Here is a 280,717-nt window from a genome sequence, read left to right on the forward strand (position 1 = left end):
AGGCATGATAAAAATGTGTGTTTTTTTGTAGTCATATATTTAACTTCTAGCATCCTGTGAGCTTCACAGAGAAAACAAACATCCTCACACTGTCATGGTTGTTTGTTCTGTTTCCTGTTTTATTTTGAACAGTCTTTTCTCCCTGGTCTTGTCTGGTTTTACTTCCTGCCTTGTGTTTTCCCGCCTTTTTTGATTGTTCTGCCCAGCCCTAATGTATTTCAACTGTTCTCCAGCCCTAGTGTCACCTGTTCCTTGTTTCCTCATTTACCCTGTGTATTTAGTATCTCTTTTTGAACTGCATTTGGGTGCAAGACTCATCTTCACCCTGACACACACACCCCTGTAAAGATGAAGTGGATTGACCTTTTTTCATGAAGCCCAAAAATACCTCAATTGGCTTGAGTTCTGCATGGAAACAGTTGACATCAAGTCTTTTGTTGCATTACTTACCGATATTAAACTTTAAACAATAAAGTAGCCTATACTGTATAATTAACCAAGCTTAAAAATACACTTACATTTGTAAAAATACACAGTATCTTCAGTATTAAGATGAATGTATTTGTGAGATACTGTAACAACAGTTACCAGTAATATGATAGCTTTAGAAATCTCACCAAACAGGTTTAGTTGCAAGATCTGGAAAGGTTTGGCACATCCTGTATGTTTGTCGTCCTGTATGTTTTCACCCGACGCCCAGCGATATTAAAAACAAGTTCCGTAATGTTCAAGCGATGCATCTGAAATGTTTCTGATTCAGAAACCAAATTGATTTCCTACTTTTAAAGTGTGATGACAAGATCATATTGAAGAACTATGTTGTTGACAGTAAACAGGGACCGAGACATGAAGAACTGGAACATATTTTACACATCACCCACGAGTCAACATGTATTATTATAAAGGCTGAAAATGCTGCTGTTTGAAAAAATGTTTATTTGCATTTTCAGTGATATACTGAATTACTCCCATGAGTTTTGTACATGACACTTTATATCATAAAGCAACATAATGTCAGTCAGGTCAATCATTACAGGACAGAGCCGTGAGTTGAACAACAGTCTTTATTTGGAGCGGTTTCTTGTATGTAAGATTATATTAACAGGATGTCTGGCTAACAAAAACCACCACTGAAACATGTAAGTATCCACATACACGGTACCGGCATTACATAATATAAAGAACAATAACTAAACAAACAGTCCTAAAAATGTAATGACAATTTGATCCTGTAAAGTTTAGCTTTATATGTAGCTAAAGAAATGGTTTTAAGTAGCATTTCATGGTCTGGCATTTCATCGATCCAAAATCAGAAATGGTCCACACACTCCCCTACACACTCTGCTGTAAGACACAGTTGGGTCTTTCATTTCCAAAATCAAATATTTCAATAAATTTTTGAGAAAATATATTGAAATCGTTGCCAAAAGATTATTTTATTTATTTTATTTTGGAAAGGGACGCATCAGCAGACGGTATTCAGAGGGCTGAGGTTGATCTGGGTTTAGAGGTCAAACTCAGAACATTCCCTTCCTGTAGCGGTGGATCAACTCTGATACGTCTTCCTTACACACCTTTATCCAGCCATCCTCCTGCATGTGGTACACTAGACACACACACACACACACACAAAAACACAGATTAGTACATACACACATTATAACTACAAATGTACACAGACAAATATATAATTTTACCCTTTTCAAGTGCTTACAGACCACAGCTTTATATATTTAAGGACTATAACATTCTGTTTTTGCTTAATTAAAAAAAGAGAGACGGGGAAGGACATGCAACAAAGCTCCCCGGCCGAACATGAACTGGGTGCGGTTTTAGTTCATAGGTAGACTCAATACTTTGACATAATGTTGTTTTTATTTGGCAGTGTTCGTTCATTTTATTTCTCGTTAGTTTTGTGCAGATGACACTTGTAACAGAGATGAAGTGTGTGGTTTGGGATTGTAGCAGAGCCCTTATTTGTGAGTTGTTTTGTGTCGTTTGGATTATACATTTTTTTATTATCATAACTATTAATGTTTTTAATGTCTTCCATGTTTTTGTGTCTGAGGGCCCTCTTGAGAACTACATGATGCATCTCAAGGAGTTTATCCTCAAATTAAAATGTTAAATATATAAATAAATATACTAAAGCATTGAGGATGATAGGAATGTCATTAGTTTTGAAGGTTTGATGATGGTGATAGATTACAAGTCAGATGATCACCAAAGTGATTACACATCCTCCTGAGGGGGACATAAATGTGTGAACCAAGTTTCATGCTAATCCATCCAAAAGTTGTTGAGATATTTCACTGAAAACCAAAATGTAAACATCATGGTGGAACTATAGGGAAACTCAGAGGATCAATAAAACCAATAGGATTCATCCTATAGGAAAAACTTCATGGCAAACCAACCCATAATTGTTAAGATTTCAGTCTGGACCAAATAGGACAGGCTGACCCACTTTATACTTTACCCACAACCATATCACTAGTGTGGCCAAAAAGAATGTCTTAAATAGAGACACAAAATAGACTTAAATGCAAAATCTAAAAGAAAACATTCTCAGAGTGTACTCACTGTTGACCACGCCTCCAGAATAGGCGTCCCTGTGTGTGGCGTGAGTGATGCCCCGACGGCCCAGTTCATACGCCTCCTCAACCGTCATGTCTTCCCGATAACCGCTGTCCATCACACCGTAGGCAAAACTGCTACCACAGCCAGTAGAGAACATTTGGCCAGAGAGACGCGTCGCATTATCATCCACATAGTACAGACCAGGGCCCTGGGGAGCACACAGTCATTATATGGTCTGTAGGGGAAAGTCTTACATTTACATTTTTTCATTTACAACTTTTATTAACAGGCCTACAGGCCACGGTTTCTGATAAGAATACAGCAGTACTTCCACATTGTGATGTGTCAATAATACCAGTACTAGTCTTTGTGGGTAATGTTTTTAGATTTAATGAGCTGCTTCATCAGTGATGTCTGCAGGGTACGCTTGTTTCTTCCATTTTTTTCAGGATTGTATACTTGACTCTTAAAAAGATTATACTTTAATGTAATCATTTTGAGATGGCCAACTGGTGGTTTCAGAACCATATGGTACCTTTTATGTGTCATATTGACATTTAGTCAAAATGTAAATATGTTTTAGATTTGATATACTGTAAACAATGAAAACATTCACTCTCTGTTTGAATCGCTCTTTGTTAATTGCTTTTGTAAATGTTTATCTAAATGGTGCCTATATTTTAAAATGCTCATATTATGCTCATCTTCAGGTTCATAATTGTATTTAGAGGTTATATCAGATTAGGTTTACATGGTTTAATTTAAAAAACATATTTTTGTTGTACTGCACATTGCTGCAGCTCCTCTTTTCACCCTGTGTGTTGAGCTCTCTGTTTTAGCTACAGAGTGAGACATCTCACTTCTGTCCCATCTTTGTTGGGATTCGCACATGAGCAGTACCTAGGTAAGGACTACTAGCCAGTCAGAAGCAGAGTATGAGGGCGTGCCACGCTAGCAGCTAGGCGAGCATTATAACGTGTGTTACAAAGTTACGCCGTCACGGAAGTAAAGGCTGGACTACAATAGAGCTGTTTGGAGCAGTTTAACAGTTAACAGTGTTTTCTGTTGGAGATGGTAAGTCCCTTTGGGGTGGAATATATAACACAATAAAGGTAAGGGAAAAAGCCAAAAAGCATAATATGAGCACTTCAATAGTTTTTACAATGACGAAGGCCACGTGAATATATATAATGTAAATTATCGTCATCAAGCGTCATTAATAGTAATTAGAAATAATAACACACCAGTCATGGTTGTGGTTTTCTTTTGTAGTTCTATTGTGTTAATGTAATCCCTGTTTCCTTGTTGTTTCCTGTCTCATGTGTTTCTGTATTATCTATATGTTTTACCATGTGTGTATGTTTTATGCTTCTGTTTTACTTTGTAGTGTCTGTTTCTCTCTGTGTTGTGTCTTGCTTTACTTTCTGCCTTGTGTGATTTCCCGCCTCTGTGATTGGCTGCCTGTCCTGCCCTGATGTTGTCCACCTGTTCATCAGCCCTCATGTCATCTGTCTCTCGTTACTACCCTCGTTACGTTGTGTATTTAGTCTCTGTGCTTTCTTTGTCTCTCGTCAGATCGTCGTCTTCTCTCCCCGTTCGTTCACTGCGTTCGTGCCTTCCTGGTAGTTTTGTCCTTCGGTGTCTTCTGTTTTTCTAGTGGGTTTTGAATTTTGTTTCTTGGTCTTCGTTTTGCCTGCCTGCCTGCCCTTAGGACACCTTCAGTTTGTAAACCTTTTTTTTAATACAATCTTTTACTCTGCCTGCTGCCTCCTTGTCGCTACTCTGCATTTTTGGGTCCAAGTCTCACAAACCCTGACGACACCAGCATCACTTTTTTTTATAATACAGCCATATTACACTAACAGGAACAATAAAAGAGTCAAATTACATACACATCCAATCCCACCATTACACTCCCCTGGCTTGTACTGAAAACCACAACTTGGTAATGTTTTCAGTAAGACTCGCACACACATACACATCCACATTCACAACCACACACACAGCTCACCTCTTTGTCCCATCCACAGATCATGCTTCCCATAGAAAGGCCCATGCCTCTGTAACCAAGCATCATGTTACACAGCAGCTTGGAGGCTGCAGCCACAGAGATCCTCTGGTTGTTCCTCAGCCTGTACAGCCTGGATGAAATAATAAAACAAAGTACCAATACATTCATAAGCAAATCACTTGACAAATCAGTCAGTCCAGCAGGTGGTCCAGGTTGGCCTGAACTTGGGCTGCCAACAATGAAAATAGATACTCATGATACTCCATATACTTTAATGCATGTTTTTCATTTAAAAAAACATTTGTGATAAAATGACAAATGTACTGTAAACCTGAATTAGCCTTATTATAATTAAGTAATTATGTTTTTTTGTTTTGCATTATAGGCCTCCATTCATACAGGACAACTGAAGACATGAAAGGGGAGAGAGGGGGGAATGACATGCAGCAAAGGGCCACAGGTCGGAGCCGAACCCGCAGCCGCTGCGTCGAGGAGTAAACCTCTGGATGCCCGCTCTACCAGGTGAGCTACCCAGGCGCTCGTAATTATGTTTTTCATTTCTGTTTTGATAAGTTATATAATACTGACTGCAACAAGTATGTTTTCATATGAACTCCACGTAGGAGTGGTCCCAGTTAGCTCAGGTGGGATTCAAACCCAGGACCAAAAGCTATTGTACCTCTATCCTGGGAAGTCACAATCCTAATCCCTGAACCTCTTTGTGTCACCCAAAAAGAATAAACTGAAGGACAAAAGGGATTGGCCGACAATGGGACAAATATTCAATACACTGAATAACAGACCTGCACTCTTTAGCCAGGAGTCTCTCCCAGTACTGGCAGTCTGCAGCGCTGCCCGACATGGTGCCCAGCAGGTACGGGTTGATCTCTATGACCTTGTTGACATCGTTGGATGCTGCAGAGCCGTGACACATTTGGGAGAAGGAGACATTCAGTGACCAAGATTATAGTTTGATGCATGTCAACACTATGAAGTAGCAACTTGGTTACACTTGTTGCCTTATTTACATTTTTCATTTAGTTCATGGTCCCTAAATTTTACATTTCAAAGCTCCCCACCCCCTTGAGACCTTTGTTCCTAACGTTGATGGCAGTGTTTTTTATATATATTTTTAATTATGGTTGGTCAATATGACTGACTGGGTCATGTGACTCTATAGCTCATCTTTACAGAAGCTAATAGTCTGTCAGAATAAACTTTTCCCACATTTTTCCCAATATTCTGTTTAGTTCCATCTTTTCTAATATTTTCCAGGTCAAATAACATTTTCTCCATACTTTTCTAGGCATGCGCGTTTACCTAAATAACGGCCAGCTGAGGCTCTGGAGTCCACAGCCACGATGACTCCGTGTCTGAACTTGAAGGCCAGGGTGGTCGTACCGTGGTTCAGGTCTATGGACACACCTGCGTCACGGTTGCAGGATTTGAGAAACCCGGAAGGCTAAAAGAAATCAAAGAAGGGATCTCAGTGAGACGCAACATGCGTAATAGCCATGGTAATAGCACTGTGTGTGTGTGCGCGTGTGTGTGTGTGTGTGTGTGTGTGTGTGTGTGTGTGTGTGTGCGCGCGCGCGCGCACGCGTGTTTGCTTGAGAACACAAGAATGAAATATCTATCACATTCTAATATCCTTTGACAATAATTCGGGATAGTTAAGATAAATGCATCATATAAAGTTTCTTAAGACGCAAACCGACACCACACACTGAGAACCACAGACGCGTAAAATAACTTGGACTACCGCGTCTGACGCGTCATGCTTGTGGCAGGTATACCGGATAAGATTCAGTGCAGTTGCTTACCAACATTTGGTAAAATAATACTCACGTCTACACCCAGAGGAACAGCAAATTCTTGAGTTTTGGTCCCGAAACTGTAGTGGTTGGTTCGGTCGAAGAGATGCGTCTGTCCTGCTGGATGAATCTGCCCCCGGAGTTCAGAATAAGGCTTAAAACCAGTTACTTGTAAAAGCGCCATTATGTATCAAAGTGTACTGACTATATTCTAAATATATTCTATACTTTAGGGTTAAGGTTTCCAAAATGACGAAGGCGACTAACAAAGCGTCAAGGATAATTTCCTTGTACGTGACGCGAAGAATTCGAAAGTGAAAGGGTTTCAATTAAAAACTAGTTTATTGTCCTGCCCTCTGAAAAAAATAACATTCAAAATAAGTCAGCAACACAAAATGTGTGCGCAACTATTATTCAATATATTTGTGTTTAGTAACTTAAAAAGTTCATTGATCAAAATAAAAAATAACCAAGACTCCGTAAATAAAAAAAAGATGGCTCAAACCCCGCATAAACCAATAGGAGAGCACTATATTTGTCTCGTCATCAGTTTCTAAGCGGAAAAGCATCACTCAGGTTTGGGAAAGCCAGCATAGTTCATCATTATAGAAATACACAATCTAATGCAGTTCACTTAATGACAAGTTAACAATGTATTATGACATATAAATTAACATAATATGCAGCCGCTTATAAGCCTTTCTGTTTATTGGGTCTGTTATCATCAGCTGTTTGGGGCCATCAAATATTACAGTTAGTAAATATTAGACTATAAAACATGAAAATAAATTAAGCAACAGGGGTCAAATAGAATTTAATTCAATGATTTTCCTTTATTTTTATTTTTTTAAACATGTTACAGTCTTTATGGCCTAGCAGTGTCTCTGCTTACTGTAGTAACCCGTTAAGTATTTCTAAACTATTTCACATCACAGTGAAGCATAGCAGCAGAGTAGAAACCATGATTACAATGTTAATCACGTGTCTGAGATGTTTCACTACTTATATATAAAAACTGGTGAATGAAAATGTAATCAAATTAAAGACGTTTTCATTTTGCTGCTAATTGTTGTGGTGTTATATGGTGTGATTCTGCATCGTCGTGGCTCAGGCTGTATCCATCCGCTGCATGGACTCCTGCACAACCTCCAGCTTTAAGCGGACTACTTTCTCTGTCAGAACCGGTGTTGTGCCTGGACGGTATTTGTATTTAGTTTTCCTAGGAGAGAGGAAGAGATAGATAGATAGATTTAACAAATGTGGAGTTAACCAAATGTTAACCAAAGGAAATTTGATTTGCAGAAATGTTTTGACATAAAATGTCTTCTTTTAAGAATCTGTCCAGAGAGCAGATCTTAAATAAAGTCCTACTCATGCTGGCCTACCTGTTGTCTTTGTACTCTGACACCTGGTAGGGTCTGATGTAGTCCACTCCTTGTCTGGTGATGACGCAGATGTCGATGTTGTTGCCTGAGCCGAGGTCACTCATGATGCCCGCGTGGATGGCGAGACGCACCAGCTCCTTCGCCTCCTCCAGCTAAGACAGTTCAGAGGAATCAGGGAAATGAATGAGGGAGGGACAACAGCAACATACAGAACATGAAGGAGAAGGGGCACTCATCATTTTAAAAATCCACCTGCAGTAAATTCCCAATGCCTACACAATCTTTCAGTTTTTTTCTTTGGTAATAGATCCAATTCAAATGGAGGACAACGAATGACATTTTCTCAACTGTTTACATAATCTAGAAGCTTATTTGACCAACAGCCCTGCCACATTCATTAAATTAAAGATGCCAAAAAGTACCTGGAATCATTTTTTGATTATGTCTAAATGATCACGACTAATGTTCATAATCACAATACGTTACAACAGCTGTCTAGGTGGCGTACCTCCATGTCGTGTTTGAACCCATCCTCTAGAATCCCAAGAGCAGCCAGATCACCAGATCCTGCATGGACACAAAGTGAAGTCAGACAAAACACACTGGATGTAGTCTGAGTGAATAAAATGCATAACTAATAATAATTAATTAAAATAATTAAAATGTATAATTTATACTGGTAAAATGTAGAATAATAAAGTTGTCATATAACACACAATGTGTTTTGATATGTTCTGGCACTGATAGTTCATCTATATAAAGTATTTCAAAACACATTTTATGTATTTTATACACAAAATAACACATTTCAACATTACGAACGAGGCTCAGGTGGTAATAGCCAACACGATGCATCACAGAAACTTCAACAACAAAGAATCTAAAAACGGATGTCACAGTAACAGTGCTGCCAACACTTATAGAACAGAGTTAGGTCACATACCCATTGAAAGGTAAGGCACCTTATTTACACTCCCATAAGGCCCCACAGTGTACAGGTGGTTCCCAGTGCAATCTACTCCTCCCAGTATAAGATTCGCACCAATTTGGCCACGATACCTGAGGGGGTGCAAAGATCAAAACAGGGGAAGCCTGATTAACACCACAGTTATTTTAATGGACTGTGAGTTACATGTCTACACCTCTAGATACAGGTACATGTGCGTGTGCAACACAAACCTGTACAACATATCCTGTAGTATGCTGACGGCCATGATGACACGAGGGTTCCTCCCGCTGTTCAGAGAGAAGATGGTCAGGTTGGAGGAGAGAATATCTGTGGTCTTCTCTGTATCTGCTGCTGTACCTGCTCCACAACAACTACGGAGAGAAAAAACAAAAAATTAATTTGGAAGTCAGAGAGTGAAAGATTAATGAAAAGAGAAGGAGAGAAAAGTTAAATGATGGTTTCTTTCTTGAGACACTATTTCCCTTCAACAAGAAATCCAGCATACAAAGGACAGATTGATGAATTTCTTCTTACACAGCAGCCTCAACAGCCCAGAATGCAATGCAACCACAACTTGCATCTTGGGCAATCTGTCATCGGCAGCATGTCACTTTGTTTAAGGCTCTCTTCAGTAGATTTTGAACATAAAGTCACCACAGGACCACTGTTTACTTTTCAGCCATAACTGTTCTTATGTGGCAAATCTTAATACTTAATACAACATCACTGTAGGGCATTCTGGGATATGTAGAAAATCACAAGTAAAGGAGTAAAATGTGCAGTGCACCAAAAAGAAAATTGCACTTAATTGCAAAACAACTGGAATTATATAGGACATAATAGACTGATGATGAGAGTATTTTAAAGCTACATTTCTCCGCTCATTAGACTTACTATATATTTGGAGCAATGTAATGGATCTTTGCGCACATCTTGTCGGCCACCACTTCACTGGAGGTAGCTCTTGTGTCTGCTCCCAGCACCACCCCATCCTGCGGACACACACACACACACACACACACACACACACACACACACACACACACACACACACACACACACACACACACACACACACGAATTGCGCACATTTTATACAGCTACCCTTTGGTTACCTTTGGGCAAGGCATTAAAATCGCATTTGGTCCAGTGTGAAAATGTGTGCAATGGACATACATTGCATTTGTTGTTAGCAAAGTTATGCATTGTGGCAATGCAGGTGTGAACAGGGACTTTATAAAAAGCTTTCCCTGTTGTGTTCTGTGATGCACTGATGGAAGGTAAAAGAAAAACAATGTGAAGAATCTAATTTATAGTTCATGGACTAAAGTAACTGTTTTGGTTCATTCATGTTTTAACAGTGCGGTTTAAACAGCTTTATACTCACCTTGAACACCACTCCTGCTATGGTGGTGCCTGTTTTCATAGGTTTAGGTGTCTGTCCTCCATCAAAAAGACCCTCTAATGCAGCATTTCTACAGAGATGGAGAGAGAGAGGGATGAGGGGGTAACAGGGGGTCAACTGATGAATATTAGTTTAATAGTATAGACATAATAGCGAACACAACATCACTATATTGTTTCACTGATTGAAGTGATAAACAACCAGGAAAAAGTTACTTTCGCTTTTGATCCCGGTGAAAGCTTAGTGTAACCGACAGTTTAATTTGATTGTTTTTTTTGTCATTATCCATACAGTCTGCTGTTGAGAAAACATACAAAGAAGCTCATACCTTGACGTGTTGTCGAAATTAAACCCAGCTGCAGGAGTTTCGAAGACATTTGATAGCGCCATACTGGGTCTGACTGCGGCTTCTCTGCGCGTCTCAATGCGCCTGAGGTCGCTGTTCGGAGCGTCGCCTCTCCTTCTTCTCTTTCGGTTTTGGAGTGAAAATGGAGAAACGCTGCACGGACTCACAAGTCAAAGGAGTCAGCACAGGGGTGAGTAAATCCGGACCGGTTCACTTATATTTATCTACTGAAGCAGCACCAAAGATATTAAGCGAAAACTGATCGATAACTGATTTCGCGGATGAACAGGTGATGATGTAACGTGAATAGTAACCAAACACAAAGTGAAAAGACATCGACTGGAAATTTCATGTGTTTTATTATCAGTTGGCCTATATTGGTTACATGTTAGCTCAATTTTTATATTTCTATAAAAGTATCGACCGGCTACACTTTCATTTTCAGTTAATATCCTCTAAAAAACAATTCCTTCTCAGAACTCTAAATCCCAGAATTCATAGCTTTATTCAGCCTGCTGAATGGACACGAAGCCATAAGCAATAATACATGTCTGTGATGCTGTATAACTTAGTGTTGTACTTGTTTGGCTTAATACATCTACACACCAACAAGCACACTCTGTTGTCTCTCCTCCCGCAGACCACCATCCTGGCTGCTACTTTTGATGGAGGGGTCGTGATTGGGTCAGATTCCAGGGCTTCCATTGGAGGGTGAGGGTGTTGTGACATTACACTGAAGTTGCCTCGTTGTTGAACAGATTAATAAAGAAGAGGGACTGCTTTATAACATTCATGATAAAAAATAAAATCTACAAATTCAAGTTGATACACAATCCAGAGGGAAATATTGTACTTTTTTCATTTTTCGACAGCTAGTTACTTTACAAATTAGGATTTTGCATAAATACAGTAACATACAGTAAGCTTATAAAATATAATGCATAAAGGTGTATAAACTGTATTGTATAAACTACCTAACAGTATATAAAACAATTAAAATGAACTCCAGCTCAATTTACTGTACATCAGTAAAATGCTGCTTACACAGGAATAATAATCCACTTTACACAAATTCTAACAGTTATAGGGGACATTTGTCTTCATTAAGTACTTTTACGATTGAAACACTGAGTACATTTTGAATACTTTTACTTATGTAACATTTAATACAAGACTCTTAAGGATGCATTCAGTGTTGGAAACAAGGACATTTAAAAGTTTACATTCAGAAATCTTAACCTGAATGAGAGGGTTGTGTATTATTTGGCTGAATGGTGAATAGTCAGTAACTACATTATTGGTTTGGAAGCATGTGCAGGACCTTAATATATTATGATGATGAATGTTTTGTCTTATTCATAGCACTTCTAGTCAGAGCCAGTCAGAGCTGCAAATGTGTATGTAGTCTATCTGAAAAGTCTCTGTGCACCATGGCTATGTTCATCCTCTCTTTGTCTCTCTTTTCAGGGAATATGTATCATCTAAGACAATCAACAAGGTGATTCAGGTTCATGACCGGATCTTCAGCTGCATGGCTGGCTCACTCGCAGATGCTCAGGCCGTCACCAAGGCTGCAAAGTTCCACCTGTCCTTCCACAGGTGCCAAACACTCACATGAATACATTGGCACATATTAGCACGCACACACACAGACAGATATGTTCATCTCATTTTTACTTTAAGAAATAAGGTTTTATTAATCCCACTGGTTATTTGGGTTCTTTTCATTCTTCCATGACTCCCAGGCGAAGACAGTTATACACAGTTGTGTGTATGCAAACTAACACATACCCTGCATGCTTTAACAGTCTCAGACACACACACACACACACACACACACACACACACACACAATAATTTGAGAATCCAAAACAATACATAAAATATTCAAAGTCTATTTTACTTTTAACAGCACAAACTTAAAAAGTTGATCTTTCTCGATTCCCTCTTAATCCATAGTGTCCAGATGGAGACCCCTCCACTGGTGATAGCAGCAGCCTCGGTGCTGAAAGAACTGTGTTACAAAAACAAAGACGAGCTGCAGGCCGGCTTCATCACAGCAGGTTGGGACAGGAAGAATGGAGCACAGGTAGGTAGTGGTTGTAAAGACAGTCGGAGATACTCCACCTTTCAGCATATAGCTGCATTACTGATCCTCTCCATCCTTCTCCAGGTGTACGTCGTGTCTCTAGGCGGGATGTTAATCAGACAGCCAGTTACCATCGGTGGCTCAGGCAGCACTTACATCTACGGCTATGTTGACGCCAAATACAAACCCAACATGAGCAAAGAGGAATGCCTACAGTTTGCAACTAATGGTACTGTTGTATTATTTTACTTATGTAGCCTACCCAAATCTAAATCAGTTTGTACCTCTTTTGTCAGGAAGTTTATATCAGGATTTGAGAATGTTTTTTGGGGGAAATTGGTTTGTGATTCTCCCAAACTTAATGATTATGTACAAGAGTGTAGCAGAAAATGAGAAACAATGTGCACAATGATACACCGCTTACAGTCTTCAGCAGCATACAGAGATTTCTCAGTTGAAATTAGAGGTTGGATTTATTTTCCGTGAGAAGAGTTTCGACTTTAATCAGAAGAGGAGGTTATTCAGTATTCAAGGATTTGCAGTGTTGTATATTGGCTACACCTTTTTTATTACAATAAGGCTTTTATTTGCACTTAAGGAAAGATAACATTGTTGGTGACTCAGTAGTTGTAGTTGTAGCTGTACAAATGTTACAAACTTAATGTCTGTGGTTGTTTACCTCCTGCTTTTTGTTCCTATCTTCCTTCCTCCTCTCCTCTGTCCCTGTGCTCACAGCTCTTGCTCTGGCCATGGGCAGAGACAACGTCAGCGGGGGCGTGGCTCACCTGGTGGTGGTCACGGAGAGCGGGGTGGAGCATGTGGTTGTTCCTGGTGACAAGCTGCCTAAGTTCCATGATGAATAAAATAAAATTTGGATAAAAAAAAAAAAAGTAGCCTAATCCTTTGAAATCCATGAGCTACAATTTAATCACTAATTTGCTTTGTATAGGACTGGGGTGTTACAGAATATACAAACGCACACCTAAAACACAAGTCAGACACATGAAACATGAGTTAGTTGCCTGCTAATGAGAAACTTGTGAATGTGGAAATAGTTGTGTAAAAACTAGGTTATACAAAATCTATACCAAACTACAAAACTACCATTACAGCTCTTAATAGATAAATATTTCCATTAAAAGATTCTCTTTTGTGTGTTTTTTTTAAATGTTTTTTTAAAGGGCAAAATATGTGAAATAAAAATTAAAAATTCCAAAACCTCATCTTTCTTCATCTCTCTTTCTTTATTTGAGCTATGTGCGTCAAAAATAAAGGCTTTTCATGGATTTGTGATGTGTTCTGCAAATTACTGTTTTTGCCCCATCATTCTTGAAGGGTTTTAAAATGTAATAGTGCATGCTGTATGCAGTCTATTTAGTGTCGTGACAACTGAATGACTTTGTGGTCCACGCAATTAAACAGTTATGCCACCACAGGGTAGCCTAGACAATCCTCACTGGTTTTGAAATGTGTGCACTTTTCAGTGTTAACGTTTGAAATAGCCTACTGGTGAAGAGCTGAACGCAGGGGAGGGACAATGTAACTTTCAATTTCGATTTAATTCAGGAAAACATGGAGTCCGCCTGATGTGAGACCAAAGTCGTCGAAAACAGTTTTAGATTTTTAAAGAAGGGTTTCGACAACGATAAAACTTTATAAAACCGGCTGCTCGGCTCGACTGAGCCTTTCGGTTTCCGTCCCTGGCAGACAGATATACGGCCATTGTTACCGGAGTCTCAGCAGAGCATCAGCATGTTGGAAGAAACGGGGCCCGAGTGGTTGTCTGAGGAGGTGAAAACTGGAGTAAGTAGCCTATTTTTAAATGTTTGAGACAGTTGATGGTCTGTATGTGCGCAGTTCTGATAACCTGTGGATTGGGCTTAAATGCGGAATTGACAGGTGTGTGTGTGTGTGTGTGTGTGTGTGTGTGTGTGTGTGTGTGTGTGTGCGCGCGCGCGTGTGCGTGTGCGCGAAAAATGAATGATAAATAGCCATTGTTTTTATCTGTGTCCGTAGACGACCATCATTGCCATAGAGTTTAATGGAGGGGTCGTGCTGGGGTCTGATTCTCGAGTGTCTGCAGGGTAAGTTTGTGCGTGCGTGTGTGCACGCGCGTGTGTATTCATGCACTGCAGTGTCAGTGTCCACCTCTATCTACATAGATGACACCAGGGATTATTTAGCTTCTCACGCATAATGACCCCGATATCCTCCCACCTCTTCATCTTTCCTTACATGCAGAATATCCTGCTTTTTGGATTAGATTAGATGCATTTTCTAACTTTTTGTCATTGCACAGATAAACAATTACATTAAGTTAATAGTTTTACCAGAAGTGCAGAAGGGTAGAGAAATAAGCATAAATAGTGATAATATATAAATAAACTAAAAATGAATATGCTAAAATGTAAATGCACTAATATATATATACAGAATGAAAAACCCACATTCACACACGCTCTCCCTCTCCATTCCTCCATCCAGGTCCTCAGTGGTGAACAGGGTGATGAACAAGCTGTCTCCCCTCCATGACAAGATCTACTGTGCTCTGTCGGGCTCTGCAGCAGACGCTCAGACCATCGCTGAGATGGTCAACTACCAGCTCGACGTCCACAGGTAAATACACACTCAAAGAAGAGCTCATACAATGAGCAAGGACTATTTTGCACAGTTTATGCATTCATTTAATTGCTCAGCTAATAGTGTCCCTTACTGGTGTAAAGATGGTTCCTGAGAAATTCTGAATACAATATAAAAACTCCACTGAGTGAAATGTTTTGGCTTTAAAAGTTTAACATTCATCAACAAGTTTCAGCTACTGGGAGCTTAAACGTAAAGTTATCAGTATTGTATAAGCCTGTGCAAGTGAAACCACAATGCACAATGTGTTTTTCTCTCTCTTTTTATCGGAGACACTGTATCCTGTTACTGTTACAATATGTTTTTATGCCTCGGCCTCTTCAAATTTGGCACAAACGTCCACCTGAAGTCATGGATGAACTGATTAGGTTTTGTTGGTCGGCGGTCAAGGTCACTGTGACCTCACAAAATGCATTTTTGCCCATAACTCAAGAATACCTACGCTTATTATGACAATATTTAACACAAAATGTCCAATAGGGTAAAATGATGAAGTGATGACATTACATATACAAAAGGACAAAGGTCAACTTCAGTGTGACATCGTAATGCAAAAATTATGTTCTGGCCATTATTCAACGCCATAACTCAGGAACAGAATGGGAGAATGATACTGAATTAAATCTTTGGTGCCCATCTGAAACTGTGGTGATTGTATAGAGGTTGCCATGTTGAAGATGTGTGTGCAGCATCCACGTTTAGCCAAAAAATACACTTACCTTTTTTTTTTTTTACTGTTAAGTCTTCACTTCATATATTATATGAGTCTGGACAGACATGGATGTAACAGCAACTTGATTGGTTGGCAGAGGCATACAAACACTAAGTGGTAAGTCTAGTTTTTTTCTGTTTTCCTCTGTCAGTCTTGAGATAGACGAGGATCCCCAGGTTCGCTCAGCTGCCACTCTGGTGAGGAACATCTCGTACAAGTACAAGGAGGAGCTGTCGGCGCATCTCATCGTGGCCGGCTGGGACAGGAAAGATAAAGGACAGGTCAGTACACATGTTGTTGGCTGCAGACTGGAATGGAAAATAATGTTACAAGTAAGAGTATGCATGAGCATTCAAACAAAAAAGGACAGGTGCTGAGCCAAAAGTGAGAAGATCATGATCACTGTAGGGCTGCAATATCCACTTATTTATTACACCTAGGTGATATTTCGAGAACAACTGCTCCTAATCAGATTAAAGATGACAGTGCTGGCATCTTGAACATCTCTTTTTATTGGTTTATGTCATCTGAAAGATTATTAGAAACAATAATTTATAATGTAAAAATGTATGTCTTTAACTTCTGCTAAAGTGCCCTTGATGTTGATAAAAGATTGTAGACGTGTTGTTGCTGCTGGAGTCTTTGAATAAAAGATCTTATCCAACAAACACACTTGATGTTATTGGTGTTCATACAGAATGAATGACATTATGGTCTGTCTGTCTGATCTGTCCCCGTGACCTTTGACCTCTCCCAGGTGTTTGCAACCCTGAATGGTCTCCTGACGAGGCAACCTTTTGCAGTCGGTGGCTCTGGCAGCTCATATGTTTATGGGTTTGTTGATGCTGAATATCGTAAGGGCATGAACAAGGAGGAGTGCCAGCAGTTTGTTGTCAACAGTAAGTGTTTTTTTTTGTCAGACATTTTGTGGGATGATGAAAGAGAAACCAGTCCTTTGCTGACTCTTCTACTAGCTGCTGAAAAGAGCTAACTATTCTATAATTTCATGTTATATAAAGTATTTTTCCTATTAACACTTTCCTCACCTTTCTCACCCCTTTGCTCTTTGTCTTTGTCTCTCTTGTAGCTCTCTCTTTGGCAATGAACCGTGATGGCTCCAGTGGCGGCGTGGCCTATATTGTCTCCATTGATGAACACGGCACAGAAGAGAAAGTTATTCTAGGGAATGACTTACCAACCTTCTTTGATCAGTGATACATATGTAGTTTTTTGTTCATCCCTATTTTGCTAAGCCACTGTTGTGCAGGTTACAATTAGGTATTCCCAATAGTCATTGTTGAACACGCTTTTTGGTTCAGCTGTCAACTAATTCAGCTTATAAACAAAAAATTAAAAATACTTTGACTAATAATTCTATTTAGGAAAATGCATTGTTCTATGATTCCCAAAGCTATTTCAAGTGTAATATTAAGTAGCCTTGGTGTAGCTCGATGGTGTTTTTTGCCCCCAACAGCTCCTTCCAGGCAGCGCTGCGACCGCTGCCTTCAAGGCACCTAACCTTAACCTTAACCCTAACCATAACCAGTGCCTTGGCAAAAAACACAGATAAACCTTGGTGTGTGTATACTGTAATTTAAAAGCTGCTCACACCCTCAGATCATCAGATAAAGCTGATTAAGTTTGTGGCTCATCATTAGGGACTTTGAAATTTAAGGTTATCTTACATCTAACATTTTGTTAGCTCTGTCCCTTCACCAAGTTCAGGACAGCTTTACAGAGGTAGACGTGGAAATTGCCCCTGTGTCTATCAAATGGTCTCTAGCCATCAGGTCACTTCTTTCTCTTAAACTTGTTGCAAGACCAATTTTTCAGTCCATACGGCTCCAATTTGTGTTTTAATGGTCCTGAGTGGCAAAGTAATTTTTTTTAAAATTTTTTGTAAATTTCATCCTTTTTCATCAGACTGTTAATAAATATATATATATATATATATATTAACAGTCTATGAGAACCCCTGACATTCCTTTATCCTCACTAGTCCCACAGAAACATGCCCACACTTTCTCTAACAGCAGCAGCAGTTGTGTGTCAGGTATTCAGTCTGACAACATATCAGCAAAAAGTGAAAGTCAAATTTGTTGCACAACCAGAAGATTATGTCACCCTTTTTTCTTAAGTGTTTTTAGATTTAGATTTGCTTATTGATGGTTTGTCACCTGCCTACAGGATTTGTCTGAACATAATTAAAAGCATGATTAAATTGACATACATTGTGAAAATACACTAACATGGCATATCAAAACATGATTTAATGTCAATTGTGGGAAATTTAAAACTAATTAAAGGCCATGCGTTGAAAGATTCACTTTTTGGTTTCTCACTTTACAATGAACTATGCTGTTTTTTATGAGAAGGCTGACACTTTATGGTATGAATGCAGTTTTCATCCAGGTGGTTAGTTAGGAGGACGAAGAAGATGATGACGTTACAAATAATTCTTAAACTGAGGGATTCTCATGTGTAACCACTCAGTTTAGGAATCCTGAATTGTCCTAATTCAGAGTTTAGTTCAGGGAAACCCCTGGTCCTGCCAGAAAATGAAACTGAAAGTGGATGAAAACTACAACACTGCAGTGTCTCGCGGCGACAGAACAGGTCATACGAGGACGAGTGTTGCTGTAAATGGCAGGCAATACAACTTCAGTAACCCGCAGAACAGCTGCTTTAATTTTAGCAGTTTGCGTCGATCTTTCCTTGTTTTACGCATCGGGATGTGTAGTGACGCACAGCGTGTTTGGACACATTGCGCGTCTCTGGGTTTCTGCGGCTCTCCGGTGTTTGGCACTCACTGCTGTAACTCTGCTCATCCTCGGAGACCTCAGCCCGTTGCTGGTTCGTGTTATAACGGCGCACAGTCTGCTGCCCGCGGTGTTTGAGACAGGAGCCAACGCTCTCTACCATGAGGAGACACAATGTGGCCTGTTGGCGGATATGCGCTGCTGGCTGATGTGTACCGGAGCGTCGCTGGCCGGTGCACTGTTTTGGGAAGTCATCATCCCGGACACCGACGATGCGGCCGCCGGTAAAGAAAAGAAGCAGAAAGCCAGAGTGCTGTTTATGAGAGTCCTCCACCTGTACAAACCCGACTATCTGCTGCTGCTGGGAGGGCTTGTGTTCCTGACGCTGGCTGTTTTGTGTAAGTACAGCAGAGGATGATGATGATGATGATCATGATGATTTCAATAGTAAATAGATGGTAAGGAAATGGAAGATTGATAATGGTCAATTATCAACAACACAATTGAAAACACTGTGAAGTTGCATTTTGTTTTTTTACATTTGAGTCTCAATGTTGGAATATAAACTCCAGTCTTAAAAGAGTTGCTTTACTTGTGTTTTACTATTTAAGAAACTTATGTACATATTTTGCTTTTATTCATATTTTCTCTATTTGTCTTTGTCTTTGTTTTGTTTACTTAACTTTGTTCTATTAATTTTTTATGCACACTGCTGAAGAACTGCTAAACTGATTGGGATACACAGGACCACATTCACAATGATGACAACCTTATGTTGATATTCATGGCTGATGTATTTTCATCTCTCTCTGTGTGTCTGATTATGTATCACCTGTGTGTCTCTTCTCAGGTCAAATGTTCATCCCGTTCTACACTGGGAGAGTCATCGACATCCTCAGCAGTCAGTACAAACCAAATGAATTCATATCTGCACTCCTCTTCATGGGCCTGTACTCTCTGGGAAGGTATGGGGTCATGTTTTTTACCTTCACGTTCATCCTCCAGCATGTGTCTGTGGCTGACAGGTTCTATCTAACTGACTCTCTCTTTGATTGATATATCAGCTCTGTAAGTGCAGGCTGCAGAGGGGGTCTCCTACTTTGTGCCATCAGTGGCTACACATGCAGAGTGAAAGTCAAGCTGTTTGGGGCTTTGACCAAACAGGAAATTGGATTCTTTGAGACCACAAAGACAGGTAAGGCTCTTATTATATAACGTGCAAATACACTGTATTAATAATGACAAGGAATGTCAGATTGGACAATATAGATCAAACTAAACAACAATACAGAACAAGACAAGAGAAGATAAACTAAAAAAGGACAGATTATAGCAGGACATACGAAGATGTAACAGGACAAGACATACTGGACAGATGATCATTTCTATTCATTTTTTTGTGTAGGTGAAATCACGTCCAGATTGTCTAAAGACACCACCTTGATGGGAAGAACAGTGGCTCTGAACGTCAATGTGCTGCTGAGGACATTCATCAAGACACTGGGCATGATCTCCCTGATGCTGAATCTTTCATGGAAGCTCACATTCCTCGTATTAATGGAGACGCCTATCACTGGCCTCATTCAGAACATCTATGACACACACTACCAGGTAAAAGGCAGATTCACATGTGTATGATATCCATTACCAAGAAACTATTTTAGGCATTTTAACTGATTAAACAATCCTTAATTTAAAGTGATTTTGCATATAGATCCTTATGTCTTTCAAAAATCAAATGGCGCTCAGAAAGAGAGAGAATTGTTGTGCCTATCTTCTGTGACTCTAATGCCAATAGGTTTTTTTTAGACATTTAATCAGATTAAAATGTTTTTTTTCCTGCCCCCAATGTACAGGGCTCGGGTTTGCCCTTACTTATACAAAAAATTTGCTGAGGTAGTAAGATAGAAAAATAAAAGAATTGTCCTTTTTCTTCCTTCCTTAGCGGCTAACCCTGGCAGTGCAGGACTCAATGGCCCTGGCAAATGAAGTCGCGAATGAGGTATTGTCTGGTATGCATGTGGTCCGGAGCTTTAACACCGAAAAACATGAGGCCCGTCGCTATGATGACCGCTTGATGGACACACACAATATCAAGACCCGTCGGGACACTGTCAGGGCTGTTTACCTACTCGCACGGAGGGTGAGAAGTTTGTAATTTTTTAATTTGTTTTTATTTTTTTAATTCATGGAGCCTAGTGTTGATGATATCATTGTTTATAATCCCATTTAACAGTTGTTGTTCCCCGGTGTGTGTGTGTGTGTGTCTATAGATAACAGGGTTGGGCATGCAGGTCTTTATGTTATACTACGGCAGGCTGTTCATCCGGAGTGGACAGATGACAACTGGCAACCTGGTTTCCTTCATCCTCTACCAATCAGACCTCGGAGACAACATCAGGGTATACTACTGCTGGGTTTTAATAAGCACACACATACACTTTACTCATTGTTAAAAGATAATATAAAGAAGAAAGAAATATTTTGAGATTGCTTTCAAAAGAAGAGTAAAGAATGGAGCTTTCATGTTCTCAGGAAGGATATCCCATTGGCTCATTTAGCTTTTAAGCAAACAGTCATATCGTGCCTGTCCTACTTTCTAAACACATGAGTGCTTGCAAAAATATTTCCATTTACCATACTGCAACTCTGACTCTATAAATGAAAACATGTGTTATTAAGTAATCAGTTTTATGACTGCCATCTTCCAGACAATCGCCTACATCTTTGGCGACATGCTGAACTCGGTAGGGGCTGCTGGGAAAGTGTTTGAGTACCTGGACAGAAAACCTCAGGTCAGCACGGATGGAACACTCAAACCTGATCAGCTGACGGGACACGTCAGCTTCCGCCATCTCAATTTTGCCTATCCTGCGTGCCCAAACAAAACAGTGCTGCAGGTGAGGTCTGACCGGCAGGTAGACAAGAGTAATTCTCTGTTTGAATTTGGACATTTCATGAAACAAAGTTTGAAAAGAATATTGGAAACTATAGAAAGTGACAAACAAAATGGCATTATTTAACAGGTTTTCCCTCCCAAGTATTTACAGCTACCTATAAACTATATATGTATATTAAACCACAGACACTTGATTTTCTGTGTTCATTGTTATCTTCTTGTTTCAGGACTTTTCTTTGGAGCTGAAGTCAGGTCAGATGACGGCACTGGTGGGTCCATCTGGAAAAGGAAAAAGCACCTGTGCGAGTCTGCTTGAACGATTCTATGAGCAGCAGAGTGGAGAAATCCTATTGGACAATAAACCACTGAAATCCTACGACCACCGTTTTCTCCACAAGAAGGTAATTAATCGTTACTGCTTTTTAGGATGATGTGCACCACTCTATTCTTCCTCTCTCGTCTGTTATCTGTGTTTAAATTGTTTTTCAACTAGTCAAACAGTCCTACGGGGAGAAATCTATTGTGAAAGCAGCATAGATAATAATTTTTTGGAGGATTTTTGGATTCATTTTGGATTAACAGGATTGTCCGTAAACATAACTGAAAAGGTATTGGTAATTTTTTGACAGGACATTTTTGTTTTTTCTACAGATGTTTTTCTTACAGGTTGGGGTATACACACTAGATAAATGCATAATGTTCATGGCCTTTCTTTGTGAGCTAATAAGTGAGATAATAATATTATTTAATTAAGACCATCAAGGTGTTAGTAGTAGTTGTATCATATTCATTATATATCTAAATGTGTCCAAAGATTTGAGTGTGAATTTTGCTTTTATATGTATAACATGAGTTAGTCATTCAGTCAAGCTGATGAGAGTGTGTTTAACAGATTTCAGTGGTGAGCCAGGGGCCTGTGCTCTTCTCCGGCTCCATCAGAGACAACATCGCCTACGGGCTTGATGAATGCTCATTGGATGAGATCCAGGAAGCGGCACGTAAAGCCAACGCCCATGAATTTATTAAGCAGCTGGAAAAAGGCTACGATACAGGTAAAGTTTTTACCCTTTGTGCTGTTTTACATGTCTGAATGCCTGTATAGAAACCTGCTTTGCAATATGTTTTACTTTTTATTTAGTTATCTTAAACATTTATGTAGATTCAATTTGTGCATAATGGGGTCTTTTGGGGGGTTGGTGCTCAGGATACCTCTAGGACGTTATGATTTTATAATATCCATTTCTCAGAGGTGGGTGAGCGTGGCGGCCAGCTGTCCGAGAGCGAGAAGCAGAGGATCGCCATTGCTCGAGCTCTGGTCAGACAACCACAGGTCCTCATTCTGGATGAAATAACCAGCTCTCTGGACGCAGAGAGTGAAAACAAGGTAATTAAGTCACAACTTTTAACACAGTGGAATAGTGAGTTAAATGTGGATGATGACCTGAAGACTCTTCATCACCAGAGGGGAATACATTCTGAATGGTTGTCTGCAGGTGTTCACCTGTGGCCTCAAAAATAGGTGTTAGTATATCATAGATACAGGAAGTTCTGCACACGTGTAAAAATGTGCTCACATATCATTCATTGCTCAGTTAATCAAGAATTGAGAATTGCTCTAATAAAACCAAGCAATATAAAGTACATGCCTTCCTTTAGAGTTTCAAGGAGGATAATCAAGACCTGATGAACACAAATGAACTTATCACGTTTTTATTGTTTAGAGCTCAAAGCTCGAGAAGGAACAAAACCTGCTTCAAAAAAGATGAATGTGCTGTGTTTCCTTTAAAAGTGTGTCCACCTAGCTCCAAAGCATTTAGGCTGTTTTTGCAGGCCAATTGTCTTTCACTGCTCAATAGAAAAGTCGAACAACAAACTATATACAGTATTTTATGACCAATCTTGAAGAAATGTGATATAATCCATGTGATAAGTAACATAATTAAGCCTGTTTGTTGACTTCTTGGTCACTAGTCTTGCATGCATGCTCTGTGTACCGACAGTCATATTCATTCTCAGTAAATGTGTTGCATCCTTCATTTGTGCAATTTTAGTCCTTCAAACGAGCTCTATAGTATTTATATGTTTCTGAACGAGCTACTGAAGTGCAAAGCTGCATATGTAGGTCTGGAGAAATTATGTAACTCCTTGTTTACTCTTTTTTCTTTTATATATATATATATATATATATATATATATATATATATATATATATATCCCTTTACATATAAAAATGTAATCTTAATGATTCTTCTGAAATAATAAATATTTCTGTAAATTTGACTCCGCACAGATTCAGCAGGCCCTGGCTAGTTGTCCCAACCAGACCCTGCTGGTGATCGCTCACAAGCTGAAGACCATCGAGAGGGCAGATCAGATCGTTGTGATCGGAGACGGCAGAGTTGAGGAGCGAGGGACTCACCAGGAGCTGATGGACAGGAAGGGGAGCTACTACAAACTGAGAGAGCACTTCTTCACCGAGGGAAACTCCCCACAGTGACACGCTGCTGTCACTGAGCTGATGCTGCAGCGCCATGTTTTCTGTGAGAGAAATGTTCTGCTGTGCTGCACGTGTTGGACAGCAGGACCAACAGCAGCTAACCTGATACAAATGGGACCTGGAGTTTATGTAAATATTTTTTTTTTATAAATAGGTATATTGAAAATGTATGTATTCTGTAACATGTGCTATAAAGCACCTTCTTAAGTTTAGAAGTATACTTCTGTTCTTATTTATTTTGCTGACAGTTGGAATTACATTAGATATTGTAAATTAATTAAATTAAATTAAATGTACAACTGACATGATGATGGATGGATATATATATATATTTTCATGTCCTTGTTTTTGGTAACGATGAATAAAAGTTTGACAGCACACAGTTGACGCCGTAAACCTTCATTTATGATCAGAGGGGGCAAAGGTTGCCTCATGGGTATGTCCCAAATAAAAGATAGATCAACAGCATCCGACATTTTAGATTAAAGTCAATGAGTTTTTCTAATCACATATCAGTGTCTGTTGTGTCTATTATATTCTGGTTAAGCCACTTGACTGCACGTTGATGCAGTGCATCAAAGCTTGGTGTGGTGGGGGTTGGTTTTTATTGTTTGAGCCGTCCTGGAAAGTCCCTGACTACCAACATGTTTTCTTTCTGTCAGTGAGGCTTTATGGAAAGTTGCCAAACACCAAAGGTACAGTGGAGTGATATGCGGCATTATGTCAAAACACCAACCCCTCTATCGAGAAAGATCCGGCTCGGCATACAAAAACCACACACAGTATGTCACGATTTTGTCAAGATGTCTGTGCAGCCACAAAATGGTGACTGAATTCACGCTGACACAGACAAGTTAGTTAGAGTTGTAAATATGGAGACATGAAAAGTAGACCCAAACTGCAGGGCACTTTGGCATTAGTATGTTACACTAAAACAGCTCTATGTATTATTTATCAATACAATATTTAAAACATTTAAATTTCAAGAAATGTTTGTCCCTATACTTTGCTTGCATGTCCTATGTCTCCTAACTTTAGATTAACTTATTTTCGTGTTTTAACATTTAATGAAGGAGTACATGCTTCTCTATGTGTAAAAAGTTTACTGTTGGTACTTTTAAACTTTTTAAAATCACCTGGCGGAATTAGTAAAAATTTGTGGTGGTCCAGCTGGAAAAACTAAAACAAATCTATTCATCATTGTTCTTAAAGAAAGGGACAGTTTGGAGATAGAATCCGGCACAGTGACTCATCAGGAAACTTGTTAGCTTGCTTTCTATCAGCAATTGTGTGCCGACTGCAGGTTTCAAAGGCATAAGCCAACAGTTGCCGCCATCTTAGGGTGAGAACTTTAAAAACCTGAACACAAAATGGCTGACAGCGTGCATAGAAAGTTAGAAAATGTAAGGTAATAAAGCAAATAAAAGATCATTCAAATGACACTGTGGCTGTATCTCTGTGGTGTAATAGAAACGACTCGTGCATCCTCAAACCTCAGTGTGCAGCTACACATTTATGTGTGTGTATGTGAATTTGGATGCGTGGCAAGAAGCTTTTGCCTAACCAGTTCAGCACCATATCTGCCAAGCTGGAAAGTCCCTTCTATCTTTCTTTCACTTTCTTTCTTCACTGTATTGTGTAATCAGTGGCGGTTTGACTCAGCCAACCACGGCAAGGCCCAAGGTCTTGTGACTGAAAGCTTTCATGGTTTTACCTCTCTACCTTTCTGCAGCTTCTGGTGATTATTTTCAGCAGTTGTCACAGTGGTATAGTTGATATGATACAAAACACCTGCCACACAGCCTGACTATGGCCGAAAACTGATGCATGTTCCTCTGTAATGACTTTGTTACCATTTAGGCATTTGACTGATGACCCCATCCAGAGCAACAGTTTGTAGTTTGGTTTTGGTTTGGTAGTCTTCACTGAGGATACTTTAACAGAACAGTTGGCTGTGGATGAAGATTTAATGACGTTTGTGTTAATCCAACTTGTGCCCTTTTTACAGGATATCTTTTCCTTCCAACAGGTCCTCTAGAATATTTTAGATCAGGTTTTTATCCTACAAATATTCAGTGGTGGGAGAAGTATTCAGATCCTTTACTTAAGCAATAGTACTGATACAACAGTGTGGAAATACTCCAAGGGGTCACAAGCAAAAAGGTTGGAAATCACTAGTTTAATCTTTATAATAATTTATGAACTGATTATTTGTTTTTTATGTAAAAATATTTGTATCTGTTAAGCAACTAATAACTATATCTGTAGCTGTAATGTAGTAAAAAGTGCAATATTTATCTCAGAAATGTAGTGGAGTAGAAGTATAAAGCAGCATAAACAACTTTTGTATATTTAGTATTGTATTTTCTGTCCCTGAAACACTTTGGTGGATTGGTACAATCACCAACACAGAAGAACTAAAGTGCAAATGAAAAGTGAGTCATTTTGAGAGATTAGCTTCACTGTAACATAATACTTGCTTCGCTTCTCCTCCTTAAATCAAAAGTAATGAAGGAACTGATGCAGCATAAAGCACAACAGAAATGACACCGATGTAGCTTCTTTTCCACACTTCATCTCATTTAGTTTGGCAGATGATTGACAGATGAGTTTAAATAGCTTAGAATAGAATAAAATAGACAGGGTACCCATTTGCTAAATAAAGTCTCGAAAAGTCATGTGCAATTATTGATCTTGGAGAATAAAGCCATTCAGATAAGTTATATTCTGGTTATACTGTCAAGTTTGAGGTAAAAATAACTATACATCAACAGTGTGCAGCCATTTTAAACTGAGCAGAGAGATCTTTGTATTGCTTTACAGTCAGGTAAACCCCACTTTCTTTTTGTAAATCCCCTAAAGTGTGGCAGTTGCAACATTTATGCAGCACAAATTACTCCGATTATTCCTGAGACATCAAGTAGTCGATGTGTGGTTTCCTCGGTTAATGATAAAGACAAAGCATTCAATCAAACACACATCACATGATCAGTTGAGGGAATACACAAAGTTAAAATTACAAAGGTAATACTAAAACACTGATCTGGTGTCAGTTTTAGACTTCGGAGAACAAATATGGGCAAACAGAAACTGATCGTCTGTCAGATAAAAAAACATGTCAACCCTGAGCTGTGATCAAGCCTTTAAAGCAGAGTAACAGCGCTCCAGTGGTTGTGGTCGGCACTTTTACCAACAGCCATGTGATTTCTTGGAAACAGTCTGTTTGGTAGATTGGTGAAAGTTAGGGGAGTCTCAGAAGGCAGCAAAATGTGGAACCATTGATCTTGGCTGCCATCTAGTGACAGCAACAAAACACTAATAATAAAAAGCACCCCTGACACATAAACCACTATGGGTTGTGAAGTGGTTATCAGTGTCATGTAGCAGTATTTTCAGTTCTTTGTAGGTTTTGTGTCGTGGGAGATCTTGTGATGTGTGCAGATTCACAGGAAACTACAAGCTTCAGCTTGTAACAGATAGGTGACAGTGAAGAGCCACATGGATGTTGACAGAGATCAATTTCTCTGGTTAAAGACTCAGTATTTTTGTTTATTTTAGCTTGTACGGGTCACCAGACATACTGTATAAGATCTGTATATTTTATCAAAAGGTTTAAAATACAGAGACGGTATTATCTTGTTCTTTTTATTCTCGTATTTTATCTGATCTTAATTTTTTAATCGTTTTTAACTGCTCTTTAATGTTTTATATAAAGCACTTTGAATTGCCCTGTTGCTGAAATGTGCTATAGAAATAAAGCTGCCTTGCCTTGCCTTAGACTCTTCCACAGGGACAGAAAACTGTCAGCTTGAGGGAATGGTATGAATTTCAGCTACAAGACAGTCTCTCTCCCCACCACACTGTGTTATGAATAAATTAATAATTTAACAGTGATTCAGAGGTTTACACTTACACCGGGACAGTCAGATTCTCAGTGTGTCAGGAGCAATATGGTGGGAGGGTGATAGAATTTACTACAAAAAGAGTTGTGATGAACAGCAGTAGTAAGAGCAACAGCACCCCCAGTGCTTATCTCAGGACTTTCACCATGCAACCAGACAACCATGTGATTTCCTGTAACTCCTCGGTCTGGTGATCATCTGGCTCTTTTGCAAAAGCAATTTATAAAAGATCTTGAGTGCCCCCAAGCGGGATAGGATAAAATAAGAAATTGATTAAATGTATTTATTGAATACATTATTGAATCCTAGGGACGTGTTCTCCCCCATCACACACACACACACTTTCAAATTCCTTTTATATTATTTTATTTATAAGTCTCAGAGATCAGCCCCTATTTTAAACAATAAAGAAAGTAAAGGACATCTTTTTCTTATACATAGTTAAGTACTATTCTTTCTGGAATCATTTATCAAATGATTGATGATCAACTGAATTATTTCATGGATATTGTATCACAATAGTCCCTAAATGTATGTAGAAATTGTCAGGTTTGGGGACAGAACTCAGACGCGGAAATGGTTGAATGGGTTGGAGACTGGCAGTGAAGAGAGCAAGGGAAACCGGGTTTGAGGTAGGCAAGAGACTGGTGTAGAGATGACTGGGTCCCAGGTCTGGTAACTGCTGAAGGTGAGTATTCTTAAGTTAATCAACACCAGCATATAAACCTCTATGGATTAGGCCTACCTACAAAAATACCGTCCATTGCAAACCAATTTTTGCAAAGGAAAATAGGCCCTATGTTTGTGAGTTTTTATTTTATTTATTTTTTAAGATAATTTTTTGGGGCTTTTCCCCTTTATTTGGTATTGGATGGACAGGAAAGGGGGAGAGACAGAGAGGGGATGATAAGTAGCAAAGGACTCAGCCTACATGGGGCACACGCTCTTCCTGGTTATGCTAGAGGCCGCCCCCCTAGGTTTGTTTGTTTGTGTGTGTGTGTGTGTGTGTGTGTGTGTGTGTGAACAGGAAAACACTTTGAGTAGGCCTAAAGTAGCCTACAGCTACTGTATATAAATGCAGTCCACATTGCATAAAATGATGCATATGTCAAACTATGTCAATTTTATGTAATACATCGTACATATATTATCAATCATATACCTCATACAAAGTACAAATTCCACGCAACTTCCCAACGTCCTCAAAAGTCCGTGTTTACCATCCATTGTTTTGATTGAGGGACCCCTAGCGGCAGAGAGCCGAAGTCTCATGGGACCTTAACTCAGAAAAAATATGAATGGTAGTGAACGGGCTAGAAGCAAATTATTTTTTGATCCCGTTTGAATTGAGCCATAGATTACAAATATGATGTTCGTCAATTTAAAAGATAATTTTTCAACCAAAGAAAGTCTCAGTTAGCCGTAGGTTTGTCATATGACCACTTAGTTTTGTGTGAAACCGCTCAGTGAACTACATCTCCCGTCTCACACAATTTACGTCACATAGCTTGATGCTCATCTTGCTCGCTAGCAAGCTAGCTTAGCTCTGTTCCACAACACAGGTAACGTTATCTTAACTGCTGTGTTTTATCCAGTGAAGTGTTTTCAGCAGATAAGCAAAAGAACAAGCAAGATCCTCTGCTCATTTGAGTAACTTTACATCCCCGGTACGATACACACAGACATCGTAGCTTCAGCAAGACGTCATCAGTGCTCGAAGTGGGCCGGTACTCACTGGTACGCAGTACCGGCACTTCTATATTTTACTCTTAAGCGTACCTGCACTTTTTCTTGCGTACCGCTACTTCTCGCATGTAGCCTGTACTCTACCACTGACAGAGAAAGCGTCAGTGTCAGAGAGATTGGTAATGACCCTAATGTTACATAAACAGCTGAAAACCTAGAAACTAAAAAGAAGTGTGTGAGTTTGTAAGTCGTTATGTTAGCCTGGCTTTAGAAAGGTACTAAAAGAACGCATGTGCCAGAGCCAAGACACGTCAACACAGGTCCAAGTCCAACCAGAAACATCAGGTAGCCTACGATTCATTAGCTTCAAACTAACGTTAACTGGCTGTTGGCCAAGGGACCAAATGATGTATTTTTGCTCCACGAACAGCTGGCTCGTTTTTAAAGATAACAAACTGGGCTGTAAAACATGTAGCAGCATCCCGTCACACACACACGACTTGGTTTAATAAATATATACATTTATGTTGTTAATAAATAACAATACATTGTTGTTGTACAAGCAATATCTCCAAGTTTTGTTTTTCGCTATAGAAATCTCAAATGTCATAATGATTTGCCAATGCAAGAGAGTACCGGCACCTTTGTTGAGGGTAGATGCGATGAGTAGTCGTGAGCAGATATTAACACTCAGGATGCGTCCAAGATGATGTAAAAAATTTTATTACGAATGACCCAATTAAGGCCCATAGGCAAAAATTATAATAGAAAAAATTAACAAAATTAAGGAAAGTAACTAAAAAGCACTTTCAAGAAAATAAATTTAAATTGACTTCAGTCAAAACAATCAAAAATATAAATACACTAATTCACTAATAGATCTTAAATCAGGTTACAACGTAGAGGACATCTAGCAGACTTACGTCCTACTACCTCCAAGTACACTCCAGCTCTGTCTCGAGCAAATACCATGGCCACTCTATATAGCCTGACGCCAGCCCCTCAAATTGGAACATACCAACATACACAATACAGGGGTGGCTCAGGTGAGTACACCAATAACGCTTAATACAGCCAAAATACATATAGCTAAAAATCTAGATAGACAGAACATATAATTCATACAATTGTCAATACAATTAACCACAGCCACAAGACATCTTGGTGGCTGGCAAATATAATACGTAACATGTCGGTCAACTTCCTGTTACTCCGGAAGTCACAGACCCATTCAAACTCAAGGACAGCAGCAAACTTTCCCGAATAACAAAGAGCACATGGTAAGCCCAAACCATTTTACGCTCTATACTTTTACACTCAATAAACGAACATTAATTAACAAAGACTTAAGTGTTGTGGTGGTTCTTATAACAGGTGATGTTTGTGACAAACTGTACGGTTGTAAACAATAAATGATGTATAGATGAATATAACTAGGCCTAGATAACAAATCACCGCAGTATTAGACGTTAAAAATTGTGCACAAAACTATGGGATTAATATGGGAAATATGCTGAATATGGATGATATCAAACCAATATACAAACTGAACATATAGATTCGTCCAACAAACATATACAAACAACTTCTTCACTCAGTCTTTGAGATTAAACAGGTAGCGCATCGCTACCGTGACGGCAGCTATGCGCCCCGTCACAACCTTTTTTTCCAACTTCAAGCACTGTACGTCATCCATGAGACATTGAAGTGTGTAGTCTTTCTAATTACGCCCCTCAGATGTTGACTGTCTGAGGGGCTATCGGCCTTCATTTTGGCCGACCTGACGTGTTCAGTCGGAGACCCGCATTCGGGACTCACCCGGAAATGGCGAGCGGAAAGAGCGTAATTAAAGACTCTCAAAATGTGACGAAAATCTTTTAAACTGACCTTTGTTGATCTGAAATGAAGACAGATTCAGCAACTGCATGGCCTATTTCTCGCTTAAAATGTTTTCAGAAACATATTTCAGTGAACTATTTTAGTACAACATGAGATCGTAATTTGAACGGTCGCCATGACGGTCTGGCTTTGAATTTCCAGAGAAAACAGACCCACGTGACACGTTCGTCCAATCAATTCTTCGGTGTGTTCTCAGGCACTTTTTGGTCCAACTCGGGGAGACTGATCACTCCGACTAGCTTTTCTGCTGACGGTTGGCCGTCTGGTTGGTGTGTAACCGCCTTAAATGCTTTGGCTCGTGACACAGTGATAGGCCTACTGGTTTAGCTCACGATACATCCAAAGTAGTTACTGTATGCAACACTGGAAATGCAACGATGCATCTGTATTCTCTTATGGTAAATTAATGATTTTCTGTCTGAGCAAAATATTCATTGTGATTATAAGACCTCCCGGTAATGCTAACTAAGCGTTCTCTTAATAGGCCTACATCCATGTAACTAAGCAATACAGCACCATAAAGAAAAGACTTTTACGACAGCAGGTGTGGTAAAAACACTACCACTTTTGTCCACAGCAGCCGCTAGAATCAACTCAAACAGAAAGTTACATATAGTCACTTTAAAATCCATGTTTTTGTGGGCGCTCCATTGCACCAAATGGCAATATTCTAATTAGAATATAAAATAACAATAATAACAATAAAGTTCTGTGGATATGAACAGAGATTTGCTGCACAGAATGTGTTTTTATTGAATGCAAGTATAGCTCTTTGCAGACTTTTAATGTAATTTCAGTTCACATTTGACTTTATGGTATGTACATGTTTGTGTGTATGTATTTAATAACTTGTGATTTATATTCTGTTATTTAACAGAAGGATAATATAGAGTACCTCAGTGGTTCCCAACCTTTTTTCCTTGGTGCCCCCCCCTACTTATGTCTAAGAAAAGTTGACCCCCCGAAACCGAAGTTGAGGTTACTCTTGAGATAGAGCCTTACTTTCTTTTTTGATACAAAGGAGTTATAAGCACTTTTACGTTTTCCGCCATGTTTCATTCATAAAATATAGTGACGCCGTGGCGCAGGAAAAACGAGGATGCTAGCAGCTAGCAGCTGACCTGATGACAACAAGGGCCCCAGGTTAAGAGGTCCCGGAAGTTTGGCCTACTAAGTAGTCTGCCTACAATTTTAAGCGAGAACAAAAATATATAGTTTTTATACAGACTTTTCTATACATTATATATTCTAGTTTATTATCATAATTTGTTTAACATGTGCAAATATATATATTTTTTTTACCTCAACCTCAAACAGAAGATCAGGCGGAGCTCGGTGCAGAGAGAGAGAGAGAGAGAGAGAGAGAGAGAGAGAGAGAGAGAGAGGGGATGTGCTCATAAAAGTTAAAAAATTTAGAGACCCCCGTTAACATTCCCTGATGGGTATTTTTATGAAATATATATATTTTAATGGGAGGGAATTACATATCGGCTTCTTGAGCCGTGTGTCGCCACTGCGCATTTCGGTTTGAATTATGTTTTTATATTTTTTATTTGCTCTCACGATCGCTTCCCACTGCCAGGGTTGCAACTGAAATAACAGATCTTCGTCCTGACTGATGGGGAAGTGATAGGCCTATTGATAATTTACGCATCTACAGCGTGATCGGCAAATATTCTTTTTTGCCAGCTTTCCTTCCTGTTTTATGAAGCAGCGACTGTATTGCGTTTTCCCTGTAAAACCGAGTCTGTGTTCTTCATATTTATGTAGAATTATAATTTGCTCTTCTTATATATAACATGTGGCTCTGGTAGATGTTTGCGATTGGTCGTGGCGTGCAAACACCGCCTCTTTTATGTGAATGCGCGCGCCGCTGGATTGGGAAACCCTGAGTTGACTGAACTAGTTGATAACCAGCGTCGTGATACAGGTTATGCAGGACCGCGGTTGTTAGGTTAGGTGAAGCCGGATTACTGAAAGAAATCCAGGGCATGTTGATCTTGCTTCGTAGTACAGGCCTCTGGATTGATGATTGATTTATTGATTGATGATTGATTGATTGATTGATTGATTGTTGATTGATTGTTTGATTGATTGATAAAATCAGTGTAAAAAGTAAGTGTAATTTTGTACTAAAAACACATGAGTAAGTTGTAAAATAATGTTGTAAAATGCAATCTGCAATAATAAGTCACGTTTTCATTAGTTCTGTAACGGCCACATGGTGAGAAATAATAACCTGTTGAACTAATGAAACTTAGTTTAAAAAGAGGACTGCATAAACACTGTCATTGTTATGATTCTGTCAGAATAAATATGCTGAGGTATCATTAAACTATTATAGGCCACTAGTCATTCAGTTGCTTTGATTACAAAGCCCTACACTAACAGCGCTGATGCAGTCTAAATTACGTTTATATAATTTATTAATTGCATGCAACATTTTTCAATTCAACTAAAAACTTCATATGAAACAATCTACACATATAATTTACTGTAAAAAATACAAAAAGATTGGTTGAAGTTTCACTCTGTGGCCACCAGATGGAGACATAACACAACATATTTCAATAACCTTAAGGGCAGTAGCCTGGAGTGGCCAATAGATGGCACATTAAAATAGTAATCGAGCCTGGTAACTTACTGAATTTAGATCTTACACACACTTTTTTGCTGAAAATGACAATATTATAATACAATAAATATTCTTATAGAACCATTTTAGGCAGTCAGTATAATCTATACCATCTAGGCAGATTTTCTTACCTCATGCTACAGTACTACTAGCTAGGACTTATCCCCAATAAGAAGCTCATCCTTAATTAAAAGCTATCTTAATTCCAGTAGAAGGTTCAGATAATCTTTTTTCTCGGAAGCAGTATTTTACACTGTCGGCTAAATCCTGTTCCAATCGACAGCGGGTTGGTGCACCTGGTTCATATTTTATTTTAAGGATTTTTCATCCTAAAAAAGACTGCTGCATCATATACAGGGAATTAGGCTACTTCCTCTATACTGACATTGACTTGTTAGTTGCAGTACATAAATACAACCTCAAATCAGCTTAAAACACTACTGTTGAAATGTAAAATATACTCCTAAAAGTGAACAGTTGTACAATATATGTGTTATGATTGCATATTCAAACTTTACTATACCTTTATATAGACTTGTTAAAAATGTATTTTCATACAGCTTTTATTATTATTTTGTGGCTTTTCAAACTCCAGAATACATATATGTGTGCTTACTAAATGATGTAGGAAGTCATGTGCACAATAGAATTTGAAGTGAATGGACTGAAGTTGTTTAAAAAATGTACACTTTAATTTATTGCAACAAATTCATGAATCAGTACAACTACAAATGTCAAATATCTTAATATTTGCCATTATTATTCATATTATTTCTGTATTGTATGATTATTTCTGTAATGAGCACCTGGTGAGACAACAGCAAAAAAACTAACTACATATTCATATGAATATATTACTTTCTGTTCCACGCACCTGGTTTAAGACCTGGGGTGACTGAACTCTTGAGTCTTCTGTATCTTTGGATTTTTTGTGTGCACTGTGTTTGTCACTGTGTTTGGCTTGTTCATTTGTTCTCCCAAGATCTGACTCTGGGCATTTGTAAATTATCTTCTTAATCTGAGTGTAAGTCATTTCTTAATGAATAAAAAACATGAATTAATTCACGAAATTACTCAGATCTGTTGAGTATTCAGGAAAAATGTGAAACTATTCTGTTCAAAATAACTATTCTGTTTGCAAAGAGCCGCCACTCCTCTTCCGTATCATCTCACCTTTGCTCTTGTAGCTTTCAAACAAAAACAAATTAACCAGTCTTGATATAAACTTTCAACCAGTTACAGACTTTGAATGGTTTCCTCCTTGATGTTTTGCACATTGTCCTGCAGGAAGAGATAAACAGGTGGAGCCCAGCTGAGCCCAGCTGTTTTGCATGAACAGTTCCCCCCTCTCTCTTTCTCTCTCTCTCACTCTTTGCTGTCTTGCACTTCCTTGCGTATCTCCTTCTTTTCTTACCTTTTTATTTTTTCCACTTTATTTTTTTTTTATGCCATTGTGGATATTATTGGCATAAAAACTTCATATACTCAATATTTTGACCAAAAACTGGAAACAACATTATACAACCTTCTAACAAAACTACAAGGGCCCAGAGACATATGTTCCAAAAAAGATTACACATATGGGATTAGGAAACATGTTAATCATAATCTTATTTCATGCCACTGATCACCTTTGTTGTTTTCATCTGTACCAGTATTAAGCATTTCATGTCCTGTAGCTGGTTTGTGTGGTGCACAGTTGCTGTCTAAATGCAATCACATTATAAATACATTGTGTGTACTTAATTCACTGGTTACAGCATTGATAACCTTTTTATTTTATAGATCTGCTCTCTCCACCAAGTTAACATTCTGGAGGAGAAGGCCATCCTCCATTGAGATGGAAATCCCTCACCTCCTAGTTCGGATCCCTTTTTTGAGAGCATAATGAAGTGTTCCTACTCAGATTCACACATTTACAACTCATTTTGCATGACTGCATAATTAAGCAGCGGCGGTTTTCCTAGACTGAGATAGTTACCTACTTGGAAACATGTTGCCCATGAGCTTTGGTTTTTAAAATAGATCTCCACTCTTCATCTCTATCTATCCCATATTGCCTGATAAGAAGCATCATTTCTAAATCACATTAAGCAGAGCAAAGGGAGCAGAGAACCAGGATGACACTTAAAACTTCAAATTCCTTTTATAGTAAGATACATTGTGTCTAACAGTAACATGCGCAAAAGACAACTATAATTGTGCTTTTCTACTAATTTATGGCACATTGCCCATCTCTTATTTATAGCCCAAAACAGGATATGACCACTGTTCTGCAAACGCAAACAGCATCACGCAATGTCCACTTTATGAAAGCAAGCAATTTATCTGTTACCAAACCTTTTCTTAAAACACAAACTCCAGTATGGGAGAGGTACCCTGTTGGCATTATTTTATTAGTGTAGTCACATTATAATGAGGTATCAAGTAATGTGACCTTTGATATTTTTAAATACTACTAATACTCAGGGGTGTCGGACTGGGGGGAAATATAGGACAGAGTATACAGGGCCCTCATGTGAGAAGGGCCCACAAAGATATTAAAATGAATACCCATGGAAAATTACATATCTATACGGGGTGGGATGTACATGGTGCAGAATTTTGGGCTACTGCATGTCTCTTATAATACTACATGGTACCAAGTAGGGCTGCTTATACTACAAATGCAGTCACGATGCTGTAATGCTTTTTTGAAGATTGGACAAGTCACAAAAATACATATAGCTGCTGTTTTAGATGAAAAGGAGACTTTCATAATAAAATGGGATTTTTTTTGGAAATGTGTTTTTCTGACTCAATATTATTATAAATGCAAAGTGGAAAAAGAGAAAGTAGAGATTTTTGCACAACATAAGGAAGGACAATACAGATGTGTTTTTGAATACAGGCTCTGCGAAGCAAACAAAAATGGATGTTAATGAAATAGCTGGGATTGGAAAGATCAACATGCTGGTGACAAATACTGTGATTTAATGTACAAAACAATTTCATGAACCGCGATAATGTGAGTAGCACTGTTGATAGTGAGTGTGTGGGTGTGCATCTGTGTGGGAGACATGAAAGTCTGCATGCTTGCAATTGACAATTTTACAGAGAAAATGTGCTGTAGAGACGGCAGCACAACCACACTACTGAATAGGAATGATGCACAGTGCTCTTCTGTATTTGAAAACTGCATGCTTGCATCAGTTGTCAAAGGGACTGTTGTTGCTAAGGAAGGCTTGCCCGCCATAGTAAGAGGAAGTATACAATGTGAACATGTTCTCTTAATACATCCATGTTTGACACTCAGAATATATTTATTTTGTCACACACCAGGCTTATGCAAACAGCATAAAAGCAATCTGTGATCCTGGAGTTTGGCTGTCAATGCTGAACCAGTTTACAGTAGATTTGTAAAACTCTGGTAACCTATTATTCAGGAGGACCGAGGCGTTGTGAGGGAGAGAGCTTCCTTGACAACCATTTCTGGACTGATTGTCATCATGTGACAGGTTGATGCAGCCAAGCCTGAAAAAAACAGAGAGAGAGAGAGAGAGAGCATGATGAGTCAGACTAGGCTGATTCTGATGTAATCCACCAACCCCTCCCTTCTTCCAATTACCCTTCCTACATGGCTGTTGGTAGATAGGCCGGAGCCTGGCGCCCTAAAAAATATAGCAACATACTGCTAACACAACGTATTGTGCATTTAATCTAGTTTCAGATCAGCAATGTTTGGCTCGCTTAAACTTTTGGTTCATGGTAATCATAGGCCTACTTCTTTCTTTTTTAGAACATCATAATAGAAATAGAGAATCAAAAATGAGAAAAACATATTTATATCTTAATATCCTTTAAGACAAATATACATTTAACTATACATTCAATCCTATTCAGTTATAATTAAATTAATATATTATAAATACTTTACATTTTCCCATAGGAAGCCTGAAACTAAGATTTTCATTGGTAATTAATTAAATTGTTGTATTTGACAATGTATAACTTGAAACTTGAAATTTCTATGGTCCATCATGTTACCTTAAAATTACTACACAACAGCTGTTTATTGCTGTGTGTGATATATAGGCTATGCCATACATATCCAACAATAATTAAGTTTGTATGCAAAGAAAATCACAGGTATAACAAGAATCTAAGACATAAGACATTAAAAGTGCAAGTTAAGATATAAGGATAAAATATATAGCCTAACATAATAAAATGTGAAATAAAGAAATATAAATTTGGAGAAGACAGTAATTGTAAATGAGTAAGCTAAATGTAAACATTAATGTAGTAGGCATAGGCTATATGTAGGCTATGAGAAACTATAGGGCTCAAGAGTTCAGAAGTTTTATGGTCATATGAAGTTGTCCGTGAACCTGGAGGTGTGGGACCGGGTGCTTTTTGTCTCTATTGCTTTTACAGTAAGTGAGCCAAGTCTCAGTAGCAAATGAAAACACAAAAATTACCTAGGCTTATCAAATTAACTCAGTTGAATGACCATCTGGAACAGCTTTGTTGGTTAAGTTTTCAAGTGAATTAAATGAGAAACATTTAGTTTTTTTTAATAAGGTATTTAAATTAGAAATTTCACCAATTTGTGGTTTACTAACGTAGCCTAGGCTATGTTGAGCTTTTCATCACACTATAGCTGCATTCACGGACAGCTGCACTTGTTATTGTGTGTTTCATGCACACAACCTGAGGCCAATGTTCCTGCTTTAATTCGGAAACCAAAACTCGTCCGTTCGTCTGCAGCTGAATCCCACCTCCTTTCCAGGGAGCACGGCATTCATCTTATGAAAAAAACACGAAGCTGCTCTTGGATCAGCCTCTTGCATTCTGCATTGTTGGCAAAGCGTCTTCATGGCAGGGACGCATGCGCAATGCTTCGTGTTGGTTGCAACATAACTGAGCTGGACAGCAATCGTCATCTGGAGAAACAGAAACCCGACATTTCTAACAACTTTGGGACAAACTGAGAAACTACACATCAGATGTTAAGGATTATGCGACCATATACGGAGTACAATAGAGGAAGTTTGGGAAATAGCACAATAAATCATACAAAACTCGTTTTCGTCACGTGGTCAAGCCTGACCAATCGGAGCAAGCCAAATGCAGCGGAAAGTATGCTCTTTGTTCGGATATTTTGGCAACTTTATTCCTAAATCTGAGCTTAATACTTTGTATAAAGCACAGGGTGGGCATATGGAGGGGACGTTTTGACGAGAAAGGACTTGCTGCGGATACGTTTTATTGCGTTTTTTTTTGTGGGATGCCACGTGTCGAAGTTTTGATAAACCGTGTGCTCAGCCTTATTTATCACATGACTCCCCTCCCCCATCCAGCGCAGGGAATGGGGAAGAAGGCGGACATGTTTGAGGGAAATGTGTTGGTTAAAAAGTATCGAGGTGGAAGACGAGAAGATTTATTCAAGAAAGGCTTCGCATTATTTTGGGATTTACCAGTCGACATTTGTATTTATTTTGAATTCAAGGTTTTTATGTCATACTTAAAAAAAATATATATTTTGTCTTTTGGATAATTAACTTTCCCTTTGTTCCGTTATGTTTTTACAGCATAACGTTTTTGAAAACTTCAATAGGCTATTTAATATTGCAGCGACCTAGTGTTATTTTACATAGTGTATTTGAGTGACATTGTGGGGTATTTGTAACCTTGGTGTGGGGGATGGGCGCATGTGGTTAGGTAACCATTTTGTGTGGTTGTTGAATTTGTAGATCTTTGGTCGTTTTTAAAGATCATACGTTTTGTAAAGATTTACCAATTCTGTTCTTGTGTTTTATGGTTTTGATTTAATCTATTTTAAGAGCTTCCAAAAGCTAGGTATGGTTTTATATTTTAAAACCTGTACCATACAAGATTAATTGAAGTTTCGATTTCCTAATGCTTTAGTTAATGCGATATTTAGATTGTCTTTTTAGTTTTGGTTGGGCAAAAGCAGTGTAAACGTTACTTTGATCAATGTAATCTGAGGTCAGAGAGGAAAACTGCTGTGTCATTCAGTGATTCATACCAATGACCCTGTCTAGGTGTGGTCGTTTTATTATTCGTTCAAGTAAATAAGCTGAGCTATAGCCTCGTCGTTTTACACGCAGTTGGAATTGTTAGCGTGGACTTTATCCTCCTTAACGTTACTGCTTTGGTGTTTGTGAGCCATGGAGGCCTTGTTTGGCTGTGTCCTCTAAAATGGTGCCCTTTTACTCCAGCAGACGAACGCGACTTATTTAACTTTTGTACGCCCAATATGTAGCCTTTTCTGTGTTTGAGGCGACGTTTTACCTTGCCAATTGTAAATAATTCTATTATAATAGGCTATGCCACTGTACTTAAAGATGGCGGCGGTGGGCCTTTTCTGGAAGTGCGTGCGGATATTCTGGTAAGCAGAGAGCTCGTGGGGACTTGGGAGAGGCTCTTGAGGGGTACGCGTGACCCGCTCGAAGAACCAATAGGCGTCTTGGTATTTACCCTGGAAGCCCGCGTTACAACCTTACTGACCAATCCCCGCCGTCGCTTTGCACACGTTGACGTAATGTAATATGATAAGAGGGGTGGCGGTTTCGGTGCCCTCGCATTTTGTAAAGGATTAAATGGAGGAGCCAGTTACAGACAGCATATCTGTATACTGAATATGCTGGGCCAATAGTATTGTGCAATTCCCTTGACGGACAGTAAAAACTTGCGAATAGGTTGGCCCGAAAGATTGTCAGTGAAGTCTCAGTATCTAGGGGTGTGGTGACTTTGACGGACATAGTGCGTAGCGAATAGGAACTCAGAGGGCGTGGACAGGCTGAGGTGGTCTATCCAATAGGGTGAATGGTAGGTCTATAAAAGAACGGGTGTAGGCGCATCGTCGCCATTTCAGCGAAGCAGATTAAAGGAGTTCACCGTGGCGGGGAGCGGAGAGAACTGACGAACAGAGACGGATCCAGGTCCAGGTCCGAGTCTAGCTAAAAACTGAATCCGGATCCATCCTGATGGATATGGCAGTTAACCCGCTCCTTGACAGGTATCTACCGGTAAAATTGACTCTCAGCTTTCCATCAGAGGGAATATTGTAAACATTTCTCATGAGTTTTTTTTCCAAAATATCGTTGCTGACAGCCTGTGTTTGCTGTAATACAAATGGAAGAGGGAAACGGACAGCGAATGTGCTGCAGGAAGAAGTTGTCGCGTTGTTAAAAGGGATTAGAAGAGAAATTCATGTTGAGGAAATAAAATGTGTTTGTGGGTTGTAAAAAGCTGCGACTGTTGTTCGCACTATGCCGGCGCCATCTTCGGAGCGCCTCTGCCGTTGGCCGCCCTCTCCCGCTGCCTGGCAGTTGCTGCTAGCTTCGCTAGCATTAGCGTCAGACGCGAGCTTTCCCCTTGTTTATTCATTGTTATAATGGAATAAACATTTGTATGTTAGCTAACATAGTTGAAGTAAATTTTTATTAACGTTATGTAGCTATGCCGGCGGCTAACAATACCACACAACAGTTGACGACCATGAGCCAAGATACAGTAAGCCAGATAACGTTAAGAGGCGGAGGTGGGCGCTTGCGACGGTTATTTGTTTGTGCTTCGCTTTGTTTGTTATTGTATCCATGTGACGGACAGGGGTTGTTGTGATCACTGGTACGACAACATTGCTTTAACGTTACAAGGGTTAACGCAGCTATCCATGTGTCCCGGGTGTTTCAGTTGGTTGCCTGGTTACATTGCTAAATGTCACTTAGCCCAAGCTAGGTAGCAACTGTTCATTTAGGTTTATATAATAATAATTTTTAACGGAACTCCACTGTACTTATGTATCAATAGCCTTGTTTTTGTTTTTTCTTGGGCACCATATCCAATTTTACACACTTATTTATTTTTTAATCCGTTATACAGCTAACATAAAACATGTTTTTGTTTAGTGTTGTTAATGTTGTACATGATTATTTCCCTTTAAATAATAAAGTACACTAACTGTCAAATGTGTTTCCAAAAGTTGTATCATTCAAAACGAATTGCCTTATTTAAAAAACGTTAGATACAAATTGACTATGTATTTTTGTCTTCTTTTTTTTATAGCCATTTCTGCATATCTAATGTAAAATTTGAACTGCATTGGCATCTAAGTTTATCCTTAATTGTCTTTTAAATTTTGTACAGTAGGGTGGATTAGTTCAACACCATTAAGGTATACAGCCGCCCCCATGGGCCCCTTACTTACAGCATGATGCGAACACAGTAATACTTGCACACTTTGCATCAGTTTTTCAATGTTATATAGGCTTTTAGTGTACAGACAAAAGTATTGTTATGAACTTGTAAGGATACTTTGACAATGTAAACAATAAAACCGGTGCTAAGTACCATCAGTGTTAGTAAATGATTTCCTGGCAGATGACCCCCACTTGTTCCTCGATCAACTTTGGTTTGCATTGTCAGGTCAGCGGAGATGTGCTATGGTGAGTTCATGTTATTGATGACGGAGGGAGTGCTGGTATTTATGTGAAGGGAAATGCAGTGGTAGCCCACAAGAGAACCATAGCAGCAGCCAGGAGCAGTGTCTGACATCAGGGTTCAAATAACTTAATTTTTTGGACACCAGTCAAATGGCTAGTGAATGTTCAAATTTTACCAGCCATTCAATAGATTACTAGTGTTTTTGGGCGGGGGAATGAGTGAAGCAAATCTACAAGCCACGCGTATATTATTTTACCAGCATTTGGTTGTGTGCTAAATTTGAACCCTGTCTGGCATCCTGGAGTATTTGCAGCACTCCAGCAATTCTGATGTCTAAAATGAAGTGGAAAGGGGGATATTTGGATACACATTTTTAAGAGATGTTAATAGGCATGCAGGCTTAAGGTTTGACTTTAGAAATCTTAGCATTGTTGAAAAGGCGCAGTCTTCTCATGATAGTGTAAAACTCCACCCTGGGAAGTTTAAATTGCATAGGATTGGTACAATACCAGTCTCCGTCATCCTAGGACTAAAAGAAGATGAGCTTTTTACTCCTTAACAGACCAGGTGAACATATGCTGGAAGTGTCTGTGTTATCTGTGGTGTTAAAACATCTAACCGCAGCTGATAAGTTACCAGGAACTCCATCTGCTGCTGATTTAGGCTAGCACAGCCATGTTCCCAGTTATAAAGCAGCCAATGGCAGCCCCTTACTCATTCACTCTTGCTCGCGTTCCCTGTGGAGACTATTAACTATAAGTTGCAGGGGCCAACATACAGTACCCGCCAGTACTTCTGAGTGACTACATTTGGGTGTGTACAACACAGCAGTGTGTTAACTTCAGAGTTTAGAGATCATTACTAATGGATATTTCTGTTGGGGGAAAAATGCAGTCCAGTCATTCACCCGCAATCCTTTTAGACATATTTTTTTTCTACATGGAAATGGGGTGCAGTTTCTGTCTGTAATCAGTGCTGTTTACGTCTGGTGAAGAGGAGGAAGTGGTAGTCATGGCTGTTCGGCTGGGACCGGAATTTTGCGGGAGTAAATTCCAAGTCAGCCTATTGTGTGCTTGCTAACGCTAAGGATGTATGACTGTGCCTTGTAAAGGGGATTTAAACGATTGTATATTCATATAAGCAGGCTTAATCAAGTTTGATAGGATAACATAAAATGTATGCCAACAAGAAGACACTATTATGTCAGGATGACACAATTAGATGATTAGTTTTCATATTAATCCCAGGATTTATGGGACTGAATATACGGCATAATTCTTTCTGCTTATAATGGGAGAATAGAACCTTTACACTTCATCGGGATTTTTTGGAGGAGTTAAAAGTTATGGATACATTGCTAAAAAATAGTCTGTATAAAATCTTGTCACCACTCCTGCAAATGAAGACAGTGGACCTGGCTCCTTTTTACAGACAGAATAGTAGTTTTTGCTGTTTCAAGTCAACAAAATGATGATTTTGTTGAGTTGCAGAGTAAACCTTGTTTAGCTTGGGAGACTAGCAAATAAACATAGTATACATTTTCTAACCACATGTCGACTGTGGCCTCATAACAACTTCTGACAACTGCCAAATAGTTAATTGGTCTTTCAACTGCTCTCTACAGCTCCCATGTCGGGCTTGACGTTGGCATAATGGGAGTCACAACCATGGACCAGGGTTCCGGCACAGCCGGAAAACGCATCAGAAAACCTTCACTGCTCTATGAGGGCTTTGAGAGTCCTGGGATGCCCCCCCTCAGTCATATGACCCCTTCGGGGCCCCCACAGCCACCAGTGAGGGACCCCAGCCGACAGGGGAGGATGACCAACCAACTTCAGTTCCTACAGAAAGTCTTGCTCAAGTCTTTGTGGAGGCACCACTTTGCCTGGCCCTTTCATGAACCTGTGGATGCGGCCAAGCTCAACCTACCTGTGAGTGTGAATACAAGAAATTTTACATTATAGGAGGGACCAATCTTATTTCCCAGAAACAACCTTATTCCTTACCACAAAATTAAATAACGTGTCACCATCACTGTTAGTAATAAAACATCTAGATTCCATCCATTTCACATCATCAGTCCCACCAGCTTCCTATTGTGTCTAACTTGTCTCTGTCTCTCTCCAGGACTATCATAAGATCATCAAAATTCCCATGGATATGGGCACCATTAAGAAGAGACTAGAAAATAACTACTACCGCTGTGCCAGTGAGTGCATGCAGGACTTCAACACCATGTTTACCAATTGCTACATTTATAACAAGGTAAGAGAGTGTCTGTCTGTCTGTCTGAGAAAGTGAGAACCTAAGACATCCTGGCAAGATAATGTTTCATGCCAGCCACTATTAGTAGCCTGGACATATGGTGAACGTGCTAATTTTCATATGATTTTTATAAAAATAGTAAAAAAAAAAAAAAAACATCCCATGGAAATCAAATGAAACCAGTGACATATGCTTAACCTTAACATTAAATGTTCAGATACAAAATGCTATGAAAGTGAAGCCATCATTTTAAAGTATTGGGGAATCTTGTCATTTTTACTTTTATACAAGTGTGTTATTGACTTTGACTGCTAAAAACATCTTTCTACTGTTGTAACCATTGTAACCACTGTCATCCTCTGCAGCCTACAGATGACATAGTCCTGATGGCTCAGTCTCTGGAGAAGGCTTTCTTGCAGAAAGTGGCTCAGATGCCCCAGGAGGAACTAGAGCTGGCTGCTCCCCCTCCACGGATCAAACCAACCAAACCTGGCAAAAAAGGCAGAGGAAATGCAAGTAAGTACTGGCTGCAAGCAGGCTAATACAGACATGTCAAGTCTGCAATCATCATACATGCAGTACAAACGTACTCTTTCTAAAGGCAAATGCATGTATGAGCACAACCTATTTTACTAAATATTTGTTTTTGTGAATCCTTGCCCTCTCTCTGCCAGTCTCTGGAGGAGTGACTACAGCTCATCAGGTCCCAGCTGTTTCCCAGTCGGCGTACTCCCCTCCCACCCCGGAAACGCCTGACTCAATCCTCTCCACCCCCCCACAGACACATCACACCAAGAGTCTGCCCCTTATTCTTACAACTGAACAAAGCATCCCTACAATTGCTGGTCTGCCTCCAACACAGCCCACCACTAAGGTAATTTATGCACTAAACCGGTTTAGTTTAGTTAAAATGTAACAGTATTATGAAAATAATAATAATGAAGACCACAGACTAAACACCATTCTCCGGCTCACCCTCTCTTCGTCTCGCAGAAAAAGGGTGTGAAGAGGAAAGCAGACACGACCACCCCAACCACTGTAGCCATGCCCATCATGAGCACCATGGCCGTCAGCGGCATCAGCATGGGGCTAGGCGGTGGGCACGACTCCCCGCTAACCCTCACTTCTTTGGGGGTGGACCACAACTCCAGCCTGGGGATGAACCAAGGCCACAACCTCAGCCAGGGCATGAGCTTGGGTATGGGTATGGGCATGGGCATGGGTATGGGCTGTGGAACAATGATGATGGGTACCAAAGCGGGGGGTGGCAGGAGAGGAGTGAGCGGACGAGCCATCAAGCCTCCCAAGAAGGATTTACCAGATTCCATGGTGCCCCCGCCGGTGCGTCGCAGCAAGCTGAACCCCCAGCTGCGCTACTGCAACGGGGTCCTGAAGGACCTGCTGTCAAAGAAGCACGCAGGGTACGCCTGGCCGTTCTACAAGCCTGTCGACGCCTCGTTGCTCGGGCTTCACGACTACCACGACATCATAAAGCAGCCCATGGACCTCAGCACCATCAAGGTACTTGCTTTAGGAATACACACACAACTGCCAACATTTGTCAGAACAGAGGAGCAGGTTGTTGCTGTTCTCTGGTCTTGCTGCACTGAATTGAAGTATAGAATGAAAACAGTGTAGACTGACATATTGTTATACCTACCATGGATGTTAAGGTTAGCCATATATATATTTACTATGTATATCCTATGTAGCCCTCCTTCACTGATTGAGAATGAGTGTTTACTTTAAGGTGTGGCCTAGTTTTAATGTGCCAAATTAGTTAAAATTGGTAGTTCCAGTGACACCAGACAATGGGGCAGACACCTTTTTTGTTTTTCTAAAATACAGTATGTGACTAAAATTTCTACTTCTCTCAATGTTTTAGCGGAAGATGGACGGCAGAGAATATCGTGACGCCCAGCAGTTCTCTGCTGATGTCAGGCTGATGTTCTCAAACTGCTACAAGTACAACCCCCCTGATCATGATGTGGTTGGCATGGCCAGAAAACTGCAGGTAATGTACCTATTCCAGTACCAGTGATACAATTCATTATAGTTTTTATTTATTTTATAGTGTTATTGAATTCTACTGCTAGTGTCTCCTGTTCTTGTTTTTAAACTGGTTCACTTACATACTGCTTAACCCTTTTAGGATGTCTTTGAGTTCTGCTTTGCTAAGATGCCAGACGAGGCTCCAAGACCCCCTAGCTCCTCGTCTTCTTCCTCCTCCTCTTCATCGTCATCGGAGAGTGAGCTCAGCAGTGAAAGTGAGGAAAGCGAGAGCAGCCCCAGCTCTGACTCTGAGGAGGAGAGGGCAAACCGACTGGCAGAGCTGCAGGAACAGGTTTGTACTACAGTGTAGGCACACACAAAATATAATTTCTATGATGTTGTCTGCTGTATTTGCTCCTCAGGATTTAATTCACACATCTGTCTTTCTTTTTCCCTTTCAGCTAAAAGCGGTACATGAGCAGCTCACAGCACTCTCACAGGGCCCCATCGTCAAACCTAAGAAAAAGAAAGAGAAGAAGGACAAGAAAAAAAAGAAAAAGGTAGAAAAAGAGAAGCATCGGAAGATAGAGGAAGAAGTGACACCTGTTAGACCGCCCAAGACCCCCAAGATCACAAAGACTCCAAAACCCAAGAGCAACCGAGGAACGCCCGCTCCTGTAGTGCCGGTCAAGAAGGCACCGAGCAAGAAAAACAACAAGAGCAAGTGAGTTCTCTTCACAGTTTGTCCTGTGGGTCTGTGGTGCACGCTCTATCTGCTCAGACATGTGGAAGATGCATTTAGCAAGAAGCCCCAAAAGGGCTGCGCTGCAGCACAAAGTCAGACAGATGGCTACATGTTGTGAGATTGTAGTGTAAAATAAGCATTGTAAGTAAAATAATGTACATTATGCAGTTTAGTTTATTGGGTTATTGTCCCTGTGGGGAAATTAGGTTGCAGCAGAAATCACAAGGCATTTTTGACAACCTAAAGACAAGAAAACGAGACAAAAAAAGACCGTAACATGTAATAAAATGTTTGAAGTATACTGCTGCTGACATTAAAATACATCAATGTCCTTAAAAAGAACATTCTTTGTCAGTTCATATGTCCCATTTACGTTTGTGGTCGACAAATCACACAGCATGCATTGCTTCCCAGCAGTTTCTAATGCTCTTATGTTTTGCCTAATCACATTGTGGGTTCAACCAGACCATCATCAGTCGTCTTTTAACGGTCTCTCCCTCCATGTCCTTCTCTCCATCAGAACCAAAAAGGGCGGCATGACGTTTAGCATGCCTCCGCCGGTCCCCGAGCCCATAGTGAGTCATTACGACTCCGACGAGGAGGAGGAGACGGCACCAATGTCATACGATGAGAAGCGTCAACTCAGCCTGGACATCAACAAGCTGCCCGGCGAGAAGCTGGGCCGCGTTGTTTATATCATCCAATCACGCGAGCCCTCGCTCCGAGACACCAACCCGGAGGAAATCGAGATCGACTTTGAGACCCTGAAGCCATCAACGCTGCGGGAGCTGGAGAGATACGTCATGACGTGTCTGAGGAAGAAACCTCGAAAGCCATATGGTTAGTAGAAGAGATCGTGAAATAATTAACGTTTTATGCCAGTTATGCAAATTAGTTGTTTTTTAGATGAAAATGTTCATGCTCTCTTTAATAGAGCTTTGTGGTGTTGGGGATTTGTAGATCTTTGATAATGTAGTACAGTAGCCCCCATCTCATGGATATGGTTATTGTCTGTTTGTTTGCAGCAAGTAAAAACAACATTGCTGGCAAATCTCGGGAGGAGATCACTCTGGAGAAACAGATGGAGCTGGAGAGACGGCTGATGGACGTCAGCGGTCAGCTCAACTCTGGAAAGAAGCCCGCTAAGACCAAACGTAAGTCCTCCTCACTGCTGTCTGGAACGGTTAGTGTTGGGTGCCCAGGTAACTCAGTTGGTAGAGCGGGCGCCCATATATAGAGGAATACTCCTCGACGCAGCGGCCACGGGTTCGACTCCAACCTGCGGCCCTTTGCTGCATGTCATTCTCTCTCTCTCTCTCTCTCTCTCTCTCTCTCTCCCTTCATTTCTTCAGCTGTCCTGTCAAAAAAGGCCTAAAAATGCCCCAAAAATAATCAAAAAAAAAAAAAGTTGGTGTTAAGGCTGAAAATCTTAATATAAATGGTGATTAAAAGCTTCCACATTTTAAAAAAATAAACTGCAGGGTGGTGGTTATGTCAGAAATCTGTAATGTTTTGCACACAAAAAAAATTGAGTGGCTGATATTTTTTGTTTATTTATTCAACATTTAATTACAAGCTTTTATTTTTTTACTCTGGGATTCTTTTTGTACCAAATAACTCTAAAGTGATTTGTTAAAGATCAACAAAAATAGATTTTAATAAGACCTTTCGATACATATAGATCCAAACTTAATACATGTGTTGTATTGTTAAACAGTCTTGTTGTTTTTCTAAGATAAGTGCAGCATCCTCCTGTTGTGATATTGAAAGGTTCAGGTTGCGTTGTCTAAAAATGTGTTCTCTTATCTCCAGCAGAGAAACCGGCAACAGAGCAGCACAACCAGCCGTCACGTCTCAGCGCCAGTAGCTCCTCCTCAGACTCCTCCTCATCCTCCTCTTCCTCCTCATCGTCAGACACAAGCGAATCAGACTCTGGCTGAGAGGCCCAGGGTGCTCGTATGAAAGGGTCACGTTAGGGACCCCCGGGTGTTTTCGCTTCCCACCGAGTGGACTGAGCTGCAGTAGAGCTACTGACTACTGACGATGGAGCTGCAGAAGGGATCAGAGAGGGACCAGCACTAGGCACAACTGGTCCAACTCAACAAGAGAGAGAGAGAGAGAGAGAGAAGAGATGGGGCTTTCCCTGCGCTCGGCTCATTCATCCGATCCTGCCCTGGACACACGTTGAGACTGGATGGATACCTGGAGGTTCTCAGTGAAGTCCTGCTGTTCTCTGGAGAACTGGCCTTGTTGGGCAGAGCGAGGGACGCTCCATCTCCTGCAAAAAAATAAAATAGGAGATAAGCGACGCATGTGTTGGAGGGATTAAGGGTGCTAGAGCCAGAATCGGTCTTATTTCTGGAGATAATTTCCCTTCTTCTTGTGCTCCCTGTCTTTATGCTGTATAGATACGGTGTACAGTTATATAAATATCTATTTTTCTTTTATAAAGAAGCATTTTATGGAGCTAATTTATTCCCTCATGGGGAAGATGAACAGGTGTGGGCGAAGTTTTAGTTTTTTTTTTTTTTTTTTTCTTCATGACTTTCTGTGTGTGTGTGTGTGTGTGTGTGTGTGTGTGTGTGTGTGTGTGTGTGTGTGTGTGTGTGTGTGTGTGTGTGTGTGTGTGTGTGTGTGTGTGTTGTGTGTGTGTGTTTTGTGTGTGTGTGTGTCATAGTTTGACGCAGGCGTTGAAAATCAGTGTGTGCACGCAGAAGCACCTTGGTTCAGTAGAATACAGAATGCATGCAATACTCTGCATACTCGTGTACTACTTTACTGCATTGTGTACTCCTGTACTTGTCTGAAAGGGTCGGCCACTGTACAGAAGTGTGACAGTTACACATCAGTTTATACAAACATGTATCTGTTCCCATGTGTGCTGTCTTTTTTGTTTTTTTTGTTTTTTTCTTTTTCATCCATCTCAATTTCTCTGTAAACATGTTGCTTTTTTTTCCTTCTTGTGACCAATCTGCTAATAAATAGTGAGGACGTGTCTTGTCAACTCACCCGTGCCCAAATCACATCTTTGTTCTTTTGATTTCTTTTTTTTTCGGGGTTGAGGTTCACATCGACTTATGTCCCAAAACATCTGGTGAGATTTGAGAATTTTGAAGTGGCAAGAAAAGGTTTTGCTGGTTCTTCATCGTAGGTGGAGCGTTTTGGGCCATCTCCTCTCACAGCACCGTAGAGTCGCTACAGCAGAGCTGCTCGTCTTTATAATAATTTGGCCTTTGAGATCTGTGGCAGCTTCCACGTTTTTATTCTCTGTATTAACTGAGGTTTGTGTGAGAGTAAGTTGACTTATCTGTGTGATTTAACACCGTTAGTAATATCAGGTCGGGAGGTTCTCGCCAGCAACATTAGTTTGTTTTGTTTGTTTGTTTACGGTGAGATTTTCTCTTATTTAGCCTCTTGTGCAGTTAAACCACCATCTTTACTTTTAGAAAAGCGACGTGGCTAGTGAAAACGTGAAAGTGTCTTTCTGAATTTTGGGATCCAACAGCCAGTTTAGACAAAAAGATATTAGAGGTTAACGTTGTTAGTAATAACAATGTGTGTTTGCTGGTACGACTAAACAACTTTGTGATTTAGGTAAGGTGTGTTATTTTATTTTTTTTAAATCGCCTGTGGCTTGAGATTGGAGTATTGTATGTTTTAAACTTGATTATTTATTTAGATGGAATTTGAATGGAGATTTTTTTTTTTTTCACAATACTGAAAGTAATGAAATTGAAGTCTATAAAAATATGCACAAATTAAGTGTCCGGATTGTAAAAGTGTACATATTTGCAGTTTCAATCATCGAGCATGTTTTAAGTTTTTCCTTCAGGAACTTCGTTGAGCTTTTTTTTGTCCAGGGAAGTTTTTTGGGGGGGCTTCTGTTATAAAACAAAATACTCCAGTTGTCAGTCTTACTTTTCCGAAGTTCGTCAGAAATCTAAATGCCTCTGTACTTGACTCCATTTCATCTGAACATCTGTACATAAATAAACTCAGACATGTTCATCTTTTCACTGACTGGGGGAATTTCATTCACAGATTTGAAGAACATACTGAACTTGTGCAAATCTAAGAATGGGGATGTTTTAAAATGTGAAGTTTTCTATTTCAAGGGACACAGTAATTCACTTTATTTTATACAATTCATTTAATTCCTAACTAGCAGTGACTCTCCTATGATGTAAATAGTTTCTTCAGAACGCCTAAAATGATGTTTAGATGAATGTAAAAGCTCACGCTGCTTTTTATCACATATTTGTGTTTTGTAGTTCTGATGGGCAATCGTTTAAAATGCTGATGCGTCACTATTTATGCCTACAGTGACTGATTAAGCTTGGATGGTTCCTTCAACGTCACTTCCCCTCATGCCCCCACCCCCACCCCAATCATTTCAGTGAAGAAAGAAACTGTTTCCAACACCCCCCTCCTCTGTCTCTGTTGTTGGTATGGTAACACTACAATGATGTCACACCTGATCCTTCCTGTAATTCCTGCGCAGCCCGTCCTGACCTTCCCCCATTTGTTTCCAGGACTGCCGTCACATACAGTACCTACAGTACCTGTATGACAGGGGGGACATCCCAGAGATGTGTTGGACGGCTATTGGAGCAAAAGAAAACAAAGGAAATGCAGATCAAACGTGCTGTTTCCTAACAGACTTGCAGTGATTAAAAAGAGAAAACCTGCACTTCACCTTTTCATGGGCATTCTGTAGTCATAGTTAGACCGATAGTTATTTTATTTCATAGGTTTATTTGATAGGGACCATGCATATTTATGAACATTGTTGTATAAAAAAACACCATGTAAATGTGCCAGAATTAGTCAAAATAACTGCACCTGTCCCTAGGCAGGTAACATAAGACTAACATATAGACAGCCAGCAGCTATACAGCATTCATTCACTATAAATTAAAAGGTACACATGATGGTGACATATGCAGTACAGGCCAAAAGTTTGGACACACCTCATTCATGCGTTTCCTTTTTATTTTCATGACTATTTACATTGTAGATTCTCACTGAAGGCATCAAAACTATGAATGAACACATATGGAATTATGTACTTAACACAAAAGTGTGAAATAACTGAAAACATGTCTTATATTTTAGATTCTTCAAAGTAGCCACCCTTTGCTTTTTTATTAATAAGGGAAAAAATTCCACTAATTAACCCTGACAAAGCACACCTGTGAAGGTAAAACCATTTCAGGTGACTACCTCATGAAGCTCATTGAGAGAACACCAAGGGTTTGCAGGGTGGCTACTTTGAAGAATCTAAAATATAAGACATCTTTTCAGTTAATTCACACTTTTTTATTAAGTACATAATTCCATATGTGTTCATTCATAGTGTTGATGCCTTCAGTGAAAATCTACAATGTAAATAGTCATGAAAATAAAGAAACACATTGAATGAGAAGGTGTGTCCAAATTTTGGCCTGTACATACAAAACAAAACAAAAATACAGGATGATAAATACATTATTCATCCACCTCTATACTGCATTCAGTTGAACAGTGAAAGTGTATGGGTGATGAAATGTGTGACTGTTAAAAGTGAGGAGGAGCCACTGTTTTAAGTAAGTTTTAAAGGGGTTGAATGTATGATGACCCTCTCTTATTGGTGATGTATCATTAATAGGATTGTCGCCCCGGAATTGCCATATCGTGATATTATCGGTACAGTAAGCCATACATTGTATGGTGAGTGCTTACTTTTCATGAAGTCCTATTCCGAGATAATACTGTGCAAATCATGATGACACACACAAAAAGAAGATCAGCTCTGGGCAACAATAGAAGCTGAACTCTCCTGTTCTGCAGAAAAGTACAGCAGAGTTCAGCCACTGAGGTTTTAGTGACAACTACATTACTGCCAAATTTCTGCTTCATGCAACAATTGTGAATAAATGGATAAATAGTTAATATATTTGCTTTATTATAGCCACTTAATTAAAAACAAAGAAACAAAGACGGCAGTAACAAAAAAACAAAACACATGTATGAATAAAACTAACTCGTCATCAGGATACATTTAGCTTTTAAATGATGAACAACTAGAAGAAGAAACATTTAATAGATATAGCTGGCAAGCGAGCATGGAATCAGATCCGCATTATGCCCTCTGGTGGTCACACTGCGCTACTACAGTGCCTTGTGTCAAGTTAGACACAGCTACATAGTGATACTTCCGGTGAACACTTTCAAAATAAAAAGAAACGAGGAAGCTGTAGTTACGCACTGTGTCCACCGTAGGGCGGTGTTTACATGTGATTGGATTATACAGGGTTACAAAGGTTGTCTTTAACCCAGTCCAAGCGCTAATATAGCGTATTAAGACTTCTGTTTGTTGTATATGATATATTTATAGAAGAGTATGGAGTTTAGGAATTATAAAAACCCACCATATAAGGAAAACCACAGCGGTTGTGTTATGTATAACAGTTTTGACAAACCATGAGTTTTATATGCCCTCTTGTGGCCACAGTGAGTAACTACAACATTAATGTAATTTGTAATATTAAGGCAGATTCACTCACATCTAATGGACTCTTTCATCATCAACAACAACAATAACAAGTTCAATCAACTAGTATACATTTAATACGTGAACATTTTCAAGTTGGGTAAAGTAATTTTATTTTCTTAAAACTAATCAGTGAGCTAATTTCATCCGTGATCCAGGACCTTTATATTATTCGCAGGATGTAGTTTTATCATCTACTCCATGAAAACAGGCGGCCACCCCAGGGCGTCTTCTGTTTTGAGACTATGAATTTACAGTCAATTATATCATCTACGTTTGGGAGCCTTCTTGCTAGCTAGGCGATGTGTACTGTAATGGTCTGTTGTAGAAGAAAGTAATCGTACACTACTGCGCTGTCTAGGATGACGTTTTAATTTGAGTGTTTACCGTATGCAGTCAAGGCAGACACAATAACATAGTTATGGTTATACGTCCGGTGGCGTCAACACTGTCAAAATAAAGGCCTTTAAAAGCCCCCGTGTCCCATGATGCCTTGCGTGCACTATGGATGTGATTTCCGGTTCAAAGTAAACAAACCGAACGGCACGGCGAAGATCTAGCTAATAGCTAATTAGCTAACGATGTGGAAACACAACCTCACGGAGCTCAAGCATACATTAAATATGAGGACTTATTTTCCTACTTAGTCCAAATGAGTTAGTTTTTGCGCCTGTTTCTGAGCCGCCGTGCGACAAAGTAACAGCAAACATGTGAGTCCGTTAACTGAAACATCAGAGGCCAAGTTTCTCATCTCAGGGTAAATCAACTCAGAGTTCAGGGTTAGAGACTCAGAGTTTGTTAAATCTACTTCCTGAAACGGGCCCCAGACCCGTTGCTCTGAGTCAGACTGTCATCATTCTTTCAAATAGTGAGAAATCTGCTCCAGGAACACTTAGCTATAGTTTTTAATGGTGTTAAGTAAAGTTTACGTTAGCTTTCTTGCTAGATGCCTGGTTGTAACAATAACCTCGTGTTTTTGTAAGGTAATGTTAACGTTAATCAATCAGAGTGCCCAACACAGCTGTCTTTGAAAGTCAGAAATGAGGAAAATGTATTCATGACATAAAAGAAACGGTCAGGTTTGTTAATCCGTTTCAGTTCCATCTCCATTGAGTGTCTGCTAATGTGTAGATCAGTGTTTTACGCCAATACTATCCATCTAGAAACAATGACATAGTTAACGTCCGGTAAACCCCTTTCAAAATAAAACTTACAGTAGGCGTAAAAAAAACCGAGCTTTGTTCGCGATAAATGATTTTCACAGATGAGGTTGTCGTTACATATTATAATTAACCATGTTGCAGTGCACGTGCATACATAAATGCAGAACATCTGCGTGAGTCAAATTTTGTAATAGCACGAGAGGTAACAAACGGAGGCTAATCTAGGAAACCAACCCATCATGGCGGCTGCCACAAGGCTTATATCAAGGTTGACGCTGGTCACTGGTACGTTTATATTTGACCATAATGCATCATTCAGTGTCCGTGTGTATAGACGTATAGACCAGGTAAATAAACACAAAGGGGAAAAGCGGTCGGGATGTTTCTTTTTTGCAGAATATTGTCTTAAATAGAATTATTGTCGTCGATCAAACCAACTACCGCTTGCTAAAGTACTAATGTTAACTCTTTAGTAACCTTGTAAAAGATTAGTAAAGTAATGGTTGTTTCTACTGACTCACAACTTTAGTGAGCGAACATCTGGGTTTAACGTTAAAGTTAAATCTTAGCAGTGATCCATGCCTTTCAAAAAAGTAGTACCACCTGTATGGATCAGGTCTGATTCTTTTCAATAATTTGAAAGTAGTGAAAGTAAAACTTCTGATGTCACTTTGGCTCCAAATTATATATAATATTATTTACAGCTTATACATAAATGTCTGGAAAAAGTGTGAGTCTAAATCTGCAATCGTCATGTTTTGTCTGACTAGCAGCAGTCCAACCATAGACTGCATTTTCATATTATATTCATTATATTAATATTAACAGTCTATGAGTCCAACACCCAAAGATATTCACTTCTATAATAATCTTATAGCACAGCGACGCAGCAACCAATTACTGATTCTGTTTAGATAAAAGACTAAAATAGTCAAATGACTACATTCGTTTTCTAATTGATTAATTTATTTCAGCTCTAATGCAAATTATAAAGCTTTAATTTGTCTTCTTCTATTTCCAACAGCAGACAATGAAAGCTAATGCTTTTTGGGATAAAAAAAAAAAAGTTTTGGTGACCAGAAGTTCAGTTTGCATGGAGGCAGAATAACAACACAGATACAGTACAAAGACTCATAATGGATCGGTATGATTCAATTCAATGTTATTTATAGTATCAAATCATAAGAGTTATCTCAAGACACTTTACAGATAGAGTAGGTCCAGACCACACACTAGATCCAACAATTCCAGTGATTAATTAAAGGTAAAACTATAAATGTTGAAGACTTAGGGAAATAGATGCAAATGGTTGTTACTTGCACATGGAGGGCTTGTCAAATGGAGAAAAGATGACCTTGATTGACCTGCTTCCTAACAAATCTATCCAGAGAGGAGCTCCTGGCACTCAGTCTGTCCTCTGAAACAGGGAATTCCTCATGAATTCATGACACATGCTTCAATGTTTTGGTCAACACACGCTGTCCTGCTCAGTTGTCACTCTTTCCCCCACCCCGCCCCAGGAGGAGGCAGTGGGATTGGACGGGCGGTGTGTCAGCGCTTTGCCTCTGAGGGCGCCTCCGTGGTGGTCGCCGACATCAGCGAGGAGTCGGCCAATGAGACCCTGGGGAGCCTGCCGGGTGACCTCAGGGGGCAGGCCCACTGGGCGGCTGTGGTGGACGTGTCCTCAAAAGAGAGTGTAAAGAAGCTGATCACCAGTATACAGGTGTGTGGGACAGACCGAACGTTCAATTAATTCATAAGAGTCTGTACCTTCGGAGACAAGAGCCTTCAGTGTTGCAGCCCCGTTCCTCTGGAACACCCTCCCTGCAGATATTCGAAATGCTTCATCCCTGGACATAAAAAAAAACAAAAAACTCCCAAAACACCTCTTGTTTACCACGGCCTACAGCCTCCCTTAGTATAGCCACTGTCATTCTGTAAGGTGTCCTTGGGTTTCATGAAAGGCGCTATATAAATAAAAGTTATTATTATAAGCCCTATTCACACGGGACAGGTATTACCAGGGGACCTTATGTGATTTAGAAATGACCCCCCCCCCCTCTGTATTTTTTGCACCACATTCACAAGGGATAAGTGAAGTCTGTACTTTAATCTAATTTACTGACATTATTCCCTACATTTAACCCACAGCCAATACAACTCCAAATCACAGAGATGCCGATTTGCATGGGACTAATATTATTACACATCCTCATATGTGTAATAATAATAATTCGCTGTGAATTTTTACTAGACAAACTACAAACATGGCATATTGGCATTGGATTCTGATCACAGACGACTAGGGCTGCAACTAAAGATTATTTTCATTGTCTGTTTCATTGTTTTCTCGATTAATCGATTAGTTGTTTGGTCAGAAAACGGTAAAATAACCACACTCAAAGACACTGATCAGTGTCTTGTTTTTTCTACAACCCAAAGAAATTCAGTGTAATGTCACAGAAGAGTGAAGAAACTAGAAAATATTCACATTTTAAGAAGCTGGAATCAGAGAATTTTGAAAAACAAATTACTCAAACCGATTCATTGATTATCAAAATAGTTGCTGATTAATTTAATATACTTTATTGTCATTCTACAAGCTTACAGTGTGTACAAACGGAATTTGAAGTAATAGTTGACAACTAATTGATTAATCAAATAATCTTTGTAATAAATGCAGAGATTGTCTGTAGAGCTCCAAATTGCTGGAGGTCCCCAGGTTATACTAGTCCCTTGCGAATAGGGCTTCGTTATAATCTGCAATATTTTCTGAGAAATACATACTTTTTACTCTCTTGATATGTTAAAATGCTGCAGGGACTATTACATATCCCTCCCCCCCCCGCTCTAACTTTTCTGTTCCCTCCCTCTGCAGACTCAGTACTTTCAGCCTCCCTCAGTGTGTGTGAACGCAGCCGGCATCACCCAGGACGACTTCCTGCTTAACATGGACGAGGATCATTTTGACAAAGTCATCCAGGTCAACCTGAAGGTATGCAGCGGGGACACCCGGGGGCCCGTGACACCCGGGGCCCGAACCACCACGCTTAGCTGAGAGCGTAGTGGGTTATCCAGCTATCTTTGGCTCAACTCTGGTTTTCTGGTATCAAGAAGCTGGCTTGCTTTTAACTGAGGCAGATCACCATGGGATCTATCACCTCTGCTGCAGGTTAACTCCAGAGAATCAGATCAAAACCTGTCAACAGCCAATCAGATCGCTGGAAACATTTCTGTAGGATCCTGACAGGAACAAAAGTACTGACTTTGACGTGACGAATATTAAAGAGCAATAGATATTCCTATAGGTCAGTATAATCATTTTGATATTCCAGAGAGCTTTAAAAAACCATGCAGGCATATTTTGTGACACTAAATATAATGATGACAATGAAAGCTGTTCCTTCCTATCAGTCTTGATGCTTTTAAACTCTTTTATTTTATTTTTTTATTTATTTTTTTGTTCCATCACTGCAGCTCAGAATAAGATGAGGTGACTTTGTGATGAGAAGTGGAGATAAAAAGTAAACTCTGTTGTCTTTTATTAAAAATCAAAAAGACACACACTGTTAAGCTTTAGCTTTAGCTTTAGCTCCCATAATTATTAATGCAATATTTATCAGATAGACCTCTTCTCCTCTCTGCAGCAGAAACACATTATTTTTCAAGTTGTGCTTCTGCATTGCATAATTATAATAGCTGGTTCGTCATCAGAAAGTCCTGGCTCAACCTGCACCTCTGTCTTTCTGTTATGTGAAATACTGAAAGTTAGCACTGCATATTAAATGAAGACGAGAGAACAGAACGGTGTGAAGTGATTTATTGAGTCAGCTTTCCTTTTGCATCTCTACCAGGGTTCATTCTTGGTCATTCAGGCTGTCGCTCAGGCTCTGGTTGCCTGTGGAGCACCCAAAGGATCCATTGTTACTGTGGGCAGCATCGTGGGAAAGGTGAGATACCAGCAGGCCTGGCAGGCACATGACCGCTATTTTACAGTTTTAATATTTAGCTGAAGCTCTAGGCCTAAATGTTTTTATCCAGAAAGGCGGTGTGATAGCGGGATTGTTCCCAACTGTTAAAGTTAGCGATATTAACCTTTTACTTACCAACAGCTCTCAAAGCATAAGATACAAGAACAAAGAGATATCCATCAAGAATATATTTTTATTCTAAAACAACACAATATGAATGTCAACGTTGGTTTGAAAGCCGACACATTTCAGGAGCCGGTAAATGAGTTGTTCAGTCCTCTGTGAAAGTATCTGGTGGCTGATTTGAATTCCGTCTGTTACCTAAAAACCTACAGTGAGACAGCACTTAATGCACTGAATCCTTGTGTCTGTGTGGTTAATGTTTGTAGGTGGGAAACATTGGACAGGCCAATTACGCTGCCTCTAAAGCAGGAGTGGAGGGTTTAACAAGGACCGCTGCCAAAGAGCTCAGCAGGTGAGAAGAGGCCGATGCAACGCTAAAGGTCGGCCGTCGGCAGAGAAGGCCGTCGGACTGATCGTTCGGCTCCCGTCGGTCCAAAAAGTGCCTCAGAACACACGACGCCGACTTGAGCGTACGTTCTGCGCTTGCGCAAGACGTAATACGTCTCTGTACGTAATCTGTATTGTTGCCCAAAAAATTACACCCGGAAATAACGAACGCGTCACGTGGGTCTCGCTTCTCCCGAATTTCAAAGCCGACCATAATGGCGGCTCGTTCGGAATACGATCTCGTATATTAAGAAAATAGTTCACCGAAACGTGTTTCTGAAAACATTTTAAGGGAGAAATAGGCCATGCAGTCGCTGAATCTGTCTGTCTTTTCGTCAGATTTTGAGAGGCGTTCGTCAAGCTAATCCTGCTCAAGTGTTTTAACATAAGTGCACTGATTCGCTAGCCAAGGGCTAGAACTCCACCAATCAGATTGGTCATTGAGTCCGACCGCCCACTGGCTGATTCAACAAGTCAAATCGGCCCAAGTTAAAGCTGACGGCTCCTCCGAGTGACGACGGCACCGAACGCACCAAACAGACTCGAGTCACCGACCTCGCCAGACTGTCTGACGGCTTAACACATCAGAGTCAAAGTATTTGGAATACAACAAAGACTTGCTTTTCCTTCTCTTTTCCTCCAGGTTTGGGATTCGGTGTAATTGTGTGCTGCCAGGTTTCATATCGACTCCGATGACGGATAAAGTTCCAGAGAAGGTTATTAGCAAGGTACAGCCCGCACACAGGTACACACAGATACACACAGATACACACAGATACAGTACCACTTCATCTATCAGGAGTGAAAACATGACTCGGGTCTAAACTGCTGCAGTAATATTCTGACCAATAAATGCTGTGCTGTGTGATTGATATTTTGTGCATTTTTGAAAAGTAAATCTATTTAAATAAATTTGAACATGTACCAAACAAATTATTCAAGCAGCTGGCAACATGGAAATTACTGGGTGTGAATTAAAGTCAAAATAAAATGTTTTCATTTCTAAAAAGCTTTTTTTTAAATTTAATAAACCAATTTTTTTTTAATTAAAATTCCATTACTTTTAACTCCCTACAAATATTATTATTTATACATAACCTTTTATATAGCACTTCGCAAGACGGATAGATTTTTGTTGCAGCAGATGTATCAACAACAACAAAATGGCGGAACAAGAGTTTTGCCTTCAGTATAAACTAGCTCCCAAATGGAAAGCTGCTCACTGGGAGTTGAGTGGATTTACCCGAGACACTGAAAAAGACAAGTTTTTTTTTTTCATGATTCAGCAGCACAAATGAACCTTTGTTCCTTCTGGCGGTGGAGAGGTTTAAGCCACAACAAATAAAACTAAGACCTTCTGCGTTGCTAAATATTACCAAGTGTCTGTGAGGTTTTTGGGGGGTTTGGTTGATTTGACCCTTTTTAATACAATCTCCGACCAAATAAAACCTTTGACAGACGACCCTGACTCTCCGTTCTTGTCATCAAACAGTGCTGTCCTCCTTCGCTCTGTTCAGTGTCGGGTTTTTTGTGTGTTTCAGATGAAGTCCTTGGTGCCTCTGGGAAGAATGGGTGAACCTGCAGGTCAGTGAAGACGCATGTTTAACATCACTCTGATATGTGTTCGCTGCAGTCCTTTATTCTCCATTTTGTAGATATTTATAATGGACTGACTTTAAATGAACTGTTTTAAGCTCCTAACATAACTAGAATCTAAACTTATGTGGGTCTTTCTTAGGGCGTTTTCACACTTGGTGTGTTTCAGCCCTCCATGAGAACAACGAACTATTAGTCAGCATTCCTTGCGCATATGTGAACACTTCTAAGGGACTCAGACCCCAACGAAACATGGTCTGCGTACGGCTTGCTTCAATTCCGCGTTGCGGTTGTCTTCATCTGTATATTGTGAACACAACACACCTTAGGTTCGCTTTGCCCTTTGCCCTTTTGCCAATGTAATTTAGCCCTGAGGCCCCATCAGAGCTGAAGTGGACCAGGAAGAGAACTGAGTCCTCTTTCACGTAAACTGACAATATGAACACAAAAAGAACTGAGTCCCCTTTCTGTTGGTTCACTTTTTGGTCCACTTTAAGAGGACTGAGTTTGGTTCATTTAAAGAGGACTATACTATATGTGAAAACACCCTTATTGTATCAGCTAAAAAATAATTTCCTGGTGGACACAAAACACGTTGAAATATTATTCCTTTACTTCTCCACACCTTTGATCCTTGCCACCTCCCTTCAGTGTTTGTCCTGTACAGTGAAATTAAGTAAAGGGACATGGATTGTACATTGTCTACATGTGTGTCTGGCATGCTCAGTTTCTAAAACCTGATCACACTGTTGACTTGTCCTTTTTGTTCTCCTCCAGAGGTTGCTGATGTGTGTGCCTTTCTAGCTTCAGATGATTCTCGATACATCACCGGAGCCAGTGTCGAAGTGACAGGTATAGTGGGATTAAATTCTCTGACAGTAGCTTCTGGGAAATAATTTCATTTATTTTCATCATGCTCAAACTGTGTCTGTTTCTTTTTTTAGGAGGACTTTTCATTGGATAAATCTGATGATGACCAATGGGAGGCCAGTTCCTTCGTTGTTAACTTAATTGTTCAATGATCCTATGTTTGTATTCGACATACAACATGTTATATACTGTGCCAATAAACACTTGTTTGTAATTTTTCTGTGCAGAATTTTGTATTTTAATTTGAAAGTTCAACATTAAAACTATTTTACTCAACCCTTGAGATGTCTGTAAAGCCCTACACATTCTTTCCTGACGCATCCTAACTCCACGTTGAGGGCAGATAAAAATCAAGGTAAATAGACATATAATTGTACTGAACCGGGCAGGTTCATTAATAAAAAACAACATAAATCTTAGAAACATAAATTAATATTTAAAAAAATAATTTATGACTAAAACCAATTATTTAGGACTGACTTTTTTTCCGACTTTTTCAACAGATTATGACTTTTTACTACATACTACTAACTATACTATGAATTTTTCTTTTTTTCAGCATACTATACTTGACTTTTATGAGGGTTTTTTTTATGACTGTAATTTTTCGACATACTATACTATGGCTTTACATTGTATTTTTTCGACATACTATGACTTTTTATGACTTTTTCAACATACAATAAAATTTTTATGACTTGACATACTATGATTTTTTATGACTTTTCGACATACTGTACTATGACTTTTATATAACTTGTCGATGTACTATACTATGACATTTTTTAAACATACTGTTGGATGACTTCTTTATGACCTACTTTACTATGACATTTGATATGACATTTTAATAACTTTTTGACACAATACTGTGACTTTTTATGACTTTTTTGCCATACTATACTATTACTTTTTTATGACTTTTTCTGACATACAATACTATGACTTTTTATAACTTTTTTCTACATACTAATACTACAACTTTTTAATGACATTTTTTACGGCATGAATTTTAATGACTTTGTCATACTTATACTATGACTTTTCACATGACTTTTTCAGCACACTATACATACATACTTTTTCGACATATACTACGATTTTATATGAATCTCTCGACATACAATAGAATTTTTATGACTTTTTCTACATACATAGTATGTAGAAAAAGTCATAAAAATTCTTACTATGACTTTTTTATGACTTTCGACATACTATACTATGGCTTTTTATGTCATTTTCAACATACTATACTATAACTTTTTAAAGCTTTTTTTACATACTATAATATGACTTTTTACGGCTTTTTTCATTGACTTCTTTCCAGAAATACTACACTCTGACCTTTATTCAACATGACAAGTTATACAAATTTCATATGAAAAGTTATAGTACATTTTGTCACAAAAGCCACAGAAAGTCATAGTATAGTATTTCAAAAAAAAGTCATACTATAGTATGGCAAAAAAAGGCCTAAAAAATCATAGTATAGTATATCGAAAAAAAGTGATAAAAAAAGAGAGTATAGAATGTGAAAATAGTCATAAAAATGTATAGTATAGTATGTCAAAAAAAGTGGAAAAAAATTTGAATAAAGGTTATAGTATAGTATATCATACAAGCTATAAAAAGTCAGTATAGTATGTAGAAAAAAAGTCATAGTATAGTATTTCATAAAAGCCACATAATGTCATGGTATAGCATGTCATGAAAATGTCATAAGAAGTCATAATATAGTATGTCGAAAAAAGTCATAGTAAAGTATGTCCAGAGAAGCCATAAAGAGTCATTGTATAGTGTGTGAAAACAGGTCATAGTAAGGAATGTCAAAAAAGTGATAAAAAATTCAGTATAGTATGTTGAAAAAAAGTCATAGTACGTCGGAAAAAAAGTCCATAGTATAGTATGTCGAAAAAAGTCATAAAAAATATTTCGCAAAAAGTCATAGTATAGTATGTTAAAATAAAGTCATAGTATGATATAATTTTATATATTTATAAAAAGTAATGTATAGTATGTTGAAAAAATATGAAAAAAGTCATACATATATTTTCGACATACTATAGTATGTCGAAAATAATTAATAGTATAGTAGGTTGAAAAAAAGTCATAGTATGCTATGTAGAAAAAGTCATAAAAAGTCATAGTATACTATGTAGAAAAAGTCATAAAAAGTCATGTCGAAAAAATATGAAAAAAGTCATACTATAGTATGTTGAAAATAATTAATAGTATAGTAGGTTGAAAAAAAGTCATAGTATACTATGTCGAAAAAGCCCAAAATAGTCATAGTATACTATGTTGAAAAAGTCATAAAAAGTCATAGTATTGTGTGTCAAAATAGTCATAGTATAGTATGTCGAAAAAAGTCACAGTATAGTATATCAAAAGAAGTTATGAAAAAGTCATAGTATAGTATTTCAAATGAAGGTCATAGTATAGTGTAGTGTGTAGTGTGTAGTGTATAGTTTTTATATATTTATAAAAAGTAATGTATAGTATGTTGAAAAAATATGAAAAAAGTCATAGTATGGTATGTCAAAAAAATATGAAAAAAGTCATAGCCTCCCTTTGTCACGGGTACAACGTTGGACTCAAATGTTCGACTCAACACAGTAAAATGGTGAGTAAGTTTATTAAAGAATAAACAATCAAGGCAATGGTACAAATCCAATAGGCAGAAGACAGAGTCAAAAATACAAGCATTGAATCAGGAAACACTGGAAACAAACACTGGAAACAAACACTGGAAACAAACACTGGAAACAAACACTAGGAAACGCTGGAGAGTGAGACACACGAGGACTAGCAGCAATCTGGCAAAGGGTTAAGTGAACACAGGTTGGTATATATACACGGGGGGTGGGAAGACAACTAGACACAGGTGAATAACATTAGGGCGGAGACAGGTAATTAAAAACGTTGGGAAAAAAACAAAATGAAACAGGAAACCCATGAAAACAAACAGAAAAACATGAAACCAACTTAAACACAGAAACTTGACACAGGGACTAGACATTGACACCCTTCCTCTCACTGGAAGTCAGTTAGTATACTAGGGGCACTAAACAAAAAAAAAGTATTGAAACACTTAGAAAAAAAATGACAAAATATTTGGGTTGGTATACCAGGGGCACGAAAGTTTGGTTGAGGTACCAGGGGCACGAAACACTGGCCCAAGCGGATGGAGGGGAAAAAAAGTCATAGTATATTATGTTGAAAAAAAGTAATAGTATAGTAGGTTGAAAAAAAGTCATAGTATAGTATGTCGAAAGATTATGTAAAAAATCATACTATAGTATGTCGAAAAAATATGAAAAAAGTCATACTATAGCATGTCGAAAATAATTAATAGTATAGTAGGTTGAAAAAAAGTCATAGTATACTATGTCGAAAAAGCCCAAAAAAGTCATAGTATAGTATGTTGAAAAAGTCGCAGTATTGTATATCAAAAGAAGTCATGAAAAAGTTATAGTATAGTATTTCAAATGAAGGTCATAGTATAGTGTAGTGTGTAGTGTATAGTTTTTATATATTTATAAAAAGTAATGTATGGTATGTTGAAAAAATATGAAAAAGTCATAGTATGGTATGTCAAAAAAATATTTTAAAAAAAGACAAAATATTTAGGTTGGTATACCAGGGGCACGAAACACTGGCCCAGGTGAATGGAGGGGAAAAAAAGTCATAATATATTATGTTGAAAAAATGTCATAGTATAGTATGTCGAAAGATTATGTAAAAAGTCATAGTATAGTATGTCGAAAAAGTCATAAAAAAGTCATATGTTGGAAAAAAGTCATGTAGTATAGAATGTCGATAAAAGTCATAAAAATTCGTAATATAGTATGTTGAAAATAAGCCATAAAAAGTCATCATATAGTATTTCGAAAAAATCATAAAAAGTCATAGTATGGTATGTCGATAAAAGTCATGAAAAAATCATAGTATAGTATGTCGAAAAAAAGCAATAAAAAGTCATAGTAGAGTATGTCGAAAAGAAGTCATAGTATAGTATGTTGAAAAAATATGAAAAAAGTCATAGCCTCCCTTTCTCTCACTGGAAGTCAGTTAGTATACAAGGGGCATGAAACAAAAAGAAGTCAAAGTATTGAAACACTTTTTAGTTGGGGTACCAAGGGTACGAAACACTAGTCATAGTATATTATGTTGAAAAAATAAGAAAAAAGTCATAGTATAGTATGTTGAAAAATCCATACTATACTATGACTTATTTCGACATTCTTGGACTTTTTTCATGTTTTTCTGACATACTATACTATGACTTTTTTCGACATATTGTACTATGACTTTTTCATATTTTTTGACATACTATGACTTTTTTCATATTTGTTCGACATACTATACTATGACTTTTTTGACATACTGTACTATGCATTTTTTTTACATACTATACTATGACTTTTTTCATTGTTTTTCGACATACTATACTATGACTTTTTTCATTAGTTTTCTACATACTATACTATGACTTTTTTCATAATTTTTCGACATACTATACTATGACTTTTTTGACATACTATACTATGACTTTTTTCATTACTTTTCTACATACTATACTATGACTTTTTTCATATTTTTTCGACATACTATACTATGACTTTTTCTATAATTTTTTACATATACTATGACTTTTTTTGACATACTGTACTATGACTTTTTTTTTACATACTATACTATGACTTTTGTCATATTTTTCGATATTATTTTTATATTTTTTTTATCTTTTTTATTTTTTCGACTTACTATACTATGACTTTTTTCAAATTTTTTCAACATACTATACTATGACTTTTTTCATAATTTTTCGACTTACTATACTGTGAAATTTTTTGACATACAATACTATGACTTTTTTCATATTTTTTCGACATACTATAGTATGACTTTTTTTGACATACTGTACTATGATTTGTTTTTGACATTCTGTACTATGCCTTTTTTCCACATACTATATGACTTTTTTCATTATTGTTCTACATACTATATGACTGTTTTCATTATTTTTCTACATACTATATTATGACTTTTATTAATAATTTTTCGACATACTATACTATGACTTTTTTTGACATACTATACGATGACTTTTTTCATTACTTTTCTACATACTATACTATGACTTTTTTCATTACTTTTCTACATACTATACTATGACTTTTTCTATAATTTTTTACATACTATACTATGACTTTTTTTTCGACATACTGTACTATGCCTTTTTTCCACATACTATATGACTTTTTTCATATTTTTTCGACATACTATACTATGATTTTTTTTGACATAGTGTACCATGACGTTTTTCACAATTTTTCGACATACTATACTATGACTTTTTTCATAATTTTTCGACATACTATACTATGACTTTTTTCATTATTTTTCTACATACTATACTATGACTTTTTTCATAATTTTTTGACATACTATACTGTGACTTTTTTCATTATTTTTCGACATACTATACTATGACTTTTTTCATAATTTTTCTTCATACTATACTATGACTTTTTTGACATACTATACTATGACTTTTTTCATATTTTTTCGACATACTATACTATGACTTTTTTCATAATTTTTCTTCATACTATACTATGACTTTTTTGACATACTATACTATGACGTTTTTCATATTTTTTCGACATACTATGACTTTTTTTGACATACTATACTATGACTTTTTTCAAATTTTTCGACATCCTATACTATGACTTTTTTCATATTTTTTCGACATACTATACTATGACTTTTTTCGACATACTATACTATGACTTTTTTCATAATTTTTCGACATACTATACTATGACTTTTGTCATATTTTTCGACATACTATACTATGACTTTTTTCATAATTTTTTGACATACTATACTATGACTTTTTTTGACATACTATACTATGACTTTTTTCATATTTTTTTGACATACTATACTATGAATTTTTTCATAATTATTCGACATACTATACTATGACTTTTGTCATATTTTTCGACATACTATACTATGACTTTTTTCATAATTTTTTGACATACTATAGTATGACTTTTTTCGACATACTATACTATGACTTTTTTCATAATTTTTCTACATACTATACTATGACTTTTTTCATTATTTTTCGACATACTATACTATGACTTTTTTCATTATTTTTCGACATACTATACTATGACTTTTTTTGACATACAATACTATGACTTTTTTCATATTTTTTCAACATACTATACTATGACTTTTTTCATAATTTTTCTTCATACTATACTATGACTTTTTTGACATACTATACTATGACGTTTTTCATATTTTTTCGACATACTATACTATGACTTTTTTTGACATACTATACTATGACTTTTTTCAAATTTTTCGACATACTATACTATGACTTTTTTTCATATTTTTTCGACATACTATACTATGACTTTTTTCGACATACTATACTATGACTTTTTTCATAATTTTTCGACATACTATACTATGACTTTTTCTATAATTTTTTACATACTATACTATGACTTTTTTTTGACATACTGTACTATGACTTTTTTTGACATACTATACTATGACTTTTGTCATATTTTTCGATATACTATACTATGACTTATTTGACATACTATACTATGACTTTTTTCATTACTTTTCTACATACTATACTATGACTTTTTCTATAATTTTTTACATACTATACTATGACTTTTTTCATAATTTTTCTTCATACTATGCTATGACCTTTTTTGACATACTATACTATGACTTTTTTCATATTGTTTTGACATACTATACTATGAATTTTTTCATAATTTTTCGACATACTATACTATGACTTTTGTCATATTTTTCGACATACTATACTATGACTTTTTTCATATTTTTTGACATACTATACTATGACTTTTGTCATATTTTTCGACATACTATACTATGACTTTTTCATAATTTTTTGACATACTATACTATGACTTTTTTCATATTTTTTCAACATACTATACTATGACTTTTTTCATAATTTTTCTACATACTATACTATGACTTTTTTCATATTTTTTCGACATACTATACTATGACTTTTTCTATAATTTTTTACATATACAGTGCCTTGCGAAAGTATTCGGCCCCCTTGAACGTTTCAACCTTTTGCCACATTTCAGGCCTCAAACATAAAGATATAAAACTGTAATTTTTTGTGAAGAATCAACAACAAGTGGGTCCCAATTAGGAAGTGGAACGAAATTCATTGGCTATTTCAAACTTTTTTAACAAATAAAAAACTGAAAAAGTGGGCGTGCAAAATTATTCAGCCCCTTTACTTTCAGTGCAGCAAACTCTCTCAGAAGTTCAGTGAGGATCTCTGAATGATCCAATGTTGACCTTAAATGACTAATGATGATAAATAGAATCCAGCTGTGTGTAATCAAGTCTCCGTATAAATGCACCTGCTCTGTGATAGTCTCAGAGGTCCGTTTAAAAGCAGAGAGCATCATGAAGAACAAGGAACACACCAGGAAGGTCCGAGATACTGGTGTGGAGAAGTTTAAAGCCGGATTTTGGATACAAAACATTTCCCAAGCTTTTAAACATCCCAAGGAGCACTGTGCAAGCGATAATATTGAAATGGAAGGAGTATCAGACCACTACAAATCCGGAAGACCCGGCCGTCCCTCTAAACTTTCAGCTCATACAATGAGAAGACTGATCAGAGATGCAGCCAAGAGGCCCATGATCACTCTGGATGAACTGCAGAGATCTACAGCTTAGGTGGGAGACTCTGTCCATAGGACAACAATCAGTCGTATACTGCACAAATCTGGCCTTTATGGAAGAGTGGCAAGAAGAAAGCCATTTCTTAAAGATATCCATAAAAAGTGTCGTTTAAAGTTTGCCAAAAGCCACCTGGGAGACGCACCAAACATGTGGAAGAAGGTGCTGTGGTCAGATGAAACCAAAATCGAACTTTTTGGCAACAATGCAAAACGTTATGTTTGGCGTAAAAGCAACACAGCTCATCACTCCTGAACGCACCATCCCCACTGTCAAACATGGTGGTGGCAGCATCATGGTTTGGGCCTGCTTTTCTTCAGCAGGGACAGGGAAGATGGTTAAAATTGATGGGAAGATGGATGGAGCCAAATACAGGACCATTCTGGAAGAAAACCTGATGGAGTCTGCAAAAGACCTGAGACTGGGACGGAGATTTGTCTTCCAACAAGACAATGATCCAAAACATAAAGCAAAATCTACAATGGAATGGTTCACAAATAAACACATCTAGGTGTTAGAATGGCCAAGTCAAAGTCCAGACCTGAATCCAATCGAGAATCTGTGGAAAGAACTGAAAACTGCTGTTCACAAACGCCTCCATCCAACCTCACTGAGCTCGAGCTGTTTTGCAAGGAGGAATGGGCAAAAATGTCGGTCTCTCGATGTGCAAAACTGATAGAGACATACCCCACCCTTCTACCGCTGTGTAATCGCAGCAAAAGGTGGCGCTTACAAAGTATTAACTTAAGGGGCTGAATAATTTTGCGCAATATTTCAGTTTTTTATTTGTTTAAAAGGTTTGAAATATCCAATGAATTTCGTTCCACTTCATGATTGTGTCCCACTTGTTGTTGATTCTTCACAAAAAATTACAGTTTTATATCTTTATGTTTGAGGCCTGAAATGTGGCAAAAGGTCGAAAAGTTCAAGGGGGCCGAATACTTTCGCAAGGCACTGTACTATGACTTTTTTTGACATACTGTACTATGACTTTTTTTTGACATACTATACTATGACTTTTGTCATATTTTTCGATATACTATACTATGACTTATTTGACATACTATACTATGACTTTTTTCATTACTTTTCTACATACTATACAATGACATTTTTCATTATTTTTCTACATACTATACTATGACTTTTTTCATATTTTTTCGACATACTATACTATGACTTTTTTCGACATACTATACTATGACTTTTTTCATTATTTTTTCGACATACTATACTATGACTTTTTTCATATTTTTTCAACATACTATACTATGACTTTTTTCATAATTTTTCTTCATACTATACTATGACTTTTTTGACATACTATACTATGACTTTTTTCATATTTTTTCGACATACTATCCTATGACTTTTTTCATAATTTTTCTTCATACTATACTATGACTTTTTTGACATACTATACTATGACTTTTTTCATATTTTTTCGACATACTATGACTTTTTTTGACATACTATACTATGACTTTTTTCAAATTTTTCGACATACTATACTATGACTTTTTTCATAATTTTTTCTCGACATACTATACTATGACTTTTTTCATAATTTTTCAACATACTATACTATGACTTTTTTCATTATTTTTCGACATACTATAATTATGACTTTTTCTTATTTACTTATACTATACTATACATACTTACTATGACTTTTCTATTTTTCCTATGACTTCTTGACATACTATACTATACTTTCATATTTTGACATACTATACTAATGGCTTTTTGGACTCTACCCTGAGTGTTTTTGACATATGTACTATCCTTTTTTGATGAGTTATACTTGGTTAATACATATAAATGTTTCTTTATTTTTTACGATATGTTTTGTATGATTTTTTACATGTTTTTTTATATACTAGGATTGGACATACTTGTATGACTTTTCCATAACTTTGCTACGTCTATACTATCCCTTTTATATATTTTAGACGTACTATGGACCTTATATTAGGTGGAGAGGAAGGAGAGGAGATGGAGGAAGGAGGAGGAGAGAGTGGATGGAGGAGGAGAGAAGAGAGAGAGGAGGAGGATATAGGAAGGAGATGGAGGAGAGGATGGAGAGAGAGGATGGAGAGAGAGGAGGAGGAGGAGAGGAGGAGGAGGAGAGAGGAAGGAGGTGGAGAGAGAGAGGAGGAAGAGAGAGAGAGGAGAGAGGAGAGAGAGAGAGAGAGGAGGAGAGAGAGGAGGAGAGAGAGGGAGGAGGAGAGAGAGAGAGAGAGAGGGAGAGAGAGAGGAGAGGAGAGAGAGAGAGAGAGAGGAGGAGAGAGGAGAGAGGAGGAGGAGGAAGGAGGAGAGGAGAGAGAGAGGAGAGGAGGAGAGAGGAGAGAGGGAGAGGGAGAGGAGAGAGAGAGGAGAGAGAGAGAGAGGAGAGGAGAGAGAGGAGAGAGGAGAGAGGAGAGAGAGGAGAGAGGAGAGAGACTTTTTTGGAGACACCATACTACGACTTTCATTACTTTTCTACAACTCAACTACATTTTTTAATTTTTTTCGGACAGGGACTATGACTTTTTCTATAATTTTTTACATACTATACTATGACTTTTTTTTTCGACATACTGTACTATGCCTTTTTTCCACATACTATATGACTTTTTTCATATTTTTTCGACATACTATACTATGATTTTTTTTTTACATAGTGTACCATGACGTTTTTCACAATTTTTCGACATACTATACTGTGACTTTTTTCATAATTTATGTCATACTATTCTATGACATTTTTCATATTTTTATCACTTTTTTGACATACTCTATTATAACTTTTTATCACTTTTTCGACATAGTATACAATGACCTTTATTCAACATACTATACTATGACTTTTTTCTACATACAATACAATGACTTTTTTATACATTCTAGCTATATTATGACGTTTTATGTTTTTTTTTACATATTATACTATGAGTTTTTATGGCTTGTTTCAACATACTATACTATGATGTTTTATGGCTTTTTCGACACTTGTTTTTGACGGACAATACTCTATGATTGTTTCATGACTTTTATCGACATACTATATTATGAATTTATATTACTTTTTTCAACACATACTTTTTTATCACTTTTTTGACATACTCTATTATAACTTTTTATCACTTTTTCTACATAGTATACAATGACCTTTATTCAACATACTATACTATTACTTTTTTATGACTTTTATCAACATACTATACGATGACTTTTTATGGCTTTTTTCGACATAATATACCATGACTTTTTATGACTTTTTGATTTTTTTTTTAACATACTATACAATGTCTTTTTTCGACATACTATACTATGACTTTTTATGAAATGGATATGACATACTATACTATGAATTTAATGACTTTCGAAATACTATACTATGAATATTTGTCGACATACTATACTATGACTTTTTATGGCTTTTTTCGACATACTATCCTTTTTTATCACTTATTTCAACATTTAAGTGACTTTTTAAGAACATTTGTCAACATATTATACTATGACTTTTCATGACTTTCATGACATTTCATGACTTTCATGACATAATATACCATGACTTTTTTGATAAACTATACTATGACTTTCAGTGGCTTTTATAACATACTATATTACGACTTTTTATGACTTTTTGATGACTTTTTTCAACATACTAAACTATGAATTTTTATGACTTTCGACATACTATACTAAGACCTTTTTTAAGACTATTTTCAACATACTATACTATGACTTTCATGACCTTTTCGACTTACGATGCTATGACTTTTTTTATGACTTTTTCGACACACTTACTATATTATGACTTTCTATGGCCTTTTTCACCACACTATACTAGGATTTTTTATGACCTTTTTTTAATACACTATACTATGACTTTTTATGACATTTTAATGACATTCTATTATATAACTTTCATGACTTTTTTGACATACTATACTATGACTTTTATAAGACTTTTATTGAGATACTTATAAATACTGATATATTTATGCCATATTTTATGACCAGCGCTTTTCATGGCATACTATACAATGCCTTTTAAATGAATTTAATGACTTTTTTTGGACATGCTATACTATGACTTTTTATGACTTTCAATGTACTATACTCCCTTTTTATGACTTTATTTAACATACCATACTTTTTTCGACATATTTTACTCCCCTATTTATGACATTCATATTACATGCTGTATTATAAATTTGTATGACTTTATTGACATAATATACTATTACTTTTTACATGACTTTTTATGACCTTTTCAACAAACTAAACTATGACTAATTGACTTTTTTCAACATACTATAATATGACTTCTTATGCTTTTTGACATACTCTAACTTTTTATGACTTTTTTTTTCAAGATACTATACTAAGACTTTTTCATTACTTTTTGATACGATATACCGTGACATTTTTATGACTTTTTTCGACATAGTATAATATAAATTTTCGAAATTTCGACATACTATACAATGACCTTTAACATGACATTTTATGGCATTCTATACTATGACCTTTTACATAACATTTTTATAATTAAAAAAATATCAGCACACTCAATTGTGAGCAAAATCTATTTAATTTAGCAAGCTTTATTCTTGGAATCAAGGGTTCTTAGAAGTTCCTTAACCACTCAGGCAATGAGCTCCTGTTTCATTGCTTTGAGGTAGTCTTCCGGTGTAAAATCCTTATAGTCGCCTGTAGTACCTACTAGGAGCTCACTGTTGGTTGTAACAAGAGACAGGTAACCTGAGGGCTGATGAACAGCTAAACACATCAGGGCGGGGCAGACAATTACAAAGATGAGAAAACACACAAGGCAAGAAGTCACTCAAGATATGACACGTGAGAAGTGACCCTACAAAATAAAACAGTAAACTAAACTAAACCCACAATCATGATCATGGACCGTAAAATGACATCATCATGACTCATAGTACCATGACTTTTTTATGACTTGTTTTACTTGTCTTTTTTGACATACTATACTAAAACATTTTTACGGCATCCTATACCAGCTGTACTGTACACAGTTGGGGCTGTACAGCAAGCTTGACAATAAAGGGCTATAGCACAACCTTAAAGTGTCAGGGTATTATCATGTTTGCATTTAAAGTTCTGTAAACAAGATTGTATATCCAAGTAATGCCATTTTGGATATTTTTATAGTCCCCCTTGGAAAACTGCTTTAACTCACACCAAGGTTTTTATATGGACTCCCAAGTGGTAGGTCATGTCATATCTATTATTAAAACTACCTGCTTCTGAAGAGAACTACTGATGACAGGGGTTTGGAAGAAAAACAAGAGTCAAGCAGCTCTTTTTAAAAGATTATATATTACAGAAACAAGAATTTTGAAAAATTACTTACACACATTATAAAATAATACTTTTTTCTCTTTACAGCACCATATTTTTTGTTGAAACATTTGTCTTCAACACAATAAAAGCAAATATTTGAGGTCATTCTCTCTGGAGAATCTCAAAGTCAGATTTATTTTGAAATTTTTAGGTTTTGGCCATCCCACCCCATTTCCCTGCTGTAGTGAGAAAAAAAAGACAAACAAATAAAAAACCAGAACCCATAGCCACGTTATACTTACAAACAATAATCTTCTCCTCCCTCTCACAACCTTTCTCCTACCCGCTGTAATCTCAGAAATTTGAAAAAATATGAGGATTGTGTCAACATTTTTAGCACCTCAATGTATATCAATGCAGGGGCTGACTCTAACTAAACTAAAATACGCCAAGTAGAAACAGTAGCAACAACAAGGAAAAGTGACAGAACTGGAGAGTCACCATTTAATCATTACAGAGGAAGCAAAATTTAACAGCACAGTACAGTTGTTGAAAACACTAAAAAGGGATATTACAATAAAATATGGCCACAGATTCTTTGGTTCTACAAAAGGAGTTTGGAAAGGGCGTGAACAGAAGCACCATAACTCAGGCTGGCAGTGAGTTTAACATGTGAGTCACTCGCTTCACTTTACCTTCAAGTGTCAGCTACAGGAAATAAATACAAATGAAATATACCACATTTGACTGGAATATTTGGTGGTCTGTGTATTTCTTTAATCTCAAAGCACCCTGTTTGTTTTAAATAAATTATTTATTTATTTTTTATTTATTAATATTTATTTTTATTTTATTTATATAATAAAAAAAAAAAAAAAAAAAAAAAAAAAAAAAAAAAAAAAAAAAAAAAAAAAATAAAATAATTTTTTAAATTTTTTTTTTTTTATAATTTTTATTTTATTTTTATTTATATTTTTTATTTAATTTATTTTAAATATTATGAAAAAAAAATTAAATAAAATATTTAATTTTTTATTTTTTTTTTTTTTTTTTTGTGTTTATTATGAAAAAAAAAAAAATGGAAAAAAAAAAAAAAAAAAAAAAAAAAAAAAAAAAAAACAAAAAAAAAAAAAAGGAGTATTGGGGTGTGGGGTGGTGTTTCAGGAAATCAAGGAAAAAAAAAGAAAAAATAAAAAAAAAAAAAAAAAAAATAAAAAAAAAAAAAAAAAAAAAAAAAAAAAAAAAAAAAATAAAAAAAAAAAAATTATAAATTATTTTTTTTTTTTTTTTTTTTTTTTTTTTTTTTTTTTTTTCTTTTTTTTTTTTTTATTATTAAAAAAAAAAAAAAATAATAATTTTTTTATGTTTAGGGAAAAAAAAAGATTATAAAAAAAATAAAAAAAAAAAAAAAAAAAAAAAAAAAAAAAACTTTAAAAAAATTAATTTTTTATTTTTATTATTAAAATAAAAATATAAAAAAAAAAAAAAAAAAAAAAAAAAAAAAAAAAAAAAAAAAAAAAAAAAAAAAAAAAAAAAAAAATTTTTTTTTGTGGTTTTTTTTTGGGTTGTTTTTTTTTTTTTTTTTTTTTTTTTTTTTTTTTTATTAAGTTAGAGAGATTTTTTTTTTTTTTTTTATTTTGAGAATTTAAAAAAAAAAACATTTATTTTTTATTTTTTTTTTTAAAAAATAAAAAAAAAAAAAAAAAAAAAAAAAAAAAAAAGAGAAAAAAAGTTTTTTTTTTTGGAAAAAATTTTTTTTTATTAACCACAGTTTTTTTTTTTTTTTGGGTGTTTTTTTTTATATTATAAAAAAAAAATTAAATAATGGAAAAAAAAAAAAAAAAAAAAAGTTTATTTTTATTTTTTTATTTTTATTATTTTTTTTATTAAAAAAAAAAAAAAAAAAAAAAAAAAAAGAAAAAAAAAAAAAAAAAAAAAAAAAAAAAAAAAAGGCACAAAAAGAGAGAGAGAGAAAGAGGAAATTTTTTTTTTTTTTTTTTTTAAAAAAAAAAAATAAAAAACACCAACGCTTTTCTGGGTTTTTAAGGGGGGGTTTAAAAAAAAGAAAAAAATTAAGAGAGTGTGCCCTTTTTTGGGGGGGAGAAGGGGGGGGAGAGCAGGTGAGATGAGTGGAAACAAGAGACAGCGGGGAGGAGAGAAGAGTGAGAGGGGGATCGGAGACGGGGGGGGGGGCTTCAGGCCTCAGGTTACCGGCTTGCCCTCTTTGTCAGGGCGGTCCCTTTCGCTGCTGGTAAAAGAAAACACCGTTTTGTTCCGAAGAACACACTCTCCTGGTTTTTTCTTCCTTTCTCGCGGTCGTGCACCCAAACGATGGTCTCCTCTCCGCGAGTTTTTTAATTTCTCTTCACTTTTTTTTTTGACGTCCATTAATTGTTGGGAGGATGTTGCTTTCCCCAGGCACGTACTTGAGTGTGAGTGTGTGGTTGTCTCACAACAGCATCTGCGTGTGTTAGTGTGTGTGTCTGTGGGTTTGTGTGTATGTGTGTTTCATATCATTTACAAGTTAATTTACAAATTACTGGGCATGTATGTTTATTATATAAAAGTGTGTCTCTAAGTGCATGTGTGTGTGCGTGAGTATTGGCACGTGTTGTTCTTTGCATGATGCGTATGCGTGTGTGTGTGTTTGTGTGTGTGTGTCTGTGTGTGTGTGGTATTTTTAGCCTTGGAAACAGACAGGTCCCACTTCAAAGCCAAACTGCTGGTTGCTCTCCCCAAAGTCTGACACCTTGATATCCAGCAGAGGAAGATGCTCCACCTGAGGTGTGTTGATCTCCAGGACTGTCCTGTCAAAGCCCTTACGATACTGCAGAGAGAGAGAGAGACACACGTGTTGGAACCAAGATATTTACATGTGGCATGATCGTGGAAAAATATATAATGTATAATTTTCATTATTTTCATATTTTTTAACTGCATAATAACTGGGGGAATAAAAACGAGAGTAACAATTCTGATGCGGTCGATATGCGATACTTGTGAAAAGTAAAAAGCACTTCCTGTGTGCCGCTATAATTTCAAGACAATATATTCAATAGACAGTATATCCAAACAGGTTAAGTTAAACTAAATCTAAATATTTAAAGGTAGTTTTCAGAGACAAAAACACATTTCTGGAGCATTCAAGGGTAAATAATATCGTAGACAACCAGTGTAAAAGTTGCAGTGGGTTTTGTTTCTACTGGGATTTGCAGCAAAATGGGGAAATACATTTTTTTTTTAAACATTTTGTGTACTTCAAGTAATTGTACTTAATAATATGTGACCACACAGTGTAAGCAGACAACATATTAATTATCAAATCGTAGTCAGCAAATATCAATAGCCCGTTGAATGATTGCTGATGTAGGGGGAACCCTCCAAAGTTCTTAACCTTAAAGGTCCCATGAAACGGTATAATTATGTTCCTAATGTGATGGGACATAACACACAAGGGATCAATTTGCAATGGGATGTCACTTAAAGAGAGAGAGAGAGAGAGGCAGTTTCATTTGATAAGACAGGAAGAAGGGCAGACTGTTAAAAAATGCGTTGGCTTCACTGGCTACATGTTGGATGGGTTATGCCAACAAGTGCATGTAAAGCATAAATTAAGTTTAATATTATTATCATTATAGTGCAGCATGGGATCAAATATACACTGTTTTCTAGAAACACTCAATAACATGGAGTCTTCAACGGGGTAGAATAAGTCTATGTGTGTAAACTCACAGAGCAGAAAGAAGGTAAAGTCCGCACCACAGCTCAATGCTCTGAAAAATACTGTAATAAGGCCCACAACGTTTCGGCCCACAATCTGACCTTCCTCAGGTGTGTCAGGAAGGCCAGATTGTGGGCCGAAACATTGTGTGGATTTTACCTTCTTTCTACATATACTACACATACTATTCTGCAACAGCAACTACATGGATGTGCACTACATCGTCTTTTTCTAAACTCACAGAGCAGCCATCGACCAAAGCTTTGATGTAAGGGTTGGTCTCGTAGCTCAGCTTCTCGTCGTTGGCGCCCTGGAGGTGCAGCGCCCTGTTGTAGTTGTTGTTGGCGCTTTGGTCGGCCCAGGCCACTGAGCGGTGGCAGTGGTAGGTGAGGTTCTGGCGGGCCTGGACGCTCAGGAGACGCAGGAAGCCCAGCTGGACCACGCCCACAGGCTCACCGGCAGAGTCCACGTAGGAGAACTGGGAGGAGGAGGTGGAGCGTGAAGAGGACGAAGAGGAGGTAACAAAACGGGATTTGGAGGAAGGACAAGCACATAATAGGGAGGAAAAGGTGGAAGATGAAAAGGAGAGAATGCATGTAAAGGGGTGACAGTGAAGGAAAAAGGGAGCAGGAAGGGAAAATGAGTGGAGTCAGGAAGAGAAAATAGAAAACAAAAAAGGTAATTAAGTAAAATTATAACTAAACTATCATTTAAAAAGAAGTTTCACAACCAGTCTTATTGTCACAGAGGGTTACTAACCTTACTACCAGTGGCAAACTCACTGTACCAGGATCCTGGAGTCTCACTGTCCCAGGAGCTCATCTTCACCTGCCACCAGAATGGTCCAAATCACACATTAGTTTGATATGTTGATTTTTTGCACAAATAAATAAATAAATACAGCTTGTGTTGGAGAATAAGACAATTTTACATCAAGCTAGAGTTTTTCTGAGCCATTATAGCACTGAGCTCTTCTTAGTTTTATTACAAATGTGAGAAAACGATGTGCAAATGCAATATTGAATTATAATTTTTTGGCACACACAAATGCATCATTCCTATCCCTTACATTTTTAATGGTTTTCTTAACTGGCACTCAGGCATTAGTTTAGTTTATTACAGGAGCCCCATGAGCTGGGCCCTCAAGCACAGCTAGTCTTCCTGGGGCCCACATTTAAAAACATACATTCAAATTTATTTTTTCAACAACACAGCAGATTTTACAGTGTAGCTGATTGGGTGGACTGACCGTGTTGATGCTCTGGCTGGGGTACAGGCACGTCTCTGCTCCGCTGGTGAAATTACAGAAGACCTTGAAGGAGTCTCTGGAGCAGCCCTGGTTGGGGTCGATCCAGTATTCTCCTGCAGAGGGCGACAGAGAGACAAAGCAAGGTGGAAAAAAAACATAAAAACACCGCCAATATTTCAATGAAAAAGAAATTGTTGTTCAACATCATGTTGAAATGACAATGATTGCCACATCGACAACCTAATGACGACCTGAGGGATCATTAAGAGGGATCTCTGAGCAGGTAGAAGCTACATTGTTCAGGTTAATTCCCTCACCGTCTTTGAGCTCTGGCTGGCTGAGGTGCAGGTCTTGGCAGGTGCGGGCAGGGCTGTCCTGGGTACCCAGAGGGAAACGCATGGTCTCGATCTCCTGTCGCAGTGAGTTGAGAGAGCCAAAGATCTCCTCCATGCCTTCAGTGCCCATCAGGAACTCAGTGCCAGCGGTGTCAGATGCAGGCATGTCGGAGTCGGTCTCGGAGAGCATCTGGCTGGCGTCGATGGAACGTTTGGACTTGGGACTCCTCTGGATGGGCAGGGGCTGAATGACCTCGCCTGGTGGGCCCTGGGAAGCAAGTTTACATTTGAACCAGTTAACTGACAAAAAAAAACTGTGAGGTGCAATGAAGTGAGCAGAATTGAAATGATGGTGAAGTACTTACAGGAGGTCCAGGAGGTCCTTGCACACCCTTTTCTCCCTTTGGACCAGATCCTCCCTAAACACAGCAAGGAGAGGGAAGATCCAAGAAGCATTACTGCATCAGATCCACAGTAGTGCATTTTTCGTGAACAATTTCATTTATTTTTGTGTGGTGCAAACACTCTTAAAGTATACTCACAGAAGAGCCCTTGGCTCCTTTGACACCTTGAGGACCCTGTAAAAGATATGAGCCTTTAGTTTAATGCTGGTGCCCATCCTTCAGCGTCTTACTGCTGCCACTAATTACAATGGTACTTAATAACATCTCAGGGAACTGAGCCAAGAGGAACAACAAAGTGAGATGGCACGTTTATGGAATAAAACAGTACGGGCACTCACAGGCAGACCAGGAGGACCAGCAGGGCCGATGGGTCCGGTGCCTCCAGCCATTCCCTGTAATAAAACACAAGACATGTCTAACATGAGAATAGTTTCATGTACATTATTAGCAAAATGAATGTGAATAACGGTGGTTGAGTTGCCCCTCTCGAACACATGTGAAAGCGGTCAGACTTACAGACTCTCCTTTTGATCCAGAGGTTCCCTGAGGCCCAGGCAGACCTCTGTCTCCCTTTTCTCCCTGCTCTCCAGGGGGTCCAATGAGACCGATAAGACCTGGGTGCCCCTTCTCTCCCTTGGCACCGGGGTCTCCACGCAGACCAGGCAAACCAGGAGGTCCCTGCAGGAGAAGAAGAGAAAGAAGAGGAGAGGGAGAAGACATTGAGGAGGTGGTGGAGGAGTCGAGGAGCATGAAGAGAGAGAGAGAGGATGGAAGAGATGGAAGACAGGAAGAAAAACGGAGGATTGAATGAGAAGGCAGTAGGAGCAAAGAACTGCTGTTCAAAGTTATTTTACAGAATGGAGTGTATGTCAAAGTGCAGAGTAAATATGTATGTGACAAAAAAAGGCATTTCTATCTTACAAGAGGTCCAGGTGGTCCTTTCTGTCCAGCAAGTCCTGGAGTTCCTTGCTCACCCTGAAACACAGTTAGCAACATAATTAGCACGGGGCCACCCCCCCCCAAATAATCACTTCTTAATCGTGAAATATTGTTTTGTTTATTGGTTGCATTAACAAATACTTAAATGAATCAAACTCTCTACTGACCACTGATCCAGGGAGTCCTCTGAGACCTTCTGTTCCGGGTTTTCCTGGTTGACCCTGGGGGCCGACGGGGCCGGTTTTTCCTGGGGGGCCGACAGCACCTGAGTCTCCCTGTAAATGAGGATTGTGAGAAAAATGTGTTTTAAGTTTAAGTTATCGCATGCATTGTGTAACAGTATAAGTTGTGTATCACAATGGCAGAACAAAAGAAAACGAGACGAGATGAGAAGTTAGCTGCTAAAACTTTTGTTGCAGAAATAACGTATCAAAAACTAAGAGAAATACATTCTCAGGGTGCAAATGTTTTTCAGAATAAAAGCAGAGTCAGTGATTTATCCTGGGATCACTAATGGAAACTATCATCACCAGGAAGTGAGACAGTAATCTGATGTCAATTTTGGTACTGTATATTTATACCAGTTTTGTATCGTTTGCCCATGAGTTTAAATTTAAGTTGAATAATGTACTAAAAAGCTCCGGACTCACCTTAGTTCCCTTCTCTCCCTGACGTCCCTCTGGTCCTCTGGTTCCAGCAGGGCCCTGGCAAATAAAACAGTACATTAACAATAATATATTATGTACTTTCAAATTCCATAATTTCATCAAATCTGTAGCAAGAAATACATTTACTAGATTATCTCATTTAACCGTATGTCAAATATAGGCAATTCTTCTAACACTGGAGAGAATCTATATTGAATACAACATCGGTCTGCACTTATTATTGGATGGTGACTGGATTACTGCAGCAAAACCAAGTACTTGTGTGTACGTTTCTTCTCCCTTTAACTCCCAAAGCATACAACAGAAGTTGGACTTAGTGAAACACTTCACAATACAAAAAGAAATGCTTTGGCCAGTGACATTGGAGATTAGAGGTAGAATGGATGCTTCCATGGCTGCCACTGTGCTTTTTATTATTAAAAAACACTTCTTGGTGGGACCAGGTGGCTGTCAGATAAAGATGGTGACCTTACCCTCTTTCCCAGTGGGCCGGGAGGTCCGTTCTCCCCAGGAGGTCCAGGGGAGCCCTGCGATAGGAGGCAGAAACAGCAGAGTGATGACACTGAGGCATTTTTATAACGTTCGGTTACAAGGTAACCCTGGTTCTCTGAGTGAAGAAACTATCTCTCCATGGCAAGGCCGCTCGGATACCGTTCCAATCAATGTAAATCAGTGAACCCATGCACACCTGGGCCTTTTATGCCCAAGCATGGGTCACGTAGTGGTGTGTCTTAAATTGGTATCCACGTAAACTGCCCCAGTGGGTCAGTCCCCCATACATATGGAATATGTAACTCTGTGGAGAGATAGTCTCGACACCATAGAGAACACAATGTTCACATATCAACATTGTTGCATCTTTTGAACCTACAGATTCGCCTGCTTCGCCATCTTCTCCTCTCTCTCCCTTGGCGCCATCTTGACCCTGAAGTAAAGCAGATCAGGGTTAGGGAGTTTTCTTTCTGTTGTTTAGTTAAGTTAAAAGCTCAAGACAACATGGTTATGTGTATGTATGTAAGTTGAACATCTTACATACATACACATTTCTATGTGCAACCACGTAGAAAACAGAATTTATTACTGGTAAGGTGGTTAAATATGATGCTGACATGTATTCTTCAGAATAGGGTACTTACTCTGGGTCCAAGCTCACCAGGGGGACCAGGATCACCGGGGAAACCAACAGGACCCTGAAGTTAGAAGCAAAAACAAAACTCGCACATTAACCGACAGAGGTCAAAATGGTGTCTGAATTTATGACAATAGAATGAGGGCAAAGAAGAATTTGTCAGTGCAGTGGAGTTTCAAGTTATCGGTCTTTATGGCAATGTCTTTGTGTGTGTGTATTTCATCATGGGAGCCATACAGGGTTTCCTTTGGGTCCGTCATCTCCCGGTCGTCCCCGTCCTCCAGCAGGTCCAGCTGTTCCAGGCTGTCCGGCCTCTCCCTTCTCTCCGCGCTCTCCACGAGGGCCCTGCCAACAGGAGCGCAGAACTCTCGGTTAACTCATGGATGATATTAAGCAGTCAGTAAAGGCACAGTCTTCTGATATCTCACCCCGCAAGGTGTTAGGGTCAGCCACTCAGCCACTCACCTTCTTTCCGGGCTCCCCTACGATTCCAGGTGGTCCGCCCTCGCCAGGCTCTCCCTGTGAAGCAGACAGTACTGCTTTTAGTTCTCAGGACGAGTTGAAATTATTTCAGTTTTTATTTCTTTTGATACCATCAGACTCATGCAGAAATAGTGCTTCAATGTTAGCAAAAAAATGTGTGCACCTTCTCTCCAAGAGGTCCAGGATTACCCAAACCACCAGGAGGACCTTGAGGACCCTGAAAAAAACACACAAAAACAAATCAGACAAAAAGATTAAATAATTCACATCAAAATGGTTATCATGAGCAAAAAAGTAAGACCTATTGTACTTTTACAGTACATTTACCTACCTAACAGTATTCATTTGGAATGTAACGTGATATAATCATTTCACATAACTGTTAATAAGCAAACCATGGCAGTGTGGTGGTCTCTGTGTTATTCATAAAACTATATTCAAGACTATTGCTGTTTTTGGAGCAGTTTTGTTCAACGTGCTACCACTGTCAGTCGGTGTAGCAGCTCCACAGCAGCTCTTTGCAGCGTGAATCATGCAGATAACATGTTGTCATTTCATAAATAGTAAACACTCACGTCAGCACCGCTGGGTCCAGCGGGGCCCCGGGGTCCTGGAGGGCCTGGGGGACCCTGGAAACATAAAGAGGCTCACACTTTTATTGTCATTCATGATTTGTATTGTTATAAAATAAGTAACTGAAGCCAAGTCATTACGATTGATGTCGTGTGTATTTCTGAAACTCACCAGAGGTCCAACATCTCCTGTCTCTCCCTTCTCACCTGGGGGTCCTGGCAATCCCTGCAGGACACAGGTGATAGTTACACAAACAATGAGCTTAGCTTAGCAGCCTAGCACAAAGTGTAGCTCAATATTTATCTAAAAGTCTAAACCTCTGAAGTGAGTAACGTAGCTTTTATCTTACCTGCAGTCCGATTGGTCCCGGGGCTCCTGGGAATCCTCTGGTTCCTTCGTCACCTTTAGCTCCAAAAGGCCCCTGCTGGCCCCTCGGTCCAAGCTCTCCATCAGCACCCTACACCACAGAAGAAGAAAAAAGAAATAAAGACACAAGAGATGAGAATAAGTTAGCTGAAAACATTGTCTCCATATATTCGTGATAGTGATTGAATGTTCAATGCCTTAACATGTTCGTATATTTATTTATTTATTTGATAGTTTATTTATTTTTTATTTCCATTTTGCTTAACCCTTTATCATATTGATAGCTCATGTATCTGGCGGTTATGTGTTATATCCTAGTTAGTTTGGAATAAATAGAAAAAGACAGAGTTTTTAGCGTGAGCAATGACAATCCCCATATCTTAACAAATACAGTGCCTTAAATATTCCTACGTACCTTTGATTTATGGTATAAAAGATATTAATAGAATGATGAGTATGGGTAAAATGATACTTTTGTTTTTCGCAGAGTTGTAGGTGATATGGTATGTTGTTAAGTGTATTGGATTAAGAGTGCGCCCTAGAAACTCAACTGGCACCAAATGCAGCAAACTTCAAGTTTATGCAATCAGGAACACCACAGTACAAAAAAGTGGCACTGCAAACTGTCTGATTTTGTCTTTAAAGTGTTCAAGTTTGTACTTACAGCAGGCCCAGGCTGACCGACAGGACCCATTGGCCCGGGTGGACCAGGAGGACCCTACCAACAGACACAAACACAAACATACAAACAATGAGAAGAACAACAAAACAGCAGTGATCCGCTGAACTGAGAAACAGCAGCGTTAGACAATTTTCATTTACATAAATTCAATTCTGATCATTTCTGAAATCTTAGGGCTTGATGTGCGTTGGCGTCACTCACATGCTCTCCTTTTCCTCCCTTGGCACCCTTCTGACCGTGCTCTCCAACCTCACCCTGCATGGACAAAGAAATACTACGTTACAGCAAAGACAAGATTTAAACAAAGCTCGGAAATGAGTGATCATCAGATCCCGATAAGAACAGAGTGGAATAATGATGTAACTAATGATGTGTTGGAACTGTTATCTAGAATTACTGGCCTTGTCTCCGTCCTCCCCGGGTACTCCAGGTGATCCGGCAGGGCCCGGCAGACCGACGGCACCCTGCACTCCATCACGACCGGCCGGGCCGATAGGCCCTTTCTCACCCTTGACAGGAGAAAAAGAAATAAGAGGAGAATCAATACAGTAGTTGATAGTTTTTACTTTGGCTGGATTGACAATGTCTTTGGAATATTCCTCTGATTGTCGAGCACTACTGTACTGCACATTGGATAAAAATGTCCAGAATACTCACAGGAACTCCCTTCTCTCCAGAGGGTCCAGGAGGCCCCTGAGGGCCAGGTCTACCAGGAGGTCCAACAGGTCCAGCAGTACCAGCTTGGCCCCTCTCACCAGGAGACCCCTACAGAGGTACAAAATCATAAAGACAGTACCGATTACAGCTGGTGCTCATTAAGTCAGTACTTCATTCTTAGGTTGGAAGCACTGAGATATATTATGATAAAATAATAATAATTTTCATATGGTTTGAAACGTACAGCAGGTCCAGGAGGTCCGGCAGGTCCTTCACTTCCCTTCAGTCCTCCACCTCCCTGAAAGAAAAGACAAGAAGGGATTAATCAGTACTTATCCAAAAGGTCAATTTACTGCTATCAAAGTGATCAATATCTGCCCGACGATCTACTCACAGGGGTTCCAGGCAGTCCTCTCTCTCCAGGGAAGCCTCTCAGCCCTGGGGGTCCGTCTTTACCGGGGCCTCCGGGGGGGCCAGGGTCTCCCTTGGTGCCCTCCTTCCCTGAGGGACCAGAAAGTCCCTGCTCTCCAGGTGGACCTGGGGGTCCGGGGTGGCCGCGCTCGCCCATGGGGCCGGTCTCTCCTGATGGACCCTGGGAGGATGGAGACGGACAGGGCACAGAGGGGAAGAAGACGTTGGGAGAGAAGAAAGAAAAGAGGATGTTGTTATGGAAACTGATGTGATTTTTCTGTATCGGTGATGAAGAATTCTGCACCATGATTAAAAAGACTCACCTGAGGTCCAACGACTCCAGGAGGCCCAGGTGGACCCATTTTACCTTGGAAACCCTGGAGGAGAGAAACTCAGTTAACTAACAAATCTACAAAGTTAGATATTGATATCTAAAGAAAGCTCGGGTAGAAACATTATTGGGGTTAATTAAGAACAACAACCCCCTCTCTCTCCCTTTCATTTCTTCAGCTGTCCTATCAATAAAGGCCTAAAAATGCCCCCCAAAAAATCTTTAAAATATATATATATATATATTATAATGAATTATCTGTAACAAACATTTCTGAGTGACTGCATCTTCATCAGGTATATTAAAAAAAAGAGTGACTGGATCCTATAAGAAAGCCCTGACTGGAATCAGTGTAAAAGTCTTAAATTCATCAGTGTAAACAGGTGAACCATCTTTAAGAGTAGTAAAAAAAACCACAACTTACAACTTCTCCTCTCTGCCCAGGGTGTCCAGGCAGCCCATCCTTTCCTGGTGGTCCCTGTAATGAAACATCAATCATCCATCACATTTGAATTCAATCTCCACCATAGGAGAGCTTTCCCTACAAGCTGCTGGATCAATGTACTACAGTTCTCTTATGAGCAGCCAAGTGATACTACCTAGACTATACACAGTGTACTTACTCTGTTGTACCGGTCTTTTTTACTTATTTATTTAATTTAATTTTAGTTAATACATACTGTGTGTACATATTTATACTTATATTGTTTATATTCTTCTGATCCTTCTTATATTTACAGAATGTGTGACATGCACCAACAACACCAAGACAAATTCCTTGTATGTGTAAAAACGTACTTGGCAATAAAACCTTTTCTGATTCTGATTCTGATGTGTCTACAATCAGTCAATAAGAAACTGGCATCAAAACGTTTTCTTACGGGAGGTCCCTTTGGTCCGGGGAAACCGTTGGCTCCCTGAGGTCCGGGCAATCCCTGATGAGACAACAACATATGATATAATATGAAATCCCCAATAGAGCCATCAGTGTCTTAACCAAAATCTTTAAAAAAATGAGTGCTGCGCAGCAGGACATGTAATGAAAATGTGCTCACCCTCTCTCCAGGAGGACCAGGAGGGCCATCGCTTCCAGAAGTTCCCTAACATGCAACAAAACAACAATACAGTAAATAAAAAAAGAAAACTATTATTTCTTATTTCTTTAATATATTTTGCTTCTTGAGATAGGCTTAAATATTGAGCAATGCTACTTTGAGTCAAAGACCTGTAAGAAATATGTAAATGAATCAAAGAAAACAGATGACAAAGTACAGGGATAAATCGCTGAAGATAAGCCTTTTCATTAAATATCAAAATACCGGGCCGTGTTTTTATTTAAACTGTTGGGAGTCAAATTCAAATTGAGTGATTGAGTTATACAAAAATAAAAATAAACAAGACATCCAGCTTTGAAGTTTTAGTTCCATCAATATAAATGTGTAATGATGATTACTATAACAATGACAGTACATTATCATCAACAAAAAATAATCATCAACATAATCATCATAATAAGCACTCGCCAAGCAATTATGTGGACAATTTCCCAAAACAAACCTTTGCTCCTGATTTCCCAGTCGCGCCCCTCGGTCCTCTCTGCCCTCTGGGGCCCTGGTGGACACAAACAGTGAGCAGAATTAGTGAAAAACTACGCTAAAGTGATGCTATCTGTGATTACGTTGATGTTACGAGAGTTTTAAATTAATCAAATCACATCAAATCAGTGAAAATCTTGTTGTTGCTGAGCTCCAGTGGTTTAATATCTCTCTTTGCTGCAGTGATGCACAGGTGTACTAACCAAGGGTCAGAGCTGCAACAGGCTTGACACTCTCAACCAGAGAGGGCAGTAAAACTCTGCTCTGGTGCTATGTTACTCTCGAAATACCAATAGCCTACAAAAACAGTTTCTGTCCATCTGTGCTCAATAGCTTGAGTGGAAGAAGGATCAAAGATCATCATCCTCAGACCGAGCAGAGCTTTCACAAACTGGCTAAAAGAAGGAATAAATAAACGTGAAATGGTACCGTTGGTCCTCTTTGTCCTCTAGGCCCTGATTTGCCACCAAGACCCTGAAAAAACAAACAAAAAAACACAATGTCAGACTCAGTCAGACAGAAGTGAACCGTACATTACTGAAGATAAATACAGGATCCATCAGTCCACCTTATCTGTGTAGTGATCATTAATCAGCTACCTCATTTGACACTTCAACCCTGATCACTGCTTTGATCACTTATTATCTATGGCCCTAAGGAGCTGAAAAGTATGGCTTAAGAATCAAAATCTTCGACAGAGTTACCCTTGTTCCCTTCTCGCCGTTTGAGCCGGGGAATCCTGGGAATCCAAGAGATCCCTAAAAAACAAATCAACATAAGCACTGTAAGGCCTGGTGATCACTTGCATGAAAAGAAAAGTCATCCTGGATGAATACATGTGCCCGTGAGGATGATATGTGTGTCTCTCTTACCTTGGGTCCTTGTCTTCCAGGATATCCAGGAAGTCCAGGTACACCAAGTTTGCCCTGAAATGATGTGACGATGTCATTAATCATTACACTTTAATGTGAATGGATCACAACATCTGTAATTGTGTTTTAAGTATTACCAAACTGCTACACAACAAATTGTATCACAAGCGTGCCAGTGATGATTTGTTCAAATTCAGAAAAATATGCCACAATATAAACGAGAATTAGCTGATATTGTGCTCAGGTGTGCTACGGTCATATTAACATGCAATAAAATTAACGGCAAAATATCAGACGGTTAGTCACAGCAACTTACACAACAATAATAATAAAAACGTATGTGAAAATTAAATGCCCATGTTTCATTCAAATATACTTGTAATATAATTATAGAATACTGTAAACTCCATGTGTAAATGTCACATTTCACTCAAGTGCACATATGTGTACAACCACAAGAGGGCAGCACAGTGATATTTCCTGTCTAATGTTGTCAAAGAGGAGGCCTCACCATTCTAAGAAATGGAAATATCTTGGTAAAGTTATGGGAAATATCAGAATTTGTTCAGTCTCAGAAGAATTTCACTTTTGGTGAATAAGACATAAAGCAGGAAATGATGCTCCTAAGAATATCAGTAACCTATCTCACATTACTCAGAGCCAATCATGTAATCTGGTTGTACCTTCTCTCCAACTAGTCCAATTGGTCCGAGCTCACCGGGGGGTCCGACGCGACCCTTTGGCCCCTCTGGACCATCCTCTCCTCTGGGCCCTGATACTCCAAGCTCACCCTGTCAGCAGGAGCAAAACTATCAGATCAAATCAACAAAATATATACAGATATACAGAGTAATAACTCAGAAAATATGGCAAAGATATGAAATGACAATGAATAAGTCAATCAATCAATCAATCTTACCCTCTCTCCCTTGGCACCAAAATCTCCCTTAATTCCAGGGAAACCATCTTCTCCCTAGAAACACAAGCAAACAGCAAAAGACTACATCAACCTGTTTATTGAATTGAACTCAAAATCATTTTAGACAAAGACGTGAACATGTCCTGTTTTTTGTTTTTGCTAATGTGTGTCAACTAAAAATGTACACTATGCAACTGTGATTTTAAGTGAGGGTATATCTTGACTAAGTGGAAGTATTATACTGTAATGTATCACTTACCTTCTCTCCCTTGTGGCCCTTCAGTCCACGGATTCCTTGACCTCCCTACAATTAAAGCATTACATAATCAACACTGATATACTAAGGAACATTTAAGTTTGCTAAGGAACATTTAAGTTTGCACATGCAATACAAAATCCTAAAAAAAAAGTGCAAAAGTGACCTGACAAAGAAGACTTAATGAAAAAAGGAACTGAACTGACCTTAATGCCACGAGGGCCGGGATAGCCGATGGATCCCTGGGGACCGTTGGGACCCTGGAGAAGGTCAAAGAAAGAAGGACGAGTTAACATCACAATAAATGCCTCAAAGTAAGTAAGAGTGTGTTCGATGGAAGGGACACCATGGCCGGGGTGTGATGGGCTGATGACTGACACCCACCTGGTTTCCTTTGGTGCCAGAAGGCCCCTCCTTCCCTGGGTGACCCTGAGAAGGAAAGACAGAGAGCTCAAGTCTCAGCAAGGACATCCAGTGTTGGTAGATTCAACCGAATTCAGTTTTAATGATATAATCAAAGAAAAATAAGGGAGAGACTAAACGTACAGGAGGGCCGTCAGCTCCAGGCATTCCTGGCAGGCCTGGTTTTCCTGTGGGACCCTGGAGGAGGAGACAATGTGGTCATGAGTTAGAGCCCAGAGGGGGGTGGTAATGCACTTCAAACTGTTTGATAACTGCCCCAAAACACCATAAGAGAAATAACCAGTGCTAATAACTGTGTAGCTACCAAGCTGACAAGTGGGAGCTGCTTCCTTTCTATGCTTAATGTGACAGAGAGAAGGATGTGTAATTCTAACGTGATTGCCGAGTTACTTGAACTGCCATTATTAGTAGGTCGATTCTTTTTTACCTCTGGACAGAGCCTGGCTAGCAAACTTTATACTAAGCTAAAATAAGCTAATCTGCTGCTGGCTGTAGCTCACATTTAAACGAAGAGATAGATAAGTGGTATCAGTCTTTTCTCACGTTACTATTGCCAAGAAAGCAAATAAGCACACTTCACAAAAGGACTGTTGTTTTAAAAGTCTACAAGAGAAAAAGACATCAATAAAGCGTAATCATCAAACAATCCTCCTCATCCCTTTATGTATTGAAATAATCAAGAATAATAACATATGATATACAGTGCATGTTATGTTACATCTAATCTAATCCAATCAGATCTCATCTCATGTCTTGAGTATAACTTCATCTTTTTCACACCATTTGAATAACATTATCATAAAACAATACACTTATTTGTTAATGTAATATATACATACATTTACTTAAAACACTTTTAAAAACCTACATACTTTCTGGACAAATAAAATGTGATGTTAGAATATGGACTATGAAATATTTTTTGGTTTTCTTATGAACTGTAAGTCTTCCAAACTGATATATTGCAGTCTAATATCTGCTTTTTTTTAATACAAGAAATACAACAAATTGCAGATACAGAATGCTCTCTACATGCTGTGATATTGGCTATGCAAAATACCTTACAGGGCTAAAGGGCTTTTTGGAAATCTATGCTTCATAAATAAAGAGATAAAAGGTGTAAACATTCATCCTCTATTGTATAACTATTGCTTATTGAATATGTCCCAGAGCCAAATTCCTGTATTTCCTGTATTTCCTTCCTGCAGTATTTTTGTAAGTGTATATATTCTTGGTATCTTACTTTCTCTCCTGGGGGTCCGAGGGCTCCTTGAGGTCCTGCCATTCCCTGAAAAGTAACAATAAATGAATGAATGCACACTCTCAACATGACTGTTTCCTTTTGTTTTGTGTGCATGTGCACACACACATTTGCTCTTTCACACACAGTTACTTAGTGAAAGAGGTTAATATTACACAAGTACAGTATGTGATAGTGACCAACTGTCCGCGGCCTCACCTGAGTTCCTGGGGTTCCCTGCTGACCTGGAGGTCCTGGCTCTCCTTGGGGACCCTGAGACACAGAAAGAAGATAAAGTGATGACAAAGTGGAGGACAGATGAGGAAAATAGTGTCACATCTTAGAATGACTCATAATAAAAGGTTTTGTGATACAATTACAGCCACTGATAGTAATCATCAGCTGATTCAAAAGTTAAATGATAACATGGTGGACAACTTAAAGTGACACTGACCAGGTTTCCCTTGGGACCGTGGGGCCCGTCATTTCCTCGTACACCCTGAGAAGAAAAGAGGATGAACAGAGAAAAATCAGAATGGAAATCTGAACAATGATGTCAACAATTCAAACACAGTTGCACATACTAATGATTAAGTCACTTTTATATTACTAGGGGAATTACTAGAATTGTTGGGACTTTATAAATTATAGAGTGTGGTCTAGACCTACTCTATCTGTAAAGTGTCTCGCGATAACTCTTTGATACTATAAATAAAATTGAATTGAATTAAATATTCAAAGCAATTCTTTTTTGGCTGCCTGCTGTAGGAACCGATACGATCCTTGCTAGTCTCTTCCTTATTGCTCAATGGCAATCACAGCAAATTAGAGATGTTGGTGGGAATCAGCACTTAAAAGCTGCAACTTAAAAGGGAACGCCAATGATTTTACCCATACATGTATGTTTACAGGTCTTAAGTAGTATAAAGCTACTGAAGCTGATAAATGTCCTCAAGTGATGCTGGCTCACCAGACCTCTGTAGCCCGCTCTTCAGCTCTGCTTCAGGTTAGCGGCTGGAGGCTACATTAGCTGCTAGTAGGATAACACACCTCAATCTCTGACCAACTGTCAGAAAAATCGGGTGGGGGGGGGAAAAAAAAAAAAAAAAAAAAAAAAATTTTTTTTTTTTTTTTTTGATCCTTTTCCAAAAACTGTCTGTGATTCAAACAATGTTAAAGGAGTGCCTGGCTAAATCTTTGGAGTACTATTTTAAGTTCTGGTTGAAGAAGTACTCTGATGTTTTACTTAAGTGCTCATATTATGCTCATTTTCAGGTTCATAATTGTATTTAGAGGTTATATCAGAATAGATTTACATGGTTTAATTTTCAAAAACCACCATATATTTGTTGTACTGCACATTGCTGCAGCTCCTCTTTTCACCCTGTGTGTTGAGCTCTCTGTTTTAGCTACAGAGTGAGACATCACACTTCTGTTCCATCTTTGTTGGGAGTCGCACAAGGACTACTAGCCAGTCAGAAGCAGAGTATGAGGGCGTGCCACGCTAGCAGCTAGGTGAGCATTATAACGTGTGTTACAAAGTGACGCACGTTCGTCACGGTAGTAAAGGCTGGACTACAATAGAGCTGTTTGGAGCAGTTTGTGAATATAATATGAGCACTTTAAGTAGAAATAGCAACACCACTAGAAATACTCTGTTACAAGTAAAAGTCCTACATACATTGTTTTTGCTTAAGTAAAAGAACAAAAGTATTAGCATTATTTACCAAAAGTAAAAGTACTTACTATACAAAATGGCCCATTTTAGAATCATATATAAATGAATATTACTGGATTATAATTATTGATGCATTAATGTTTGTTCATCACTTTAATGTTTCGACTGGTATAAGTGGAGCTAATTTGAATTACTTTATATATTTCGGGGTTGCTTAACTAATAATAAATCATCATTTATTAGTTGATTCAAAATTTGTATTTAAATCTGCAAAGTAACTATGGCTGTCAAATAAATGTAGTGGAGTAAAGAGTACAATAATAATCTCTGAGATGGAAAGGAGTAGAAGTATAAAGTAGCATACAATTGTACTTGGGTACAGTACTTAAGTAATATTTTACCACTGTTTAGGGCAGACCTCAACCACAGCCAAAACAACTCTAGTAGATATAAATATATGAGTCAAATGGACACTTGGGACTTGGCTGCCTAAATCCTGGGTGATACTGGGTGTCTTGGTATCGTTTTGAGGTGATTGTGGGAACATTATGTGTTCATTTTTAGATCACTGGATATCCCCGTCTTTATATCAGGTTGCATGGTGTTGTTTCAGGAGGTGCTGTGGGCATTCAGTGGTCACAGACGGATAAAACAATGCTCCTAAAATAAAAGCAGCACAATGTGGTTTAAAATTGTTTTTACTGGGCGCCCGGATAGTTCAGTTGGTAGAGCAGGCGCCCATATATAGAGGTTTACTCCTTGACGCAGCAACCTGTGGCCCTTTGCTGCATGTCATTCCCTCCCTCTCTCTCCCCTTTCATTTCTTCAGCTGTCCTGTCAATAAAGGCCTAAAAATGACCACAAAATAATCTTAAAAAAACTTTTTACTCACAGGAGGTCCAGAGATTCCAGGAGGACCTTTGGGTCCGAGCAAACCACGAGGTCCCTAGACACAGACACACACACACACACACCGCACACACACACACACACACACACACACACACACACACACACACACACACACAGTCAGTCAGTCAGTAATCCAAGTCATATTCCAACAGCCTCACAATTTTGATAATCGAAAAAAAATCACAATATAGATGAATATAAATGGGAGGTCAAAGGTCAACAACAGTTACAGCTGCAACATTAGCATCGCGAAAAACTAATGATTATATTGTAATGACTGTTACTGTTTGTTGATTAAAAAAACAAGTATTTGTAACAAACTAAATGGACAGATTACAATAATTTGGTAGATGGTGTACCTTTTTAAAAATATTTTTTGTTTAACAGAAATATTACATGTGTAATTGATATAAATAGAAATGTATATTCTTATTATTGTAAAAGTCTATTATTTAATTGTAATTCTCTTTAAATGCCATCTCTACTAGGGAGACATGTTTGATATACTACTTTCTTGGAGGCAGGTGTATAGCTGGATTTTAAATTCATTTTAAATTAAAATATTTCTTCCCACAAGACAAAAGCTTTTCAGATGGGGTTTAAGAAAATAAGCAGAAATGTTGTTTTTGTAATGGTGATATTGAGAATACAGTATGATACATTTATTTTGGTTTTGTCCTCATGTTGAGGTGTTGTCAGGGGATTATAAAGAGATAGCGCTTAGTATTCTATTTCCTTGACAGTGTGTCTAATAATACTTGGAGACCTCAAAAATGGTAGCTCTCTTGTCTTAAATACTGTTGTACATGCACTAACACTTTTTTGATGTGAAGAGGAAAAGAAAGTCTAATTTATCTGGCTCTTCATTTGTTTGTCAGACATCATTTTATTCCACAGGACATCAATGTCAGGTGTAGGTCTGGATGTTTTTTTTAAGGTTTGTTTTGTTTGAATGTACGACATACGCCACTTATAAAAAAAAACAGTGGTCACTTTATAAGTTATGGCAATCCAACTGTTTTACCATAACGTCTACTTTTATGATGACGATAATGTTCAGGGTCTTTTTTTGACACTGTCATAGAGGTGTTAATGTAGTTATATGTTTCAGCATTGAGGTCATATAGTTAGTAGTGTTGTTTTACTGGACTGCAATATATTGAGAGGTCTTTCTAATATTCTGCCCCCTGCCCCCCTTATATGTGTAAATAGGGACAAAACTATTTAGAACCATCTCTCATTATAATGTAGTCCAGTTCAACACCACTCTTAACTATGACCTCTGTAATAAATATATTAAATTTACACATTTCAGACAGTGTCAACAAAAACAGAACATTATAGACTTTACACAGGTAGAATTTATGGCTGAGCTGTTGTAGTGGATTGCACAGGTGCACCTAATAAAGTGGCTTTTTTTATAAAGTTTGTAACATTTTGAATGTTTATATATTCTGGCTTACTCATAGGGTTGATGTTATTAATGAAGCTGTACATCCAGACATCCATTTCTAGAAAACTACCATTTCAGTCTGCACATGTTTCTTGTAGACTTCCTTGTAGAAATCATTGCACTATACAACTGGGAGTGATCCTGGCAGTACTTCTACCTCTCCATCCCTGCCTGACACATAATTACAGTGAAGAACTCCAGCTATTTAAGGAATTATTGCTCTGCTGAGAAACAACAGGTGGGAAGGTAGAAAGATGGATGCACAGGGATGTACAGTATTTTGGGATGCTGTTTATAACTGAGACTTATAGACAAGAGGGAAAGATTTAAAATCGGACTGTGTTGGCATTGAAACACTCACTGGTTCACCTGGGAGACCCCTGGGTCCAATGTCTCCGTCGTCTCCCTGGAAACCCACACAGAAACAACATGTCAAGGATGTAAAGATGCTGATTATTATCAGTTATGGAGTGACAAAATGACGGACGTTTTTGTTTTCTCATATAGTCGTACCCTCTCTCCGTCCTCTCCTTGAGAACCTGAGGGTCCCATTGCTCCTGAGTCACCCTGGGGAGATGAAAGAATAGCGGAGTAAGGAATACGAACATGATTTAGCTCTGCTTACAAACAGATACCCAAGTGTTAAGGTTCTTATAAATATGAAACACTTGTGTATGTCTAGGTAATGTCTGGTTATAAATGGCTGTATTGTTATTTTATGTTTTTGATATTGTGTAAAAAATTAAGGAAATCATAATAAACAACAACACGCAAAATCTTCTTTCTACTACCACTATCACTCTTTATTTATTTAAACTTAAAGCTGGAAGTAAAGTTATTTATCGCTGACTGCATGAGAGCCCAAAGTGAGCTCAGTACAGAAGAAATTGTCAGACGAGGAGAGATTGCTGAAGTTCCATCTACACTTATCTTGTTTCTGATTCTATTGATTACAGGACAGTCTTTACAAGACTAAGGGACAGGAAACACAAAACTTGCTGTAGTTAAATCATTACTTTATCATTTAAACATATCAAATCCTTTCATCTGAAATTCTGTAAATCAACAGAGCAGATTCAGAAATCTTTTAAATAATGTTTAATTAATTATATTTATATACAAAATAATGTATTTTTTTTTTCTTTTCGACTCACCCTGTGTCCTTTGTCACCGGGCAAACCAGGAAGGCCATCAAAACCACGGTCACCCTGAGAGAGACAAACAGACATGCAAGGTATTACTAATGCATTGTAGTAAATATAGAAATATATCACAATTGGAGACGATGCATTAACACTGAGTTTAAACTTTTGATATGTACATAGCTGTGGACACCAGAGAAAGCGTGAGATGCTCAGTTGGACTTTATTGTCAAAGCAAGACTGGCTTAATCATATTCCTGCGTAGCCTACCAGGTTGTACATTTATCATTTCACAAATTCACAAGGAAAAAAACTACAAGCATTAAAAGACTCAAGAGTGATTGGTTTAATATTTAAGGCAACATCACAGTTAATGTCAGTATGAATGTGCACTCAAATGACACCACCATTTCATTTTTCATATAGGGGGATCTTTTCCAGGACTTTTAAATAGAATGCCAGGTCAGCTATGAACAAAGAGCGAAAATCTCAAGCCAACAGAGTTCATTTTGACGATGCCCATAAAGAAATGAGACTAACGAAAGGAAAGGTTACCTTAGATCCAGACTCTCCTGGCATTCCCCTGGCGCCATCAGCTCCGGCACGGCCCTGTTAGGAGACAAGCAAAGGAAGAACAGGTTTTAAAAGTGATTTGTATATCAGACACAGTTGTACCACTTGCCAAACACCCATGATCTGTTTTTTTACAGGGCATGTTTGGCAAAGACAGAGATCATTTTAACAGGGCTATAGGAGAGATCCACCTATGAAAACAGTTGATTCCTTGTCTAAAAGACATCTGGAGGTATAGGTCGAAACATCTGCACCATTCACTTAGAATTTACTCCTTGAGAAACAGCAGTTATGTCCTGTGTACTTTGAGTCAAACAAACAATAAACAACTTAAAGACAAACCAGCCATTTTTCATACTCACTCTTCGTCCTGCTTTGCCTGGAGGTCCCATTATACCCTGGGATCCCCTGGGGCCCTGAGAAATGAATTACATGTCTGTGATACATTTTTGTCATTGAGTACACTAAGTTCAATAATAACATACACAATATTGTACTGTAAAAGGAAGGGTTATTTGTTTTGTGGTTTGACATACACATTATTTTAATTATTTGATTTTGAGGTCAAAGTTCAGGTTCAGTGTTTTTACCTGAGGGCCAGGGTCTCCACTCTCTCCCTTCAGACCATTACTTCCTGGATTTCCCTGAAACAGTGACAACAACAATCATCATCATCAGCAAAACTATTTATTGTTGCAAGCCCCTTAAAGTGCTCGTATTATGCTTTTTGGCTTTTTCCCTTTCCTTTATTGTGTTACATATCTTTTTGTGCACATTATAGGTTTACAAAGTGAAAAAGGCCAAAGTCCACCCCAAAGGGACTTACCATCTCCAACAGAAAACACTGTTCACAAACTGCTCCAAACAGCTCTATTGTAGTCCAGCCTTTACTTCAAGACATTGAGACGACCGTACATCACTTTGACTAACACGCTTATAATGCTCGCCCTAGCTGCTAGTCGTCAACCTCATTCATACTCTGCTTCTGACTGGCTAGTAGTCCTTACCTAGGTACTGCGCATGTGTGATGCCTCACTCAGTAGCTAAAACGGAGAGCTCAACACACAGGGTGAAAAGAGTAGCTGCAGCAATGTGTAGTACAACAAAAATAAGTTTTTTTTTGAAAATTAAAAGTAAACCTATTCTGATATATATCCTCAAATACAATTATGAACCTGAGAATGAGCATAATATGAGCACTTTAATAATCAGAGAAAATAATTTAATTAAAGGGACATATCAACAGACCTTCAAGAGACCAACAGTATAATGAGATCTGAATCCTTGTTTAGGTCCAGGTTTTTGTATTGTGTAGTGTATTGTGACATTTGTTAGCAATGACAACAGCAGACTGAACAGCTAAGGGTCAGAATGACAAATAACATACCAGTGGTCCAGGGCGTCCAGTGAATCCCATTGGTCCAGGAGGTCCTTTCAGGGCCATCTAGAGACAACATCTCAAAATCAATGATGATGAAGGCACATGGCTTCTTGTAATGTTGATGATGAAGAAAAGAAAAGTCTCCTTTTACACTCATTATAAATCTCCCTGGATGAGAACATAAGCTATATGTTTAAAATCTAAATGTAAAAAGTAAGATGTTATGAAGGTTTTCTCTGCTCCGTTTGTGTTATGTGCACTCTTTCTTTTTCTTGCGTATTACATGTTGTTATGTTTCATGTATTTACTTCGGTAAGGGAAGTGCCTTTTTTAATATCAATAGCAAAGTAAGGCTAATGTCTAGCGAATTATATGTGCATACACGTTGTTATCCATCTCCAGACACAACGTTTTTCAAAGATGGCAACACTCTGGGGCAATGGGCGAAGCATTAAGACTCCACTGATGGATCCTTGAGGACAACTAACCGTACACTGGAAATGGGAAGTAAAAGTGATGACTGACCCTGGCCTGAGACAAGATGGCTGCGGCCTGGGCTTCCTGTGCAGAAACGACAGGACCCTTATCTCCTCCACTCTGACCAAAACGGAACTGCAAAAAAGAAAAGAAAAAAAGCATTTAGACATCTGAGTGGACACTGTGCCTAATTAATAGTAGAGGATAACTGTTGGAGAAATTGATTATAATTTATTAACAAAACATTCGGTTGAATAATTACTTGAACTAATAAAGAGGACAAACTAATAAAAATGATTAGATCAGTGAGGATCCTCCAACTTATTGGTCTTTGAATGGTCTCCAAATATTTAAAGAAAATACAGCTTCAAGGCATTATAACAGATATTTGTATTGAACATACAGACTTATACAGAATATTGAACTAGGGCCAATGCTAAAAATGCCCATTTTGGAGCAAACATCACATCACAATCACATTATTTGACAGTATCCCTTTCTAAAGAAGGATCAAAAGTTAAGGCTGACTCACAGGCAGCATGACTGAGGTTCCAGGAGGTCCAGGGACTCCGTCAGCTCCAGCCAGACCAGCCTTACCAGGAAGGCCCTGCAGGATGGATAGAGGAAAGGGTGAGCTGGCGGGTTGAAGGAAAGAGTGGAAGTAAAATATGCTTCTTTCGCACAGCGCATTTGCAATGACCAATAATGTTTCAGAATTGTCTGTGCACAGATTCGGCACTAATCTCTACAAACCTGAACTTCTTCAGATAAAATGAAACACTCACCCTCTCGCCAGGATCACCGACAGAGCCAGGAGGTCCAGAGGAGCCGGGGGGGCCTGTAGGACCCTGGAAGAGGTAGGGGGAAGAGGATATAAGTGGAGTACTAATGTAGAAGAGCAAACTACAGGAGTATAAATGTAATGTTAAGAGGTTAGTTAAATATCTTATGGATAGAAACACAGGAATAATTATCATTTACTTACAGCAGGTCCCTCAGGTCCTGGAGGTCCTTCAATCAGCATACCCTGCAAAAATCAAAATAAAGTCAGAAATTTTACACAAGAGAAAATCTCAGAAAAAGAACATATAAGTGTGTACATTGTAGAAAGTCATTACTCCATTATAAGTACATAAGTATTTTGTTTGTTTTTATGAAAAACACATTTGGCTCCTACTGGAGAGATCTGTCCCGGGCTGCATTTCAGGTTAAATAACTTATCTTAGCATTTTAGGACTGAAATATGCACTAAAAAAAGAAAATCCGCTTGGATGACAAATTGAAACATGTTTAGCCTTTTCTACAAGGACAAGAAGCTTAGGTTGGTTTGTCATTCAGTCTCTGGATGGGCATGGTTGCAGCCATTTAAACTACCAGCTGTCTAATCTATAGGATGTTTGTCAAGCTCCTCATTGGAAATTGACAGCTGGTCAACAGTATAATGACTCATTAGCACCAATTGAAACAAATATGGGACAGTGTAGGTAATCAGCTGTAGGTATGTCCTGTGATTGTATATCAGAATATTATATTATACTATAAGAACAGTATTGTTCTTCTACCAAAACGGTATTCTAAAAGGTGAATATGTGTTGAATCACACCCTCAACTTGACGTGGCAAATCTATCTTGAATTACAGTTGTAAAAGCAAGATGTTGACTGGAGGGTTACTGGCGCAAACCCATGGAGCTTCTGGGAAAAGTGGCTGGGAACAAGCTAGTTTAAATACACCTGCTGAGGTAAAGCTTCTTAAAGACAGTGACTCACAGGCTCCAAGACAGCAGGTTCTCCTTTGTCTCCTTTCTGGCCTCTGACGGCGGCCTGAGGAAAACACACATGTAGCCAACAACACAGCATAGTCAGTATAAAGGTACTAACACACATACATCAAAAAATAAATAAATAAAACACACTCATGGAATGCAGATTTGGCTGCATGCATTTGGACAGCAGGTGCACACTTACACAAGACACCCACATTAGTTTGCAACATTGTATCAAACATTATTATGCCAGTGTTCTCCAAACTGCTGGTCCATTACTTGCATATTTGTTTTTGCATAGATACAGAGAATGAGGTTGGCTTAGCAGCTCTAAATGAAGCCATACACTGAGATAAACGGCATTCAAGACAAAAGATGCAGCAATTGGTTACTGCTGCACTTCCAAATGCCTCTTTATGCAGTGTATGTGACATTTCAAGTTATCATTTATGTTTTTAGGATCCCCAATAGCTTCTACTACCAATAGCTATTCATCCAAGGGTCCTGAGTTGCTCACTATACACCGTATAGAATAAAACCAATTTCAACCAATGATGTGGGGACTACGTCTTGGTCCTTAAAGTATTTGAAATGCATTCAAATACAGGTTTCTCTTTGATTGATTGAGCTTGCCTGGCATACAATTGTATCCATGAATATTACATGGTATATTGGCCATTTTAACACTTTTGGTTGGGGGACTAAAACAGGTGTTAGAAATCAATACATCAAATGAATACAAGGGTAGACTGAAGGTATATTTTTAGAGTCAAAATAGGTTGCATTAGTCAAAGTTGTAGCTGGTCCTCCTGAGGTTTCTAAACAGATTTTATAACGTTTAGGTCTGTCTAAAATCCACAGTTATGTGTTAAAGTGAAGGTAATTATGGCTACATTCTCTATCCCAGTGTTTTAGGTAAAGAGTTATACAGTCCTAGGTGTGTTCAAATTAGCCACCAAGGTTAAGAAAGTCCCAGAGTGGTAAAAAACTAAACACACAGAAATAAATGATGTGTTTCCAAAATGGCCTTTGAGAGACGGCAAACTCAAGTCATCTGAGAGGACATTGAATACAATTTGATTCAGATTTGGTTGAAACTGATTTTGTGGGGTTTTTTTTGCCTCTGAAGCAAAACGACTTACGCCTCCCTCGTCTGTCACAGCGGACAGGGCGGGGCCCATGTTGGCTTCGACCTCTCCAGTCTCCAGCATTGGCTCATTGTAGTCCTTGTAGGAATAGTCGTATTCCTTAAGGCCCACGTCCACATACTCCTCAGTAAAGGCCTCCTCGCCCACACCGCCTGCCTTGGTGGCATCTACCTCCTCTCCCACCAACGTTGTCTCCACCTGGGGCTGGGTTGTGTTTATCAGAGCCGCAATGGGGTGGATAGAGGGACCCGGGAGGATGTATCAAGCAAAGGGAAATAAAGATGCAAGAGGAAGAAGGAAGGAAGAGGGAGATGTATGAATGATGGGGAAACGTTAGTAAAGGAAAGAGAAATATAGAATGAATCACCAGGGGGAGTAGAAGAAGGGGGCATATATAGAAAGAAGTGAGTCTTACCTTGTGCAAATAAACAGTGACATAGGGACAGAAAACAAAAAGACAACTGGCAGACTGTGGTATCAGTCATTCATGCTTAACTTCAGTCTGATTCTTTCAGGTGAATTACGGATTGGCAGGATAATCCTGCGACTTTAGATCTCCTGTTAATCATTTATTGTTAAATTTATAATAGTATGTTTCCACTAAAGCATATCCTCATCAGCTTGTGTGTGATGACCCAACACATCAGCTTGTGTGTGATGCCCTGTCCAATTTTGCTCAAATATATTATCTGACATTGTAAGCGTTTGGATTAATGTCATGGTTTTGCGTGTCTAGTCCCTAAACACACAGAACTGATATGAAGCACTTTGTGAAAACAAGCTGCTGCTATGTGCTATGCTATGCAAAGCAAAAACTATGTTATTTTCTATTTTACTTACCATGGGTGTTTTAAAAACAAATATCCAGTGGAATTATGCTGTACCGTTATCTCATATAGAAATGCAGTAAATACAACTGAAGCCCTTTTACAACAAATTGTGAATAATGTGTATATTTGTTACAAAAATATATACCATATAGAACTGACACAATTCTCACCAAAACATTAGCAAAAACATCAGAATTGGAAAACAGAACAAAGTCATCAAATTCAGCTAATATAGATGATAAAATGGTAATGATGACAATATGGATTATTGCCAAAATAAGTGAACTGTGAGAAACAGATCAGAACTGTGAGACACTCAGTCTCAAATTCTGATAGTTTAGGGCTGTAAAAGTAAGCCACAGCAATGACTGTATTCTTTAGTTCAGTTAGATTTGTCTCTCAAACCAGAATGCATTATATTCATCTCCCTTTGTTGATGTGGTTAAAACTGCATATCAAATATTCTTACGCGTATCCCTTTTTCACAAGATCTTTGTTCTTATGTCAAGATCACAACCTGATCAACCAAGGGTCTTGAGATGAGAACAGGAATCTTGTTGTTAGGGGGAAAAGGGATCCACATAAAAATGTTTGATGATACAAGCAGATGAATGTGGTGCATTCTCTTTGAAAATGTGTGTCTTGTCACGTGGCATCGGTGCCAACAAAACATTGTTGTGTGGTTAGAAAAGTATAAAGACAGACACAGAGTTATAACTACTTGGTAAAACTACAAAGACTGGGCTCACCACCACACAGGTATTACACTGTCTTCTTCCTTTGTGGATGGATGTTTCTTGTTTTGAGGCGAGTTATTCTTGTTTTTGTCACGTTGTGCTAATTGGTAACTTCTGTTATTTTTGTATTTTCCTGTGTAAATGAAAGGTCCCATATTACGCAATTGTTTTGGTGCATACTTGTATTTTTGGTTTCTACTAGGACATGTTTACATGCTTTAATGTTCCAATACAAATTATTCTGCTCATTCTGTTGGTCTGAATAAACCTGTATTCACGCTTTCTAAAATGCTTTGTTTTAGCTTGTCTCTTTAAGCCCCCCTACAGAAAAAAGCCCAGTCTTCTCTGATTGGTCAGCGTTTCCGGGTCTTCTGAATCTGCGCTCTCTGCGTCGCTGCACCGTCATTGCAGTCGGGTAATAACTGTAACGGCACTGTAGCATGACTTTCTACCTACAGTATATATAGTATAGTTGTGACATCAGAACTGTACGGAAGTCCTGAAGGCTTGATAAAAGGCATCATTTCTAAATACGGGCTGTGTGCATTTCTCTGTGAATACAGCGTTTTGATACTTTCACAGTATTATAGCACCTCGACTGGCTTTATACAATATGGGACCTATAAGCAAATATATCTGGAGACTTACATTTATGTTCTTTTTTTAATTTAGGTTTCTTTATTCTATCAGTCTTCTTTGACTATTTCATCTTCTTGATCTGTGTCACTATCCAGTGTGTAATTTTCTTGTTACCTGTACAGGGACCTCTTCTTGTCCAATCACCTCACCCTCTGGCACCGTCTCCTCATAGTAATAATCAGTCTCTGTAGCGGTGTGGCCAGCCTCGGAATATTCAGTATCTACATCCTGATTGGTCAAGTTGACAGGAATTGGGGAGCAGGGAGGAAGTAAGCAGATTTTAATGGGAAAGCGTGGTTAGTTCAAAGTCTGCTTGTAAGAGATGATGAGTTAAAAGTGGAAAAAAATGGAACACATCCTAAAATTGTGTTTGCCAAAGAATATCTTTACTGGCAACTCACATTTTTAAAGTTGTGAAGATCCATTTTATAAAAGAAATTTCAGGTAGAATCTCAATGACTATACATCATAGCCATATGCAAGATTTAGGGAGTCATTGAGACTACTTTGCTGAGATTTCTTTTTATTGTATTGTTGAACATTTTTTTGCTTTTTAAAGCTCACAAAGCCAATATTCATGAAAGGGTGAAGTCTGCTCTTATTGGAAGTAAGTAGGACTGAGAGCCTCTATCCATCCCTAAAGATGAAAACATCATTACTTGATGCTTTGGGATGTCTAGTGTAACCCAAGACCAGAAAACAGAGAGACAACCCCGATTAACAGCCTCACAGAACATAATTCAGTTAATTCAATGTAACACATTCTAAGAATTTCCCAGAACCCACTAATAACCATGAACCCATACAATGTCATTCAACCTTGAAGCAGCTTCATAGTAGACTATACATTGAATTCAATGTAACTTGTAATGAAAGCACACTTGCTTTTTAGTTTCTGTGAGGCTGCTTTATTCATATTTGATACAAAATATGGCCAGATAAAGGGACACGTGTCAGAGAGAAAACACAGGTACTTCAAAAACAAAACAAAGAGAGGCAATGACAGAGTGACAGAGGAGATTTGTTGTGTTGCTTGTAATGTAATGTAATAGTATTTGTGTTTTCTCAGGTTTAGTTTTTGTGCCACAGAAATCCATGCTCATTCATTTGACTGGTTCGTTAATGGTTTCCCCTGAAAAGAAAGAGACGGAGTGCTGAAGTGCATTCAGGTTCTGAGATCCAGTTTTAGCTTGAGTAGGAGTATGAAGTAAAGTAAAGAACAATGAAACTGTACAATTAGCCATGCTTCAATGTGAACCGCTTTATGATATCATATGAAGAAGTTGGGGTGATCATAAAGATCATATGATATATAAACAGAGGAGAAGGCACTCAGCTTGGTATGAGCCAACTTCCATTCTGAAGACCAGATTGTCCACCATCAAGGATATACCTCAAAATTTGCACTGCAAGCCATCTATTGAAAGATGAAACTATTCATAAAATTGTGTTGCAGACCCTGGATGGTGGACAGAACTGGCAACCAGATGGGGCAGATGGATCATACAACTCTGGACATTGTGACCCAAACATGGACCCTCTTGTTGTACCTGTTGGTAACCGTTGGTATTTTTCTTCACTGGGACTGTAGTTCCACTCAGCACAGTCTTGCCAAAGGGTGGGAATGGTTTGTGCTGGGATTTAACATTTTCCACCACCACCTTGGATTTCGAGAGTCTAGGTGGAGTTGGTCGGACAGGGGCAGATGTTGGAGGTACTTTCTTCGGGGTGGAAACCTTTTCAACCACATTCTTCACGACTTTGCTCACCGTTGGTTTGACCAGAGGGACTTTGGTAACCACAGTTTTAACTTTGGTGACCTCTTTGACTTCTGCCTTTACTTGGGTTTTTGCTGCTGGAGCTTTGGTGACCACAGCCTTTGCTGCTTTTGTAGGTTCAGGTTTTGATGCTTTTGTGGGTTTAGGTGCCTTTGTAGCTTCTACTTTGGCAGCTGATTTAGCTGCATTGACCACAGTCTTTGCTTTTGTAGTGGTTTCAATTTTTGCCTGATTTGTAGCACCATTACTAACGACTTTCTTTTCTACCACAGTAATAATTTTGCCATTGCCGTTAGCCTTAGCCTCACCATTGACTTTATTCTCAGCTTTGCCATTAATTTTGACTTTAACCTCTTTAACATCGGTGGTAGTTTTGCCATTTCCATTGGCTTTCTTCTCTGCTGTAGCTTTGCCATTGCTGTTTCCATTAGTCTTAGACACAACAGTCAATTTTCCATTTCCATTGGCTTTCTTTTCTGCTGAGGATTTTCCATTTCCATTGACTTTCTTCTCAGCTACAACCTTGCCATTGCCATTTCCATTAACCTTGGCCTGAGCTGTAGGCTTGGCATCAGCTGTAGCTTTGCCATTGCCGTTCGTTTTTGTTACAACAGGCTTTCCATTGCCATTGCTGTTGGCTTTAGCTGCACCATTTACTTTCTTCTCAGCAGCTGGTTTACCATTGCCGTTCTTAGCTGGGGCAGCCGTATGCTTAGATTTAGCTGCTGCTGTTGGTTTGATCTTAGACAAAAGGATCTCTACTGCAGTGGGCTTAGCTTTGGATGGCTTGGCTGTGGCAGACTTGGGAGCTTTGGTGGGCATGGGCGCCTTGACTACAAGTTTGGACAGTCCGGTCTTGGCCGGCTTAGCTGGAGTGGGTTTAGGTTTGACAGCGGTGGATTTAGTGGGGGCTGCTTTTCCATTGAGCTCCTTCTTCTAATATCCGTGATTTTTTTTTGGTTGAGATGTTGTTTAGTATGTAAAAGTGCATATTGACCAAAAGAGAGTGGAGGAAAACAAAGATACATGGAAGGGTTGGGAGGGTTGGGAGGGGGATGAAAAGCACAAACAAGGGATGGACAGAAGGAGAGAGAAAGACAAGAGTGGATGTTTTGAGAAACAATGACATAAAGATGGCCAAGGCTTGGATGATTTACTGAGACTGTACAGGCATTACTGGATACAGCAGATGATTAATACAAGTTTTAAAACAGTAAGGAAAAATACAACTGAAAAAACTACCAGTATTCAAACAAATTGAAAATCGACATTTTGAGAAATTTCACATCTTTGACCCAAGTTATTTAGAGGAGTTTTTGCTGATCTCTCCAGTAATGCCATTCCCAATATTAAATGACAAAGCAGCATCTTTGCGCTAATATGAACTGGAGCCTGTGGTTTGGCAGAGGCACTGAGTGTGTGATTGGTCAGGTGAAGCTGGTGCTAAACATACACACACAGACACACACACACTGTACAAACACACATACACAAAACATACACATCACTAAGGCACTGACCTGCTGTGCTCTCTCTCTCTCTTTCTCTAAAACACACACACACACACACACACACACACACACACACACACACACACACACACACACACACACACACACACACACACACACACGTTATAATGCACTGCAAGACAGGGAAGGTTACTGCTGTTTAGCCATGCAAAGGAAAGAGCGTGGATGCCAGGCAAGCATGCAAATGCATGTTAGTCACATAAAACCACAAAATGAAACAACAGTTCACAGTTAATTCTTACTCTTCATGCTGCTATTAAGAAATTACATGCAAATTAACATTGTCAACAAACAAAAATTTCACCTGAGTAAAACAGGCCATCGCCATGAATATAAACTTCTCAAATATGCAATACAGAACACAAACCGACTTAAAGGAGACATACTGTGGCATACATGCATGCCATATAAAGGTCAGATTTACAACCAAGATGAAAATATGTGCACTGATATTCCCATGTTGACTGGAAAATTGGTATGGAAACTGATAACCCAGAAGTACAGTAGGTGCATGCGGTGATCCTCCAAGACAATTAAAAAATCATGCAAGTATCAAGACAACCCAGACACATGCCCTGGTCAAATAGCATTGCAAATCTAGCTGTGTTTGTTATGATCAGAGTGGAGTTCATCATAAAAAAATGAGGTGCAATCAGAGAAAAGCATTTGAAAGTCAATTCATTATGCACTTCTGTGATCAGCCACTTGGACCAACTCCATCGATCTTGTACACAACGAAAATAAAAACAAAACATATTTACAAAGACAATTTGACCAAGATCAGGTAAAGAAAAGGCTACTCTGGCACGTTCTTACGTGTGTTTCCTATGCTAACTTGTATTTGGCATCAAAGACAAATCACCCAATCATCAATGTATAATCCATTGGTTTGATATGGAAATGTCAGCAGATCCACAAATTAAAATCAGAGATGTTATCAAGTAACCTTTCTTAACAGTCTCAAAAAAATCTTGTAGAGTCCATTATGTGATAGAAAACCTTTGTGACATCCCTTCTTAAACATGAATATGCTCTCCTTAAACAGGATATATGGAGGAGTGAAGTATTGGAACTGGTGTGAAATGAATGTGAGGAAAATGTGTGCATGTGTGTATAACAACACAGCTGCACCTACACCACCCCAGTGCCCCCACTTGGCCACATCTGAACACACACACAAACACACACATATATGACAACATGTAAATGACACGAGGACAAAAAATCATAAGAAAGAAAGGTACTCCTGTGTGACGAAGTCAGTGGAAACGAGTTGGACGAGTGAGAGGTCAACGTGGATTACAGAAAAGGTGAAATGTGAATAAAACAAAGGGGGTATGGAATGATGAGGGATGAGAGAGGCATATGGAATGCTAAAAGTGAAAATGCTTCAATGTTTTTCTTCAAACAAACATTTTAGGGATTATGGAATGTAAATCTTGTTATGCCTCCATTATTCCTTTAATACCTCTCTCTCTCATTCTCCTTCCCTTCCACAAACCCCGCTCCTGTTTTCCCTCTCTCATGCTCCCTCTTTACCTGTTGACTGGGGGCCCCAGGTTGAGGAGAGGGGGACGCAGAGGAGGAGGGAATGCCTGTTGTTTCCTCATAATAATAGGGGTATTCATGGTCATCCTGCTCCTCATCAAAGTACTGAGAGAGATGGGAAGGATTGAAAGATGGGAAAGATGGACGAAGGGATGGGTTGGCAGATGGGACATGAAAGCAAGAGGAATGAAAGGAGAGGAATGCATGAAAAGGGGGAAAGTGGATTTCCAAATGGGAGGTGAACAGAGATTGCAGAGGGCAAAGAGGGAAAAATATAGGAGAGAAGGGGTGAATGTGGGTGACAGACAGCGAGAAACAGCAAAGAAGATAATAATAAAATGCTTAGCTTTTATTTTTCCATTCATCAGAGGAGTCTGTGCTGCTGTTTCAAAAGTGTTAATATTAGAATTGCCCATACACAGACAACCTTGATGAATGAGAAAAATAAAAAAATAAAAAAAATAGAGCAACGGGTAAAAGGCAATGAATAAAACCACACTGATTTATATTCATTCAGAAAGCAGTCATTTCAACAGCGTCAACATGACAGGGTTTGGGACACAAAGTGTTGGAGCTCTGTACAGTGACTGATACACATATTGTATTGACTGATCCAGCATGCAGGCTTATAAAACAAAGATCATGTACTTTGGATGGATGAATGCGGATGAAAATCACCTGCTACTTTAGCTGTGTGACGCAGCTGGTGTCAGGGAACTGTCAGCTCCCAAATATCAGCATGTTTTTGAGAGAAAAAAGGGAGGGAGAGCTTGCAAAGCTTATAATGTACATTATGTGCACAACCAGTCTCAGTAAGCAAAGAGGCTCCACCTTAAGCCATCTTCATGTCAAATGTTTATATGTCTCTATTTAAGCAGAAACCAATCAGAATTTAACTTCATTTGCATGTTTTATGTACTGAATAAATTCTCTTTCTTTCAATCCATGGGAAGAAAATTGGGGAAAGACACGTTGGCTTGTATCATCCTCTTTCCCCTACCTTTCTGTGTTCCATTGCAGAAAAAAAGTAATCAACTGCTGAAATAATTCAAGTTTCTCGAACGCAAAGTGTATTTAATGATGGAAATGTGCCCAGTTTTAGAGTTATAGTTGTGGAAAGGTGTGATATGATAATGTCTCTGCTTTTCTTTATTTACCTCAGGGACACACAGACCGAGGAGGAAAGTGGATGGATACAAACTGTTGACAGGGATGCGTGAGGAAGACAGAAAGGGAGAGCAGCACTTTGATGACATTATCAGATGACCCAAACTGAGCCTGAGGACTTTTTGTTCATTTTCAGAGGAATGGTGCATTTATGTGGCCTTTGTTTTTACAAACTATCATGTAGTGTAGCTTTCCTAACACAAATCATATTTTTTACTGACTAAATGTCTTTAGTCTTCTGAAAGAGAAGATACAACTTTATTTATCCTAAGGGAAATTGCAGTATGTTGATGAATCAGCGATTAAATGAGTTGATTTCATAACCACTTGTGAGAGGAAAGCACACTAGGAGGAGCTTGAAGCAAACTCCAGACAGCAGGAATTTCAAGGACCTTTGTCCTGAATTGTCTTAACTTACCCAGAAGTATCTAATAAGTGACAGCCATGATAAAAAGCGGGATAAACTCTTTCAATTTTATGCATGTAAGGTGCTTAACTCCACTTCCAAACTCCTTTACTGTGGGATACACAAGACCATCATTTAGAAAAGTGCCAAAGAAAAGGAAAACAAAGTCCACAGATTCTGTTTGGGCCTGCTTTATCGGAGCTACGGATGAGCCTACAATTTTATGAATGAGTTGTGTTAGCATAGTGATGTCAGTCTGAGGTTATCCGCTCTGTAATAGATGCTACTCAGTCGTCTAGTGAGTGCTATGGGATTTGTGTGAACAACTGAGACGTCATCCAACAGTAACCTTCATAAGAGGTGAAATATAAAGGCTACTGGAGTTATTGTAGCCTGCATGAAGGTTTTCATGTTCATTGTTTGATAAAAGTTACGTATGTGCGGAGGACCCAATTCTGATTTCATATACGTCTGTGGATGAACATGTGTTGTGGTGATGTTACTCACGTATGTGTTGGGGTCCTGAGCCTGGGTCTTGGGCAGTGGGGAGTCACAGTCAGGGCTGTAGTGTTCACAGAAGTCATAGGCAGCCTGGGGGTTGGAGGCAATCAGCAGTTGCTGGATGTCTCCCTGTTAGAAGATAAAAAACAGATCAACAAAAACCTGTACAGCTACATCATATATTACAGAGCTCAATGACCACTTCTAAAGCAGGAGTCTTCAACGTTCTTTTTTAAGCCAAAGACCCCTTAATTGAGAGTGCGATGGATCAGGGACCCCCTACTACATACTGTATATTGTATAAAATTAAGTTGCATAATAAACTGGGCCTACAATAATGTGTGGGCGGCGTGAAGCCTTTATTCATACCCTTTTTGCAAAGAATACTAAGCTAATAAAATAGCCTTCTAATTGTTGGCATGATTTTATAAATCAAGTTTTAATGTTAAACATACATGTGGCGCAATTAAGGGAATCCTTAGGATTAATGTACAGTCTCTGTGGATGGCTACCTTACCTATAGGCCAGTAAACAGTGGGGATTTATATTTGCTAATAATATGCTGGATTCATGTTAAGACTTTAATACTACAATAATTTGGAGGCCCCCCTGCATTGACTCTGAGGACCCCCTAGAGGTCCCAGACCCCCTGTTGAAGATCCCTGTTTATTACATTTATTAAGTATTGATGTGTTTTTAACTTGAATCAATGCTACCTTTTATGACTAGAACTTGCTACTACGTATTCACAGACATTTAACCAGTTATCAGCCACGCGACCAATAAGCCCATAGTTTGTCTCTTAAAAAGGCCCTCACCTGGAAAACCTCCTCATCAAGCAGACGGGCTCCAAAGATTGTGATGCCATTGGTGTCGACCTCTGCGTTGTTGCCGCGGGGCAGGGCCCGGGTCATCTTCTTCTTGCAGTCCAGCAGCAGTGTCACATTTTTCTTTGAAACGGAGATAGCGATGCGATGCCACCTAGTGACAAGGAGGAGGAACCGAAGGCGAATAAATGTGTACTGCAGGACTACAGGCCTGATTAAAAAGGTATCAAACCAACCCTCAAATCACATATACACTCCAACACGCACACACACACGCACGCACACACTATTCCCAACCACTCACACCCACATGACCCCAAACATGTCATCTCAACCAGTCACAAACTGGTTGTTGCTGTTTACTGACTTGCCATCAGCCAGATTGACGCCTCTGAACAGTGGGTAGTCCTCAGGGGCTGGCTTGCCGTTCTGGTCCTCATACAGGAAAACAGGTGAGCGTCCCATTTCAATGCCCAGCTGCTGGATGCCCTGCTCGCTGTAGATGGAGAGGAGGAAGGCCTGGAGGCCAGCTTGGGCCTTAACCAGAGCCATGATGGAAAAATTCTCTGGGAATGGACCTATTGATAAGAGAAGGGAGGGATGGGAGGAGAGAGAGAGAGACAATGAAAGACGGAAACGGGTAAGATCATGAAGATGGGTCACTGCTCGACTGGTCTGTGGGTATTTCAGGACAGGAAGAAAATGAGAAGGAGGCAGTAATGGAGTAAAGAGCCTGAGAAAAGCTGTACTGTAAGTTGGCTGACCTGGACCTTGCACTAGAGCATGTATTTATCATGGAAAAAAAAGGGAGGCAGGAGGTAAAGGTTTTAAAATAGTACAGATGAACAAGTGATGGCTGACAAAGGAAGAAACAGGGATAAGTAGTGCAGTATGAGAAAATGTGAAAATGACTCCAGTAAGGAGCTTAACGTGATTAAAGTAAGAGGATCTGTGCCAGGATCAACTGATTACAGAATACCACAGTTAGTCCCATGTGAAGCTGGCGTAGATGATGATGACACATTATAACAGGTGGGCAGAGCTGGAGAAGGAAGGCTATATGCTATGCCTCAGAAAATGAGTTGAACATCAGCTTTGACTTTTGAGGATTTCTTAACAACCACAAAAGTGCTACTTTCTCCTTTTAACTCCTTTATCCCAGGGTGTCAGACGGTATTCTTAAGTTCATTTGTTATGGCTCTCCCAGTTTAACTCAGCTCGTGCACTGCAACACATAATTATACGTTATATCCATGAGCAATCTATCATGAGGCACCAAAGCCTCGCTAAACTCCAGAGAGCTTAATTTAAAATACCTCCAAACATAAGTTGCAACCTGTATTTCCAATTATAGGTTTCTACACTCTGGAATTCATCGTAAATAAGTTAAATATTAAGCCCATCCAAAAGCGTACTAGTGTAAAGTACAACACAGGAACATTAATATGTCTGAAAATACATAAATGCACAAAATATTTTTATGATAATACATAACTTTTTGTTGAAATGACCAAGTTATTGAACAAAATACATATAATCAAATTGAGACACTATCAGACCTACTATATTTAATCACAGCATGTAACAGCCTGAGGGAAAACCAGTTATTGAATTTCAATAATGTGTTTTTATTTCACTACAGTATACAATGAAGTAACATGCATAGCCTACCATTTGTTTCTCTTTTTTTCTTAAGAAAATACAGCCTCCGACACTGAACACACAAAACTAAAAGGCTAAAAACCCTGTTTTCTACTAGTCTATGAATAGCTTAGTTTGTTGTTGTTCTATGTTATGCTTTGGTTGGAGGTGTGTGTGTGTGTGTGTGTGTGTGTGTGTGTGTGTGTGTGTGTGTGTGTGTGTGTGTGTATTGCACAAAGTTTTTATGTCCCTTTTGTATGAAGCACATTGTGTTACAATGGTTTGTATCAAATGTGCTATAGAAATAAAGTTTGATTGATTAATTGGTTACGTATTTATATTGTACAACTTGTACTAACTGATGTGGCAGTCCCTTCCAGCTAAAGCCTACCTGAGAAGAGCTGCTTTGTGGGGGCAGAGATCTGGGCCTTCTTGGTGATGCGGTAAGCATGGTCGGGGGTGCCTGAGCGACGGGATGTGCAGAAGCCGGGGACTTTCTTCACGCCCTCGGGGAGAGAGGGGACCTGCAGAGCCCGCAACACATCCACTGGGTCTGAGGAAGAGAGGAGGAGAAGAAAATTGGAATTACATATTTCTTAAACAAGTCATTAGAATAGTTGTTCTGTGTGCGACACAGCAACTCAGTTTACTAAGTAAACAAGTGAACTGTCAAAGCTGAAGCTTTAATCCCCAGCAATCATCAGTGAATTACACACACTTATCACTGCAACATCTAACTTTGAGTCCGGCTTTCTCTGGACAGAGCATGTCATTCTCCAGTTTTTTATTAGTCACTTTCTGTGGATTTAGAGGTGCACGTACAGTACAGCATATCTGCGATGTCTACATTGATGGAAATAAATCTCTACTGCAGCTCTACTTTATGAGTTAAACAGATAACGCTGGTGTATTTAAGCATAAACATAAAATAGATTTTAAAAAACGTATTAATGACACTACAGCAGGCACTGATATATTCTGGCGTCTTCTCCAACAGCTTTTCAGAAGGCCCATGGTACTACAGGCTGTATGGAAATCAATGTAAAAGTCAAGACTTTTTAAAGCTTACTCCTATACTTGTTCCAATGTTGCTGAATCCAAAGTAGAGGACAGTTTTATTTTTCACTGCAGCCATTCTTTGCAGCTGCAGAGACCTAACTTTGCCCAGAGGATCCAAAAAGTTCATCTTGCAAGTAATCTTAAATGTTTTTGCAGCACTAATGCGATATAGGAGCAGGTACAGGTGATGTCCACAATGGCTACCACTGTACATATAGGTATAAAGTAACAAAGGCAGCACTGTGTCCGAGCAAATGGGCCAGAGTCCAAGTCACATACATTAACCACTGCAGGGCGGGTACAGTAAAGCTCAGTTTAAAGCAGAGCAGAGACAGTTCTCTTTATTCTGCTCCCATTTATCAAGCAACTGAAACAAGTGGCTGTTGATGTGAAATTGCTGAGTCGAATGAATATGAGGATACACATGACATGCACAAACAGAAAAATCGCAGGTACACACACACACACACACACACACACACACACATGTAGACGTATGCACACACACAAACACTGTACCCCCAGTCTCACATCCTGTCTCCACTTTCACACGCTGAGGTCTGTTTCTCCACCCTCCGTCTGCACTGTGGTTTGCCTTGTTGGCTTTCTCACGTTGCTCAAAGGCACTGCGTCAGTCTGTGTGTTTCAGTTTGAAAAGCATGGCTTTAACTTCTGGGATTCAGGGTTTCATTCCCTTTATGACTTTTGGATGAACGCAACCACATTTCTTATGTTATACTTAATTTCCCTACATGGGATACTAAACAGCAATCAAAAGTTGCAATACTACAGAGACAGAAGGAAATTCTAAAGTAAGTCACAGTCCCGCTATATGCATCTATAAAAAAAAGAAGAAGTGCTACCTGATGTTCAATGCTCAGTGTTAGCTTCATCCCCTCTAAAGTCTTACTGTTTTGGAAGCAAACATATTGAATGAACTGATAATCTTAAACATTAGTTTGACACTCATGTCAGCGCTAATTTCACCACAGTAGGCATTACATTTTAATAGGGTGGATGTCTAATTACTCACTTGAGTTAACTTTTACTGTCTGGTTACAGAACAGTGTTGCTCAGTCTTGTCCAAATCATGCTTATTGAGATAATTGGTTATTTAAAAATTGGCTGTTCAATGTGTTTCTGTTGAAATGATCATTTTTGTTATTTCACCTCTGCATGCTACGCATTGTTTGTTTATCTTCTCCCAAGATGCCGAGCTGCTGTGTACCCTGCCGTCTAATTCAAGTGGAATGACAAATATGCATGACACAAATTCTGCCAAGGTTTGAAAACAGAAGGTTTGCACACACTTTAAAAATATTTTGCAGCCAGAGAACCCAAATCGCATGCGATTATAAAATCTATCTTAGACAGTTACAACACCTTGATGGGTCCCTATGGTTTTGAAGTGAGGCAGCTATAAAGTTACATTGTGCAACAACACCCAGTATTCACATTTTCCTGAACTCCATTATCCTCCCTCACTTTTGGCTAGCCTTCCTGTGTTTGAGGTGCACCAAAGAGCCAACTTTGCTTTTAACAGACAATTAAATTCATTTACAGCCAGCCCTGCTGTGGCACTTCCCATAATAAACTTATGGTGGCAGTGATGCATTGACTGTATAAAAACTACAACGCTGATGAAAAGATAACAACCAAGCCCTCCTGCAATGCAGTCTGTAAAATTACACGTTTGGATTTATTTTCATTCAACAGCCACATTAATCAACAATTATTACATGTACGCAGAAATGATGTAATCATGCACACCTCAGCATGTTGTAAAAGTACAACAGAGCATGGAACAGCATGGCACTAACACAATGAGGGAGCCCATCCCCACTATTGCTAAATATATCACCTACTGGTACAGTAAGGAACTGTACAGTGCAAAACCACAGATGGATGCAGCTTATGCACCACTCTTATTTAACTACAATGTGTCAGCTGGAGGCACAGCTGTCCATTTAAAATGGAATGATAGTTTGCGCACGTACATTAACATTAATCTGCCGACTCCTCTCGTCAAAGTTATCACCGCCACTTACGATGCTCTGATGGGGAAGTTTCCTTGTGTTTGTCCTAACACTCAGACTGATCCCATCAGTGGTACGTGTGTTTAGGTGACACCTAGTGTCTCAGAGTCAACATTTAGTCAAATGGACCCACAGATGGTAATATTTAGTCAGACAGAGCAAATGGTGCATTGATGTTGCCTCAGGGTGTCTAGACCACAGTCCATTAACGTCACTCTACACCACGGAGAGAAAGAGGAAGAGAAGGGGGTAAGAGGAAGACATGAAGTGAGGAAGGAGGTGAAAAAGAAAAGGATGTACAGTATAAGCCATACGTAAGGAGGATGGAAAGCTTAAGTTAGATTGAGTGATATCATGATGCTACATGAACCATCCAAACCAGAAACTTCCCTAAGAAGGCGAAAATGAACAGAGATTAGTCAGTGAAAGTGGAAACGTGAGACAGGTAAAAACAGAAATGAAGACACATATGAAGAAGAGGGGAAAAAAACTGTTTTCCCAGATGTCAGTGTCTTTAGTGGACTTTAGTTCATGACATGTTGTAACATTCAAAATGGAAGGGACAGGAAAACAATAAGGTTGTCTTTTTCCCCCAGACTTTCTGTGCAATTTCCAAACTTTTCAAACTTTCCAATACCTGAGCGACATTGAATTTGTTTTCCATGCTTTTCAAGACTTTTGCACATCTGCACAGGAATGCTGGGAATGAGAAAGCGGTTGAGGGTTAAAAGGCGGGAGGGCAGAGAGAGGACGAAGGAGGGAGAGAGCGGTTCAGGCAAAGGTGCAGTGTATGTGTGTGTATTTTGAGGGGTCAGGCAGTGACAGTAGACAGCGTGGTTCTGTGATGGCAGGATACTGGATCAGATTGCAGCCTGAGCTCCCCCAGTACCCCCAGTACAATGTGCCGCTCTGTTCCCTGCTGCCTGCCCAGCTCACATCTGCAGCCGGGGCCCTTCCTGCCTGGAGGACCACAATCACGACAAAAACACACCCACAAAAATAACACACAGGGCCACAGAGGTACATAGCCTCACACAGCCCAGGCAGGGAAAACTGCACCAACACACCTTGTGAGATGAGGAGTGGCAAATATGAAACTAGACAAGGTAGAAAAACAGAAAGCCAGGGGAATAAACTCTCTCTCTTTACTTTCTTTCTTCTCCCTCTTCCCACTCCATCGGTCTTTCTTACCATAAGCGCTCACAGATGGCTGCAGCCTTTTGATGTAAACGCGGGCCAATTACACACTGCTATCATTAAGACAGGAAACAGGGCTCCCAGACACGTGAGGGCAGTTACAACCGCCGCTGTAGGTAAAGATTACAGTAGCCTGTACAGTTATCCCGACTGACAGCTGCACTGACTGAAATGAAAAAGGCCATTTTCAGTTCAAATGGCACTGAGAGAACATTAAATAGTGCTTTAATAAAGTCATGATGTTACAATATGAAGCTGAGGCTCAATAAATACCAACATGTCAGACATTTACAAACACCGTGGCTCGACTTCACTGAACCCAAAATAATTTCTTAGGCAAAATATTTTGATTCAGTGTTTAATCCTTTCATTGAGCTAGTATGTAAATCCCTGAAAGGGATGTTAAATAATCTGAAATAATGATATGCTGTTTGGTGTATAAAGGAGCACTGTGGTAAATGTGCAGGTGCCCCAGGGCTGAAACAACCATATATACTCTAACCCACTCAGTTCCACACATCCACAAATGACCAAACATGCGGACCACCATCTTAATACGACCTGATAGAAAACACATGTGATACCCAGGTTGGCAGGCACACTGTAAAATGAGGTGTGCTGCTAAAACTGCAATATTTTTCAGCACTGTTTGTATTACTGTAGTTCACCCCGGCCGCCACTAGATGGAGCTAAAAGAGATTTAATTAACTTGGTGACATGCTTCACTGTTAACAGAGCATACAGTCAGACTCTGTTGAAAGGCTTGAACACACACACACACACACACACACACACACACACACACACACACACACACACACACACACACACACACACACACACACACACACACACACACACACTATGCATACAGACTCACTCACAGTAGTGTGAGAAAAGCAATGCTAATGCTTACTGAACAAGTAACTATTAAGCAGAGTCTGTATATTCTGTCAGCTAACAGGGTAAATGAGTTGACTGACAGATCACACACACACACACACACACCTCTTCTGTCTGGACACACAGATTAGGACCTGCATGCACATGACACATCAGCTGAGAAACACTGGTCAAGAGAGTTTGCACAGTAAAGGGATTCAGCTCGTTGGGTTTCTCATAAAGCCAACATGAAACACTGAGCAAACCCCAAATTCCTACATAATAGGAATAACAGACTCCTGTGATGGGTCGCATATAATGATCATATTCCATATATATTCCATCCTTTTATGTATACCTGATTATTATTTAGGCTGGGGCCTATCACAACATGCATTGAGTCAGAGGCAGAGTGCACTCAGCTCAAGCTAAAAAAAATGACCAAAGAGAATCCTGGGTGATTTAAATATTACGAATATGCTTCTATGTTGAAACCTTAGTATATGGCATGAACACACACAGCCATCTCGGCCCCCTGAGCCCAGGGTCATCATACTACTTCATGCTTGTGTGAGGTGACAACTGAAAACCTCTCCTGGTCTTCCTGCCTTATATGCTCTGTGTAACTATTTCTAAGTGTGCATATGTGTGTGTGCCCTTTCTTCTTTTAGTACAGCTGTGCAAAATACCAGACACACACTCCAGCTGACATGTTGACCCCTCACCTCTCACCTTTACACAACGACCACAGTGTTAAGACACAGAGCAAGAGGGACATGCAATATTGACCACAGATTAACACACATGGATGCACAAATTTATCTGACCACCAAAGTTTCTGTCTCAATAGTTGAGTCTCCTGGCATTTTCCTGGCTTTTTTCAGGGGCCTGAGATGAGAAAAACATGAACATAAGATCTCCAGAAAGCATCATACATTACAAAAAGTTAAATATAAAACAAATTTTAAAACTGAAAAGCATAAACTAAACTCCAGTTGTTTCTCAATCACCAGCTGTCTCCCCATCCACCCAGCTGACCACGACGGCTAGGCGTATAAGCTACTGTAGGTTATAATTTTCAACATGGTGCTCTGTAGTTACGATTTATTTATAATGCCTTGTGTACTCAGACAGAAAATCCATTATGAGTACTTTACATTATGTATATGGTATAAATAAAGAGTTTGGTTTGTCACTGTGGTGTTAATTATCATGTAGCCATATGACAGTGTCTGGGCAGCTGCTCTGAAAGGAAAAAGACCAATACAGAACTATTCTTTGTGTTATATGAATGTACTGTAGGTAAATCCTGAACATAATGACAGTGAGGTGATCGTGCCATCACAGAGGTTTCAACGAGTCCATCCCGTAATACCAGAGGACTCAATAGCAAATACAAAAGTTACATTTGGAAGTTCAAAACAGATTGGAATATAAAAATTAAATAACTTGAGCAATTCAAACCCAAATGGTGCTGCATACAGTATAATGAGGGATTTCCATTAATGATGATAATTACAATGTCTACACTGCATAAAAAGTCTTAAAAACTGATTAAAATAATCAAAGTAAAGTATGCAGACAGCAGTGTTACTGAGGAGAAAAGAGATTCCGAAATTCTAGCGAGTTCATTCTAGTGGAAAATCTGTCAAATGTCATTTTTGAATAGAATCGAACAGCATCTCGGTTGTCCCCACGTCAAAACAGCAATCTTAAAGAATGTTGCAGGCACTTTCTGTAAGAACAGAGAACTTGAAAAGTCTAAAGATTGCTGAATGTATGCAAGTTGGTTTTACTTGTTGGAGGAAGCTTTTAGAAAGGACACAAAACTTAAGGAAAGTGGAACATTACGCGTCTCACAGTGAAACTAAGCATGCCATCAATTCACATAGTATATAAACACCAAACCTGCATTTCAGGTTTAATCCTTTATCATAGTCAAAGAACTTCTCTATTACAAGAGTATTCTTTTTTGCTACTAAGATCCATACTTTAGCTTTTTATCGTGCTTTTTAGCTTTTTACACCTGCCTCTATCTGCCCTAATTTTATAGGGTCAGTACTAATGAATTCCACATTCACTCCATGTGGTTTATCCGTCACTACGGTTCTGTGCCAACATTAACTGTGTCGCAGCCTTTCATCATTCCCTCCATTGAGGAGCTGCTGCCAGCGTATGCCCAAGCACTCTACTGTCCCCTGTGTACCATTATGTGGTCTGTGCCAGTCTGTGTGTGTGCTGCGCTGATGCTGCCAACGTGTATCATGCTGGAGTCTCGTGTGGTTTCAGGGCTGGAGGCCACAGTCTTACTTTGGACCTGAGGGTAGATACTCACACCACAAGGCCTACATGGGACCCCAGGACCCTGACCAGGAGACAGTCAGTGGTTCTCTGTACCTTACGATCACATAGGGCAGACAGTCAGCGACGGCACAAGTTAGAAGCCCATTGATGTGCCTGTACTGAATGGTCAGACTGCACAGCTCAGCTCTGATTGCACTTGCATGTCTTACACTAAACTGTTACACAGCGTCACTGTAACTCTGTTTAGGTTCAACTGATATCACATTTTACTGCTGACATTATAATTGATGGAAAGCTGCCAATAGTTGAGATTCGACGATCTGGACCATTTTACAGCAAAACAAAAATGATATCCCACAAAGTTTTTATGACATGTTTTATAACCCCCAGCCAATATATTTATATATCTTTATTTAATAACAGTGATCAATGGTATCTGAATACCTACATTTATTTCAGAGTCTAAGCCAGAGTTGACAAGTCTGACTTATAATAAACAGAAGTGTAACAGCAGTGGGCCTGCATCACATAATAATCATTATCACTGTCTATAGCTACACCTTTTTAGTGTGGAAATCCCCACATCCGAAATCTACACTACATTCCAGGGATCTTTATAGGTGTAATTTAGCTGGAAAAACAAGTGTGAGGAGATGGTGTGATAGTGGGAGATGCAAAATCAAATATCTGAAAACTACGCTGTGTAAAATAGATGAACACAGGAAATAAATACTACAAATCCTGTTGTCCTTTTACTGAATATCTGTTTTGGTTGCTGCACTAATGCCACCAACACTTATTGATTTACGTCCATTGCATAGTTAGAATGATTAATCCATATCTGAAGGTTAGTAAGAGCACAGTAAACAGCTAGGTTGGCATTACTTGCAGGGTGTAATGATTGGGTTGCTTTTGCTGGCACATTTTTCCTTTTCCTGTAACTTCATCCCAATGCATGCTGGGATAGGCTAACAGTCTGCTTGTGAGCCTTATCAGAAAGTATCAGGTTTGGAAAAAGAATAAAGAAATGGTGTATGTTACTTATATTATTGGATAATTGGGGCTAGATACATTAGGCCACTTCAGATAGTCCCACATAAGTTGTGAAATATATATTTTAAACCCTCTTATGTCTTCTAACATACGATAGACTGAATTGTGGAACTTTCCGCTCATCCCATTTCAAGCAAACAACTATCGTAAACCGACATTTAAAACTATTTTCAAATGGATAAACTGTATTGATGTCTGGAAAAGAGATGTACATTAACATTACAGCACATCGCTGGTCTCCGCACCCTCCTACACTGACTTCCTAGAAGCAGCAAAATAACAGTGACTGGGAATAGCATCCTATAGCCTGTCATTATAAAGTTGGCACGCTCTCCCGCCATCCTTGTACATCTTCTGCTAAAACAGAATGCCTTGGAGGAACGACGCCTAACTATCCACACACACACAAAACACAAAATCATCACCTTTGAAACCGAGGAAGGAAGATCTATCTTCTACTCACTGTGTTCGCTGAAGTCTACGGTGCTAATGTGGTCTTCTCTGAGAAAGGCCTTTTACGAGTTCCCAGTTTGAGGGGATGTTATGGTTTAGAGCCGAGGCCTCAGAAGTTTTTATGTGTATCTGAGCTTTGATTTCTGTGTGTTTTGATTTTACAACCACAGTCTGGGTCTTATCTGTCCATGCAAATGATTCATCAATTTATCTGTGGTTGGTGAGTGTGTCTAGCGTACAGTCACAGTCTCCTAGCCAAAAAGATACTTATAAGCCTCTCAATAGTAGTTCTGAAAAGGAAGAGTTCATTTTTTGTAGGCTTCAAACCAGCAGTTACTCAGAGAAGTGATGAATGTGAAAAGGAAATGTCAGTAATGTAAATTCCCACTCAAACTAATCTATTTTAAAGGCATCCGTAAACTGAGCCTAAATCAGTGCCAGTGTGCACATATTCAGCTGTCCACTTTGTTAATAGTCTGGAAACTGGATGACAATAATGATATGGTAACCAGCATTAAGAAAATAAAATAAAATAGAACACTTTGAGAGAAGGGACATTTTTGCCCCAAATTCAGTGTCCTATGCAGCCGGTCCTCCCAGGCATGGTGTTCCACCACCAACGTAGCAATCTTACATTACTCATGGTTAAGTTTAGGGTTGAGCTATGGCTGCAGTGTGGTTTGTCAATCTTGGCAAAGGAGGTAGAATGTAAATGCAGAATGAGAGTATAAGCTCTGCCTGGCAAACAAGTCTGGTCAGCCAGCTGAATGTTTAGTGATATGCGAGTTCTTTCTGGATCAACCAAATCTAATTTTTGCAGAAGGAAGTCATTTGATTAATAAGTTAAAAAAGTCAACTGCCAATTCCCACCCACCAAAATTATTTGAGGACTACATGAAAAGTTGAATCTTATTGGTGACGGCTCATAGTTCTTCATCTAAGTGCTGAAGAAGATGTGCAACGCAATCTGATGGGGAAAAGGCATCTGACTAGCCAAGACTAGCCAGTACTAAGTGATCAAACTGGACACATGGGTAAAAAAAAAAAAATAAAGGAGACAGAATGGATGTGGATCACTAGAGCCACATGGCTCATGGGAAAAATGATGACAAAGCAAAGGAAAAACCAAAGGGACAAGGTTAAAGCTGCCAGACTGGGTCACATGTGACCAACAGAAGCCTGAAATACCACACACTTCCATACAGTCACAGGAATGAGCTGTCAAAGGCCTGCTCCTCCGCCACACATAGTAGATCCATTCACCAGCAGAGAGAGAGAGAGAGAGAGAGAGAGAGAGAGAGAGAGAGAGAGAGCGGGGTTATGTTATGTTTAGCCAAACTGAGACAGACTTCCCATTGAGGAGCGCTCTGCTTTGAAATGAGGTTGAGGAACATCCATGTCAAGAAAATATTGCCCTCTGATTTTCTCCTCCTTTGAACAAAACTCTGCTTTCATGCCTTCCTAGGCCGACTGCTCTCTGGGAGCCTCATCCATTCCTCCTCCCGTTTTTCAAGTCTTCATTCTCTCTGGGAAGAGAGAATAAACATGAAAGATCCTGACCGCTTTCTTCTCTAAATCGGTCGCTTCACTGCTTGGGTGGGGCGCTGTTATAGTTTACACTAACATCTGTGATGCGGCACCACACTGCGAGCCCGGGAGCGCGCAAACAGTCGCAGCGCGCAAACAGTCGCACCGCGCAGTGGCCCAGCGCGTGAGGCCAACTCCACTGTGAGCGCCCAAGGGACGCTGCATGCCTGTGCACGCAAAGAGCACGCACGCGCTAACAGGTAAAAAGGAGTGTTGTATTTGCGTCACTCTGACATTATCACAGGGTCAGGTGATTAAAATGCTTTTCTACAAGCAAACGAACGCCTTTGCGCGCACAGCGTCTATAAGCATCCTTTAACATGAGAAATACAATCTGCACGAGGTGTGGCACACAGAGGCACATTAACATTGATGTGGTATACATTTCCACACCCTGGACTGCGAAAAAACATCCATAGCTTACAGACGCATATGCACAAACAGAACTGTACAAAGCGCACACAGACACGGAGACACTGGTTGCTTTCACTCCCAAACCCATACGAGCGAGCTGCTCCGCCGCATAATAACCTATTCATAAAAAAAGCAAAAAAATGTCTCAGGCTTCCGCCTCCAAAATACACACGGGAGACGACGGGAAGGTGCAATCGCCTCTCGCAATCTGAAATTGGAAACGGGGCCAAAGAATACACTGGAGGAGGGCAATTTATGGTACAAAAGCCCCCTTGGTCCGTAAACTGTCCCAGCAAGTTCTACAAACGAAGAATAAAGAGCCATTGATCCACCTGTCCACTGCAACTTAAAGCCAATTTATTTCTCTAAAAAAAATACTTCGTGTAAAGCAAACCTGCTTTCGTGTTTCTGATCATAATCTGCATGATGTGTCTCAGCCAAAGGAGTCAAACTTATCATATAGCCTAAGTAGGCTATAGTTAGAAAACATATGTTCCAACTAACTTCAGATCCACTGAGCCAAATCGTAATTAAAAATGTTAATTAGCCTAAAACCTCACAGCATGTATTCAAACATCACAATTAAAGTCGTGTTGCACTTCAAAAATTAATCATTAATGCACTGCTCTTTAATTTTATTCATTTCCTTGGCGCGTGCCATTCCGCATCAGAAGTCTTCAGTCAGATCAGAAGCGATCTGGACTCAGGTGAATCAATGGAGACTCTGTGTTAAAAATAACTCAAGACGACTAGCGGTCCGTCAGGGAACTGCAGCGCATACAGATCATTCCTTTTAGGTGAACTGATCTAAACTGCGCGGAGTGAAATATAATACAGCCATGGGGGAGTGTGTGTGTGTGGTTGGGGGGGACAGAACGTAAAACCTTAAAGTAAAATAATACTGATAAATTCCGACTGGGAAAATGTTCGCAATCAAACCCAAATGGCTTCTTAATATGATTCTACTTTTATTTGTTATAAGGAATACAAACATAGAATGTTGTTCTTCAATGGGGGAAAAACGCAAAATCAACTTTCCATGAATGCTTATGGTCACATCCCACAAACGTCCTACAGAAATCCCTCCTCCCTGCACAACCATAGGCAGTGATGGAAGGACTGGTGCACAGGCTGAGCTGGTAAACATTCAGCCAACAGCCTGTATCCACAGCCCAGTTTACTCACAGACCAATGTTCAGTTGCAATTCAGGAGAAAAAAAAAAATCATAGTAAAAATGTCATAAACGGTCGACAAAAGCTCCCTAAAAGCGAGTGAAGCAGCTCTTTGCACCGTCCTACCCCATGCCCCCCTGCGGATAACGGGCCACAGAAGTGCGTAAAATGAGCCCCATCCTGTTAAACCAAATGTGTTTCTTAGTAGTGAAACAGAATTTATCGGAAAATAATAAAAGATAAAGTCAGCAGCAGGCAAGTTGTTCAAAATGGAAAAAAGCACCTGAAAGATTGAGCTCAGCGGCTATTCGCAGCACTTGGCGAGGTGACACCTGTCAGCAGGCTGCATGCAATGCGCACCCACAGAGGGACAGTCGGGGAAATGATGTCCAAAGAAGCGACAAAAAAACGTAATAACGCGTGTGTATGTTTTCCTGCAGCAAAAAGCAATTCATGTGCTTTTATAACGCCTCTACTCCATGGCCAGTGGCTGATAGTGACCGAGTGTCCATTATCGGACAGGGTTTGTTAAGGCTAGCGAGAATTCAGCTACCCGATAAGAAAAACAACCTTTTTTTTTAATGCAAACACAAAATAACAATCAGATTTATTCTTCATTTGTTTTATGGGATGGACCTTTAGAGACACAGCGCCTAAAATATAGCTCAATTATCGGACACTTAGATTTCCATCGCATCACTTATTCGTATTTTCCATCTAACTTCTGTCTATTACCAAATCTCACTGTCACATAAGGCCTTTAGGAACAAGTCAGAAAACACAAGTCGCCCTGGGATGAAAATAAGCAGAGATACAATATGCAGGTATCGACGCAAAAAAACTAAAACAAACACTATTTAGATAGGATATTGGGATAGTGTGGGTCCATTGCTGTTGGGCATTGTTGACTTGACCACATGTCTTGGATAAAATGGAAAAAGCACGCAGGTGCGCACGTGTCCGATAATGGACTCATAATGGATTCATTACGCACAATAAATCCAGACAGCGAAAAGTAAAGTCGCCTTAAACGGAAAAAAAACACACTAAAGATGGGTAAATAATACGACCAAGTCTCGTTTAACAAGCACAATAAACATCAAAACTGTTGATAAGAGAACCCGTCTTACCTGCCCGAACCACGGTCGTTTGGCACACGGCGAGCGCCACGATTACCAAGGCAAAGGATGAGAAGTCCATGCGCCATGGTCTCCGTTTCTTACGGAAGGGACAATCTCCGGTATCCATAGTGTTGCAGTAGTTTGCCGGCCTGGTTGAGCTGTAAATGTAGGATATGGTGGAAGTTATCCGCTCACAGAAAGCCAGCCGACGAGAGGGACCCGACTGACCCTTCTGCGAGGCAACAGACAAAAAGGCACGCCTCTGGAGACGTCTCTGCCTCTCTCCCGGAGACTGTCCTTAATGAGTGACCTATGTATGTCTATCTTAATGCACAAAACCTAAACACTAAAGGGGGTTTGGGGTGAATAAATATCTTTTATTTTAACGTTTAACCCCTTAGTGCTAAAGCCCCATTGAGTCAGACTGGGTACGAGTACCCAAAGTGGAGAGAGCAGCAGAGAGAGACCTGGAATCACGCTCTCTCTCTCTCTCCCTTCTCTCTCTTTCCCTCTTCCCTTCTTTACTTACACACTTACTCCCACGAAGAGTGAGAACATGTGTGTGTGTTGGTGGTGGTGGGGGGGGAGAGAGAGAGAGAGAGAGAGAGAATGGCAAAGGAGAGAGGGAGAGAGAGGGCGTGCGTAATTGCGCCCTGGGCACATACGTTGATCTACGTGTAAGGAGGAACGTCTGAGATTGTGAACTAGAGTTTTTAATGATTGGCCTATACACATATTTCACCTCAGACATCATTTTCTGTCTGTCTCGGATTCTCACTGAACTAATCCTAAACAGAGTATTACAGTCTCTTTACCTTTTCTACTTCCTGCTGTCTTGACTTTGTATCTGTGGCATGAAAAGACCGCCTTTATAAACCATGAAGAACCGGTGGTAGATAAGACAGCAGGACCACTCACCACGCTGTGTGCCAGCAGAGAAGAGTGAGCGTTCGGCCAGCCAATCAGGCTTCTGTCCGCGCAACTCAACACGCCCCTTTCACGCAATCCTTGGAGCTCTCCTCGCGTTTTGATTGGTCAGTCCCACGTGGCCTTGTTTTGCAGCGTCAGCTCTCAGGTGTGCATGGAGAGAGAGATAGAAAGAGTGAGCCAGAGAGCGACAGAGACAGAGATAGAGAGACACAGAGAGAGAGAGAGAGAGAGAGAGAGAGAGAGAGAAAGAAAGAAAGAAAGAAAGAAAGAGAGGCCCAAGAAAACCAGACTGTTTGTAAATTAGAGTGTAGTGTGTAATGAACTTGTGTCCAGTCCTATCAATTCTTTGGAAACAATGTTTTTACAAATCAATTTGTTAAAAGAGTCTATGATGCTTAAGTTAAGTACAGATACAGTACATGACACACAACACTTGACATGCTGCTCAAACAGTTTGGGGTTGACAATTGGTCAAAATAATTAGCATTAATAGGTGAAGGTATGTGACAAAATATTATGTTTTTTTTTTAAACATTTCTATGTCCCAAAATGCCCACGACCACAACCAAGTGAAAGAATATAAACCGGAAGAAATGATCATTACCTAGAGTTAGAGAAACTTAAATAATCTATGCCAAGGAGCACTGAAGCTGTTCTGGTGGCGTGTAGTGTTTCCAGGGCGTTGAATGTCCAATAACTAAGCACCACTCAGGTTTAGATCAGACTGGCCCTTCCTCCCACGCCAAGACCCCTGCCTCCACCTGCTGCTCAGCTGACTATGCACCGCACCCCTACACCTACCAGGTAGTGGACTTCTTCAGGCTCAGACCAACCAGGGTACAGACCCGGGCACCATGCACTCTCCTGCAAGCTCCTCTCCCAGGTCTGACTCCAGGATGGGCTGCTTTTCCTGGTCCAGGTGAGGTTTTCTAGAAATAATGATATATTTCAGACCTTTTTAATATCTATAAATTGAAAATACATCTGACAAATGAATACACTATACAGTATAATTCTCAGAAGTCTCCTGCAACCCCAATTATTAGGGATAAGGCTGGTGTTGTTCTCTACTTTTCTTATTGTCAAGAAGCCCAAATCAACAATATTTTCATCTGCTTCTCAATAATTTCTGACTTCCATTTACAGCTGAGCAGCAGCTAAACAGCTGAGCACTGTAGCTTTAAGGAAATGTTACTCAAACAGGAATAATTGGGGGAAATCACCAGGCATCCTTTGTGGCAAAGAAATGGCGCCTGACAAGATACTGAACTCCATCGCAACAACACAAACTAAAGAATTACCAGAGGCAATAGGAACTGAACATTATAAGCGTCACAAAAGTAGTATTTACTTTAATGTTACTGGATTGGATTACATATGAAGCATATATGCTTTTGTCACATCTGTAAGTCACACCACATGCTTTGCCAAGAAAAGTTTAGTCTTCAAGCCACAGATTCTATTTGCTACTGAGAAGATATCAAACCACTGGGACAAACTTTAAACCAACTTTAGCAGGAACCTCAAAGAGACATTCCTTTCATAATCGTCAAAGACACTTTCATATCCCTACCTGCCATAAACACTTAATAGCATCTCCTATATTTCAAAGCTATCCCCTGTGCTCTGCTGTCTGCCTTGTAAAGGTTTCTATAGTCACTAAGCCCAAGGTTAGTGACTTTCTTTGAATGCAGACTCCACATGCAGAAAGCAGCAATTAACCATAATTATCCCTTGATGCTCTATAGCACACTTTCTAACTACCCTTCCTCCCCCCATTTCTGTCTGATTCTCTGAGGGGCAAGGGGATTGTGTTTGCTTTCTGAGGCATATTCATGACAACATCTCCTCACTATCATTCTTTCTAAAGGGGCTTAGGAAAGAAAATGTAAAGGCAAAATAAAGTAAAACTTAATGGTCTTCCTTTGCTTTACCTTTGAGAGAAACATTTGTAATATGTGTACGTAAATTGGCCACGTTTAAGGATATCAGCATAATATCCTTCCCATTGACTAAATATTTCACAGTGATTGAACTTATCAAGTGAACCATTCCAGTTTGGTTTATATGTTCACAGTTCCTTAAAAAGAGCCCTTCACCCTTGCATGACATATATGCATACAATTATCAATTTTATAATTATTCCACACACAGCCCCTTATTCCCATACGTCCCAATACCAGTTAATGATTCTGAGTTAATATTCCACAGAGGGTCCTACATTTGAAATTCTCTGCCTTTAAATTTTTTTTGTCTTCACAGTATTTTAAATTAGCTCTGAAATGACTTCTTCCATACAACCATATGTCCCTTGTCATACAAATCTAAAGGCCTAGTATGATTATTACTTTTTTTACTGTTTTCATAATTTGTGTTTATTTTCTCCTTCATCCTTATTGTCTTATGCAAACTCTGTTAATGATAGTGTTAGTGTACTTGTATCACTGTACGAATTGTCCGTGCATCAAGTGTTCTTGATGTTGTTTTTAGGCAATTCTCCTTCACATTCCCAAATTATATATATATATATATTTTTTTTTTTTTTAAAGAAGCATATGTGTAAATAAAGAAACAAAACTATAGTACTGCATATACCATAAACCACAGAGTGGAGGCTCTCCAGGTTTCTGCTAGGGCTAGCTACATTTCTTTTGATACAATGTGGGATTCATTTTTGGACCCAGGGGTTCATAAGATGACTGCCTCCACCATCTCTAATCTCTTTCCCCAAAATACACGTCTACTGGATACTAATTTCCAGAGAAAGAAAAAAGGGACACGCTTAAAGTACAATTGCCATGGTTTATCTTCTGTTCAGCGGCAACGTGCTGTCTATGAGAGTGCACGCGAGGCAGCCAAATGACGAAAATTGTACTGCCGTCTCAGAAGGAACTATAAGATGAGCTTTGATGTATGTAGAATGAGAAGGAGCGGCTGTTGTGTGATCACTCTCTGAAACCATCAACTAGGCTGCTGCATCTAGCAATTATCCATCAGGAATCATAAGGAAAAAAGGGCTAGGGCAGTTTTTTTATACCTATATATATTACTACTGTATATGGAAACCAGAAGGCAAATATAGACTTTCATGTTCTCAAATCTAGAAGAAAAACCTTAAAAGATTTCTATGATGGAATGGAAAAACCAAGAGGACTAAAGAGTTCACCAGAAGAGATGAAAAGAGAAACCATATATTAGAGCATTAAATGCAATCAAAATAAAAGTATAAATAATATAAACCCAGAATTTGTCATGTACCTAAATGCCTAGTTGAAGTTATTTCCCTTCTTTTGTACACACTGTAGCTTCACTGAAATGTTATTTTCAATGCGAGGTTATACGTACTAAATCAGAAAGTCCAGGAAATGCTCCCTCGCTGTGGCTGATCTGGTTTTATATTTTGGCTGTCTGGACACAGTGGATCGAGTGTTTTTTGAGAAGAGACTGTTCTGGCCTCCTTATGCTTATGCTGAAAGTAGATGCCACATGTCATAAAAAGAGACAACCCAAGAGACATCTGTGGTATGTGTTTGTGCAAGACTTTGCATGTTTGTGCATGTACAGTTTTTATTCACTTAAACCCAAGGATTCATATTCAAGGATTGTAATCACCAAGTCTGTTGTATCCATGGTTCCATCAGGGACATCACTAAAAAATGATGTTCTGGCCAAAATATGCCTTGTTTGTTGTTGTTTATTACAGAAATTAAATTTTCAAGTATTATAATTATAGGTTTTGTTTTCTATAGATGGGGGTCTTGATGGCATGTATGTGAATGCTTGTTTTGACGTTTCTGTGTGTGTGTGTGTTCAGGTTAGGTTTATTGGATATTTATGACGTATCAATCTGATTCAGTTATTTAATGATTAATCCAAAGGTGGTAATGTAACTCTGTCCACACTTTCCAAACAAAACCATTTTGACATGCTTTCTCCTAAAGTGGTTTTACCTAACAATTATTATATTTTGTCTTATTCATTTTTATTTATTGTACCCTATTTCATTGCATTTATCCTTGTTTTGTTTTGATCACGTGTCATGATAATGTGCTATTATGTAAAGCCCTTTGTGTTCAATGTTCATTGTGCTGTAGAAATAATGTTAACTATTATTATTACAGTAGGCAACAGCTTCCCCTATGAAGACAAACAAGCAGGTGTGGCTTTAAAGAGTTGTTAATGCTTTTAAAGAATTTCATATGTGTGATTTTCAATAGAAAGTGTTAGTGTCCAATTCTCATTAACTGTTATGTGTGTCTCTATCGTAAAGCAGGTTCCCAACAGGTGCTTTAGCAGGTGCCTACCTGTCCTCAGTGGGATCCTGGGGCTTGCTTCCATTTGCTTTGACGTGTAGTAGGTTTCTGTAGGTCACGGGACTTGATGGAGATTTAGTCTGCAGAGAGACGTTTGGAGAGCAAGCTGGAGAAAACACAGACAGCATGATCCAAGTAGGATTAAAAGGATGTACTGTACAGTAACGTTCTTACAGACTTACCAGTAAAGTACCAGCAAGTAATGGTACAAGTAAATCAGAACCTGGAACCGTTGGACTGCTGGACATTTCAAATACAGATTATATCAGCCCAGAGTTGCATAGTGTAACATTGCCAAATAGTGTATTGTGAACTACAAGGCGACAGCGAGGCCTGTATCCACAGACATTTGGTCACTTACAAATAGTGCATGGGGGCTTCAAATACTGCCTTGTCTTGTAACGTGGGGGATAGCTGCTTCAGATCTGTAACTCTACTTGCCAGGTAAAATAAAAGTATGTCTATATTACATTAGTGCTGGACAGTTTCATATGGAGGGACAACAAAAGAAAATGTGTTACAATATAACAATATTATCATGGAGACTTCTTTGATTTGTTATCTCAGATGATCAAAAGTGTACCGCCAAAGAGTCACCATTGCTTGGTTAATATGGTGACTATGTTGCATCTGATCATTTTGCTGTTTAAGCATGTAAGATGGAAGAATGTGGCTTTAAAACCTTGTCTGGTGCAGTTTTAGTATCCCATGTGTTTCATCATGAGGGCCCACACCCTTTACCAGATTCAGCATAAAGCAACCCTGCCTTAGCAACAGTATAATTCTCACAATCTGCTGCGCATCCACATTATGGAGGTACCGCAAATTCCAAAGGACAGGAAATGCATGTATGCTGCCACCAGCAGCATGACTTCATCATCCTCAAACAGACTTATGGCACATCCCAGTGACCACTTTACCAAGAGGTGAGGCTGCTAAAATGTTACGACGGGGTAAAATATGCTGACATCAAAAAGGCAGGTGCTTCCACTTGTCTAGTCCAGAAGAAACTCTGTGTAACAGGTCAATGTGAACCCTTCAATTACACCATGAGCTTCAATGTCAGCCATATTTGAATTAATAAAGGCCTTATAATTTGCTGGGTAGTAATTTAAGGGTTTTAAGAACCAAGAGACCACAAGACATCCCTGCAGGGAAGATCCATCAGACGTGGCCACCGACCAAACTGATGTCTCACACTCCATCCAGTCAGAAAGTACAGGAATCTTAACTGGCTGTTGTGTCAAAGGGTGACTAGTATCCAGCTGATAGAGCAGCAACATCTGGGTCAATGCAAGCAGAGAAGACTTCAAGGATGGATGAGGCCGAGACCATGGCGTCTGCAGAAGGATAGCAAGAGATGGCATTAGCTCTCAGAGACGGACTCAGCAAGTGCCTGCGGGCAGCTCTCTCTGTGCGCTATTTCCAAAAGAGAACCTTGTAATTACAATAAAGCGGCCATATTATATTGCTGACTTCCTTGAAAAGTCTGTATTTTACTGGGCAAGGCCCACAAATGCACACACACCCTTCTAGCCACAACACACCGAAATAGATCAGAGCAGGGGCTCGCCTGGGAGGAAACGGAGAAAGGGAGTGGACTGATACTCTTGGCACTTACAGTGGGGTCAAAGAGTATGTGTGTCCGTGTGTGATGAATACACACTCCGTTTGGCATAAAGCTGCTGTAGGTGTGCGAAACCAGGTAAAAAAAAAAAAAAAAAAAAGGGAATTTTGAAAGAGAATGGGTCACTGATTTTGAATCTGGCCTCCGAACACACCCAGCTAACCACATACCTCGAAATAGGCAGGAGAAGAGGAGGAGGGAGGACAAGGGGTGACTACGGGGCAGAGCTAGGGAGGGACGAGGCACAGTAAGGGTACACCTAAGTGGGTGTGTTATTCTGTGTGGGGTGAGCTCTGAAGTTTGCGTGCCAACTGATGTATAACAGTGTGTGTTTGTGTGAGAGAGACAGAGTTTATACATGAGCACACTGTATATTTTGACAAAGTGCACTAGTCTTTTGATAGTTGAACAAATAAAAAAAAAATGCAATGTGTGTGTTCCCTTCTCTCTCATTCTCAGCATTTTCAGTGTGTATGTGTTTCATTAGTGGCTTTCAACGCTTAGCAATTCTTTTTTGGGAGGTTGAATGCAGCTTCCTTTACCCTTTGACATCAAATATAGCAATAGGTGAACTCTAAGATTTGCTCAATTTAGCACAATTACTCACTGTTAGAAGGTAATTTGCCCAGATGGTGCATAATGGCTGAACAAATAAAAGGCAATTACAAAGACTGGTGATATAGCATGAACCAGAAAGAGGAGAATATGCTATATTGAGCCACAAAGTCAAATTATTTCAGCATATATATATATATATATATATATATATAAGGAGCAGGTTTCATATACACAGTACAGTATATTAATTTCTTTAAAAAAAACATACATTCACCACACTAAAAGCCCCACTGTGCTACACAGAGGCATTAGCAGAAAAGATCCATATCAAGCCAACACTAAAATACCTGGAATTTTATAAAGTGTGCCCCAAATACTAGCAATTTTTCTTTTTTATAAATGGCAATGAATATGGCCTAAGCCTGAAATAACTGCATCTAAATACCAAAATGAAACATAGCCAAAGATGGAAGAGAGAGATAGGACTCCAATGAAGGTTTGAAGAAACTGCTGCCTGCGAGGGGACGTTAGGGCCGTGGAAAGGTACAGGCAGGAAAAAATCACAGGAATGAATAGAGAGAGAGAGAAGAGATGGGAGGTGGGAGGATTGGTGGGCAGAAAGCTGGTGGTGGGGGGCACACAGGCATGCAGAGGGTGAGAGGGAATGAATGAAGGCCATTGATAAAGAAGGAGCGAGAGGATGGAGGTGAAAGGGAGGGAGAAAGAGAGAGCAAAAGGGAGGGAGGAGGGATCAAACGGTATTTACACATGGAGATTCCAGAAAAAACTAAGGTGGGGAGGGAAAAGGTGGATGGATGGATGGATGGATGGACAAAAGCATCGCTAACTGACCTACTGACTAAAACACAGGGTGGGACCTTGTTGTCTTTGACACAGCAGCATATTTGTATAATCAAAGTCGCAGGTTTTTCCACAAATGAAGTCACTAACAGCTGTCAGTACACAGTAGGCTACAGTAAAGTTTGGAGCAGAGTTTCCCTCAGAATGACCTCAGTTTAAAGGTGGCACTGAAGTTCCCATAGAATGAAAAACACATTTTCTGTCTTGTTAGTATCCCTGGTTATATTGTTCAAATAGTAAATAAAAATTACATTATTGCCTTTTTCCTCATATGTATCAAAATGATGTTGATGACACACCTGGAACTTGGGAGCAAATACAACACATTCCAGCCCACATGTGTGATCATTTTAGGGTGATCGAGATCGATCTTTCTGGTCAGTCTGCAATATAGACATCATCAGCTGACTCTACTATGAATGGCTCAAAGATATAACATGATGCCTGAGATAAAAAACTACTAAAAATATCTTACAGGGGGAATGAGGAATCCTCAACACCTCAGGTCATTTTCCATGTTCCAGTCGTCGTCGATAAAGTTAAGTTCTGCCTTATTAACACCAAACTAGGGATTACAATTGTGATCTCAACTCCATCTTGTGGGTCTTTTAAATGATTCTTATGTCGATCTCCCGTTTAAGGACAATTTCTCTGAATCTTTAGCACACCTAATGGTTAAAATTGCCCTCTGCACACCACATCAGTGCTCACGCTGGAAAGTCTGTTGATTCACATCTCTGCACAAATTACACAAGTTCGAGGTGTGTTTTCTGAAAAGCCCAGTTGGATCGCCTAGTGGAAGGCCGCTTTTAACAATACTGATGCACGGGATTGCAACAATAACAACGACAGAAACCACTCCAACACAGGCTTGAGTCTAACTTTTAAGTTTGACTCATCATGCCACCTGAACTACTCATCTTTGGAGTGGAAGAAAATCCAGAGAAAACCCACAGCCAAACACAGAAAGTACATGAAAACGGCACACCAAGGAATGAGCACTAAGCAAACTGGCCTAATCGTGAATACTTCCAATGACACAATTTAATTTCTAGAGCTCATCCTATGTGATTATCACAGAGAAACAATGGATCAATTCAATCTGGAGGAAGTTAGTTTATATCGACGACGTTTCACTTCCGGCATTGTTCAGGTGCTGCCGGAAATTCAGCCTGATGTCCCTCAGTTCCTTCCGCTCTTTTTTTTTTTTTTTTAAGATTATTTTTGGGGGCTTTTCCCTTTATTAGATAGTGACAGTGGATAGACAGGAAAGGGGGAGATAAAGAGAGGGGTTGACAAGCAGCAAAGGGCCACAGGTCGGATTCGAACCCGGGCCGCTGCAAAGGACTCAGCCTACATGGGGCGCACGCTCTTACTGGGTGAGCCAGAGGACGCCCCAGCCTTCCGCTTTCTTTGTTTTGGTATTTTAACAACTGCTCCTCAGATCTCTGCAGGGCAAATCCAGACAGCTAGCTAGAATCTGAGTTATCTGTTGCACAACTAAAACAATCTTTGAACGTACATGTTGCACCAAAACAAGTTCCTTCCCGAGGCTATTTTGCAGATGCACCATTGCTACGTCCGGGGCTTAGCGCTGCCCAAACAATTGTGATTGGTTTAAAGAAATGCCAATAAACTCTCCTATCCAAGAATACTGTGTAGACTAGCCAATGGCAATGCGAGACTAGGAGGAAGTTGACTAGAGTGTTCTCTAGAACTCTAGAACTTGGTGAGGTTTAACGCGCCCACCATCACAAGCTGTGGTTGCCTGTAAAAAAAAATAAATAAAAAATTGTATTGGGTTAAGAAAGAGCTCCTCGTTGACTCTGCCAGGTCAGGAGAGCATTTTCAGAAGGAGAAGATTCTGACTAAGAACAGGTCTGTCTTGTGGGTTCATTGTAAGGGATGAAAGCGGAGGAGCAGCAAGTATGTGAAGCATTAAAAGTATTCAGCTGGTTGAACAGTGAAGGGACAGAGGGCAGTGAGGCCTGGCTTTAACCCAGACTGGTCCGCTGGACACCGCGAGGTCGAGGCGAAGGTCAGGTGGGTCATTTTGCCGTTGCCGTGACACCTTGCTATACCTGGCCCAGCTGACCATTACATAGAACTGTGCAGGAGCCAGAACAGCAGCCAGGAGCTTTTTCACACCAGCTGCTCAACTGAGCTCTAAGATGACCTGAGGATTAGTACTGCATTTGTCCGCTGATCGCGAGGAATTGGTTTCACAACAACCGTACAGAGAAGGAAGAGTGTTTCATTTAGAAATACAGTACCAGTAAAAAGTTTGGACACGCTTCCCCATTCAAGTGAATGAGTAAGTGTGTCCAAAATTTTGACTGGTACTCCACCATTAGGGAGAAGTGTCAACTTGATCACAAATTAAGAAGGCATTCAGTTTGACACGTCAAGGAATTGACTTTTAGGTTTGGCTTTGCTTTTTTCTTAGCATTCTGTTGGGGAAACTAATTGCACTAACAATACATTAACATTAGATACTAGCAAAGTTAACATTAACTATGGCATAATGCAATAGGGGGGGTGAAAGCTGCAGCAGTAAGCAGTGTGTTTTTGTCAGATAATAATGGTTGCCCTGATGACGGTAGTAAATGACCTGATGCACACGTGACATCAGTGCTCTGCCTGAAGTAACAAAAAGCTCCATTTAAAATTATTTTAATGTCAATACACACAGGAGAGTTTTTGTGCTATAAAACTGTAATCTGTTTGAAACGGTTAAGACGTAACATTTTGTGGAGTATAATTTGAACTGAACCAACACAGTGTTACTTGTGTGGGATGGGTTAACAATATACACCTTGAAAATAACACGTTTCTGATATATGTAGGCCTGTTTTAACACACAGACCTTTTTTTAAATACACATTTGTAGTTTGTATAGACATACCATTGTAAGTCTGTCAGTATGCAGGGACTGAGAACAACAGCTCCCAAATACATCCCACTGCTGTGTAAAACACTTGGTTCTGATTGGCTCTCTCAAAACAATTCCTTAAAAAACTGTATTTGTGTAGAGTGTACCTTTTTTTTAATGCAACGCATACTTTCTATACTTTAAGAAATGTCTCCAACAGACCTCCATGTTGTCAAATATTAGATTTTCTATGTGACACTTCAGACATGTTTGGTCATGTTGTGGATATTTAAATGAGCTTAAACACTTTGCATATGGTACTTTGCACATTTTAAAATCTTAATATTATTATGAATATGCTGTGTTAAATGTCCTGTTGTTATCAGCTCACCGAGGCAAGTTGTAATAGCAATGAAGTGAACTCAACTCATATTTAAAGACAAATTCTCTAGACTGACTTATCCTGTTGAGGCTCAGCTCTATTCTCACAGAGAGCACTGACAGAGGGACTCCTCAGCCGGCCGAGGTCAATGAGGAATGCACCAGGGGAGAGGGAGGGAATGTACCACAGGGGTGTTGAGGAAGGGGGTGGGGTGGCAGCGGAGGAAACACAGAGGGGGGAAACAGAGGGGTCTTTTGTGAGACACGAAGCTGCTGAGACCAGGGCCCTCTCTCTGGGTACAGTAGTGGAGCAGAGAGAACCCTGGGATTATGAGAAAGATGTGACTGAGGGGATGAAGACGACGTTAACTGAGGAGGCAGGAAAGCTCAGTGAGCGAAGGACATGAAGGAGAAGAAGACACCTGGGAGGTGGGACAAAGATGGCTTAGGGACGGAACAAGATGCAAGTTACAGGATGTGAACGAAGACGGTGTACAGTAGAAGTGGAAAGGGTTATATTAAGTAGGGCTGTGCTCGATTAAAAAAATTCTTCGTCGACTAACACTCATTCAATTGTATCGACTAATCGATTAGTTGATTTAATCGACAGATCTGTAAAACTGAGTTTCTCCGCAAAGAGTCGTGCAAAAGCACCACTGTAATTCTTGTGTTTAACAGAGATGTGCTCGTACGTTTCTTGGAAATAAGTCATTCAGCATGAAAAAAGCATAAAACATGACACGACCGATTAGTCGACTAACCGACTAAGAGGGAGCAGCCCTAATATTAAGTGCCCACAATGTAATTTTCCCATGAATCCCACAAACCCAGTGTTGGGTGATTGGGTGTTTGAGCCTTTCTAACACTTGAAATGGGATTAAAATGATCCCAGTAGAATCAATAGTGTAGCAACTGCATTCAAAAATTGTGCTTCATTGGAAGAAAAAGTCAAACTCTGTATATAACAACTTCTACTCAACTATACAAGCCCCAAATATTCTGCAACAAAACACATCCAATAACCAAGCTCTTGCACTAGTACACTTCTGATTCTAATGGTGAAGTTACAGGTTGAGTGCCTTGGATGAACTCAGAAAAAATAGCATTATACGTAGCATTAAACAAAAGGCCCAATTATAATTGGGAGCACATGGAGCGCATGGAGCGCCTTAAACCAGGCAGGTCCACTGAATAGTTAGTCTAATAGTAGTTGAGTAACGGTGGCCTACAGGTTATAGATGCGGGCATTTGACAGGAAAGTTTGACAGTTCAATCCCCAGACTCACAGGGGCAGGACACATCTGGGTGGAGAAAGTGAAAGATCAATGCCTGCCATTACAAACACAACTGAGGACCCTTGAGCAAAGTCCTTAACCCCCAACAGCTCCAGCTGAAGCTGCTCAGTGACCGACTGTGTTGTACTGGGCAGCTTCCATGTGTATTTGTGTGCGAACAGGGCTTTGCTGAAACTTCCCTGGACAAACGAAAATACATTTCTTAACAAATTTGAGAGAAATAACAAAAAGTAAGAAACATATACAGTGAGGAAAATAAGTATTTGAACACCCTGCTATTTTGACACCTGTTTGAGGTCATTAGCTGCATACAGACACCTGTCCACCCCATACAATCAGTAACAATCCAACTACTAACGTGGCCAAGACCAAAGAGCTGTCCAAAGACACTAGAGACAAAATTGTACACCTCCACAAGGCTGGAAAGGGCTACGGGGAAATTGCCAAGCAGCTTGGTGAAAAAAAGGTCCACTGTTGGAGCAATCATTAGAAAATGGAAGAAGCTAAACATGACTGTCAATCTCCCTTGGACTGGGGCTCCATGCAAGATCTCACCTCGTGGGGTCTCAATGATCCTAAGAAAGGTGAGAAATCAGCCCAGGACTACATGGGAGGAGCTGGTCAATGACCTGAAAAGAGCTGGGACCACCGTTTCCAAGGTTACTGTTGGTATACACTAAGACGTCATGGTTTGAAATCATGCATGGCACGGAAGGTTCCCCTGCTTAAACCAGCACATGTCAAGGCCCGTCTTAAGTTTGCCAATGACCATTTGGATGATCCAGAGGAGTCATGGGAGAAAGTCATGTGGTCAGATGAGACCAAAATAGAACTTTTTGGTCCTAATTCCACTAACCGTGTTTGGAGGAAGAAGAATGATGAGTACCATCCCAAGAACACCATCCCTACTGTGAAGCATGGGGGTGGCAACATCATGCTTTGGGGGTGTTTTTCTGCACATGGGACAGGGCGACTGCACTGTATTAAGGAGAGGATGACCGGGGCCATGTATTGCGAGATTTTGGGGAACAACCTCCTTCCCTCAGTTAGAGCATTGAAGATGGGTCGAGGCTGGGTCTTCCAACATGACAATGACCCGAAGCACACAGCCAGGATAACCAAGGAGTGGCTCTGTAAGAAGCATATCAAGGTTCTGGCGTGGCCTAGCCAGTCTCCAGACCTAAACCCAATAGAGAATCTTTGGAGGGAGCTCAAACTCCGTGTTTCTCAGCGACAGCCCAGAAATCTGACTGATCTAGAGAAGATCTGTGTGGAGGAGTGGGCCAAAATCCCTCCTGCAGTGTGTGCAAACCTGGTGGAAAAACTACAGGAAACGTTTGACCTCTGTACTTGCAAACAAAGGCTACTGTACCAAATATTAACATTGATTTTCTCAGGTGTTCAAATACTTATTTGCAGCTGTATCATACAAATAAATAGTTAAAAAATCATACATTGTGATTTCTGGATTTTATTTTATTTTTTAGATTGTCTCTCACAGTGGACATGCACCTACGATGACAATTTCAGACCCCTCCATGATTTCTAAGTGGGAGAACTTGCAAAATAGCAGGGTGTTCAAATACTTATTTTCCTCACTGTAAATGCCAGACAAAATACAGCGGCAAAAGAGATTCAAAGGAGATGAAAGTGGAGGGAGTGAGGAGGAGGATGAGAACAGAATCAGGACCCTGTGTGGGGGTGAGGCTCGGCTGCCCGGAGGACGGAAGCACCAAAAGATCAAAAACAGAAAAACTAATTATTGATTTCCAAAACAAGAGGCTGGACATGCAGAGAACTGTAGTATTTGTACACAGATGCAGCCGGCAGTTAATGAGTTCAGGGAAAACCAGCTAATAAAAACAATCTGAGCTGTTATGGCCATGAGCTCATTTCTGTCCGTCTGTCCTCTGAAGTGCCTTCAAAGACCTTTTCATCTCTGCTCAGTCACATCCGGGCCATTACTGTACCAACAAAACATGCACATGCCAAGGCGGCAGGATAAATCGCTGTGATGCTGCAGAATGAAAATACTACCCTCCCTCTTCCTTTTTCCTCTGTCTTCCCCCGGACGCCTCTTCCTCTACATCTACTGTTTTCCCTTCGCTGACACATTTCGGCCCTCTCACGTTCACTCTTGGCACACAGACCAGAGCTCGTTAATCCTCCCACACACAGACTGCACAGTCTCTCCTGTCATGGCAGTGAAATCAAGAGGTGGCGCTTAGCAATCTTACCAGTTCAAATATTGCACCCCTTCTAGGGACACTGCTCCCGCACACACACAAAAGACGTCATTAATAAAGTTCCTGCATGTTTTACATCACGTGTCAAACTCAAGGCCCGCGGGCCAAACCCGGCACCTGGCAGGCTTTGATCCGGCCCGCATATCAATTTAGGTTCACAATAAATGTTGGCCCGCCTAGTTAAACAAAAAGACAGGAAACAGTTTTTCAAACGGCAACTACATGACACTTAGAGCAGAATTTGGTAGATTTGCCGCCTTTGAGACTCCCAGAAATTCCCACAGAAGCAGAGAGCTGGGAAACAGGAGTTGCTGTGAGTCAGCTTTTAAAATTTAATCTTTGTTTTGCTTGATTTGCTAAATTCTAAGCTTTCTAAGGAACTATTTACTGCCTTTTTTGGGCTTTATGTGGACCAAACTGTAAGTGAGAAGACTATACGAGACATGGAATAATACAGTCAAAGATATTTGACTTTTTCTAAATAAAAGCATGAAAATAAACTCTACATGTCTGGCCCTCGATGCGATTCTCCTTTTCCAGTGTGGCCCTTAATGAAGTTGAGTTTGACACCCCTGTTTTACATGAATAAATTCAATACCAGTTGCTGGTCAGACTCTACAACGTGATATCATGACTTCGCGTAAACATACACGCCCACTCTCTTAAGCCAAGTGGCGTGTTATCTGTACGCATTTTGAGCTATCCGTGTGTATGTCTACGCTGTATACAGCGGACGGCGCTATATACAGCGGACGTAAACATACACGCCACTTGCCGTGTTATCGCGAGAAGAAAGCGGCGGTTGAGTTTAGGAAACGTGACACGCGGGACACAATCCCTGGTCTCCTGGGTGAAAGTCCTGTGTTTGACCCATCCTCCACCCCGACCAACCTCCCTATGCGGATTTTCGCCCGTTCATACTACTCGCTACGGCGTAAATTCACACGCAATCGCAAGGTGATGTAAGTCAATGGAAGCCAAACGGCGTTGATAAACACGCTAAAAAGCGAGAATGGGTCTTAATAACACGGCAATAATGGCATACGAATTGGCGTGTCATACTCACGCCACTTCGTGAGATCAGTCTGGACTGTTTAATTCATTTGAAGGGTTGAAGCCGTTGAATGCTGTGAAATGCAGCTTTCAACCTAGGCCACATCACTTCATAATCAAAGCTCAATTCTCAATCAGTACCATGGTTGAATGACAGTGGGTCTAACAGTGCAAAAATAAATGTGCATCATATGCACCAATAACACATTTTTATAGACTATTTAATGCAGACTTTTCTAATCTTTTTAATTGGGTAGTGTCAGTTAAATAGGCTCTTTTTTAACTTCCCCAAACTTGTGTAACTACAATATGTTTTTCCTCATTGTGTTATATAATATTATGGTGATTCTTCTGTTTAGGTGCATTAAAGTGTACATACAAAGTGTCAAGGAGTTCTCATAACACTACAGTACATTTTAATATGGCTCATGATGATTCAGGCCTTTACATTTAATGTGAAATGCACAATTCCCCAAAAAAAATGTGCTGCTGTATTAAGATTTAAATCCCCAGTTATGAGTGGCACCATGATGATGTCTTCTGAAACATTTCTTTCAGCACACATCTTAGTCTGACATATTTCTATCTGACATGTTCCCCTGATTAGAAAGCAAGAACAACCAACCTCAAATGTAGAATTATATACTTTATGTGGGACCCATTCTCAGTTTCACCCAGATTTAGCTCTGCTCAGGAGGCACTCTCAGTCATCTAAGTGTACCCTGGCTCAGATTTGGTCTCCGTATACCCAAAAGCTAGCATATCATTACAGCTGAAAGAACATGGGGACAGTGGCTGACCAGTAATTTGCCTTCTCTAAATGTTGTCACTAGTCATTCCAAAGTTTCTTCCCATCCCCACAGTCTGGACCTTACAGAGGCAACAAACTGTATAATGTAGCAGCTAGTTTGACTTTTTATGCCATAAAAAGATAAACAACTTGTCGAGACATTACTGTATATAAAGTTGATACACATTTGGCCAAAATTCCACACTAATAGCTGCTTTTACTATTGACTGTCCGTCACCCAATAGGCATGACACTTTAGTCAGACATACAAGTAAACATGAAAATGTTGTCTTTAATTTATCGCAATAACACTTAAGGCTGCCAACAGTGGATGGTTTTAAGCAGCGAGCTAAATGCATTTTTGGCGGGTACAAATTCCAGCAAAGCAGATTACTACAAATAGTCGTTATCAGTGGTGGAATATAACTAAGTTAATTTACTCAAGTAATGAAGCTCAGCGTAAGTTTCTTTCAGACTTCAATAACGTTATCACATCTCTAATTGATCAGCTGTTTCTAGGCATTCACTTTTCAGTTAAACCAATCAGATTCAGCCATGTATTTCACAAGCCAATCACAGCATGACATCCCTGCTTTAAATCTGTTCTCTCCTCTGCGGCTGTCAGTTGTCATTTCAGGAATAGAGTGTGACCCTCCTCCTCCTCCCCTTCAACCACTGGTCATCTTCACCCATGATACCCTGGGTCTTCGTCCAGCTGACTGCCCCCATTGGCACTTTCGATTTGGTCTTTGTGCTCCTTCATCACCACCACCAGTGTCTAGAATGTGTGGGTTTCTCTACCCCTTTAAAACAGGATTTGATGCGATGGAGTCTAATCTCAAAAGAGTTTGTACATTTCATATTTTGCATATGTAGCTTACAAATAAATCTTTGCATATCTGCAACGAATTCTCTCCTGAGTGAACTGTCCTTAAGTACAAATGTTGAGGTACCTGTACTTTACTTGAGACTTTTCTTTTCATGCCACTTTCTACTTCTACTCCGCTACATTTCAGAGAGAAATATTGTACTTTTTACTCCACTTCATTAATCTGACAGCTTTAGTTACTTTACAAATTAAGATCTTTCCACACAAAACACCGGTAGTTTATAAAATAGGTTTTATTATAAATTAAACTACCCAACAATATATACACCTACAAGTCCAGCTGAAATGACTCGCCGATTAAACACTTGTTTTGATCGTTTCCAGTTTCTGTGAGGATTTTTTTTGCATTGAGTACTTTTACTTTGAATACTTTACGTACATTTTCCTGATGATACTTACATACTTTTACATTTTTAATGCAGGACTTTTACTTGTAAAAGAGTATTTTTACAGTGTGGTATAAATACTTTTACTCAAGTAAAGGATCTGAATACTTCTTCCACTACTGGTCATTATTATGCCACAAGGCAGAAAAAGGAACTTCTTGGATTTCATCAGCATTTGTTTTTCAATGTGCAAAAAAACTGCAAGTTTAAAGTTATGTGCTTGGGACCGAGTTTAAATGTTAAACAATACTAGTTCTCTTTTGCACAGTCAAGGACCTGAAGTTCACAGGGGGAATTACAGTATTTATTTTACTGTGTAGGTCTACCTACCTACCTAGAACAACAAATAACAGTGAGCAGCAAGCACACCTGACATCTTACCCACCATTTTGGTATTTTCCCTGTCTACAGAGTACACAAGCTCAATACAGTTCGGTCAACTCAGGTGCGTTTGTGTGAGCAATTTCTACCACACAGGATCCACCAAAGCGATGCTGGCAAGTGACTTCAAACAGGGCTCGTTTATTCGATGCACAGCAATAACATTCACCCGGTGTAAAGTGACATTTGTAAAGCAGAAATTAAAGAGGAATTTGACCGGTTTCTTTTAAAAGGAATGTTTTTCTGAGGCTCACCCCCTGGAGTTAAAAAAGCTGAGTGAATGAGGAAACAGGGAGAGAGAAGGAGTGTAGAGACGGAAGGAGACTGGGCAGAGAGGAGGGCAGGAAAGACACTGAGAAAGAGATCGAAAGGATAATAGACAGGATGGAGGGAGTCAGAAGGACAGAGAGGAGATATTGAAAGCAAAAGGAGGAGAGGGAAATACAAGAAGGTGAGACAAGATAGCGATGAGGATTGAAAAGTGAGTCAGGAAAAGAACGACGTAGAGGCAGAAAGATTGGAAATGGAGAGGAGGCCGCAGGCTGGCAAGATGCATAAGGGCCCGAGACAGGTTTAGAAACACGACGGAATATAATTCAAAGAGGGCACTTGAACAGACCACTAGGTGTCTAAAATTATAAACCATAATTCACTGGTTTTATTTTAAAGCACTAAATGTCATGCCACAGCATTTAGTGATTGTGCGCTCAGAATTAAAAGGGGAAAAAGCAGAACGACAGTCTTTCAGCTGGTGGAAATCTTATTTTGGAATACAACACTTAAAACATCATGTTGGCAATTATTTTCCTGAATTAAAATGAGAAACTTACTTTCTGGTTATATGGTCTTCACTAAATATGACGCTGCTGACATGGCTACTATAAGCTTCATGGTGCTGAACAGAAAACTCTTTGTGCCCGCTCCCTCTGCTGGCAGCAGCTGGTACTACAGGAGCAGCTTCCACTGTGGCATACTTGGCTCAGACATCTGCAACATGGAAAGTGATGCTTAAACCTCCATCTCGTTTATCTTAGTCTATATATTCAAGTCATGGTAACCAAACGTGTTTACAGCACATTGACCACTGCTCTGCACTAGAGTTTAAGCCAAATATTTCTCAACATGAACAATTCTAAACTCACATAAGATTTAGCCTGCAGTAAAACACAAGAGGCCGAGGGACTCTGGTGGATCTATAACCAGGCCAACCACACATAAACCACACATAAAAGTGGAAAAACATAATAATACTGTTAACTACTGCTATGTCTACCCACATTTCTGTGTTCCTACCCTGGTTTGTTCCAAAACTGTATCTAATAACATCATACAGGGGTATTTTAATGGATGAAATTGTGTGGCCTAAATCCAGTTTAATAATAAAAGCATCAATTGCATTATTCTTTACAGTCAGTCAAACAATATGCATGAGCACCACAAGGATCTGCCTAATTTTATATAACTGCTCTTAAATCCTTTAAATATTCGGGGTTAGCAGAACTCTAAAAACTGACAAAAAAATACATTTGATAACAGTGATTGACGTTCATTTCTGTGCATCATATCTGGCATTGAATAGTGAGCTAAACTGTGGAAGGGCTTCACAGTCTGGCAGGATGAAGAAGAGCTACTCTGCACAGACCGTCAGAGAGGAGGGAGGAGATAGACTGTAGGCAAGAGTGAGAGAGCAGCCCCTACGTACATGGCCACACAGATCCAAACTCATACCCACATTCCTGTCTTTCTTAACATTTAAACATGTGGCAGAGGGAGTAGAGCCACCGGTGCAGGGTGAAATGTACCTATAAAAATGTTCTGATGTCAGTTCATGCTTCTTCGTTATTGGCCAAGGTGCGTTAAGAGGGCGGGGAGGCAATTTCGCGACCATGCAGCTCTAATCACAGGAGGAGATGAAGTGACAGGAGACCACAGTTGTTGAAACTTGGGGGCGAGGACAAGAGGTCAGTGCTCCCTCTAGAGGTCGAAAGACGGGAGTGCGGCGCAAGCGGTCGCCCGGGGCCCTGCGGTCCTGCCGGACTGAAGAGCACACCATCATTTCTCCAGTGGGACACAGCGGGAGCCAGGCTCGGACCATCCATTTCATAGACAGGGAGTGGGTGTTTTATGTTGAGCCGAAAGGAAATCAATGCATTGTAATTTTCACCCCCAGTGTGTTTAGGGCGTGTCATTTTTCCCTTTAAATCTTGCAATATCTGAAATTATTTGGAACAAAAGTGTCAATAATAAAATTCTTTGCCGTTTTAGAATTGATATGTTTGTTTTTTTAAAGAAATGAAAAACACTTCACATACAGTATTAAAACCTTTACTCGGACATGATACAACAAACAGAAAGAAGATTCAGAATTAATGACTGAAAAAAAGTATTCATATTTTTTTTTTTTTTTTTTCTTCTTCTTCTTCTTTCAATCCCCAAAGCACACAATAGTCAATCAGCTCCGTGTGTACAATGGAGTAGGATACAAACAGGACAAAGAACAGACACGAGAGAAAGAGAAAAAACTTGACAAAAAAGTGACAGATTCATTCTGATTTTACAGTTCTTGTATTTGTTTAATACTGTGTAATAAACAAAGGATGAATACCATAGTCGGAGAGAAGGGAGACAGGAAACAAGACAAAAAAATAAAAAATAAACAGTGTGTGAATTTCTTTACGGTGAAGAGTAAACAATTAAGGAAGATTCTAGATCTACCGGAAAATAGGTTTTCTGTTTTTCTTGACATAGGAATACCTGATCTGAATTTTTCAAGTCACTGGCCTTCTTTACTTCCCTCCTCTCTCTCTGGCCTACCCTTCACATTTCCTCCAACCTTAAACTCCACCAACAACAACAACAACTACTTCCTCCTTAAAGAGAGCAATCATATTCAGATGATGAATATTCAGATGATCTCTACCATCAAGTTCATTCAATGCAACCCGATCCTGCTCAGAAGTGTCTCTTGCAAACCAGACCTGTGGATTCTGGTGGCCTTCACCCCGTGTCTACAATAAGAGCCACAGTTTCTCCCTCATAATCTAAAATAAAATTCTGAAGGTTTTGTTTGTATTGCTGGTAGTATCCAGCTACAGCCACATATGACTCTAACACAGTAAAAACAGGTTGCAGTGGACCCGGTCGCAGAAAACACAACAACGCAACTAAAGAAGATCAGGTCATATATGTATTTCCCTGTGTCTTGGAAACCAAAGCAGATGTTTTAAGGGTCAGGGAACCCTATAAAAAAAAGCACCAATGCACAGGTTGAGCACCAAGAGGGGGCCACACACTGGTCTACCTCTCTCTCCGGTGACCAGTCCTCCCCTCTCCACACAAGCTGTCATTCCATTCCTATTAGGGCCCCTCTTTAGTATGCACTACACAGGCCAAGGTTAACGCACACTCTTTAGTGTACTGCACAATAATCACAACGTACATGACAAACAAGCACTGGGGACTGAGTGGCCCTCCATTTAAAAAAACGGCCACATCCGCAAACAACTTGGCAGTGATAAATAAACCAGTGAGGGTGGTGGTTTCAAGGCTGCATGGCACACACTGCCTCATTGATTATAATGGGATGGGCCCTGGCTCCAGGGGGCCTGTGTCAATAGGTAAAAATGCCGCCCTGATATCTAATCTATACACAATGATCTATTCTTCAGTCACAGCCTGCGATCCATTTAAAAAAAAAAAAAAAAAGCATATTTAATCAATGTATTTCTTTTCAGAAAGTGAGTACAGGCGGCGACAACAATACTGCTACACAGTCAAAAGGTCACAGCATGCGTCTGCCTTGAGTGCACACGGTTGCAACGACACACATTTGTGGGCGGTGCGGTGCGATCCGGCGGTCTCCCATAGTGACCGCAGATCGCCGCTGCTCTGCCGTCAAGTAAAGTAAGCGAAGAGGGACACGCGGCACTGAATCCCTTCCTTACAAGCTCTCCGATGCTTGTCCCACGAAAAGCTTCACATCCTTTTCAAACTTCCAAGTTTCAAAAGGATTATTTTACAAGTCAAAGCCCAGAAATGTTCAGCCCTCACGGGCGAGCAGTGGAGACGGAGCAATGTTGAGAAAGGGAAGAGGCAGGGTTGTATCGATGAAGCATCAGATCAACACGCCAGTTCATCATCACCCCTCCAGGCTGGCTCCTTTTCCTCTGTGCATCATTTGATTACACTGCTCAACAAACCAATATAACAGCGCTCAGCACATCACCGCCAAAGCTATAGTATATCTGCCAGTCAAAAGGCGTAGCTGCCGACAGATTCATTACACATGTGCATAAAAGCATACACACGTGGCCACACATACCCTATGACAAATGCTAAAAAAAAAAAATGAAATACCCAACCACCAGCTCTTGCTTGATCAGCAAAGCTTAAAGTGGCTTAGCATACAGAACCTGCACTGACTGTATAGCTTTTTTTTTTTTTATCATCGTCTAAATGACCTAAGCTCATAGCAAAATGTTAGGAAATATAGAAATGGCAAAACTTAAAACACATTGCTGTTATATGGAGGATGGGAATTCTAAAAAAAAAATTCACTGCCAATTAATATTAACTCATGTAACAGACTAAGCTACAAGTTGCAAATGCCAGAAACGTATACACATATTGCATGACAACTGTTTACCACAATATGAATATACAAGTTGCATATTTTTACTTTTTAAATGAATCATCAACAAAGATTGGCATTTGCAGTCAGCTGTGTATGTGATTAGAATGTTCTTCTTTTTTAACGTGGATCCAACTAGTGGATCCTTCAGCACTTGACTGATTGTGTAATCATTCCCATCTCCAGCTATAAACATGAGGCAGTAGCAGCAGGCTTAAACATTCAACAGAGGAAGCAAAAATAAAATCCGGCAGAGATAGTTGCTGAGATGTCAAACCTAACGGAAGATGAACACACAGCCTTAAGTCAGCCCACTCGCTAAGGGACAAGTGGGGTTGCACTCACGAACTTCATTCCACAGTCAAACTGTGTTAGGATAGCTGTGCTCTAATCCAGATCACAGATCTCAAAGTCTGGTGGCCACAAAATCCTTTTCGCTCAAGTCTTTGAGACCATACCACATTATATACAGTACAAGAATGCTAGCAGATGTTGGTGCTTGTCACCTAAATCATAAGCTTGCCACCACCTTACTATTCTTTGCCAACAAACACCAACATGAGGCAGCAATGGTGCAAGAGGGCCTGACTTTTCTCCACATGTAGAAAATGAATGGAAATCTGGGGACTACTTTGCAGAGTTGGCCCGCGCATATGCATGGATGGAGAAAAACTGAAACAACACCAAACTCTAAGGTTAGACCAACTTACTGACATGTAAAACAAAAACACCTGTCTTACAGGTCATCAAACGGTCAGCCTCCAAGTCCACATCACATGGGGGAGGCCAAGGATCTTCTCAGAGAAGTATTTGGCCTATCTGCAGGGCAGGTAGCTCATTCTGGTCAAAGTAGCTGGTGGACCCCAACATTCACCAGCTACTTTCATTGCTTCCACCAGCCTAGCTGCGTTCTAAAATACAAAAGACACAGGCTGTGTCTGGTAGAGTACAAAGACTTATCAGCCACAGCAAAAATGAACAAGCACTTAGATGATGCTCATTTTCCACAGTTGGGAGTCTACAATAAAGTGAGGGGTCATAAAGAAAAAGAAATCAAAGGAGGAGTCCTACATCCTAAGCAGACCGGTTTAATGAGTGGAGAATGATTTGTCTGTGTACTTGCATACTGTTGTTTGCATTGATGTAAATGTGCATGTCTTAAAACTAAAAGACCATTTCAGTTATTTAGCACCTGGTAGAGGACAGCTGTACCTCTTCCCTGTAGAATGATACTGCAAAATGTATGCATCTAATTTATATTAAACATGGTGACTAATAAGAAGGCTAAACATACCTCACAACGTCAACACTGTTTTAAATACTAACAAAAAAGGTAATAAATCTTTGTGTACCCCAGTATTGCTCACCTTTGAGCATGTGTAGACGGTTTAATTCATGGTTTAGTGTATTTCTCCCGATCACGTGGTAGCTGCATTTTACATTTCACTGCAATGCTCAGATTCAGTTGGCCACAAATTTCAATCACAGTAAACATCAAGAGCAATTGTCAATTAAAAATTCAGCCAATCAATTGCCAAGAAGAACAAACATTGGCAGAAGTTAGTGCAAAAGCAGCAGTGAGGTGTGGTTTGGCCCTGGGCTCAATAATAACTTCATGGTGATGTCCTTATATGGGAGGCAAGTCTAATGTTGATTCAACAGAAGAAGAAAAAAATAGAGCTTATAAATTTCTTTGTAAGAGCCACATATTTCACATTCATATGAATGTGAAAAGGCCTGTTTCTGCATGACTGTTTTTTCTTTTGTATTATTTACATTTACTGTACAAAAGTTGCAAGCATTGAGCCAATAAACACTGAATAAAGATTCCAAAGCTGCAGGTAGTAGGTGTAGGATTTCCATTTGATAGCACTAACTAATTTCATTATTGCATTACAGTAACAACACACAAGTAATTCAAACACCGGTGCATTGTTTACCAATCTGTAGTCACAGCCAGTGATTCATCCATTAACGGTGGGCTGCAGAAGTATTACAGATAAGCCAAACTTGACTTTGATTGATGACAATGGTGAAATTAATGTTGAGTTATTGCCACTGTCAGATCATTTCAGCTGGTCTCTATATTTTTCCATCTCTGCTTGTTTTACATAGGACAGAGTGCAGCATCTTGAAAACAAAGCAATGCCTCAAACAACTCCGATAGATGCTGACCAATTATACAAAAGACTACTTAAAAGCGCAAAGAAAATATTTCTTCTCTTCTATAGTCAATGGACAGCTGATACAAATACAATGGTTGGAATAAAGAGTAACCAATCAATAGCTAGACTGGTTGTTAGGAGAGACCAACACACTTGCCGCCAGCCAGTAGTGTTAAGTCCCAAACCTGGTTATCATTACAGGAAGTGGCCAATTATTTAGCAAGTTCTATAAAAAAAAAAAAAATCATCACATCTGATTCGAAATTGGATGCAATAATTGGAAAACCCTACACATAGTACCTTCAGGGTCATCTTAGGTGTCTGATAATATACGGTCATTTTTAGGAAACAGGAACATTTACACAGTTACAACTCACAAAAGTGCATACATGACCAACAGCAAAAGGAGGATTTGGAGGAAACAGGAGATAAAAGACCGACAACTATGATTTGTCTTGCATGAAGCTGTACTTCCTGCAAGCCTCAAGCGGTTTAAAATGCCAACCAACTGCCAAAATAGAGGAAAGGATTAAATCAAAACTAGGATTAGGAATACAAAATAAAATTCAAGTCATTCGTCTTGTCTTAAAAAGCCCGCTGTGCGCATCAGGGTGGGAGGGACAAAGTTTGTCTGTTCAACAAAGTGCTCCCACTCCCCTTTTCCTGGATTTCAATGCCTTGGAAAAAGCTCTCATTTCATGAGTACAGTACTTCAAAATAGAAACTCAAACAAGTTTCAGCATGAATATTAAAAATAAACAAAGTATTTCAATGTTTATGAGATTGGATGAACTCACTGGGAGGGGTTATCTGCCTGTCCATGATAGGACACCTCCTGACCAATAAGAAGTGAATTAGTTTGATGATGGGCAGTTGATTAAAATGCTACGCACCTGATTTTAAGCTAAAACCATACATGAATAACTAACCAGATAGTTATGGATAAAATATACAGAGGCGCTGCTAGCAGTGTAACTACAGTAAGTAACCCAATTAAAAACAGGGAAATATACCAGTTACGCAGAAGCAAAAACCCACTGTGAGATGAGGATGTGAAACTGAAGGCTAACTTAAAATTAAGACATTTACTGAGTATGTGTGATAAAAGGGGGACATATTCCTTGAGTCTTAACCCCCACGGTGGAAAACTGATTATGGGAAAAGGTATAAATGTGTTTGAGTGTGTATTAGCATACTGTTCATTCAGAACCATATCATCTGTGTATTAATTATGTTGCATTTCAATTCATGTATGCAAGTTAGGATCTGCATGTGTGAAGATAATTAGACAGTGTCATGGAATATGTGTGTGTGTGTGTGTGTGTGTGTGTGTGTGTGTGTGTGTGTGCGCACGCAAGTGTGAGAGCCGGTACATTAAAGCCAGCAGGTGTTGCAGTTCTAAGTGAGGCCCAATGAGAGGAACCAAAGACCCAACATGGGGTGACGTGTTGGTAATCCTGCTGTGCATTGGATCCTGACCGGACTGAACCTGGCTCCTCTAGGTGATCTGGTGAGGCGCCTCTAGCATCTCCATCAGGAAGGTGTCAATGGGCGTGTCTCCGATCAGTTTAAAGAAGAACAGGTGCTCCAGGCACTTCAGACCAATGGAGCGCAGTGCTGGGAGCCGGAGGAGGAGCTTTGCAAACCTGGACGATGGAGGGAAGGATGAGAAGGAGAGCAGAGAGAAATAACTGTAAGATCTATAAAATCATGTAAACTGAAAACAAGAATTCAGAAGATGCAGGAAGCATATTTTTGGTCCGTTTTGTCACTGCATCATATCCAGCCTCCAACCAACTGCTCTGTGCTACAGTGACATGTTAAAGCTACTGAGCTAAAAATGATTTACAGTCTTCATATGTCCGACAATCAGTGCCACCCTTCACAACCAACGACCTCACCTCTTACTTTTCAGCATGTCTGTGTGTTACTGCCTACCTGCCCTGCTGATCGGGGTATTTCTGTTTGCAGTAAGACTCAAGAGATGCGTACACCCTCTCTCTCAGGAGCTCCACCTCGCTGGGGTTGGACAAACCCTTGGCATCTTCAGGTGAAAAAAGAGAACATTTAAATTATCTCTATATGGAAATGAAACACATTTCACGTTTCCTATTACAGACATGAATTTGTCCACTTAAGGTTGGTGTCCTTCATTTTCCTCGTGAGTTTCAACTTTCCGCCTGTCTATGTACCTGGGTTGAAGAGGATGATGGCTCGAAGGCAGCCAAGCTCGGTCTTGTCCATTTGCATGTCTCTCATCTTGCTTACAAGCTCTGTCAAAACTCTGTAGAGAGGAGAGGAGATTTGCAGGGGGAAATTCCAGTTGGAGACAATCCCAGATTAGGGAAGAGAGAGAGGAGGCAAGATAAAGGACGGGAGAAGAAGTAAAAAGAGAGCAAGAAAGAAATAAAAAAAATGAAGAGGAAGAAAGGGAGGGAATAAGAGAGTAAGAACAACAGAGAGGTACCAGACTTTACGGTTACTTCTCAATGCAATTACTTTATGTCTAAACTAGCGAGGGCATGGTTGGGCTGCTGGTTCTGCAGATAAAAACAAAAACAAACACAAACACACACAATAATGTTAGTTAAAACTGGCAAACTGCTGCCACCAAATGGTGGTAAGTTCTGGCTGTGGCTGATTCTGGTGTTAACGACTTAATACTTTAATGGTTGGTTGTCTTTGTTTTATTAATAATTAACTGTGCTAACAAATGTGTGAAGGTTGCTGTGAAAGTGCCAAATGTTGAAGTCTACAATGGCTGGAGAGTAAAAACTTTATTGTTTCCCCGTTTTACTTTTTCAACACAGTCTATCTTCCACTATTTTGTCTTGCCCTCAACCAATAACTCCCAAGGAGGAAAGAGCATATGGCAGTCAAGGTTCAGGGACTAAACACATTTGTTTTTCTCCAAGCCTGAACGCACACTCATATTTTAGACGAATGTTCTCACTTACAGAAAGGAATAAAGATTCATTGACTTTTTGTTAACTTTAATGCCTTGTTTAATCTAATTTAATGATTTTGATGGGCTCATTTTAGGGTCAATTTTAAAACTGTAACTGTATCCACACGCATATTTGACAAGTTGTTTTACTTGAGATGTAAAGTGTTGATGTTAAAATGAAGAGAGGGCCAGAGCGAGGGAGTGATCGGTAATTTGGGTGCTGTACTGTATACTTTAAAAGCCATCCATGCATTCTTAAAATGCTTCGCAAATCTTAAAACCTAAGAAAGTAAAATAGGTGTCCTGTTATTCAAGAGAGCATTGCATGCAACTAGTAGAAACAAAACATGGACCTGGCAAAAATCGAATGCATACCAACATATCAGTATATTTTTAATCAATGGCGTTATCATGCTTCATCAGATGTGTAGCGCAATAATATATAGACTGTCAGTTATTAACTCAAGAGGCTTGGTGTGCACCATAAGTGCATCTTAAAACTGCCTGGAATAGGACAAAAGAGGAGGAAGAATGTGATGACCATTAGAGACAGTTTATTTTCTACTACATCATCCATCATCAGAAATGGACATTTAAACAGACACTGGACAAGCACACAATGCAGTGCATTGTCTAATCTATTTCTTTTTTTTTTATAAACACACCCAGCACAATGACTACATGTTTTATTCATATTAAGTTGAGAAAAGTATTATGTATACAATTTTTGGTACGCACCCATAGTGTATACCTTTAATGTTTAAAATGGGTACTTCCCATCATAGAGGGAGCATCATTGAAGAGGGCCAACACCACCTCTCAAAGGCTTAACGGTAAATCTTAACACACATCGACCTGACTGTGTAAAACGGTGTCCTGCAGTAGAGTAATACAGTATTGTGTCCCACTATTGATGCCCTGGGAAAGCTAGCCCACACATTTTGATTTGCTCATTATGGTCTGGCAAGGCTCAACAAGCATCTGGTTTGGTAACAAGAGGCATCATCAATGGGCAAAAGATGAGAAGTATTCTACAGGCGATTGGACGAGGTTTTGAGCAGTCAAAGCCGCAAACCAAATATGCTGCAGAATTCAAATTTAAATACAGTACTGCTCTTTGTCATCATCATCATCCTCATCCTCATCTAAACCATACCTCTAAAGTTCACTTAGTGACGAGTCAAACAATTTTTGTGGATGTCGTTCAGAATAATATCTTGTAGCGAAAACTGTCTGACTTCTACAAAGCTGCGGAAATGCCTAAAAGCATCAACCTTTTAGCTTTGGTTCTGTGTTTGTTTCAAGAGGAGGGGTTTAAGAAAAGTGTTTGTGTAGTGGCGTAATTACCTGTCAAATATGGCCCCAACCTCGGCATTGTGCGCCCTGTGTATTCAATCACAATGTGTTATTACAATGTCATTACACAGTTACATCGTTATTACAGAATTCTGTCTGTTTTCTGAGCCTTTCAGCTGTACAGAGAGTCAGTGCTTATATATGATTTCACATGGTGAAAATCTGTAGTGGTAGGGCTGGGCGATAACTCAATGGAATTGTATCGTGATTGAATCATATAATGTGATTAATTGATAATAACAAGCACATGCTAACTCAAATTTCTCAGAAAATCTGAAATGAAATATTTTAAGGGAATATCATTTGAAGATTAAGGTTTTTTTTTTTTTTACATCAAACTATTTGAATGCATGCACATTAACATAGTAAAGCGTACAGCTATTTTCTCTACAATATAATTTGAAAATGTTAATTTTGCACTTAAGTTCTTAATAAAATGAGAAGTCAGTATTTTTACATTTGTCACATAGACAATTTATTGAATTACCAAAAAATATCGCCCAGCCCTATGTAGTTATACAAACTACTTTCTGATACGTTTAAAACTGTAAAATAGTGCGCATGAGTGTGCATTAGGATTGTTCACATTTTTTGTGTCTAGACTCAAAGTTTTATTTATCTTGCCCCTGCACCCAAATCCCTGATAAACATGTGATCAGTTTTATGACATCATAAACTGTAGTCTTACCAACTATATTCACATGTATTAAAATAAGCAGAGAGGAGGTTATGATAAATCGTATGAGCCAAATGCATGAGAGCAGAAAACCATTAGTAGACATGAAAAATGATTAACCCTCAACCTTTAATAAGTGTTCCTTGCTACACGGTTATACATCATGAAAAATAACTTGAAGTCCAACTGATTTTGATGAATCCATTTTTTTTGTCTGCTGCAGCATACATATCTGCCCTGTAAATTGCTTGTTCCATGTTCTCCTTTGAGAACAAAAAAAAAACAGGAACCAAAAGGGGGAAATGTAACTATTTTGGTTATGATTGGCATAATGGTTTCATGATGGCGCCTCCTATTTTTGCATTTATTCTGCTGTTCCGGTATCCGATTACTTAGAGACCTTATTTCGATACAGCCAATCAAATATTGGCAGAAAAGACTTTGAGCAACAACCCACATTACCTTTCCTGTTCTTCCCATCTAACTTACAAATACACGTGAAGCAAGTTTTGTTTTGCACTTCAGGGCCTACCTAGTTGCCTCAAGTAATGCGCTACTAAGAAATTATATTCTGATATTTTATTATTTACATCCTCCTTGACAAAATATGATTCAGTAGCTTCAAACAGTTGCTGACGAGAAGCTGAAAGAAAAGGCTGCTGCTAAGAAAAATTAATAAGTTCGCCATAAGCCCAGTTAGCTTGCTGTAAACCTGACTGGATTTTTTGGACAATGTAATTACTGTGTAATTGACAGTGAATTGACACGTTGTGATGTAGTTGGGGTTTTTGCATAAAACTCAACGAGATTTGGAGTATTTTTTTTTTCCCACTCAAAGCACTCAAAATGTATTAAAACCTGCAGATGTAATCTACCCCTAGATAATGCAATAAATCATATCATCACATAAACCAGCACTTATTAGAGCATAAGACGTTTTAGAACTTAATTAAATAACATTCTGAAACAACCGTAAACACAATCTGGTGAAAAACATGTCATTTCACTTTTCTAGTAATTAATGGTTGATGCAATAATGCAGATGGCTGCAGAGGCCATGGCTGTAATAATGTTTTGTTTTCCATTTTATCATGGAATACGTTTTTCGGGATCTCAAACTAACAAGCTTGTTTAAGATATGAATGCACATAACTCTGGACTGGCAGTGTACTTGTTGCCACCAATCATTCAGAAGCCTGTAGAAACCACAAAGGCACAGTAATATTTCTATATTATTTATAGTGTGCCTGTTGCAGGTAACTTATTTTACAATGTTGTGACCTTTATAAAAGGAATTAAGATTTATGTATTATGCATTTGGATTTAATAATCACGAAAAGAAGATTGTAATTATTTTACAACCACATTTTTTTTTGTCAAGATGAGATCACAAAACAATTATTCTTTGGTCAGTAGAAAAGAAAATGTAACACCAAAATATATACCCATGGCCTCAACAACGTTCTGCACAATAATGGGATGTAAAGTCTATTTTAAGCGACATTCCTATTATATATTCACATTAGCCAGCCAGTGACTGTGTGCGTGTGCGCATGCATGTCTATGGGTAGGCATTAGTCACCAGCCTCCTGGCCATGCGCTGTCACCCAACAGGCATCATTAAAGAAGCAAAGTCTCTCAGCCAATCACAGCCAACGCAGAACACAGCAGCTGCAGAAAACCAAAGGGGAAGACACAGTATCCTAAACTCTTACCCCAGTCACTTATTCAGCCAAACATGAAAAATTCATGTAAGTAAATAAAAGCAAGTGTTCTTTTCTTTTTTTTTATCTAGCTCTGAGGACTGATGTGGATTTTCCAGGTCAATTCAAGAGAGGACTGTGGATCTATTTTAGGCTAAAAAATAGGTGGTCTTAATAGAAGCAAATTGATTCTAAGTGGAGTAGATAGGCCTTTGAAAATCACATTAATGCTAAAACTCTCCAGCGAACACAATTATGTTTATGTTGGCATGTCCTCTCCAGTTGGGTCAACAACCCAAACTTCTGAATGCTGGGAAATCACTGATGTGGTATGTCTGTCAGAGTGATACTGTTTATGCATATATGCATCGCTGTATTACCTGTCAAAAATGGCTCCAACACCTGCACTGTGAGCACTGTTCCTGTGGACATGCAGGCCGGTGGCCAGTAAAATCCCGTCCTTCACCGAGATGGAGCGATGAGAGAACGATGCAATCAGGAGTTCATTCCAGCCTGTGGAAGAGTTCGTGTGTCAATAAATATTCTAATAAATATTCTATTGCTGTGATGTTTGGGATTTCTTAATACCCGTTCTAACTGAATGTTCCTGGGAATTAGCAAATTGAAGATCTCTTACTAAACACATGCGGTCATTTTCCTGTAATAATTAACCCTTACTAAGATTTACCACCTGGGCTATTTCATAGCTGTATGAGACAATGGAATACTTAGTTCTATATATGTTAAAAAGGGTGAAGGTCTCCACCAGATTTCCTGACGATATATAAAAAACTAAAAACATACAGGGGGTTGCTAGTGGACTTTGTGAGGTCCAATTCAATAGCCTTGCAAAATAATCATGTAAGTTTATGTTTTCTTGACACTGACGCTTTTTAAAACTACACTTGTTGGTGATGTAAAAGATTGGACTTGCATTATAATAATTATAATATACTTGTCTAACAGCGTCTAATGTTTTGTGCACCAACATTTACATAGACAAGAGCACCAAATACTGTATAGGGAGTTACATAATGGTGTTACAGTAGAATATGATGGAGCAGCACAAAACCCTAAAATATCCGATTGGCCTAAACATTTTCTCGTTTGGCACACCGGCATTTTACTTTCCCTTTATTTTTGTGCTGTGTGGGTGCAAGCTAAAACTCTAGAGCCACCGAAAAAGAAGGAACACAAAAAGTATCCAGAGTTTGCATCAAACCAATTATTTTTTTTCTTTTTCAAAACAAGGAGGGCTGAGAGTACAGTATTGTGTCAGCTGATGTTTGACCGCTGTTGCAGGTCACAAAGAAGGAACAGGATCAAAATATGGGGACACGGTTGTGGCCGTAACTAAAACAATCTATCCGCAGAATTATTACTGATGTTTGAGTTACATTTATTTCTTACGTGATCCCTGTATCTTTGCTGTACACCGCCCTACCCGATAGTTATATGATATAAAAAGGTTCCACTGTAATATGACAGGCTGGTTTAGTCATTTAAATAAAGAATTTAACTGTGTTACTCTCAACATGTGGAGTCAGCAACTGGGTAATTTTTATTTATTTATTTATTTATTTATTATTATTATTATTATTAATAATAATAATTCAAAAAGGTGCTCTAAGCGATGTTGGGTAACCCAGGTGACGTATTGTAAAAAAAAAAAACGAGACTAGCTCGCCCCTCCCTCCTCCTCATCCTGTCCCTTCCCTCTCCCTTCCGCGTACTAACCCCCCCAAACCCCTACCCCCAAATCCTTCTGGTCGGTTATTGGCTGGAACTCTGTTTGTTATGTTTGGTGGTGCAGGTTGGCGCGGTTTCTTTTTGTTGCCGTTTGTGGAGCCTGGGCTGTCTACAGAGACCGCGTTTGTTTTTTACAGTGTGTTCAGGGGACAGGCAGCTCCCGGATAGGGAGGAGATGTTTGCTGTATGTGACAAAAAAAATGTTGTAGCCTAAAAAAAAACGTGTGACATCACTTAGAGCACCATTAAATAAAGTGTTTAAATCACTACTGATTCATTGAACCTTCTTGAGTGAACTAGGAGCTTACCTGCACGTAGCAGGATGACCTGGTCGTCCAGGGCCAGCTCAGAGAAGTGAGGGATCCTCTTAGCCCACTCCACCAGGGTGAAGAGCTGCTTGTCTGCTGCCTGACAGATGTTGGTGACAGGATCGTTGGGCTGAAGAAAGCAGATTTAGAGGATTTTTTTTTTTATTATTTCATCAAACAACTTGACTGAGAGGCACTGTATTATTCATACAACAGTCTGTAAAGATTGTTAAAAGAAACATGCAGTCTGAACAAATACAAGCATATACTTGAATATACTAAACTACAGACTTTGAATGTTACACAAAGCGCCTTTAAAAAGGAACACAGTTTGTGGTTAACTTCCACCATCCAGATTACTCACAGAGCTGCCACCTGAACTTCCGTCTGCATGAAGTTCGGTCTTTTGCTCTACAGCCATCTCCGCTTCCAAAATCTTCTCCACCGGCATCTCCTCGTTCACCGCGCTAGACGACTCCACCTCGCCCTCTCTTTCCTTGTTCCTCTGCCGTTCCTCTTGGACAGCTGCAGAACGGGGGGGGGGGATTGGGGTGGACAGAGAAGAGCACGGAAGAAAACAAGGACAAGAAGTGAGAACAAGTAGATAAGAGTAGAAAGGGCAAAATGTAGGAAGCAAGGATGGGTTAAAGGTGGTCAGTGTGAAAGAACGCAGAAGCAGGAAAGGTGCAAGAGCAAAGGAATGGAGTAGTAGGAAGGATGTGCCACCAGACAACAGAATGGATTAAATGAAAGAAGTAGAATTGGAGATCAACAGAAAATGTGTGAAGAGATTGGTGAAGCAGGATATAGCCATACAAAAAGCACCAAAAAAATAATAACTATGACCAAATTAACATAAAAAGTGCAAAATAGTGGAAGACATGGATAATTCATGATGAATTCAAAGTCTCTCATGCTGTCTTTCACACTTCTTTAAGGTCCACTAACAAGGCAGAAATGGACCGTATAAGACATACACAACAGAAGTCATTACTATTAACTAAATTGTTTTAAAGCTACATTCAAGAGGGAATTACAATGAAATGTAACATTGGTAATTTTGGAAAGTAGGCATTTTGCCCAGATGCAGCATCAGGAAATTGTTGTTTGTTTCTCTTAATCTCTTACCAAGATTAAAGAAACTAGGTTACAGTTTATTGCAGAAGACAACAGCATTTAGATTTATTTAAGTGCATGTAAATCAATGAAAACAACTCCATGCAATCACATTGCCTGCCCCTCCCCCTCCCCCCAACTTGAGGTACTATTGAAGCTGTCCTGTACAAAAATATGAAGTGTTTTATTCACTTCAGATTAACTATGAGGAAATTAAATAAACATAGTTCATGTCATATTTACTATTTTGTTACAAATCCTTCGTCATAAATCTACCACAACCACATAAATCAGTAGAGCGACTGAGGTTATGGGACTGGCTTGGTGAGTCAGGAACATCCCACTGTTGGGTTCTACAAACTTGGTTACTTCAGTTGTATGTTTAAAATCACTAACTTGCACAATTGTGCTAAAATTTGGGGGAATATGAATATAAAAAAAGCACCTAAGAGTCCTATAATGCTCACCAAATACGAATGTGAACACCCTTTAACATCCAAGCTGATAGTTGTGTCCAACTACAAAGAATGTCACTGTCCAGATACGTATAAATGGCAATATATTAACCAATAGTCACATGAAATTGACATTTCTCAGTAAGGTTTATAAATGAATGTGTTCTGTATATTGTTTTGTTCATTTGCTGAACAGCAGCAAACGGAAAATATGCAGGAGCAGCAATTATAAGGGATGTCATTGCTTTGGTTTAATTTATGATTCAAACACCCAATAATTGTTTAAACAAAGTCTTTGTCAACTAAAAAAACAAGCATTCTGTATTCTTTGAAGATTAATTAATTATTAATTTGAAGTCATTAGATTATTGGAAGAAGTAGATTGCATCGTACACGTACACTTAATGTCAAGCAAAGCAAATGCTTGGAAAAAGATTTTTTTTCTACTCAATATCACCATCAGTCTGCAACTGTCACTGTGTCTGGATTTGATACAGACTTGAAAAATGTGTGACAGTTTGGAAGCCAAGATTGCCTTAAAGAAATCTGGGTGGGCAATTGAATTAATCTATCCAACCAATACAGGCATCAAACGTACCTTAAACAAGGAAATGAATGTTCCTGAACAGAAGTGGAAATAGGTAGCAAAGTAGGATGATGATTAAAAGAACGTGTGCAAAGTCAGCAAACTTTCCCTGGATCTATAAAAGGTTCAAAATAAAAACATGGGGGAGTGATTCAAGGCTGGCACTGGTCCACCTCTGAGCACTGGCAACAAACTATGGAAAAACATTTTAAACTAGCTCCTTCTCATGTATATGCAATGTAATATGTCCCTGCTTCTCGCTCACGCATACAGACACAGACACACACCCCTCCCTCCCTCTTCTCCTTACATCTGTCGTTCATCGTGGCCACTACAGAAGGAGGGAGGGGGGAGAGAGAGAACGAGAGAAAACAAAAAGAGGAAGAGAGGGGGAAAGGGGGTTAGTGTTTACAAGGCTCACCCACCCCCATCTCCCTCTCTACCACTCTAGTCGTTCTTTCTATCCCCTACTGTACAAATATTATAAGTTCTATTAATTACACAGAAAAAACGTTTAACACTGATACCATGCTTTACTGATGCATTTACTACTATTCATAGATCAGGTATAAGATCTCATTTATGGTTCGGGTGAAGTTAAAGAGTTTGTCTCAGGATTTACAGGTTGAGAGAGATAATGAAGAAAGTATCTGCCACAGAAAGCCGCTGCCTTTAAGGCCGGTTACACACTGCCGGCGTGGCGTGAGCGTGGCGTTTCTGTTGCGTGGCGGCTGCGTGGATTTTTCTATGTCTTTACACACCAGAAACGTGTCCGACGCGGCGCTGCTACCGCTAGCCTTGTCTGGACACATATATGTTTCCCATTGATAAAATGAAATACCATGTTAAACATAAATATATACTGATTTGATTACAGCAAAGACAATGTCGGCAGTATTGACCGCAAAATAGGCTACAGAATATTTCGTTCTGTATTGACAGGTGCAATATTAGAAAACCAATATATTTTTTTTTTTATTACATTCATATATCTGCATTTATATCAAAACCTAGAGGCTTTCAAACATCAACCTGTCATTTATTAATATGCATCAGTGTCTAAATGACATATAACCATATTTTCCTATTCTATTTTGCCTGGAAACGCTTCCAACACGCTCGCATCTCGCGTGAAAAATACGCGTCGGTCCTATTTCTAGCAGGCACACGTCGCGCGTCTCACACAGGCAGCGTGTAAGCTCTAACCTGTTAACATGGGAGCCGAAATATAAATGGACCCGCCACGCGGCTAACACGCTCGCGCGACGCGTCCAGTGTGTAACCGGCCTAATGATCCTTTTACTGTATCTGCGTTAATTTAATAATCCATGACTACGGGGATCATTATAACAACAACAGTGACAAACTCATCAAACATAACCTGAGGTATGTTCCAACTACAATCAAAGTAGCATTGTAGTGTGCTGGGGCATTAAGTCCCAATATGATTATCTAATATAGTTACATTTAGCTCTTACCTACACTGCTCAACTGAAAGACACTTAACAGCAAATAATCTTAGACTGACTGGCTTGAAAATGGATCTATCATGTTTTTTTTATCGTTAAGACACTTGTACGACGCTGCATGACGATGCATATAGGTCAGTTGTAGTTTTTGAATGTGTCTGCATCCATTTTTAATTTAAAGCACTTTGAGCATTGCATAAATAAATAGAAGCTATTATCAGTTCATCAGCCAAATCATTGTCTCTAATATCAAAATGATATACATGAAATTATGGAGTGGTAAACTAAGACAATTCCATTATAGTGATAGCAGTTTTAAAGTTTTAATTTCAAACATATTGGGAATGTGGTAAATTGTTTAATAGCTGCTAATGAGAATTAACAGTGGAGTTTGTGCTTTTTTATTGGTACAAATCACGGGATGTATTCACCGGTGACTGATGTCCACCTGAAGACAAACAGCTGGTAAATATGACATTGAAAGTTAAGTGATTCTTCTAGGCCATAGGTTTATATGGAATCAAATGCCTTTATTTCCCCCCACACCTGCAATCAGTGTAGTAGACTATCAGGGTCAGAGCCAATCAGAGGCAGAGTAGGTGCTGGGCCGGTCTGCTGCTAGCTAATGTTAGGCTAACGCGTGGTTTGGAAGTTGGCAAACTCTTTATTGCCTCCCACATTGTCAACGGCAACGCACAGCTTCAACCCTTCCGTTCTTACCTTTCACGATAAAGACCCTCAACATATTAACTACATCAATGCTTACCAGAGGAAACTTCTTTACATGGTGAGTTGTTCAATATATTAAAGTAATTTTGCTTTTAATTTTGCTCTTGCCTCTTCTTCAAGTTTTTATTCGACATAGTACCGTATCACCTCAAGAAAATATACTGAAACAAATGTATAAGTGACTAAAAAGGCAATTTATTATTTTGGCTGGTAAAAAATATGCCAGTCCATTTGGCCATTGATCAAAAAGTTAATTTCTGACACTGTACACACATACACACACACACACAGAAAAAGACCTGCTAGATGTCAGACGCACCGTGCGACCGATGAACATGTTTAGTCAAACATTTGTGCCGTATGTGTGTGACCATAGTCTGCAAGTTTGTAGGAGCAGGTCAGCCCAAAGTGAAGTTGGCAAAACTTTAGATTTTATTTTGATGAATATGAGTAGTGGGCTCTTTATTATTAGTGTTAGTCCCACAGATCAAATAGGCCACTGTTAAGGAAACTAATGTGTTCCAGATTCAGCCACACAGAAATAAACCAAACAATCAACATCTTTACTAGAGGTGTAACGATTCTCCAAATTCGGAACTCAACTCAACTTGAGCAACTGTTCAGTTCATACCTCGTTTTTTTTGGTTGACACAGAAAAAAAAACACTCAGCTTTATAAATTAACTTCACATAGAGGGAATCGGTCAGCTGGAAGACTGAAATGCAACACGAGACCGTGGATGTTTATGTCGCGGTTTCAGAACCGTTACACCCCTAATCTTCTCTGATGAGTGTAACAAGAGTAGGAGCCTAACATTTTTGTCCCCCCCCCACACACACACAACAAATACACCACAGCAAAGTTAAGAAATCTTCTTAAAATGTGTCAGCTGAATAGTTGTCTACAAATAATGATAATGTATCCACTAAAACAGCCTTTACAACCAAAGATTTTTGTGAAAACGCACCATTATGTGCATTTAAACCTACAATTGCATGCATGGAAAAATGAAACGGCCTCGTGTTTTGGGGTCATGAGCAGAAGGGGCTGAGAACCAGCCATCTACACAGTGTGCTGAAGTGCCCCTGCTTGCTCACCTTCTCTCTTCATGCCCATGGCCAGGCACTTCTGGTAGCGGCAGTACTGGCAGCGGTTCCTCTGTCTCTTATCCACCATACAGTCTTTACTGTCCCGACAAGTGTAGGTCAAGTCTTTGCGTACTGTGCGCTTGAAGAAGCCTTTACAGCCCTCACAGCTGTAGACACCATAGTGCTTACCTGGAGGGTGTGGGGAGGAGGGAGGAAAAGAGCCAAAGAAGTAAGACAAGAGGTAAGAAAATGTGTTTCAAGATAGAAATTTTAAAGGATTGTTTACATTGTTTACACTGTAACAACTGACCCAACTTATAAGGCAAGGCACAGAAAATAAGAGTAGTATTTAAGGTGTCTAGTCACCAGAGGATCTGTCTCCGCAGATGGCACAGAGGCGTTTCTGGGAAAGCATCGGACCTGGGCTGTGACACGACAGCTGCTTCAAGCCTAACGGAGGTTTCACATCGTCGGAGCTGCTCACTGCATGAAGCCCTGACATGGACACTGTTGAGTTGATCTGAAAGAACGATAGAGGAGAAGGTGAAAACAATGACGATTAGGTGTTTTCATGTTTCACTGTCAACAAAACCACACAAAAAACATCACGGTGAGAGGCAGGCACGTTCCCCTTTAAGTTCCTCCCTCTCTTTAAGCCCTGCCTTGCCTCTTATATCTCTGACAAACTGGTTAGAACAGAGATAAGATAAGGTCTTAAGAACAAAACTCATGACATCTGGCATGTGAACATCAAGGCCAACAGACGATAGAAGAAATATGAGTGGGGGAAAAACCTAATTAACAAAGTTCTGCTGCAAATATTTATTGTCCAATGGCAAAGAAAGACAGAGTGACATCCATTATATATATATATATATATATATATATATATATATATATATATATATATATATATATATATATATATTTTTATTTATTAAGTACAAAATATAGAATTAAAGAATATCTAAATATAAATATTCATTAATATTATACATAAAAAGTGTGATTTACTGGATATTCTATTTTGGATTAACTGCCACTGTGGTTGTAGCAAGCATCAATCAAGACAATCTTAGACATTGTCAAAAACCCAAATTTAAATTTTCAGAAAGGTATAGCTTGATATCTTTTAAGTTGTAGATTTCTACTTTCCACTGCAAATAAATGAAATGTATGTTACATAATAAACATTTTAAATAATGTCCCCTAAGTACAAGTCCTTCTTTACCTGTGGGCTGCTAATGGGGCCGTAGCCCACCGATGGTGTGCCAGGTAGACCAGGCGAGCCCAGCGAAGAACTGATGACAGAAAAGGGGGAGCCGATGCTACTGATGGGGCTGTTGACCCCTGAGGTGGTGATGGGAGGCACGGAGGTCATGGAAGCAGCTGAGGGAACCAGCGGAGGGGAGCGCTGGCCTGATGGAGGGGAGGACACAGACGAACTGTCTGGGCTGTGGGAATCTAATAAGAGACAGCAAGAAGAATAATAGCAAACAACTAGTTTAATCACTAATACAAATAATGTTGTGCAAACAAAGGCTAGGCTTCTTAATAGAGGTGATACAGGTGTAATACAGGGGTCATTTTAATTTAGTCTCATACTCAAACACAAACACGATAGTTATTATTATTATTAATTCATTCATTCACAATACCACTTCAAACATTACAATAATATAGCTGGGGTACAAGATCAATTGGGTAGAGTGAATGGGTCCCCCAAAGAAGCTTGAAAAGCTTATAGATGGGGGCCCATGATTCAAGAAAGGGTAGTGGTACAGACTATTGAATACACAATTACCACAAATGATGAGTAGATGCACGCAAAAGGCGCACCAGTACATACATAACATTACATAAACATACACATACAATCATACACATACATCCCAGTAGTCCATGAAAAACAGTTTTATATTAGATATAGGTTAATAAGAAATATTTTTTAGTTGTCTTTTAAAGTTGGAGATAGAGGGCAACACCTTGAGGCATTCATCAATCCCATTCCAGATCTGCGGCCCCCTACAGACAACACTCATACTGGCGCGCACATGTCGGCGACATTTTCCTGATATAAGTGGTTTGATTTTCGTTTGGTATGTATGCTGGGGGCTGGAGATAGGAACAAGACTACTCAATCTGGAGTTCAGCCTGTTGACAATTTGGAACATAAGGCAGGCATTATGATATTCATTTAACTCAGTCAATCTTAATAACTCAAAACGGTGGAATAAAGGTTGGGTGACAGAGCCCGTATGACTTTCTTTTGCAAGGATATAAGTTTTTTAAGATGGCTGGTGAAAGTGTTACACCATATCACATTGCAATAGTTAAGGTGTGGTTCAAAGATAGTTTTATACAATGTGAGAAGGGCAGAAAGAGGAAGAAAATGTCTGATCTTATAAAACAAGCCAACATACTTGGACAATTTGTTTACAAGATAGTCAATATGACATTAAAAGCTGAGTGAGTCGTCAATGAGGACCCCCAGGAATTTAGTGGAATACACTCTTTATCTCCTGCCCATTTATTTTAATCAGGCAGTGATCAATGTTTTTCAATTTTTTTACATGATTTAAATAAAATGAAGTTAGTTTTGCTGACATTTAATGACAGTTTATTACATTTAACCAGGAGTCCACTTTGGTTAATTCTGAGTTTACTATATATTGTAGAATAAGTGGGTTCCTGTGTGATATAAACAAATTTGTGTCATCTGCAAAAAAATTATTTTATGAAATATTTTAGAGGAATTTATGAAATCATTTATATATAAATTGAATCATTTATTGTCAACCATATACCGCAAATGCTGTAAAAATAATAATAATGGGCTGGAACAAAGCGAATATAAAACAAATTTGCAAATATATTTATCTATCCCTAGTTAAACAACACTACATTTTCTAATTCTACAACTACTAAGCAGACTTGCCTTTTGCAACTCTAGGTTTTATTTTTATCAAGAGAAACTGTTGTTCCTTAAGCCCATCTGGGGTCCATTTTAAGTGAGATCAATCAAATGTTGCAGATTGAATGGGTTTTACATGACAATAAAAATGGCATGCTAGTAATTACTGAGACCTCAACTGTAGTGCTGGTCTTGATTTGATTATAACTAAATGATGCTTAAAACAATCACTTGCTAAACACTAAACACCTCAGTTAAACATCCTCATTGCACAATGTAAAACATAAAATGTGGATTTTTACTCCCAGTAAAATGTGCTTTGCTTTTAACATCCCAGAGTGTGGTTCGTAATAAAACTGTGTTGAACAACTAAGGACAAGATTTGGTATGACAGGTTTACAAGAGATGTACAATTATCTGACTGGTGTACAATCAAGAGGAAGAAATTAATTTAAGTTTCTAGAAGCCTATTTTTTGATCCATTATCTGAATCTGGTGGAATTTTGGTCTGGTTTTATGATGCCAATTGTTTTGTTTTTTTTTGTTTATGCTGTGGTTTGTATTGTGTTGGCTTTCTTCTGCAGCTGGCTGTGTGCTGCATTTTCACTGCTTCAGGCTGTGTACTTGGTTGTCGTGTGATCTAATCTATTTTCTTGCCTCAAACACATTGAAAAGAAATCCACCAATCATAGCTCACACAAATCACTAACTGCGGCTCATGGAGGACTGTTCGTGGACTACCATTTGAATACTTATCAAGTCAACAAACGCAAGGAATCGTGTTTTCTTTTCTGCTCATTTGTAATTTAAAGTATTATTTCCACACAAGACTCAATCAATGTCTGACAGTGGTACAACTCCAACTCTGTCACATATTTCACCAATCGCTCTGAATAAGCACTTGTAAGGAATACTGGCTTCAAGGTGAATTGTGTGATCCTGTGAGTCCTGTGGGGCCATTGCTTTCATGATACTGTACAGTGTTTTGGATAAAGGCGAATAAACTCTGTACCCAACAGTGAATACAGTCACAGTAACAAAAAGTAACATTAAGATGGCATTTTATATAACAAAATGATATTAAAAACAAATGTTGCTTTAGAGAAATTGTGGGATGGTAATTTGAACGACTAAACCTGACTGACTTAAATCAAATGACGTTCTTAAAGGCAGTGGGTCTATATATAGTTCAACTGTGTGCCAGCTGTAACTCATGTATTTTAAAAAGCATTAATATGTTGCATGTTAAGTACTGGTTAACGTTACATCATAACCCATATCGTTCATAGGCCTGAATTTACAGCAGTCGTAAAAACAAGTGTAAGTAAGTAGAATTTGCATAGTCGTAGCTAATGTCAACATTAGTTTTAAGATGCAATTTTAGCTCGACATTCATGTATTTGCATTGCTGATAACAAAATCAGAGCAATTATTTTCTCACCTCTACTGTCTCCCATGATGGTGGTTAGGGTGCAGGGGCTGGGTAGCAGCTACACGCCGACGGGCTTCCGTCTCAAAACCGCCCGCAATCAAACTCTAGACCGCGGACTGAGGCCCGGGCCGGAGTTGTTTTGGGAAACCAAAAACGGGTCTGAAATTCCAACACAAGACAGAGCTCATTAGATAATGATGTGACACACTCATATGCCCATTTAGTCATAACACTGTAAAACATAACATCCTCAGTCTATTGCTGTGTTGTGAGTTGCCTGTATGCGTGTCAATAGAAAGATTTGTGTAGCTATTTGATGAATCTTTGGCATTATGTAACGTTAAGGTTAACGTTACAGCAGGACTTTGCAAAACAGTCAGCTGCTAAACCGATACCTGGGCAAATACATGGGTTATTTAATAAATAAGAAACAATATATCGAGACCAAACATCGACTATATTAACTTGGTTCAACGCAGTAAAGAAAACGTCCCATTCCACCATATAGCTAGGTAGATGGAGCCCTGACAGATGGCAACAAACCACCGCTCTACCCAGCTAACGTTAGCCATCGCATTGCTCGTATACTAGCTAGCTAGCCTTTCTTTTACTGTATATGATACTAGCTAGCTAGCTAACGTTACTAGCGAACATTTAAAATGCTTGTGCCTAACGTTACCGTAAAGCTAACTGAACAGTTTGTGTTAGCTATCCTCCTCGAATATACATTAAATCGTTCAGCTCTGCATGATGTGGAAGACAAACAGGTCTTTAACGTTACATTTTGTTGAAATTAGCTATGCCATGTCGGGTGTAAGCGCTATAGCTAGCTAACTAGCTAGCCACCTAAAGCTAAACTAGCTAAATGCACCGAGTAGAGCTAACGCAGAGAGCCAAGAACAGACCAGTTTAGCACTGGTAGCCCCACCTATATCTCATTATCCTAGACACAAACTAGCTAAATGTAAATGTGTAGAGTGGAAATAAATACGGATTACTGACGGTTTAGCGGCACAGCTTCTTCGCATGAAAAGATGTGTCGACTAGGCCCCGTGTGTGTGTCTGTTTCTCCCCCCACTTTGCCTCTTAGTCAACCCTCCCTCCCCCTGCAAGGATGAAAACATGATGATGGTGGATGATTTGGCTTAGTGCTCTCTTACAGTTGAATATTTGGCTGCAAAACACTGCAGCCCGACTTCTTAAGGCAGGAGAAGGTTGTGTGTGTGGTAATGTTACGTCTGGCATGTCACTGAGGGAGAGCAAGAGGTCAAAAGGTCAAGACAAGTTCATCTCTGTATTGCTGGAAAAGGTTATTGCAGGACATTGGCAGACGTGCTGCAGATGGAAAACAAACCAGTCTTACAATCATGTAGATATCAAATTTATATCATCTAATTGCCAACTACCTACACAGGAGCATCAGAAATGTACAGTAGACTGATGTAGAGTGGCAAAGTAAGTCATTAATTAATCGATTAGTTGTCAACTATTTGCCAACTATTTTGATAATTGATTCATTGGTTTGACTATTTTTTTTAATGAAAAAGAGTGAAACATATCTGACTCCAGCTTCCATGTGATTATTTCTTCACTCCTTTATGACAGTAAACTGAATATTTGACAAAACAAGACATTTGGAGATGTCATCTTGGGGTTTGGAAACCACTGATAGACAGTTTTCAACATTTTCTGACATTTTATAGCCCAAACAACTAATCGATTAATCAAGCAAAAAATGGACAGATTAATCGACAATAAAAATAAATGTGAGTTGCAGCCCTAGACTGATGTCTGGAAGAGTCGGGATCCTTTATAACTGCGAAGGACAGAGCCTAATTTTTCTTTGAGGCAATATCGGGCAAAAGGAAATACATTGGATTTGCAATACAATAACATATAGGTTTATGTTTACCTCAAATATACCTTTAATTTCACTGTCAACATAGATGGATGGTGTTTGGTCTCATATCCATGCAGTAGAAATCAATTTAAACATTATTGACCACGTATATCCTAAAAATCCTACAAAAAACACACATTTATGAATGCTGGCAGTGTATTTTTTATTTAATTTATTTATACTCTTTATTGATCCTGGGGAAAGTATAATGTGTAGCACAACATATTCATTTGTACATTTTTCTGGGACCAAAAAACTATGTTGAGCCATCCTATAGACTAAGAATGATGGCAGATAATGCACCAGTTGGTGTGAGAGACTTTAAAATGTTTCAGGAGTTGTTCCCTGGACCTCCTGTGTGGTTGGAAGCTCCCGTGGGTTTTTTGATGCTTTATCACCCTCAAGGGGGTTAAAACGGCATTACACACAACTCACTTTTTTAAAAGATATTTAAATTTACATTCTTTCACTTTCCAAATTAAACGTTTTAATATATATTTTTTTTACATTCCAGGCAGTCACTGTTGCATTGCATTTATTTCACTACTGAGTGACAAAAAAACAAACAGCAGAGATAAGAGCAGTCATAATCACTTATTTTGTTAAAGTTACATTATTGTTAAAGTTGATCAATTGATAAAGATTAAAAAAAATCAGTTTACTAATCTGTACCAAATTTTGTGGAATTGTTCTTAAAAAATAATAATTTTGCATTATGATATTGATACAGACAATCAACTAGTATAGGGTATAATGATCACTCAACTATTATAATAAGTCGTATACATTAATCGGACAGTTTAAAACAATGCAACCTTTGTTACACTTACTTTTTGATGTTTGTAATACATAAAGCATTTTTGTCCTCAGAACTTTTCAAGAGTAAGCATGGTTTGTTCAATATCTCAGAAGCAACTGTCTTCTAAAAGTTCACAATTAGCTCAGAGGACACACACATAACAGAACATGAAATAAGAAAGATGCATAAAAGCAATAGTTGGGAGCCACTTAGATTGTGCAATAGAATTCAGTGGTTGAGAATTTCATTTTTATCTCTTTATGTCTTCTCCCTCATGTGTCCCAGAATTTGGCCAGTGACACATTCTTTTTTATTATGATTTTTTGCTCTGTTCTCCTGCACACTGGATTTGAAATCAAAAGTGTTACGCATCTATATAAAACTACACATTTTTGAATTGTTTGCCTTATTATTCCCTCTCAAAATGTAGGCAACCGAAATGATTGAAAATGTTATATGAATTTAAAGTAATTTAATTATGCAATTAATATTACACATCTTTTGCACTCAGTTTGTCTGAAGCCTGCAACCCTACAGACGTCAGCAGACACTTTGCATCTTTCCTGATGATGCTTCTGTACTATTGTCATCTTCACTTTTTTTGTATTCGTCTAGTCTTCATCAAGTGAAACACATGCTCAGTTTGACTGTGGTGACATTCTGTTGTTTGTCCCTAAACAAATATTTGTTTGCTTTATCTGTTTGGCATCATTATCCTGCCAAATGTTGTATAAAATTCAGGGGATGTATAAAAATGGATATCATTTCTACAATAATCTCCCAATATGGACATAAACACCCTCAAAGCAAACAAAGAGTCAGCACTTTAAGATCATACTCAGTGCTTCATTTCAAATCCAATGAGCTGGAATACAGAGACAAAGCAACAACAAAAATGTCACTGTCTAAATATTTGAACCTGCACTGTATGTGCCTGCATGTGTGTGTCTATGTGTGCGTGTGTCTACATGTGTATGTATGTATGTCGGCGAGGGATTAGACCCAGTGTGTGTCCACCAGCGATTAGCCTGGTCAGTGGGCCTGTTGTGCATTCACTCAGTCCATTAGCATATTAATGCAGCCTCACTCTTGATCTCCCTCCCACCCTCTCTCTCTCACTTCTCTTTCTCTGTACATATTTTCCAGAATGAGTTGTCGCTTCCTGCTGCTTTAATCTATAAATATCGCCAATTTACGCCACTCGTGCTGTGAACCAACGGGCTATTTCGCCACACAAATTTCAAGGTGCCTGCTCTTCTTTTCCCTCCAAAAATGTCCTCTTGTTCTCTCTCTCTCTCTCTCTCTCTCTCTCTCTCTCTGTCAGATCTTTGCCTTCTTTTTCATCCTGCTCGCCGTCTCTCTCCCTTTCTCCCCACCTCATTCACGTCTTTTACTTTCTCTCATTTTCCCTTTTCTCTCTCCTAGTCTGGCCTCCTGAACTTTGTCAAACACAGGAAAAAAACACACAGAGGCAAATTCAAAGGGGCAAACACAGAGAGGGTAAGTACACACACACAGACGCAAACACACACACCTCCCTACCCTCATTCACTCTCCTTTTCTGTCACTCTCACCCCTTCCACTGCAGCTTTAGCAAAACCCTCTCTAGATGCCGGTGCTAAGTGCGAACCGGACACATTCGACTGTACTTAACATGGGGAGAGTAGTCCTTTCTGCTCCACCAACAGACTCCAACCCCATTTCCAAAATGACACACCCCTGATCTACAGAGCCGGGCCTGTATGAGTGTTAGGCTTTGCACCTGAGCAGGACAAAATATGCAATAAACTAAGAAATAAAAGCCATTGACAGTTGGGTTATTTGTTCCTTTCACTTCCTGGAAGTTAACACGGACATTTAAGCATCAAGTCACTCTCAAACCTGTTGAAACTCCCATTTTGCCATCGGTGTGAAAGAGAAAGTTTACAATGTTTTTTTGCATTTTGGAAAACTCTGTTTCAGAATTTGACATAGATCAATTTATGTTGTGTAAATTGTCAAATAAATTAAGTTGCTTCCTCCACAGTTCCCATTTGGCTGCCGTCTCTGTTCGGCACCATTACTTTTTAGAACGATGATATTAATTATTTAACCGCCTGTCTTGTAAATCATGACTGTTCAGTTTTTCACGACACACCTAAGTGGACCTGAAGATAGGACATTATTGTTCATTTTACATCTTTTTGTTCTGTTACAAGTAAAAGCTTTAAACAGAAATATTTTACAGGCCCAACTTGAAACAATCAGAATCAGAATCTGGTTTATTGCCAAGTAGGTTTGCACGTACACGGAATTTTCTTTGCGGTATTGGTGCATAGACAGGAAACTTTAACGGAATAGAAAAAAACTACAAAACATAAAATAATAAAAATACAATTCTGCAGGTGTATTTGTGGCAGAGGTTTTGGCCCTGATGACCGCAGCCTCCTGTCAGTGGGGAGTGATTCTAAGAGTTTTGGTCCATTGGGCAACAGGCGCACAGGTCCTGGAGGGTAGAATTCAGCCAATCACCTTCTCCGCAGAGCGAGATACGCTGCAGTCTGCCATTGTCCTTGGTTTTGGCAGCCGCGTACCAGATGGTGATACAATACTGGTCGTTTGGGAAAAAAAAGTTGAGCTGACCTCCAAAAATATCAAGAGACGCTCTCACAGGCTTTACATTTACATAAACACACACTCTCCCTTATTCAATATCTCCCTCTCTCTGTTTGTCTTTTTTCAGTGTCTCTCGCTCATCCACCCACAATGCCACACAGTTTTATCCCGTCCATGGTGGTCTGTCCTTCGCTGATTTTCAGAGGTCAGGGGCGTGATGTCCATCCACAACTCCTGGTTTCACAAAGGCAGACGCAAGAATTGCGTTTGGACAATCAGCTCCGGACCTCCATCTTTCTCTCCGTTTGTCGGTATGTTCGCACACTCACGCACACTTGGATGCTCAGGCGGCTGGCCTGGTTCGATGGCTGGTGGTTTAAGGGGTTCCTGAAGTAAATTCAGCTTTAATTCAATAATGTCAGAGAGCGACTGGGTGCCATTCCATCCAAATATCACTTCCTCCATCTGCTGAAGTTGGGTTTGAAAATTGAGTTTGACCTCCATCTTGCTTCGGGTCAGCGCCTATGGATGGATACGAAGGAAACGATGGTCATACTAGAACAGAGGAATGAGCGGGAAGGCAAAGAGAAAGAAAGAAGAGAAAAGAGAGTGGGAGAAAGCTCTAACTCATGCCTGTCCTCTGTGTGGGTGACACCATGATGAACGAAGGGGTCACCACCCAGGGGCAGGCTCGCCCCAAAAGGAGCCGGCGGTGTGACCCTGTACAAAAGAAGGAGTGGGTCCCCCAACGGTCACACGGATCAAAGAAGACAAAAGCCTGAGATGATAACTCAGCGCAGCAGTAGAGCGCGTTATTATCAGACACATGAGCTGCAGCAGTAGTAAATTTAACAGAGTTGGAAGCAGGAGGGTGGAGGAGGGGGGAGGGGGGGAACCTGCAAACGAAAAAGTAAAGCTCTGACTCGCCCTAATCTGATTTGCCGTACGCAACATTTTCTCTTTATCTGATTCGCTCCGTGAGCCGTTTTCTCTTTCTGTGGGAGCCCGTCTTTATCCAAATGATGTGGTCTTTGGTGAGGCCTGGCCTATTCATGGGAACCCCATGTGCTGTGTGCCCACCATTGAGGTGCAGAGCAGCATGGCCACAAAGGATGGCAGCGTTTCAGAGAGTCCTTTCCTACAGTTAAAGTCTCTGTTCAGAAAAAAAAAAGTTTACATTAAATCACAGAGCCAGAAAAACCACCACAGAGATACAAAAAGACAAGAAAGAAAGCCTTCAAATGCTATCTGAATGCTGTAATACAAATATGTGTTTATAATCTAATAGTCAGTAAACTGGATAACATTTGACTTTTTTCTTCTTGACTCTAATCAATATGTCATGAATGCCAATATAAGACATGCTGGTTGAATCTCCAGTAATAGAAACTTTGCAATAAAGTTTGCTAGCTGTTTAATATCTGTATTAAAAACATGGGTATTCTACATTAAATCTATGTCAAACCAAAAAATGGTATGCTCCATTTTCTTGAAAAAACAAAACAAACTCTGGGCTGTTCTTGAAAGAGGCCTGGAGGCCAAAACTCATCTGGTGTACACTTGTCTTTAGGTACTGCTACCACACAGGCTACTGGACCCCATTTCAAAAAGACTTTTACTGTTGAAAAGTGAAAAAAAGGGTGTAATCGCTAAAATTATCTCAGTTAATATCAACTCAAAGCATAAACAAATAAGAACAAGACAAGAAGACAAAAGCGCAGTAGTGCCCAGTATTTGGACCCTTTGGGGCCTAAAATCTGGATCAAGAATTACTGCAAAAAGCACGTGATAAAGTCCCTTTCAGCCACAGAGGATTCATCCTTACATGTGCGACAGACATCCTCGCCTTCTCAATCTTCCTCCCTCAGTTCTGGGTCGAGTTTTAGTTGTATCGCTGTCGACGTCTGACCGCACTTGTCCTACTTCTCCATCTTTCACTCTGCCCGCCTCAGCCCCTTCTGATCCTTCGTCCTTCTCCCTCTCCTTCTTCAACCCTTTCTGTCCGGCCCTCCCTCCTCCTTTACATTTCCTTCGCCCTCTATCTCTCTCTCTCTCTCAATGTCCCCGCCCTCTCTCTCTCTCTTTCTCTCATTCCCTGTCTCTCGCTCTCTTCCTCTCCTCATTTCATGCAGCGCTGGGGTTACCTAAGAGACTGGGCCTCAATGGAGAAAATCTCCTTTGGTACAATGAACTGGGCGAGAGGCAGAGGGGAGGGGGGAGAACAGGGTAGTTTGAGGGGGTGTTGGACACAGGAGGGGAGGGAGGGGTGAGGGAGGAAGGGAGGGAGGGAGGGAGGGAGGGAGTGAAACTAGAGGGAAAGATAGTGGGATGCAGATGCATGCAGGGATGGAAGGGGGATATGAAATCCCAAAAATTGAATAAGTGGCTTCGCTTGTGTGATTCGGCCTCAATGGTCAGTCTTTTGGCGGTTGCCTGTGGTGCCCCCCCCCCCCACCCCCACCTGCTCCCCAGTCAGCCCAGTTGGTTCAACTCAAAAAACACACACACACACACACACACACACACACACACCCTCAATACAATTTCCCCAAGATGATAAAGTGATCTTTTCCTTAATAAGTTTTACTCCTTTTATGCACATTGCCAAAGACAAAGTTGAAACCCCTCCTATTAAGCATGAGCTGGGAGACCTCCGTTGTGTCAGTGGTCGCCATTTTGTTTGTTTACTTGTTTGTTTGCTCTCTGCAGGGAGTGCAAGATGAGACCCAGAGGATCAGAGCTCTCTTTACAAAGACAAGTGTGTTTTGGACAGTGTAAACCCTCTCCTCTTCCTCCGCACGGCGCCGACCCCATTCAGCACAAGTAATTACACTATCCCCCTTTAATCCATTCACAGTGTCTATCCGAGAGGTGTTCCCCAAAAGAAGGAGACAAAGCACACGCAACCGTCTTTAGAGGTTAGTTACTGATTAGCAACAAAACTGTTGCAGTTCATTTTCCTGCTGCACCTTATTGAGCTATTCAGTTCGCCGTTTGTCTCCGAGTTTGCAAACAGATCCCCCGCTGCTCAGCTCTGTGTCTTTACAACTCCCCCCCCCCCACCCCAGCCCCTCTTCTCATCTGAGGATGTGGGAAAACAATAGGGCTAATAAAAGAAGCAGAGCGATAATTACAGCACGGTGATGAACTTAGTGCTAATATACGCCCGAACCATAAATACCAGCAGTGCGAAATGGGATATGTCGTTGACTTTGGGGTGTGTTTTAATTCTTTTCTGTGGCAACAACGGCAAATTATTCTTATTCCCATGTAGGTGTCGTGTACATGCCAGGGTGAATCTGGGATCTCTGTGTTAATGACTCTATCAGACCCTGATATCCAGAGGCTCCTGCTGAGGGAAGGCATCCAAGGGGATTGGGGTTTAGAATTTGGCGCAGGAGGTGTCAAAGTTGGGTTGGGGGTGCAGTGTGTGTGTATGTGTGTGTGTGTCCAAGTATGTGTATGTGTGTGAGACAGGGTAAGGAAGGAAGGGGGGGGCGGCTTCGGCAGATTGTCCATGGTACTCACCACTCCGGGCGGGGCTGAATGAAGTTATTTCCAGGCCCCTGTCCATCTGTTACCGTGGCAGCAGCAGTGACCAAGGTGTTGCCATGGTGAGGTGGACACAAAAAGGCGTGGCGTGGGAACAGGTCCAGGGGTCAGGAGTGAGGGTCAGGGGGTCAAGGGTCACAGCCAGCTGGACAGCACACAAGAGGAGGCCAGGGTGAGAAAAGAAGGAGGGAAGGTTTGGTTTTCTTTCTCTTTTCCGTCCTTTCTTCTCTGGGTTTTTTTGCTCGGGAAGGAGACGGCCGAAGAGTGGACACCACTGGACATTAACATTGAACTGGGGCGGTGAGATGAAAGGGCAGTGGGGGTTGTGGAGGGTGAAGGGGAGTGAGAAGGGCCATGGGGTTCACAGAGTGGGGCCCCCACAACGTCCAGGCTTTGGGAGGCTCGCCTGCATTAGGCCTTATACCTACTGGTGTCTAATCGCACATAGCATTTGACAGGCAATTGACTTTGTTCAATGTACACGCAAATGCGGCTATTGAGAGGATGTGGACGGCTGCGTGCGCTTGTGTGTCTGTCTGTGTGGCCGCGGCCTGCACTTTAGCCCGATAAGTGATACCCAGAGAAAACAAAAGGCCATTCCACGATTTCATTCCGGTCATTTTAAGCTCCAAACTGCTCCCAGACAATAAGACAATGCAGACAAACTGAAGGCGGGTAATGAATCAATTTTTCACTACACATGGGTAAACACATTTTCTAAATCTAATTTATTTCCACCTTATCTCTTTTGCCTAGAACTTCTCTGTCATACTTTTCGTTCCATCTGCTTTCTCAACACTTTGTCATCTTTTGCCATCGCTGTGTACGCCGTTAGACATCGATGTTTCCCGATGCATTGATTTCACAGACTTCAGCAACATCAGCAATTTTAAAAGTTTAAAAAACTGATCAAAGTTAAAATGATCACATTAAGGTGCTTCTTTCCACTGACCTGCTGACTACACACAGCCAAGCCATACTGTAAAAGTCCTGTTTCATCGGCAGAACTTAAAAAGTAAAACTTTGTTCTACTGAGCTAAATGTGAACCCTCATCACGGACCGACTCACATGGACGGACAACACCACGGCAGTGGTAAAGAAGGCACAACAGCGCCTGCATTTCCCCAGACTTCTTTAACCCTTGTGTTGTCCTTCGGGTCCCAGTGACCCGAAGGACAACACAAGGATTATGTACTTTCGTTTACTTTGTTGAGAATTGCTCTCTAAAACCTGTTTCTTGTAAAGTTTATTTCTAGAACACATTTAAACACAGTTTAAGCTGACCAAAATGCTGTACAAACAAGAACTAAGGTGCTGTATTAACCCTTGTTTAGAGAGCAATTCTCAACAAAGTAAACGGAAGTACATAATCCTTGTGTTGTCCTTCGGGTCACTGGGACCCGAAGAACAACACAAGGGTTAAAAAAGCGACTTGTCTGAGAAGCTGTTGGTGCTCTTCTACCGTTCCTCCGTAGAGAGCATCCTGGTGTACTGTGTGACTGTGTGGTACGCTGGATGCTCTGCAGCAGACAAAAAACAAATACAGAGAGTGATCAACACAGCAAAGATCGTTGGTTTTCCTCTTCCCTCACTAGAGGAAATTGCCAACTCAAGACTGCTCTCAAAAGCCACCAAAATTACACATGACTTTTCTCACCCTGGTCACCCACTGTTTGAACTCTTGCCCTCAGGGAGACGTTACAGATGTCTAAAAACAAGGACTAGTAGATTTAGGAATAACTTCTTTCCCAAAGCAATAACAGTCTTAAATGAAGCTAAACTTTTTTAATGATGCAGTTTGCACTGTTACTCAGCACTTTATCCACATTAGAATATTTATAATCCACTTAGTGTGAGAGTGGGCAAGTTGTGTTTTCATGTTATGGTTAGGATGTGCTTGCAGGAAAGATGAGAGAGTGTTTGCTATGAATGATGGGTAAGATGTATTCGGTACTTATGTGTTACAATGATGCACCTTACTAGAGTGGCTCTACAATTTCATTGTACTGAAATGCAACGACAATAAAGGCATTCAAGATTCAAGATTCAAGATGAGGAAACAGACATACAAAGTTACAGCTGTGTAACGACACGGCTTTTTGCTTCGACAGTTGCTGCCATTCTTTCAACTTGTATAGTTTATTTGTGTGTATGTATTGACACAGTCTGTTTAGTTTTTCACATTTAATGATGAATGGATTATTTGCCGAACAAATCTAAATCAAGTCAAATCACTGTTGGATTTGACCCTTGTTTGAAATGTTGCATGTCCAGAAAGTTGAATTTACTGTAACATGCTGTGCACATATTGCAGGGCACTTTGGGTGAGAATACATATTAAAATGTTAATTACAAAAGAAATGAAATAAATGGAGAGAATTGGATAGTATTTTGTCACTCAATCTATAGGTGTTCATAGATTGACTATGCAGGATTTAGTTGTGCTGTCATATTCACATCTTATGATAATTTTAACTTTCCAGTTTCCCCAATTCATTAACACCAAGTTGAAATGGCCTTTTTCTTTCCACAATATCACAAGTTTGGCTCTGCTGATAGAGCTGATAATCTTCTTTTGGTCACTGACAGATAATCTATGATTGGCTGAGGTGTAAAGATTCACACAATTCAGGATTCATAGTCCCATTTTCAATATATTTGGTTTACCATTCATCTTTATAAAGCCATAATATTTTATACTACTGCTAAAGTTTTTGTACAGATGTGGTGACAACAGATTTGAAAAAAAGGCCTATTAAGTGGTTTCATTTACTAAGTGTGAAAAATCTCAAAGAAAACATCTGCTAAAAGTGAGCATTTTTAGTTTTGGAAGATACTTATTGTACTTATTGTATGTCCCATTCCTGAAAGACATTCCAACATACATAAAGAAAATTACTAAATAAAAAAAACTTTTGTCATAGCACCATCAAATACTCCATAATAATAATAATAATAATCCAAATTGAAAGATTTGAGGTGAAGCTTCATCATAGATGGATTGACCTGAACTACGGCTGCAGGAAGATTGAAATGTCCACCTGCCCCGTAGCAAACTGAAAAAGACGGCAAAACCTTGAGCCGCATCAGTGGATAACACATTATGACAACGTGGATAAGAAGTCGCTTACAATGCAATTACACACACAAGAACACACACACACACATAGTAAATACACAGGGCCCCCCTTAGACTTTAATAGTTGCTGGGATCCATACTCCTCCACAGCCCACAGTAATAGGATTAGGAGCAGCCTCGCGAGGACATGGCAGGCCAAGTCCAACGCTCCGTTTGACACCTTTTGTCCACGAACCCTGAGACGCAGATCACAGCAATGGGATGAGGGACAAAGGCTTTTGAACATTGCGTTGTAGCTACAAATATACCCTGTTGGGAGACCGCTGAGCCCTAAGTTCCACAGCAGATAAATTAAACCGACAGCAATTTTGACAACTCAATCAATTTTTAGGATGATCAAGTATTAGAGGAACCGTCTTTTCTCCTTGTAAATTCATTAAAATGTTGTCTTGTAACTTTACCAGTGGAGGCAAAATCCTTTCATTCAAAAGATTTTATTGAAAAAAAAAAAAAAAAGATCTTTGCTCTATGAAAATGAGTCTAATTGATCCTTTGGATGGAAAATGTTAGGCCCCAAGCAACTTTTCCCAATTCAAAAGTTATACTAATTATATTGATATGAATATATTTTGTACCCAATAGCACAGTAGTATTTTCTTAACTTTTGCTACCTATTAACTTGTTTTACATTTGCAAGAAATTGCAAGTTTTTACTCTGATTTAATTATGAGACAAGAATGTTATTTGAATCCTTGTTATTGTAGGACATATAGTCATTTTGACAGGTATAGTCTGTCATTTGGATTGTCTACTGTAAAGTTTTAGTTTATGTAGGTGGCCCTCTTTTCTTTGTCTGTCTGTTGCCTTACTAACTGCACAGTTCTTCTTACTGTTTATTCCAAACAAACCAGAAACATAAAAAGAGTCACTTCCTGGTATGACTTTCCCGGGAAAAGTTAAGTCATACCACATATCAGATGACAAATACAATGCATTTAATAACTGTCTGTAAGTTGTAGCAAAAGTGTCAACCATTTCTTCTAGTATCGATAGGTAGGAACAAAACCAAATATGGTCAGTTTTTCCTCCAAACTGCATATAATACAGATATCTCCTTATTTTTCAGTAACACACATTTAGCAAAGTTATCTCCACTGAACACGACGGTATGGCCACGTGTGACACCTTTGTGACATGTAACATGCGTTACTTTTTAACAGTGGATTTTATCATAAAACAGACAGGCCTAATTATGCCATAGTTCACAATGTGTTTGTGGTCGATTTATGGAGACTATGGTTAACTACTGCTACTTTTGAACGTACACGTTCCACCAAAACAAGTTCCTTCCCAAGCGGCACCGGGGCTCCGTACCATGACCATTGTGATTGGTTTAAAGACACGCCAGAACCTTCCTCCGCAGCGCTGTGGAGATAGGTCTGGCAATGTGAGACTAATAGAAATCTGTGTTTACATTGTCTTCAAACCATTTTTCAGTCATATAAAGTTACTTTTGAATTTAAATTGGCACCATTTTGGAATAAAGCCCTCCATTCCTCTTGGCAAAGATATACAAAGGCATGCATCAGCTTTATAAATGTCATTGCTTTATTTCGCCACAATTGCATTTTAAGAATTTTAAACTGATATTCAGCTGGGTGTGTGGCACTGAGAGTAGGCAGCAGCTCGTCCTCGGTTCGAGCGATTATTGGCATTCTCAACGATCTCCTCACTCCCGTGCCATGGCGAGGTGACACAGAGATTCTCTGTCCTCTCCCCTCCCAGTGCACCCTGGGAGAGCGACCAAAAGCGGTTTTACGACCAAGAGCTGCTGACGCTCACTTCCTGCCAAGAATCACAGAGACGAGGTTCAAAGTGACCAGCGGCACACATACAACACACGTGCAATAAGGAACACACATAAACACGGCACATGTCTTTAAGGATTTATTTATTGACAGGTTCACACCATCACATTCATGATCAACCTGAACTGCTGAATATTTTTGTCTTTTCTAAAACCCTGCTCTTGCATAATTCTGACAATGGTTGTTGGAGAAATTTCACTGAAGTGCAGCCAACAGGTGGATATAACGTTCCATGCCTGTACTCTGGGGACTGTCAAAAGTTATTCTGGGAAACGTAGAAGATGTAGGCAAGAGGGAAAGTGTACGGTGGCCCTTAGACCTCAACACACTGCAAATTAGGGAAACACATGCAAATAGACACAAGACAAGCAAATTAAGGAAACATCTTCAACCACTTGACGATACAAGCGCAGCATTTGGAAAAAACACAATAGAGACTTTTTTCAAGGACACTAAAAAGTGATGCAAACCGTCTGGGACATGCAGCTCTTATTATTGCCATTTGTGGGTTGTGAAGTTATTGAAGTTGGCTATTCATCACTAGTGTTGAAAAGGTTTTTTGGGCTTATTTTAACATTGTGATTTAGATATTATTGCAGATATCTGCTTTTTCCTTTTTATTAGAATATCTGAATCATGCAATCACAATGATAGATAGTCAACTTTAATAACATAAGCCACAAACCACGGCAACAACAAGTGTGTCCCAGCAGTGTGCATGTCCCATGGAAAGAGTTTCTGTTTCGAGCTTCTTGCAGCACCATTTTTAAATGCTGCACACATACCGTCAAATTTGGGTTTTTATTTGTCGTCAAGTTGGTGAAGATGTTTCGTCATTTGAGTGCGTTTTCTTAATTTGCAGTGCGTCAGGCTCGCTGGGCCGCCATAAAAGTAAGTTGAACAAGAGAGTCAATTACAGCATCTTATCAAAGACTAACTACCTACAGTAAAGCAAGTGATTTTTCCTTTAAAAAGGAAGTCAACCACTTTTATAGAATTTCACTTGTTTGCTTTAAAACCCAGAGACACATTAGAAGATCTCTGTCTCATGTAGTGTGGCCCCCAGAGGCCACAGGCCGCCAGTTCCACCTGGCTACATGTAGCACAAAGACTTCAATAACAGGGAACTTATTTAATAGTCAGTTAACAGTACGCAAACCCCATGAGGACAGTATCTAAGATGCTGCATGCTGGTTTTTTTTTTGCAAAAAAACACAAAAAAAACTCCATTATTGCTCTTTAAACCACAAAATGTCTTGTTTTTACAGCTGTTTCTGGATAATGCTGTGTAACTTAGTCAGAGACACAATTTATAGCAAATGGTTATGCAGTACGAATACGATTACAGACAAAACCATACATGAACATTAAATCTTAGCCTACATAAAATGGAGGAAGCTGCAGCAGAAAACAACGTCATGAGCCCTTCAGCAGAATAAAATATGGTAACATTACATTGATCCATCCTTTATGCAGGAATGATTTGAGATAATGACAGTATACTTTTAAACTATAACTGATGTTGGTTGAGCACTGATATAAAGCATCACATCATGCAGTCAACATTACAACTTGATAAAAGAAGTACTTTGGTTTGGTCTAAAATGATAGAAAAACTTCTGATGATTCAAATATGTGCTTCATCAAACCATTATCATATGATAGAGTCTTCTAATTCTACAAGGAAATGGGCAGAAATGTCACTATTTTTAAATGTTTTAATTCAATACAGGATGCAGTTTTCTTAAATAGTTAATGTCGAACATGCTGCATTACCAAAACCAAAATCTTACAATTAGCAGTCCTAACAGCGAGTTCTGGTAGATTTCATAGCATGGGCATTCCATCTTTGTGTGTGGTAAGGCTCACCACATGTTGCTTTAAACTTCTTGACATGCTCACTCTCTCTTCCCAGCACTGAAAGAGAGCCTCATGAATCAATAAGAGCGATAAATAAAAGAGGGAAATCGTCTGAGTGGCAGAGATGTCTGAACAAGAGCCAGCGGTAAGAATTGATTACAATGGAAAAGCTCCAGAGTGTGTGTTTGTGTCTGTGTGTGTGAGAAAGTATTTTTTTTTTAAAAAGAGCGGTGTGTGTGATTATTGGACAAGGGCCGGACAGGGGCCGGGCAGGGCGGCCTGCAGACGGACCCAGAGAAAGGGACATTTACCTTGAACTCCAATCGGCCCGTCTCTGGGGCGGGGTCAGGTATTGTAGCCGGGCCTGACAGGGTCAGGAGGGGACAAGAGGGAGAGACAGGGGGGAGGCTGTTGGGGACAAGGGACAGGGACTGCCCCCTGGGGTCGTGGGGCGCTAGAATGTGGGGGCAGCGGGGGGGAGGGAGAGTAGGTATTGGCAGATTTTCATAGGGTGCAGATGCTCAATATGCAGATGTCTAATCGAATTGTGCGACGATGAATTGGTTCCCCCCCTGATTTGCATCAGGACAATCCCTGGCAGTGGCTCAGGGGTCAGCGGAGTTCCCCCGGACAAAATGAGCAGCCGGCTGCAGACGCCTCGGAGAACGTGTGAACTTGAAGTAGACTTTACTCAATGACAAGGATATTGATTGATTCAAATTTCTGTCTGTCTGTCTGGGAGTGCGTGTGACATCTGTCATTCCAGTGAAGATGTTGCTTTTCCAAGTATGAAATGGATAAAACATTTATTGTTTTTTAGTATTTGGCCAGAACTTTACTTTAGAGCTAGACCTATTATAACCGTTGAGCTAAAAAAAAAACTAAACAGGACACTCAGATGCCGCCATCCTACTGTCTTGACAGACATCACCAAAAATTGAATAGTTCTAATGAGTGTAAAGTTTGAGATTTAAGTGTTCCACGCCAGCAAAAACACTCACTTAAAACCAGGAAAGGGCCAAGCGTGTGTTTGGCAATGTTCACGTTCTGTCTCCGAGGCTAAGTCTCCATTTTTTGTATATGGTTTCTCTTTTAAAAATAAATATTTTAAATAATGCCTCAAAACCAGAATGAATTTCGAACTTTTCCTCTACTTGTTCTTCAGAGGCAGCAGGACCCTGAAGCAGACAGAGGTTACAAACACAAAGAGCAGAGAGCAGCCAGCTCAGATGAAGAGGCTGGGAACCTCGGTCTCTTCTCTGAAAAAAAGATACAGCCTCTCCATGATGAAACTAATGATCTTAACGCCATAAAGATGACAAGCAGAGTGCATCTGTACACAATTAAGATGACATTTTGAAACACCAATAAAAAAGGAATCAAAAAAGGCTGAATTACTTGTCTGATATTATTAAGAATTGGAATAATAATGCATATATCCACCAGCATTGACACAACACTGCCACGGGTGAGTGTGAAGAGTAGGACCCAATGTAGACAACTGGACCGCCCCGAGACAGTTTAGGGATTGATTGTAAAGGTGTACATACATAAGCATACTGGCTAGTCCAAACAGAGGTAGTATAGAGTCCAGAGGTAGCAGGAATGGACAGGGAGGGGTGCAGGGAGGCAACAGGCTCCTGGTAACAGAGGCTTGAAAGCAAAAGCAAGAGACAACAAAGCATCTATGGTGAGGAGTGAGATGAAAAGAGCCGTCTAAATCTCTGCAGGGCTGAAGAGGACAGTGGGAACAGGTGAGCAGATGGGCGGGGAAGTTCAGGTGACTGGAGGGAAAGGGGTTATTGCAGGACAGAAGGGAGTGGCTGGATGTGGGAGTAAGGGGACTGGGACAGGAGTAAAAGTCAGAGGGCATCTGGTGGACAGGTAGACAACCGTGAAGAACGGGTTTGAGGAAGTGGGAATGTTGCTGGAGGGAGGGACAGACAGGTAGAATGGGACAGACACCATTTGGAGCGTGATGTCTGTCAAATCCTGCTGGAGTAATGTTTGCAAAATAAGATCTGTAGAAGATGAGTAGAAGGTAACATGAACACACCACATGCTTTGTCTCCTTTGTGGTGCAGGGAATGTCTTCCCCCAAAGATCCATTTCAAAAAGAAAGAAGATTCTCGCTCACTCTTTCCACCTCTGCATTCTCGGTCCCAGGGACCTTTCTCAAGACACGTTAAGAAAGGTCCCTGGGACTAACCTCCACCTACTGGCCAAATAAACCAAATAAAAAAATTTTGTAGTCATTTTTTGTTTTATAAAATTTTGTAATAATTTATTTCTAATAATCTTTTTTTAATAATTAATTTAAAATCCCATTTAATAATTCATACTCGTTATTGATCCCCAGTGGGGAAATTACAATGTACACTCTGTCTGTTAGAACACACTACACACAGGCCTAAAATACACACACATGCTCAGAGCTGAAGTCCCGCCCCTCCCGTTTGCCTCCATGGGACCTATCTTCGAAAAAAAAAATGGTGGTCAATGGCGAAAGACAAACTTTTATTTTCTGGTCCCGATCGACTTGTGCCTTGGATTACACATATGATGTTTTTCAAAATAAAAAATTATTTTACATGTCAAGAATGTCACAGTTTGTCGCAAGATAGTTCATTAAAATGCTATGGGAAAATACGTAATTAGACGGACTACAAGTCCAAGTTGCTTACCAGACGTCACCACATTGTCCCTGCTGGCGAGTACGGAACCGACCAAAACTCCCTTTGAGTAGCTGCGGCTCTCGACATGACCCAATTTATAATAGTTTTCACCTCTTTTGATACTTCTGCCTTCGTTTTGGAAGAAGACGGTAGAACTTGACAAGGAGACAGCCATATTTCTCTGGTGACGTATATTGTTCGAGACGAGAGATGTAGTTCAGTAAGCGATCTCACACAAAACCTAATGTTGTTCAAATTGTTTATCTCTTGACATGTAAAATTATCTTTTAAATCTTTTAAAATTGGCACAGTTTGAACTGGACCAAAACATTTTTTATTATCTCTCTATTGACTCCTGTTCATATTTTTTGGAAAGATATCATCAGACATCATTTGTGAAATGCATGGCACAATTTGAAATTTGAGATGTCAGAGTGAGTGGGCTGCGAGTGCTGGACTGGCGACCTGAGTAGTTGGGGAGTTTTAGTGCCTTGCTCAAGAGCCCCTTGGCAGTGCCCAGGAGGTGAACTTGCATCTCTCCAGCTACCAGTCCACACTCTGTACGGGGACTTGAACCAGCAACCCTCTGGTTCCCAACCCAAATCCCTATGGGCTGAGCTACCACCACCCTCAAAAAAATTATGTTGGCAGGATTCGAACTGTGCGGGGAGACCCCAGTGGCTTTCTAGATCTGTAACCATTAAAGTTTATCTTAAATTGTACTAAATCCTAATAGCAACTTACATGACTCCGCCCGATGGATTGCTTCGCATTTGCTCTGGTTAAATACTGGTTAGCTGATTGGATAAACCATCTGTCTATCACCATCTATGTTGGTGATAGACGGGCCAAATCAACCAATCAGATCAACGAAGCGTATGAAAATAAAACCACAAGCCAGGCTACCCTTGCTGCTGCTCAGCAAGCAAGCAACAAGTCAGTAAAGGATATTTGCCGTTTGTGTAACGAGAATTTACGAATAAAAGGCACCATTTCAGATTCCCGGTCCATATTCCAAAAGAAGGATCCAAGAGAAAAAAGCATTAGCGAGCGGCTAACAGAATTAGGGCTACCGCTGTCTGAAAATACTGGTTAGCTGATTGGATAAACCATCTGTCTATCACTACCTAAACCTGCCTCAAAACCAACGCTGATTGGTTGGTCGTTTGGCGAACGGCTCCAAATTTTCTCTATCTCAAGATGCCAGACTGATCTGCGAGTGGAAAACTGGAGCTTGCGAGATCAGGACGGTCTCACGAGGCTAAATATCAACACCAAAATAGAAAAATATTTACTCAAAAGTTTTACAGAGTGCCATAGTTTAATTTTACTTTCTAAATGGACTTTGACAGAGTACAGACTTTTTTGTAAGAAAAACATTGTGTTCTAATATTTGATAAATGAACATAAGGAAACCCATTGAAATGCTGGAGCTGGTGCTAATGTTGTAGCAGCTTGTTTCTCTGTGCTGACTTCTCTCCCAGCTGACTCAGGTCAGAGTTGTGTTGCTCTCTAGTGGTAACAGAAGGAAAGACTCTCTGAGCCTCAACACTCACTCCTCACTAAACCAACTCTAATGGAAGAACTAAAGGAAGGAAGGAGGAACTAAAAATGTATCTTTTTATTGTTATGTTTGTTATGTCTGATAAACTTACGCAAATCCGTTTATCAAATAGAAAAACATGATGAATCCCATAATTCCCATTTGAACCTATACACAAGCATTTTAGAACTGGTTTAATGAATCAAATAATTTAATAAAATAATTAATGTTATAATAATAGTGTTCATTCTGGTTTCTTTCTTTCTGACTTTAGTTGGTAGCTGCTGTAGTGATCCCTCTCCAAAGGTCTGCAGAAACAGCTGGACAGCAGCATCAGTTCTCTCCAGATGTTGTTACCTCAGCAACGCTTATCAGATCATCACTGTATCCAGAAATATTTAAATATGATTTATGAATTTACACCTGAACATTTTAAGGTATTCTGTGACTTTCTGACGGGTCCTATCACTTCATATCTTTATGTTCGGTTAAACAAGTTTCGTTAATGCATATTTATGATGCAAAATAGTTTCAAATATTGATGTGACAGGAACTTTATTAGAGTTCTGGATCCTCCTTTAATCTTAGCTGTAAAGAGACAGTAAGAAAAACCGGGATTTAGTTTTCATTTCATCAATATTTGCTTTCATATTGTCTGCAGTATGATTGGTCCGAAATTTAAACTTTTCAGTCAAAATGATAACCAATGCATTAGTGTAGTTCCAGCTGTTTCCTGTAACTAGTTTGGGACTCCAGAAGAAGCAGTGGAGAAAGCCTGATGGAGTGGTTCACTGTCAGACACACAGGTTTTAGTAGATCATTCTGTTAGATAACTGGTTGTTAATTCCTTAAGCAGTAAAAGAGTTTATCAAAGCCCTGTTCCTATTTTAAGGATTATTCAATTCAAATGTGTCTTAAACAATGAACATGATGCAGCCAGTTTCCAATAACTCTCACTCACTGGGCACACCTCATGAAGGGATTCCTGAAAAAGAACTTCACACCTCACAACACAAGATATGTTTACTAAGTTTCATATTACATATATGTAAGACCGATTTAAAGTTACTTCATGTATTTTTGTGTTTGAAGGATGTTAATAAACACACAAACATCCAACACATGTTAACTTAATGAATGAGTCCCTCAGAGAAACAGAACAAGGCTGTGTTATGATGTTATCTAGCTCTACAGGAACTGACAAAGGCATTTTACCTGGAGATCAAACAGACAAGAGGAGCAAGATACATAAATACATCTAAAAAAAAAGAAATAGCTGGAAAGATCAGCTCATTTTCATTCAAAAAGTTGTTTCCTGGTTTATGAAATGTGAATGTTTCCCCCTGCAGTATGAGGTGTGTTCCTCTGTGAATGACTCCTTACAGGTGAACAAGGACTTAACTCTGACCAAAAGAGATTTTAGACATGTTCTGGTTCTGTGTAAATGGTTTCATCTGAGTCTCTGTTACCTGTTCCTGCCTGCTTCCACTAAAGCTCTTTGTTTGGGCTTGTCTGCTGCTAAAGTCCAAAAGACATTGGATCATGTAACACAACATTTAGCTTGCTTCTTTTACGAGTTCACTTTCATTTAGTTGTTGCACCTGTAATAAATAAGTCTACTGTCAGACTCTAAGAGCCTCTGTGCTGCTTCCTTTCCCCTCCAGAGACCTGGGTTGGAACAAAGGTTTAGTGGACTGAAAGATCAGACAGTGAGTCCAGAAAACAGCTTCTGACTTCTGCCTTTAGTTTGACTAATAAAGTTAAAAATTGTATAAATCTGAGTCAGAAGTCTTCACAATGGCCGCCCGGATAGATCAATTGGTAGCGCGGGTGCGCATATATAGAGGTTTAGTAGGCAGAGCAGTGTAGACCAGTTTTTGCCAGAGGATCCAGGACTATGGCCAGATAAATTAACAGATGATCAGAGAGACACCATAGTATGCAGGCTGGCATGTAAAGGTACAGAGAAAACAAAATGTAGTAGTAACCACAGTAAAGTAGGCTAGAGAATGTTGAGAAAGGAGGTTTGAAATGTGTGTTATCAGGCTACTCTAAGCATTACAATTAATAGTCATTACCGTATAAACATCTAGGCCTACAGTTTCATGTGTACAGAAGCACGATTAATTAGGGCCCGAGCGCCGACAGCGGCGAAGGCCCTATTGAAACTGAAGGAATTATTATTATTTTCTGCAAATGAATCGCCTTTTTGAGGGGCTTAACATATTCAAAAACTCACCAAATTTGGCGGTCGCATCAAGTCTGGTGAAAGTGTACGTATTTTAAGGGTTTCGGGAATAGGCGCACAATAATGGCTCGCTAGCGCCCCCTTCAAAGTTAAACAAATTGAGCCCCTGCAATGCTTTTAAAGTAGACTCACGAAACTTGGTACACATGTGTAACATGTCCAGATGTACAAAAAACGTCATTGGAGCCATACCCTAAACCCAACAGGAAGTCCGCCATTTTTCAAAGTTCGAAATTAGTGCGATTTTGGCCATTTCAACGAACTCCTCCTAGAGATTTCATCTGATCAACTTCAAACTCGGTCTGTGCCATCTTAAGACGTTAAAGATGAAAAGTTGTTCAAAGAACAACTTTTCGTCATAGGCCGTGGCGGCCATTTTGTGCGTTTGGCCGCCGAAACAGGAAGTGGGTGTAACTCGAGTGTACGATGTCCAACTGGCTCGAAACTTTTCAGGATTCATAAGACTCCAACTCTGAGAACAAATAACGGACGATATTTACTTAAAGTCATAGCGCCCCCTAGTGGCAACATGAAGTAGGCCTAAAAGTCAAGGTGCTAAATTTGTCACGATTGACAAGGGTCCAGGCAGGGCCGGCGATTGCCATAGGCGACCAAGGCGATTGCCTAGGGCGTGAAATGTGTTGGGGGCGCCGTGTCGCCCTTAGGTCTACCTCCCATTAATAATAGAATTAGAACGACAAGCAAAATAAAACATGTTTATTAAAGTGATGGTTCGGAGTAATTTCACCCTAGGGTCCTTTGCACCATGACCTCGAGCCAAACACCCTCCCAGAAGCTTTTTTCACCTGGGTCTAACATTGGGAGAGTTAGCGTAGAGTAGCGTTATCAGCTGAATAGCTTAGCGCAAGGGCTAATGGACCCACGTTTGTATCTTGTAAATTACCCAACAAATAATGCCCGAAATGATACCAAATGTCTACAGTAGTACAAATAGGTTATGCTCTCATAAAACGATGGATTGGAAAGTTTTTAAGTACACCAGAAGTTTATGTAAATAACACTTGCCTGCTGGCTTCTGCTCTCTGCTGTTGTTGTTGCTGCTGTAAGGCGAGTGCTTAGGCTAACTGGGACGTTTTGGGAATGATAGATTGCTGTGGACGAAATACACACGGCGATACACTGGTAAGAGCAAATTAGGTTTAACCATGTATCCAGCTAATTTAAATAGCTCACATTACTGTATTCTGTGAACAGTTAACTTCATTTAATGAGGTATGCTGCGTTTTCTTTTCTGGGATGCATGTGGTCCACCAAAGCAAGTTACTTCCGAACCACCATTGCTGCGTCCAAAACTTAATGCCACCCAAGACGATTGTGATTGGTTTAAAGAAATGCAAACAACCCAGAGCGATTTCTTCTTCTATCCAGGAATATATGTATGTTGTAACCAGACTGTTACTCTACAGCACTGTGGAGATAGGTCTGTCAATGCAAGACTAAAGTCAAAGCTCTTTCAACACAATATACACACCGACTACCACAGTACTATGGGGCACATTAACACAAGGGTAGACAGTGACATCTAGTGGCTTTAATCGGGCATGGCAGCTGAGAGCCGATGACACAACACTTAATTAGCAACACTCAATTACCTAAAAATGTCATTTGACATGTTTAGCCACCCTATAATGGTGGACAATAGCATAACTCATACTACAATGCACTATGTCAAGTTAAATATCAATGCACATAAACAAAGACAAGGTGGAATCCAACAGTAATATAGCACGACAGTTAGCATATAAACACATGGTACGCTAGTCTCCTCAGGAGGTTAGAACAGAAATGGACCGTTTCATCTGCATAGAAGCCAAAGAAGAAAAAACAAGAAACAACTTGAAGGATGTCGAACGCACAACACATTTGGTTTGCTCCTTGCCACTCACCAACTGCTGAGCCTCAGATTTAGTTTTTTTCTCCTGTATTAGCATCATAGCCTAATAAGAATTTATGGAATTACAGGGCAAAATAAAATCTAGGATAGAGTTCCTCTTGTTTGATTTTATTACCTCGGCCATGTTTGAAGTTGCTAGAAGGCATCTTTTACAGAGCTATTGGCGAGCTGTTTTCATCCTATTTCCAGTGTTCATGCTAAGCTAAGCTAACCTTGTCTGGGAGCTAACTCTGCTCAGAGTTGACACCGATATTGATCTTCTCACCCAACTCCTCCATGAGAATACTGAATGTTCAATTTAAAAGTTACTGCAACTAGAGTCACAGATGACTCAAGGTAAACTCAAAATTGGGGACTTTATTGAAAAGCAAAACATCAGCACCAAAATAAAGCATTACATTAGATCTTGATCAGGCTCCGCGGCAAACCTGGCCACCAGGCGCTTGCTGACGAGCCCTCCATCTGGGCCTGGCTCCAGACGGGGGCCCCGGGCTTCCTCCGGACAGGATAACTCTACCTCTTTTTGAACTAGTCTTTGTCTGGCCCCTCACCTGAGACCACTTTGCCATGGGAGATCCTACCAGGAGCACCAAGCTCCGGAGAACACAAACCTCTCCACACACAGATTCAACTTTATGTGAATGCCATGGATCGCTGAGTAGCGCAACAATTGTCATTGTCTCTCTGGTTCCACTAGTCTTACCGATAACCAACAGTTAGCACTTAGGAAAACGTTTTCATGAGTTGCATCCCTTGACCTGTCTCACCAGAAAATATATACATCCAATAATCCATTATCAGAGGTGATTTTGAGCATCATATTCAGTGTTTACAGAAACCTGTTTTCATCAAGTTTTTCTAAAGGCGTAAAGTATTGTTAAAAAAATAAAATAAAAAGAAATTAAAGGAATTTTAAAACACAGAACACATAGTATCAATATAAAATGAATTATAAAAGACTAATAGTCTTACATTTATTTTAGATGTTGAGAATTTAGAAATTTAGACTTAAAATATAAATTCTACATATGCATGTAAAAATAAAATTACATTTAACCTTTACAATCTCAAACATACATTCTAACTACAATTTCCCTTTTGTTGCAGGAAGTCTCTTTCAGTCGGTTTAGTTCTGTAAAGCTATATAACATGACACATACTGTATCAAAGTTGACTTTTTTTGTGAGTCAGGTCTTTGGCTTCAGTATCTCAAAGCTGCTGTCAGGACCTGTAAGGTCAGAAACACTCTGTTAGTGTGCAGCTGTGTAAAGCATTCATCCTCTTCTAAAACTTTATAAACAGTAAATGCAGGAAACATTCTTAGATAATCAGCACAATAATGTGAAACCTTTTTAATCTACAACATAAAGTGTGTCAGATCATTTGAAATAGAATCAAAGTTATTTCTACTTTGCAGGACACTTTGCTGAAATCAAAACAAAAGATAATTCATTTTAGTTACAGTTGGAAATGCCAGAATAGCTTTCGGCATCTTTCCCCCACTGAATATATGATCCTCTCTTCTACTCACTCAAACTGAAATAAATCCATCCCTCCCTGCTTTAAATTGTTGGATTTAGGGAATTGATGCTTGTTTCAATTTAATTCAAACACAATCTGGATCAAAGCATCAACTCAAAAATTTAAATCAAACTACTGAAAAATCAAAAGTCAATTAAGCAGATGATTTTTCTATTTGTCTCTCTCACCTTTTTTCCTTTTGTAAACTATGAATCCAGTGGCAGCAATGAGGATGAGAACAAGAACAACCACTGCAGCAGTGATGGGGACGATCATGTGACTGGGCTTCTCTGTTGTAGAAAAATAAAAATTAAGACCTGTACAGATAAATCAGGTTAGAACAGAAGTACATCCATCTGTTGATCTGATATGTACATACATGTGGGTTTGTTGCTGTGGACTATAAGGCTAATCAGCTATTATCTTAAAAGTGTGTGTCTGTAAAATTATATTGTGTTGGATTTGAAAGATCAACACAGTCTCACTCCCTACTCTATGACGCATGGTCAAGGAACTCTCTATACTCGTCAAGTTTCAACGATAGAGGTGTACCCTTGACGTTATTTTTCGACGAGGGGGTCTGTCAGATAGACATTCATGTTATTCTCTCACTGTCAGATATCGACGAAAGAAAAAACACTTTAACACCCTTTAACTCGAAATCTGTGATGTCATATATATATATATATATATATATATATATATATATATATATATATATATATAACACACACACACTATATAAAAACCTACAGTTGAGGGTTTACAAATACAGCCTAATGGCTTGTTTGACTAATTTGCATTTGTTTTGACTTGTACTGTTGTGAAAAACAAAATATATACAAAGAGAAGCATTTTTTATTTTATTTTCCATGCATAGTTATTAAAAAATGCAATTTTCTAATTTTGCAGTTGATGAATATTAATAGCAAAGACTAAAGATGAAAAACATGACTATATTTATGTGTGGGACTTAGTTTGATTTAAAATCACACTGCATTATTAGTTGTTTTAAATAAATGACTTTTTTGAAATATCAATTTATGGTAGGCCTATCATATTAATTATTATATTCAGAAGATGATCCTCATATCAATCATCGTGGTTACAGCTTGTAGCCATCCTAACCTTTGTAGCCTTTACTGAGACTACCTTTTCAAAATTAAGAAGGGACCAGTTTTAGGAAGCATTTTCAGGAAATTAAAAGGATAAGCAGATTGTTGCCGAGGTTTTGTTCACAGAGAGAGATGTACATAGCTTTGTTTGGGTATGTGTACATATACAACATGTGTTTTGGCATTTTTGGCACACTACTACCTCAGCCTATATACTGCACACAGACAAAACTCACACATCTCATTCAACCATTTCACAAGCTGAGAAAAGGGTCGTACATGGGTCAGAGGGTATGAGAGGTCAGAAATGATGAACCAATCCATCGGCTCTGCTCCTACATACCTTGGTGTTCATATGGACAACACCTGGCTGGAATCAGGTGGTTTATGTTATACAAGGCTGTATTACAGAGCATATTCATATGACTGTCATGAAGGTTGTGTAGAGGAATAGAAACCAGTCTCTCCAGGCAAGCACACAGAATATGGTCTGATCTATCTTTATTCTCCATGCCAAGTATGAGCTCTTATCCTCTGGCAGAAGATATGAGTAAACTTAACATTTCTAAACTATAGGCCTAATTTGGACATACCTCAATTAAAACTTTAAAGGGGTGATAGAATGATTATATAGGGTATTTCACACTGTTCCTTATGGTTTCCTAATGGGGTATGTAACATTGGTTGGGCTGAAAATGGCCTGGTTGATATTTTATTGGCCCTTCTGCATCCCTGTGTTTTGGCCCTATTTGTAACAAGAGCTTTTCTTCCAAATATGGTATGGTCATGAATATTTAGATGAGCTGCCGCTGATTGGTTGAGCGACTTGCCATACGCACATATTAGAGACGCGCTGATTTGTTGAGCGAATCCCCAATACACATACATTAGAGAAGCGCACAGAATCTCATATTCCAGACACTGCAATGTTTCATTACCAAATTCACTTCTGAGACTTTTTAAGCGAGAAATCAACTATATAAAGCTCAAATATGGGCCGTTTTACAAAATTTGATGGCTAATTGCAAATTTGGTAAGACGTGTCGGACTTTAGGAGCTCCACACAGTCTGACGAGAAAGCGGCAGCCTGCTGGGCTCCATACCCAGCGCAAAGTCACCCTTTGTGGATACAGCACTACGGGGATCCGCGGCCAGCTGCCGGCATAACTCTAATATATTTACGGTTTGAATTTCGTCACGCCACTTTGATTTTAAGGCATTTTTATGAACGTGAGGCGCGTCTTTGTAGGACCAGCAGCTGCTTGCAATATGTCCCATTCATTACAATGGGGAAATACCGCGCGGCTAGCTACACTGTCGCCATAACTAAATTATATTTACAGTTTGAATTCGTCACGCCACCTTATTAAACATCATTCCCCAATGTCTTATAAAGCTAACAGTTGTGTCCGATTTGATTTTAAGGCATTTTTATGAACGCAAGGTGTCTTTGTAGGAAAGCAGCTGCTTGCAATATGTCCCATTCATTACAATGGGGAAATACCGCAGCTAGCTAGCTACACTTCGCCATAACTAAATTATATTTACAGTTTGAATTTCGTCACGCCACTTATACAACATCATTCCCCAATGTCTTATAAAGCTAACCGTTGTGTCCGGATTTGATTACAAGGCATTTTTATGAACAGCATGCGTCTTTGTAGGACTAACAGCTGCTTGCTATATGTCCCATTCACTACAATGGGGAAATATCGCAGCTTGCTCACTTTCGCATAACTAAAGTATATTTACAGTTTGAATTCGTCGCACGGCATGAATATTACAGGTTCCTCAAGGTCTTACAAAGCTTAGCTAACACTTGTCCGATTTCGGATTTCAATTGAATGTATTTTTGTGAATGTCAGAGTTAGGAGGAGGCTAGCTAGCTCTCATTGATGGACTCCATCTCACCGCGCTCTAACAATGAGACTCGCAGCCAAAGAGGCTTTATTTCCCCGATTGTTTGTTTAAATAACTCAACACACATACCCATTATAAGATTTACTGGAACCCGCGGGCTGCGGTAAAAGATTGCGGGTGTAACAAGCTCGCTGACACTGTGGGCGTGTGGCGATGTAGCAACCCAGGCAGCACCAACACCGGCACTAAACTCCGACACACAGTCGGAGAAATAACTGTAATTAGCCATCCTTTTTCGTAAAAGCGGCCCATATTTGAGCTTTATATGGTTGATTTCTCGCATAAAAAGTTTCAGAAGTGAATTTTGTAATGGAATAGCAGAGATCTGCATGAGCTAGCTAGATTCAGAAGACTACCTGATCTCAGGTCAGTTGTGTAGCCTATGTAAATGTTGGGGCGTGACTGTTCTCTTAAGGTTCCGGATTTTGAGATGCTTGCGTAACAACTCAGCTTTGTTGGGATTCGCCCGTTTTCAGTGGCAGTTTCAAAATATGAGATTTTCATAGTAAAGGGGTGTCAGTGGACCTTTGAGCTTCTATGTATGTCCTATTTACCCACCAAACTGTCGTTATTCAACTATGACAGGGTAAAATCGGTTTTGCATTCTATCACCCCTTTAAATAATGTTGCTTTAGGCTGCATATCTGTATATTGAAGCGATACTGGCGTTAAAGAACCCCTGATCGCTGCCCGATTCTGTGAATGAATGGCCGGCATTGCATTGTGGGATATGGGCTTTGAATGCCCCAGCTCGGATCATATCGTAATGTTCTGTATTACAGCATATACTGTAATATCTCACCGGTAATAAGACCGAAATAATATTATTAAAATAAAGAAATGAATACCATGATAACATCTAAATAAATGTTGACAGATGTCGCGTTATAGTTTTAAAAATATAAATAAACAAAAAGCAACCCAGCTTCCCTGGCCAAAATAGACCAAAATAATAACATTAAAAGAAATACATATAAACCATGATAATATCTCGGAATAATGTTGATTAAAACAGCGGTTATTGGGCTAAAAAATACCAATAATAAGACATCACAGATTTCGAGTTAAGGGGGTGTGTTTTTTCTTTCGTGGATATCTGACGGTGAAGGATTAACATGAATGTCTATCTGACGGACCCCCGCCGAAAAATAACGTCAAGGGTACACCTCTATCGTTGAAACTTGACGCCAGAGTTCCTTGACCATGCGTCATAGAGTAGGGAGTGAGACTGTGTTGGAAAGATCGACTCTTCATTTGGCAGACAGCAATGCACAAAAATTAATAACAAAAAGTAACTTAAAATCCTGATATGTGTGGGTGGGGTAAAAACAATATGGTTCCTATGACTCTAAGAAAATCAAATAACCTTGTTAAGCTCTGATGTGACCAGTGATTCTTGCATTGGTTTAATTTGATTATTTAATTGGTTTATTATGATTTGTTTCTGAAGATTACTAGCTAAAGTGGAAGGTAAAAATGCAGTCTCTTTAACCCCACTCTAATCTCATTCTCACCTCTGTTGGTCCTGATCTCTGCTTTGTCCAGTTTGGTGACGATGTCGTCCTCCACACCAGAGAGATGAAACACACAGTCGTACCTCCTCCAGTCTTCAGCTGGGACTGATGAAAGGTCCAGGTCAACACTCATCTGGAAGGATCCATCGTGGTTGGGGAGGATCTCTCCGAGGTCCACGTCCTCATGAAGCTCCTCTCCATCTTTCCTCCAGAACATCATGGCTCTGTCAGGGTAGAAACCTGTAGCGTGGCAGCTGACTGGAGAGGAGGGAGACTTCTGGAGGAGAGACACTGAGGGAACCTCTGCACAGACAGACAGACACACACAGAGAGAGAGAATACACAGTAATCAACTCAAAAAATAGAGACAGAACTACTTGTGTTCAAAACCTCCATAGGGTACCTTTAAGTGTAATGTAACCCAGATAAGTTCATAAGATTAGTACACAGCCTATGAAGTACACCTGTTTATTATCATAAAACATTGTATTTTTTTTCTTAAATTATCATGAAATTGACTATTACCATCAAGAGTTATACCCTTAAACAATATTCTGAGCTATAAAAACATATGACAGTGCGCCATAACAACTCATCAGTTACATGACCTCCATATCGTTTGTAGGCCTATATTGACAGACACCACCACCAAATAAACTCACTACATTCACAAAAGAAGGATCTGATATTTTCTTTATAGTCTACAGCAAAGCAACAAGTGTTAAGGGTATTTCTACTTTGAACGAAAGATGTAATGTATCCCCAACACTGCTTTAAACTCCCATATTTAATATAAAATGTAACGTGCTCAACTGGCTCTTCTTGAAGAAGAGCCAGTTGGGTTGAAACGTTGCATTTTATATTAAATATGGGAGCTTAAAGCAGTATTGCGGACATTACATTCTTTTCGTTTTAAGTACCTTCATTTGTCCTGCACCTGCCAGAAGGTGGGATGTGCACACAGTTACTTTTATATATTTCTACTTTGAAACACTGACACTCACTATGCCCTGGCTATCACAGTCTCAGAATTGATGGAAGGTGATGTCAGACAGAGTGATAATACAATGGCAGTTCAGTCTGAGCAGACTTCATGTTATTGAATATACACACAGTATTTTACGGCCATCCAGTCAGTCTGTAACAAGCTGAAGGACAAACAGACCAACTGACAGACCACCTGTCAATGCAGTTAAACTTACTCACCGTATGTTAACTGTGCACTGGCTATCACAATCTCAGATTTGATGGAAAGTAATGTCAGAGCACAGTAAATTGTCAGCCTCTACTGATTGAGGAGGGCTAGATCAAATCTTACCACCACAGAAAACAGCCAAAAAGAAGGTGATGTCAGACTGATAATACAATGACAGTTCAGTTTGAGCTGACTGTATGAACGTGAAACTACATCAGGAAATGTGTTTCTACCTTTTATCAGCAGAGAGCTCTTGCCGTAGTCCAAATACATCTTCAGCCATTGAAGATACATCTCAGTGAGGAGAATCTCAATGTATTTTATTCTAGATATCTCAGCATCCCATCTATGTTTGGTGATGACAGCCTGTGGTTTCGGAGTGATCCATGCCGATGTCTTCAGGTCGAATGCTATGAAGTCTTCTCCATTATAACCAAACTGATTAAAACCATTGACCTCTCCAGTCTCATCGTCCCACTCACAGCCTTCCATCCTCTGGAGAATGTGGACACCTGAGAGACAGAGACTGGAATAATAATAATAATAATAATAATACTAACAATAATAATAGTGTCACTATGCATCTATGCATCGTTAATGCACAACTTTTACTTCTTGCATTACAACAACAAGACAAAGTAGGTCAGCTGCAGTTTTTAGAGTCAGTTAGTTGCTCTCCACCGACTGCAAAACTCCAGTGCATGATGGGAAACAGCAGGGTTTCCCTCAGTCTAAAAGCTCATTTTCTTGACCACAAACAATACGTGTTATAAAAATTCTTATTTCATAATTAATTACTAATAAAGACTTAATTTATTAGTCTGATTTTGAATGATTAAAGTTTTCTTTGTTAACAGAATATTTATTCTTTACATGACGAAAATGTTAAGCCTATACAGGCTGGTAAAGTTAATCCCAAATATTCCAGTATTACATCTTAGTTATTTTAAGAATCATACAGACAGATGTTAGAGCCCTCAGTCTCGTTATTTGACAGGTCAATGAAGGAAATAAAGGATGTCTTGATTTTCCTCTTCCTGTGTATGTGAAGATATTTGGACAATGTATTGATGTTTTGAATTTCATTATCTCAAAGTGGAAATGAGTTTGGGTCACTTAAATATATAATTAAGATGTACAACACTTTAGCAGTAAATAGTGAAATATTACCTCCAGTTTGGTTGAAGCTCTCCAGGCTTTGAATAAGTTAGGCAACCTCTCAAAACACTCTGCAGTGTACCTTTCCCGATGCTGAGGATTGTTTTCAAAAAATGTTTTCACCCAGTCCTGTTTTGGTTCTGCTATCTTTTTGTTGGTATCGCAGTAAGCCACCAGAAGTTCATCCACCACTGCAGCACCCACAAACTCTGACAAGTTTGGGACTCCAGAAGATGCCGTGAAGAAAAACTTGAGTGAGTGTTTCACTGAGGGACGGAAAAGGTTTATAGATTCAGTATAAATAGACACATTATTTTATCATAAATATGATGGCCTAATTAATATGATTCAGTTACTCTAAAACATGATAGTCTCGAGTTGAAGTTAAAGTGAAACTTAACTCCAGCTGTGTTCCAGAGCTCCACAGAAACTAAACACAGAGCGGAGTTCAAAGTAAAGATTTAAAATGTGATCTTACCTGGAGATGAGACGTGACAGAAGAGAAGCAACAACAGGAACTTTTTCATCTTGTTTTGATAAAGACGTGTCTGAGGACCGAGCTGGTTCAGCTGTTTTGTCTCCTGTGTTTTTTCCTTGAAGAGGGAGTGTCTCTGCTCTGATGAGAGATGGGCGGAGGATACAGAAGCTGGGAAACTTGTTTCCCTCGTGTAAATCTGCTCCAACAAATTGTGCCAAATGAAGAATACCAAGTGACTCTGACGTCATCACTGGTGTTTCAAGATATTTTTCATTCGGTTTGACAGTTCGGAAAGTTTTGCAGTTAAACGTTGGTACCGGCACATTAGTGGGATAAGAAGAGAGGAGAATAATACTAGAAACATGGCGTTGTACTTTAGAAAGACATTAAGTCTGATACTAGGGGGATAAATCACATTTTATCATGATACTATATATCGATTCTTTGGACGATACAATATTTACTGACATCACAAAATCTGCCATGATACAATGTTGATCTGATTCAATTCAGGGCCCTGCGACCAATACCAGACGATACCATCAACCTATTCAACACAATCACTTTGATTTATATCAACTCACAGAAAGCAACTAAAATATGATCTGACAATTTCATTATGAAGCTCTTCTAGATATTTGAATTGAAAACAAACTATATAAAAATATATATATATATATATTTCACTTTGTATATTGGACCGTTGAGGACCGTACTTTCACCCCAGCCCAGATTCCAAATAAGAAAATTAAACCTAGATCTGATCAGATGATGTAGGCTAAAATGTTTGAAATCAAACTAATTATTAAATGTTTCATGGCCAGATGTGTTGGAAACATTTCCTCCAGACAGCTGTTAAAGAGCACATTGTTTACGTCAAAGTAGACTGATCAATGGAAGTACATTTCCAGGATAAAGTCTGACATCAGGCTTTGTAACTCACCTTCTGCTCTCTGCGTGCTGCTGTTCTCAAACTCTGTTCGCTACAGAAAACATCTTCGAGCTACCAAGTTACACGCTGAACACGGCAAGTTTCGAAGAAAATTTGGATCGTGCAACAAGGCAGACCTGCTTGGTTCTTTTGGGTAATGACTTTAAAGTTTTACAGAGAATAGGTTTACGACATTTACTCTCTCACTGGGACGTTTTGGGAATGATCGATTTCTTATTAATGAGGTATGCTGCGTTTTCTTTTCTGGGATGCATGTGGTCCACCAAAGCAAGTTACTTCAGAACCACCGTTGCTGCTTCCAAAACTTAGTGTCACCCAAGACGATTGTGATTGGTTTAAAGAAATGCAAACAACCCAGAGCGATTTCTTCTTCTATCCAGGAATATATGTATGTTGTAACCAGACTGTTACTCTACAGCACTGTGGAGAGAGGTCTGTCAATGCAAGACTAAAGTCAAAGCTCTTTCAACACAATATACACACCGTTTACCACAGTACTATGGGGCAAATTAACACAAGGGTAGACAGTGACATCTAGTGGCTTTAATCGGGCATGGCAGCTGAGAGCTGATGACTCAACACTTTATTAGCAACACTCAATTACCTAAAAATGTCATTTGGCATGTTTAGCCACCCTATAATGGTGGACAATAGCATAACTACAATGCACTGTGTCAAGTTAAATATCAATGCACATGAACAAAGACAAGGTGGAATCCAACGGTAATATTGCACAACAGTTAGCATATAAACACATGGTACGCTAGTCTCCTCAGGAGGTTAGAACAGAAATGGACCGTTTCATCTGCATAGAAGCCAAAGAAGAAACAACTTGAAGGATGTCGAACGCCCAACACATTTGGTTTCCTCCTTGCCACTCACCAACCGCTGAGCTTCAGATTTCTCATTTTTTTTCTCCTGTATTAGCACCATAGCCTAATAAGAATTTATGGCATTACAGGGCAAAAAAATAAATACAAAAAAATAAAAACTAGGATAGAGTTCCTCTTGAAGCCACAATGTTTCATTTTATTACCTCGGCCATGTTTGAAGTTGCTAGAAGGCATCTTTTACAGAGCTATTGGCGAGCTGTTTTCATCCCATTTCCAGTGTTCATGCTAAGCTAACCTTGTCTGGGAGCTAACTCTGCTCAGAGTAGACACTGAGATTGAGCTTCTCATCCAACTCCTCCGTGAGAATACTGAAGTCACAGAAGACTCAAGGTAAACTCAAAATTGGGGACTTTATTGAAAAGCAAAACACCAGCACCAAAATAAAGCATTACATTAGATCTTGATCGGGCTCCGTGGCAAACCCAGCCACCAGGCGCTCGCTGACGAGCCCTCCATCTGGGCCTGGCTCCAGACGGGGGCCCCGGGCTTCCTCCGGACAGGATAACTACCTCTTTTTGAACCAGTCTTTGTCTGTCCCCTCACCTGAGACCACTTTGCCATGGGAGACCCTACCAGGAGCACCAAGCTCCAGACAACACAAACCTCTCCACCACAATAAAGTGATGGTTCCCGGAGATCTTGACATTAATTCATGCTTATCAATACACATTAAAATGTGCTAAATGTTAGATGAGAATATCTACGAGGCCTTCATTGGGTCCTGCAGTTGACTGTGTCATAGTGAGCCCTCTGACAGGCGACATTCTCTAACCCTGTCCAAAGGCATCTTTAAGCTGCCTTTAAATCCATCGCTCACACAAGCAGAGAGCCATTCTCTGCTGCTTATTTTCAGTAACTTGTATCCACTCAGGTTAAACTACAGTGGTTGGCCCAAACTGGTTTGATGGGCACCTTCATGAAAAATCAAATCAAATAAAGATTCAACTTTATGTGAATGCCATGGATCGCTGATTAGTGCAACAACCATCACTGTCTTTCTGGTTCCACTAGTCTTACAGATAACAGTTAGCCATTAGGAAAAACTTTTCATGAGTTGCGTTCCTTGACCTGTCTCACCAGATAATAATATATACTGTACAGCCAATAATCCATCATCAGAGGTGATTTAGAGCCTCATATTCAGTGTTTACAGAAACCTGTTTTCATCAAGTTATTCTAAAGCCGTAAAGTACTGTTAAAAAATAAATAATTAAAAACATTTAAAAACACAGGAAACACATTGTATCAGTACAAAATAAATTATAAAATACTATAAGTATTCTTACATTTCTTTTAGACTTAATATAAATTATACATGTAAAAATAAAATTATATTGAACATTTACAATCTCAAACATGCATTCTAACTGCAACTTCCCTTTTGTTGCAGGAAGTCTCTTTCAGTCGGTTTAGTTCTGTAAAGCTATACAACATGATACATACTGTATCAAAGTTGACTTTTTTGTGAATCAGGTCTTTGGATTCAGTTTCTCAGAGAGCTCAGAGCTGCTGTCAGGACCTGTAAGGTCAGAAACACTTAGTGTGCAGCTGTGGAAAGCATTAATCCTCTTCTGGACCTTTATAAACAGTAAATGCAGGAAACAGTCTTATATTAGATAAATCAGCACAATAATCTGAAACCATTTTAATCTACAACAAAGTGTGTCAGATCGTTGACAAAGAATAAAAGTAAATTTTACTTACAAGATCGAGGACATTTGGCTGAAATCAAAACAAAATAATTTCAGGTACAGTTGGAAATGCCAGAATATCTTTCGTCACCTTTCCCCAAATTAATATATGATCCTCTCTTCTACTCACTTTAACTGAAATAAATCCATCCCTCCTTGCTTTAAATTGTTGGATTTAGGGAACTGATGCTTGTTTCGATTTAATTCAAACGCAATCTGGATCAAAGCATCAACTCAAACATTTAAATCAAACTACTGAAAAATCAAAAGTCAATTAAGCAGATGATTTTTCTATTTGTCTCTCTCACCTTTATTTCTTTTGTAAACGATGGATCCAGTGGCAGCGATGAGGATGAGAACAAGAACAACCACTGCAGCAGTGATGGGGACGATCATGTGACTGGGCTTCTCTGTTGTAGAAAAATAAAAATTAAGACCTGTACAGATAAATCAGGTTAGAACAGAAGTACATCCATCTGTTGATCTGATATTCACACATACATGTGGGTTTGTTGCTGTGGACTATTAAGACAATAGCTGATTAGCCTTAAAGTGTGTGTCTGTAAAATTATAGTGTTGAATTTGAAAGATTGACTCTTCATTTGTCACACAGCAATGCACAAAAATTAATAAGAACAAAAAAAGTAACTTAAAATCCTGATATGTGTGGGTGTGTTAAAAACAATATGGTTTCTATGACTCTAAGAAAATCTAATAATCTTGTTAGACTCATATGATGTGACCAGTGATTCTTGCATTGGTTTGATTAAATTATTTAATTGGTTTATTATGATTTGTTTCTGAAGATGGATTACTAGCTAAAGTGGTAAATTACTAGTCCCTTTAATTACACTCTGATCTCATTCTCACCCTCTGTTGGTCCTGATCTCTGCTTTGTCCAGTTCGGTGACGATGTCCGAAGTGTGGTCGAGACGGTTCGACATAAAATGTAAACGCTCCAACACAAATACAAAAGCAACAAAAAGAATGCAAAAGCTCCAAACTACACGACCGACAGGAAGCCACAACATTATCTTATACCAAAAGTAGTCTACTCACAATGAAGAAACAACATCCGGAGTCACAGTCAGCTGGCCGCAGGTAACTCCACTCAGCATGCTGCACCCAACCAAGCACTGAGCCTACAGGTGCTGCATATTAGGCTAATTACTGACAGTGGAATAAATTAGAGGTCCGGGAAGACCACAGGCCCCCCAACATCAGTTCCACCTGGCTACAATTAGACTAACAGATATGTAGGCTAGTAGTCGGCAATTTAAATGAGAATTTTCTTCATGAACACACTCTTTCTCCTTCATGCTCTAAAAATGCTGGTGTGAACTCACTGACATCTTGCTTCTCTACAGCAAATGTTGGTTCAGTTTTTAGGTTGATGCTGCCCTCTAGGGGGAAGATATTGAGACACACACCTGGTTGGGTGTAATAGACTATAGGCTGATATATTTTGTGTTTTTACAAAATGTAATCGACTTTAAACATTGCTTAAATATACATAGGCTAATCTTTGACAAGGACAGTAACCAAGTGGACCATTTAAAAAATCAAAAATAAAAAAAGACCTTGTTCAATATCAACAATTTGGGAAAAGGAAAAGGTACATCAATAAATATTTAAAGTAAATAAAATAAAATGAAGAGAAACATATAAGCGATATATAATGCATGCAAGTTAGAAACCTTTTACTTTTTACATTGTAATCCATGCCATAGCAGTTAGTAAACCTTTTGACTTGGCCCCTAAAAGGGTCATCCACTCAATAAGTGGCCTGCAGTGAGAAGATACAGTCAGACAAGCACAGATGGCTGATTTTAACTTAGTATCTGTGTTTATTAAGCAGAATAAAAACAGTATTTACAATTTCAAAGGTTTAACTTTCTTGTCGCTCAAAAGAAAGCGAAAAAACATCACTGTGAATATAAATAAAAAAATATATATATAAAAGTATTCAACATGTTTTGGTGAGGTTTCTTACATAAAAATAAGTTATTGCATAATAACATCTTCCTGATCGAGTATCTCGTGTCATGTTTCTTGAGTCACATTTCACAGTCTGTGATCTGACTCTGGCAAACCGTATTTATACTTTGAAATCAATACTGATACAATATGCTGTATCACAAATATCTGACATAAATATGGTAACTAATGAATGATATCGACACGTTGGCACATGGCAGAGACAAGGATGTGAAGGGTGGTGTTAAATCAGAGAAATGTAATCATTGTTCTGAGGAGGACCGGAGGAAAAGACAAAGAGAGGCAAAGGGTTTCAGTCACTCAGAATGTTTCAAGCAAGAAAATACAAAAATACACAAAGTTGTGGTTTAATTCAGTTACTAATTTCAGTTGTTACCTCGTCCTTTTGACTGATGTTTCAGGAGTCACTTCTGTGTCTTTAAAGTATCGCGGTATGGCACTATACACAGCAATTTTTTTTATTAAGTTCTTTCTTAGTTTATGGTCTGTCCACCAAATTTCATAGAAAACTGCTACAAAACACACTGTGAATATTTAGCAACTTTTATCAGAGGCCTTTGGTTCCAAGGTCCGGACCTCGGTGACCTCGATGGTGGGTAAACGTCCGCGCCTTCTCAGAGGTAACAAAAAGATTTGATCACTTCTGATCTTGTTCTCACCTCTGTTGGTCCTGATCTCTGCTTTGTCCAGTTTGGTGACGATGTCGTCCTCCACACCAGAGAGATGAAACACACAGTCGTACCTCCTCCAGTCTTTAGCTGGGACTGATGAAAGGTCCAGGTCAACACTCATCTGGAAGGATCCATCGTGGTTGGGGAGGATCTCTCCGAGGTCCACGTCCTCATGAAGTTTAAGGCAGCTTTGTTTAACAACACGTGTGAATAGGTCAAGTCCCATATGAAGCAACTCACTTATTTTTTGATACAAAATAAAAGATAAATAAGAACATGTGTATTTCAGTACAAGCAACAAAAACAACAAAAAAACAAATCCTCAAACACATCTTTTAAAATTATTGTAAATGATTCAAATAAGGATTCCCATGTTCAAAAAGGAGGAGGAAGAAATTTAAAAAAAGTTTTCTGGTCCTACCCCCTTTTTCTACTTTGTCCATTAGTTATATACAAACAACTTAATTATTCACTTATTTATATATGTATACATACACATACATGCATATATACATACTTACATTTACATATACACATACACATTTTTTTTCTTTTCCTGCTATCACCTAGCGGTGTCCAGGTTTCATCTGTCAGTTAAATCAAACCGAATAATAACCCATCCAAACTAGACATAATATATAAGCTCAGGAACAATGCAGTCAGTACACAATACAATCACCTCCAGTCCTTCTCGTATCCATTCAGTATATTCATGTGTTCATCATTTAGACTCTGGATTCAGGTTCTCAGAGAGCTCAACACTGTTGTCAGGAGATGGAGGGCATTTGGCTGAAATATAAAGCAAAGACAAGTCATTTTAGTTCTTACAATTGCCTCTTCTCCCCACTGGATATGATTCCCTCTTCTAGCCACTCTTACAGATAAATACATCTCTTCTTTACTTCTTTTCTCTCTTACATCATCATACTATAATCATGGGTTTTATTAATCCATTATTCCTTAATAAACTCGACAGAGATTGTTCCAATAGAAAAGCAATTAGGTGTTCGTTAAAGGTGCCCTAAGCGATGTCACAAATTTCTTTAGGCTACTTTTTTGTCACATACAGCAAACATTTCGTCACTATCTGCTAGCTGCCTGTCCCCTGAACACACTGTAAAAAAACGCGGTCTCTGTAGACAGCCCAGGCTCTACAAACACCAACAAAAACAAACTGGCCAACCTGCACCACCAAACGTAACTAACAGTTAGGGCTGCACGATTATGGCCAAAATGATAATCACGATTATTTTGATCAATATTGAGATCACGATTAATTATCACGATTATTTGTTGATTTTAGCCAAAACTAATTTTATTGTCACATAATTATATAATTATAACTGCTTTTACATCCATATTGTGCTACATTCCTACTAATACATCCATATTGTGCTACATTATCTCTGATGCTCCGAAACCCACGTTAGAGAACAACATAAACATCGCTGAATGTCACGCTAGTAAACACTAATAACACGTTACTAATACTAATAACACAGCAGGTAACGTTAGCCTACCGTTAGCCACAGTAGCTGACTGCTAAACAGTGTAGTGTGTCTGTATTTCACTGTAGGATTCCAACAGCAGGACATCCAACAGTCTGCTGCTAAAGCTATGAGCTAAAAGACCCAAACTAGCACTGGTCACTGCTGTTGTCTGAAAAACAACACAGACGGGACAAAACGTTGCGTTTACTGGTAAACTGGTAAACATTGTGACCGCTTATGATGACCGACTGCTACCTGTTGTGGAATTTTCCTCACGTTACTCTGTCCTCTGTGACTGTCTACATCTAGAAACTAAGCTGCGCGGTGCAGGCAGGGAACAGCTCTGATTGGCTCATGGAGACATGTGATCAGACAGTGGTTTATGGAGCGCTAGATTGGCTTTGCAAAAACTGTTCTATGAAGGGAATGACGCATTTTAAATATCGCTCGATCACGCAAATTTGATCGTGGGAAGCCAAAATCGTGATCGTGATTAAAATTCGATTAATTGTGCAGCCCTACTAACAGTGTTTCAGCATTCCAGCCAATAAGGCAAGACAAGAAGGATTTGGGGGTAGGGGGGTTGGGGGGGTTAGTGCGCGGAAGGGAGGGGGAGGGGACGGGAGGAGGAGGAGGGAGGGGCGAGCTAGCCTCCGATTTGTTTGACAAGACTTCAAACGTCAACAAGAAGTGACATCACCCAACATCGCTTAGAGCACCTTTAACTGCCATTTAATTGCTGGTAAGTCTGCACGGGACATGAGTTTATCTTAAGGCCGTTTTATGGTCGTGCGTAGAATCGACGGCGCAGAGTCCGGCGTAGACGCAGAGTGGTCTGCGTCTACGCCAGACCCTGCACCGTACCCTGACGTGCACCTCTGTAAAAATGCAACTACATGTCACAGCGACGCACGTCGCTCGGCCGTGGCTTGGTAGCGTTGCATTTCCCCCGACTCATTTCCTGGTTCTCCTTCTCCATAACCATCATGAAATCAAGGAGGGGTTAACTTCTCCTGCTCCAGATCTCCCACCGTGGTCAGAAAGAACAGTGGAGACACTTTGTTTCTCTCACTATGACTCTAGAGTCGCTACTCGCTCCTGGGGAAATCGCCGTCACTCTCTCACTTTTCCCTCACTCTATCAGCCACTCCACACACACACACACACACACACGCCGGCTCGACACACACATCAGCGCAAAAGTATAAACATCATGCCACTTACATAGGCTACGGCGAAAGCTCTGCGTGGAGCCTCCGCAGAACTTTAAAACAGGCTTTAGTGCAGCGCTTCCCAACCCTTTTGGTCTGAGGTACCCCCACAGCCCTGTCAGATGAACTCACGTACCCCTTCATCACTTCCCAATGTATGTTCCAAATGTATAACACTATTCATTATATAAAACAAGTTTTCATACAATTCAACTGTAAATATTAAGGTTGGTTTGGTCAGTAATACTACTACTAGCCTACTAGGCTACTACTACTTAGAGTGAAGCTGAATATTTCAACCATTTATCCACTAACGTTTCTTTTAGCTAACTATTTCCATCATGTATACGATACATTACTTATAACTAATCATTTGAAGTGTTTAACCATTACTTTTAGCTATCTGTTTAAACTTTAAACTGTGCTCGCTTGCTAACTAGTTTTCTCTTGCCTAATTGCAACATGTGGTGTTGTTGACTTAATGTTAACATCTGGATATGTTCTATTTTTATCAAATCATAATTTGTAAATGTTCAAATTACAGCAGTAGAGTGCTACTACAATCTTTCCATCTACCCCCTGGCAACAGCAGAGGTCCCCCCTGGGGTCCACATACCCCAGGTTGGGAATCACTATCTTAGTGTATACCGGTAACACACTTACAAACAAATATACATATTTTCTGAAAGTCTTCAAACATATGATATGAAAAGCAGAAGCAAGTATGGTGAAATGTCAACACATAAATAATAACTGTTTAACCAAAATATGAATTTAGTTCTTCTACTCATCATATTATAATTAAACTGCAGATCTGAGCCTCACACCACTTACTGCTGAAGTAAAGTCTGGATCAAAGCATTCATTTGAAGTCTAAAATCTAAATACTGAGAAAGAAATGAGGCCATCTTTGTGTTTGAGTCTCTCACCTTTCTTCTTTCTGTAAACTCGGACTCCGATCACAGCGAGGAGGACGAGAGCCAGAACAACCACTACAGCGATGATGGGGATGGTCATGTTAGTGGGCTTCTCTGTTGAGCAGAAAACAACAACAATAGTCCCAACCTGAACAGATGAAGCAGGTTAGAAGAGAAGTACATCCATCTATCAACCAGACCACAAACCCGTATACAGACATATGTTTGTCCTGCTGTTCTTGTTAAATGTAATTTTTAATCCTTAATCTTTAAAAACGGTATATAAAATATTAGATGAATCAACTACAGGACTGTTAGAGTAAACTAAATGTGCGTTTCCTCCACCACGTCTGATTCCAGTCTTACCTCTGTTGGTCCTGATCTCTGCTTTGTCCAGTTTGGTGACGATGTGGTCCTCCACACCAGAGAGATGAAACACACAGTCGTACCTCCTCCAGTCTTCAGCTGGGACTGATGAAAGGTCCAGGTCAACACTCATCTGGAAGGATCCATCGTGGTTGGGGAGGATCTCTCCGAGGTCCACGTCCTCATGAAGCTCCTCTCCATCTTTCCTCCAGAACATCATGGCTCTGTCAGGGTAGAAACCTGTAGCGTGGCAGCTGACTGGAGAGGAGGGAGACTTCTGGAGGAGAGACACTGAGGGAAGATCTGCAGAGAGAGAGAGAGAGAGAGAGAGAGATGAGAAAGAGAGAGAAAAAGAGAAAAAAAAAAAGAGAGAGAGAGAGAGAGAGAGAGAGATGAGAAAGGTCAAACGTAAAAGGAAAGAAAACAAGGGAAGACAAAAATTAAGAAAAATACAATAGGGAATTGTTAACAGAAGGTGTGAAAATTCTTCCAAGTAAAATAAAGAAGTAAATAAACATCAAACAACAAGACTAAGAGTTTAAAGCCATGCTAGCAGCTCTGAGGTTGTTCTGATGTACAGCGACGCTTTGAGCTAATTTTAGCAGCATGTTGATGTTTGGCAGGTTATAATCTCAGTTCTGCATGTTAGCATTCTAATATTTCCTCATTAGTGCTAAACCTAAAGTACAGCTGAGGCTGAGAGAATGTCATTAGTTTTGCAGGTATTTGGTCATAAATCAAATAGCTGGATAAACAGAAGGATTTGACCTGATGATGGCGTTAGCTGAAAAGTCAGAGGTTCAAAGCTTTTACAATTGATTCTCTGGGGACCATGAATATATGTACAGTATTTTACAGCCATCCAGTCAGTCTGTAACAAGCTGAAGGACAAATGGACCAACTGACAGACCACCTGTCAATGCAGTTAAACTTACTCACCGTATGCTAACTGTGCACTGGCTATCATTGGCTATTGATAGAAAGTAATGTCAGAGCACTCTAACTTGTCAGTCTCTACTGATTGAGGAGGGCTAGATCAAATCTTACCACCACAGAAAACAGCCAAAAAGAAGGTGATGTCAGACTGATTGGAGTGATAATAAAATGGCAGTTCAGTCTGAGCAGACTGTATGAACATTGTTGTGTTCATGAAACTACATCAGGAAATGTGATTCTACCTTTTCTCAGCAGAAAGATCTTGCTGTAGTCCAAATACATCTTCAGCCATTCAAGACACATCTGAGTGAGGAAAATCTCATTGTATTTTATTCTAGATATGTCAGCATCCCATCTTTGTTTGATGATGACAGCTTCTGGTTTCACAGCAATCCATGTCGACGTCTTCAGGTTCAATGCTAGGAAGTCTTCTCCATCATAACCATACCGATTAAAACCATTGACCTCTCCAGTCTCATCGTCCCACTCACAGCCACTCATCCTCTGGAGAATGTGGACACCTGAGAGACAGAGACAGAGACTGTAATTATAATTATTAATAATATTTCATATTTAATACACTTTATTTATAGAGTGCTTTAGATAGTACTCAAAGACACTTCACATTAATTAAAAATATCATATAAAGCAACACCCAAACACACATACAAATACACATTACATTACTCACAACATCCAACTGTTATATTTATACAAAGGTACACCAGTGTGGGTCACTCCATAGTTTAGGGTTTCAGATGTGGAACATGAAATGAACCATCCCTGCTTGGTGTCCAGCTGAGGACCTGATCTCTCTCCTCCTTGTGTTCTGTTATCATACAACTTGGATGCAGTCCCAGGTTTCCTAGTTACAGTTATTGCCTAATGTTCTACTTTTTGGATTAGCAACTGGGAAAGGCAGCTGCATTTCACTAGTCTGATTTTGTGTAATGAAAGTTTACTTTGTTAACAGAATATTTATTCTGTACATGATGAGAAAAAGCCTAGACAGACTTCTAATTTTCCAACATGTAATATCAAAATCTTAGTTATTTCACTTTTTAAGTTTTCAACACAAAGCTTCAGATGGCAAACGAAACATTCGGATTCCTGAAATCAAACCTGTCCAGACAGATGATAAGGCCCTCAATCACATAATCTGACAGGTCCATGAAGGACATGTCTTGTATTTCCTCTTCCTGTGTATGTTATTATGAAGATATTTTGACTATTGATGTTAAGAATTTCATTATCTCAGGGTGGGAATGAGTTTAGGTCACTTTACAGTTTCACAGTAAAAGTTAAATGTAACATGTATAAATACTGTACCTCCACTTTGGTTGAAGCGCTGCTTGAAGTTATCTATTCTGGCTTTGAAGAAGTTTGGATCAATCTCAGAACATCTTTGAGTGTAAAACTCCAACTGCTGAGGATTGTTTTCTAAAAATGTTTTCACCCAGTCCTGTTTTGGTTCTACTATCTTTTTCTTGGTGTCGCAGTAACCGACCAGAACTTCATCAACCACTGCAGCAGCCACAAACTCTGGGAAGTTTGGGACTCCAGAAGATGCAGTGATGAGAAATTTGAGTTTGTGTTTCACTGCAGGACAAACAAGGTTTATAGATTCAGTATAAATAGACACATATCATTATTTTATCATAAATATGATGGCTTAATTAATATGATTCAGTTAATCTAAAACATGATAGTCTCGAGTTGAAGTTAAAGTGAAACTAAACTCCAGCTGTGTTCCAGAGCTCCACAGAAACTAAACACAGAGCTGAGTTCAAAGTAAAGTAAAGATTTAAAATGTGATCTTACCTGGAGATGAGACGGGACAGAAGAGAAGCAACAACAGGAACTTTTTCATCTTGTTTTGATAAAGACGTGTCTGAGGACCGAGCTGGTTCTGTTCTGTATTCTGTGTTTTTTCTCCGAGGAGGGAGGGTCTCTGGTCTGATGAGAGATGGGCGGGTGTTAAACGTCACTGGGGCTCCAGAAAATGTTCCGGTCAGTTTGACAGTTCTGAAAGTTTTGCAGTTAAACTTTGTGATCGGCACATCACTGGGAGAAGAAGAGAGGAGAATAACTGAGACACGTGGCGATGCACACTAGAAAGACATAATGTAGGCTTGTATTGTATCTCATCACAGACATAATACTTGCTACTTGTTTGATTGTAAAGAGAAAAAAAAAGTCTTTACGATCCATTTTCTTCATTAACTTTATTTAAACAGACCTGACACCATTCATAATAGCACAACCAAAAAATATTATAATACATTTTATGAACGGATGGAAATAAATACCTATAGACTTTATACTTCGGTAACGTTAGAAAGATATTCACAGATTCGAACCCCCGGGATCAATTACTCTATAGCAAAATGTTATTAAATCACAAACGACGCATCTTTCCTACCGTAGTAAGGTAAACAACGAGCTACAAACTAATTTTCATCAAAATGAGCTGTCCTCCAACCTGGAGAAATAACATTGGTCTCTACGAGCACCCAGGGGTGAGACGGCAGTAAGAGTGCTTAGGGACCGTCTACAAATTACAACACCGAAAAGAGATAGCCTACAACAAAAATATGTATTAATTTAACGATTCAATAAGGTAGTGTCTCCAACTTAGCTCAATTATAAATTTTCTCCTGGTAGTTGTACTACAGCACTTACTTTTAAAAAATAAGTATATTCCTAATTTTGGGGAATTGTTTTTGCCAAAAACATTTTATATTTTAATAATTTAAATACTATATTTAAACCTCACACATAATTAGTCTTCTGCTGGTTGTACTACACCACTTACTTTCCAAAAATAGGCATATGCATAATTTTGGGGAATAGTTTTTGACAAAAATATATGTCTTAATTACAAATAGTCATGTCTCCAAAACTACTCCACACATAGAAGGCCCCCTGCTCATTGTACTACAACACATAGTTTAAAAAAATAAGCATAATCATAATTTTGGGGAATATGTTTTGCCAAAAACATTAAATATTTTAATAATTCTCTAAACTTACCTTACACATAATGAGTCTTCTGCTGGTTGTAGTACAACACTTACTTATGAAAAATAGGCATATGCATAATTTTGGGGAATATTTACAGAAAGTCATGTCAAAAACTAATTAGTCTTCTGCTGGTTGTACTACATAGCTTACAGCAATGTTCCTCTATTAGCTGTGTGTTACAAAACTGTTGTGATAAGTAGGTTTGTAGAGAAGAGGTTTTCTGTTCTAAACTAGTGGGAAAAAAAGTCATTCATATACCTCCAGTTTGGTTTAAGTGCTGCTTGAAACTCAGTTTCTGCTTTGAAGATATGCTGATAACCAATGGCATCACGAGCCCTGCTTTTCCAGTTATTTGGCTCATCTTTTGTCTTCTACTCATTTTCTGAACCAGTCTTCTCTGGGTTCTGGTGTTGTTATGCCACTGTCATAGTTAGCTATACTCATTTGTTTTATAACGAGTTTTGCAACCCTGCCGAGAATTGCGTCCACCTCGCAGGCCCATGCTAATACGACCCTTCTCACTCTCTTACTCGACTGCAGGATTTATTGGACACCTATGGTACTGTCTCAGGATATAAGGTAATACAAGTTAAATAATTCCATTAACAACATTCAACTACTCTGTGTCAAAGTGCATCTGCGTTCAAATGGGCCCCAACTGGAATAAAATATCTTGGTATAATTCAAATCTTTATGAATTAAATTATAGTCCAATACTTTAAACAATTGAGGAAGATCTACACAGATGGGTTAGCCTCCCCACCACTTGGATCAGGAGGATTAATTGCATTCAAATGAACATTTTGCTGATTTTGCAGTAGCTCTTTCAATCACTGCCTATTCCATTACCCCAAACCTTATAAGACCATATAAGCTTATTTCTAAAGTATATTCTTTGTTAATGAATGAATTAACTGAATGTCCTAAACCGGCTCTGTATAGGTCTAAGGAAAGATGGGAATCAGACTTAAATATCACAATTGAAGAACAACTTTGGTCAGAGTTGTGTCAAGACAGTTTATCTGCCACTATTAATGCACAGTACAGGCTTGTTCACTATAATTTCCTTCATCAGCTGTATTTGACTCCAGAGAAAATTCACAAGTCTAAGCCTGATCTATCTGATACATGTTTCCGATGTGCTGCAGATGTGGGCTCTTTCCTACACTGGACTTGGTTGTGTGTGAAGGTAAAAGATTTCTGGATTGACTTTTGTGACGTCTTGACTAAGATTACTCAAATTTCATTACCTGTCGACCCAGAATTGTGCTTGCTGGGGAACTTTATGAAAATTGATAAATCACTTAAGAAATTTCAAATAACATGTTTGGAAAGAGACCTGGCAGTGGCCAGAAAGTGTAATGCTGTCACATGGAAGTCTGATTCCCCTCTATCCATAACTAAATGGTATTTAGAAATGAATAACTGTGTGCCTTTAGAAAAAATAACATATACTTAGAAAGGGATACAACACCTTTATTAAAATGTGGCAGCCCTATCTGGATTATGTGGATAATGTGATATTGGGATGTGACTGACCTTGAAACATTGTATACCTACTACAGAATATTGGAGCATCCTTTTGGGGATGGGGGGTTGTTTGTTTGTGTTTGTTCTTGTTCTTGTAAACTGAAATAAAGTATTCCAAAAAAAAAGCACCAACCTACATGACCGACAGGAAGCCACAAAATTATCTTACACCAAAAGTAGTCTACTCACAACGAAGAAACAACATCTGCAGTCACAGTAAGCTGGCCACAGGTAACTCCACTCAGCATGCGGCTCCCAACCAAGCACTGAGCCTACAGGTGCTGCATATTAGGCTAATTGCTGACAATGAATTAGAGGTCTGGGAAAACCACAGGCCCCCAACATCAGTTCCACCTGCAGCTACAGTTAGACTAGCAGATATGTAGGCTAGTAGTCACACACACACACACACACACACACACACACACACACACACACACACACACACACACACACACACACACACACACACACACACACACACACACACACAAAGATGCAATGCTCTCAAAATGCTGGTGTGAAAACACTGTGTTTGGTGTTTTTTGCCCCCAACGGCGCCTTCAAGGCAGCGAGGAAATGGTTATGTTTAGGGTTAAGGTTAGGGTTAGCTGCCTGGAAGGCGCCGTTGGAGGCAAAAAACACCATCGAACTGAAAACACTGACATCTTGCTTCTCTACAGCAAATGTTGGTTCAGTTTTTAGGTTTGTGCTGCCATCTAGGGGAAGTTATTGAGACACACACCTGGTTGGGTGTAATGGGCTATAAGCTGATATATTTTGTGTTTTTACTAAATGTAATCGACTTTAAACATTGCTTAAATATACATAGGCTAATCTTTGACAAGGACAGTAACCAAGTGGACTATTTAAAAGATAAAAAATTAAAAAGAGCTTGTTCAATATCAACAATTTAGGAAAAGGAAAATAAATAAATATTTAAAAGGAAATAAATAAAATGAAGAGAAACATATAAGCGATATATAATACATGTAATAAAGCTAATATACTACTACTAATAAGTTAAAAACGTGTACTTTTTACATTGTAATCCATGCAATAGCAGTTAGTAAACCTTTTGACTTGGCCCATGAAAGGGTCATCCACTCAATAAGTGGCCTGCAGTGAGAAGATACAGTCAAACAAGCCCAAATGGCTGATTTTAACTTAGTCTCTGTGTTTATTAAGCAGAATAAAAACAGTATTTACAATTTCAAAGGTTTGACTTTCTTGTTGCTGAAAAGAAAGTGAAAAAACATCACTATGAATATAAATAATAGACATATAAATAACAAAGTATTCAACATCTTTTGGTGGGGTTTCTTACATAAAAATAAGTTATTGCATAATAGCATCTTCCTGATTGAGTATCTCATGTTACATTTCAGTCTGTGATCTGACTCTGGCAAACCCTATTTATCCCCTACTGCACTACAAACAGTTTTATACTTTGAAATCAATACTGTTACAATAGCCTATGCTGTATCACAAATATCTGACATAAATATGGTAACTAAAACTGCTACACCATTTATGAAAAAGTCTACGTAGTCTAAGTAAACAAACAAAAACACACTGTGAATATTTAACAACTTTTATCAGAGGTCTTTGGTTCCAAGGTCCGGACCTCGGTGACCTCAATGGTGGGTAAACGACCGCGCCTTCTCAGAGGTAACAAAAAGATTTAATCACTTCTGATCTTGTTCTCACCTCTGTTGGTCTTGATCTCTACTTTGTCCAGTTTGGTGATGATGTCGTCCTCCACACCAGAGAGATGAAACACACAGTCGTACCTCCTCCAGTCTTCAGCTGGGACTGATGAAAGGTCCAGGTCAACACTCATCTGGAAGGATCCATCGTGGTTGGGGAGGATCTCTCCGAGGTCCACGTCCTCATGAAGCTCCTCTCCATCTTTCCTCCAGAACATCATGGCTCTGTCAGGGTAGAAACCTGTAGCGTGGCAGCTGACTGGAGAGGAGGGAGACTTCTGGAGGAGAGACACTGAGGACAGTGAAGACAAAGACTTTATTATTAATATTTACTGTATAATAAATAGTATCATTCCTGTTCAGGTGTGAATAGTTCAAGTCCCATATGAAGCACTTATTTTGAACATGCTAAAAATAAATACAAAATAAAAGATAAATAAGAACGTGTATTTCAGTACAAGCAAGAAAACCAACAAAAAAACAAATCCTCAACAAACTACAAAATTTAAAAAGTATTGTAAATGATTCAAATAAGGATTCCCATGTTCAAAAAGGAGGAGGAAGAAGTTTAAAAAACCTTTCTGGTCCTACTCCCTTTTTCTCCTTTGTCCTTTAGTTATATATAAACAACTTAATTCTTCACTTATTTATATATGTATACACACATACATGCATATATACATACTTACACTTACATACATGCATAAACACATACACATTTTTTTCTTTTCCAGCTATCACCTAGCAGTGTCCAGGTTTCATCTGTCAGTTAAATCAAACCGAATAATAACCCCTCCAAACTAGACATGATATATAAGCTCAGGAACAATGCAGTCAGTACACAATACAATCACCTCCAGTCCTTTGATTTTATCATTTAGACTCTGGATTCAGTTTCCTTTTCAGAGAGCTCAACTGTTTTCAGAAGATGGAGGGCATTTGCCTTAAATATAAAGCAAAGACAAGTCATTTTAGTTCTCACAGTGGTCACTCTCCCCACCCTGGATATGATTTCCCCTTCTAGCCACCTCATACAGATAAATACATTTTCTTTACTTTTTTTTTACATCATAACTATAATCATGGGTTTTGTTAATCCATTGTTCCTTGTACAGAAATAAACTCGACAGAGATTGTTCCAATAGAAAAGCAATTAAGTGTTCCTTAAAGGTGCCCTGAGCGATGTCACAAATTTTAGGCAAAATTTTTTGTCACATACAGCAAACATCTCCTCACTATCGGGGAGCTGCCTGTCCCCTGAACACACTGTAAAAAAACGTCTCTGTAGACAGCCCAGGCTCCAAAAACAAACTGGCCAACCTGCACCACCAAACATAACTAACAGTGTTCCAGCCAATAACCGACAAGAAGGATTTGGGGGTGGGGGTTGGGGGGTTAGTGCACGTGTTTCAGGAAGCACGGAAGGGAGGGGGAGGGGACGGGATGAGGAGGAGGGAGGGGCGAGCTAGCCTCCGTTTTGTTTGACAATACTTCAAACGTCAACAAGAAGTGACGTCACCCAACATCGCTTAGAGCACCTTTAACTGCCATTTAATTGCTGGTAAGTCTGCAAGGGACATGAGTGTATGTTTAGGCCGTTTTATGGTCATGCCTAGAACTGACGGCGCAGGGTCTGGTGTAGACACAGACCACTCTACGTCTACGCCAGACCCTACGCTGTACCCTGACGTGCACCTCTGGAAAAATGCAACTACATGTCACAGCGACGCACGTCGCTCGGCCGTGGCTTGGTAGCGTTGCATTTCCCCCGACTCATTTCCTGGTTCTCCTTCTCCATAAACATCATGAAATCAAGGAGGGGTTAACTTCTCCTGCTCCAGATCTCCCACCGTGGTCAGAAAGAACAGGGGAGACACTTTGTTTCTCTCACTATGACTCTAGAGTCGGTACTCGCTCCTGGGGAAATCGCCGTCACTCTCTCACTTCTCCCTCACTCTATCACCTACTCCACACACACACACAGACACACACACACACACACACACACACACACACACAGGCTCGACGCACACACCAGCGCACAAGCATAAACATCCTTGCCACTTACCTAGGCTATGGCGAAAGCTCTGCATGGAGCCTCCGCAGAACTTTAAAACAGGCTTTAATGCAGAGCTTCCCAACCCTTTTGGTCTGAGGTACCCCCACAGCCCTGTCAGATGAACTCACGTACCCCTTCCTCAATTCCCAATGTATGTTCCAAATGTATAACACTATTCATTATATAAAACAAGTTTTCATACAATTCAACTGTAAATATTAAAGCTGCTGTAGGTAAGATTGTAAAGAGCCAGGACTTTGCCAACAAATTTGAACATCGACAACTTCTCAGTCCCTCCCCCCTTTCTGCTGAAGCCCAAACCGTCTCCTAAGCCCCTCCCACACAAGGGAGTTTGACAGAACTGCTGGCATGACAGACAGACAACATTTTCAATAACTAAACACTAACACAATGTTAACTTTACTCACCAACAGTAAAACGATGCTAACTAGCAGGCTAGCGTTAGCCATTTCAGCATCACATCAGACCAACCACTGTGCTAACGTTACTATCATCCTCACCAACGTAGCTTTGTGGACTTTTGACTACTAATAACCAAGTGAAAGATAAATCATTTATGGTAATTACGTTACCTGTCGAGAGGAAATGTGGCTACGTCTGCATCGTTCATCAGATCTTTAAAATCCCGGAGCTCACACCACCTCTGAAAAGCCACTCCAATATTCACCAGAGTTTTGGGAAATCTTTCTGCAGCTCGTGCGCGGGGAGCGATATTACGAATCCCACTATGGCCACGCCAAGACCCGCCCTTCAATAGCATTCACACACTACAATTGGCCAGGCGTCCATGCTTACATGTACAGGTCCTATCCCCTGACCAATCCCATAACCCTAACCTTAACCACTTGAGGTGAAATGCCTAACCCTAACCAATCGAGCTGCTTCGTAGGGCGGGTCTTGGCGTGGCCATAGTGGGATTCGAAATTTTGCGCGCGGGGAGGGGGGAGGGGAGAACGCTATATATGCGTGTGCCTGAGCAGTGATTGACAGGCAGTTAGACACCCCCTGTGGCCCTGATTGGAGAAAATCGACCGGGAGCGGTGGAATTTTGCCAATCGCAGTACAGGCTGAAGGTGGTGCCAGAGGAGCTGGATTTTTTTTATATTACATAATTCATGTAGTTCTACTGGAATATAGGGTCAGTTTCAGCAAATGTGACAGAACGTTTTATAAGACTTACCTAATGCATCTTTAAGGTTGGTTTGGTCAGCAGTACTACTACTAGCCTACTAGGCTCCTACTACTTAGAGTGAAGCTGAATATTTATCCACTAACGTTTCTTTTAGCTAACTATTTCCAACATGTATCCAGTACATTACTTATAACTAATCATTTGAAGTGTTTAGCCATTACTTTTAGCTATCTGTTTAAACTTTAAACTGTGTTCGCTTGCTAACTTGTTTTCTCTTACCTAATTGCAACATGTGGTGTTGTTGACTTAATGTTAGTATCTGCATGTATTCTTTTTTTATCAAATCATAATTTGTAAATGTTCAAATTACAGCAGTAGAGCTCTACAATCTTTCCACCTACTCCCTGGCAACAGCAGAGGTCCCCCCTGGGGTCCACATACCCCAGGTTGGGAATCACTATCTTAGTGTATACCGGGAACACACTTACAAACAAATATACATATTTTTAAAGTTAAGTGTCTTTAAACATATTATATGAAAAGCAGAAGCAAGTAAGATGATATGTCAACACATAAATAATAATTGTTTAACCAAAATATAAATTTGGTTCTTCTAGTCATCATATTATAATTACACTGCGGATCTGAGCCTCACACCACTTACTGTTGAAGTTTGAGGTTCACTTCACTTTTAAAGTCTGGATCAAAGCATTCATTTGAAGTCTAAAATCTAAATACTGAGAAAGAAATGAGGCAATCTTTCTGTTTGAGTCTCTCACCTTTCTTCTTTCTGTGAACTAGGACTCCGATCACAGCGAGGAGGACGAGAGCCAGAACAACCACTGCAGCGATGATGGGGATGGTCATGTTAGTGGGCTCCTCTGTTGAGCAGAAAACAACAACAATAGTCCCAACCTGAACAGATGAAGCAGGTTAGAAGAGAAGAACATCCATCTATCAAGCAGACTACAGTCCTGTATACAGACATTATAAGTTTGTACTGCTGTTGTTGTTGAAGGTCATTTTTAATCCTTAATCTTTAAAAACGGTATATCAAATATTAGATGAATCAACTACAGGAAAATGTGTGTTTCCTTTCTCACGTCTGATTCCATTCTCACCTCTGTTGGTCCTGATCTCTGCTTTGTCCAGTTTGGTGACGATGTGGTCCTCCACACCAGAGAGATGAAACACACAGTCGTACCTCCTCCAGTCTTCAGCTGGGACTGATGAAAGGTCCAGGTCAACACTCATCTGGAAGGATCCATCGTGGTTGGGGAGGATCTCTCCGAGGTCCACGTCCTCATGAAGCTCCTCTCCATCTTTCCTCCTTTCTACTTTGTCCTTTAGTTATATACAAACAACTTAATTCTTCACTTATTTATATATGTACACATACACATATATATCTTGCTGTGTGAGGTGATGTGTGAAATGAGGAAGTAAGTTCTTTTTCAGGAATACCTTCATGAGGTGTGTCCTGTGAGTGAGAGTTATTGGAAACTGGCCTCATCATGTTCATAGTTTAAGACACATTTGAATTGAATAATCCTTAAAATAGGAACAGGGCTTTGATAAACTCCTTTACTGCTTAAGGAATTAACAACCAGTTATCTAACAGAATGATCTACTAAAACCTGTGTGTCTGACAGTGAAACACTCCATCGGGCTTTCTTCTGGAGTCCCAAACTAGTTACAAGAAACTAGAAAGTTTTTTATCATAATTTTGATCATACTGTATACAATATGAAAGCAAATATTGAATAAAAGTAACACTAAATCCAGGTTTCTTTGTATTTCTTACTGTCTCTTTACAGCTAAGATTAAAAGAGGATCCAGAACTTTGACTAATAACGTTTAATATCTTATACATCTGAGTCAGAAGTTTTCACACTTACTTACTCTGAGAACAGAAAAAAACTGAAACTGATGCATTTTTTATGTAAAAGTAATTTTATTTGACATTAATGATTCTAAAATAAAATACAAAAATATGAGAATATCAAACACATCTGACATGCTGAGTGTTGGCTGAGATTCTTAAAGACCAAAACCACACTTTAAAAGAAATATATAATCAGAATATTTACACATTTTTCTTTTAATTAAGCTAAATAATCAGGATGTTGCTGTCAAGTTGTCAAACACCAGAGAGGACATTTTATTTACCCCTACTTCATTGGGATGGTTCCATACATGTTACAGTAGTTTATCTATAAGACCCAAACCATATGCATATCTACATAGAGTACAAATAGAGTTAAAGAGTTATATAGTGAGTATATGAACTGAATGTTTGAGTATATAAACCTATAATACAGAAAGGATATTAAAGATGCAGTAGGTAAGTCTTATAAAACTAACTTTCTGTCATATTTGCTGAAACTGACCCTATGTTCCAGTAGAACTACATGAATTATGTAAAAAAAAAAAAAAAAAAAAAAAAAAAAAGACAGCTCCTCTGGCACCTCCTACAGCCTGTAGTGCCATTGGCAAAATTCCACCGCTCCCGGTTGATTTTCTCCAATCAGGGCCACATGGGGTGTCTATCTGCCTGTCAATCACTGCTCGGGCACACGCATATATAGCGTTCTCCCCTCCCCCCTCCCCGTGCACGAGCTGCAGAAAGGTTTCCCAAAACTCGGGTGAATAATGGAGTAGCTTTTCAGAGGTGGCGTGAGCTCCGGGATTTTAAAGATCTGAAGAACGATGCAGACGTAGCCACATTTCTTCTCGACAGGTAACATAATTACCATGAGTGATTTATCTTTCACTTGGTTATTAGTAGTCAGAAGTCCACAAAGCTGCGTTGGTGAGGATGATAGTAACGTTAGCACAGTGGTCGGTCTGATATGATGCTGAAATGGCTAACGCTAACCTGCTAGTTAGCATCTTTTTACTGTTGGTGAGTAAAGTTAACGTTGTGTTAGTGTTTAGTTATTGAACGTGTTGTCTGACATGCCAGCAGTTCTGTCAAACTCTGTTGTGTGGGAGGGGCTTAGGAGACGGTTTGGACTGCAGCATTTAGGGGGGAGGGACTGAGAAGTTGTCGATGTTCAAATTTGTTGGCAAAGTCCTGGATCTTCACAATCTTACCTACAGCAGCTTTAATTACACACACAAACATATCCTTTACCATGAAGATTTTAAATTCCACATAGCGACATACTCAACATTTTGTCAACTCCTAATAAAGAAATTTAAAACATTTCTCGTTTTTGCTTGTGCTCGTTGCTTCATGACTATTTCATGTTATAATTATACTCATGATTTCTAAAGCAAGTTTTTTAAGGGCTTTAATATAACTGTTTGTTGTAGGAATCTTATCATTTCAGGTATTGTTTAACTGGAGATGTGAATAGTTCACGTCACAGCATTTACTGCTTACTGTCCCATTTGAAGTAACTCTCTGTGTGCAGGATGGGCTTGCAAATCAGAAGTTTATGTCCGCTAGCATAGAGTCCATAAAGATGTTGTCCAGAGCTGTAACCAATATGCATATCTAGATAAAGTACAAATAGAGTTATATAGTGCGTATATGAACTGAATGTTGAATGAAACTGTTTAACTGGAGATGTGAAGAGTTTACTGCTTTACCAGTGCAGGATGTGTTTGTAAATCAGGTCTCTGGATTCAGGTTCTCAGAGAGCTCAGAGCTTTTGTGAGGAGCTGTAAGGAAAAAGCCACTGTTACTGAGCTGCCTTTAATAAACAGAGGATGATGCAGCCTGTCCAGAGGCTGGTCGTTCAGATGAACTCTGCAGATCCACCAAAAGGTGTTCAGGATTTCCAGCCTCTGAAACAGGTTTAGCATCTGATGTTTTATCCAGAACCAAGAGACATGCTCCATCTGTCACAATCAATGAGCTGACTCAACAACTTGAATGTGACATTTGCAACCAGCAGCCTCCAACCCCAAGAGCTTTTTCATATCTGCTTCTATACATATGTTTTTGTCTTTGTGAAGCACTTTGGTGCAAACTTGTTTGCTTTTAAAGGGATACTTCACCGATTTAGCATTCAGCTTTGTATCAGTAGAAACCCGATAGTATTTCTGAATGACCGTGCCTCCCTCCCTCATGTCCCCCTGAGACGAGAGATTTCTGCATTTGGGGCCTGGAAAAAATCTTCCGATGACGTAAAATGACGATTTTTGCGTCATTGGAAGATTTTTGGGCCAGAGGCAAAGGACAACAGCCAGTAGTAGGATCTACTTCCGTATGTTTTCAACACGCCCACAGGGGGTTGGACTGCCGAGTCTGGCCGAGGTATTCCGAATGAAAACGACTGTCAGCCATCTTGAATCTTCGCTAAACAGGCTTTCGGTTTTCAGCAGAAAACTTTTACAACAATTATCTGCATTCAAACTACCGGACGTGTGTACCACCGGGATACATCGGTACAGATCGGAGAATATGGAGGAAACGTTTTTACAGACGCAATACGGCACACTACGTGAGGCGCCTGCACGGAGACCAGCGGTGTCGCTCAATGCCGCTAGCCGGCTAGGGGACATCCTCATCGGCTAGGTGGAAAGCTAACGCTAGCTGTCCACCTGTCCCAGCCATCCTGCTTGCAAGTGTCTGCTCATTTAACAACAAGCTGGACTACATCCTCCTTCAACGAAACTCCCAACGTGAGTTCAGAGACTGCTGTGTTTTTGTTGTTGTGGAAACATGCCTGAACAACAGTGTACCGGCACCGGGACTATCCAGCTACCAGGCTGCTCTCGCCGGCCCGTGGAGGTGGGCTGTGTTAAACGGACTGGTGTAGAAATAAAATCCAACTAGCTACTGCTAACTGCTGGTGGAGCTTGTGACTGTTAAATGCCGACCATTCTACATTACACACTAATTCACGGCTGTGTTTATGCTCGGTGTTTACAGCCCATCAAGCGCTAATGCTAGTATGTGTTAGCTGAACTTTACGGAGCCTATAAAGTGTGTGTACTAAATGTAGCCTGTTTCGTATGTCGTTTTTATATAATGTCGTTTTTATATATGTTAAATGTGTAACACCACTTGAGTCACGATGAAACGTTGTTTCGTGTATATGGTTGAAATGACAATAAAACACGGTTGAGTTGAGTTGAATGCCTCTGTCGGTCTGTCAAGCGGTAGGCGAGGCTTGGGAGTGGACTCAAAGCTACGAAGCCGGTGCATTCTGGGATTTGGTGTTTTTCATCCATATAAGACCAAAACACATTTTCTGGCTTTTCTCGACCTAGAAGGCACCAATTTCAATTTTTTTTTCACATTTCTACTACATAAGTGACCCAATTTAAAGATATATTCAGCTTTCCAGCGGTGAAATATTCCTTTAAATATATAGGTAAAAGAAGCACACATTGGCTTTTGCCGCTCTAGCCACTGGCCACTCCCCCTCTCATCCCACTCTCACATTAGCTACAAGAGACAGAGACAAAGCGACAGGCGACCATTCATCGACGAGCTCGCCGCTGTCATGAGCAAGGCGGGGGCCAAAATAGACAAGAAGTCTATTTTATGCAAATGCTGAGCGATGCGACAAAGCGACAGCCAATTGGAGCGTGAGGGCAGTGGCTCGAGTCGAAGAAAATAATTCAAGATGGCGGAAAACGCTTCAGGACCTATGTTCAGGACATCGTATTTCTGTATATATCTGATACGTTTGGCATTTTATCTCATATATTTTGTTACTTTAATTGAGAAATAAATACTTTTAAATCCAAAAACATCGTTCTTGTGACTTAACAATACCTCTGAAGTAACTTTTAAGACGTGCTTGAAGGTAGCACCGGAGAATTTCTGTTTACTGTTGCCAAGCAACCAGGAGTAGGCTAGGCACGCCCTAAGAACTCCAGGGGGGAGAGACGCTAGATTCCTGTCAGTTCCATAGTGAGAGCGGCGCGGCCAGAGAAATTTGGGACGCATAACCCCCAACCGCTCCAGTGGAGCTGCTCCGTGGCCAGCAGATCAGACTGTGGTTGTACTGGGCAGCTTCCAGGTGTGAATGCGGAACTGTGGGAATGTGATCAGGGCGTTCCTGCAAAAGAGAGGCTGCCTGTCAGTGAACCACCCCTGAATAAATAAAGGTTAAAAAAAATAAAATAATAATATAATAATAATGTATTGTAATGAAAATACAGTACAAGAAAAAGTGGGCTACAATAATGTGGTTGCCACGGGGGCAACCAGGGGTGATGATTAGGTTGCCACTTGTCACAATTTGGTTGCCATGGGCAAACCTTTATTATTTAAAGCCCATACACACTTATTTATTTAGTTTTTTGTGGGCGGGGGGGGGTGCCAAAATTGTTGCTACATACCCCTCTGACACTGGGTAGTTGCGCCCCTGTCGGCACGTCACTGGGATAAGAAGAGAGAACAATAACTGAGGAACATGGTGATGCACACTAAAAAACCATCATGAGTCTGAGAACTTTTGCCCCTAAGACCAAATAATAGTCGAGGAAATAATAGGCTAATTTAATAAGTAGACACAGTGGGCACTGGGCCTAAACTACACCAATAAAGTACATTAACATTTCGTGTCAGCAAAAACATTTTACATGTAGGCTTTTTGGACAACGCATTCAGTATTTTAAATAAATAAATGTATTTTACTATAACATATTGCACAATAACGTCTATATTTTATACAGCACTTCTGAACAAATGTTGACTATTTAGTTAGATAAGATAGATTTAGAAAATAACACGCAGGCTTGTTGGCTCCTTTACTGCACACATGAGACTACACCAATTCAAATCAGAGCGGTGTGGTAGAGCTTTGGCTTCAGTCTTCATCAGGGCTGCTCTAAGTCTGGACAGTCACCAGATGGCACTGTGCTGCTGAGTTTGAAGCCCCAAAGCTTCTCTGCTATTCTGCTTTTTCTGTTCTGATGCAGAATAAATAAAACACTGTAGGCTAGAAGCTCTCTTTGCTGAAGATAAAGTTCAACCAGTAACCACTAATTACCTCCACATGTGTATCTCAACGCAAGGCAAGGCAGCTTTATTTGTTTTGCACATTTCAGCAACAGGGCAATTCAAAGTGCTTTACATAAAACAATAAAGAGCAGTTAAAAACAATTAAAAAACAAATTAAAACATTAAAGTGCAGGTAAAAATTATTAAAAAAAAATAAAAAAGTGACTTGACAGACATATTAGTTCTACTTGCTACCTGTTTGATTGGGAGGAGGAAAATACAGCCTTCACAATCTATTCTCTTTGTTACCTTTATTTCAACAGGCCTGACTTATACACACCATTCATAATAGCATATCATTCAGAAACATTAGAATACTTTTTATGTTAACATCTGGAAAGAAATACCTATAGACTTTATTAATCTTAGAGCAAGTAGGCAATGTGCAGAAATCATAATAAATAAACTAGTGCAGTGCCTGTTGGAAACGCTCCTGTCTGTATCAGGCCGACTGCTTGGCCTGTCGTATAGCTGCTGGTAGTTTTCTTTTTCAGAGCCATTGTACCCCAAAATTAATGATTATTCCTTGATTCCGATTTTACTCACAAAATAGGTCTATCCCATTTAAAATGTGGATTCATCTCAGACATTTGCCTCATGGACTCATGGGGGTGCCCCATGCGTCACCCATCTGGCCCGTTATGAGAGCCAATCAGCAGAAGACTGCATTAATCAACCACCAGAACCTGACCGAGCATAGAGACGGACTCAGCCGGCAGAGTGTGTGTGTGTGTGTGTGTGTGTGTGTGTGTGTGTGTGTGTGTGTGTGTGTGTGTGTGTGTGTGTGTGTGTGTGTGTACTTGAGAGAGAAGGGGAAGTTTTTCTTTTAACTAGGCTAGATTTTAGGGTCTTCTTTTTCGTCAACAATATTGCATGTTCATATCGCCACAGTCAGCGTTTAATGTCGGCGCTGCTGTCTCGTCATCATTATCGTTAGGGATTTACCACTTCATCAGAGGTAAGAATATCCAAACAGGCTTAGTGGCTTAATGTTAAAGAGCAACATTTTAAAATTTGCCTCCCCTTTCGAATGCAACATTCAAATTACTAGACAAAAAATTATATCCTGAGAAAAGTGGGTTTGAGGGGTATAGCTACATAGAGTCCCATTCATTCTGTCACGAATCCACTATGTGGAGAGTGACAAGCGGGGGTTTTCTAGAGTCTCTCTCTCTTTTCCTCTCCCTCTCCTCTCCTCTCCTCTCCTCTCTCTTTTTCTCCTCTCTCTTAGTGCAGTGGGTGTGACAGGCCGCTCCCAGGATGACGCTCAGCTGCAGGCGATCTCTAATCATCCACCTGTGGCTCATTAGTGCAGAGTCTTAAACTGTGGCTGCTCTCTGTTCGGATAGCTAGTCTTGTCACGTAGGTGAATGTCCTGCCAGTATCTCTCTCTGAGTTTTTTTTTGTATCCTGTTGTTTTTTGCCTGCCGACTTAAATACTGCTTTTTCTCGTATCCTGAAGGAATACTACTCTGTCTGCTGTTGCTGTACCTGCCTGTTGACGCCACTCTCTGCCTGCAATCAGCAGCCCTGTGTTCACTACCTGCTCTGTCTCCTGGGAGGATTACTCCACCAGTCCATTCTGCTAAGATTCTCAGATTCAGAAATAAACTATTTAAACGTTGAGCTGTGTTTTTGTCTGCTTCTGGGTTCTGGCTACAAATCCGGTATAGGGCTAAAAGTAGAAACTGGCAGAAAGAATCGTGCTGTGATCACAAAAGATGCTTCCCATTGAAATACATTAGTTTAAAAAATGTGCTGACCATCACGAAAAAAAAATATTTGACCCCTAACACCACATAGGCCTAGGTTACTGTTTTTTTTTTTTTTTTAAGAAGCCTTTACAATTTACCAAAATTCTCACAACTTTAGTTGTTTTAGAAAAGCCATGTCTGAGGATATCATGAAGCCTTACAAACCAGTGAATGGTATTTGTTTACATATTTGAACTTGAAAACGAGTCAAATTTGACCCTAACACCATATAAGGGTTAAGGCAGCTTGTTTAACTAAAGGTGTTAATACATTACATCACAGCATCTACTGTTGTGTTGTCCCTCAAGACGTCACAGTGTGCAGGGTGGTGTGTTAGCCAATCATGTTTCTGGATTCAGTTTTTCCGAGAGCTCAACGCTGTTGACAGGAGCTGGAAGGTCAGAAACACACTTAGTTGGTCTTCTTATCCTGCACTGACCTTACCTCTCTAAAAACTTCACTTAAACAATTATTATTAAAAAGCCTTTAAATCTACAGCTAGGTTCAGATCAGATACAATAAAAACAAGTTCTACTTACCAGGTGGAGGGAGATTGGCTGAAATGAAAATAAAATAAATTATTTCACTTGTCACAGTTACATTTGTTCTCCTCCTCTGTTTATTTAACATGTATGCACACTGCTGAAGATCTGCTACAAACAGATTTAAATTGTACTCTGAGCCCAATAACAATAAAATAAAAGTAGCGTCCGTTTTACAAGAGCATCAGCTCCTTTGAGTCTCTCACCTTTCTTCTTTTTGAAAACGGCAAATCCAATAGCAGCAATGAAAACAGCAGCAACCACGACAACAACCAGTGCAGAAGTAATCGGGATGGTCATGTTACTGGGCTCCTCTGCTTGGCAAAAAAAAAAAGGATCAAACATATAAAGCAGGTTAGAACAGAAGTACATCCATCCATTTGTTCATCACACATACAGGTGGTGAATACAGTATACTCTGTACAGCAGGCATGAAAACGGGTCAGGGGTGAAAAAGGTGAGAAGGATATTTCCCCTCTAGGGTGGTCCGGGGGCATGCTCCCCCGGAAGAAATTTTAATATTTTCATTTCCATATTTTAAAGCATCAATCTGATGGATTTTGAGATGCATTTTTTTGCCAACCAACAGTGTAATATTTCAATTTGCAAAACAGTTAAAGTCCTTCTGACATTACACAATAATAAAAGTCAAAACTTGTAAAAACTAAAATGTTTTGGATACATTTTTACTTTTTCTAACCATATGTTAAATTAAGACTCAATGTGGATTTATATATTGCAATAATATAATCCTACAATGAATCATTGTGAAAACTAAACTTTACTACTTTGGCCAGGTCATCATCAAAAAAGCAAATTAGTACATTCATGATTTTGTCCATGTTGATATTAGCTGCTTTATTTACATTTATTAAAAACGTTGCATTGTTTATCTTTTCATATAGCTAGACGTCTAGACTCTGGGACAAGGCCGTTATGTTTAAATACCTGCCATGCTGATTCCAAACAGACAGCTTTGTCGAGGCAGTTTGGGCTTCAGATAGCTACAGTGAACGTGCACACACGTATTGTTTGTATCACATTGTTTGACAGAGTGCACGGACCGAAGCTTTGTGACTAGCAAGCACTGTCTTACCGCTGCTGCCGTCCAGTATCTTCCTTCAACATGCGCTGCAGAAGCAAGCACCCGGCCGGCTCCCTCAGTGTGAGGCACCAAGAGCTAAACGGCTTCCCGTCTTCACCCTTTTCCTCTTGTCTTCTACTCATGCCCAGCGCCATTTGTTTAACTAAAGCTGTATCTACATGCTCCAAGTTTGATAAACTTTGCCTCCATTATTTTTTTAGCCGCGTTACCACGGAGACCACACCGGCACCGCACTCTCACATTTCGGCAAAGACCCGCCCTACTTTGCATCTGATTGGCTAGAACTCGTTTCATTGGTAGGTGGAAGTTCGATGATTGGTTAAATCCAGCGCATCAAAATAAATCCAATGTGGACATTTTAATGTATTTTTTTTCTAAAATAGTCATACTCCAGAAATCGGGAACCAGGCCCGAGTACTTAACCCCCATTACTGTATGTATATATATATATATATATATATATATATATATATATATATATATATATATATATATATATACAGTACAGGCCAAAACACACCTGGACACACCTTCTCATTCAATGAGTTTCCTTTTTATTTTCATGACTATTTAAATTGTAGATTCTCACTGAAGGCATCAAAACTATGAATGAACACATATGGAATTATGTACTTAACGAAAAAAGTGTGAAACAACTGAAAACATGTCTTATATTTTAGATTCCTCAAAGTAGCCACCCTTTGCTTTTTTATTAATAAGGGAACAAATTCCACTAATGAACCCTGACAAAGCACACCTGTGAAGTGAAAACCATTTCAGGTGACTACCTCATGAAGCTCATTGAGAGAACACCAGGGATGTTTGCGCCAGTTATCAAAAAGAAGGAAGTGGCTGGCTACTTTGAAGAATCTAAAATATAAACACTTTTTTGTTAAGTACATAATTCCATTTGTGTTCATTCATAGTTTGGATGCATTCAGTGAGAATCTACAATGTAAATAGTCGTGAAAATAAAGAAACACATTGAATGAGAAGGTGTGTCCAAACTTTTGGCCTGTACTGTATACAGGGTTAGGGTTGTATATATATTTGATGTCAGGGTCACATGATCTGACCAGTGATCCTGGGAAAGGAAGATACATCAGTTTAAGACTGATCTTATCCTGAACAAGAATGATAAATCACCAGTTTGGTACAGATGACAAAGGTAAAACTGACAAGAAAGCCAAACAATGAGAGCATTCATCATAAATAAAGTTGTCATTTCTAAATGCATTCTCACCTCTGTTGGTCCTGATCTCTGCTTTGTCCAGTTTGGTGACGATGTGGTCCTCCACACCAGAGAGATGAAACACACAGTCGTACCTCCTCCAGTCTTCAGCTGGGACTGATGAAAGGTCCAGGTCAACACTCATCTGGAAGGATCCATCGTGGTTGGAGAGGATCTCCCGAGGTCCACGTCCTCATGAAGCTCCTCTCCATCTTTCCTCCAGAACATCATGGCTCTGTCAGGGTAGAAACCTGGCGTGGCAGCGCTGACTGGAGAGGAGGGAGACTTCTGGAGGAGAGACACTGAGGGAAGATCTGCAAAAAAAGAGAGAGAGAGAGAGAGAGAGAGAGAGAGAGAGAGAGAGAGAGAGAGAGAGAGAGAGAGAGAGAGAGATGAGAAAGGTCAAACGTGAAAGGAAAGAAAACAATGGAAAACAAGAAAAAAAAATACAATAAAAAAGGGAATTGTTAACAGAAGGTGTGAAAATTCTTCCAAGTAAAATAAGTAAGTAATTAAACATCAAACAACAAGACTAAGAGTGTAAAGCCATGCTAGCAGCTCTGAGGTTGTTCTGATGTACGCCTTTGAGCTAAATTTTAGCAGCATGTTGATGTTTGGCAGGTTATAATCTCAGTTCTGCATGTTAGCATTCTAATATTTCCTTCATTAGCGCTAAACCAAAGTACAGCTGAGGCTGAGAGAATGTCATTAGTTTTGCAGGTATTTGGTCATAAATCAAATGTCTGGATAATCAGAAAGATTTGACCTGATGATGGCGTTAGCTGAAAAGTCAGAGGTTCAAAGTTTTTACAATTGATTCTCTGGGGACCATGAATATATGTACAGTATTTTACAGCCATCCAGTCAGTCTGTAACAAGCTGAAGGACAAACGGACCAACTGACAGATCACCTGTCAATGCAGTTAAACACTTACTTACCGTATGCTAACTGTGCACTGGCTATCATTGGCTATTTATAGAAAGTAAAAATGTCAGAGCACTCTAACTTGTCAGTCTCTACTGATTGAGGACGGCTAGATCAAATCTTACCACCACAGAAAAGAAGGTGATGTCAGACTGATTGGAGTGATAATAAAATATCAGTTCAGTCTGAGCAGACTGTATGAACATTGTTGTGTTCATGAAACTACATCAGGAAATGTGATTCTACCTTTTCTCAGCAGAAAGCTCTTGCCGTAGTCCAAATACATCTTCAGCCATTCAGGATACCTCTGAGTGAGGATAAACTCAATGTGATTTATTCTAGATTCGTCAGCATCCCATCTTTGTTTGATGATGACAGCCTGTGGTTTTGCAGCGATCCATGTCGATGTCTTCAGGTCGAATGCTAGGAAGTCTTCTCCATCATAACCAAACTGATTAAAACCATTGACCTCTCCAGTCTCATCGTCCCACTCAGAGCCACTCATAATCTGGAAAATGTGGACACCTGAGAGACAGAGACTGTAATTATTAATAATGCATAATAATAATAATAATAATAATAAATTGTATTTATAGAGTGCTTTTGACAGTACTTAAAGGGGTGATAGAATGATTATATAGGGTATTTCACACTGTTCCTTAAGGTTTCCTAATAGAGTAGAGTATGTAACATTAGTTGGGCTGAAAATGTCCCAGGTGCTATTTTTTTTGGCCCTTATTCTGTGTAATGGCTCTATTTGGAACGACAGCTTTTCTTCCAAATATGGTTGCTCATGAATATTTAGATGAGCTGCACGCTGACTGGTTGAGGAACCACTCACACATACGTTGGAGACGATACAGCAGGTCTCATATCTCAGAGACACCCACACACACACACACACACACACACACACACACACACACACACACACACACACACACACACACACACACACACACACACTACTGGTCAAAAGTTTTAGAACACCCCAATTTTTCCAGGTTTTTATTGAAATTCATGCAGTTCAATGTCTTATTGTACTCTGAAATTGAAGAATAGAACAAATGAACAATTTAAGTTAAAAAAGAAATCACAAAATCAATTTATAAACTAAAATGTATTCTAAATCTCTGACTCATCAAAGTAGCCCCCTTTGGCAGATATAAAAGCTGAACACACTCGTGGCTTTCTTTCTACAATGGAAATCAAATATTCTTCAGAAAGTTCTTCCCAACTCTGTTGCAGAAGTTCCCATAAATGTGTGGCACTTGTAGGTTGCTTTGCTTTCACTTTTCTAAACAGCTCAATGGGGTTTAAGTCTGGTGACTGTGCTGGTCACTCCATGTTTTTAAGCTTACCATCTTGTTCTTTTTTCCTAAGGAAGTTCTGGCATAGCTTGGACTTATGTTTTGGGTCATTATCTTGCTGTAGGATGAACCCCTGACCAACTAGGCGCGTACCAGAGGGTACTGCATGGCGCTGCAAAATGCTGTGGTAGCCGTTTTGGTTCAGGGTGCCAAATCACCGACCCTGGATCCAGCAAAACAGCCCCAGACCATCACGCTTCCTCCTCCATGTTTGACAGTTGATGTCACACACTGAGGAACCATCCTTTCGCCTACTCGACGGCGTACAAAAATCCTGCGTGATGAACCGAAGATTTCAAATTTTGATTCATCAGTCCATAGCACCTTCTTCCAGTCTTCAGTAGTCCATTGACGATGTTTCTTGGCCCAGGCAATCCTCTTTTTCTTATTCTGACGTCTTAGCAATGGCTTTCTTGCTGCAACTCGACCTATCAAACCTGCAGCTCCAAGTCTTCTCTTTACAGGTGAAACTGAGACTTACTTATTACGACCACTATTAAGCTGTGCTTGAAGCTGTTGTCCTGTGAGCCGCCTATCACACAAGCTGTTGACTCCCAGAAACTTGTCTTCTGATTCTGTTGTGGCTTTGGGTCTGCCAGACCTCTTCCTGTCAGAGTTTCCCCCAGTTTCTAAGTGCCTTTTGATGGTGAAGAATACTGTACTCACTGACACCTTGACTTTCTTCGCAATTTCTCTGTAGGAAAGACACATTCTTAAGTGTTATGATGGTCTGTCTCTCTTTTTTTAATTGCCCTTTTTCCGCCATTTTTTTAGCAACACACTACTTTCTGCAGTATAATACTGTTCAATATTAGGGCTGTTGGAACGAATTCTGAAATTCAAATATAATTCGAATATTTAAAAAATCAGTACTATCGAATGCTGAAGTTACTATTCGAATATTGCTTTTTTAAATGTATACTTTAAATTTTCATTTTTTTTATTTTATATGCAATCTTACCTTTCTCGTGAAAAATGTGAAAATGAAATGCTTTTGTTTCGTCTGAACAGTAAAGTTTTTGAATCGTAACGCAATTGTGCACGTTATCCACGCTGTATCATCATAACAATACTGTCAAAAATGGCGGAGAACGTCTCCACTGAAACGGAGATCACCACTCCTGACAATTTCGAAGCGGAGCGGTGGAAGGTGTTTGGATTTCAAACCATAAATGGAAAAATTACAGATAAAGAAGTGGCAATCTGCAGAATATGCAAAATCCAAATGAAATATCACTTCTCAACTAGCAACCTGAGGGCACACCTGATGACGTTCCACCCTGACAAGCTAGGCGATCTTTTCTGCCTCTCTCCTCATTATGGGGCTTACCAGCTGTCCGCCAAAAGGCTATAACAGACAAACTGACAAGGTTTATCTGTAAAGATATGAGACCGATCAACATCACGCAGGGGTCTGGATTTAAAGACTTTATTCACGAGCTTGAGCTAATGTACACGGTTCCTAGCCGCGCAACAATCACTGACAGAGTTGTGAAACTCTATGACACAACATCAGACAACATCATTTATTTATTTATCACACACATTTATGGGAACTTCTGCAACAGAGTTGGGAAGAACTTTCTGAAGAATATTTGATTTCCATTGTAAAAAGAATGCCACGAGTGTGTTCAGCTGTTAGATCTGCCAAAGGGGGCTACTTTGATGAGTCAAAAATTTAGAATACATTTTAGTTTATAAATTGATTCCATGATTTATTTTTTAACTTAAATTGTTCATTTGTTCTATTCTTTCATTTCAGAGTACAATAAGACATTGAACTGCATGAATTTCAATAAAAACCTGGAAAAATTGGGGTGTTCTAAAATTTTTGACCGGTAGTGTGTATGTGTGTATATATATATATATATATATTAGTGCTGTCAGTTAAACGCGTTATTAACGGCATTAACGCAAACCCATTTTAACGACGTAAATTTTTTTATCGCGAGATTAACATTCTTTTTGGCTTAGCAAACTTTGTAGTTTTTTTCACATGCTGTTACAACAACAACTAGTAATGTTAGAAAAACTACAACACCACACCGGATCTAGCTAGACCGGAAACAAAACATCAGGCACGCTGCACACACTTGTTTGGGCCGGCCAAAGAGTAGTAGGCTAACGTTACGTTTTGAGAGGATGGTGAGCGTGAGATGCCGAAATGGATGCCAATAAGATTCTGAATGGAAAGTTTACTTTTAAAAAGTTCCCAAATGGTTCCATTGACAAGACCAAAGTGATCTGTGTGTTTTGTCGTTGTGAACTGAGCTATCATCGCAGCACGTTCAGTCTGAAATACCACTTGATGGCCGAGCACACAGCTGATGCCAATTCTCCGCCCCCTAGTCAAAACCAGGCGACAAAAGCACAAAGCAAGCCAATCCACTTTTCCATGTTGATAAGAGCATTAAATTGAGAAAAACAATAATGGGACAAAAAGAAATCAAGGGACATTTAGAATAGATAAAAATGTGCAATTTAACGCGATTACAATTTTTTTGTTTGACAGCACTAGATCAGGTTTACCTACACTATGCGAGAACAGGCCAAATTTCAATTTGCAGCAATTCACCAGCATCTGAGAAGTTTTTGCCCTTTTCCCCACCAGGCAGCAGATTCGTGAATCGTAAAGAACAACTGCCAGGGTCATTAACATTCATGAGGTGCTTTGCATTGAATATTTATGGTTAAAAATGGGCGTGTACAGGGCGGGATGAGAGGCTGATTCACATACGCAAACTAGTGGGTAATCTGTGATTCATAAAGGGAACATTGCTTACAGATGTGCGTATGCACCGTTATATAAATCTGATTTTTTTTTTGGCATACACCATTTTTGGCTTTTGGGCATACGTACACTTTTAGTACGGATCCTACACACAGTTTTATAAATGAGACCCCTGATCTCTCTCCTCCTTGTGTTCTGTTATCATACAACTGGTACTATCTAACATCTGCAGCATTGGATGCCATCCCAGGTTCATTTGACCAACAACTTATAGTTATTGCATTATTTTCTACTTCTTGGATTACCATCTCGGAAATGCAGTTGCATTTCATTAGTCTGATTTTGTGCAATGAAAGTTTACTTTGTTAACAGAATATTTATTCTGTACATGATGAAAAAAAAAGCCTAAACAGGCTTCTTATTTTCCAACATGCAATATCAAAATCTTAGTTATTTCACTTTTTAAGCGTTATGCAGCAACACAAAGCTTCAGATGGTAAACAAAACATTTGGATTCCTGAAATCAAACCTGTCCAGACAGATGATAAGGCCCTCAATCACATTATCTGACAGGTCAATGAAGGACATGTCTTGTATTTCCTCTTCCTGTTTATGTTATTGTGAAGATATTTTGACTATTGATGTTTAGAATTTCATTATCTCAGGGTGGGAATGAGTTTAGGTCACTTTACAGTTTAGCAGTAAAAGTTAAATGTAACATGTGTAGCAGTATGAGTTGAACTCCTAACTACCTGGTGCTCTGTTGACCAATCACTGCCTCAGGGCCCCGTATATAAAAACTGCTAGTTTCCCCCTTCCGCCCTCTCTTGCCCGTTGGTGACGGAAGTGCGTCATACTTCTGCGTCGCCAGTGTTGGAGAGTAACGGAATACATGTAACGGCGTTACGTATTCAGAATACAAATTATGAGTAACTGTATTCCGTTACAGTTACAATTTAAATAGTTGGTATTTAGAATACAGTTACATTGTTGAAATCAATGGATTACATGACGATACTTCTCTGTTTCACCAGTTTATCACTCTGAATAAATTAAGGCAACTCTATGCATTTTCCAGAAGCCCCGATATGAAATCGAAAAAAATAGCTATTTGCGTGATCAGTCACAATGGAGTCGGAACCGGCACAACAGAGCCAGGACAGGAATAAGTTTCTATCTTGGAAATTCAAACAGCATTTCACATTAAAGAACGGACAGGGAAAATGAAATACTTAACTGTGCCCACCTCCTTTTCAGTGACTATTCCTCCAACCTGAAGAAGCATCTTAAAGTAAGCTATTTTTTTACTTAGCCAAGGGTAGTCGTCTGCTGTAGTTTTACTGGTCACCTTGCTATTTTAACATTGACGTGCGACTTTACATTCTCCTACGTGCTGATTTACTAGCTCCAGAGCCGTTTAAAGACTGACTAGCCCCGTTTGACATGCTAGCTAACGTTAGCTAAAATTAGCTCGTGGTAGCAAGACTGCAGTTAGATTTTTGTAGTATGCAGTTCGGGACTACCAATACAATAATCTATCTGCTTGTTCAGGTACACATTCAGCTAGTTGGAATAAAAAGAACACACCATTATAGGCCTGTTTAGTAAACTGGATGTGATAGCTGCATTCCTACACTTATAAAACGCAATTCAATGTGGAAGTAATCCTGAAGTAATCCAAGTATTCAGAATACGTTACTCAGATTGAGTAACGTCACGGAATACGTTACAAATTACATTTGTGGGCATGTATTCTGTAACGAAATACATTTGAAAGTATCCTTCCCAACACTGCGCGTCGCTCACTCCGTGTAGTTGCTCTGCTGTGCTACAGATCTTCGGTTGGCGGGCTATCATTCACCTTACTGGTTGAACGCCGTGAATGAGGAGCGAGTAACACTGATAGCTGCTACGTTTGCATGCTCGGAGCTTCCTCCCTCTGGGCTTACTAAAACTCTGCTTGAGCGGAACCGGGCTGAAGCCACCGGAGATGTAGCTGTTTGGCACTTCCACTACTGGCTGCTGTTTTGCCGACACTGCTGTTTGCTTCAGACGGCTTTTGCCGCGACTGCTGCTGTTATTTAAAAATTGAATATCGTAGCGATTGCTGCACGCCTGTCTTGCCTTCACGGCTACTGAGCCAATATGAGTCACCTGTTTTATCGAGCCATTGTTTTATAGTTGAGGGGTTTGACTCCCTACTTTAATTTGGTTGATTTAGTTGTTTCTTTCTTTATTTTCTTTCTATTTTGTTTTCAATTTAATTAAAAGTTGTACTTATATTTTGTTTAGTTTTTTTAGTTAGTCTTTTTCTATTTAAACATTGACTTTTCTAGGTTATGTTATTGTGTCAATTATAAGTGTTTTTGTTTTGTTTCTTGCTTTGTATGGCTTCCTGGAACCACTAGTGGTTCTGGCCATTATATTGTATTTATATTGTGTTCGATTTCTTTCAATTTGTTTCTTTATAATCTGTTATTGATTTTTGATATTCCTTTTGTGGAGTGAACCCCTTTAATTTTGTGTGTGTGTTTCCCATTTCTCTCCCCATTTTAAGTTGGTGTCCGGGTGGTGGTATCTCCTTCCCGGTGTGCTGTGTTTCCCCATTTTCATTTGCTGTGTTCACTGTTGTGTTTTTGTGTGTTCACGGGTGACTTTCCCTGGGATCCCCCTTACCACCCTCGTACCCCCTTCTCCGCTGGTAAGCCTCAGCACAATTATTTTTCCCCTTTTGGTGTGAGTATGTTTTTAAATTGATTGCTTTTAACTTTATTGATTTTTATTGAAATAAAACTGTATTTTTTTGTAAGTTGAACCTCGTCTTTGGCGCCTTTGTATACTGACCTGTGTGACCTTAAATATATCAATAATCTTGCAATTGGAAGTAAAATCAGTCATTAGTGATATCATTCTCTGGGTGAAATTCCCAGGGTGGCGTTGTCTGTGTTTGGTTTTGTCAGCTCTCGTGCCGCCACACATGCATAAATACTGTACCTCCACTTTGGTTGAAGCGTTGCTTGAAGTTATCTATTGTGGCTTTGAAGAAGTCTGGCTCACTCTCAAAACATCTTTTAGTGTAAAACTCCAACTGGTCAGGATTGTTTTTGAAAAATGTTCTCCAGTCCTGTTTTGGGTCTACTATCATTTTCTTGTTGTCGCAGTAACCCATCAGAACGTCATCCACCACTGCAACACCGACATACTCTGGGAAGTTTGGGAGTCCAGAAGATCCAGTAGCGAAAAACTTGAGTGAGTGTTTCACTGCAGGACAAACAAGGTTTATAGATTCAGTATAAATAGATGCATATCATTATTTTATCATACATATGATAGGATTCAGTTAATCTAAAACATGATAGTCTCCAGAGGCCTGTACTACGAAAAGAGATTTGGCGTTAACAAGGTAACTTTAGGTTCTATTTCTTATAGGCTTCGCCCTCTAAGAACTATTGCCATTGGGTAAGGATGTAGTCTATGAAAAGCGCTATATAAATTCAATTTATTATTATTATTATCCTGCCGCCGGTGTTCTGTCGATCTATGCTACCTATCGAGATGTGCTACTTAGCGGTTCTGCGCATGCGCACGACCCACAAGCATTGTCTGATTCCCCGCCCATAAATCTATGCAACCTTGCGGTCGGACATATGGTCGATACTGTGGTTAATGGAGTAATATCTAATAAATAATTTATTCATTGTACCTTTTGATAGGGTATATTTGTCATCAGAATACGCTACCACTGAAATATTAAATAAATATAATTTAATAGAATATCAAAATATGCTCCTTATCTCCTGACAGTGCACATGGAGTGAGTAGTGGTGCAATATATAATGATTCTGTTGGGGGAGCATTATTTGATGGGGTATATTTGTCTATCTAAACAAGGAAATTCAATTATTAAAAAGGTAAAAGATAGAAACAAGATTTTTGATCATTATTGGTGCTTATTTCTTAGAACTTAATCAAAACGGGTGATAGTGCTTGAAATGTAACAATTTTGTAACTTTGTGTGGGAATAGCAGGTACAGAATGACAACATTCCCACACACAGACACCTACAATCAGACACGACCACATAAAGACGCACAGACACACACGCACATCAAACAAACACAGTGCATTTCACGGGGAGAGGCAGGGGATCCTCCCGCACCGTGCAGCGGAGGAAAAGCGCATTTCCTCCGCTGCACGGTGCGGGAGGATCCCGCCCCCCCTCGCAGCCCTCGCCGGGCGCGCGCGACCGGCTCTGGGTCGGCTTAGAAAGAACGGGATTGTTGGGTTCAGGAAAAATAAAACTCGTTAGGTTCGGAAAACGGGCATACCATCGGAGTTCACTAAAACACAGTCTACAAAACCTTGGGAGCATTACGCACGATCACAAGCATGGTCAAAAGGTTGCGGAAAACTGGGAACATTTTTACGCATGGGAATTCTTTATAAATCCCGACTATTGCGAGGAATGTCGCGACGACAAATTTCACCCTGCTTCACGCAACTTTTTCTTGCGTAACAGGTTTTATAAATGAGGCCCCAGGGCATGTTGATCTTGATTCGTAGTACAAGCCTCAGGTGAAGTAGAAGTGAAACAACTCCAGCTGTGTTCCAGAGCTCCACAGAAACTAAAACTCAGAGCTGAGTTCAAAGTAAAGTAAAGATTTAAAATGTGATCTTACCTGGAGATGAGAGGTGACAGAAGAGAAGCAACAACAGGAACTTTTTCATCTTGTTTTGATAAAGACGTGAACTTGTTCAGCTGTTCTGTATTCTGGGCTTCTCTAAAAAACGGGTCGACGAACTATGAGCTCCGTTTTCTGGTTTTTCCAATGTCCATAGAAATTAAAAATTAATTGGAAAACTGCTCGTTTTTCAACTGTTGTTTTTTTGTTATTCATGTTTCCGTTTTAACCCAAGAGCGAGAATAAGGGCTCAGTTTTATAATGTGCATAATCATTGAAAATCTGATGGAACACAGGTCTCGTTTATAATGTTATTTTGGTCTTAAGTGTTAAGATCAAAGTTGACTAAAACCAATGCGCTCTGGACAGGAAGTAACATTAAAGTGTCAAAATAAAAGTATGAGAGCTGTAATAACTGCCAGAAGAACAATGTACTTTAGCTTTTGCCCATAGCTTGTCAGATTAAGCTACAGTTAATTATTTAGGGTTATATTAAAGTATTTCATTGAGCAACATTCATTAATAGCCACAAAGGGAGTAAGAATGGATACTGTTTTAAAAATAGAAATAGGATTATAATAATTTTAAAATCACATTTGAAATAAAGTCTGCATTCCCCTAGCATTATGTGTGGCGTTATTGACTACTTTTACTCTAATCTTACACCAGCCAGTAAAAAGCAAAAATATAAGGGGGCTTTTTAAATTGGTCTGCAGAATATTGTATGTGACATGGTTGACCACATTAGCTGCCAATGAACATGTCAATGTGATGAAGAACATAAATTAACAAGTTAGAGTGTACTGGACACTCTCTCATTCTGGTCTGGTCTCCTCAGGCCCTGCAGACTGGACCAGAGTTCATGGTGAGCACGGTAGACCTCCTCACTGCTGGGCCTGTGTCTGGATCACCCAGCTCGTTAGATGTTCACTGCTCATACTAAGCCCTTGAAACAGTAGTTGGCCAATATTGGATAATAAAATATAATACATGATAGGTATTGTGTGGTTGAATTACAATAAGGAATGGTCAATGGTAAGCACTGTGGCCTCACAGCAAGAAGTTACTGGGTTGGAACCCTGGTGGCCCGGGGCCTTTCTGCTTGGAGTTTGCATGTTCTTCCCGTGTCTGCATGGGGTTTACTCCAGCTGCTCCGGTTTCCCTCTCCACTAAAAAAAAAAACATGTTCCCCTCCCAAAAGTGCCAGCTAAATGACATGTCATTTAATGTAATGGAATGAACAAGTGAACTAAAGCACATAAGGCTTAGAACATAACACCGTAACAACATAAAACTCAAAGAACTAAATAACAAAAACTATGTGCTGCTGTGTGCTTGTGTGCAGGTGTGTGTTGTAAATTAAATAATTGGTACCAGTCCTGAATTTGCAATGCATTATTTTTCTGATCAAGATAACTGACATCTCCTGGTAAGCAATATAAATATTTACTGCCATTGTATTGTTGGAGCAGCAGCAGATGGCAAAGAATCATGCAAACGTTTAATGTTACAACCGAGATATCCTCTCTCTCTCTCTCTCTCTCTCTCTCTCTCTCTCTCTCTCTCTCTCTCTCAGAACATACACTTTCACAAAGGCTGGTGCATGTTTATCATATATTGTATGGTGCTGTGGACTCAAGTGGCAAATCTGAATCAGCAAAGTGGCCTACTGTAATATTCTCGCAGAAAACCACAACTAAGTTGGTCAACCATGTCACATGAATATTCTGCAGAGTTGCAATAAAAAGAAGCCTTTTCCTGTACGTGGTCAAGTGGTTTAGCCCTTGTGTTGTCTTATAAATTGGGTCATTATAAATGTTATTGGCATAACACAATTGACCATTTCATAAAGCATGAAGTAATTTATCACTCAATTCTGGGTTAGCCCTTTTATCCAACTTCATTCCACTTATTAGTTTTACACTTATTTTTTGCATTCATGGTTAACAGACCTCATTTACATGAATTATATATTACATGAATTTGTATGAAAGTTGTGAATATTAATTTACTTCAAGAAAATTAATATTCACAACTTTCATACAATTTGGGGTGTTTTATTCAATTTTATAGCAGTTATGGTCTTCGGGCGAATAAACATTACACAGGACACGTAGGCACTGATGGAGCAGTAACGCGTGTAGAAGTAGCGTTACTGTAATCCGATTACTTTTTCAAGTAACGAGTAAAGTAAGGGATTACAATTGCACAAAACAGTAATTAGATTACTGTTACTTCCCCGTAAGCAGGCTGCGTTACGCCGTTACTTAACCGTGATTTTGTTTCGTGAGACTGTCTGCGGAGTGACAATGACGTTATGAGCGCCGCTGACGTCAGTGGTAAACACCGACATGTTAGTGTTGAACAAGAGACAACACGGGCGGAGAGAGCAGGACCTGCACATTACTTTGAGTTTGACTCGGGTCATAAAACATCAGCGTCCGCTGTAGGCTACACTCTGCGTGAGGAAAAATTCCCACTTCAAATCAGAGCAAGCACCTAGCAAGCCGGCACAGGAATGTGAAACTCACGGAGGAAAAACCTGAACCCCAAACAACTGACATGACATACATCCAGCTCTACCGGCGGAACCTCCGCGCGGCCCTCTCCTGCTAAACAGGTGAAAATAGACTTCAAAGCGGACGACAGGACTTAGTGCCGCTGAACTGAAGACGCTCCGCTGGCTATATTGTCGAGGACATGCTGCCAATTTCCACTGTTGACTCTGAATCGTTCCGCGCGCATGTTTTTGAAAAGTAACTTAGTAAAGTAAACTAGTACAGTAACTAATTACTTTTGAAAATAAGTAATCAGTAAAGTAACTGGATTACTTTCTTGGAGAAGTAATCAGTAATCAGTAACTAATTACTATTTCCAAGTAACTTGACCAACACTGGACATGTGCATATTTACAAGTATGTGCATAGACATACACATACATACACACACACACAAAAACACACACAGACATACACACACACACACACACACACACACACACACACACACACACACACACACACACACACAATACACACAGACAGACAGACAGACAGACAGACAAGACACACACACACACACACACACACATACACAGACAGACAGAAAAAGACACACACACACACACACACACAAACGCATTTTTATGCATGCTCTTGGGGAATCACTGGAATTGTTGGGTCTTTGTAAATTATAGAGTGTGGTCTAGACCTACTCTATCTGTAAAGTGTCCTGAGATGACTCCTGTTATGATTTGATAAATAAATAAAATAGAACTGAATATACCAGTCTGTTATAATCCAAAACAACTAATCATATATATCCTCATTTTACTTAGAAATTAGGTATAATTCATGTAATATATAATTCATGTATATCAGGTCTGTTAACCATGAATGCAAAAAATAAGTGTAAAAATTCGTAGGTGGAATGAAGTTGGATAAAAGGGGTAACCAGAATTGAGTGATAAATTACTTCATGCTTTATGAAATGGTCAATTTTGTTATGCCAATAACATTTATAATGACCCAATTTATAAGACAACAACAAGGGCTAAACCACTTGCACCACTTACAGGAAAAGGCTTCTTTTTATTGCAACTCTGCGGAATATTCATGTGACATGGTTGACCAACTTGCTTGTGTTTTCTCGCGAAAATTACAGTGGCCACTTTGCTGATTCAGATTTGCCACTTGAGTCCACAGCACCATACAATATATGATAAACATGCACCAGCTTTTTGTGAAAGTGTATGTTCTGAGAAAAAAAAAAAAAAAAGAGAGAAAAGAGAGAGAGAGAGAGAGATCTTGGTTGTAACATTAAACATTTGCGTTTGCCATCTGCTGCTGCCCAACAATACAATGGCAGTAAATATTTATATTGCTTACCAGGAGATGTCAGTTATCTTGATCAGAAAAATAATGTTGTAAATTACCATCAGGACTGGTACCAATTATTCAATTTACAACACACACCTGCACACGAGCACACAGCAGCACATAGTTTTGTTATTTAGTTCTTTGAGTTTTATGTTGTTACGGTGTTATGTTCTAAGCCTTATGTGCTTTTAGTTCCTTGTTCATTCCATTCCATAAATGACATGTCGTTTATCACGCACTTTTGGGAGGGAACATGTTTTTTTAGTGGAGAGGAAACGAGCAGCTGGAGTAAACCCATACAGACAGCGGGTAAAATGCAACTTCAAGCGAAAGGCCCCGGACCAAGGTTCCAACCCAGTAACTGCTGTGAGGCCGAGCTGTGCTTACCATTGACCATTCCCTTTGTAATTTCAACCACACAATACCTATCAATGTATATTTTTATTATCCAATATTGGCCACTACTGTTTCAAGGGCTTTGGTATGAGCGGTGAACATCTAACGAGCTGGGTGATCCAGACAAGCGGTGAGGAGTTACCGTGCTCACCATGAACTCTGGTCCAGTCTGCAGGGGCCTCGAGGAGACGAGACCAGAATGAGAGATGTCTCAGTACACTTTAACTTGTTCATTTATGTTCTTCATCACATTGACATGTTCATTGGCAGCTAATGTGGTCAACGTGTCATATACACATATTCTGCAGTACGTTAAAAAGTCCCTGTTTTGTTTACTGGCTGGTGTAAGAGTAGAGTAAACAGTCAGTAACGCCACACATAATGCTGGGGAATGCGATTTTATTTCAAATGTGTATTAAAAATAGTATAATCTTCTATTTTAAAACAGTATCCATTCTTACCCTTTATGACAATAATGAATGTTGCTCAATGAAATTCTTTATATAACCCTAAATAATTAACGTGGCGCAATCTGACGAAGCTATGGGCAACAGCAAAGGTACATTGTTCTTCTGGCAGTTATTACAGCTCTCATGCACTTTATTTGACACTTTAATGTTACTTCCTGTCCGGAGAGCGCATTGGTTTTAGTCAACTTTGATCTTAACACTTCAGACCCAAAATATTATTATAAACGAGACCTGTGTTCCATCAGATTTTCAATGATTATGCACATTATAAAACTGAGTATATTCGCTGTAAAACGAAACATGAATAACAAACAACAGTTGAAAAACGAGCAGTTCTATTTATTTCTATGGACATGGAAAACCAGAAAACGGACTCATGAGCCCGATTTTAGAAGCCCAGAACACAGAACAGCTGAACAAGTTCACGTCTTTATCAAAACAGATGAAAAGTTCTGTTGTTGCTTCTCTTCTGTCACCTCTCATCTCCGGTTCACATTTTAAATCTTTACTTACTTGAACTCAGCTCTGGACTGGTTCTGTGGCTCTGCACAGCTGTATTGTTGATATAAAATGAGCCCATATTCTCGCTCTTGGGTTAAAACGGAAACATGAATAACAAAAAAACAACAGTTGAAAAACGAGCAGTTTTCCAATTTTTTTTCGTTTTAACCCAAAAACGAAAAAACGGGTCGACGAACTATGAGCTCCGTTTTCTCGTTTTTCCAATGTCCGTAGAAATTAAAAATTAATTGGAAAACTGCTCGTTGACCCAATATGCATTCATTGTTTTTCAAATTAAAGAGTTTACCCACACTGTATTTGTTAGCCTGTAAAATGAATAGTGTATATGCAACTTTGAAGGTAATTACCCTCTACCTGCGTGTTTGTTGGCATCCGATTCGCAGCTTCCGATTGGCAGTTAAGGGAAATTTAAGGGAACTTAAAACTGTCCGATTCAGCAGAGAAACACAATTTACATTGCTAAGTGACTGATCCTCCATTTTCTGAACCTCTTACTGTATTGAATGAGTGTTAGTTGTTAAGGTAAATTATTAATTATGTCAAAAACACACTTTTAGATTTGTGAAAGTTTTATTGTCTTTATGAGAACACAATAAAGGGAGATTTCACCGTTTTTTGACCACATTGGACCAGGTCCAGAACCAGATACTTTATCATGTACCAAAAAGACATGGCGCTCCTTTCCATAGATCATTTTATCATTTTATTATTTTTTAAATATTTCCATGCTTTTTTCACACCTATTACGCTAAACTTTTCTCTGGGATCTCTCTCTTTTCCAAAGTGACAGATAAAATCTCTTACTTTTGACCATAACAAGTGTTACTTTATGTGAATGTATACATTTTTGACCGGGAGAACAAAAATCCACAACAGGGTTAAACGATGAGATGGGTCTTCCCCTCTCCTACAAAACAGATTGTGCCTTTTGTCTGACAACTGTCAATGCGTGAACATGTTTACATTTAGGCTATTTCAACAGATTTTTTCAGTCAGTTAAGCCAAATAATTGGGTGACAAATAGCATGCATATAGACTATTAATTTTACAGGCTAACAAATACAGTGTAGGTAAACCTCTTAATTTGAAAAACAATGAATGCCAACACAGTCTCACTCCCTACACGTCAAATGTATGACTCATGGTAAAGGGACCCTGGCGTCAAGTTTCAGCGAAAGAGGTGTAGCCTTGACGTTATTTTTCAACGAGGGGGTCCGTCAGATAGACATTCATGTTATTTCCCTCACGTCAAATATCGACGAAAGAAAAAAACGCCCCTCTTAACTCAAAAATCTGCGACAGTTTTGTTATTGGTATTTTAGCACAATAACTGCTGTTTTAATCAACATTATTCACGAGATATTATCATCATGGTTTATATGTATTTCTTTTAATGTTATTATTTCGGTCTATTTCGGCCAGGAAGCTGGGTTGCTTTTTGTTTATTTATATTTTTAAACTATAACGCGACATCTGTCAACATTCCAGCTGTTTCCTGTAACTAGTTTGGGACTCCAGAAGAAGCAGTGAAGAAAGCCCGATGGAGTGGTTCACTGTCAGACACACAGGTTTTAGTAGATCATTCTGTTAGATAACTGGTTGTTAATTCCTTTAAGCAGTAAAAAGAGTTTATCAAAGCCCTGTTCCTACTTTAAGGATTATTCAATTCAAATGTGTCTTAAACAATGAACATGATGCGGCCAGGTTTCCAATAACTCTCACTCACAGGACACACCTCATGAAGGTATTCCTGAAAAGAACTTACTTCCTCATTTCACACCCTCACCTCACAACACAAGATATGTTTTACTACTGTTTCATAATAAATATATGAAATACCGATTTAAAGTTACTTTTATGTATTTTTGTGTATTTTTGTGAAGGATGTTAATAACACAAACATCCAACACGTTATCCTAAACCTACATTCTGTAATTTTTTGAGTCGATTCTTAGCAAAAACTCCTTTTGTCTTTTCACAAATATGTACTCCTTCATGTGTACTTACTTCCACCAACTAATCAAAGTATTCTCGTAGTTAGAATCTGCCATTCAGAATCATTCAGGATACATAGGAGTGACTTGCTTGAATGACCGCAGCCATGTAGCGCCTCTCATCTTTAAAATACATTATCCAAAGAGGGACATACCTCCAGCATTCCGCCCTCTTACACCTATTGGCACCGTGATGAATGCAAGGGGGTGATTACTCTCGCCAGGGGAAGCGAAAAAGAGAATTAAAACGACAACGCGACAGGCAAAGACCAAAGTTAATATTGGAGTGGCTAGAACAGCTCGCATGTAAACCATGGAGAGAGCTAATTTCAGGTTCGGCCACCAGAGGAAGGGCTGGAAAGTAATATTCAGTTGGTTGTCATATACAATTTCACCGCTGGATGGAAGAAATTCTTACACAATGTAGCTTTAATGAATGAGTCCCTCAGAGAAACAGAACAAGGCTGTGTTAGGAAGTTATCCAGCTCTACAGGAACTAACAAAGGGTTTAAAGTTAAGACTTTAATGTCATTTTACCTGGAGATAAAACGTAAGACAAGAGGAGCAAGATAAATAAATACATTTTTCTTAAAAAATAGAGAAAGAAGTAGAGCTGGAAAGCTCAGCTCATCTTTCATTTCACCTGCAGTATGGGTGTGTTCCCCTGTGAATGACTCCTTCCAGGTTTGTCAGTTCCTGTAGAGCTGGATAACTTCATAACACAGCCTTGTTCTGTTTTTCTGTTTTTCTGATAAAGTGGTCAGGTGTAAATTCATGAATCATATTTAAATGTTTCTGGTTACAGTGATGATCTGATAAGCGTTGCTGAGGTAACAACATCTGGAGAGGACTTCACTCTGACCAAAAGAGATTTTAGACATGTTCTGATTCTGTGTAAACGGTTTCATCTGAGTCTCTGTTACCTGTTCCTGCCTGCTTCCACTAAAGCTCTTTGTTTGGGCTTGTCTGCTGCTAAAGTCCAAAATACATTGGATCATGTAACACAACATGTAGCTTGCTTCTTTTATGAGTTCTCTTTCATTTAGTTGTTGCTCCTGTAATAAATAAGTCTACTGTCAGACTCTAAGAGCCCTCTGTGCTGCTTCCCTTCCCCTCAGAGACCTGGTTGGAAACAAAGGTTTAGTGGACTGAAAGATCAGACAGGGGAGTCCAGAAAACACTTATGACTTCTGCCGGAAGTTTGACTAATAAAGTTTAATATCTTATAAATCTGAGTCAGATGTTTTCATACTTACTTACTCTGACAACAGAAATAAAAAACTGAAATGGATACATTTTAAATGTAAAAGTAATTTTATTTGACAATAAAAATAAAATAAAAATACAAAATATGAGAATATCAAACACATCTGACATGCTGAGTGATGGCTGAGATTCTTAAAGACAAAAAACACACTTTAATAGAAATATATAATCAGAATATTTACACAACATGTTTCTTTTAATTAAGCTAAATAATCAGGATGTTGCTGTCAAGTTGTCAAACACCAGAGAGGACATTTTATTTACCCTACTTCATCGGGGATGGTTCCATACATGTTAAGCATGTTTATCTATAAGAACCAAACCATATGCATATCTAGATAGAGTACAAATAGAGTTATAGAGTTATGTATATAGTGAGTATATGAGCGAGGAGTTGGAGTATATAACCTATAATACAGAAAGGATATTAATCACACACACAAACTTATCCTTTTGTCAACTCCTAATAAAGACATTTTAAAGGGGTGATAGAATGCAAAAACCGATTTACCCTGTCATAGTTGAATAACGACAGTTCGGTGGAGTAAATAGGACATACATAGAAGCTCAAAATCCCATTGACACCCCTTTTACTATGAAAATTTCATATTTTGAAACTGCCGCTGAAAACGGGTGAATCCCAACAAAGCTGGAAGTTGACGTCAACCTCCCAAAACCGAGACCTTTCCATGGTGGTTATGGAACGTCAATACCAACATTTACATAGGCTACACAACTGACCTGAGATCAGGTGGTCTTCGGAATCTAGGTCGCCAAGAGATCTCAGAAAATATACATTTGTTCATATGCTATTTTACCATTAAATTCACTTGAGAATTTTTACAGAAATCAACCACTTAGAGGTCAAATATGGGCCGCTTTTAATTAAAAATTGATGTTCAATTGTGAATTCTTGAGTCCACCAGTTTATTCTAGGCTGGTGCTGCCTGTGTTGCTGTTGCCTCACTTCGGCTCCGTCTTCCTCCACAGACCCCGTGTAACACCGCCTGCTGCAGAGCCCTGACAGTCTGTCGGCGTTGCTGCAGCCCAATAAGCACCTATACCTGGGCCAAGAAAGTCACCACGCTTGGGCTGGTGGACTACTACCAAACGCTAAGCCTGACAGAGCCCAGGGCCTGCAACCCTTCCCGCTAGCTATTGCTACGCCCGTGTATGTGAGTGAAAGCCGTCATGAGTTCATTGCTAATACGTTGTGTTCATGAAACAGCATCAGAGGAAACGTGATTCTACCTTTTCTAGCAGGAGCTCTTTGCTGTAGTTCACATACATCTTTAGCCATTCAGGGACAAATCTCAGTGAGGTTAAATCTCAATGCGTTTTATTCTAGATATGTCAGCATCCCATCTTTGTTTGATGAGATTGACAGCTTTACGGTTCGAGCGATCCATGTCTCTGTCTTCAGGTCCAATGCTAGGGTCTTCCATCAGTTAACCATACTGATTTAGTCCAGTGACCCTCCTTGAGTCTCATTGTCCCACTCACAGCCACTCATCCTCCTGGAGAATGTGTGGACACCTGAGATACAGAGACGGTACTATAATAATGCATGATCCACTACTACTACAACTACTACCAAGCAACACTTCTACCTAATCATAGTAATACAATAACAATAATAGTTCCTGCCTCTCATCCATTACACCAATTTTTACTTTGGATTACAACAGGACAAAGTGGGTCAGCTGCAAAATTTTAGAGAGTTACCGTACAGATCCACTTGTCTGTGTGTGACGCTTCTGTCACGTCGCTCCACTCTATTCCTATGTAAGGTGACGTCCGCTTAACTTCAACGTGCCACTGAAGCATTCTGGGAAGAGCGGCACTACATTTGAGAAATATGTAGCGGCGTCAAAAACTAGCCGATGCCCAGCTTTTTATAAATGAATCCGTTGAACGTGACGCCGCACTATCCAATAGGTGTAGAGCACAGAGGAGACGGGGAGAAACGTGGGATCCTTTTCTGCTAGACGTTAAAATTGAGGAAAAAAAACTGATTGTACAAAATGAGGGGACGCTTTACGAGACAGTCGTGTCGCAAAGTGGATCTGTACCGTTAGTTGCTCTCCACTGACTGCAACCTCCAGTGCATGATGGGAAACAGCCAGCTCTGTTTCCCCTGATCTAAAAGCTCATCTCCTGACGTTTACCACACCCTTGAATTTATTAGTCTGATTTTGTGAGATGAAAGTTTTCTTTGTAAACAGAATATTTATTCTTTACATGATGAAAGTTTCGAACTAGACAGGCTGGTAACGTTCATTCAAATTATTCCACAGACATAGTATCAAATCTTTAAATTTTATATTTTAAGAATTATACAGACAGATGTTAGAGCCCCCTTAGTCTCATTATCTATTGACAGGTCAGTGAAGGATATAAAGGATGTCTTGTATTACTGCTTTTCCTCTTCTGTGTGTGTGAAGATATTTTGACTATGTATTGATGTTTTGAATTTTTGCCATTACTCAAAGGTGGAAATGAGTTTGGGTCACTTTAATATACAATTAAGATGTACAACAGTTTAAAGCAGTAATAGTGAAATATTACCTCCAGTTTGGTTGAAGCTCTGCTTCATGTCATTAATCCAGGCTTTGAAGTTAGGCAGACTCTCAAGACACTCTTTAGTGTACATTTCCCAATACTTAGGGTTGTTTTCTAAAAAATGTTTTCACCCAGTCCTGTCTCGGTTCTAATTATCTTTGTTTGCTGCGCAGTAACCCACCAGAAGTTCATCAATCACTGCAGCAACCTAAAGCTCGACATGTTTGGGACTCCAGAAGATCCAGTGACGAAAAACTTGAGTGAGTGTTTCACCTGCGGACAAACAAAGTTTGGTACAGTATAGACGCATATCATTATCAACCTTCGATCTCACAGAATTCGGTAAAATGGGTACGGACCTTGACTCCAAATTCCGTGGCAGTTTCACGGAAATTAAAACAAACTCCGTTAAACTGTCACGGAATAATTCCGTTAAATGAACACGGATCGCCAACGGATCGCCAAATTTCGTGATGGGCCATCGGAAGAATTCCGTGTAATGAACACGGATCGCCGAAAACGAAATACGGGCTTACGTGACACGCGGATCACCGGAAAAACCTGTGGGTAGGCTTACGGTCCGTTACGCAAACCAACGTTCGGTTGGGTTCAGGGGTCTTGGGTAGGCTTCACGGTTCCGTGCCACCAATACGCAAAAATGCCAAAAATAAATAAAAACACAACCGACAAACGCCACACGCGGGACGCGAACTCCGCTCTCCTGAGTGAAAGTCCTGTGTTTAAAATGTGATCTTACCTGGAGATGAGACGTGACAGAAGAGAAGCAACAACAGGAACTTGTTCATCTTGTTTTGATAAAGACGTGTCTGAGGACCGAGCTGGTTCTGTTCTGTATTCTGTGTTTTTTCTCCGAGGAGGGAGGGTCTCTGTTCTGATGAGAGGTGGGCGGGTGGCGATATTAAGAATCCCACTATGGCCACGCTGCCCCAAGACCGCTAAGACCATTTGGCTAAGACTCCAAGACCATAGACGGCTAAGACAGACCTGAGACCCGCCAAGCGTCCATGTTTACGCAAAATAACGTAACCCCATTTGTTCAGGTCCCCTGACCAATCGGCTATCCTAACCTTAAACCAACCTCGAGGTCAGATTATGGATGTATTAAGATCAAATGCCTAACCCCAGCCAGAGCCATGTCTTTCTCTATCACTCTGACCCCAGCCAATCGATGCTTCGTAGGGAGTCTTGGGATTATTTTTCTTTTCTTTTTTTTTTTTATAAAACTATTAAATCTTTATGTTACAAACAGTAAGAACAAGCCAAACAGTCATTAATACAGAAAAAAACATTAGTCAAGAGCAGGGGGAGTTTCAAATATATACATTCAAAATAGAAGGGCATAACTCAATGGTTTTAGTAGCTTTTCTTATGCTTTTGAATCATAGTGGTTTTGATGTAGGCTACTGTTCCGTTTCCTTACCAAAAGCAATAAAAAGAAGGTTTAGAGTTACGAAATTGGCTTTATGAATTCATGATATTTCCCTAAAATGATCAATAAGTTAATTAGGTATATTTCTTTCTGTTTTTTATTTTGTTGTCATGGAAACCAAACATCTTCTCCACACAACAGAAAAAATGAGACGAAGTTTATCAGTAATGTATTGAGATAGATCTTTCCAGAAAAGTGATGGTGTAGGGATACGGCCAGAACAGGTGCACCATTGTTTCTGGACATATTCCACATAAAGAACAGTTAACACATATGTCAAGCTTAAACCTAAGGAGATACTCCTTTGGCAGGATAATACTCTGTGTATGATTTTTGAAAGAAACTTCTCTCTTACTTTATTCGTATGATGGAGGTATTTGTAGAGGAAGGTTCCATATATTCCCCAGTTCAGGTTGTCAACAAAGTTAGACCAATAGGGAACAACATTAGGGTGCTGGTGACATCTCTCTGGATTAAAGCTAAAATGTTACGATTATTATTCCCGTTGTGTGGTGAAACATATTACCAACTAGAGGTCAACTTAGGGTCCAAAGCTGGTAAGCAAAATGTTTTTCAGCCCTAGAGAGTTGTACCGTGAAAGGCTCCATAATGCCTTTGGGGTGATTGAATGCCAAGTATGAAGGAATTCTGAATAATCAGCAATGATCCATTATCATTTAATAGTTGGGATACTAGGAATTATGTTTATTATCGAACCAAGTTTTATAAAATAAAGATTTATTCTTGAATTTAATAAGCCGATTATTCCAGATGAAGCATCTATGTGAGGGAAATTATGTTTGTAGATACCGACCATGCTAAGAGTTATTTGTTTGTGGAATTTAGATAAGATTAAGGGAATTTTTTCTATTTTATAATCACACAAAGACCACCAACCTTAGAGAAAATATAGTTAGGTATAAAATTCCATGTAGATGTGGGATTTTTTAGAAAATGCTTTATCCATTTTATTTAAAAAGTATTATTAAGGGGTTGTAAAATCAAGAAAGTTTAGGACCAACACGTTCAAAGGTGTTCATAATAACATATTTTTTTCACATAATGCGTCTTGTTTTCCAAATAAAATTGAAAAGTAATTTATCAATGGAATTACAAGAGCTTTTTGTTGACAAACACTGGGATAGCTGCATATTATGCGTCGGGATAAACTTCTGCCTTTGTCAACAATATCCTTCGTTTCAGGATAAATCTCTCTGCAGCCACTGATTAAGCTTTCTCTTTGTCTTATCACTAATCAAATTAAAGTTTACAGAGCATCTCTATGATTGTGTAAAAGCCTGATAAAACTCTGTAGAGAGGCCATCAACTCCAGGAGATTTGTAAGTTTTACAATGTTGAATTGCAAATGGGTCATCGCAGAGTTTCCTATCATCTTGAGAGATTGGTGTGACAATAAGAGGGTTCAGGAATGTAGTGGTTGATTGATGTCAATATTTCGATTTGTATACATTTCTATAGAAGTCCGAACAGAAATAAAATATGCTCTTCGGATTATCAATTACAGAATCTAATCTGTAATATTAAATTGCTGGATTAAATTGAATTTCCCATGATATCTTTCTAAGCCGAAAAAATAGGCAGAGTTCTGTTCCCCTTCTTCAATCCACCTTTTTCTTGACCTTATCAAAGGCACCTTTTGCTTTGTTGGAATAAATCTAATTTAGTTTAAGTTGTTCCGAAATTAAAGTTAGTCTTTCTTCTTCCGATATATCTGCAGGGTCCTTCTGGTACAAAGAAATTATTTTAGAGACCAATCTTTGTTCCTCCAATTTATGATTTTTGGATAAGATACTACCATAATTCCTCAAATATTGGCCAGTTTTAAATTTCAGAAGTTCACAATTTCTACCAAAAGCATCCTCGGACTTTTGCTTTATTCCAAAATTCCTGTTACGGAACGACACAGAAGGTGGGACCCAAAAGCAGACGACCAACGCAAGAAGTAAAAGTAAATGATTTAATGCGTGAAATATATACAATAAATGTGCTGGTGGCAAAACATGTGAAGTTGTGTCGAGGGAATCCAGTGGTGAGTGGTGGGTGCTGTGTGCTCTCCAGAGCGTGCCCCGTGACGTGGTGGGGGTGACATGTGGTAGGCCTCCTCCAGAGACCAACAAACTATTGAGTCCAATCCTCACTGAGAGAGAGAGGAGCAGGTATGAGGAGCAGGCAGGCAGGCAGGCAGGCAGGCAGGCAGGCAGGCAGGCAGGCAGGCAGGCAGGCAGGCAGGCAGGCAGGCAGGCAGTCAGGCAGGCAGGCAGGCAGGCAGGCACACGAACGAGCAAGGCAGGCTGCAACATGAGACAAACACAGAAAATCAGTTTTAGCTACACAAGCAAGACAAGCAAGAACACCAGGAACACCGGGAACTAGGATTGCCACTATACCACACTAGTAGACTGTACAATCTGGCAATGAGTGGATCACAGAGCCAGCCTTAAATACTGCAGGAGGTTGATTAGGGAATGAGCTTCACCTGGAGCCACCTGCCAGCTAAGCCACGGCCACAGCAATCAGCACAGGAGGGAGAACATGAGTGAAAAAAAACAAAAAACACACAGAACAAGAAGCAGCACAGGCTGCCATGATGACATTGTGACAATTCCAATATTAGTTTTTGTGTTGTGTTGTAAAAGCGAACTGTTTAGTTTCCAGTAAGCATTTCTACATCTGGTAGAGGGGGGCAGAGTGCAAGGGGATAAAGATGGAGACTGCATTATGATCTGTTAATGGGGTTGTGATGATATTAACTGATATTTTATCAATACTCAAATGATCAGAAACTAACCAATAGTCCAATCGTGAACGTCTGGCGGCACTTCTATTACTCCAAGTAAAAGCATTTATGTTAGGATTGTTAAACCTCCATACATCAATCAAGTTCAATTTTTGCATAAATAATTTTAAGTTTTCTTTTACTGCAGTGGAAACACATGGAGGCCAACAGTCAATGTTGTGATCTAATATGTTGAAATCCCCCCCTATTACTATACCTGAATTTGGAAAGTTATTAAGGGTATTTTGTATATGCTTCTCTAAAGTTTCAAGCATTATTTCATTCTCATTAGAATTATAGCCATATATGTTAATAACTATCAAAGTAAAGTTTTCAGTGGTTAACACTTGAAAAATAAAATGACCTGATGTATCACTGACAGATGAAAGAATAGTCCCTGGAAAATTATAACACCAGCAGAATGTTCAGACCCATGAGCCTGCCACAGATCATTTCCCCATGGGATCTCCATAATCTACTACTGAATGGGACTCTTGAATGAAATAGAAATCATAATTGTGCTGTTGACAAACATAATAACACCTTGCACTTAACAATATTCCTTATCCCCCTGGCATTGAGAGTAATGATAGATAAAGACGTATTAACAACAACAGATAGAACAATGTAAGAAGTAAAGTTAGACTTAACCTTACTGTAAGGAACTGCACCATTTTAACTTAAATAAAAAGTGCATTGTGAAACTAAGTAAAGCAATGAAAACTAAGGAGGTACTTAGATTCTCAGTCGACAAATTAACACATACCAGTTATTAGCAATGAATAGACATAAAGTGCTAGCCTCTAGGACATTGCAAACATTTGACTGGATGTAATAGATGTTGTCTTGTAAACATATTTAGTTGAGTGTCATTAATGTGCTCATCAGCCCTTAGACAAACATTTTAAAAATAAAGTGTTTCTCAGAACAGATAGAGAAACATACCACAGTGAATGAAAAGCATTTGGGTTATTATAGCGTAATCGGCTTAAGGCACATGTTGGCAGGTGTGGCGTTTACCACTTTCAGGTATGTGGAAGCAGCTCAGCCCCGTTGGCAAAAGCGCCTCGACCTCCAACGGCGTAAGCAGCTTTCCCTTGTTCTCGCTTTGCCACGCAGTGCCACGCATCCCAGCTGCATCCTTCGCTCTCTGACTGCTGGGGACAGGTCTTCGGCAAAACGTAGCTTGTTGTTTTAAAGAAAGGCGGATTTCTTTGCAGCTTTCCAGACAGCGTCGCGGTATATACGGGCACCAAACTGTAGAATTATCCCTCGAGGCAGTTCTGAAAGTTTTACAGTTAAACTTTGTGATCGGCACATCACTGGGAGAAGAAGAGAGGAGAATAGCTGAGACACGTGGAGATTCACATTAGAAAGACATAATGTTGTATCTTAACACAGACATAATACTTGTTACTTGTTTGATTGTGAAGAGAAAATAAAGTCTTTACGATCAATTTTCTTTATGAACTTTATTTAAACAGACCTGACACATTCATAATAGCACATCCAAAAAAGATTATAATACATTTTATGAACAGATGGAAATAAATACATAGACTTTATTAATGTGAGAGCAAGTAGGCAATGTGCAGAAAGCATAATAGGTCTGATAAACTTACGCAAATCTGTTTATCAGATAGAAAAACATGATGAATCCCATAATTCCCATTTGAACCTATACACAAGCATTTTAGAACTGTCGATGTCTTCAGGTCCAATGCTAGGAAATCTTCTCAATCATAACCATACTGATTAAAACCATTGACCTCTCCAGTCTCATCGTCCCACTCACAGCCACTCATCCTCTGGAGAATGGCCTGAGAGACAGAGACTGTAATAATTAATAAAGCAGTATATAAAATAATAATACATTATATTTATAGAATGCTTTTCATAGTACTCAAAGACATTACATGAATTGAAATGATCATATATTAGACAACAAAGCAATTCGATTCTTGAATTACGATGTTGTGTCAAACTATTATCTGACTGGTGAATGAAGGACATGTCTTGTAGTTCCTCTCCCGTGTATGTGTGTTTTTGTGAAGATATTTTGACTGGTGATGTTTTAAATTTCATTGTCTCAGGGTGGGAATGAGTTTAGGTCACTCTACAGTTTAGCAGTAAAAGTTAAATGTAACATGCATAAATACTGTACCTTCACTTTGGTTGAAGCACTGCTTAAAGTGATCCATTTTGGCTTTTATGTTCAGGGACGTCGGACTGGGGGGAAAAAGGGGACTGAGTACCCAGGGCCCTCATGTGAGGAGGGCCCAAAAAGATGCTAGAATGAATAGCTGTGGATGTGGGGAGGGGCCCATAGAAAATGTCTATCTACAGGACCCAGAATTTTGTGCTACGCCCGTTTGTTGTTTGGTTCAGAACACTAGAATGTACCACTCCAACTGGTGAAGATTGTTTTCACCCAGTCCTGTTTTTGTTCAATTATCTTTTTGTTGCTGTCGCAGTAACCCATCAGAAGTTTATCAATCTGCAGCAGCCACGAGCTCCGACATGTTTGGGACTCCAGAAGATGAAGTTACGGGAAGCTTCAGTGAGTGTTTCCCTGCAGGACAAACAAGGGTTATTCATTCAGTATAAATATAAAAACATTATCATCACCCTCATGGGGAATATGATGTACTGTATTCAGAGGTAAAAGTGAAACTAAATGAGTGTGAACAAGTGTGTTTGATCTACAAGGAAACAAAATGCTGAGCTGAGTGAAAAGTGAAATAAAGATTTAGAATGTGATCTTACCTGGAGATGAAACATGACAGAAGAGAAGTAACTTTCATCTTGTTTTGATAAAGACATGAATACGTGAATATGATGTATTCAATATGATCCAGTTATTACAAATAGTCTTATCATGTTGAAGTACATGGGGAAATAAATTATAGGTGTGTCCCAGAGCTACACAGGACCAAAATGAACATTACATTTTGAAACACCAATAAAAAAGGAATAAAAAAAAAGGGCTGAATAACTTTTCTGATTATTAATAATTGGAATAATAACGCATATATCCACTAGCATTGACACAACACTGCCATGGGTGAGTGTGAGGAGTAGGACCCAATGTAGACAACTGGACCGCCCGGAGACAGTTTAGGGATTGATTGTAAAGGTGTACATACATCAGCATACTGGCTAGTCCAAACAGAGGTAGTATAGAGTCCAGAGGTAGCAGGAATGGACAGGGAGGGGTGCAGGGAGGCAACAGGCTCCAGGTAACAGAGGCTGGAAATCAAGAAACAACAAAGCATCTCTGGTGAGGAGTGAGATGAAAAGAGCCGTCTAAATCTCTGCAGGGCTGAAGAGGACAGTGGGAACAGGTGAGCAGACGGGCGGAGTTCAGGTGACTGGAGGGAAAGGGGTTATTGCAGGACAGAAGGGAGTGGCTGGATGTGGGAGTAAGGGGACTGGGACAGGAGTAAAAGTCAGAGGGCATCTGGTGGACAGGTAGACAACCGTGAAGAACGGGTTTGAGGAAGTGGGAATGTTGCTGGAGGGAGGGACCAGGAGGTGAACTGCATCTCTCCAGCTACCAGTCCACACTCTTCAACCAGCAACCCTCTGGTTCCCAACCCAACCCCCCTATAGACTGAGTTACTGCCACCCTCAAACAAATGATGTCAGCAGGATTCGAACTGCGTGGTGAGACCCCAATGGATTTCTAGATCTGTAACCATTAACGTTTATCTTTAATTGTACTAAATCCTAATATCAACACCACAATAGAAAAGATTTACTCCAAAGTTTTAAAGAGTACCATAGTTTAATTTTTCTTTTTAAATGGACTTTGACAGAGTACTGGCTTTTTTGTAAGAAAAACATTGTGTTCTAATATTTGATAAATGAACATAAGGAAACCCATTGAAATGCTGGAGCTGGTGCTAATGTTGTAGCAGCTTGTTTCTCTGTGCTGACTTCTCTCCCAGCTGACTCAGGTCAGAGTTGTGTTGCTCTCTAGTGGTAACAGAAGGAAAGACTCTCTGAGCCTCAACACTCACTCCTCACTAAACCAACTCTAATGGAAGATCTGGATTGCAGTGTTCTTTCATCCTCACACATTTAACTAAACAATTTAAGTTTTAATCTTTTTATTGTTATGTTTCAGGTCTGATAAACTTACGCAAATCTGTTTATCAAATAGAAAATCATGATGAATCCCATAATTCCCATTTGAACCTATACACAAGCATTTTAGAACTGGTTTAATGAATCATGGAAAAAACTAATAGTGTTCATTCTGGTTTCTTTCTTTCTGACTTTAGTTGGTAGCTGCTGTAGTGATCTCTCTCCAAAGGTCTGCAGAAACAGCTGGACAGTAGCATCAGTTCTCTCCAGATGTTGTTACCTCAGCAACGCTTATCAGATCATCACTGTATCCACAAACATTTAAATATGATTTATGAATTTACACATGACCATTTCAACGTATCCTGTGACTTTCTGACGGGTCCTATCACTTAATATCTTAATGTTCAGTTAAACAAGTTTTGTTAATGCATATTTATGATGCAAAATAGTTTCAAATATTGATGTGACAGGAACTTTATTAGAGTTCTGGATATTCTTTTAATCTTAGCTGTAAAGAGACAGTAAGAAATACAAAGGAAGCTGGATTTAGTGTTCATTTTATTGAATATTTGCTTTCATACTGTATGCAGTATGATCAAATTTATGATAAAAACCTTAGTTCCAGCTGTTTCCTGTAACTAGTTTGGGACTCCAGAAGAAGCAGTGAAGAAAGCCTGATGGAGTGTTTCACTGTCAGACACACAGGTTTTCAGGTCATGGATTTGCTTTTTGGTAACACTTTACAATAAGGTACACAGAAATGTACGTAGTCACTGAGGAAGGAATGAGGAAGGAATGGTTAGTTAATGAGTAGTTACTCATTCAGTAATGTAGTTAATGCTTAACTAATCATTTGTTAATGATTAACCACTCAGTAACAATGGTAGTGAATGATTAGTTAAGCATTAACTACCATTACTGAATGAGTAACTCATTAACTAACCATTCCTTCCCCATTCATTTAACAGAAACTACCAGTCTGTTTACTAGTAACTAACCATTAGTGCTTGAATCACACTCAATCAGTAACTACTCATTAACTAACCATTCATTCCTCATACATTCCTCATTCGTTCCTCAGTAACTACCTACATTTTTGTGTACCTTATTGTAAAGTGTTACCCGCCATAAGGACAGAGCTGGTTTAGCGGTTTAGTATTCAGTTTTTTCTTCGAGGAGGGAGGAGGAGGAGGGAGGAGGAGGGAGGAGGAGGGAGGAGGAGGAGGAGGAGGGTCTCTGTTCTGATGAGTGTTGGGTGCATGCCTTAGACCGGCCCACTTTACGTCATGACTGACATGATATTTTAAAATAATGTAATTAAAACTTAAGTATGCAGGTCTGCAATAACACACTGTCTTGTAATTCAGTGTAATTTTGTAAAATATCATTCAGTACAAACACAGTAAGTGTTGCTTTACAATGTAGATTTTTTAGAAAAGTTACCAACAATATACGTTACAACAACACAATGTAATGTTCAACAATATCACAATCTGTTGTTTGTGCAAATTAGTGTTCACACATATCCAAACCTTGAAATGAAATAAAATATGTAAACCTATAAAAAAAATAAAAATAAAGAAACAAATGTATTGCACTTTCTAATGACACGTCATCTCTTTTTTATAATGTTTGATATTACTTTCATCTTATTCCCTTTCAATTGTGGGCTTTGTATATTTACTATCCTCATTTTAATGATAAAAAGCATAATGGGTCACTAGTAACATTTGGGCATATGAAGTGGTTATATCCTAACTAATGTGATCATGTTTGGTTGTTCCCACACTGTGGTACAACAGCTTCCCTCTGCCTTTCATACTGACAGCAGCTATCCCTTACACACTACTGGTACTGGCTCTGCTTCTCACACTAAATCTAATGGTAGAAATTCTCACATTTCTCAGCACAAATCTCCCCTTTTTACAAAGCTTTTTAATCAAGTCAGTTTCAGTAATGTAGTGCTGAATCATCTGGCATCATTATCTCAGGGCATTCTTTTTCATATAGAGCAGGTCTACACCATACTCTTTATTAATATTAATTCTACCTGCCCACTCTATAGTTATGGGCTCATGGCTGTTGCTTGGTACTACTGGCTCTTTCACTGTTAGCAGCAAACTGACTAGTGGCTGCTGCTGAGGAGCTACAAGATTTTGCATGATGACTAGCATCTGCAATGTTCCTAACTAGCTTAGTTTACCCGTCTCATCTTCTCAATTTGGCGTTTTACTCCGCTGGTTTTAATGAAAAAGTTGCTCCGTTTAGATCATCTGGCCTAAACTTTTGTCCCTTTTTTAATTTTTGTCTTTTCAGCGCCGCCTTACACTGTCTATTATCCATTTTTATAGTTTATTTTTGCTCACATATCACAAGCACCACTGACTGAATTGTATAAATAATTTTTTGAGTAAGGTGCTGCTGTCGAAGGAGACAAAACATAAATACGTCATCATTAGGCTGCACTCTGAGTGGGCTGTGAGAAATATATAATAAAAAAGTAATAAATTAAAAGAGTGGACTGTGAGTGCAGAAGGTAACCTAGGGACAGCATCCACATGATGTATTTCAACTATGACTTCAACCCAGTGCCATGACCACCGACCCTCATGACCACAAAAACTGACCGGCCCACCAGGAATTCTCCCGGTGCTCTCGATTAGCCAATCTGGGCCTGCTTCATATACATTGTAAGCAACTGGCTTTTTGCCCTAAATTCTGTTTTTCAAGTGTTAAGATTTCACTAAATGACGTGTTCTTAGATTTCTGAGGACGAAGGAGAGGCTAGGTTCGAATTGGAAGTCAAGCAAGAGGTTTAATAAAACAACATGAAAAACGACAGTCAAATCACAATCAAAGACATAAAACATGAAAACACTGTCAGCAGCAGACTGCAAACATGACTCCCCTTGCGGGGACACAGATTGCAGCCATGCGACATGACAAAACAATACACTGTAAACAGCGGACTCCAACTGCTTCCCTTGCGGGTCACAGATTGAAGTAGGACTGCACAATTAATCGAATTTTAATCACGATCACGATTTTGGCTTCCCACGATCAAACTTGCGTGATCGAGCGATATTTAAAATGCGTCATTCCCTTCATAGAACTGTTTTTGCAAAGCCAATCTAGCGCTCCATAAACCACTGTCTGATCACATGTCTCCATGAGCCAATCAGAGCTGTTCCCTGCCTGCACCGCCAGCTTAGTTTCTAGATGTAGACAGTCACAGAGGACAGAGTAACGTGAGGAAAATTCCACAACAGGTAGCAGTCGGTCATCATAAGCCGGTCACAATGTTTACCAGTTTACCAGTAAACGCAACGTTTTCCCGTCTGTGTTGTTTTTCAGACAACAGCAGTGACCAGTGCTAGTTTGTGTCTTTTAGCTCATAGCTTTAGCAGCAGACTGTTGGACGTCCGCTGTTGGAATCCTACAGTGAAATACAGATACACTACACTGTTTAGCAGTCAGCATTTTAGCCGTGTTTAATTCAGTTACTACTGTGGCTAACGGTAGGCTAACGTTACCTGCTGTGTAACGTGTTATTAGTGTTTACTAGCGTGACATTCAGCGATGTTTAGGTTTCCTCTAACGTGGGTTTCGAAGCATCAGAGCGCAACGCAGACATGTAAATGGCAGCGTAATGAGCCACAGAAATCCGCGTAGCTATTTCGTCTGGTAGATACCAGGCACCACATGTGCCGTTAACGTGAACAGAAAATGCGTTGCCTGTATCTTTCACGGGAAAACATGCATGTGTGGAAGCGGTTGGCACAACAGCTGAAATGGCATTCTCCTTCACAGTATCCTTCAATAAAGGAGGAATGTAGCACAATATGGATGTATTAGTAGGAATGTAGCACAATATGGATGTAAAAGCAGTTATAATTATATAATTATGTGACAATAAAATTTGTTTTGGCTAAAATCAACAAATAATCGTGATAATTAATCGTGATCTCAATATTGATCAAAATAATCGTGTTTATCATTTTGGCCATAATCGTGCAGCCCTAGATTGAAGTCCCGAATCTTACTCAGTATCAGAATTATATCCCTTGGAATTGTGGGTGTTTCCCTGAATGGAAACTGTCCCAGGTTAAAGACACACCTCTGATTTCAGGTTTACTCCAGGTCACAGACAAAGGTCGTTTCACATGGTAGTGCCGATTCGGTTCAAGTTTACATTTCCTTTGTTCTAATCACGTCTGGCCCTAGCAGGGAGTGGCTCCCCAAAAGCAGAAACAATAGTTACCTTTCCTGTGGGGACAATGAGTCTTCTTCATATGCTAAATGTCAGACATGACCTGATTAATTCTTTAGAAGCTAGGTTTTGGGTGAGGCAGTCAAATGCTGATTAGTGTAGTTATTTGATTAGATCTACCTGCAAGCTGCATAACCAAAAGTACATTGTTTTAACTTTTTTAACTTCAACACAAGCCAAGTATCGCTAAACTTGCACTTCCACATATCTAAAGAATAAACCCGTTTTTTGTGTGTGGTAAAATCCGAAAGAGACTTGCACCAATAACCCAAAAGCTGATTGGCTGCAATTTATATTAGCATGTTGGTCTCACTTGTAGTCGTAATAGAGCTCAACAGTCCCGCCCGTCTTCTGAGAGACCTTGGGTTCCAGAAGTAAATTTCCCGTTCATTTCTCCCATTGACGTCTGGAAAAATCTGCATATAAAGAGGTTTAGACCATGCCTTAGGCTAACCAGATGGTACGTGACTCATAAGCATACAATGTACTATTTTGAGTAAAAAAACGAACAGAAAATCCCAAAAAAGTCAAAGGTACAAGACTGTGTACAAATAGTAATTTCAGAGCGAAGGAACTACTCATCCCATACACCACCGCGCACCACTGAAAAAAAAAACTACGTTAGTTTAACTAACGGCTAATTCGGCTAACCACTAGCTGAGACAGCATGTAATAACTTTAAAAAGACCCTCAAAATAAAACCTGAAAATAACCGTTAAAATATATAACAACTGTTACGTCAGCTGTAGCCTGCTTTCCCCAGTTTATAGTTTGAGTTAATGTTATTTTAGACTGAATCAAGCTGTCAGCTAGCGGTTAGCCAAATTAGCTGTTAGCTAAACTAACGTTAGCTTCCCGTCGGAGGCTAACGGCAGAAGCGCGGAACAGATAGTGATTTGGCAGCACAGATCGGGTACTGACACCCCCCCTCGTCACCAGCATGAGTTCCACCAATCAGAGGCATCACTGTGGAATTGTTCAGGATTGTGGGTAATGAAGTACTTATCCAAGACATCGCAAATCAAAACAAGGTTGGTGCCCCATGATTTCTGGCGTCTATATGAGCATATACAATCGCTTAGTCACGTTGTCATGCTGGTTTTAAGTCTATCATCGACGGTTAAGATTTTATGGCTTATACTCCAATTTGTCAATGGAGAAATTGCATTGTATTTTTACTTCCGGAACCCACTGTGGGCGGGACTGTTGAGCTCTATACAGCGAATTATATGTGGACTAGCGAAAGAAAGAACTACAACACCACAGAATAAAAAACTAACTTTCTAAACCGCGCAGGAGCATTCAATGAGCATTACGGTACAGATCCACTTTTGCGACACGACTGTCGGGTGGTGTCGCGACGTCATATAGCCATGGTTGATGCTCCACGCCCCTAACCAGCAGCTGATTGGACGAGCGTGACGTTAACGAAGGTTAACGCGTGACGTGGGTGTGGCTACTCGACAATTTCAACAGAGTGTCATGGCGGCTCGTTGAGAATACAATCTCGTATTTTACAAAAATAGTTCACCGAAATGTGTTTCTGAAAACATTTTAAGCGAGAAATAGGACATGCAGTTGCTGAATATGTCTTCATTTCAGATCAACAAAGGTCAGTTTGAAAGATTTTCGTCTACTTCTACTGGATAGTCGCGTCGCGTTCAACGCGATTCATTTGCATAAAGCTGGGCATCGGCAAGCTTTTTGACGCGCAGCATTTTTTCAAATGTAGCGCTGCCTTCCCGGAATGCTTTGCAGGAGCGTTGAAGTCGCTTGACGTCACCCATAGGAATAGAGCGGGGCGCGACGCGACAGAAGCGTCGCACGGACAAGTGGATCTGCACCGTTAGAGTTAACACTATATAAGTATGGTGGTGGACTGGTAGCTGGAGAGGTGCCAGTTCACCTTCTGGGCACTGCCAAGGTGCCCTTGAGCAAGTCACCGAACCCCAAATTGCTCGGAGTGCCTTTCCATGGGCAGCTCCCTCACTCTAACATCTCTCCATTAGTGCATGTATAGGTTCTGAGCATGTGTGTGTAATTCAGACCTGTGTGTAATAACAGAGTGAAAATATTGGAATTTCCCCTTGCGGGATTAATCCAAAAAAGTATAAATTATTATTAAAATTATTATTATTATTATTATTATTATTATTATTATTATTATTATTATTATGTAGGAAAATTACAAGGAGAATTCCGGTCGATTCCAACACGTAGCTCTGTTGTTTGTAAATTTGGATTGCTGTCAGTAGCGAGAAAAATTAAAACAATCGGGGCTGCCTACACGTGTTATCCTCTTGCTAGCGTTAGCACCCAGGAGTCTGAAACAGGACAAGTTTTAAATGTGTACTTGTCTCATGCTAGTTTACTACAGCACTTACTTTTAAAAAATAATTACATGCCTATTTTTGAAAATATTTTTGTATCTCTTTTTGGTGTTGTAGTTTGTAGATGGTCCCGAAGCACTCCTTGCAGTATCAACACCGGAACTAAACAGAGCTGAATTAGCACAACTTTGGGTAAGCACTTGCAATGACATTTCGAACATGTTAACAGGCTAAAAGCACATTTAAAACTTGCCCTGTTTTCATTTTTCTCACTACTGACAGCACTCCAAATTTACAAACAACAGAGCTACGTGTTGAAATCGACCGGAATTCTCCTTTAAGACAACTAAACACAATAGCCTACTTCAGCAAAATTAAGACTTTTTAAGGCCTTAAATTTTGATTTTGAAATGTAAGACTTTTAACTATTACATTTAACATTTACAATATCAAGCACATAAATTATTACTACTTCACGGTTGTTGCAGGAAGCCTCTTTCAGTCAGTGCAGTTAGTCTCAGAGCTGCTGTCAGGACCTGTAAGGTCAGAAACAGACTGTTAGTGTGAAACTGTGTACACTCATCCTCTTCTAAACCTTTATAAACACTAAATGCAGGAAACCGTCCTAAAAAAACATAATCTTTTGTTTGTTTGTTTATGTTTATTGTGCCCGTGCACAATAATGTGAAATATTTTTAATCTACACCATAAAGTGTGTCAGATCATTTGAAATAGAATAAAAGTTAATTCTACTTACTAGATGCAGGACATTTGGCTGAAATCCAAACAAAAGACAATACATTTCAGTTACTGTTGGAAATGCCAGAATATCTTTCGTCATCTTTCCCCCACTGAATATTATGATCCCCTCTTCTACTCACTCAAACTGAAATAAATCCATCCCTCTCTTCTGTTTGGTTACTTTATTTCTTTTCTCCTCTCTCCCACATCATCGTGGTATAGTCATATTATCAGGACTCACAGGCTTTGAGTAATACAGCAATTACTATTACTCAAATTGTTGGGAATTCAAACACAACCTGGATTAAAGCATCAACTCAAAGATTAAAATCAAACTACTTAAAAAGTAAATTAAGTACATGTTCTTTGTATTTGTCTCTCTCACCTTTATTCCTTTTGTAAACGATGAATCCAGTGGCAGCAATGAGGATGAGACCAAGAACAACCACTGCAGCAGTGATGGGGACGATCATGTGACTGGGCTTCTCTGTTGTAGAAAAATAAAAATGAAGACCTGTACAGATAAATCAGGTTAGAACAGAAGTACTCCATCTATTGATGTGGTATTCATACATACATGTGGGTTTGTTACTGTGAACTATAAGGCTAATCAGCTATTATCTTAAAAGTGTGTGTTTGAAAGACAGACTCCGCATTTGGCGGAGAGCAATGCACGTTCAAAAATAAATAAGATCTAAAACTCTTAAATCTTAAATCCTTTAAGCAAAATGTGTGTGTGTGTGTGTGTGTGTGTCAGGCTTGTGCACAATTCAGAATTGAATTGAGAATGACTCTTAAATTCCAATTAAATTCTCGAATTTGAATTGAATTTGAATTGATGTCAAAAACAGGATCTAGAATTACAATTCGAATTTGAATTAAAGGAAGCAGAATTGCAATTCAATAAAAATTCTAAGAAATTCATATACATAATTTAAGTGAAGTGTTTAATAATTAAGCTTTACAATATATGTCAGATATGATTGCATTACATATTCTATAATTGATATTAGTCTGAACTACTTACATTTAAATTTTTCAGGAAATGTTTTCTCCCAGCAGTGAATGTTAATTTTGTGGAACATGATGGAACATGACACCATTTCCCAGAATGCTTTAATTTAACCAAGTATTTAAAATGGTTGCCAAACAATTTGAGGTGGACATTTGTTTGAAAGCTTCTTTTCTACACAATTTGATGGTCAACACTGGACATTTTAAGTTTCAGAAGTTCCTTACAACTTCAGATTATAAATGTTTATAGATTTGACACCTATAATAACAGTGACATGGAAAATAATAGCAGGCCTAAAAGGTCATCTGCACTAGTTCATTTTGAAGAACCAATTCCAACACGAACACCTGGAAACCACAGAGCCATGCAAGCACGGCAGTGCTCCAGTCTGTGGCTCCATCAAGGTTACTTCAAATTTCAAAAGGTATCTACATAAAAGGCATTTTATTTTGAAACCATCTCTTGATGGTATTATGCTACTGATATTTGATATCATCAGTGTTGGGGTCACTACTCAAGAATGTGTAATACACATTATTCACTTTTACCCTAACCTTAACCCCATAATGCATTACCTTACTTGTTATTCTCTATGGATAGTAACTCATTACTCTACTCATTGCATTACTGTAGCGCAACACAGCAAGAGCCTGGCATATAGCTTATAAAGGGCTTAAACACACCTTCAACTCACAACACAACAGTAACAGTAACATTAATGTATTACATTACTCAGTTACAACCAAATGTGATTATATTGTGGCATTACGTCATAAGGAGTAACCCCCAACACTGGATATGATGTGTTTAAAAGCATGCAAGCACACTTTACTTATTACTTATTGTAAATCAAGAAAACAATTCTTTTCAATTGTGGAATTAATAGAAATATTTGTTCTCTTGATCTAGTGATCTATATTTTGGAACAAAATGTATGCAGGGTTGAGGAGTGACTAGTTACGTGTAATGAAATTATGTTATTAAATTACAAAATTAATGTAGTTGTATTACTGAGGTAAAATGTGTAATTCAATTAGTAACTAATCAAATTAAAAGTAAATTGCTTTGCATTGATGAAGTATTCCAAACCACATTTATAATGGGTAACTTATAACAGTAAGCAATTTCTAAAGTAACCTTCCTAGCACTGAATGCATGTGAGATTCAACACATTGTTTCTGATGTGTGACTGTGTGGAATTTCTTCGAATTGCAATTAATTTAATTCAACTTCCTGTCATTCAAATTCAAATTCAACTTCCTGTGGGGCGGAGTCAATTCAAATTCCAATTCATGAATTGAATGGAGGCCAATTCTGAAATTCAGAATTTTGCACAAGCCTGGTGTGTGTGTGTGTGTGTGTGTGTGTGTCAAGGTCAAGGTAACTTTATTGTCCCCGAGGGGCAATTATTTGTACAGCCAGCAGACAGACATAAAGACAAGACAAACATCAATACAGCAAAACATGAAATACCCACAGTATATAAACCCCAATAGTAAATCAAAATACATACATTTAAAACAGTTCTGGCAAATTGTTTAAAATGGAAATAGAAGTTGGGATAAAAGAGTTTCTGAGTCTATTTGACCTGCATCTGGGCATGGAGTACCTACGGCCTGAGGGAAGTAACTTAAACTGGCAGGACAAGGGGTGGCTAGGGTCAGCTGCAATGGATTGGGCCTTCTTTGCCACTCTGTTGGAGTAGATGTGGGAGAGAGTGGGAAAGTTGAAAACTTGCCACATGTCCTAACGATACTCTCTAGTCATTTTTTGTTTTTCATGGACAGAGAACCAAACCAGCATATAAAACAGAAGGTTAAAACAGACTCAATAAAACAGGAATAAAACATTCTCATAAACGTGGGGTCAATGTTGAATGTGTGTGTGTCTGTGTGTTAAAAACAATATGGTCTGTTAAGTGCTTTAAAGCTTTCTATGACTTTAAAAAATAAGGCTATGTTTAGACGGAAGTGATCTGAAGAGAAAACGCAAAAGTGGCGTTGCGTTCTCACTTTTTATTCCGCATTTAGACAAGCGTTATGAGGGTGAAATCTGCGTGCATATGGTGTGCATATGGTGACGCAAAAGTGTTTGAAATGCGATCCACCAAGTCTGTGCGCCTGCACCTTCCTTACTTGTCTCCCTCTCCTCCTCCTCCTCCCTCCCTCTCCTCTCCCTAGTAGTGCAGAGAACAACAAAAGCTGACAATGTTGATGAGGAGGTTTAGAGTTATTGCTCCAAACAATGCACACACAGACACACACATACACATTGCACACACAGACACACATGCAGCGCACACACACACACACACACACACACACACACACACTGGCACAGTGCATTTTTACCCTTTAGATGGGAACGTGAGCGTTTTTAAGATTTCCACTCTGGACCTGGTTTCACTTTTTGGTGTTTTTAAACCCCAAAAATGCCATCACCATCTCAACGAAAGGCATATCTGATAAAATATTTTGTCGTTTTCACAAACCAGCGTATTCGTGTAAACAGGGCCTCAATGTTGTTAGGCTCACATGATGTGACCAGTATTTCTTGCGGTGTTTGTTGCCCCCAAAGTTGCCTTCCAGGCAGCGTGGCAATGGTTATGTATAATGGTTAGGGTTAAGGTTAGCTAACTATTATTTAATTGGTTTATTATTATTATTTGTTTCTGAAGAGGAATTACTAGCTAACGTGGAGGACAAAAATGCTGTCCCTTTAACCACACTCTGATCTCATTCTCACCTCTGTTGGTCCTGATCTCTGCTTTGTCCAGTTTGGTGACGATGTGGTCCTCCACACCAGAGAGATGAAACACACAGTCGTACCTCCTCCAGTCTTCAGCTGGGACTGATGAAAGGTCCAGGTCAACACTCATCTGGAAGGATCCATCGTGGTTGGGGAGGATCTCTCCGGTCCGTGGTCCCCCGCAAGCTCCTCTCCATCTTTCCTCCAGAACATCATGGCTCTGTCAGGGTAGAAACCTGTAGCGTGGCAGCTGACTGGAGAGGAGGGAGACTTCTGGAGGAGAGACACTGAGGGAAGATCTGCAGAGGAGAGAGAGAGAGAGAGAGAGAGAGAGAGAGAGAGAGAGAGAGAGATGAGAGATGAGAAAGGTCAAACGTGAAAGGAAAGAAAAACAATGGAAAACATAAAATGAAGAAAAATAGGGAATTGTTAACAGAAGGTGTGAAAATTCTTCCAAGTAAAATAAATAAGTAAATAAACATCAAACAACAAGACTAAGGGCCCTATCTTGCACTCAGCGCAATTGCCTTTGTACACCGACGCATGTATCATTCCTATTTTGCAACCGACGCACAGCGGACTTTTCCCTCCACAGACGCACGTCGGTAAATTAGGGAATGTATTTGCGCTCCTGGGGGCGGTTCAGCGAAAAGAGGAGGTGTGTTCCGGCGCAAACGTTACTTGGTGCTATTTTACAGTATCAGAAAACATGGCGCGTTATTCAGATGCTATTTTAGGGGCGCATGCTTGGCCATAATGAAGCGTGCGCACAACGCGCAGACACTTTGCTTCTCTCATCTACAAGGACGCAGCAGTTCCAATTTTTGCAAACCATACATAATTACAAAGAAACATATTACTGAAAATGCGCTTCATGTGTTTGGATAGATCAGGAGGCACTTTACAGTACAGTCCTCAAAAAAGCGCAGCATTCTTTGTGGCTTGTTGTGTTTTACACAACATTTCCATGAATCATGGATGTGTTGATGACATAAATGAGGAAATATTAGAGGACTTAAGGAGACGTGATGTTGAAATACGGTGGGATTGGACACTCCGGCAGGATCTGGTCCAGGATGTGTTCCTGGTGGAGTGGGTGGATGGAGATAGAGTGGGGGGAAGAGGAAGGTGCACAACAGGTGCAGGTGGTGCGTTTGGAGGCCCACGTTCCATGGCTGCAGCAATCCTCTCCAGACTTGAGGAGATACGCCCGAGAGGCCGCAGCAACATCGCCACCCGGTCAAGACGGGCATTTATTACTTTGCCGCATCCTGGACAGCTCCCGCTGGCGTGCTCCAGGCAAAGCACCCGAGATCCGCCCACAAAGCTACTTGCGTTTCACTTTGATACTTGCATTTCAGATCATTAAAATAGGGCCCTAAGAGTTTAAAGCCATGCTAGCAGCTCTGAGGTTGTTCTGATGTACAGCGATGCTTTGAGCTAATTTTAGCAGCATGTTGATGTTTGGCAGGTTATAATCTCAGTTCTGCATGTTAGCATTCTAATATTTCCTCACTAGTGCTAAACCTAAAGTACAGCTGAGGCTGAGAGAATGTCATTAGTTTTGCAGGTATTTGGTCATAAATCAAATGTCTGGATAAACAGAAGGATTTGACCTGATGATGGCGTTAGCTGAAAAGTCAGAGGTTCAAAGTTTTTACAATTGATTCTCTGGGGACCATGAATATATGTACAGTATTTTACAGCCATCCAGTCAGTCTGTAACAAGCTGAAGGACAAACAGACCAACTGACAGACCACCTGTCAATGCAGTTAAACTTACTCACCGTATGCTAACTGTGTACTGGCTATCATTGGCTATTGATAGAAAGTAATGTCAGAGCACTCTAACTTGTCAGTCTCTACTGATTGAGGAGGGCTAGATCAAATCTTACCACCACAGAAAACGGCCAAAAAGAAGGTGATGTCAGACTGATTGGAGTGATAATAAAATGGCAGTTCAGTCTGAGCAGACTGTATGAACATTGTTGTGTTCATGAAACTACATCAGGAAATGTGATTCTACCTTTTCTCAGCAGAGAGCTCTCGCTGTAGTTCACATACATCTTCAGCCATTCAGGATAAATCTCAGTGAGGTAAATCTCATTGTATTTTATTCTAGATTTCTCAGCATCCCATCTTTGTTTGATGATGACAGCTTCTGGTTTCAGAGCGATCCATGTCGATGTCTTCAGGTCGAATTCTAGCAAGTCTTCTCCATCATAACCAAACTGAATAAAACCATTGACCTCTCCAGTCTCATCGTCCCACTCACAGCCACTCATCCTCTGGAGAATGTGGACACCTGAGAGACAGAGACTGGAATTATAATAATGCATAATACTACTACTACTACTAATAATAATAATAATAATAATAATTATAATAATTATAATAATAATAGTGTCACTGCCTCATCGTTATTGCACAACTTTTACTTCCTGGATTACAACAACAGGACAAAGTGGGTCAGCTGCAGTTTTTAGAGTCAGTTAGTTGTTCTCCACCGACTGCAAAACTCCAGTGCATGATGGGAAACAGTCGGGTTTCCCCTGATCTAAAAGCTCATTGTCTCAGATGTTTGACCACAAACATTACATGTTATAAAAATTCTTATTTCATAATTAATTACTAATACAGACTTTTAATTTATTAGTCTGATTTTGTGAGATGAAAGTTTTCTTTAACAGAATATTTATTCTTTACATGATGAAAACTTTAATCCTAGACAGGCTGGTAAAGTTAATTCTAAATATTTCAGACGGTATCAAATCTTAGTTATTTAATACTTTAAGAATTATACAGACAGATGTTAGAGCCCTCAGTCTCATTATCTGACAGGTCAATGAAGGAAATAAAGGATGTCTTGTATTACTGCTTTTCCTCTTCCTGTGTATGTGAAGATATTTGGACTATGTGTTGATGTTTTGAATTTCATTATCTCAACGTAGGGATGCGTTTGGGTCACTTTAATATACAATTAACATGTACAACAGTTTAGCAGTAAATAGTGAAATATTACCTCCAGTTTGGTTGAAGCTCTGCTTCATTTGACTCATCCAGGCTTTGAAGAAGTTAGGCTGATCCACAAAACACTCTTTACTGCCCGTTCCCCAATGCTGAGGATTGTTTTCTAAAAATGTTTTCATCCAGTGTTTTGGTTCCGCTATCTTTTTGTTGCTGTCGCAGTAAGCCACCAGAAGTTCATCAACCACTGTAGTACCCACAAGCTCTAACAAGTGTGAGACTCCAGAAGATGCAGTGAATAAAAACTTCAGTGAGTGTTTCACTAAAGGACAAACAAGGTTTATAGATTCAGTATAAATAGACACATATCATTATCATATTTATCATACATATAATGGCCTAATTAATAT

At 39.4% G+C, this 280,717-nt stretch overlaps 9 protein-coding genes, 2 long non-coding RNA genes and 3 pseudogenes across 23 annotated transcripts; 6 read left to right on the top strand and 8 right to left on the bottom strand.

Moving 5' to 3' along the window:
* Positions 1-1,046: 1,046 nt before the first annotated feature.
* On the bottom strand, positions 1,047-6,761 carry psmb8a (proteasome 20S subunit beta 8A). Its single transcript, XM_039820123.1, has 6 exons — positions 6,440-6,761; positions 5,912-6,053; positions 5,395-5,506; positions 4,592-4,721; positions 2,584-2,788; positions 1,047-1,606 (listed from the first exon to the last, which is right to left on the bottom strand). The coding sequence occupies exons 1-6, from the start codon at positions 6,587-6,589 to the stop codon at positions 1,518-1,520; spliced, it is 828 nt and encodes a 275-aa protein (XP_039676057.1). The 5' UTR covers positions 6,590-6,761; the 3' UTR covers positions 1,047-1,517.
* Positions 6,762-7,218: 457 nt separating this feature from the next.
* Positions 7,219-10,594, bottom strand: psmb13a (proteasome 20S subunit beta 13a). The gene is made up of 8 exons (XM_039820122.1): positions 10,473-10,594; positions 10,127-10,214; positions 9,634-9,731; positions 8,970-9,110; positions 8,734-8,849; positions 8,299-8,357; positions 7,791-7,942; positions 7,219-7,624 (listed from the first exon to the last, which is right to left on the bottom strand). The coding sequence occupies exons 1-8, from the start codon at positions 10,532-10,534 to the stop codon at positions 7,513-7,515; spliced, it is 828 nt and encodes a 275-aa protein (XP_039676056.1). The 5' UTR covers positions 10,535-10,594; the 3' UTR covers positions 7,219-7,512.
* Positions 10,572-13,493, top strand: psmb12 (proteasome 20S subunit beta 12). Its single transcript, XM_039820124.1, has 6 exons — positions 10,572-10,680; positions 11,131-11,201; positions 11,958-12,089; positions 12,450-12,579; positions 12,664-12,808; positions 13,315-13,493. Exons 1-6 carry the CDS (start codon positions 10,633-10,635, stop codon positions 13,440-13,442), a joined length of 654 nt encoding a protein of 217 aa, XP_039676058.1. The 5' UTR covers positions 10,572-10,632; the 3' UTR covers positions 13,443-13,493.
* Positions 13,494-14,082: 589 nt separating this feature from the next.
* On the top strand, positions 14,083-17,812 carry psmb9a (proteasome 20S subunit beta 9a). Its single transcript, XM_039820126.1, has 6 exons — positions 14,083-14,382; positions 14,596-14,663; positions 15,064-15,195; positions 16,083-16,212; positions 16,689-16,830; positions 17,019-17,812. The coding sequence occupies exons 1-6, from the start codon at positions 14,332-14,334 to the stop codon at positions 17,144-17,146; spliced, it is 651 nt and encodes a 216-aa protein (XP_039676060.1). The 5' UTR covers positions 14,083-14,331; the 3' UTR covers positions 17,147-17,812.
* Positions 17,813-18,514: 702 nt separating this feature from the next.
* tap2a (transporter associated with antigen processing, subunit type a) lies at positions 18,515-24,254 on the top strand. Its single transcript, XM_039820120.1, has 11 exons — positions 18,515-19,088; positions 19,541-19,655; positions 19,755-19,885; positions 20,096-20,301; positions 20,636-20,833; positions 20,964-21,092; positions 21,402-21,590; positions 21,817-21,990; positions 22,482-22,641; positions 22,837-22,973; positions 23,880-24,254. Exons 1-11 carry the CDS (start codon positions 18,575-18,577, stop codon positions 24,084-24,086), a joined length of 2,160 nt encoding a protein of 719 aa, XP_039676054.1. The 5' UTR covers positions 18,515-18,574; the 3' UTR covers positions 24,087-24,254.
* A 14,798-nt stretch (positions 24,255-39,052) lies between these two features.
* brd2a (bromodomain containing 2a) lies at positions 39,053-51,674 on the top strand. Of its 5 annotated transcripts, none has more exons than XM_039820091.1 (12): positions 39,053-39,329; positions 44,284-44,590; positions 44,787-44,924; positions 45,290-45,440; positions 45,599-45,798; positions 45,918-46,445; positions 46,810-46,938; positions 47,077-47,268; positions 47,378-47,640; positions 48,182-48,501; positions 48,687-48,815; positions 49,474-51,674. In XM_039820091.1, the coding sequence occupies exons 2-12, from the start codon at positions 44,312-44,314 to the stop codon at positions 49,599-49,601; spliced, it is 2,457 nt and encodes an 818-aa protein (XP_039676025.1). In that variant the 5' UTR covers positions 39,053-39,329; positions 44,284-44,311; the 3' UTR covers positions 49,602-51,674. The 5 variants fall into 5 exon arrangements, with proteins under 5 accessions (XP_039676025.1, XP_039676022.1, XP_039676023.1 ...); XM_039820088.1 differs by lacking the exon at positions 39,053-39,329 and adding an exon at positions 39,336-39,699; XM_039820089.1 differs by lacking the exon at positions 39,053-39,329 and adding an exon at positions 39,336-39,699 and having other exon boundaries at positions 49,477-51,674.
* Positions 51,675-55,401: 3,727 nt separating this feature from the next.
* On the top strand, positions 55,402-62,529 carry hsd17b8 (hydroxysteroid (17-beta) dehydrogenase 8). Of its 2 annotated transcripts, XM_039819204.1 has the most exons (9): positions 55,404-55,641; positions 56,877-57,079; positions 58,235-58,351; positions 59,211-59,306; positions 59,717-59,802; positions 60,481-60,565; positions 61,379-61,421; positions 62,211-62,285; positions 62,378-62,529. In XM_039819204.1, the coding sequence occupies exons 1-9, from the start codon at positions 55,596-55,598 to the stop codon at positions 62,395-62,397; spliced, it is 771 nt and encodes a 256-aa protein (XP_039675138.1). In that variant the 5' UTR covers positions 55,404-55,595; the 3' UTR covers positions 62,398-62,529. The 2 variants fall into 2 exon arrangements, with proteins under 2 accessions (XP_039675139.1, XP_039675138.1); XM_039819205.1 differs by lacking the exon at positions 62,378-62,529 and having other exon boundaries at positions 55,402-55,641; positions 60,481-60,582; positions 62,211-62,284.
* Positions 62,530-77,737: 15,208 nt separating this feature from the next.
* On the bottom strand, positions 77,738-128,570 carry col11a2 (collagen, type XI, alpha 2). 5 transcript variants are annotated; one of them, XM_039820738.1, is made up of 65 exons: positions 128,068-128,570; positions 115,171-115,332; positions 113,506-113,716; positions 113,130-113,292; positions 112,318-112,440; positions 106,930-108,093; positions 105,494-105,607; positions 103,168-103,377; positions 102,030-102,083; positions 101,247-101,288; positions 101,047-101,109; positions 100,794-100,868; positions 100,310-100,396; positions 99,791-99,847; positions 98,994-99,047; positions 98,766-98,819; positions 98,386-98,439; positions 97,843-97,896; positions 97,202-97,255; positions 97,050-97,094; positions 95,216-95,269; positions 93,100-93,144; positions 92,865-92,918; positions 92,649-92,693; positions 91,529-91,582; positions 91,367-91,411; positions 91,189-91,242; positions 90,986-91,030; positions 90,727-90,780; positions 90,491-90,598; positions 89,808-89,861; positions 89,640-89,693; positions 89,365-89,409; positions 88,898-88,951; positions 88,396-88,440; positions 88,222-88,275; positions 87,765-87,818; positions 87,333-87,386; positions 86,993-87,190; positions 86,843-86,896; positions 86,599-86,706; positions 86,343-86,450; positions 86,143-86,196; positions 85,924-85,977; positions 85,243-85,350; positions 85,065-85,118; positions 84,896-84,949; positions 84,484-84,537; positions 84,303-84,356; positions 84,075-84,182; positions 83,845-83,898; positions 83,580-83,633; positions 83,182-83,235; positions 82,691-82,744; positions 82,208-82,315; positions 82,023-82,076; positions 81,618-81,779; positions 81,440-81,493; positions 81,240-81,275; positions 81,063-81,116; positions 80,680-80,965; positions 80,363-80,475; positions 79,873-79,941; positions 79,355-79,591; positions 77,738-78,219 (listed from the first exon to the last, which is right to left on the bottom strand). In XM_039820738.1, exons 1-65 carry the CDS (start codon positions 128,183-128,185, stop codon positions 78,073-78,075), a joined length of 6,474 nt encoding a protein of 2,157 aa, XP_039676672.1. In that variant the 5' UTR covers positions 128,186-128,570; the 3' UTR covers positions 77,738-78,072. The 5 variants fall into 5 exon arrangements, with proteins under 5 accessions (XP_039676672.1, XP_039676673.1, XP_039676675.1 ...); XM_039820739.1 differs by lacking the exon at positions 105,494-105,607; XM_039820741.1 differs by lacking the exon at positions 106,930-108,093 and having other exon boundaries at positions 128,068-128,569.
* A 20,379-nt stretch (positions 128,571-148,949) lies between these two features.
* Positions 148,950-173,089, bottom strand: rxrba (retinoid x receptor, beta a). 4 transcript variants are annotated; one of them, XM_039819806.1, is made up of 13 exons: positions 172,966-173,089; positions 171,973-172,122; positions 168,849-169,081; positions 167,984-168,137; positions 167,627-167,806; positions 164,642-164,662; positions 162,539-162,699; positions 162,175-162,304; positions 160,498-160,630; positions 157,730-157,765; positions 155,628-155,719; positions 155,374-155,479; positions 148,950-155,081 (listed from the first exon to the last, which is right to left on the bottom strand). In XM_039819806.1, exons 2-13 carry the CDS (start codon positions 171,986-171,988, stop codon positions 154,934-154,936), a joined length of 1,410 nt encoding a protein of 469 aa, XP_039675740.1. In that variant the 5' UTR covers positions 171,989-172,122; positions 172,966-173,089; the 3' UTR covers positions 148,950-154,933. The 4 variants fall into 4 exon arrangements, with proteins under 4 accessions (XP_039675740.1, XP_039675741.1, XP_039675742.1 ...); XM_039819807.1 differs by lacking the exon at positions 164,642-164,662; XM_039819808.1 differs by lacking the exon at positions 157,730-157,765.
* Positions 173,090-197,170: 24,081 nt separating this feature from the next.
* Positions 197,171-220,798, bottom strand: LOC120571308 (annotated as a pseudogene).
* Positions 220,799-228,920: 8,122 nt separating this feature from the next.
* Positions 228,921-229,453, bottom strand: LOC120571331. Its single transcript, XR_005641217.1, has 2 exons — positions 229,097-229,453; positions 228,921-229,001 (listed from the first exon to the last, which is right to left on the bottom strand). It is a non-coding gene; the product is annotated as an uncharacterized LOC120571331 (long non-coding RNA).
* Positions 229,454-231,613: 2,160 nt separating this feature from the next.
* Positions 231,614-234,093, top strand: LOC120571332. The gene is made up of 2 exons (XR_005641218.1): positions 231,614-233,831; positions 233,932-234,093. It is a non-coding gene; the product is annotated as an uncharacterized LOC120571332 (long non-coding RNA).
* On the bottom strand, positions 234,068-258,746 carry LOC120571317 (annotated as a pseudogene).
* Positions 258,747-273,294: 14,548 nt separating this feature from the next.
* LOC120571320 overlaps positions 273,295-280,717 on the bottom strand; it is a 7,685-nt pseudogene continuing 262 nt past the window's right edge.

The sequence above is a fragment of the Perca fluviatilis genome, chromosome 13, assembly GCF_010015445.1.
Source record: "Perca fluviatilis chromosome 13, GENO_Pfluv_1.0, whole genome shotgun sequence".
Taxonomy (NCBI): domain Eukaryota; kingdom Metazoa; phylum Chordata; class Actinopteri; order Perciformes; family Percidae; genus Perca; species Perca fluviatilis.

Excerpts from the sequence above, each read along its gene's own strand:
- col11a2 (XM_039820738.1), bottom strand. The coding sequence starts at position 128,185 with ATGGATACCGGAGATTGTCCCTTCCGTAAGAAACGGAGACCATGGCGC. Across the intron at positions 99,048-99,790 it reads CTGGACGCCCTGGACCACTG|GGAAATCCAGGAAGTAATGG; the intron begins GTATGTTATTTG and ends TCACTGTTTCAG. Across the intron at positions 92,919-93,099 it reads ACGGTCCCAAGGGAAACCTG|GGTCCCCAAGGAGAGCCAGG; the intron begins GTCAGTGTCACT and ends TCTGTGTCTCAG.
- hsd17b8 (XM_039819204.1), top strand. The coding sequence starts at position 55,596 with ATGGCGGCTGCCACAAGGCTTATATCAAGGTTGACGCTGGTCACTG. Across the intron at positions 58,352-59,210 it reads TCATCCAGGTCAACCTGAAG|GGTTCATTCTTGGTCATTCA; the intron begins GTATGCAGCGGG and ends CATCTCTACCAG. Across the intron at positions 61,422-62,210 it reads AAGAATGGGTGAACCTGCAG|AGGTTGCTGATGTGTGTGCC; the intron begins GTCAGTGAAGAC and ends GTTCTCCTCCAG.
- psmb13a (XM_039820122.1), bottom strand. The coding sequence starts at position 10,534 with ATGGCGCTATCAAATGTCTTCGAAACTCCTGCAGCTGGGTTTAATTTC. Across the intron at positions 9,111-9,633 it reads TACATTGCTCCAAATATATA|TTGTTGTGGAGCAGGTACAG; the intron begins GTAAGTCTAATG and ends TTCTCTCCGTAG. Across the intron at positions 8,358-8,733 it reads GGTGCCTTACCTTTCAATGG|GATCTGGTGATCTGGCTGCT; the intron begins GTATGTGACCTA and ends GTGTCCATGCAG.
- psmb9a (XM_039820126.1), top strand. The coding sequence starts at position 14,332 with ATGTTGGAAGAAACGGGGCCCGAGTGGTTGTCTGAGGAGGTGAAAACT. Across the intron at positions 14,383-14,595 it reads CTGAGGAGGTGAAAACTGGA|ACGACCATCATTGCCATAGA; the intron begins GTAAGTAGCCTA and ends CTGTGTCCGTAG. Across the intron at positions 16,831-17,018 it reads CCAGCAGTTTGTTGTCAACA|CTCTCTCTTTGGCAATGAAC; the intron begins GTAAGTGTTTTT and ends TCTCTCTTGTAG.
- psmb8a (XM_039820123.1), bottom strand. The coding sequence starts at position 6,589 with ATGGCGCTTTTACAAGTAACTGGTTTTAAGCCTTATTCTGAACTCCGG. Across the intron at positions 6,054-6,439 it reads CTGTTCCTCTGGGTGTAGAC|CCTTCCGGGTTTCTCAAATC; the intron begins GTGAGTATTATT and ends GATTTCTTTTAG. Across the intron at positions 1,607-2,583 it reads TTCTGGAGGCGTGGTCAACA|TGTACCACATGCAGGAGGAT; the intron begins GTGAGTACACTC and ends GTGTGTGTCTAG.
- tap2a (XM_039820120.1), top strand. The coding sequence starts at position 18,575 with ATGGCAGGCAATACAACTTCAGTAACCCGCAGAACAGCTGCTTTAATT. Across the intron at positions 20,834-20,963 it reads TTTACCTACTCGCACGGAGG|ATAACAGGGTTGGGCATGCA; the intron begins GTGAGAAGTTTG and ends GTGTGTCTATAG. Across the intron at positions 21,991-22,481 it reads ACCGTTTTCTCCACAAGAAG|ATTTCAGTGGTGAGCCAGGG; the intron begins GTAATTAATCGT and ends TGTGTTTAACAG.
- psmb12 (XM_039820124.1), top strand. The coding sequence starts at position 10,633 with ATGGAGAAACGCTGCACGGACTCACAAGTCAAAGGAGTCAGCACAGGG. Across the intron at positions 10,681-11,130 it reads TCAAAGGAGTCAGCACAGGG|ACCACCATCCTGGCTGCTAC; the intron begins GTGAGTAAATCC and ends CTCCTCCCGCAG. Across the intron at positions 12,580-12,663 it reads ACAGGAAGAATGGAGCACAG|GTGTACGTCGTGTCTCTAGG; the intron begins GTAGGTAGTGGT and ends ATCCTTCTCCAG.
- brd2a (XM_039820088.1), top strand. The coding sequence starts at position 39,590 with ATGTGTTGGTTAAAAAGTATCGAGGTGGAAGACGAGAAGATTTATTCA. Across the intron at positions 45,441-45,598 it reads AAAAGGCAGAGGAAATGCAA|TCTCTGGAGGAGTGACTACA; the intron begins GTAAGTACTGGC and ends TCTCTCTGCCAG. Across the intron at positions 46,446-46,809 it reads TGGACCTCAGCACCATCAAG|CGGAAGATGGACGGCAGAGA; the intron begins GTACTTGCTTTA and ends TCAATGTTTTAG.
- rxrba (XM_039819806.1), bottom strand. Across the intron at positions 157,766-160,497 it reads GTTGGAGCCATTTTTGACAG|GGCGCACAATGCCGAGGTTG; the intron begins GTAATACAGCGA and ends TTGAATACACAG. Across the intron at positions 155,480-155,627 it reads CATCATCCTCTTCAACCCAG|ATGCCAAGGGTTTGTCCAAC; the intron begins GTACATAGACAG and ends TTTCACCTGAAG.